The sequence below is a fragment of the Muscardinus avellanarius genome (genome assembly GCF_963383645.1).
Source record: "Muscardinus avellanarius genome assembly, chromosome: 2".
Classification (NCBI taxonomy): Eukaryota; Metazoa; Chordata; class Mammalia; order Rodentia; family Gliridae; genus Muscardinus; species Muscardinus avellanarius.
Genome location: NC_137787.1, coordinates 69,946,102 through 70,234,459, shown reverse-complemented (window position 1 = coordinate 70,234,459; position 288,358 = coordinate 69,946,102). Strand labels below are relative to the sequence as shown.

Here is a 288,358-nt window from a genome sequence, read left to right as displayed (position 1 = left end):
TACTTGGGAGGCTGAGACAGGAGGATCACAGGTTTGAAACCAGCCTCAGAAGCTTTAGCTGACCTAAATAACCTAATTAGACTCTGTTTTAAAATAAATAAATAAATAAATAAATAAATAAATAAATAATAGAGCTGGAGGTAAAACTTGGAGGTAGAATGCCCCTGGGTTCAATCCCCAGCACCAAAACTAAATACAAAACAAACATACTTTGGGCTCCAAGGCTGAATCTCCCACAAAACAAGAGGCAGTGTTTTAGTATAGACATTTCTGGACAAGACTTACTTTTATTTAGAAAGATTTAGAAATGTTTCAGAAACTACCCTATAGTCCATAAAATAAACTGCACATAGACTTGCTAAGATGCTTCAGTTTAGTCATTTAAAAGACAAATAACTATTCTTTTGTCATCTTCATGAAATAACGTTCCTATGTTATTATATCATGTTATTTTACAATTTCTAAGTTGAAATCACAAATATCACAAAACATATATTTATCATCTCACAATGTTTTTGTGAGGCAGGAGTCCAGGCACAGTCTACCTGGACTCAAGTTGGCCAGGAGTGGGGCCCTCCTGCGGCTTGGAGTCCTCTTGTGAGCTCATGTGGTGCCTTGTTTCCTCAAGACCAGCAGAAGAAAGAGACTTTGAGGCTTCAAGTTTCTACACTCAGGGAACACCTAAAATCCTCTTTTTAATAAAAAGGCCAGTTTGGTTAGGTTACCTACTCAAAGCATTCTACTTCAAATTTACATCACACTGATTAGGAACCTTAATTATGTTTGCATAATCTCTTCAGTTTTGTCATATCCTTTTGGTTAATAGTAAGTCAGGTTTTGCTCACACCCAAGTGTGTGATCACATTAGGATGCCATGACTTACGGGAGGGGGGTGCCACTCAGAGATCAGAGATGTGCTTGCCACTCATCAAGCTGGCTGCACTAGATTAGCCCTGACTATACTAAGTAAAATTATATTGCACACAAAGGATGACAAGCCAAGAAAAAAAAAATTTTTTACTATAGCACACATCCTTGTCTGAGCTGACATGTATGTTACACAAGCAGCAAATGTGACCAGTCATCAAACTCATTGCTTCATATCACATACTAATTTGTTTGCACTTCTAATGAACTCATCTTTCCTCATCAGATAATACCCAAAGCTTTGACTAGGAGTTGTTTTTTACCTGTACAGAGGAAATTCCCATTAGCAGTATGCAACCTGAATTTCAAATATTTGTACACTAGGCATGGTGGAGCACGCTTGTAATCCCCGTGCTTAGGAGGCGGAGACAGGACGATCACGCAGGTTGGAAGCCAGCCTTGCTGGCTTAAGAGACCCTGTTTCCAAATAAAATGTATAAAATAGGTCTGGGAGTGTAGCCCGAAAGTAGAAGGGCTTCCAGAAACCCCAGTACCAGCAAAAAAATAAAAAATAAAAAAATAATTTTTTTTAAATAAAAAATTCTCACATCACTTAATTTTACACATGGAAGTGCCTTCAAGATGGGGCTAAAATGAGCTAGTGGCTACTAAATACTGGCTTTTGCACTAGTAAAAGGGAAAAAAAAGTAATTACTCTATACAATCCCCAGCATAGAAGTTCAGAAAGGAGAGAGAGAGGCAGAGAGAGACTTCTTAAGTATAACAGGAAAAAAATAAGAAGTGAAATAATGAAATAATGTTCTTAAAACAATGTGAAGCCAGGCATGGGGGCACATGCTTCTAATCCCAGCACTGAGGAGGCTGAGACCAGAGGCTCCTGAGAATCATGGTTTGCGGACAGCGTCAGCTACTTAGTGAGGCCCTCCGCAACTTAGTGAGACCCTGTTTCAAATTTTAAAAAATAAGACAGGGGGTGTAGCTCAGAGTTTTAATGCCTCTGGGTTCCATCCCCAGACCCGCAATCAATCAATCAATCAATCAATCAATCAATAACAATGTGAAGCCTAAAGAGTCTTCCAAGAAATCTAAAGAGTCTTCCAAGAAACCATAAAGATCTTGGTGAGATAGAAATTGATAATGGCTTGCAAGGTAACCTGCACTGCAGGTGGATTTTAAATCCTGCTGACAAGATCTTGCATAATTTGTTAAACCTGAGAGTGATGAAGGCCATTCAGAATAATCATCTCAAACTGAAATCTAATTCTTACTAGGGGACCATTTAAAAGTCCTGATTTAATCGGTTACTGGGAACCATAAAATAATCAAATTGATCAATCAGCCAGTGTTTGCTTGAGGCCTATCACATGCCCCAGGGGTGCTAGGCCCGTGCCAGAGACTTGAACTGGTTATTAGTCTGGATCTAGCAATGAAGGATCAGGTACTTGAGGAAGTCTCTTCCCAAACACAAGTCAAATATCATTTAGTTGTCCCATGACATAATGATCTGTCATGAATGCTTTGAAGCAGAATGAAACTTACATTTTTATCTTTATATGGTGAGAGAGTAGGAATCCAAATAGGTCACCTGTGACATGGTTCCTAACTAGAGAGACACCACTAAATTCTAGTCTTCTTGGAAGCCTCTAAGTTGCTGAAGGCATTTGTGTCAAAATTAGGGAAGGTGACAACCTGTTATATCACTGCCTCCTTGCATAGAATAGTGCCAATAATGCAGAAGGTATTCACTAAATATTTCTGCAAAGTTGAATTAATGGCAATCTACTTACAGGATTTCTAAAGGGATTTTGGACAATTTAGACTTTGTAGCAGTCTACGTAACCCTAACACCTTTTCCATTAACACTTGCTTTCCTCCTAAATCCCCCAGAATGAGACAGACATTCTTCTTTTGACCTTACCCTACTGGTCACAGTTGCTTGATCCAGGGATGGAGATGTGACCCAAGCTCCATTTCTGAGATTCTCTACCCTAAAATTTTAAATTGAAGACCCAGAGACTATGATTTTACAAGTTGAACTATTTAATGGCACATCTAAAAAGACCTGTGTTCTTCCTAAGGTCTGAGTCTTCAGTATTTCTTTGAATTCTATGAAATAATCTTTTCAACAAATCTACTTTCATTCGTATTATTTTTATGTGCTTGGACTACACTGAATATTATATTACTTTCAACCAAAAGTGCCTTACATAGTAAGGCATTTGCGTAGTTTGGAGTGTCCTGGATAACAACCTCCCTCTCCACCCTCACATTACATACAGTCTTTCAAGGATACAGTAGGTTTAAATTTATATTTTAAGAATTGTTTTTATATAAATTCATTGAACTATATATATGAGTGTATATACACATATATGTGTGTATATATACTATATATATGTATGTATGTGTGTATATATACATATATATGAGAGATTGAGAGAGAAGCACAAACAACTCTAAGTTAAAAAAGTTCAACATAAAAAATATGATAGGTGTGTTGTAAGGATCATGCATCGCAAGAATCAATAGCACTGAATGCTTTTGTTGGTCATTCCATATAGGTTTTCAATTGATAAGTCATAGATCATACATTGACTAGTTTGCTCAGATTTGCACATAACATTAAATGAATGTACACACAGACTTAGTAAAATAGAATTTTTTTCCCTTTATTGTCATTTCATTGATTTCTTACAATCATAAAACCCTGAGAATCATGAGGAAGAAAAGTTTATGCAACATTATTTTTAAAACTTTTTATTGAATCATATTATTTCTAAATTTTCATGGCATCTTTAAAAATCACCTGAATCCAGGTAAAATGGCAGACGCTTTCTAATCTCAGAGTCGGGAGACTGAGGCAGGAGGACTGCAAGTTAGAAGCCAACCTCAACAATTTAGGAAGACTCTGTTCCAAAAATAACAAAAATAACAAAAATACTGAGGATGTAGCTCAGTGATAGAGAGCCCCTGGGTTCATCCCCAGCACCAGAGAACAGGGAAGGGAGACACACCTGAGACAGCTTTACTTCTTTCTTGAATATTTTTCATTATACTGCCTGCTCAGTGTGCTTAACATTCTATAAAAGACATGTTCTACAATATAACCTACAATGAGATTCACTAGCTTTAGAGAGCTTATAACTGCATTGATAACAGATTTGGGCTCTTCCTGGCTAAACAAATATAACTACAAATAATCTACAGAAGCCGGGCATGGTGGCACATGCTTGTAATCCCACCATTTGGGAGGCTGAGACAAGAGGGTTGCGGTTCAAGGACAGCCTCAGCTACTTAGTGAGGCCCTTTGCACCTCAGTGAGAGCCTGTTTCAAAATAAAGAATAAAAAATAGGGCTAAGGATGTAGCTTGGAGGTAGAATGCCCCTGGGTTCCATCCCCAGTACCGAAAAAAAAAAAAAAAGTCTATAGAAGATAATTAAAAACTAACCAATGGTATGCACTGGTGTTTGGAGTTATAGCTGTGTTTGGTACTTAGTCATTGGAATAACGACTGCTAATATAAAGAAGCACCCTCCCCCACCCCAGGCTTGCTGTGAACTCCACGGCTGTTTGCTTGTTGTCACTCGGCCCTGAGTTAGCAGCTCTCCCTGTGGTCATAGCTCCTTCTGCTGTTTCTGACCACACTTCAGCTCAGCACACGCAGGAGGGGATGAAATCTCCTGTTGTCGCTCATGTCATATGCCAAATTCAGTAGTGAAAGTGGCAGCATATACATTCAGGGATGTAAATGGCAAGGAGCCCAAGGTTCAGAGTCCAGGATCTTGTCACTGTTAGGTAATCATCTGAGTGCACAGATGAGGCTCACTCGGCAGTGCACAGGCAGAGTCCTGTGGAGACGCTTGACTTCCTGCAAGGAGTGGGTGACGGTGTCTCCTTCAATTAGGTTAGGTGGTAGATGATGGAAACACTGCCCCTGAGCAATCTTGTCCAACATCGGTCCTCAGGGCAGCCTTCCTGGTGTCTCATTTCTTACAGTATGTGATGTCTGGTCCTTGAGCACCTGTAAGCCTCATGTCTCTCCTGATGCCAGTGTCCTTCAGCCAGGTGGCCCCCTGTCATATATATGAGATGTACAGAGAAAACCTTGTGGACACTGTATGCTGTAGCTTTTTTCTTTCTTTTCTTTCTCATTTCCTTTCTTTATCTTCCTTTCTTTCTTTCTTTCTTTCTTTCTTTCTTTCTTTCTTTCTTTCTTTCTTTCTTTCTTTCTTTCTTTCTTCCCTTCCTTCCTTCTTTCTTTTGTGGTACTGATTATTGAATCCAGGTGCATTCTACCTCCAAGCTATTCCCTCACCCCTATTTTTAAATTTTTATTTTGTAACAGGGTCTCAGTTGGTCCTGAGAATCTCATTACTTACAAAGGCTGTTCTTGACCCTGTGATCCTACTGTCTCTGCCACCCCAGTACTGGAATTAGGAATTATAGACCTGTGCCACCACACATGGCTGCTGTCTTTAACAGAGAGAGAGAGAGAGAGAGAGAGAGAGAGAGAGAGAGAGAGAGAGAGTTGAACTTTTAAACTGATAAAAGACAAAAGATTAGAGAAGAAAAATAAAGCTAGAATGATTTTTATAACCAAAGGTGAAGAAAATTGCTATCAGTCCATTAGCTTCTTTTATCTTCCTGATGATAATAATTAGAAGAAAATTGTTATCAGTCCATACGCTTCTTTTATCTTCCTGAGGATAATAATTAGTTAATATTGTAAACTCTCATAGTGTTAAGGCATAAGAGATAGTTTTTGAGAAGGGCCTGAGGAGTTCCCACAGGGAAGAGGAGAGTCTCAATTCAAGACTGGAAAGGTCCTTGGCTTAGGTGACAGTAAAGTATTTCAGCTCATACCAGTCAGAGACACAGACAGAGGTTTATTTAGGAAAGCAGAGGATATACATTCAAGGGAGAAGGTGGGCCACCTCTAGAGAGAATCCCCTTTGGGAGCTGACAGCTCTTCTTTTAAAGGAAACTTAATGAAGAGTGGGGATGGGAAGGTATGTGATGATGGCATTAGTCTAGTGATAACAAGACAGTTTATGGTGGTGTGGTCATTTTCTGGCTCCTTAGGCTGCTAGGTATCTCCAGTTTCTGGTCAATGTATAATGCTGGAAAGCACCCCAAATTCTAGGTTTCTCAGCCTATAGCAATCTTTCTTGCTTCAACTATTTTACCGGTGAGGTAATTAACAGTGCACAAGGTAATTATCATAAGTGAGAAAATTTCAAGTAACTAAGATTGTGAGGGAAGATTTGTAAATTTCCCAGAAATTTGGGAGTGATGGGCCTGGGGAAAAGAAATGGCTGGGGAGTGTAGGGGTCAGGGATTTTTAACATAGGTTTTCACGTTATATCCATGTTTCCTTGTTCTTCTTTTATGCCTACTTTCTTTTTTCTTTTCTTTTTTTTTTTTTGTTTCTTTTTTTTCTTTTCTTTTTTTTTTTTTTTTTTTTTTTTTTTTGGTGGTACTGGGGTTCCTGGAAACCATTCTACCTCTGGCACTTCCAGAACTATTTTTATATATTTTTTTTAAATTTGGAAACAGGGTCTCTTAATCCAGCAAGGCTGGCTTCAAACCTGTGTGATCCTCCTGTCTCAGCCTCCCAAGTGCAGGGATTACAAGCGTACGCCACCACGCCTGGCTTATGCCTACTTTCTAACAATTTCTTTTGTTTCTTCTATCCTACCTCAATAGAAGTTTCTTATAAGCCATTTCTCTATCACATTCTTTGAAATTCTTTCAAATTCATTTCTACCCCTCCCTCACTTATGAAGAATAACAATGACAATAATAGTTAAGTATTAAGTTATATTATAATATATTAACAATACTTTTTATATCCATTGTTTTAAATTATGGCTAACCCTACTTTAGTCTCACTGCCAGACACTCTTCTAAACAACTCACATGAATTAATTTATCTCTACCATCAAAAATATACCCCGAACACATGGTATATGCTTGTAATCCCGGTACTTAGGAGGCTGAAGCAAAAGGATCGCAGGCTGGAGGCCAGCCTTAGCAACATAGTGTGTCCCTGTTTCAAGTAAAAAATAAAATAGGACTGGGAGTGTAGCTCAGAGGTAGAATACCTCTGTGTTTAATTCCCAGTATGACAGAAGAGAAAGAAAGGAAGAAAGAAAGAAAAGAGAAAGGAAGGAAGGAAGGAAGGAAGGAAGGAAGGAAGGAAGGAAGGATGTATGAGATTCTCCACATTTTAGATGGAGAAAGTGAGGCACAATTAGATAGGGCAGCTGCCTTGACTAACATCACAGAGCTAAGTGGCACAGCCAGGGTTTAAACCACAGGCTGTGTGACCTCAGCGCCTTCTTACTCATTAAAACTTGTCGTATGGGTGTTTGATTAAAGTTCTTTTATCCAAGCAATTGTCTAATTCACTACATGGCTTCATCTAGCCAGGAAGTCAAAGTACTATCCTCCCACCACAAAACTGGGGATTGAACCCAGGGCCTCACATATGCTAGTTAAGCACTCCATCTGACCCATATCTCCAGCCTTTTAAAAAATTTTATTTCGGCCTGGCCTGGTGGCACACTCTTGTAATCCCAGCATTTGGGAGGCTGAGACAGGAGGATCGAGGTTTGCGGATAGCCTCAGTTACTTATTGAGGCCCTTTGCAACTCAGTGAGACCCTGTTTCAAAAATAAAGAATAAAAAATAGGGCTGGGGGGGGGGTCGCTCAGTGGTAGAATGTCCCTGGGTTCTATCCCCAGTACTACAAAAAAAAAAAAAAAAAAGTTATTTTGAGACTGGGTCTCATCAAGTTGTCCTGGCTGGCCTCAATCGTGCGATCCTCCTGTCTCGGTGCTCTTCAAGCTCGTCCACTCTCCAGCAATATTAACAGCCAATATTCTTCTTCAGTTTGAACTGTCCTTGAGAAACACATTATTTTATGAAGTCTTTTTAAAATTGCCTGAAGTTCTTGGAGATTTGGAGTTAAGAAAATGGAAGGATTGGGGAAATGTGACATGAGAGGCTTGCTTCTGGATATATTCATTGATTCACTTAGCAAAATGGTTAAAAGAGTGCTCGATTTGTGTTTCAGGTTCTCTTTCACTTGGGTCTGATTCCCTCTAAACCCAGCCTTTCTCTACAGATGGTCTATTAAAAGTTATCTCAGCAGTAATTCTTAAAACGTATCACCACAAAATAACCTGGATACAAATATTTCATAGAGTTTGGGATTAAAGGGAATCTAAGAAGGAAAAGAAGTTAATTGATGTAGGCAAGCAATCAAACTAAGAGTCGTAAGCCTCACCATCTGATGATGCCAGTTAGCCCAAGAGCCGTCTGTGCAAGGCATGGAGTATCTGTAGGTGTTTGTGGCCATGTCTGTGTACTGAGGGCTGCTCACTTGATAATCTAACTGCAGGAGCAGGAGGTAAATCTTCAGGGGCAACTGAGACTATAGGAGCCAGGAGACTAGCATGACTCTCCATAAACCTCAGAACAGCAAGACAGCCTTAGAGGGGAGCAGTGATCTTGTTTGCCTCAGCAGCTTCCCTCAAATGGATATCAGCTGGGGTCCCGTGAACATGTGTCTGTGTTCTAGGGAAGAGCAAAGTGGAAATAAAGACAGATATAGCTATTTCTATAAACTCTGTAAAACTCTGGGCATAGGACACAGTGCTTTCAGGTTCCTCTAATACACTGCAAGTCCATCACTCACGCATTCTCGGCTAAAACCCAAGAGACGAATGTGCGGCTTTGGTCCTATGCGGGGATCTCTGGTGCCACATGGTGGAGCAGGAGGGGAGCAGCTGCAAAGTCACAGTCCCTGCAGGATGGTGTGGCCAGGGAGGATGCTCAAAGCTCTGGCAAATCCCTAGCTGCCTTCTTGTTCTTTTCTTCCTCTTCCTAGTAGAATCATGAACAAGCAGGAAGGGGGAACAATCCCTTTTTGCCAGTTGGGGTTGAGTGTATGAAAAGAAGTACAATATATATTTTTAAATGACCTTTAGTTAACCTTTACCTGGATATTTCTTCTCCAAAGGCCTGAACCATGGTGGGAGAGACTGATAAGTGTGCTGTGCACAATATTCTCCACTGGGCTTATTGATCTCAAAAGTAAAGATATGTCCACTTTCATTTCTCTGGGACCTGTGATGAAGGAATAGACTGTGGGTTCTTTTCCCTTACCACTCTAGAAAGAAGCTGGTGAGGAAGAAGAAGGCCGGCAAGGGAGTGTCCCCGCCACTAAGAAAATATAGATAGATCCAAAAGACATCTGGTCAAGACTCCGAAAGAAAAGAGGGGTGGTGGTGGTGGTGGTGGTGGTGGTGGTGGTGGTGGTGGTGGTGGTGGTGGTGTGTGTGTGTGTGTGTGTGTGTGTGTGTAAGAGAGAGAGAGAGAGAGAGAGAGAGAGAGAGAGAGAGAGAGAGAGAGAATTTAGAAGCCATCTAGGGTATTAACAATATATGAGGAAGGCGCTTTCTGAAATAGTGTGCAATTCAGAGCAAAAAGCAGTTAACTAGCTTTGAGAAGGGACTATAAAGTCACCAGGTGCAGGGTGGGCCAGGGATTGAAGTAACCCTTGTGATCTCTTTGCTTCTTTTACCCAGATAAAAAGCAACTTTGAAGTTTTGACGGTCATGGTAATCAGGTAGCAAGGAAATTCCCATGTGGTCAAAGTCTCAAGATAGCAGCTTAGGTGTGTCAAAAGTCAGTGATAGTAACTCACCCTTTCCCCAGAAAAAGAATCATAGTTATAAGAGATCTTTCAGAGTTGACTAGCATGTTGCGTTGCTTTAAGTGTTAAAACCTGCCAGCCTACTGTCAAAGGATGGGGGAGGAAGCAAGGACAGAATGGAAATGGAAGTGGAAATCTGAAAGATTAGCTGAAAGAAAGACTATGATGTGTAAAATATTAAGAGTTACACAAAACAGGTGTCTTCCCTTGTTAACATTTAAAATTTTAAAAACAAGCAATTTTGTTTAAAATAACATTAACATCAATTTTTCTCTCCTTATAAATGAAAAAATTACAGATATGAGATTAAAAACTCTTTCTACATTGAGGTTCTAAGTTTTTATGAAAGGTATTGAAAAATGATGGCCTTAAAACTTAAGTTTCAGGGCCAGGCAGATATAGAGCACCCCCAGTAGGTTCAACCCCCAGTAGTCTCTAACTCAGGAGTTTCAAGCCAGCTGGGCAACTTAGTGAGACCAGACTTAAAAAATAAATAAAAATAGGATTCAGAAAATGCAGAATCTTAAAAAGTGGCCTTTCTTTTGAAAAAGGCATCTTCTTAGTTAACCATAAAACTGCTTAAGTGGAAACAGAGAACTCCATTTTTATGATTGCAAAAGACCCTGTTCTTTTCTAGTTTTTAAGTGTCTGTATTTGTGGACATTGTGTGTCCATGCCTGGTCAGGTCACACAGTGTTTATTAGGGAGTTGCACAGTTGTAAACTACCAGTGAAAATTTAAAGACTCCAGGATAACGGTCATATTAATGAATTCTTGGGGATTATGTTTGCTTGTGCTCTATTTAACAAAACCCAAGTATTAAAGTCAATTAACTCATAAATAATAATGAATTAAAATTCTTGTTTTAGACAAAGTACTCTATATTGGCTAAAATGTTTTTCTTTCTCTTTCATTTCTACACATAATTTCTTTCTGTTTGAGAGGGAATTTAAAATAATTTTTCCCAGCTTACATCCCCCTTCTATGCCTGGCTTTATTGGTTGTACTGCACTTAAGACCAAAGAGAAGCAGATAAAGATATTTAAATGGACCTGTGTCAGCAATTAGTATTAAGTGAAAAGTTTTGGGTTTTTAATTTTTTTAATTTTTTAATTTTTAGCTTTTAGAATGCTTAACTGCTCCAAATAAAGCTTTTAATGAATGTTCTCTATAGTCACGTTTGAAAGGATTTTTTGCTTATTTTTGGTTTTTTATTTGTTTCTTAACCAAAACTAAAAGGTAGCGAAATAAATAGTGTAATGAACTGGGCAATTTTCTCTTATTTTAGAGATTTTTCTTACCCAAGTGTTCTAAGTGATATTCTAAAAACTATGCTTATAGTTAATATTGTTGTAATGCTAATACTAATCTTCAATATTTGATTGTAGCCTAATAATACTCAAAGAGCTAATCTCTAGAAAGTAATTTGCTCTTTAAAGTTGCAAAACTAAAGCTGTGTGCACTGGCATACATCTGTAATCTCAGCTACTACTCAGGAGGCTGAGGCAGGAGGATAGAAAGTTCAAGGCCAACCTGTATCTGGACCATTTAGAAAGACCCTGTCTCAAAAAAAAAAAAAAAAAAAAAAGGTCTGGGGATGTAACTCAGAGGTAGAGCACTCCTGGGTTTAACCCCCAGTACTGCAAACAACGAGAAAAAAAAGTGAAAAACTGGAGAAACCAGCATGGCGTATTTTAACGCTGTGTGTATCTTCACTAACCATGGAATGTCACTGGACAGAAGTGGAGTACTCTGACAGAAGAAGAAAATGTACTCATGACAATAAACTTGCTTGAGGAATCATTACTGAAATGTACTGTAATTTATCTGTCTTGATGAATGTATCAACACCATAAAAGTTCACACAAACATTCTAATATTGTTATATTACAATCTCACATGGATATCTTAAATGACTCTTGTTATTCAAATGCACTAAGAACTCCTAATAACAGATGTTTGGTTAAAAGTTTGTGAGAAATCCTTCAGTATCCTAGATTTCTCTTTAGCTGGCTTAGTTCAAACTATTCTATCAAACAGTGTGGCCCAGGGCCAGTTTTGCTTAATAGACTGTTGTTCTTTGTGTAACTTACACTCCGTGTCTGTTTTTTCTGAAGAACTCTTTCAACTGTGCTTCTTCAGGTCAGCAGATTTTTAAATTTCTTATGTGCAAAGAAAGTTAAGTGACTACAGTCTAGGGGTAGAGGGAAGGGAGGCCCTCTGAGATATTTTCAATCTGACAAGTACAGCTGGAGTAGGGTAGGGGAGCATCTTTAGATAGAGATAATGGAAAATTACATTCATAATAGAGCTTTTTATTTTTTAATTAAGGGAGGAAATTACCAAGTATAATTGTCCCAGTTTAAAAAAAGAAAAGCAAAGAACACAATAGCAAAAATTCCACTGTTGCCTTTGGAATGATGTGTAAATAGGTTTAAATATCAGTGATTCTGTTTGTTCAGACCATCAGCCCTAAATTTATAATCCCTTAGAGAGGACATGCAAAAGCATTATTCTAATGATGCTAGCAGAGAGGCTCATCCGGACCTTTAAACCTCCAGTCAATTGTAGACTCAGTTGAATGAAGATGAACAAAACAGAAAGAAAAAAAAAAACAGAAAAGAACAACACCACACTTCCTATGTACACTCAGAGTTTGTTTTTATATGTGAATTGTATTAGTCTTTGATGGTCTATATGAGATAAGTAATACAAATTCTCCCTCCTGATAAAAAAAAGTACAATATCTAATGTTCTGTTCAGCAGGTAACTTGAGAAAATGGTTTGCTACAACAACAAAAACAGCATAAAATATCAAATTCTGTGGCAGGAAATATGTACAAAGTATAGTATTAGGAGAATACACACACTTTGAAAACTTTTTATATTGAAATAGGACTTTTCTCTTTTAATCAGAGCTATTTAATCCTGATAAATTGAAAGCATTAGTACCAAAGGATGGGTCAGGTAATGGAAGAACTTGTTGCTGGTGTCACCCTGTGTCCCAGTAGCTGCTATATCTGCAGAAATGCTCCAAACACAGAATTTTGTCATGTGTGTTATTTTCCCTAACTGTAGATATGAAGCCTTCGTGGGGTAGATGGCACGAAATCTCACATCAGGAAAAATATAAGATCAGCCTATTTGTTGCAGATCCCAAGAACATTCCCATGTGTGGAGATTCAGGAAGAGGGTTCACGAGACTCCATATATGGTTATATAAAATTTGAGACTCCCAGAAGGGAAGCAGGTGTTTAGCATAAAGTTATATTATTCATACGAATCCTCTAGGCAATGAGCCACTCTGAGCATTTTGGGAAAGTTACAGATTACTTTCGCTAACTATTTAGCAATGAAGCTCTCCTAGAATTCAGGCCTTCTTAGTATAGCTATCTCAGGCCTGCTGAGAAAACTATTCTATACTGATTGGACCTATGTTTATTGTCAGACAGCAAGGGTTTTTTGTTTTGTTTTGTTTTGTTTTTTAGGATATAGGAAAAGGTCAGTCTAAAGAGATTCAAGTGGCAAAATAGAGATCAAATTAGATTCTATCTATCTACCTACAATCTATCAATGGATTGATAGAAACATCATTTTTGTTGTCTGATTTACAGATAAATGTAATAAGTTGCATCTATCAAGAGAGTCTTACCTCTAAGAGGATACTAAAAGGATACATATAAGTTTAATATGTTTACATCAAAGTACACTCATAAAATTTAGTATTCTTTTTTTCCCTCCAAAAAAGAAAAAAAAAGTGTGTCTAATTCCAGTCAACTAAATCTATGTGAGTCTTCAAATATAGTTTTGGTCAACATCCATCCTACCAATCACAAGTGGTAAACACATGATGAAAAACACCATTCTAGTATTCACTGATGTTAGTAGGTGAGTTTTAGCTATGGCTTGAGCATCAGCATCCTTGGGCAGGTGCATAAAGATCTCCTCCTCCCTGCACTTTGCTGCTGCTTTCTCTGTCCAAAGAGCCTCTGGTATTCTCCTAATACTATTAAAACAGGAAGATGAGACACAGCAGCCTCAAGATAAGCACTTAGTGATTCACTGAAATAAGCAGAAGAGACAATAAAACACAGCTGTATATTAGCCATTGTTAATGAGGCTGACCTCCGACCACTTCATTCTGGAGAGAAGGCTTGCATAGACAAGTGGGAGTGGATTCTGAACCAAGAGTTGGGATCATCAAAGAAGGGATGCAGCAGCTCCCATCTAAGTGGCTTCTGTATCTTTCCCATAAAAAGAGCAGGACTAAAAGTCTATTGACTCCAGTCTTGGAGGTCTGATGCTTGGCTGTTGGGTGGCAGATGTGTCAGTAAAACAGGAGTCATACAACCTTAGAGAGTTCTTAACACTAGGTAGGTAATACTATACCAGGCAGAGAAGCAATGATATCCACCATACCCGACAGAGAAGTGGGAATTCTGATAACACTGTAGCGCAGGATAAAGAGTAGCGTCTATTGGGGGGTCCCAAGCAGGTGGAACAGAAATTGTACCCTCAGGAGTAGGTGAGAATACACATGAAACTAGAGTCCTCCCAGAAATAATTGTGGAGGTGAATATATCTGAGGTTGGAAACCTCAAGGCTATCATTGAACTTGCTATCTTCCTGCCTCAGCCTCCCAAGTACTGAAATGTGATGTGCCATCACAATTGGCTTGGTTTATGCATATTTTATAATGTATCCAATATACTCATACTTTAATAGATTAGCAGTTACCAATTAAATACAAGTGAGTAGGGTTATGTTTAAAAATTAACTTGTAGTGTTTATAATCAATCCAGTTATAAGCCACATGCTATTCATTTGTTCACATTCACTCATCGCTTAGTATCTAGTACTTAAAGTATGTTCAGAATATCTCTGAGCCAGGCCAGACACTCTTTCCTTTATTATATAAGAATTCCAAAGATACATAAATTTTGGAGTGGAACAATCTGCTCTATAATAATCAATTGCTTTAGCAGAAGTAATCGATATAGATATTATGACAGAATTGGAGTACCCGTCCTGTACAATGAATCCTTCCATGCCCAAGCAATGTGCAGAAATCACAGAATATGACTGAGAGCTGAGAGCTATAAAAAATAAAAGTGTTCACCCAAGAAAAATGCTAGTACCCCAGGAAAGTAATCTAGGGCTAAAGAATGACTAATTTCATGTCACCACATAGTCAAATGGATAGCAGAAGTATATAATTAAGCATCTGGCTATGATGGAATTTTGGGAGGTAACACACAGGCAGGCCAAGGGGTCCGTATGGACACTGACAAATTGAGGTGCAGGAACTATTTCAGGGAGAAGACATTAAGATGGAATCATAGAGGGGAAAATTTAAGCCAGGAAACAAAATGGGTAGCTAGCAGAGGCAGGATCTCATGCAGAGACTAGGCATAAAGCTAAATAGGCAATCAAGCCTGAAAAGTCAGATACTGACTTAGATGAGCACACAAGATGTACTCATTATTTGTATTAAACTGCTTGTCTCCAAGGGGAGTTTTATTTGCCAGTTGGAAAATATATAGAAATATTAGGTAGATTATTTTTAGAAGCATCAGTAAAGCCCATTCTTCTTAATATATATCTTTTGAAGCTGTGCATGGTGGCACATGCTTGTCATCCCAGTACTTGGGGCGCTAAGACAGGAGGATTGCACATTCAAGGCCAGCCTCAAAAACTTAGTGAGACCCTAGTTCAGAGATAAAACATCATTCCTGGGTTGTCTAATCCCCAGCACACACACACACACACACACACACACACACACACACACACACCACACCTCTTCAAGTGCCATAATTACACTGTAGTAGAGATAATTCTCTACAGTTATATACATAGAAATTGGCTATTATTCAAATGATAAGGTCCTTGGGCTATTCTTTCTTTTGTGTGTGTGTGGTATTAGAAATTGATTGAACCCAGGAAGATTCTACCTCCTACCTATACCCCCAGCCCTATTTTTTATTTTTTGTTTTGAAACAAGATCTCACTTAGTAGCTGAGACTGGTGGAAGACCTTCGGTCCTCTTGTCTCAACCTCCCAAGTACTGAAATAACAAGTGTGTGCCACCACTCCCAGCCCTTGAGCTATTTTCAAAGGATCCTCATAAAAATGTTACAAAGCTACTTTTCTAAGCTTATTATTTATTTTGTTTCAAAAAATGTTGGAAGTCAAACCATTCTCAACTACAAGTATTTCTTTATATAGGACATGCATATTTAAACCCTGTATTTCAGGGCCTAAGTCCTTGGTCTCTGTAATAAAAAATTTGGTTGACCTTTTTCCTCAGTTTCTGGGAAGTAGACTCTAAATCCTAGGGATTTCCAAAATGATAGGAATGCTTCTGGTATTCATGATGGACCCGTGATAACTTATACTGATGAAATGATGGGGCCTAGATATTATATGCTAGTAAGATCACTCAGAATGGGCAAAATCAGAAAGGCTGACCATTTTATTAGAAAGTGGGGTCTTTGAGACACCTGATATCAGCTCAACATCTGGGGACCAGAGAGAAGATGGAGATCTAGTTCAATCTATCGTGCTGATGTAGTGATACTCCAAAACAAACTCTGAACACGAAAGCTCAAGTGAACCCCCAGGCTAACAATACCTTGTCCATTGTCATGGCTCACTATGCATAGGAGACTGGCTCATTCTGACTCCATGGCAGGTAGGGAAATGGAAACTTCACATTAAAGACCCTCTTTGATGTCAACATACCACTTGTTACAGCTTGTCCTATTTGTATCCATTTGCAATAGAAAACTATCATCATAAGTAGAGCATTTTCCTGGGTTCTGTGTGTTCTTTCATGTGAGAAGAATGGTACTGAATCTTAAGTGGTGGAGAGATTTCTGAGAAATGGTAGCTAATTGTTCAGAAGGGCAAGAGTCTTGGGGACCTTGGAACTACAGCTGCTAGCTAAAGTGAGGGCAGTTTTGTAGAAGACTTTGCTCTCAAACAATGACACTTGGCTCAACTATGGTCAACTAAAAGCTAAAAGTAACTGAAGTCCGCTTCAATTAGTCCTTCCCTCACCCATTCAGATGGAGCAGTGGTTCTCAAAGGGTGGTCCCTGCACCAGTAGCAATAGCATTTCCTGGGAACATACTAGAATTATCTGGTTTTACCTCAGACCTTTTGAATGAAAAACTTGGGAGGAGGGAAAAGGAATCTGTTTAATCAAGCCCTTTAGGTCATTCTAATGAGCATTAGTATTTGAGAACTATTCAACTGAAGAAACTTTACCCACCTTTTCACATCTACATTTCTCTTCCCCCAATGAACCCTTCTTCAATTTACAAACTAGAACCCTTTTATGAGCTCCACACCACCCTGTACATTATTATTTTAGTATGTGTATACCAATGGTATTTTCCAATGTCTTTATTTTGAGACAATCTTGAAATTCTGAAGACACTGAAAATCTTTTGTTTACATGGGTCCTATTTATTATATTGGAAGTTAAACAAAGTAAGTTAAAATATTTATTTAAAATTAAAACAATAAACCCCAAACATGTTGGTTTAAACCTTTTTGGTGTGTGGAAAGTTATTATTTTCCAAAGCAAGTGAGAATTATGACATTGGTTTTTACTTTTGCTAATCTCTTTAATGTCTAGCTTAATTCAAGACAGCTAAATTCTCATCTCTGTTTCTGTATTTAAAGTGTAGAAATATGTTGTTTTGGTAGATATACATGAAGAAAAACTGGCTTTATTCAGACATATAGTTACAAAATGGAATACGTTAATGGCCTTTGCAGATTACTGTAAATATTCTTTGTTAGTACAATTCCAAAAATAGACAAGGGTAGTTTTGTAAAGGCTGGTTGCAATTTGAAATGTGGGTGGATATTAATGAAGTTTGCGTACTCTGCCACATTAAAATCTATGGGTCTCTCGTATTTTGAATGTATGTTTTACCAATACATTGTTTTGTAACATCATGCATTGGTCATTTGTATTTATTCACTGAATTGTGTACATTTCTCAAATGTTGACACAATTCATCAGATGATATAAAAACATTTTTTAATGTCACTATCTATCTCAGAAAAATCTTTAAATGTTGGAAAGCTCTCAAGTTAATGGTCGTAGAAACAAATCCACAAATTCTACTTTTTATTTGAAAGCTCAAATTTTATCACTGGCAACAAACACTGTCAGTTTTCTTTGAAATGACAGACTCATTTCGCTCATATTCAAGAAACTGCCTGCCAAATACCAAGTATAAAAAAATCCATAGTTAATCTGCCAGTCATTCTTTCAAGTAAAAAATGGCTTTTCATGAAATAAAGAAAAAAACAGCTTGTTTCGCTCCTAAAATAATCACACATGTGTTTTTCTTTTTTAATCATAGAGAATATTTAGAAGACAGGTACTCAAAGGTTAAGGTTTAATAAAATTAATTTTTACTGCTTCATCAAAGACAAAATTGAAGCACGAAACTCTCCCTACCTCCTTTCTTCTTTTCTTTCTTTCTTTTCTTTCTTTTCTTCCTTCCTTCCTTCCTCTCTTCCTTCCTTTCTTTTCTTTATTTTTCTTTCTTCCTCTTTCTCCTTTCTCCTCTTTCTTTCTTTCTTTCTTTCTTTCTTTCTTTCTTTCTTTCTAAGTGTCTGGCAATAAGCATACAATAATCAAAATTTCAATTTGTTGCCACAGGATTCTTGGTAACACATCAGCCATCACCCACAATGCTTTCTGCAATTGACAACACAGGGGAAGGCAAACCATGTTTTAGTGCAATTTTGAAAGGTGTCACGGACCCTATGGAAGGGTCCTTCTGGACACTGAAGGATCTGTGGACCATACCTTGGGAACCACTGATCAAACAGAATTCCCTGTTGTCTGATGGAGCTTACCCTAGGATGTGAGTTTCTTGGGGTCAGGGATTCTCTATATCTTGCTTGTCATGTCATTTTCAAAGCCAATGAAAGTACTCAGTACAAATTGTGCGTAATGAATATGTATGTAACAAACAGATGCATTGAATGCCCGTTATACTTGAAGCTTGTACCACATTATTTTGGTTTTAGTATTTTCCTAATAAATGTTTATCAGCCACTTAAGCTGATAAGAGAAAAAAGGACCAAAAAATCAAACTGTATAAAACTTGATTCTCAGAAGGCTTTCTCCTACATGTGGAGGTATCCTAAAAATATATATACATGGTTATAAAAAATTATCTCTAATTCCGTTGAATAACTAGTTTTGTGCAGGGCAGCAGTAGAGGCTTTGGAAGCACAAGCTGGTAAGTTCTCCATCACTGAGCCCTGAACTGAGATTCAGCTTCTCCATGGCTGCCTCCTGAACAAATGATGAAAAACACATTCTTTTTTATTTGCTTTCTCTTACCGAAGTTTTCTTTAAAAATGCAATATGGAGAGCAATTATAAAATATAATGTCCACTTACCTTTTTTCCCCTCAAATACATATTTACTTCAATTATTATTCACTGTGAATCATATTACAGCATTTTCCAGGGTAACTCTATTTTTTTCTTTTAATACAATTGTCAAATGGAAAGTAACAAAACATTCATCACCAAAAGTGCCTACACATTGCCTTCACACCTCTATGCACAATATTTGCTCTGCATGGAATGTCATCTCCCCCAGCTTTTATTTATTTCGTTTTTTTGTATTGAGAATTGAACCCAGGGGCATTCTACCTCTGATCTATACCTCCAGTCATTTTTATTTTTATTTTGAAACAGAGTCTCACTAAGTTGCTGAGACTGGCCTTGAACCTGAAATCCTCCAGTCTTCGCCTTCCAAGTATTGGAATTATAGTCATGGTCCTCTATACCCAGCTCTCTCCTTCTTTATTAACAGATAAAACTTACTTGTCCTTCAAGCCCTGTATTAGTCATCTTTCTTTCACTATAACAAATACCTAATAGTCAACTTATAGAGAAAAAAAGTTTATTTTGGCTTACCACTTTAGAAGATCCAGTCCATGCTCAGTTGGTCTTATTAACTTAGGCCTGTGGGGAAGCAGCACCTCATGGTGGAAGCACTTGGCAAAGCACAACTGCTCATTTCATACCCAGATACAAAGGAAGAGGAAGGGGCTAGGGTCTCATAGAACTCTTTAGGGCACAGATCCAAATGACCCATGGGCTTCCTTCCTGTTATTCATCCTACCACCAACTTCCAAAAGCACCAGCCTGGAATCAAGCCTTCAACACTTGGACCTTAGAGGAACATTCACCATCTAAATGACAACTAACCCTAACTCAAACTGTACTTCCTTTTGTGGCATTTCACTTCTCCCCATGGACAAGATAAACTAAGCTTCTCCCCATTTCCCCTGTCATTTATACATACCCTACTCTCACACTCACAACAATGAATCTTGCTTAGATCTTTATTTTTAGGAATTATACCATTTCCAACTTTGGGTCCCCAACACCTGATACAGTACCTAGAACAAAGTAGACATTTTAAAATAACCTTTTCTGTTATTGGCCTTTAAAAAAAGACAGTATGATTATCCCATTGAGGGACCTGTAATGTTGTTTTATCTTTTCGTTAATGATACAAGAACACGCTCAGTACAATGTTAGCACCTTAGAAAAATTACAACTTCACAAACGCTATATAAATGCTACCTGGGGTAACTGTAAAAAATAATAAAGCAGCATGAACAAAGCTATTTAAATGTTTAATGTTTTTCAGTCAAGGAAAGTATGCAGTTATAAAGACAACGGCCCAAATTCTATCAAGGTAGGGTCCCTGAACCAGCCCTAGCCAAAGCACTGGGATTTGTTAGGAAGACAAAAATCTCATGTCCCACTCTCACAAGCCACATTTGAACACATTCCTGGGAGTTATATACTTATTCATTCTTGAAAAATACTGTTCTAACTTTTTAAATATCACATTTACTGATTGCTCTCACTTAAAAAATATTTTTCCAGGCAGAGTGGCACACACTTGTAATCCCAGTATTTGGGGGGCTAAGACAGGAGGATCTTGGGTTCAAGGACAGCCCCAGGTACTTAGCAAGACCCTGTTTCAAAATAAAAATAAAATAAGGGTTGTGGGTGTAGCAGAGAGGTAGAACACCCCTGGGTACAATCCCTACTAACACCAAAACAAAACAAAACAAAACAAAACAAAACAGAATAGCAGTGTTTTCTATACCTCCAATAGTTTTGTGCTTTGTGATCCTAAATATCTGTCAATGAGTAACAAAGAAATATCTGTTAATGAGTAACAAAGAAAAGAAAGCAAGTCCTCACTTTACCCCTAGCTTCCTAAAATGCAAGATGGACAATGAATCTGAGATGAGAAAGGTCTTGGGAAGGTTGTGATTGCATTTCTTCTCACCCCATAGGACAGGGGAAGACGTGACAGAAGTTCACTCTGGCCCATCTCTGCTTTGTTTTTGTTTTTGTTTTTTTGTTTTTGGTGGTACTGGGGTTCCTGGAAGCCCTTCTATCTCCTGGCTACACTCCCAGACCTATTTTATATTTTTATTTGGAAACAGGGTCTCTTAAGCCAGAGCGGCTGGCTTCGAACCTGCGCGATCCTCCTGTCTTCGCCTCCCAAGCGTGGTGGGGATTACAAGCGTGCGCAACCACACCCTGCCCCATCTCTGCTTTGTTAGATGGTCAGTGAAAATAAAGAAGTTTGGGATTGTCCTTGTTTAGTAGCTTCCTACCCTCAAAAAAATATTTAAACAATTTTTTAGAATCCAGATTGTTTATATTGAGGGTAATGGAAATAAACTACTAAACTGTTGTTAGTGATAAGCTCATATAAGTTTAGAAAAACACTTTAAAGTCTCTGGCCTCTAAAAATAAGATGGGTGAACTATTTTGGGGGGTACTGGGGACAGAACCCAGGGGCATTCTACCTCTGGGCTGCACTCCCACCCCTATTTTTTTTTTTTATTCTGTATTTTGAAATAGGCTCTCACTGAATTGGAAGGGCCTCACTAAGTAGCTCAGGCTGCCCGAGAACTGTAATCCTCCTGTCTGTCTCAGCCTCCCAAACGCTGGGATTACAAGCATGTGCCACCATGCATGGCTATGGGTAAACTATTGATGGACTACATTTTTTTTTTACCTTGCCTTTATTTTACCTTATAATGTGATGTGGCAGCTCAAAAAGTTCTTAAAAAGGTGTTTTCTCTAAGCTCAATAAACTGTTTACCTGTGATTCTAACTCACTACACTTTGCAAAGAATATGAACCTCCATACGTCAGGTACAAATGATTGCAGAAGCCTCAAATGTAGGTTTTTTTTACAGTCAGAGCAGTTGCTTTTCTTACATATATTCATAGCATATTGCTTTATCCATCAAATGTGAGGCAAACCAAATTGGTATTAAAATAGATGACATTCCCAGACAAGAATTAGCATGGTATAACCATTCTACATGTGTATACTAAAAAAAAAAAAAAAATTGGCAAACATGAGATGAGATCACTCTGCATAATCAGTAACACTGTACAAAGCTTGTGCTGGTGTCCTGGTGCTGTCTTAATCTCTTTAGGCTGCAACAACAGAGTAAAATAGAAGGGGTGATTTGGACAACAATTTATTGTTCACAGTTCTGAGTCTGGAAAGTCCAGGATTCAGGTGCAGGCAGAGTCAGTGTCTGCTTCTTTGCTGAAATTTGAACATGTTTTAATCTTCCTTGATGTCCGTTAGTTTTTCATACGAAATTTATCAGGTATTTATTATCTTTCAACAAAGGTTCAGGACCCATTGAAACCCTTTTGAAGATTCTTAACCAAGGCAGAAAATTTGGTTCTCATGTTTTTAAGTGTACAGACTTTTAGTACCAAAATTATACAGTGATGGAAAAATCCATTTCCAGAATGTTTTTCATCAGCTTGTGTTTCTTTCACAAAAGTTTTATTGTTGTTGTTGTTGTTGTTGTTATTATTGTTGTTGTTGTTGTTGTTATTATTATTATTATTATTATTATTATTATTATTATTATTATTTTGTGGTACTGGGGATTGAACCCAGAGGCATTCTACTTCTGAGCTACACCCCCAGTCCCTTTTAATTTTGTTTTTATTTGAAGCAATGTCTCATTAGGTTGCTGAGAGTCTCACCTAAGTTGCTAAGGTTGATCTTGAAACTATGATCCTCCTTTCTCAGCCTCCCAAGTACTAGGATTATAGGCATGTACCACCATGCCCAGAAAGAATTATTTTTATTGATCAACTTCTTAGTACATTATTCTTCTTAGTTAGGCTAGAAAGGAGTTTGCACAAGGAGTAGGAACTGTGTCCACCCTGCCACTTTCAGGTAGCTCAATGGGTCCCATTATTTGCAGTATCTTCTCTTAGTGGCCATTCTTTTGAAACCACTAGTCCACTTTCTGAAGGCTTAAGACAGTGCAAACTAGAAAAATCCACAGATTTACATAAATAAATACCCATGAAGAACTCTATTGCATAAACAGCAGCACTATCATGTTGATGTCATCCCTCTTTTAATATTCCCTTAGTGGGCGCCACATAACTGCTCTAGGCTTTAATCGGGCTGGGAAAGTCAGACAATAGAAAACTTCATTTCTTTCTTTCTTTTCATTTTTTTTTAAATTTTTTCTTTTTGCTCTACTGGGGATGGAACCCAGGGGCATTCTTTTTCTGAGATACACCCCACCCCTAATTTTTCTTCTATTTCCTTTCCTTCCTTTCTTTCTTTCTTTCTTTCTTTCTTTCTTTCTTTCTTTCTTTCTTTCTTTCTTTCTTTCTTTCTTTCTTTCTTTCTTTCTTTCCTGCAGTACTGGGGATGGAACTCAGAAGCATTTCACCTCCTGGCTACACCCCCAGCCCTATTTTTTATTATTTATTTTGAAGCAGGGTCTCACTTAGTTGCAAGGACCTCATTAAGTAGCTGAGGCTGGCTTAGAACTGCAATCTTCCTGTCTCAGCCTCCCAAATGCTGTGATTACAAGTGCGCGCCACCATACCAGACAGACTTAATTTTTTTTCTAAATTCTCAAGAAAAAAAAATTATAGCTCTAATGTTTTCTTACTTCATTTTCCAGACGCCCTGAACTTTGAAGCTCGATATTTGTGGTCACCTTAACCAAGTGCTAGTAGTTCTTGACACAATTTCAGATTCTGAGGTCTCATCTGGATCTTCCTATTCTGAGGAATGGGGACAGTGATGTGATGGAAGCAACTGTCACAGGTGATTATGTATGCCACGTAGTGACAATGGTTCCCAGAGTAGAGGAGCAGGCTTTCTTGGGAATCAACTTGGGTGGCTTGTCAAATATCCAGATGCTGGGTCCCATCCAAGACCAACTAAAACCAAATCTCTAGGGTTGAGACCTTCAATCTGTGTTTTCCAAGTGATTTCACACAGGGTCATTTGTAGAAACTCGTCTATTTGTTGAAATGAGCTTTGTAGTAAGAACTGACTTTTTTCTTCTTCCTGTCAAGGTTCCTAACAAGCTCTTAGGACTTTTTGAGGTTCTTAAAGTGTGAAACGTGGGCCAGCAGCAATAGTATCATCTGAGACCTTCAGAAATACAGATTTTCAGACCGCACTCTGACTGCCTAAATCAGGAACTCTAGGAGTGGGAACAACAGTCTGTTTTAACAAGCCCTGCATGGAATTTTGATGTAAGCTTACATTTGAGACCGCTGGTTTGGGTCATATATAAAAAATCCTTTTTCCCCCCTTTGATCAGAAAGAGATTTTATTAAAAACATTTATACATAAGTACTAACTTAAGGCCTTAAAATATATTGTTGGAAATGAACAAAGCATTACATTTTCTTTGTTTGCCTTTTTGTTTTGTGCTGCTGATGTTGGCAAGGAGAGCAACATTTTAAACATTTGTAGTGGGAAAATCTAAGGTTAGAATCAAGGCAATTTTTTAAGGTTAAATTCTCTCAAATACTTCCTCTCGAAGACTTCATGCCAGTTCATGAATTCCAGGCAGATATTTTCCATTCTACTGCTCCTGGGTCATGGCAGAATCGCCACGATTTGTAGTTGCCATGACAACCACATTATTATTATTTTTTGAGGGTCTGCAGAGAATAGTATACAGCTCAGAGGTATACAGTTTTCTCTTAGTAATGGAAATGTTGATCCACCAAAGGAATCGATTAGATTGACAACTGGACATTTGATAAATCAACAGAAAATCTGAAAGATCACATTTATTATCCATGTACGAACCACTGTGTTCTATGTAGTATCCAGTACATTTTCTGGTCAAATAGAAATCCCGTTGCAAGCATACTGGTCTTTACAATATAAAAAGCTGGAGGAGTGTTTTATTATTATTATAAGCCATATTTTTCATGCAGAAGAAAAATATTTTAGAGAAAAATAGTCACAAATTTTAGAGATTTATATTTACTATTCTATATTTGTTTTGTTCCTATTTCCCCTTGGTCACTTACTACAGAAATGAAAGCAAGTATTAATTTGCAAGGCAATCATAATTTAATAACATTGCAGGCTTGAAAACTGTATATGTAGCATCTAATTGTTTATAATTTCATTTGGGAACTTGTTATCTAGGGTATCATTAGATTTTACAAACACAAAAATGCTACAGCAAAACATTTTCAGAAATAGGGTCCTTTGAAAAATGAAGCAATTATCTTTTTTAAATTAAATCAGGAGAAGATTTTTTCCCTTAATAGTATGTGTTTGGACATGATAATTTTTCTTTCAAATATTATCCATAACATGCTAGAATCATGTTCTGGTTGGCTTGTGACCTGTGAGAGAATGAAAAATTTTCAAACAGAGGTATTTTAAATTATAGTAATTACTTTCACTACTAGGGCCTCAAAGTCTGGGTCAAAGTACAGTGCTCATCCAGCAAGCTATGAATCTAACTCCATTTCTTTTACTACAACAATGATTAGGGAGAAACTCCATTTTCTATTGGTTTTCACAAGACATTTTTTGTCTGCCTTGCAATAATGTTGATTGAGTGTAATCACCGTACACATGCTCCTCACTGGTAGGAAATTTTTCAAAGCTAATTATTTATGTTTTCAATTGTATTGGTAACAATTTTAACTCAGTAAATATTTGAAAATGTTTTTGTTGTGTTCAAACCATAAAATTATTTACATTATCCCATTGAAAATCTTCTCTGAATCTGAATTACAGAGCTTGAATTATTGTATTTAATACTTTTCTTTTACCAGATGAACATTTTTGTCTTATATTCATACTATGCATATTTGTATTACTTTTCTCTCACCAACTATGCATTTCCTGAAATCCTGTATTATTTTCTTAGTTTATCTTTGTATACTATGAAGTATGTAATTCCCCATAGCTGCTCAATGAATGCTACTATAGCAATTAATAGCTACTTTTCTCTCCCTGTTAATTCAAACTCTTATGCTAAAATGCATACGCCTACTATGGTGTGTGTATATGTAACCCTTAGATTTGAAGTGGATTGATACTAATCTGGTACTTTTGTATTTATTCTTGAATATTTTAATATTCCAAAATTAGCACGATGGTTTTATAATCTGGAAGCAAAGAAATTAACATGAAAACAAAAATGAAATTCAGTAACTATTTTTCTGCTTTGATATTTGATATTTGAATAGAGCTGTGTTTTCTCACCTTTGGCTCTCTCTCTCTGAAATTATGGATGAAAATTTGAAAAAATCAAGGCTTTTTATTATCCAAAAGAAATGTTTTCGTGTACACTTAGAAAGTGCAGAATTCCCCTTCTCTCCTCATTCTATCTTGACCCCTTTATACCTACTTCCCATGCTCTCCTGTTCCATGTATTACATTTTCAAAATAGAAATATTATAGGATTTCAGAACTAGAAGGAATCTAAGAGATGATTAGAACCCAAGTTATAATTTCCAATGTTTCTACGCCAGGCAGCACTGAGCAATGTCTTGGGCAACATATTTTCTTCCCAAAGGGCACAGTAAAGATTCAGTTTCAGCCAGTTATTGCCAAAGGGAAACATAGTCCAGCTCTGTCCATTGTGCCAGGAGAGCCTAGAAATGGATTTCTAAGTAAATTGTCCAACTTTTAAATGTTGGTAACACAAAAATAGCATTGTCAGTCAAACAAAACCTGAAGATTCAAGCCAAAATTAGCCTTTTTTTTTTTTTTTTGGTGGAACTGAGGATGGCACTCAGGGCATTCTATCTCCAAGCTACACCCCAACCCTATTTTTTATTCTTTATTTTAAAACAGGGTCTCACTGAATTGCAAAGGGATTCACTAAGTAGCTGAGGCTGTCCTCAAACTGCAGTTCTCCTGTCTCAGTCTCCCAAATGCTGGGAGACATCCAGTCCATCTCAACATTTTGGTAAAAGCATGTGGTAGAGCAATGGGTAGAATAAATTCCTCTGTAAATCCCTGCAGCAGTCCTTGTAATGCATCCCAGGATATCTAGCATTGATAACTCAAGATGGGGGAATTTGCCTTAGTCCCACACTGATGCGCTGACCACTGAAGGAGAATTCTAGAACTTTGGTAGTTTTATTCTAAGTATGAAAGTTGGTTGAGTTCATGATTGTCACTTAGGCATCAATTTTCCCTGTCCAGTGACAGCACTCCCAGATAAACTGCTGCGTGTCTATAAGACTAAAGATCCTTCAATTCCCTGGATGCTTAGAGGTGCTAAGTACAAGAGAGTAAAGGGCACTGATTTAGCTAAGTAACACTTACAGGACATGCTCAGGAAACCGGTCACAGTAGAGACCACCTAACAAAATATATAAGAGCATTCCAGAAACAGCATTATTAATTATACATGGTGGGATGCGTATAGTCTTTTGAGTAGTCATATAAAGCAATTAAAGTTACATTTGCATAAAATTAGACTAGTTTCATCTAAATAAAACGCATATTTGTAATTCAAGGGATTATGGAGCCATGAGCTGCTAATGTCAAGATTGTAGGGTTAACCACATACCCTACACATCTCTATGGGATGCATTATGATCGTTTAAGAATGGGCTGGCAGAGCAGTGCCTAAGTCCCAGGGTCAGGCCCAGAGAAGGAGTGTCAGTCCTCTCGTACAGCCAAAGCCACAGGTTGTGAAGTGATGCTTTTGAAAAAAACATCATTTTATGTGTGAGTAATTCTTCTCTGACTAGACTTGAACCCAGAGGGTTGCACTTCTAATGTATATTATTTTAGGCTCATCAACATAATCTCACATTCCCCTATGGGACTGGATCAGTGTTGGTTCTAAAAAGTGACATCTCATGGAGCCAGAATACTCATCTTCTCCTTCCTCCTGGTGTTCACTCCAATAACTAATTTCTAAATCCTCAAAGCAGCAAAATTCTTAATATCCTTTGCCATGCATTTTCTCTTCCAAGAAAGATTATCCTCAGGGATCCCATGTTAATTTTCTGCCCCAATATTCAAAGATTTACTATTCATCACTTCAAGGAAGAGAGAAAATATGAATATATAGATTGATTTACATTTAAGCTCTGGGCATTTTCATAATTTACATTCAATTCTCTTAGCACCTTCAGATCGCAGTTTGTACAGTAAAAATAACTAACTTTTATAATTGTAAGCATTTTAATGCTCAGCTTCATAAGAAATTGTCTACTGTGAACAAAACTTTAAGTCAGTATTTCTCAAATTTTATTTTGCAGAACTAGGTATCTATGGTTTGTTAACAGTTGCCACATACTCTCATGTACATGTGTAAACACACACACACTCACACATACATACACGCACACATAGAGGATTTACTGGTTTAGGAAATTCTTCCCTAAACAAATGTAAACCGGCTTATATTTTTCTGAGAGTACAAAAGTTTGTGCCAATTAACACTAGGAGGATATATTTCAGCACACTTTTTAAATGTATTCATCCAATCAATCCATTTTGTAGAATCATGTGATAAGACTGGTGTTTTTAAAAAAGAACTTCAAAAAATATGTTCAATATGAAGAGGTGGAAAGCCTAGACTTTTGAATCTCACATGGGTTTTGAATTCCAGCTCTCTGACTGGGCCAGCTGTGTGACCACAGGCAAGCCACTTGATTTCTTGAGCAGAAACTGGATAAATAATATATATCCCATAAAGTTTCTCTGAAATTAAAGGAAATGCATTTCTTAAGGCTCTTGGACCACAGAGGTCCACTCCATCCATCCACCTTGCAGTCTCTAATCATAGCCCTTTGTACACATGAATATGTACTTACAGGGATAATAACGTTTCACATATGGAATTTGTTCTTATTTTATTAGATTGTTTATGTATATTTATATAGATCATACAACTAAATGGGCCAGCTAGTATTCCCTGGTATCAAACACTAGCTTCATTAGACAATTGCTGATTGTTAGACATTTGAGGTTTTTTCAAATTTTCCCTTTTATAAACAGCTTGAAACAATTTACTTGTTTGGTTTGGATTATTTTCACGAAGTCTATTCCTCAAAGTAAAAGTTATTAGGTCAAATGTGGGGGAAGAGATTATATACCTTTTGTCATGAGTAGTGCTGGAGAAAATCTGAACCAATTCACATGTCATTTAAATATATATAACCCTACCATTTTACTATTTCACCAATGAATTTTTATTGCCTTTGCTATTTTATGGGTACATACTGGTACCTTAACTTTGCTGTAAGGCAATTTTATTTAATTTCTAGAATACTGTGGATGCTTAAATATGCTTTTTTGTTATCTTTATTTCGTGTGCAAGCTATTTATTCTGCACCCTAGATATTTATTCATTAGAATATAAATTTTCAGATAGTAGGATCGCATGTTTTAGGGAAAATATCGTAACAAGGAATAACTGCTTCTTGAGGACAACTAGAAATATTTGTCATGTGATTCTCTCTCTCTTCTCTTCTTCTGCCTTCCCATCCTATCCTCTGAAGTTGATAGGGCCTAGTAAATCTTAATTTTTTTTAATTTCAAGAACAATGTCACATAATATCCAGTGCTTAAATGTTTGACTGACCAAGAGTGTCTGTAGTGTCAAGACTTCTTTTAAAAACCAGAAGAGTGGCCGGGCGTGGTGGCGCACACTTGTAATCCCCGCGCTTGGGAGGCAGAGACAGGAGGATCACGCAGGTTCGAAGCCAGCTGCGCGCGCTGGCTTAGGAGACCCTGTTTCCAAATAAAAATGTAAAAATAGGTCTGGGAGTGTAGCCCGGAGATAGGAGGGCTTCCAAACACCCCAGTACCACCAAAAAAAAAAAAAACAAAAAAAAAACAGAAGAGTGATGATACTAAATGTCCCCTAAATAACTCATTTATTAATGTTTGGAACTGATGTAGTTGAGTCATGAGGGTTGCAATCCCAGAAGTGGATAAATTTACTGTAACAGGTTTACCTGGGTGGTACCTGGCAGGCTGGTTGGGTGTGGCTGTAGGGGATTTTATCAGTGAGTCCTTTTCTCCCTGCTCTTTCTCTTGCTTCTGGCCTCCATGATTTGAGGAGCACAGTGCATGCATATTCTCCCTCTCACCACCATGTCCTGAAATCTGAGATTCCCAGCTTTCAAACAGACTGAGCCCAAAACCTAAGAAAACAAATCTTCTTTCTTCTAAGTTATGCAGTCAGAGATTTAGAATATAGCTGCAAGAATGCCGACAGATACACTAAACTTATATCAGTACTTTCTATCCATGGGCACGCCTTTCAATGGGATCCTGGTAATTTATAACTTAACATATGAAAGGACTAAACCATGCAAGGCGATTTCAGGGGACTAGCTTTGCCTACAGTATTTTCTCCTATTGCCAAGGCCATTTGCCACTCTGTTCTCTAGGGGCAATCCTAATTTTAATTAATTACTAATTTTTTTGCGGGTCTGAGGATGGAACCCAGAAGCATTTGACCTTTGAGCTACACCCCCTGCCTTATGTTTTTAATTCTTTCTTTTGAAACAGGGTCTTACTAAGTTGCGGAGGGCCTTACTGAGTAGCTGAGGCTGTCTGCAGATCACTAGCCTCTGGTCTCGGCCTCCCAAATTCTGGGATTGCCACCATGCCCAGCTGGGGCAATTCTAATTTTAGACAACAGGCTCAATGCAATCTATGGCTTAGCAATAAGTTACTGGTCCTGGAAGTCTAGTCTTTGTCTGGACGTCAATACCAAAAACTAATTTATTTGTCTGGAACCCAAGGATTAAGGCAATGCCTGGATTTTGTGCCTATGGCTCCCTATGCACACAGCACATGGTATGAAGATGTACTTCATTGTTATTAACACAGACTTATTTTCCTCATCAGAATGTGGGCATAAACAGAATATTTTACCAAAGTTTTTCTTTTGCAATGAACCAATGCCAAAGAATATTGATAACTACATAAACTCACATTGCATGCGTTGGATGTGAAACAACCAGTAGAAATTTGGTGGGGTACAAAGGGAAAGGAGAGAGTCAAATTGAGTGTTCCTGAAAGAAATGGGAAGGACCAGGTAATGGAAATGAGAGAGTAGTGAGTAATTATGGAGTTACGTGAAGCTTAGAAATTCAGAAAATGAAGAGGTGAGTTGAGAAGGCAGCTTTTGGTGCATCCAGGTGGAAGTATCTAGTTTTCAGACTTTTGAAAAGAAATTTATCTGGTTGTGGTGCTACATGCTTGTAATCCCAGTACTTAGGAGGCTGAGATAGGATCACAGGCTGCAGGTCAGGCTCAGCAATTTAGTGAGTGAGGTCCTGTTTTAAAATAAAAAATAAAAAGGCCTAGGGTGTTGTGGAGGTACAATATCTCTGGTTTCAATCTGTAGCATTTCCCCAGATAAAAATAAATAAATAAGAGGAAATCTAATTCTCACTAAGGTAGATCAGATGATCAACAGCAGCCAACAGAGAAAACCTTCTGGATTAAATCACAAAACAATTTCTTGAGAATAGTGAGTTATTTGACTTTCATGTGAGAAATGACATAAAAATATTGTGATTGATAATGTTAAAAGGGAATGCACATTGTTGAGAATGCTCAAAATTTCTATTTTATGGAAATTAGTCATCCTGAAAAATTGCACAAAAAGGAGATGATTAATATGTATGTACGAAGATTTGGCTCCTGATAAACACCCATATGATAACATCGGGTCTACTCAGCACATTACTGAAACTTGGCAAGATGTATGATTTGTCTTAGCAGACTCCCCAGGAAGTGAAGTTTGGCTGATGGGATGCCATCCTAGGAAAGGCCAGATCTGCATATTATTAACATTTGTGTTGGTGGGATCCCAAAAATGGGTTTAGTCTGACCCAAAATGAATGTAATAATCAAAAACCCTACTTGCTAGAAGAGTGTGAAACCATCTGAAGGAAGCAACCAATTAGACATTTCTTCAAGCACAAATGGCCGGTGTCAAAACCCGTTGCCACAAGGCTCTGCTCAGCAGCTGCACCTGCCTCTAACTAGAGAGCTATCTAGCTATGAAAGTTTGCTTCTCACATCAGAATTTAAAGTAGAGGGTGGGACACACTGGGCAACACCTCTGAGAAATGAGATGGACTTTTCTTTCTCCCTCAGTTACTTGAACCTGGAACCTTATAACAGGAGTCAGCCATGCTGTAATGATGTTTTCATCTGTGGGAAAAAAAAACCTATTTTTTTTTCTATAGTAAGAATGACACTTTAAAAAGAATCATGCCTATTAAATTGTTGAACACTCTCACAGCATAGCCGTGAGTTTCTTTAAAGGCTGTCTTTCTTAGAGACCTCGTATTGGCTTGAGACCAATTTACTCTGTGCCAACAAGTCCCCCCCACTTTGAGCCCAATTATCTAGAAAGCTTATGAAATGTGTACTTTGGCAGGCTCAAGAAAAAAAAACAATCGTTTTTCAGAGAAACTCAGTATTTCCAATTCAGAACTGTTTTTGTTGTTATTATTGTTGATGTTGTTGGGAGATCATCTACAGAAATATTAATAAAAGCTGGGCATGGTGTTATGCACCTATAATCCCAGTACTTGGAAGGCTGAGATAGCAGGATCACAGCCCAGCAACCTAGCAAGGCCCTCTGCAATTTAGTGAGGCTCTGTTTCAAAATAAAATAGGGGTGGAGATGTAGCTCAGAAGTAGAATGTTCCTGGGTTCAATCCTCAGTAACACACACACACACACACACACACACACACACACACACACACACACAGAAGTACTAATAGATTCAGGATCTCACTAAGTTGCTGAGGCTGACCTCAAACTTGGGATCCCCATGTCTCAGCCTCCCAAGTACTGGGATTACAGGTATATGCTCCCACACCAGACTCTTTGTGACAATCTGAGGCAGATTAGTCTTATCCAGTCCCTGTTAGTGGAAGAGAAAGGAATGTTTGAGGAAATGGGTTGAGAAATAAGGATCTTATGCAATCCTGTTCTCTGTATGATGCCAGTTATTTGTATAACCTTAACAAAAGACCTATAAGTTTGGTGCCGATCAAGGTCACCTTTTGCTGACCTTGATCAGCTAATTATTTAGCTGATTTAGCTAAATAATTATAACAAAAGCCAAACGGACTGACCGGCCAGTCTGCAATCCATATCAGGTGGGTGTCTAGGAGACTGATAATCAATCACTTAAGAATTCTTTATACCCTCAAATAGCAGAGGAGAAAGAACATGACTAAACTTTCTTATAATTCCTGTCTCCCTTGGTTGAGCATTTTCAATTAGTAGTTATTTTTAAGTGACCCAAGTTCCAAGTTAGATGGAAATGTTTTAATACATGATTCATTCTTCGGCAGTTTGGAAATAGCTCATGTAGACACACTTGCCATCTAGGTGCAAACAATAATCTAAGGCTTTTTGGAAGGCAGTAAAGAAAACTGCCTGTGGGGGTATTATCAGTTCAGGAAAGTCAGCGAAAAGTCAGTTCAGAAACAGTTTATAAAGTCTTACTAGTATTCTTAGTTTTTAAGGCTATTTTGTTGTTGTTGTTGTTGTTGTTGTTGTGAAGGAAAAAAATTTCACCTGATAATCTTTTTATGTGCTCAAGTCTGTCAGGGTACCTGCTACCATTTCAAATATTTTAGTTCCGTAGGAAATTTGAGCCAAACTTCATGTTATGGTAGAACCATGGTAAAATCATCCTTGTTTTGATTGTTTTGCAAAAATTGTTTAAAAATTAATTAATTTTGAATAAGTATATAAATAAAATAATAAACAAAACCTCTTCTGTTTGCCATGTGTAGTTGAAGATATCATTTATTTTCTTCTTGTACAAATAGCAAAAAACATATGAACCTAAAATACCTGATATATTAAGAACATTCTTAAGCCGGGTGTGGTGGTGCACACTTGTAATCCCAGCATTCGTAAGGCTGAGACCTGGAGGATCGCGGTTCGCGGACAGCCTCAGCCACTTAGTGAGGCCCTCTGCAACTCAGTGAGACCCAGTTTCAAAATAAAGAATAAAAAATAGGGCAGGGGGTGTAGCTCGGAGGTCAAATGCCCCTGGGTTCCATCCCCAGACCCGCAAAAAAAAAAAAAAGGAACATTCTTATGCTCCTACTTTTTTACTTTTCAAGAAAATTCATATTTAGTCAATATATTTTAGAAATTCTTAGAAGAAATGTGTTTATACCCTTATTTTTGTGTTAAGTATGTATAATATTTTACATTATATTTATTTAGTATATATTATATAATAAATATATATTCATCATATAGTTGAATGGCTACAATTTTTTGCTGTGACCAACTCAACTTTGTGACATTTATTTATTGACAGAAAAAAAAGTGTCTACCCACAATACTGTCTGAGGAAATGCCTCCCATGGGGTTGTGGCTGAGCTCAACTTAGAAGTAATAAAATGACAAAACAGCTCTTACTTCTATCACTCACCCTGGGATGACTACGGAACAGGATGTAGGGTCCTGTAGTACCCATCATAAAGATTTACACAAATTGTTCCTTTCTTTCAGATTACTGCTACTTTTCTCAGTGTTCCATACTGTCATTAAATTCTCCACCCTCACTATTACAGCTTCCATTACCACCCACATGGCACGATGGCTTTATCCACGGGTGGCAGATGTTATCACCATATGTCATCAGATCAATTTCCCATTCAAGGGTAATGTAATGTTTGGGGAAAAGCCAACTCACACTTTAGTAAAGGCTGTCTCTGTAGTCTTCACCAGCCGCAAATGCAAGCATCCTTTCAACTTCTTGGCTCTGATATTTAACCAAAAAATCAGCAGGGATCTTAGAAGTGCTTTGCATGTTTCCATGTTCTCTGGGCTCTCTCACTGTCTCCTGCCAAATTGTTTCCTATTAAGGACATTGGCTTTATTCTGTTTTCTTCTATGTTTATTAATCTCCTAATATTCGGGACAGAAACATTACGTGAATATAAAAGAAAGGTATCCATCTCAGGTTTGTTTCATGAGACTGTCATTGCCTGTTTATTTCTAGGATCTATATCTCTTTTTCTTGTTTCCAGAAGGTAACATTCATTACGCATAGAGTTTGGAATTCTTATTCTATATAATAGAAGAGCAGCCAAAGGAAAGATGAGAAAATTGTATCTGCCCAGCTCTGAGTGCACGTGTTCTATCTCCCTCTGCTCTTTGTTTTTTCTTCCTTCCTTCTTTTCTTTCTTTGTTTCTTATTTATTTATTTATTTATTTATTTATTTATTTATTTATTGGTACTGAGAATTGAACCCAGGGGCATTCTACCTCCAAGCTACGCCTGGAAACCTATTATTATTATTATTATTATTATTATTATTATTATTATATTTTTTTGGTGGTACTGGGGTTCCTGGAAGCCCTTCTACCTCCGGGTTCCACTCCCAGACCTATTTTATATTTTTGAAACAGGATCTTTTACGCCAGCGCAGCTGGCTTCGAACCTGAGCGATCCTCCTTGTCTCCGCCTCCCAAGCGCGGGGATTACAAGCGTGCGCCACCACTCCCGGCAATTATTATTATTAATTTAAAACAGGGTCTCACTAAGTCGTGGAGGGCCTCACTAAGTAGCTGAGACTGGCCAGGAACCTGTGGTCGTCCTGCCTCAGCCTCCCAAGCACTAGAATAGCACTAGAATAGCACTAGAATAATAAGCGTATGCCACCACACCCACCCTTCCTTCCTTCCTTCCTTCCTTCCTTCCTTCCTTCCTTCCTTCCTTCCTTCTTTCCTTCCTTCCTTCCTTCCTTCTCCCTCTTTCTTTCTTTCTTTCTTTCTTTCTTTCTTTCTTTCTTCTTTCTTTCTTCCTCCCTCTCTCCCTTTCTATCAATTTTCTCCCAACTACACAAGCAGTCTTACTGTGAACTTGTATCTTTCTATTTTATTGTGCATTGATTATTTGTTATTCATGATAGTATGCTCTGTATATTTAAACGTTAAATACAATATAATTTTCAAGTATTTCTAAATCTTGACAATAACCTTAAATTATTATGAAATCAGTGCAGTTTACATTAATTAAATGTGGAATTTTGGGGAAGTAAGGAAGTAGAAACAACTACTTGTTTTTATTTATTTTGTTTTGTTTTTGTAGTACTGATGTTTGAAGCCAGGGCATATCTGACTCTGAGCTATAATTTTCAGCCTTATTTATTTCTTTATTTATTTTTGTTTTGTTTTTTAAACAAGGTCATGCTAGGTTGCTGAGAGTCTCACTAAGTTGCTGAGACTGGTCTTAAACCTGTCATCTTCCTGTCTCATCCTTCCTAGTACTGGGATTATGGGCATGAACCATCAAGTCTGGCTAACAATTTGTTTTTATTGTTCAAAAAATTATCTCCCCCAAATTCTCAAATTGCCATAATATGGCGATTAAATTTCTATTTACATTATCTACATATGTGAATATTTTAAAAGCTTAGATTATCTATTTTTTTATTTTTATCTATAAGTTTCAAATAATCCAAATCTCATGGTTAAATTTATTCAAAAACCCCTTAATTCTAATGGCCACTTAACTTTCTTCAGGCATTTTCCATTTATGTTATTCTTAACAACAATTGTTACTGTGACATTTTGAGTGTAGACAATCTCATTTTTACTTAAAATAAATCCATGTCTTTTTTTTTTTTTTTTTTTTTTGGTGGTACTGGGGTTCCTGGAAGCCCTTCTACCTTCGGGCTACACTCCCAGACCTATTTTTACATTTTTTATTTGGAAACAGGGTCTCCTAAGCCAGCATGCTCGGCTGGTTTCGAACCTGCGTGATCCTCCTGTCTCAGCCTCCCAAGCGCGGGGATTACAAGCATGCGCCACCATGCCCGGCTTTAAATCCATGTCTCTTTTAAAATTTTAATTTAATATCCTTCCAGAAGACAGGTAGGTTTGGGGATTTGGGGCAACTTTAAATAGCAAATTTAAGAACCAGTCTAAAAGTATTATCAACTTTTTCCTGAATTAAGATGAATGCTTAGACAGGCGTGGTGGCGCACGCTTGTAATCCCTGCGTTTGGGAGGCGGAGACAGGAGGATTGCGCAGGTTGGAAGCCAGCCTTGTTGGCTTAAGAGACCCTGTTTCCAAATAAAAATATAAAAAAATAAGTGTCTGGGAGTGTAGCCCGGAGGTAGAAGGGTTTCCAGGAACCTCAGTACCACCACCAAAAAAAAAAAAAAAGATTAATGTTTAAACATTACGTTAATTTAAATTGCTTTTTCTTAGCTTTCACTACTACACTAGTGTACATTTATGCTGACTTGCAAAGTTCTTTATAACTCCTTTTTTCTTCTTTGTTGATTAAAGCATTCTCCAGGAATCTACATTTACCTTTTCTCAAGAACATTTTCTTATTGTTGCTTAGTTTTGGTAAACCTAACAACCTCTTTGCAGCTATTTTCAGATTTCAGTGATGGCTACAGAGTATGTTCCTCATCTTTCTTATTCTTCCCACGGCGATGCACCTCCACGGCAGGAAGTACCACAGCCGTTGAAGGTGGATCTCTGTCTACAACACTCTAGTTCTATGGCATCTGTCTCTGTGTTGTAAAGACATATCCCTTACATGTATTTTACTCTTGAAGGTATAATTGGCCTCCATTAGAATGGAAGTTCCATGAGGTTAGAGACTTGCTCTTACTGAGTACAGTGTCTTCTCAACAAAGTGTACCAAACACATTTGAATTCATACTTTTGTAGCACACTGATTTTTATGGTTCGTAATGAATAGAGTCTTACCCATTGCATCAGTGCTCAGAGGTTTGATGACATTTTTTGGGATCTCTTTCTCTATCTCTCTTTCTATTCTATTCTGTTTTTCTCTTTTTTTTTTTTTTGATACTAGGAATTGAACCCAGGGTGGTGTTGAAAGTTCTACCTCAGGACTTTTTATTTTTTATTTTGAAATAAGATCTTGCTAACTTGCTGAAAGTCTCACTAAGTTTGCTGAGGCTAGTCTCAAAACCCATGAGGGTCGCAGTCTCCCAAGTACTAGAATTACAGGTGTACAAACCATGTCCTGCTTGAGCATCTCCTACTATCTATTCTTATCACGATCACAGGTCATACTGATCTCTTGGTACTCATAAATTTAGAGAAAGCCGGGCGTGGTGGCGCACGCTTGTAATCCCCGCGCTTGGGAGGCAGAGACAGGAGGATTGGGCAGGTTCGAAGCCAGCTGCACGTGCTGGCTTAGGAGACCCTGTTTCCAAAATAAAAAATGTAAAAAAAAAAAAAAAAAAGGTCTGGGAGCTGGGAGTGTAGCCCGGAGGTAGAAGGGCTTCCAGGAACCCCAGTACCACCACCACCAAAAAAAAAAAAAAAAAAAAAAAAAAAATTTAGAGAAACACCAAAATATTTTGATCAACTGCACCAAATATTATCCTAGATTCTTACAAATATTTATTTATTTATTTATTTATTTATTTATTTATTTATTTATTTATTTATGGTGGTACTGGGGTTCCTGGAAGCCCTTCTACCTCCGGGCTACACTCCCAGACCTATTTTTTTATATTTTTGAAACAGGGTCTCTTATGCCAGCACGGCTGGCTTCGAACCTGCGCGATCCTCCTGTCTCCGCCTCCCAAGCGCGGGGATTACAAGCGTGTGCCACTACGCCCAGCTGATTCTTACAAATATTTAAATGGTTGCCAACAAATTTTGCTCATCTGTTCATTCCTGTGTAATATTTAGGTTGAAGGTTTTCTTCCTGTTCTTTCTCAACTTTTGATGTAACACTTCTGACTCTCAAGTTCAAAACCAGTTTAGGAATTCTTTAATGACTTTCTCAAAGAAACTATCATGACCAATGACTTTCCGTATTTTATTTTTATGCTTTAGTGTGTGAAGCAACCAGAGATATTGCACAGTGACATCAATCTTTTAGCTGACTTTAGCACATTTGAAGGCCTTTTATCTTTGCTCGTTTGGTTCCTTGCAAGAGTCTTCTTGCTTCTGAATTACATGATCTTTGATGCAATTGGATTACTGCACCTCAAGATGTTCCCAGTTCCATTTACTTGACAATTTTTTATATTTCTAAACTAAAGGTTTATTAAGAAAAACCTTTTGGTCAGTTAGGTTTGAAGAATTTTTATTAATCATTTGTTTTTTGCCAAGCCCAAACAATTTCCTAAGTGATCACTTATATTATTCTGAAACCTTTCTTCTATAGCTCAAAAGAAGAAACTTCACCTAGTAGATTAATAAAGGAAAAAAATTCCTTCTTATTACAAATTGCTCTATTTTTGGACTTCCTTAAGCCATTCTTCTGAAATTTTTTTTAATTTTTCAGTTTTTAAAGAATATTTTCCAATCATGATATTTTTCTTTAATATTATAATATTTCCATTGTTGTGAAAGGGTTTTAAAATTATTCAGATATCCTCTCAGAAAATGTGTCACCATCGCTTCTGACAACGGAGCCAGAATACTGCTGGGCTCCTATGGTCACCAAGGGTCCAACTGTCACTGTTCCTTAGGAAAGCATCTCCCCCATCAGCCCTGTCATGTCTGTCAAATGAGTACGTGTGGCAGAGAGACCGCAGCAGCAAAGCCCATGTCTGCCTCTGCTTCTATTCAGCTTCTTCAAAGAAGAGATGGTCTAGTAACCAATATGCTAGAGATTTTCGTTCTGGGAGTGTATAAGGGATGGAAATTCGTCTCCATTTCTTTATCTTTCATCCATTTTTTACATCCACAGCAGACTGTCTGTAGTGCCCCAATCACTCCACTGAAACCCCTCAGTCCCAGTTCACCAATAACTAAAAGTCAAATGTGATGGATGACAACAATGGGCACATTAAATGGGCCTGCCACTCACCTGAAGAATCTCCTCAAGATGCAGATTGTGCTTTAGTTCACTGAGATTCTGTTTACTGCCTTACATTCTGTATTACAGTCAAGTCCTAGGGGATGTGGAAGACAGCATCAGTGTACTGCACGTGTGTGTGTGTATGTGTGTGTGTGTGTGTGTGTGTGTGTGTGTGTGTGTGTGTGTTACTGAGGATTGATCCCAGATGCATTCTACCTCAGAGCTACATGCCCAGCCCTTTTTTTACTTTTCATTTATGAAACAGAGTCTTGCTACATTTCTGAGGTTGGCCTCAAACCTGCAATCCTTTAACCTCAGTCTTCCAAGTACTGGGATTACAGTGATCCACCAGGCCTGGGTAATGGAGTGTGCTTTAAACAGCAAGGTGCTGGTTGTCATCAGAGTCTTTTTAGGGCATCTTCCTAAAATTCTCTATTCTTTTGGTTTTGCTGTGCTCACTCTCCTGGATCCCCTCCTTGCTAACTGTTCTTTCTATAAATCTTTATTCTCTTTACTGTTTGTCCATTTTTAAAAAATTCTTTGTGATAGTGGGGATTGAACCCAGAAGTGTTCTACTTCAGAGCTACACCCCCAGCTCAATTTTATTTTTTAATTTTGAAATAGGGTCTCACTAAGTTGCTGAGTGCCTCACCAAGTTTCTGAGGCTGGTCTTGAACCTATACTCTTCCTGTCTCAGCCTCCCAAGTACCAGGATTACAAGCATGCACCACCACACTTGGCTCACTGTCTTTTAAAGTTAAATAAATTCCCAGTTTCATACTCAATCTATTTCAATTCATAGTGTGGTGATTCTCAACTTCAGCTTATAAGAGAACTTTACTGAGAAGTATATGAAAGGTGGACCTGCTAATCCCTACTCCACAGATCTTGATTCAATAGGTGTTGGGAAGAGTCCTTTAGTCTACATTTTAAATTCTAATGAGGTCTTTCTTTTAGAAGATAAATTCTGCTATGTGTAGTTAACATGTATAATATGATGTCATGACATATATATAGTAAAATGGGTTTTGTAGTGAAGAAAATTCACATATCCACCGTCTCATATAGCATCCCATTTATTTTTGTCATTTTTGTGGCAAGAGCAAATAAAATCTGTTCATTAGCATGTGCAGCACAATATTATGTCCTATAGTCACCATGTTGTACATTAGATTTATAGACTAATCCACCCTACATATCTGCTACTTCCCATATTCTGACCTATATTCCCCCTTTCACTTACCTACTCTTGGTAATTACTGTTTTTTTTCTCTGAATATTGAATTGTGTTTTTTTAAGATTCTGTATATAAGTGAGATTGTGAAATAAATATATTTCTTCCTGTGTCTGATTTATTCACTTACCATAATGTTCTCCAAGTTCATGCAGGTTACGACAAATGGCAAGAACTCAGTCTTTTAAAGATCATTCTTTTAAGGCTGCATAGTATTCCATTTTAGAAATGTAACGCCATTTATTTATGCACTTATATGTTGACAGACACTTAGGTTGTTTCCATTGCTTGGCTACTAAGAAAGGTAGTGAAATAAACACAGGAATACAGACATCTTTACAAGTAATGATTTCATTTTTTTTTTTTTTTGGCATAGGCCCCAAACATAGATTGGTAGGTTCTATTTTTAATTTGTTTAGAAATCTACACACTGTTTTCCATGATAGCCTATAACCATCTTCATTCCCACCAACAGTAAAAAAAAATTCGCTTTTTTCATACATATCCTTTGCCAATATTTACCATTGACCTTTTGATAATACTTATCTATTATAGTTAAGATCATGAATGCCCACCAAAGATCAGTGTATTGAAGCTTTGGTGTGAATTGTTGGAACCTTTTGTAGGTGGGGCCTGGAGGAAGAAAGTTAAGTCGTTGGGGCATGCCCTAGATGGGGATATTGGGACCTAGCTTCTTCCTGTCTCTCTCTTTTCTTCCTGGCATCCATGAGATGAGCCTCTTTCTCTACCACACACTCCCACCATTATGTGTTACCTTACCACAGGCCCCAAAACACTGGAGAAACCATGACTAAAACCTTTGAAACTTTAAACCCCCAAAACCTACCTTTGTAAGTTTATTTACCTCAGATATTTTGTGATGGTGATGGAAAACTGACTAAAACCCATCCTGACAAGTGTGAGGTGTATCTCATAGGGGTTTTGATTTGATGACTATGACACTGGGCACTTTTTAAATACCTGGCAGCCATTTTTATGTCTTCCTTAAAAAAAATTAACTATTCAGGTCTTTTGTCCATTTTTAGTTGGGTTATTTATATATTTAGGATTTTTGTTTGTGTGTTTTGTTTTTGTTTTGGTGGTACTGGGCATGGAACCCAGGGGCCTTCTACCTCCGGGATACACTTCTAGGCCTATTTCATATTTTTATTTGGAAACAGGGTTTCTTAAGCCAGCGAGGCTGGTTTCAAACTTCAAACCTGCGCAATCCTCCTATCTCAGCCTCCCAAGCCCAGGGATTACAAGTGTGCACCACCACACCCAGCTGTATTCAGTTTTAAATGAAATTGTGTCAGTTCTTCATAAATTTTTCATATTAAACCCTTAGGGACTCATTCAATTTTATTGATTTAATCACACTTTAGATGCTGCCATTTTTCAAATAAGATCTATACTCCAAATTTATTCATGAATCCAACTGACTATCAATGGCACCATTATCTACCTTGAAGAAATCTGGTTAGAGTTTGTGTCCAGGGAACACTTGTCTATGAGTTGCGGTCTATAGGGATAACTGGCTATGGAATCATCTAGGGAGCAGACTGTGTCACAAACCATGCAAATGCTGACTCACTGAGACTGCAGTGAGGACCATGGGTCTGCAGTAGAAATAAGCCTTCACCAATGATCGGATGCAGATGTCCCCCAACACCCAGTTTAAGAAATGCTGTCTGTCCTAGGGAATCCAACTATTTTTAGCAACAGGACCATAGAGTTTTGGAGAATATTCTCCTCACTAGAATGGGGTTAGAGAATAGTTGATAGTTTAATGTTTTTCATAATCTCTAGCAAAACCTGTCAAAGCTACTCCAAATAGCCATGAAAATTAGGTAAAATCTGTGCTCTGTGTGTGTGTGTGCGCGCGCGCACACACATTCTTGGAATCAAATCTAGGGCCTCATGATTGCTAGCTAAATGTTCTACCACTGAATTATACCCCAGCCCCAGTGAATTTCTGTCTAAATTTGGTTTCAGGTTTAGTCATTAAGTCATTAGTTACTCCCTACTAACAAAATCGACCCCCTTAAGCCTTTCTGTATAGTTATTACTAGATTATCAGTTATTGACCTTCATGCCAATTACTCTTAGAAATAAAGAATACTTGATTACCACCTCTTTCTCCTTTCTATTCTTTTAGTTTCATTCCCACGAGGACACATTGCTGATTTAAGAAATTGAATTGAAAAGCCAATAAACATCTCAAGTAGACTTTACATACCACTATGGTGGAGACAAGATCCATAATTTTTCAGACTGCTCCACTAGAGGAGGCTCAATATCATTTTGATCATAAGGAATTCTGATTTGTACTAGAGTTACTTTTTATTAGCCTTCTTGAAGCGGCAGATGAATTTACGTCATTGCCTTAAAGAATTCTAATTTGATACTTTTCTCAATTGTGCTTTTATTCACGTTATGTCTCTTAATTCAGAAGTGAAATGATTTTTCCCAGGGTTATTAAAATAAGATTAGAGTTCAATTAGTCACATTGAGACATGGCAACCAAGTGGCTGATCTTTTTTAAAATCTTTAACAAACTCCATTATTCCCAAATTGATGCTGGCATTTAAGACTCTGAAGAAATGCAAACCACAAAATATTTGAATATCCTAATACACAGGACGAAATACATTTTTATGCTGGTAGGCCCTCAAGCTGATCTTGAACTGAAATACTGCCAGACAGAGGTTGCAGTGCAGAGAGCATAGGACATCATTTAATTCTGCGCCTTTGCGAATGTTATATTAACGTTCAGTCTCCCTCTTTAGACGTGTACGTTTACATATTTGAAGGTGCAATGAGAAGGCAAAATGTTTTCACTGAGGGGGGAAAAAATCAATGAGCTGAAGGAACAGGCCGCTTGTGTAGCTTTTACCGTGGTCTGTTGTGCTTTGTTTCCCTTTGGGTGAGGAATTTCGTGAGTCTACTTTGCTAAATCCGAAGCAAGACCTTGTACTTCAGCGGAGGTCACCTGCAGACATTCCCCATAGCTTGGAGCTGTTCTTTGAAATATCTTTTATCCTTGCTTTTCTCTCCATTTTTTTTTTTTTTTCTTTCCTCCCCCTGCTGCCATCCTCTCTCAGCTGCAGGGATTTGTCCTCTAAAAGAATGGGAGTGGGAGGGACGAGGCCTGCAAGCAAGCAGGGAGCGCGAGCTGGAGAATGCCAGGATCCGGCTTTTGTTATTGGTTGGCTGCCGCCTGATGGATAGGAGAGGGAGGAGTGAATTCTCTTCAGTGTGTTCTGACGGCGCCGAAGTACAGAAACCATATTTACAGGTAAGAGAAAAAAAATTATAAAAAGAAAAGAGAGCATTCTTTTTCTCTTTCAAAGAGGATGCTTCTCAATTCTTATTGAAACAATTTTAGAATATGAAAATGATTGTGAAGGTATTTCCCAAAAGTGTGTCTCCCTTTCGATACTTAAGAAACCCTTGCAATGAGCTGTTCTTTCTCTCTGCAAGACCCTTAGCTGATTAAAAAAAAAAAAAAAAAAAAAGAAGAGAAAGAAAAGAAGAAAAACAAATGCCAGAGTCATGTCTTGTCTGGGATAACTTTCTAAACAAGTGTTATTGAAGCAAAACTAATAGACAAAATGAGTCACCATGTCTTTTTGTTTTTATTCAAGCTTGTGTTACTGGGAACGAAAGAAAGAATGAGAAAAGCTTGGTAAATTCCACAGGTTCTGAGAAAATGGAGCCTTCTCTGAATATCTAATCGAAAAATTCAATGTCTTTTTAATATTTACAATGTTGTCAATGGCTTAGAACATTTATTTTTACGGGTCGTAGGCTCTTTGAGCACTAATTTAGAATGAATGATTTGTGTTCATTTAAACCCTTTTACTTAACTTACTCCTCTGGATAAATCTCACGCTGCTGAGCAGCTTTATCGGTTGATTCAGTAAGTTTTAAGCTTCTGTGATAAACAACCATACTTACCAACAAATGTGGGCTGTTTTCATTTTAAAAGCACAGAAACCTAATTGTGAAGGATTAAATGTTGCTTTAAAATAGCATCTTAATAGGCATATTTCATTGGCAGTTATATTTATCAATCTGATATAACTAGATAAGAATCATACCAAAGCATTTGTATTTCTGGTAGTATACCCAAGGCAATATTTTTAAATATTGCTAAAGTTAAATTTTTACTTTACTGGTTGCTTATATCTCTTAACCTTGTCTTTTATTTTTGCTTATAGAAAATTAGGAGAAAATTTAAAATATATAAAGTAAAATATACATAATAAAGATATTTAAAAAATAATTGTATTCCAGGTCATATAGTCCTATATATATTTAAATATGTGAATATATATTATATTAGGGTGAGGGAACCACACTAAAACTGAGCCTGTAAGAAAATATCACAGAATTGGCACATTGGCAGTCAACTAATACCTGTTGATTATAATAAAAGTATTTAAATGATGTAAATAATTTGTTCTATATTTTATACTTATTTTGAGTGAAACTAATAAGAGTGACTATATAATTTAAAATAATTTTTTAAAATCTTTTTTGCTTTTGTTTTTGCTCGACAGATAAATTTGTCTTTTAATACAAAGACACAATGTGGTGGTTCTTGCAAAATTAAAATACATGGGGAAGAAAACTAAATACTAGGTAAAGATTATCTAAATGAATAAAAACTATCTCAAACTTCCTGCTATAAATTTAGTTCAAAATGTGTTCACAAACTTACATGTTACATTGACTCAAGCAAATATTCTTGCATGGCTTATTTTGAACCAATTCTGGATTTCAAAAATTATGTCATAATGTTGAAATTTTTCTGTGTTTCTAATTATTAGTGGAATTTTAAATTTTGGTTTTCCAAACACAATAATGGTTGAAATTACCTCCCCCATATTGGAATTTAAGGTGATATGTAAGACCAGACAATCACCTCCTGAATTGTGTTACAGAAATGCTGCTACAATTTTTTTGAAATTATAAAATCCAAGTAAAGCTACCTCTAGGAATGAAGGGGAATTGATGAAAATTAGAGTGCAGAGTTTCACATGGTTTTAAATTATTCTGTTTCCTTGGAAACCAGCTGCTGCAGATGCATTTTGCTTTCTTTGGCTAAAAATATCATCCTCTTAATAATTGCTAAGGGAAAGGTTTTGAACAAACCAGAGTATATTGTTGCTGCTTTTTATAATTTTTTTAATGTTTTATATATTTTGGATGAAAAGTGGATATACCCTTTCTCAATCAGCATTTCCCATCAACCGCTGGCAGACGTCTGCAAGTCTTGTAAAAATGAGACAACCATAGTAGCTTTTACTGCAGAGTTGAGAAGGAGAGGAGAGAGGGAGGGAGAGGAAGGGCAGAGAGAGAGAGAGAGAGAGAGAGAGAGAGAGAGAGAGAGAGAGAGAGAGAGAGAGAGAGAGAGAGAGAGGAGAATGTGTGTGTTGGAGTGGAGGCAAGAGAGAAAACAGTTAAGAGGTCCCTGTCTAAATGAAGGAAGAAACAAGGCAAATGAAAACCACGTAAGGCTGCTCAGTGAGAGATGGCAAGGCAAGACCGTCTGCATTTTTAAGTGCAAACATTTTAAAAATTTAAATGTAGGTTTTTAGTGGAGATCACTGTTTTGTCTCCTTTGGTACAATACCATATTTCCTTTTTCTCTTTATGTTTGTAATAGTCTATAATATGCTGCCTATGAAAATAAACTTAACATATTTTAAATGTATCGGTAACTTTAGCCATAAAATCTACAGCTTTGGATTTATGTCCACACTGTGGACAGTGAAGAGGACTAAATACATATTTTGACATAGTAGAATAAGAATATTTTAAGCTTGATGCATAGACCATGGCTCATTAATGTACTCATTTCTTTATTCTTGTAATCTATTGGATTAAAAATTATAAATTCCAACAACCTAAAATGATTTATTTTAATATAAGGGAAATCTATTTTTTATTTATTGAGTATTACACTTGTATACTCAAGTGTACATGTATACTTTAATGTTTCATTGGAAACATTTTATTTTCTTTGAAAATAAGGCATTCATTTGGCTTTTCTCTAGAATAAAAAATAATTATTATCCTCTTTTACTCTAGATAATTTTTTAAATTAAAATGCTTTCATTATGTTTGCTTCTAAGACAGTGCTGTCATCCCACACACCATTTTTTTCTTTCAATATTTATTGAGAGGAAAAATCATCATAAAGCTATTATAGCTTTCCTATTATTGTTATTATAATTCACACGGGATTTCTCATTCTATTTTTTACCACCCATTTAAATATTTTTGACATATAATACTTTATTTTCATAATATTAACCTTAGTCTATTAGATTTAGTGTTAGCAATGTAATAAATAAAGTACCATGTGTTAAAATATTTAATATTTAGCCAATACATTATGTACAGAAAAATTAATTTTATATGTTACTATGTCTACTTCTTTTTCCTTTTTTGTATTGGGAATTGAAGGCAGGGCCATTTTACTTCTAAACTAAACCCTCAGCCCTTTTTAAATATTTTTTATGGTACTGCAGGTGAAACCGAGGGGCTTTCTACCTCCGGGCTACACTCCCAGACCTATTTTATATTTTATTTGGAAACAGGGTCTCACTAAGTTGCTGAGAGCCTCACTAAGTAGCTGAGGCTGGCTTCGAACCTGTGCGATCCTCCTGTCTCAGCCTCCCAAGCGCTGGGATTACAAGTGTGCGCCACCACACTCAGCTCTTTTTAAATTTTGAAATAGGGTTCCCCTATGTTGCTAGGGACTTCGCTAAATTGTTGAGGCTGGTCTCGAATGTATGATCCTCCTGTCCCAAGTACTGGAATTACAGGCATACACCACCATGCCTGGGTTTGCTACTTCACTTTCTAAAAGCAGTAAAGGTAGTGGGAAATTTCACTTTTATCAATTAACATGGACAAAGTATTTCATTGACAGCACTATCAGCATAAATACAGATGATATTAAAAGCATACTCACAATAAATCAAAGGCACGAGTAAATAGATTATGTGACCTATATGAATAATGCCTGTATCAGGCACTATCCAAATTATCTACTGTATTTCAGGTCCCTAAAAATAATGTACCACATACACTTACTCTCAACTATTAATTTAAAAATAATTTGTTAGTAGTGTTTATTTACTATTTCATGCTCTTTTACTTGTTAAAAGTATTCATCCAGAATTGTAAGTGAGTTTTCCTGGGCCTCTTAAGTCTCAAAATATTTACTAAGGAAAATTTAATATTCTTCTTCTATAAGTAGGCAACATTCTATCTATAGTGGAATTATGTTAGTTTGGCAAATAACTTCACATTGATGGAAATGGAGAGTTGTAGTTCACAAAAAACGGAAATAGCACTGGGGTAGAAAATCGTAGGTCAGATTTCACCCTGTTCACATTGTGTTATGTACTTAAGGTAACCCAGGGGGAAAATTTTTTCATTAAAATATCTATTAGGATATTATGACTCAAAAATGTTATGAATCCGATGTTATTTTTGACATAATACACATTTAGCACCTGATATTTCAATATAAGTCTTATAAAGGAGTGGTAAGGGCATTAGTCTAAAGTGGTATTCTTGCTCCTTAATTACTATTTTTATAAACCAAGGAGCAAGGAGTGGATTTGATTATCAAGTTAATGATCACATTTGGATACCTTGTGTCAATTGGCTCATCTCAATGAATCATTATTGGGCAGATCATTGACTTTCTTGCTCAACTGTTTATATTATATCTCAGTTATTATAATGAACTAAGTCATTTGACCTAAGAATTGTTCAATGTATATGCTACGAGAATACAAATTCACTATAACTTTTCAACTACTTAATTAAATATTATGTTGATCTTGATAAATGTCAATGCGAACACAAAGCATTGCCTGTTAGGAAGGAAACCATTTTGATGTGAATCTACTTCATGATTGATTTTAGTCTCATGGTCAGAAAGGTAGATAGTGGCCCTCTTATTTGTTTCCCAAGAGCCCTTACACTTTAGATAGATCAAGAGTTTGACGTATTATCTTCTCAAACAACACTGAAGTGTGGTACAGACATTATTTTTTCTAACTTGTGCACATTAGTTAAAAGTGACATTTAAAAAATACATTTAATGCAGATTTTTATGTTTTCAAAGAAAAATTTATTAAGACTTTGGCAAACACTCATTTAATTTTCATATATGAACAGTTCATCGTTTAGCCTTTTATTCTCCTAGAAGCATAGGACCGACCTATAGAGATAATTCTTCCTAGAATCCTTGTTTTACCTGTGAAGAAGCTGAGGCACAGAGTAAAATTTCTGTAGTGGTAAATTAAGCATTTGTTTATGCAAGATTACAGTAACCAACTGCTATATATTTCTATTAAATATTGAATTTTATGCATTAGAGAAAGGGTGAAAGAAAAGCAGAATTTAGGAGGGCTTTGGAGGAAAGAAAAAAAACATACTGTGGTCAGAAGGCCCATAGTTCATACCAACTTGGGGATTCAGAGTTGCATAGAATTCTCCACTGGTCCTGCTCCTGGGATCCAGTGAGTCTGCTGGGTTTGACTTATTGTCATGATTTTCTTGACGTTTTATCAGAGTAAAAATTGCACTTTTTTCTACTCAACTATTTAAATAATAATTCTTAGTGGTTGGGGTTTTCCTTTGTCTCTGTATCAATGCTGAACACAATATGCAGTATGAGTTCCAAATTGTTTTGCTGACTAAATAATTAGGTGAATAATCTTGTCAGATAGTCATTAAGCCTTTTCTCGCCTCCCAATGACAGGCATTACTGCATTCCAAGACAGCCCTTTCCTTTCATGTACTTCTCTAGTAATGCTCTTCAATGTGACAATATCCATGTCATGTAAATGTCATGAAGCCAGCAAAATTTTATACCACATATTTTTTATTCTACAAACTCCATTTGAGTTTTCTTGTATTAGCAAGAGATTTTCACCTGAATACATTCCCCATTTCATGCTTCTATGGTTTGTATTTTTTATACTTCTACAGTAAATCCTTTATATTAATGGATTCTGCACCAACAGATACAACCAAACACAATGAACATATTTTGGGAGAAATTACCCTTGTACTAAGCATTTGCAGCCTTTTCTTTGTTCTTTAAACAACGTAGTATAATAACAACTATTGACGTATTGTTTACATTGTGTTAGATATTATAAGCAATCGAGAGATTATTTAAAGTATACAAGAAGATGTGATTAGGTTATATGCAAATACCGTTCCATTTTATAGACTGAACTTGATCATCTGTGGACTTGGGTATCCTGGGAGGCAGATATCTTGGAACCAATCTTCTGTGATGCTGAGGGGTGACTATTCTATTTCAGATACACACACACACACACACACACACACACACACACACACATACACACACACACAATGTTATATCAATGGATTGTCAATATAATTAAGTCTAGCTGTTATACTAATATGTAATATAAATGCTAAATAATGTTGTTATAAGAAATTACTGGAGCTTAATATGCATCAAATTAAAAGTAAGAAGATAATTTGAGACTAAAAAGCCACTTGATATAAACATAATTTCAGCCAGCTGGAATAGACCCTACCCTCCAAAAGTACATCATACTACCCTGGTGATAGGGAGTCTGAAAAAAAAAAAGATTGCCAATGCTACTCTGCCTCAAATGTGTTCATTGATATGAGAGCTGTACTGTGGTATACATGTTTTCTTTAAACAGGTAATTCCACCAATCAAGCAGCATGACTGTTTCTACAAATGCATGGTTTGAACTGAGATGCTGTGACTTTGATTTACCATTTGCTTCTTTAGGTGATACTGATAATCATCAATGGAGTAATGGACTTGGCGATTGGACAGGCACACAGTCTTACTGATTGTCTAAGTCTGGGCCAGTAACTTACACTCTGAACCTCAGTTTCTTTACCTAATAAAAATTTGCCTAGGCAATACTGTGAAAATTGGTAGACATATAGAGAAAGTTCTTCTGGGAAGAATTTGGGACATAGTGAGATACTATGTATGCTTTAGTTTTTATGGCTAGTTATTCTAATCTATTTATAAGCCAAGAATGAAAAGAGCAAAAGGTATTTGTTACTTCCTAGGTATTATTTCTCTCCAGTGAGGAAAACTTTTTCTTCTCAGTTGGGTAGATTTTTTTCTGTTCCTTTTCATGTTAACTACAATTAAGTCCATGGACACCAGCTTGAAAAGTCAGCATTGTGTGAGATGATGGAATTAAAAGAACAAATCTTAGAATCATTAAAAGTATAGCAGTTTTATGACTTCAGGATCCTAAAATGGAGGAGCATTTTATAAATTGGATTATTGTTTGAGAAATATAATTATTTCATTAAAAATTTTATGGATAAAAAAAGTTTAGGAGAATCTGGATGATATTTAAATAAGACCCATTTTTGTGAATCACTTACTGTGCTAATACCTTCAGACTCTGAGAATTATATATGAAATTAAAAACTTTTCAGACTTATTTGATCATCTACTTTCTTCCCAACACACACACACACACACACACACACACACACACGCACGCACGCATGCACACACACACATGCACGCACGCACACACATGCCACCTATTCAAAGTCTTGTGGATCATGTTTTGTGTATGTTACACTAAGCACTTCTAATAGCAGATTTATAGATATATATTTACTATGTTATTGAAGTATTTTTATTTCTCTGTGTGGTACTGGACATTGAATCCAGGGATGTTATACTTCTGAGCTATATCCTGGACCCTTTTTATTTTTATTTTGAAACAAGATTTTGTTAAGTTACCAAATGCTGACTTTGAACCTGTGATCCTTCTGTCTCAGTCTGCCAAATACTGGGATTATCAACATAAGCCACCATGCTCAACATTATTGAAGAATTCTAACTCAAAAGCTAAAACATGGGCAATGTTTTATAATTTTTAAAATATAAAAATAGTTTCAATGGTTCCACTCTAAAATAATTCCAAAATTATTCAGCTAATTACATAGTTATCAGAATAATATATTTCAAAATTTTTTTTAGCTCTTCTTACTTGTGTTTTGCTCCTAAACACCTAAAAAGTAGAAGGCATACTCCTATTTCTTTTTTTTTTTTTCCTTTGAGGTACCGAGGATGAAACCCATGGGCATTGTACCTTTGAGCTACACCCCCTGTCCTATTTTTTATTCTTTATTTTGAAACAGGGTCTCACTAAGTTGCGGAGGGTCTCACTCAGTAGCTGAGGCTGTCTGTGAACTGAGATCCTCCGGTCTCAGCCTCCCGAATCCTGGGATTACAAGCGTGCGCCACACCTGGCTCCTATTTCAAAATATTTGCTGTTCAAAAAAGTATTACATCCAATATCATGACTCCATTTTGTTTAAACTTGTTTTCTATAAAGAAAATTCTGAAAACCACTTATTTGCTTTCAGAGCATTACTTCTATTTACCTTCAGTTCCATTTCAAATAGTTCTTGGTTATTTGTCAAACATTTTTTGAATTTCTGAAAAAGAAAAGATCCCATTGAGTTGTTCACAGTCTCATGTTAGCTAGGAAACGAATACAGCTTTGTAAAGAGAGGTGTACTATGATCACAAAACCCACAGTCTATGGGGAACAAAGACAAGATGGACTTTGGCTCCAATCCAATTAGTACGTTTGTCAATGTACATAAGTTATTTACACTCTGTGCTTCATGTTGCTCAATGACAAAAGAGAAATAATACTTTATAGTCATTTAAGTGCAAACAGAAAAACAGGCCCACAGAATTTAGTTTCTAGAACCGTATGAGGACTCAACAATATTATTATGATCTATTTATTGAATATAAGGCAATTTATTAGTCAGAAGTGGTCATGCACACTTGTAATCCTAGTACTCAGAAGCCTGAGACAGGAGGATGATGGGTGAGAGGACAGCCTCAGCAAGTAGTGAGACTCTTATTAACCTAGTGAGACCCTGCTTCAAAAAAAAAAAAAATAGATCTGGGGGTATTACATGGAGGTAAAATGCCCCCAGGCTCAATCCCCAGTGCCACCAAAAAAGAAAAGAAAAGAAAAAAGTAATTTATTCACCAAGTTAAAAAATAGAATATGATAGAAGTTATGAAGAAATCCCAAAGAATTATCAGTTAAACTCTGTGAAGATACCTGAGTATAAAGAGTACCCATGATTTATTTCCTCTGTAAAAGTAATGTAAAAACACAAGCCCACTGGGTACATTTTACAATTATAATAGAATGCTTCTAAGTTCAATATTATGCATTTTTACTAAGACAAAAATTATATAGCTTAGACAATCATACACATACATAGAAAACCTTTTAAAAAGTATATGAGGGGAAATGTTCTAGCATTCAAAAAAAAAAAAAAACAACAATTTCAAGTAGTAAGACAGCACCATGGCCAAAGAATAGCATAACTATTGACATATGTTTTCAACTGCAAATGCCTGGGTTTGAATTCTAATTCTAAGACTGACTGACCCTTTGACCATGGCCTCATCACCTAAACTCTCAGTGCCTCCACTTTTATTGCTAAATGGGATTAACAATAATGCCTACCTAATATGGGTGTGATAAAGATGAAAGGTGTTAATATATGTTGTATTTGTTTTCTATTGCTATGTGAAAAATTACCATAAAATTAATCACCTTCCCCACATGGTAGATTCACTTGGGACCCTGTGGGTCAGAAGTCCTGTGCTGCAGCCAGGCTCCCTGTCCAGGCTCTTGCCAGTCTGGAATTCAGGTGTCAGTTTGACTAAGGTCTTTTCGGCTTTGCTCTGGGGAAAATTACTTCCAAGCTCATATCCTTGTTGTCTCCACCTGGCTGTCAGCTGGGGGCAGCCCTCTATTCCTGGAGGCTGCACACTTTCCATGGCAGGTAGTTCTTTCCAACTTCACATGGAGAATCTCTTTAATTTTTCATTTATTTATTTATTAAATGTTTATTTATTTATTTGGAGGAGGCATTCTACCTCCAAGCTATACTCCCAGCCTTAGTTTTTTATTCTTTATTTTGAAACAGGGTCTCACTGAGTTGCAAAGGGCCTCACTAAGTAGCTGAGGCTGTCTGCAAACCGGGATCCTTGTCTCAATCACCCAAATGCTGGGATTACAAGTGTGTGCCACCACGCCTAGACATATTTTTATTTTTATTTTATTTAATTTTTGGTGGTACTGGGGTTGAACCCAGTAGCATCTACCTCTGAGTTATACCCCAGCCCTTTTTATTTTTGTTTTGAAACAGGGTCTCACTAAGGCTATTGATGGTCCTCAAACCTGCCATCCTCCAGTCTCTACCTCCCAAGTACTGTAATTCATCTTATTCTTATCCAACCTCTACATCCTGACTTAAAGGGCTCATATGTTCAGGTCAGGCCCATCTAGATAGACCCACCTATCATATCACTTGTTTGGGACCTGAATTCATATGCAAAATCCCTTTGACCAGATAACTTGAATGTGATCACAGGAGTGCTACTTCACCATATTCACAACCCTGGAGTTATTTAGGGCACAAGGCACATAGCCAAGACACAGGCAATATCAGGGACCATCTAAAAGTCCTGCCTACTATATGTCTAAAGCACCAGAACAATGCTTGGCTCAAAATAAGTACCACCCTCTGGGCACCATGGCACACATTTGTAATGCCAGCACTTGGGAGGCTGAGACAGAAGGATTGCAGGTTCATGGCCAGCCTCAGCAAGTTAGTGAGTCCATCTGCAACTTATGGAGACCCTGTTTAAAACCAAAAGAATAAAATAGGCTGGGGGTGTAGCTCAGAGGTAGAATGAACCTGTGTTCAATCCCCAGTGCCAAAAATCAAGAAAGAAGAAAGAAAGAAAGAAAGAAAGAAAGAAAGAAAGAAAGAAAGAAAGAAAGAAAGAAAGAAAGGCACTGTGCAGGTGTTAACTGTAATAATTACTTTTGACACATTTACAAAAATTTATAAAAGTAATGCCACAGCTTTGGCAAAGGTGTGGTGAAATCCTATCCCAGTGTATCATTAAAGAAATATAAATTGGCAGAACTTTTCCCATAGTAATTGGCAATAAGTTGGAAAGCCACTTCTAGGAACTAATTTGAAGATTTAATCAGAGATAGAAACATATGAAAGAAAGGTTAATTATATGGTGATTTATAATAACAAATACTTGAAACGCAGCGTGTGCCTTTACAGGTTTGGCTAAGTATTATGGCATAGCTATTCAGGCAAATACTACATAGCCTTAAACATAAAAGCAAAACTCAGATAAAACAGAGTGCCTGGATTTGAAAACTATTGAATGAGAAGTGGAGATGTTTGTGTTATAAATGTTACAGCTTATTTAGTTGCATTTATCGTATTCAGCAAGTCACATTTCTTCCTCATCTGTGCAGTAGTCTTTTGGCAAGATCTGGTCACTTGCCGAGGAAGAAACACACCCTGGCAAGCCCCCTCAGGTTGTTGTAAAACAAACCAGACTCCTGGAGATTTCTTTGCCATCCCTAGTAGCTTTCTTGGAATGTGAAGTGGGCTTTTTACAAGATGGAGTCATTTGATAAGGAGGGGCCATGCCCTGACTCTGACTAATCACGCCCACCCACCAAAACCAGGGCGTTCTCAAAAGAAAGATGTTGCACCAATTCCCCTGGTTTCCTTTGTTGCAGCCACCATGAAACGTCTCCATGTGCAAGGAATGTGTTCTGAACCCTCACACCTAAGTTAGAGTTCTCCTTTATACTGACCTGATTGATTTTCACTCTAGTCCGAGATTTTAGAACATGATTTTTGTTTTAACTATAATGTGGAACATTTTGAAATATGTAATATATACCCCGAGGCAGGGAGGTGTAGAAATTAACCATTGTTAGGAAAATACCTATAGTATACATTCTAACACTATACAGATGCTACTTATTAGCCCCATTTTGCAGGTGAGAAAACTCAGGCCGAGAAAAACTAACTAACTTGCTAAAAATCTAGTTAGAAAATGGTAAAAATCCCGTTGGAAAAAAACTGGATTTCCACTGTGCCAGTGATCCCTGGTAGGACTCTATATTTTTAAAATTCTTCCCAGAATTTTTTATTGATTAGCCCAGGGTAAATCCCATTGCGGTACACATTTCTGCTTCCTTCTATGTGAAAACAAATTAGAAATAATAGTGAAGAAGGCTTTTTTTTTTCTTTTAAGATTTTTTTCAACTTTTGCTTCTCAGATCTTGAATTTAAATTTTATAGGTGTCCTTCTAATTGAGGATCCAGATAGCACCCCACGTTCAGATTAAAGAGTATTTTTTTCCATTTACTACTCAACTCAAAAAATATATATTGAACTATATAAACACTGGCTCTAATATATTTTTATAATCCCTACAACCAGGCTAGTTTCTTCTGCTGCTTTTTCTTCTGTTATTAAATTATTGATAAAAAAATCATGTCTTGACCTTTTAGAATCTTTCTCTCATGTTCTACTTTGCCCCATATTTTCATAAGTGTTCTATCTGCATTCACCTTATTTTGCATTCTCTTTATCAATTTTTTTTGTGCTGACAATTTGACAATTGAACCTATGTCCTTGCTCATGGTAGACAAGCACACTACCACTAAGCTACATGCCCAGCTTTGTCCCCATTCTTATTCTAGTTCTTGCCAATTAACTTCTGGTAAGCAACCCAAGCCTGTAGTTGTACCCTAGCTACATAATAAGAATCATTGCAGTGAGGGGGAGAAGGAGGGACACAAACATAGATACGGTCGTGTTGGGTTACCATTCAGGATATCTAGGCTCTGGGTGCAGTATTATTTTAATCTATAACCATAAAATCTCAAGCATAGTATATAACCACAAACTTTTATAGTTCATGAACGTATCCATCCTCGTGTGCATTTATAGAAAAATCAATATACTCAACATTCATGGCAGTACTTCCGTCAAAATGGCAAATTCAATTTTATCTTTGTATTCTTTAAGGGTCCTGAGTTAGTGACTAGTCCACTTATCTCTCATGACAACACCATAAATCAAACATAAGAATTAATAACATAATTTTCTACTCTTACATGTAGATACTAGTAATCTCTATTTTCTTTTGAGTCTCTGGATTCACATAAAATTAATAACATGTCATTTTAAGTATTTTGATTCAAAATCAAATTATTATGTCTTGGTCCATTCAGGATGCTATAAAAATATCATGTGTTGGGTGTTTTATGAACAACAAAAATTTATTTCTCACATTTCTGAAGGATGGAAGCCTGAGATCAAGACACCAGCAGATTGAGACTCTGGTGAGAGCCTGCTCGCCATACAGCTGCCATTTCTTGAAACCCCAAAGCAGAACAGGGAAAGATATGGTCTGGGGCTTTTAGGAACACTAATCTGCTCTCATAACTTAAACCATCCCCAAGCTCAACCTCCTAATACTATCACTTTAGGAGTCAGGAATTCCATATGTGTATGGTAGATGAACACAAGCATTCAGATTATAGCAGTCTATTTTATAAACATAAAAATTGCAACTATTTTCATATTAGGAGTGCTGCTAAGAACACTATATTTTGTATAGTTTTCAGAAAGAATTATTATATACAGGATTGGTTATAATGCAGCATTCCAAGTCAGCAGATTTTAAAAAGCTACTAAGGCATCATCTTTCTGGATCTAGGAAATATATAGTGCTGTTAGAGAATCCTAAAGTATGATTCAGAAACATCTGACTTCAAACAAGTGCACAGCAAATATTATAATTTTTGGTTCTAGAAAACATAAATCAAGTCATTTCTCTTTCCCTCTGTTTGATAACAGTTTCTTCTAGGCATGCACTGTCAAAAACAGCATCCTATGTGATCAGGTGATTTTTAATATTGTTTAAGGTTGCTTTCATTTGACTAGGTGGATAGGACAAATTCAATAAAGAACATTTATAATAATTGTATTTTCCCTTAGCTTTCTTCCCTTTTTACATATTACTGTAGACATTTGAATGGGAATAGCATCTACCTCTCCCTCACAACTTAGTTTCTTCTGTATGATCTTTCTTCTATTGCCAGAGAAGTAATTATAGCATGGTAATTTTGATAATACAATCAGAGCATACTATGATGAAAACAAAGTAGAATGCAATCTCTCTCTCATTTACTAGACTTCTTTCCCACCCTACTGTTGTGTTTAATCAGATATCTAACCATACAGTTGAATCTTTCTCTAATGTCTTTGTGCAAGAATCTTTGGAGGCTGCAGGGTTTGATTCATAAAAGTAAGAAAAAATCTAATAAATCAACACAAATTATATATTGATTTTATTTTTTAAAATTTTTATTGGTGCACTCTAGTCATACATCTTAATGGAGTAAATGATGGTAGAGACATAATGCACACATCACTTATTTACATTGATTTTATATCAGATAAAAATCAATTAAACACTTTTTATAGTGTAATGATTCTAAATAGTTTGCTATAGCTAATAAGCATAATGTATGAAAAAATGTTTTAAAGTCCACAACAGCTTCCAATCTTTTCATACTTTTCTACAAAACTTTAAAAATCTTCACAAGCTATTTAAATACATGAGAGTCCCTCTAACTAAATAGAAGTTACCTTATCTCTTCCCATGAGTTTTGAAGCTGTAGACCACTTGACTTTCAAACACTGTCAATCCAAAGGCAGAGTTCTACAATACCATAATTGCAAGCAATGGTTGTGTATTTGACTTTCAAAAAACTCTCAAATGAATAAATTTGGGGAAGATGATGAGCAAAATAGTTATGAACTCTTTGTCACCATTTTCCTTGATAATGATCATCATCCATACACTGCCTTTTCCCTGCCAAATTAAAAATGTATTTTTAGAGTGATAGAGTAAAGGCTATTTTTTCATTGCTACTTTTATTTGCCAAAATAATAACACAAAGTAGTACAGAGTACCTGAATTTGACCAGTTTAAAATCTAGCAGGTAAGGTGTCCTTGTCATCTTCAAATAATTGATAAGTAAAGAAACCAGAGATGATCCTAGATACAATTTGGTAATTAGATTGCTTTAGGAAGCGCTTGACTTTATCTTTCCTTCTAACTTATTTCTAAATCCCTTCTGCCTCCTCAAGGAAATTATTGACTTCTGTACCCCTCTAATTCATCAGATTTTCTGACTTGACTTCTCTGAGCCACAAAGTCCTTCCTGGACATTTTCCTTAATTCTAGATCTTTCTTCTACCAAAATTATCCTTCCTGGATTGTAAACCCTCTGCTTTCTTATGAAATAACAAGATAGTGAGTCGTTCTTTTAAAATATAAGCCAGACCTTGTCACTATACCACTAAAACCCTGTAGTGGCTTCCATCTCAACTAAAAATAGTGAAAGTCCTGAAGGCTCTACAGAATGCAGCCCTGGACACCTCTGTAATTCCATCACCCATTTCGTCCCTCTCAGGGCCTTGGTACACACGATTCTTTTGTCCTGAACAACTCTTCCCTCAGAAGTCTAAACTGCTGGCTCCTCTCTGTCTCTAAATCTGTATCTCCTCGCTGTGACAATAGCTAAATAATCAGGTATAAATTGAATGCTCCTATATGGCTACATGATAGTCACTGCATCACTTCACTGATCATTTTTCCCATAGAATTTATCTCTGTGTGACATATTCTATATTTTATCTATGTATCTGTTATTGTTTATCTACCTCTGTTTTTTTTTTTTGATACCAGGGATTAAACCCAGAGACATTCTAACTCTTAGCCTTTAAGCTACACCTCCAGCTCTTTTTTTTTCTTCTTATTTTAAAACAAGGTCTCTCTAAGTTGCTAAGGCTAGCTTCAAACCTGTAATCCACTTGTTACAGTCTTTAGCCTCTCCAGTATTGGGATTAGAGGGGTGTGCCAGCTCACCTGGCTACCTGGTTAGTATATTGCTTCTCTGTCATTCCCTGGCCTCTGAAGTAGTACTAGAACATGATGGAAGTGCAGTAGATGTTTACCAAATAAATAATGAATGACCTACAAAATGACGGGCCTACACAATGACATAAATGACCAATAAGGACACTCAGATTCCCTGGGTGAAAAAGCAAAATAAAACAGTCATTGGTGTTCAGGTTTGAGGCTCACAGTCTACTATAAGATAGTAGGCAGGTCTGCTGAAAACATGATCATATTACCTCTGGACCTGCTTACTCCTTGAGACTTCCTGCCATTGTAGAAATTGATGTTTGCAAACCCTGATCTCTTTAACTGTGTCTCTATAGCTATGAAGAAATTTCTATTCTTGGAAGTTTAATGATTTATATAACTTGACACTAACAAATTTTAAAAATGTATCTGGCTACATTTGACTGGCTTTTATGCACCATGTTGATACTTAGATTGGAGAGACTTAAATTAATGTTTTATCCAGTAAAAGATTTAGCGACTATGGTTTACCATGTATAAAATCTATTCAGCCAAGCTCCTTGGCCTAGGACTTGAGTATTCCCTGTAGCTCTGCTGAATTGACTGGAAGCATGATAAGTCATCTAAATTCAGTAAGTATAACCATTCCTAGCAACCAATTTCACTTGTGATGGACCAAAAAAAAAATCTAGGAAAGTAGATGCCTTTGTACCTGAGGGGGAAAAAAAAGAAAAAAAAAAAAGAAAAGAAATCCCCAGCAAGATAGGCATACCCTAATCAATATGCTCTGAGTATGATAGCACGCCAGTGAGTGATCTATTTCATTCTGAACTCTGGCTCTGTAGATGACAGTACACGCTTTACTAGAACAAATCAAATAAATGTATTTGACTTTTGTTTTGACATTTCAAAACACCGAACTGTATTTTCTTATGCACCACTCTTACTCCACATCCTTAATTTTTACTTTCTTCTTCTAAGATATGCTGCCAGAACGAGAGGAAAACAAGAATAAATCAGGTAGAATTGTTTTCAGTGCTTCCCAACATTATGGGAAGAATAATATTTCCAGGGATATGATAGTGTGGTTCAAAAATTATAGTCCCAAAAAGGCGTTAAGACCTTGACTCTGCAACTAGCCATCAAATGTTTCAATGCTCCGTTGCTCCCGTTCCTGTTACAGGTGCATGTGACAGCGCTGCAGCTATGAGTGGAATTTTAAAGGGGAAGTTTGAAGACGTTGACGGCTCCTCTCCCTGCTCCTCTGTGCCAGAACCTGATGATGATGTTTTTAGCTGTGAATGTGCTGAGCGTATTGATAGTGTCAAGCCCTCCAAGTCCAATCATGTTACTCGTGAGTATCTAAAGCTCTAAATTTCAGGCTGTGCTCTAAATTGTACTGTACGGTCAATTCTTGGGGTCTTCAGTCTTATCCATGGGCATGTAACTGCTCCCAATTTCATGATACCAAATATATTCGCAAATGTCCTTTGGTTAATTAGGCCTCAGCATTTAATTCTGTTCATCTTTATAGAATGAGAGCATAGCAGGGAGAACTGAGTCCAATCAGAGGTCAACAGATACCAACTAAAAATAATTTAGTATGTATTTTCAGCCTTATGAACTATAGCCATTTTTTTTCTTTTTTGTACTGGGGATTGAACTTGAAGGCATTCTACCTTCAAGCTACTCCCTAATTTTGAAACAGGGCCTCACTATGTGTCTGAGAGTTCCACTAAATTACTGAGGCTGTCCTCAAATTGTGATCCTGTTATCTCAAATCTGCCAAGGATTACAAGAGTATACCACCAGTCCTTGCTTGAAATAGAGTCCTCTTTTGAAAATCAAATTAATGGAGCCATTTCAAGCATCTAATATTGGTTAATGAATTGGGAATACTCTGTGGTGCTGAGTGCAACACATTCACTTCTTAGGCCAAAATATTATTATGTGTATTTGGTGGTACTAAGTATTGAACCCAGTGCCTCATCCTCATGCATGTTAGGTGTGCTTTCTAACACTGATATACATCTTCGAACATGAGAAAATTATTTTTGTTTTAAAAAAATGCTTCTGTAGCCGGTATGCTGGTGCTGGTGGTGCGTGCCTGTAATTATAGTACTTGGGAGAATTGAAGGTTGGAGAACAGCTTCAACAAAGTAATGAGACTCTCAGCAACCTAGCAAGACCCTGCTTCAAAACAAAACAAAACAATAAATAAGTAAAAAAAAAAGGCTGAGGATGTAGCTCAGAGATAGAATGTCCCTGGGTTCAATTCCTAATGCTACAAAAAATAGATAAATGAAAATTAAAAATTGCTGTTGTAAAATCCTGGCCCTGAATGCTATGAAATTCTGTAATTGTCTGGATGTAGGTAAAACTCAGATTCAAGGCTAGGTCTGTGCACTGGAGTAAAGATAGCTTTCTTCATGTATATTCTTTTTAAAGTAGTTAATGTAAACAAAATTATTTAACTTAATGTAATATGTTTTAATTTATAATTCCACCCATTTTCAAACTGAATTTCTTACAAAAGATGCATATATAAGGGTTTTGAAACAGCTGAACCTTTTCCTAGAACTCTGTGTCCATTCAATCTTGATCATCAAGAGAGATCTTAAAATTATAGTTTAGAAGCATTAACTAACACCAAAAGCAAAATTAAAGAAAGTCAATGGAGCCTCCTAGCTTCTCCCAACCCTCACAGAATGATGTGAATAAATGCCCTTTTAAAATTGCATTCTGTAAGTAAAGGTCAATACAATGAGTATTATTCAAGATATTCTATTTTCACAAAGATTTTTCTTATCATTTTTGGAACGTTGGCATTTGGGAATTTTTAACTCACCAAAACAGTTTCTGTGGTACTGAGGATTGAACACAGAGTTATTCTACCTTCCAGCTTTACCACCAGTCTGATTTTATTTCTTATTTAGAGACAGGGTCTCATTAGGTTGATAGAATCTCACTACTTGCTGAGGCTGTCTTCAAACCTGTGATCCTCCTGTCTCATTCTCCCAAGTACAGGAATTATAGGCATGCACCACCACGCCAGGCCTAAATTAACCCTAAAGTTTATGTCATGTGACTCTATGCCTCTAAAATTTTATTTTTGTCCTTCTTTTCTCTTCCCCCAAAATTTGAAATTGTTTTTGATACCTAGAAGGTAAAGAGCACTTCATAATGCTTAGAAATCTTTATTGAATGAGTAGATTAATTTTAGACAATTCTTTTTTTTTATTGCGGGTCTGGGGATGGAACTCAGGGGCATTCTACCTCCAAGCTACAACCCCTGCCCTATTTTATTATTTATTTTGAAACAGGGTCTCATTGAGTTGCAAATGGTCTCACTGAGTAGCTGAAGCTGTCCAGGATCTGCGATCCTCTGGTCTCAGCCTCCTGAATGCTGGGATTACAAGTGTGTGCCACCATGCCCATCTTCAGACAATTCATTTTTTAAAATTGTTTTATTTGTGCATTGTAGTCATACATCTTAATGGGATAAAAGACTGTGGAGACATACATGCACACATCATCCAATTAGCCCAGACCCAATAACAGCTAGAAAGAATATGCACACGGGTTGTCCTTATAATCCTTAGGAAAACAACAGTACCTTTAAATTAAAAAGCCTTGGGAAAACTGTAATAGTATCCTTCTGTGTACTTTGGGAAGTCTTTCCCCAAGTCTCAGGGCACTGTAGGAGCTGCCAACCCTTTCTCAAACTTTTTTCTCTTTAGGGACTTCTGAAAATCCATCATCAACCTAGGACTCTCTTTCCTTGAGGCACCACCTCATCTGCTAGAACAGTGCAGCATTTTCCACACCCCTGTGATTTTTTTTTTTTAATCTCCAGCATGCTTTCATGCCCCTCCTAAAGTTACAAATTGGTTCTCTCCTGGAAAAATCAATTTCAGGACTTTTCTATGCAAGACATCTATTGATTTCTATAGCTTGCAAGTTCACAAAGCTCCTGTAATGGTCATTTAAGCATCATCAGGTCTTACAATTGTGCATCAAAATGCTTTCCAGATGAAAGTGATGTTCTGGTGATTTGGGGAGGGGTGCTGAAAAATTATAGGTCAAGCAGTTGTTCTGAGCACCTGAACTCTGTGGAACAAAAGTTCCTGTAGAGAGGGGGTTCATTTTTGATAACTGTTTTGGTGTGTGTTCATAAATACTCTGCTTCCTCACTATTGCTATAGTCTATAGAGAAAAGACAAATAGCCACTGCAGTCAGAGGAGAAATTTCAGGCAGCTGCAGTTTGATGACTTTTATTTTTTCCAGCACTGCTTCTGATGTGCTTTTCTTTGTGAATTTTCAAGGGATTCCGGGAAACATTTACTGATAATCTTTGGTCTGGGAAGTGCCATAGGCATCACTGAGCAGCATATAATTGAGCTTGTGAGTAGAGCCATGATTTGGGATGGACATTGTGAAGGAATGGTAAAGAAGAAGAGATGGCAAATGTGACCTACAGAGAACTTCCTGTTCCTGAGGGCTACTCTGATCTCCAACACAAAGCCTTATTAACTATTTTGTAAAGTTGGGGAAATTGAAAACTCATGTTAGTTTTTTTTTTTAATACTGATTCTCCATACAAAACAGAATAAGATGAAAACAACAGTAAAGAGTCAAACCTTGTTTTTAATTCAAAGAATGTTAGACTTAACAGGGCCTTAGAGAGCATCTAGGCAGATTCCCTTATTTTTCAGATGTGGAAACTAAGACCCAGGGAGAGTACCTTGACAAGAATCAAAATGTGCGCTGGTGGCAGAGGATTTTAATGTACATCCCTAGAGTCTACCTTTCTCCTAGACCATGCAGCCTTCTGATGGTTCAGCTACATGCCTGTCTACCTAGCAGAGGGATCCAAGTTATCAAGTGATGGACATGGCTGTGTCTTTCGTGCCAGTTCCTCTTAGAACAAATTTATCTTTTGGTAAAGACATTTCATCTCTTATTGCCTTTTGGAGCTTCTTTTTTCTTTTTTTAGTTTCTGGTGAAAGTGTTAGCATGTCCTGGCTGTAGGACAGTGCCAGTGATGAGTTTCTGAACAAATTCAATGAGCTAAATGAGACAGTTGGCAGAGAATTCAATTCTAGTGTGAAAGAACATTTCACTTCTCCTTTCTGTAAGTGACAGGGCAGACTGTTGAGACTCTGTGTATGTCACTGACATTGATGGAAATATCTTACAGCAAACATGTTGTTTTACATTTACATGAAGGAAATTGGTTGGTCGTGGAGACATAATGCTACTTGCGATAACATGGAAATGTTACAATGAAAAGTAGGTGAGTTGGTGTATGCAGTGAGAATCTTTAACACCAGTGACAAGTTGAAAGTTATTTCATTTACTTGAAAAGTAAAAACCTTTGTACATTTCACTTTTGCTAGAGGGGTAAATGAGCATGTTAGACTCCTGGAAATAAAAAGTAATAATACCTTTCTGTCCCTTGAACTCCAGGGCTTTGCATTACCTGTTCAATAATTTAAGACCTCAGAAAGCTACTTACCTTTGCATTTCAATTGGACTCACTTAGTCACAGCTTCTGATTGAATGGAGTAATCATATTCCATGTTGCTGGCTAGGTGCAGAGTTGGCGGTTATATTTGTTTGTTTTAAGCCCCGAGAAAGCATTTAAATTTGGCTTTAAACTTAAAAGTACAATTGGAACGAATTTCAAACAAAATTTTGTGTGTCTATAACAATGAATCCAGGAAAGCAACAATTATTGTGGATTTACCTCTCAGCTATCATGAAAAAGCTAAATATAAAGGTAGTCCTGTGGTGATAATGGGGCTGCCTCTCACATCATTTGAATGATAAGGCTTTATTAGCATGTGGTCATAAATACATCATAGAAAATTTCCCAATTTCCTGCATCTGTTATTTTCAGGATGTTTATAGGTGAAATTAATATCCTCACTATATTTCATAAAGATAATAAGAGTCTGACTTGTTATTAAATATTAAAGATACCATCTTCACATTAGTGATCAAAATATTTTCATTAAGAGTTAATATATTTACAAATAACCATAAATCAGAGTGTTTATAGTTTATGAGCCTTTTGATAGAGGATAACATCCTGGGTTCATGTTAGAGTAGTCACAAAGCAATCAATAAATGATTGCCCAACTACAAAATATTTTGGCCTGCAAAACGGATCCAAATGAATTTAGGTGATTACAGTTCTGCTGTGTTCAGAGGACCTTAATCATCTTGCTTTGATATGAACACCAGAGATTGACTGGCCTTAAACGTCTTTGTTTGATGGTGAGGATAAAATCAGTGTTGGAAGCAAATATCCTTGTGTTTCTCAAAAGAATTTAAAATTCATTGTTCAGGCATTCTGATGCTTTATGACAGCTCAGAGGAAGTATATGTGTGCGTGTGTGCCTGTAGGAAAAAAAAATAAACCTGGTCTGCTTAAAAATAATAACAAAAGAGCCATTTGGTGGGATTTCTGAAGAGGCTGCAATATTTAACCCTTCATTCTGAGATATACATGTTTATTTGCTAAAAATATTCTTTATTTTCTGAGGAATTTTGGAGTAAACTGGGAAATTTGAGGATCACCAAGTTATTATAATGTATGTTTTATTTGCTGAGTAACAATGATTTGGCACAAACTAGAATACTTTAAAAAGTCTCAAAGTTAATGAATTCCATTGAGAGTTGGATAAAGGTTTAAAATGCAGTTTTTTTAATGTAATAAAGAAAGAACAATCATAATAAATATAACAAAAGATAAATGTTTTTTTCAACAATACCAATACATAGACAATTTGGACAAGCATTTTATTTTAGTGATATTTAATTCTCAAGTAGGACAGTATTCACAGTGATTTAAAAATTGAAATGGACTCTCACTTGGCTGCAATTATTTATATCTTATCTCACAAAGATAATAATGGAGTAGAAACAAAGACTGATTTCTATAATTTAAAATTCCAGGAATTTGGATGAAATTTTATGAAATGATTCATATAATGAACCATTAAGTTACTCTAAAATCCTTCTGGCATCTTAATTATCATCACAATGAACTCCTCCGCACAACCAAAAACACCAAAAAACCAAACTCAAAACAGTTTCAAAATACTGTGAAAGCTGGTAAAGATTGCTAGACATGGTACTAAAAGCACTAGATACTTTTGTATTGGGTCCTATTAGTTGTAGCATTTCAGTGGTGCTATTTTTAAGGCTATTTCAATGGCAAGACTCATCCTCTAGTGGGTCCTATTAATTGTGATATATGGAGACTTCAAATGCATAAATTGCTATATCCTTTATGGTATCATTAATGATAATGTTAGTGAAAATACTTTGAGATAAAGATGCACATATTTTAGTGTTTAATTATATTAATAATATTACTTTTACTTAAAGTAATATAGTTCATCTTAAAATTTGTTGTAATGCCTACAACTCTTACATTTTTAAAAATATATATACTCTAAATCTGAATATCAAACTTTGAAATATTTAATTCAATCTTTACTGACTTTGGTTTGGAAGAAATAATGGCAGTGAAATTTAAATGTGCCTAATTTTTTCAACAAAGCTAGTTCTATGTCATGATTCTTCTCAAAATGCTAGCCATTGATTTTTTTTTTCTCTGTCGACTGACTTTCTGCTATTTTCTGTTTTTGTAGCAACTTTCATTTTGATTTGGAGAGTATAGTACAGATTTCAGATTTATTTACATTTTCAAATATTTATTTTAAGAGCTCTTGCTTCCCAAAATATTTATTTATTTGAAAAACAGATATGTAAGATAATTTTAGCCTTAAGGATGATTTCTGAAATATATTTATGGTAAAAAATTTTACTGAACCTATATACTATGCAATTTGTTAAGTAATCTCTGGAGCATCCAAGAAATGGATTGCCATGTGGCCAATAAAAACAGTAGAATAAATTCATCTACTCATATAAAAACATATTCATATTATTAAACAAGTCTGCAAAATTATTTTTGTTTCGTCTATTTTTGTAAAATCTTACATAAAAGGTATGAATATAGTAAGGTCCAGAAGAAAAAAAAGAAACACGTATTTTCATAGACATAGTGTGAACCCTAAGAGAAGTTTTTTCTACATAGTGGAATTATAAGTGCTATTTGTTGTTTATATATTTTCTCCTTTGTTATCAACATAGTTTAGCCTAATAAGATTTGCCATGTTCATTCATTATAATGACTTCCTAGGATGTTTTCACTGATATGATTACAGTTGTAATAACCTGCTTCTAGATAAATCTTGGAGAAATTTCTAAAAGTTAATATTTATTTTAAAGGCTATTGTTTTAATTGCCCTCCAGACAACTGTTCTCAATTTATATGCCCATTTCTAGCGTTTACATTCTTATTTTCTAAATACCTTGCCCAAATTGACTTGGTAATATTTTTCCGAGTGTGTGTGTGTACACGTTCATATATGCAGATTCAGATATATATATACACATATAGCTACAGGTATGTATTTATATACATGCATACCCGTATATACATTGTATAATATGATAGGTACGAACTGATATTGCATTTTTTTTAATTGTAATTTCACTGAATACTAGGAAACTATCTATGTATATGCATTTATTTGTCTTTTGGGCACATGTATATGTGTTTGTGTATATATGGCTTATTTAGGTTTTATTATTATGATAACCATATTCTTCAGTGTTTCATAAGATTAATAATTAGTTATTTGATGCATGCATTCCCAGTGTCCCCATTTATTTATATATTTATTTAGTACTGGGGATTGAAAGCACAGGCATTCTTCATCAAGTTACATTCCCAACTCTTTTATTTTTGATTTTCTAAGGATCTCACTAAGTTGCCAACAGTGGCCTGGAACATGTGAACCTACTGTTTCAGCCTCCTAAGTACTGAAACTACAGGCATATGTTACTGTGCCCCACTGTCATTTGCTTCTTAAATCTGTTCATGTATGCCATAGAAATATATTTATACAGCTAACTGCACCATAGACTTAGCCTTCAGGAAATGCTTAAGCAGACCATCTCAGTGGCACACTAATAGACGTTTCTAGAATTTTCATAAATTTCCATGTCTATTTAAATATTTAGTCCACTTGAAAATTATGTTGGCATATTGTAGAAATTGAGAGATCATTTTTCTATTTTTCTAGAATCATATGTTGAATAATACAGTATTTCCTATTTACTTGCAATTCTGTTTTTATGCTAAATTTTATAGTATTACCAGTGTCTGTGATTTTCTATTTTATGATCTAGATAATTACTAAACCAACAGTAGCATCATACTGTGGCTCTGTGCTAAGTTTCATGATCTCACATGGGAGTTCCAAATTTTCTCTAATCCAACACTGTGAACAGAATCAACTGTACACAATACACTATCACATTAATTAAAAACTATAAATTACCTTGACATGATTATTATCTAAATTTAGATATTGTTAAATTATTAAATAAGGAATTCCTTTGATATTGGAACTACATTAAATTAAAGGATTAACATGCTTAAGATGTGTTGAAAATCCTTGACTGCACCAATAAAATTTTAAAGTTTTTTTAAATAAATAAAATCCTTCAATACGTAATAATAAAAAGACCAAAACTCTGTATTGACCAAGTGGTTCTTAAGTTCTCATGTACATTACTATTAATTAGAATAAAATAAAAATGCCACTGGAAATTATAGAGATTGAGATTCCGACCAAGTTTAAAACATTGGTGCTGATTGCCATTGAAATTAGTTTCATTAACAATGAAACTCTCATGTCTCTCCATTTGGTACCTCCTTTAACTGAAGAGATATGAATTATTTATATTTATTAGAAATCTATTAAGATTCTATTTCTAAGAAAAATACTGAGACACACCACGTGTTACAGACTACCCTAAGGGGATACAACACACAGGCAGAGTGTAAAGCTTGCTCGTGGCCTGAGGAATGAGGAACTTATACTCTCATTGAGAATTTCAGACTAGCAAACTTAAATTCATACTGAAAAAATAGAATTTTAACTGATATGTCCATGTACAATCTTTTATGGATTGTGGAATAACTAACCCTCATGTCCAGGGAAATTCGACCTGGAGATAGTACACAGCTAAATGGAAACAGGTTTTGAGGGGCAGGTGAGAGGGTTTATGAAATAATTCTTCAGGGACTTCTGGGAAGATGGTGACCAAGAAAAGCAGCATTTACGAGTCCTGCTAACACTCAATCTCTATTGCCACAAAATCAGTGCTTTTCATAGCCAGAAAACACTATCAGCAGAGAAATAAAAAATGTAAACACAAGGGACAGAGCAAAAGAAGATTAGAAGAACAACCAGAGACCAGAAAAGAAACCAGCCTGCATTGCGGAGCCACACTGGCGCCATCTTGCCTCACAGCACCATTATCCAGAGAGGAAAGGTAAACAAGGAGCTGAAGTGAGCAGCTGCGGATCATTCGGGTGTAATTCAGCTGTTCTTTCAGCGCAAAGAACATCTAAAAATCTCAGTGGCCAAGCTCATCACGCCTTTCAGGGACTCAGAATAGATCTTAAAATGGCTGAGGGTGTGGCAGCAGCACCATATTGCCAGCAGAGGTAGTGAGTTCACCATGGCCACGACATCTCCAAATCAGCATGCACAATAATCCTAAGTGAAATTGCGAACCTTAAAGGAGAAATACCAGTACTGCACTCCCAGGGACTTGCGCAACTTTCATAATCTCCCTGGATCTGAGATTTTGCAGTCCAACCCAGTGATGGAGTAGTGGTGGCAGAGATAACACACCATAGTCGCAGATCCCCGTGGGAAAACACCCAGCCTGGCACCCCACGGTCTTGCGCAGCCTTGATTAACTCCCTGGGTTGGAGACTTTGCAATGCAACCCAGTAATGGAGTAGTGGGGGCTGAGATTACCACAGATACGAGATACAGAACACCCTAAGTGAAGTCATAGTGACCCAGGGAAGAACCCAGAGAAGGCACAAACTTCTGAAATCATGGAAAAGAGGAACAACAATAGAGCAATGTATGCCCCAAACCCCATAATATCAGAACCTGATAACACAAATTCAGAGATCTCCAGAAGATCAAATCAGGACTATAACTGTAGAAATAATACAGGACCTTCAAAAAGAATTTAGAGAGAGTCTAAAAGAAATAATAATAATAAATAAGGATGCAATCATTGAGGTAATCGCATCAATTCAAACTATAAACAATTAGATCACATGGAGAATAGAATCTCACTCCTAGAAGATGATCACTGCAAAAACAAACACATAATTTATAACTTAGAAAAAAATCAGACAGCAGGAATCTGACATTGAAGAAATATGGGCCCATTTTAAGAGAACTAACCTAAGAATAATTGAAATAGAGGAGGGAAAAGAAGGTGATACCAAAGGGATCAATAATCTCTTCAAAGAAATAATAGCAGAAAAATTTCTAATTATAGAGTAAGAGGTTGATACACACGTCCAGGAAACTTATAGGACTCGCTTTAGAAAGGATTAGAGAAGAGGTTCCCACGTTACATAATTGTCAAAATGACCAATGTAGAAGCCAAGCAGAGAATCTTAAAGGCAACAAAAACAAAAGGCCAAGTGACATACAAAGGCAAACAAATTAGAATCACTCCAACCAAAAATGTCCTACCCAGCAAAACTATCAAATTAGATGGGGAAATAAGAATCTTTTCTGACAAAGAGAAACTGAAGGAATTTATGTCTTCAAAACCAGTACTAGAAGCCGGGTGTGGTGGTGCATGCTTGTAATCCCCGTGCTTGGGAGGCGGAGACAGGAGGATCGCACAGGTTCGAAGTCAGCACTCTGGCTTAAGAGACCCTGTTTCCAAATAAAAGATATAAAATAGGTCTGGGAGTGTAGCCCGGAGGTAGAAGAGCTTCCAGGAACCCCAGTACCCCCCCAAAACCAAACCAAACCAAAACAAAACCAGCGCTAGAGAAAATACTCAGAGATGAACTACAAAGAAGAAATAATTAATACACACCAGAACCAGAGAAACAAGATTTTCTATCCAGCAGACAACTAAGCAAAGAAGAAGAAACAGTATTTCAAACAAATAAAATTTTAACATCTTAGGAATTAAAAGTTATCTCTCAATAATCAAACTGAATGTAAATGGCCTCAATTCACCAATAAAAAGAAATAAAGTGGCAAAATGGATTAAAAACCAGAATCCTTCCATCTGCTGCTTACAAGAAACACACCTTACAAGTAAAGATAGTAACAAACTCAAGGTAAAGGGCTGGAGCAAGGTAATTCATGTTAAGCAGCCATTCTAACAAATGTGAAATACTATTTCACTATAGTTTTTATTTGTATTTCCTTAGTGATTAGTTATAGTATGATAATGATGAGTGATATTCATGTGTTTATCGGTCATATAAAAATCTTTGGAGATTCATTATCTATTTTAGTCTTTTACCAATTTCTAAACTGTATTGTTTGCTTTTATTGTTGCTAACTTTTAGGATTTCTATTTGGAATATTAATATGCCTTCAGATAAAGCATTTGGAAATATTTTATCCCATTCTATCAGTAACTTTTAATTGTCTTTAGATATACAATATTTTTAAAATTTTTTATGAAGTTTGTTTGTTTATTCTTTTGTTGCCTGTGCCTTTGGAATCATATCCAAGAAATCACTGCCAATTTCAATGTTGTGAAGTTTTATGACCCAGGGTTTTTTCTAAAAGTTTATAGTCTTAAGATTTACATTTAGGTCTTTTATCTATTTTAAGTTTATATTTGTATATGGTGTTAGGTAAGGGTCCAATTTTATTCTTTTTCATGTAATTATTATTTTTCAACAATATTTAGTGAAAAGATTATTATTTCCTTCACCAAATGTTCTTGGAAACCTTGTCAAAAATAACTTGACAATATATGGAAGAATTTATCTCTAGGCTTTTATTTAACTCCAATGGTTTATATATCTGCCTTTATAACAGTACTACACTGTTTCAATTATTGTAGCTTTATAAGGTTTAAAATCAGAAAATATACATCTTCTAGCTTTGTTCTTTTTCGAGATTGTTTTGGGTATTTAGAGTTCATATTTCATGTTAGGATAGATTTTTTATGAAATAAAATAAATAAATGTATGACAGTTTCACCTTAAAAAAAAAAAGAAAAAATATTCTCTGGTAAGAAAGAAAACAATAAAGAAATATTGAAATGTTATCTCTCAGTGATCAAAAGTTTGATATCAGACAAATGAATCTGTATTGTGAGATTATCATTGTTAATTATGGATAAATTGCTATAATATTAAAAAATAAAGCTACATAATAAAAATCATTCTTCAACAAAATTGGTCGCTGATAAGTAAGATTTGACTCCTAATTTTAGGTTGGCAAAATGAACAGGAGCTGCTAACTAACACTGCTTTTTAAGACCCTCTATCCTGTGAAGCAAAACCTATTTATTTCTCTTTATTATCTACTTAACTGGAGAGTCACAAAAAATAAAGGCATTGATTGACATTGAAAAGGAAAAGCTAGAAACCATTGTAATCAGGAAAGAAGCATGGGTAGTGCATTTGTGGTTGATTGAACCTCAGTATCTTTTTTGCAAAAGGATTAAGAGATTTTTGTCCCATTGTCCCAGATGTGGAATAACTATTAAACTTAAGTTGAACAACTAATGTACCACTTATGGTAACTTTGAAATAATTATTATATTTTTAGAGGTTTATTCTTTTGAGAAAAGTAAGTTAATAATTAAAGCATTTGAGGATATATATGCATATACATATGGAAATATATGTAAGGGCTATATAAATTTTAGATTATGATTTTATGACCTATTTTAAGGCACCTGTGCCATTTTCATTGAAATACTTGAAGAATTGAAAACTTGAGACTTAATGGGTTAAGTTAGAACTCATCTACTTTATTGTTTTCTAAATTTCGATTCATTTTTTGAGGTAAGATAAAAGAGGACAACACTGCTCTGCTTAGCATCTCATATTCTATAGCTGCAGATTAACTTTAGATCCACTTTTGTCTCTGTGATGAATTTTTATTTTGATAGCCTCCATCTGGCATTGATCTGCATTCTTTTTGTGGTCTGATTACCAAATATGAATCACAGAATAAAATGGCTCTTCTGTCTTAAAAGACGGGGAGAAATTACCTTTCTAGATTCTGTTATTTTTACTTAAAAGACTTGTTTAAGATAAAAGATAAACATAATTTAGTATTATAAACAACCAAGAACAGTCAACACAGCCATGCTCATTTAATTGCTTTTACTGGTCATACATAACTAGGTGAATTCTTTAATTTCTTTTACTAATAATACTTGACATTTGTTCTAGCACCCTTTAAAAATATTTAAAGGTAGCCGGGCATGGTGGCGCACGCTTGTAATCCCCGTGCTTGGGAGGCAGAGAGGAGGATCGCGCAGGTTCGAAGCCGTGCGCGCTGGCTTAGGAGACCCTGTTTCCAAATAAAAATGTAAAAATAGGTCTGGGAGTGTAGCCTGGAGGTAGAAGGGCTTCCAGGAACCCCAGTACCACACACACACACACACACACACACACACACACACACACACACACACATATATATATATATATATATATATATATATATATGTAATGATTATATTAAGACTTTTGCATTGCAAGTGACAAAAGCCCTATGTAGTGTAACTCAAACAAAGATCTCATGTAACTGTGGCTGAGAGGGGTAAGGTCACCTGAGGTGAAAAAGAATCTGTAGCAGAAACAAATCAGTGCTCTCCCTGTCCACTATGACTTGGTTCTCTTCTTGCTAGGGTAGGGACTCATTTTCTCTGATTGCTTACGTAATTATGGGTTTCCCAAATGATCTGGGGAAGATGTGTGCCTGCATAGAGACATAAACATCCTTATAGTACTGTGGTGTGCCTGCATAGAGACATAAACATCCTTATAGTACTGTGCTCTTGAAGGCATGGGGTCTTTTCCAACCCTGACTCCAACAGTTTAGATCTTGAGGATCATCCTAGTGTGTGAGCTACGTGTCCATTTATGCTCAGATCCAGTCTCTGAATATTTAATTTCCCAGCTTCCATGCTTAGAAGCTTGTCTACTGAGTTCAGCAAATAAGAAAATTTGGTGAGATAGTGGAAAATAGAAAGATAGGTTGTGTTAGATTATTCCCACCCACTCATCCATGGTTTAGGTGGTATTTCCAATGGCTGCTACATCTGCTTCATGGGCCGGTTCTTACTGTAATGGCCTGATTATTCATCTCAGCCCATGTACAACCATCTGTCCAGGAATCTGACTACACCCAGGCAACACCAGCTCCTTAACTCTGATAATGCATATCATCTACTTCTTTGCCCCAGCCTGAGGGGTACCAGCATTATTCTAATATTGCTAACCTCTGAGTTTTTTTGCTTTCCTTGCTTTATTTAGTATCTTAGCTCTTCCAATACCATTGTATGTGATTCCAATACACATTGTATGTGATTCCCTCCATTAGACCACCTGGGCATAGGCTGTTTTTCGAACTTGTTTATCAACAACCCTACATAGGTCATATGTTGTCTGCTAAACCAATCACTGGCCAAGTTATGAAGTCCTCTGATTGGCTACATTTTGTGATTTGACCATTCTTGTGGCAATAAGAAAGGAGACATACAGTATGTTACAATAAAATTAGGATAAAAAATGGATATTATAATAGCAATTCATTTTGATCACATAGTTAATATTCATGAAAAAGATCTAAAGAAAGTTTTTTTTTAAAAAAACACTACTGTGCAATACAATTAGCAAGCAATGGTAATATATTACTTGCTTTAAAATTTAAATTTTTTGTCACATTATGTCTTTTTTTTTTTCATCTTAATGAAGGAATCTTATATGTTAAGAATTTGCTGTGAGTCAAATGCTATTTAGATGTCTTGCTTATTTTTTGCTACTCCAGAGCCTGAGCACCTTCTATTACATCATTATGCCACTAATATTTCTTTTGTGAACTGCACTGAATCTGCATACCTCTATGCATATCTTTTATAAAGTCTTTACTTAGGGTTCATTTGGTATTCACCTTTAGTACAAAGTCATCCATTGTGAAGTCATTTTATAGATAGACTTAGGTAATGAAATCTCATATGATATACAGAATGGATCCTTCTTTTCTTAAGACTTTATACTTGACATTGGTTTAATGTGCTCTATGGTGTTACGAACATGCTGGTTTGAGGTTAGACTGATTATTACCAGGTTATACGCCCTGTTTTTGTCTGCTACAACATGCATTATTCCTAAAGTGTTAAAGTATGTAAAGATCTTTTGTTTCATACTGCTTTGATGCTGGGCATCTTTTTACAGGAGAATATTTGGGATATATCTTACACCTTATCATGGCACAGAATATAAGGATTTATCAGAAAATCTGAGGTTTTTTTCCTCATGTTTCAAGAGAATAAATATCAGAGAAGCCTAGAAAACCAACAAGAACTCCATCTTGGTATTCATACTCTGCAGGACAATAAGTCTGAAGTTTCCCTGAGGGAAAATGTTCAGGATAACAATGAAGGTGGCATTCTAGGCTGTTTAATTAACTAAAAGTTGAGCTAACAAATGCTCTGAAGATCTCCCTGTTTTATTCCTGTCAGTGGATATTGCTTTTTTTCCTTTTTTTAGGGCTCATTTCTATTTTCTGCAACTCAGCATGAAAGTACACTGACTAACATAGTCTTCAATTTAGCTGTGTTTCTAGGACCATCTGTAAAAGTTTATGCATTTCCTGGGAATGTGATTTGTTCTAGCAGCAATTCCTTGCTCTCTTTGTGAGATTAAGAAACTTCAATTAATTTTATACTTAAATGTTGATTTTTATTTGAAAACTTGTGGGCTCAATACCCACAAATTATTTTGTACACTAAAATGGAGGCTTGAGTAATTCTTTTACGCAGACATACAATTTCAAATAAAGGCATACGTATCTTCCTATCGTGAAATTTGTTTAATATTTCTTTTTGGTTTATCTATTTGATTTTTGGGCTTGACGTTTCTCTTTTTTCTTTATCTACCTCTTGCCACTGTATGTAATTCTTATTTGACAACGTAGTTTATATCCTTTCACATTGTAATACAATATAGATATTCTCATAAAAGCATTTTTTCAGGAAAGTGAATCGTATTCATGTTTCTGCATCCTAATTTTCTCATTTGATAACACTATGTGGAAATTCCCAAAGTCATTAGCCATAGCTCTGTTTCATTCTTACATGACTAGAGAATAGTTCACAGGATGGACATATAAAAGTTTAGACAATCTATCCTTGTGGGAGTTCATTTTTCTCAAGATAATTTTTATGTTACCATGAACAAAGTTATAATGTATATTCTTTTACAAATGTCCACAGCCAGGTATGGGGGTACATACCTGTAATCGGAGTACTTGGGGAGCTGAGACAGTATGGTTGCAGGTTCAAGGACAGCCTCAGAACTTAGTGGGACCTTCAGCCCTTTAGCAACCTAGCGAGACTCTGTTTCAAAATAAAGTTTAAAAAGGAGTGGGGATATAGCTCAAGAGTAGTATGTCCCTGAGTTCAATCTCCAGTACCAAGAAGAAAAAAAATAGTCCCTATTAGCTGTTGTGTGACTTTTTAAATTTTTTATTTCGTTTAGTGTTGCCGGGGGACTTAGCAAGACCATGTTCCCCAATAAAAATAAAACGGAACTCCAGTTCCGTTTTATTTTTATTGGGGAACATGGTCTTGCTAAGTTGCTTAGAGCCTTACTAAGTTGTTGAGGCAGGCTTCAAACTTGTGATCTTCCTGTTCAGCCTCTGAAGTACTGGGATTACAGGGGTGCACCAGCATGGCCAGCTTGGCATTTGAGTTTGGAATAGCTCCCTAAGAGCAAAATGAACATTGACTTAATAAATACCAACATTCTTTTTTTCAAGAAGGTGACAAAACACATACTTCTATCATTTTTGGATAAGATTACAATTTTTCCCTTAAGTCCCAGGAAATAGGTTTTTATTTATATTTTTTAAAAAATGAAGCCCCTGCCCTCATCAACCTTGTATAACTAGTCACGGTAGAAACTAGGCAAATAATATGATGCCACAATTTTGCTTCAAGAAAAGATGATGTAGAGTTAGAGAACAGGAATGGGGTGGCCATTTCAAACAAAATGGTCATGAAAGGCCTATTCATGAAAGGAAATAGTATTTTAGTAGAAGCTTAACAAAATCAGATTCTGTAATATCTGGGATGGCAGGGAGCTTCCAGAGAGAAGCAAATGTAAGACATCAGGAAAGAGCTTTACTCTTGTGTGAAAAGGCGATGGGGAGCCATGGAGGAAGTGTGGAGAGCAGGTGGGAGGTGACTGCCAGGAAGTGCAAATGAGAGGAGTGGAGAGTGGGCCAGGGTCGGAGAGGAGAGATGGTGAGAAACGGTCAGACTTAAGATATATCTCGAAGACAGAACTAAGGAGATGTGGAATGTTTGGCTTAGAGTGTGAGAGAAAGGGCTAACCATAAACAATTCCTAGGCTTTTAAAAATAAACTGTATTACTTTGGAATAATTTGGGATTTGTGGAAATGTCTCAAAAATAGCATAAATAATTCCCAGGAGCCATTTCCCCAGCTCCTTCCAATGTTGACTTTTTGTATAACCATAGCAAACTTGTCAGAACTAAGAAATCATCACTGGAACAGTACAGACCCCTTGGATTTTACTGTTTATCCATAGATGTTATTTTTTCTGATCTAGAATCCAGTCAAGGATACCACACTGAATTTGGTCATCATACCTCCATAGTCTTCTGTGTCTGTGATAGTTCTTCAGTTTTTCTTTATTTTCATGACCATGGATTTTTGAAAAGTATTAATCAGAGCCAAGCATGATAGTGCACAACTCTAGTCTCAGTACTTGAGAAGCTGAAACAGGAGGACCGCAGGTTTGAAGACAGTTGCAGCAAGGTAGCAAGACTCTTAGCAACCTAGTGAGACCTTGTTTCAAAACAAAAAATGGGGGGATGAGGGTGAAGCTTGAAAGTAGAATATCCCTGGGTTCAATCAATCCCTAGTATCCAAAAAATGGGAAAAAAAAGTATTCGTCTATTAGTTTTCGGAGTATTATTCAACTTTATCATTTTTTGATGTTTTCTTTTGATTAAGCTGAATGTGTGGGTCTTTGGGAAAGAATGTCACAGATGTCATCTTATTAAAACAAATCAAGGAATATATAACATCAGCAGGATGTGTCACTGGTGGTATTAATGTTAATCAGTTGTTTGAAATGGTATCTGTTAGGTTTTTCCTTTATAACATTATTTTTATATTTCCATACTCAATGTTGGTTTTTTTTGGAAATAATTCACTAAATCTAGCTCACACTAAAGGTATATGGGCAGAAATCAGGCTCCGTTTCTGAAAAGGGAAGTTTCTATATATGTTATTATAAAAGAAATGTTTTATAAAAGAGGAGTTTTCTGCTTTCTCCATTTATTTATTATTTTATATTCACTCATTTATTTTAGTGTTGACTCATAAATTTTGATTTTATCCTTTTGTGTATTTTAATAATTATATACTATATATGATCGTATGAAATATATATTTCTCTTTATATTTCTCTAAGCCACAACCACAGTCTATTTTATTTTTGTTGAGACCAGGTCTTGCTAAATTGCTGAGACTGCCCTTGAGCCTAGAATCCTGTCACAGCCTCCCAAGTGCTAGGATTACAGGTGTGTGCCACCACTCCCAGCTATCTAGTGTTAGTTTTACTTTTTTTTTTTTTGCCTATATTGCACTAACATTGACCACTGAGAGGTGTTTTGGATTGGCTTTTGTGTCTATTTTGTGTTGGCTATCATAACTATCTTTTTTCCCCTTCCTTACTTCCTGCACTAACAATATTTCAGGTTCATCTTGTGTTTCCTGTGCCCTCATCCTAGAATCAGTACTTCCCTAGGGGGTAGGTCTGTAATATGAGCAATTGGGTAGCAATGATGCCATTTCCTGAAATGGAAAAGGAAAGAGGGAGGGAGTGGTAGTCTTCCCTCTGCCTTCCTCCATTCCTTCTTTACTTCCATTCTTTCTAATTTTTTTTTTGGGGGGGGAGGGAGTGATACATTAGTTTCAGAAGCCTGTTAGCCATTCAAGTAAAGCTACAGAATGCACAGTGAAAATAAGTGGAAAGGTCAAAGGTTTGGTCTACAAATATAAGCTTTTGATTCTTAAAAAAAATGATGCTTTTTCAATAAGTGAGACTAGAACTGATTTTTTAGCACAGAATCTCAGAAGTCTCTGAACAGAATCCACTAAAGGAATTAGATTTCAGGAAGAACAAAAAGAGGATGAGAAATGGTGGCAAGAGAGGGGAGAGATAAGCCAGGCTTGTGTGGTATTCTTAAAATTGAGTGTTGAAATTCTTCAAGAAATGGAAATTATCTGAGGCAAAGTTTGTTGAAAGATTAAAGAAGCTAAGAACTAGAATTTGCCAATGGATTGGTGATTCAGAGTCACTGCTGACCCTGGTGTTATTTCAGTGCACTTGTGGAAATGGAGCCTAATTAGGAAAAGTTCAATATAGAATTGCAGCTGAGGAATGGAGAGAGTACTCTTTTGAAAAGTTTAGCTTATAAAATAGAACCGAGAAATAGAATGATAGTGAAACTGAGCTCATGTAAGGGAAAACAATTATTTTTTTTCAAAATGGGAGGCTTTTATAACATATTTGCATCCAGTTGGGAACAATCTCGTAAAATGAGGGAAAAATGCTGTAGGAGAGAGGGTGTAAGAGAAATGTGAATGGAAATGGAGACTATGGTTAGTGAATGGAAATGGAGACGATGGCTCAAAAGAAGGGATTGACTTTAGGTAAGAGAAAAAAAGGCTCTCTGCTCTACTACGGTCGAAAGCCTACAGTATACCTACAAATAGCAAGTGTGTAAATGATATGGTGGCAGGAAATTGAATTGTGGTTCTTTCAATTTTCTTAGAAGCAATATCATAAACTGAGTGAGGAAATGGGAAGAAATATGGGAGGGAGGAAGAGTCAAAGTCCCTTTTTGAGTGGTATCATGAAATTGAAGCAAGAATTAAAAAAGGAAATAGGATACATTGCCAAGTCCTCCTGGGGCCCACTTGAAGTTTGTGGTCATCTATTAAAAGTTATGCCAATAACATAATATCCTACCCCATTTCTAGTCGCACTCATCTGTTCAGCTACTGGGAGCAGGTTCACAGCAGAAGGAAAACTGTGTTTAGCCTGTTGTTTTGGGTCACACTAGAGAAAGAAAGGCCTTGAGGTGAGTGTATATTGCAAGGGAGAGATGACATGATCAGTAAGAGATTGTGAATTGGGCATATGAGAGAGTGTGAATATTAGTGGAATAACTAAAAATGTGGAGAGGCCAAAAACCTTTTTAAATTTTTGTAAGAATTTGATTTAAATAACACTTTAAAAAATATTGGTGCATTGTAGTCATATATCTTAATGGAGTACAAGATGGTGGAGGCATACATGCGCACATCACCCAGTTAGCCTTTACCCAATTCCTGCCCCATTCCCTCCTCCTCCTTCCTTCTCATGTTTGATTTAGTGACTGACTTTGATATGTTTTTTAATGTACATCATGAACATTAGAGAATTTCTCTTTTCCCCTCCCATCCTCTCGGTTAGGTTGCCTTATTTGCTCATCTATAGTATCTCCTTATTCATCTAGAGTTCTTCCTATGACTCATCATCTCCCTAGCTTTTGCATATTAGGGAAAGCATCTGATTTGATTTCTTATTTATTTATTTATTTTTTTGGTGGTACTGGAGTTCCTGGAAGCCCTTCTACCTCCGGGCTACACTCCCAGACCTATTTTTACATTTTTTATTTGGAAACAGGGTCTCCTAAGCCAGCGCGCGCGGCTGGCTTCGAACCTGTGTGATCCTCCTGTCTCTGCCTCCCAAGCGCGGGGATTACAAGCGTGCGCCACCACGCCCGGCTGATTTCTTATTTTTTATGATGGACTAATCTCACTTAGTATAATGTTCTCCAGTTCCATCCATTTCCCTATAAATGACATAATTGTGTTTTCCTTGATGGCTGAGTAAAATTCCATAGTGTACATATCCCATAGTTTTGTAATTCATTCATCTGTTGATGGACATCTTGGCTGGTTCCATAGTTTGGCAATCATGACTTGTGCAGCTATGAACATAGATATGTATGCATTAGTTTGGTAGTTTGGTTTCTATTCTTTTGGGTAGATACCTAGAAGTAGTATTGCTGGATCATATGGTAAGTTCATTCCCATTCTTCTGAGAATCCTCCATACTGTTTTCCAAAGTGGTTGCACTAATTTGCAACCCACCAACAATGTATTAGAGTTTCCACTTCTCTACATCCTCCCCAGCATTTGTTGTTCTTTGTGTTTTGAATGATTTGCATCTCTCTGATTGCTAATGATGTTTAGCATTTTTTCATGCATTTATTGGCCATTTGAATTTCTTCTTTTGTGAGTATCTAGTTCACTTGCTTATCTTTTGATTGGATTACTTGTTTTTTTAGTGCTGAGTTTCTTGAGTTCTCAATATATTCTAGATATCAGTCCTCTATCAGAGCAGTAGGTGAAAGAATCTTCTGCAAGCATTTTTGCTGCAAGAGTTTTCTAATTCTCTACCCTGCTGATCCTATTTAGCCATTGCAGTTGTAGAACTCTAAACACATTTGCAATTCCTTCTATGATAAGTTGTTTAAGCAAATTTATACCCTCTATCATGAACCAGTCTTTCTAATTTACACTTTTATCAAGGAATCATCTACTTCCTTTCCTTTAAAAAAATTTATCTAAATTACCATCTAGGTTGTTTTATAACTCTTGCAAATTCCCATTAATTGTAATGTTTCCTTTTATGCTTTTATATAGAAAATTAACTAAACAAACTTTACAGAACTCTTTGAACACTTTTGAACATTGGAAATTAAATGGAAGAGTCCTATGGTAGCCAGCTCATCTGTAAAGTCTAAGATTAATTATGTTTTTTAACTTTTGTCCATTTTGCTGAAATAGAATTATTAGTGTTACCATCATTTTAGAAACTTGTCATGAGATATAGATTTTTTATATTTCAACACAGGTTTATAAAAATAGATATTAATTTTGTCATTTGAAAGATAGATTAAAGGTTATGTATATTTTTGGTAGCTATACTTCAACATAGTGTGAATTTACAAAATTGGAGTGGTTTTCTTACCTAAATAATAAAAGTAATTATACCAGGAATTGTGTGCACATCTGTTTGTATGAATTTAAACCTCAATAAGATGTATAATTACAATGCACCAGTAAAAGTTTAAACAACAGCAAAAGAAAAGAATAAATGTAAATATAATCAGCATGACTGTCAGTGAGTTTTTATTTTCTCAAAAAGATAGGGTCAAACTTTACATGACAGATTGACCTCTCCTGCTAGATTCCTTTCTCCTAGGTCATTTGCTTTTGTCAAGAAGCCATCCTTCAGATTTAATGATGCTTTTGCTGGTTTCAGGCATATTAATTATGCAATACTGTATTTGAGATGCAGTTGCAAATGCAATTAAACCATTATACCAAAGTTACAAGCTTTATTATCACTTTAGAAAAGCCAGACTATTTCTCCACTTGCATTCATAGACCAACATTCTCTTTTGACATATGTAAACTGTGATGTGAGCCAGACAGAAGCTGTCAGTTTAGAGGTCACAGATTCTGTGATTCCAGGAGAAACATGTGTATTCTCAAAGCCCCAGTACTTGCACAAAAGTTTATTTTACTTAAAAGGCAGGAACAAGATAAGAGTGTTTCAAACAAGTTATATTTCCTTAGGACTAATTACTGAATATCTTTTAAATTAATACAATATGGTAGTATAGTTCAGGCAAAACTATCACTGGCATGTCACCTTCTATGATCTCAGCGGAGGCAAGCCTGAATATTGATTGAAATATGCCAAAGAGAGCTACGTGCCTCACTGGTCAGCTAAAAGTATCCTTTAGAGAAAATGTTGACAAGCATGGGAGCGTGTCTTGACCCTTGCCACTCCAGACGACAGCTGGGATTTGCAGGACGTTTTGCAATTGTATTTGTGAGCAACTTGGAAAAGAAAGAGGTTGGAAGAAGAAGAGGTGGTCTTTGCCTTTCCCTCTAGCTTGGCAATATTGAAGGAATTTCCACAAGAAAAGCTGGCTCCCAAAGGCTTTCTTAACTGAACCTCAAATATTAGAAAAGACCAGATGTGAACCTTAAGTTCACAGCTTTGAGAAGACAAACGCTGTTATATTTATAGGAATATACCTATTCCCAGATTTCTACGTATTTTACCCTCCTGAAACATCCTTCATAGTACCTGGGATGGTTGTATTCATCCTTTAATGAGTCTTAGATGTCATTTGTTACTATTAAGTCTGCTCATAGGAGGAGGATCCCACTCAGGTCATGGCACAGCAGACAGTGGTGGACTCGTGTTTATCATGTCATAAAGAGAAGATTCCAGAAGAAATGTCAGCTCCTACTGTTCTTGTGTAGACCACTACCGGTCTGCCCAGTAAAAGTAGCAAGAGAAGAGCCACAGTTCCTAATCTTCGCAAGGGACATTTTTCAGGGATGATTACTTTGCAAAATTGTCCAAGAGTGAGTTTTGTAGACATTAACAGCACAATTCTTTGTGTGTGTGTGTGTGTGTGTGTGTGTGTGTGTGTGTGTGTGTGGTACTGGGGATGGAACGCAGGGGCATTCTACCTCCCAGCTACACCACCAGCCCTATTTTTTATTCTTTATTTGGAAAAAGGGTCTCACTGAGTTGCAAAGGACCTCACTACGTACCTGATGCTGGCCGTGAACTGCAATCCTCCTGTCTCAACCTCCCCAATGTTGGAAATACAAGTGTGTGCCACCATACCCAGCTAGCACAACTGTTTAAACTCTTCCTTCTGCTCACTTGTGCATATACAAGACCTTACCTGGTCTCACACAGCCAGTGTCCCCAAGTCATAGTTTGAGTTGGAATGGCTTCTCACATCAATCACCGTGCACTGAGCACTGTGCACAGAACAGGTACTGATACTGTGTCCCCAAAGCTTAGGCCTCTGCACTGATTAGGATTTGTTCTTCCAGACTCCTTCCTTTGTGGTGGGATCTCTCCCTGTAGCTCTAATGGAATCAGTCAGAGACAATCGTATCCATGCGATTCATTTGTATATACCTGACCTTCAAACAGATCTGAGTTTGAGTCCCTTTCTTCTATAGCCAAGAGCACTTTCATTCTATCATCTACATTACATATTTATTACAGTTATGATCTCATTCGATCATATAATACTTTTACTTTTTCAATGTAATACCTCACAGAAGAAAGTCTTTTATTGATTTGATTACAAAATAAAAATTGTTAGTTTTAATTATAGTAATAGGTATATATAATATACTTAATGTCTTCATTTTATTTGCTACATGTCACAAATATAGTCAATTTTTATAAAATAAGGAACTTGAAGCCGGGCGTGGTGGCGCACCCTTGTAATCCCCGCTCTTGGGAGGCAGAGACAGGAGGATTGCGTAGTTTCGAAGCCAGCCGCGCTGGTTTAGGAGACCCTGTTTCCAAATAAAAATGTAAAATAGGTCTGGAAGTGTAGCCCGGAGGTTCAAGGGCTTCCAGGAATCCCAGTACCACCAATAAATAAATAAATAAATAAATAAATAAATAAATAAATAAATAAATATAAAAAAATAAGGAACTTGAACTAGATAGAAATTTCTCTAGTTTTTATAGGAGCACAAACTTTTTATTTTAGTATAAAATTGTAAATGCCACTTTAGTAGGTAAAAAAGATATTTATGTAATAGAGATTTCGTTTTCACTAGCAAGAAAATTTGGCTTGAAATTATGACATGGACATATTCAAATCAGTATTCAGTTTATTTCACTAGTTTTTCTTTCTGACAGTTTTTCAAAGTGTATATTCAACAGAAACCGTGAGATTGCTTGCTTATTGGTCTTTAACTGTTCACATTGCAATCTTAGGATATTTATTTTACCAGAGAAAACATAAAAAGTTCTGTTCTAAAATGTTCCTTAATATGATTGCAGGGCTGATGATTCCAGTTACTTCTTAAATGATATCCAGTGTGTCATCAGATGAGCGTGAAACATCCTCAATAGAACTGAAAGATATTTAAAATTAAACTTACAATTGAACTTTGAATCAATCTTCCTGAGATACTTTACATTCTGGTCAATCTGGGGATTTGCAGTACCAAACTAGACTCCATAGCTTCTATTAGCTACAGAATTCAAACTGTAGCCTGATATTCTGTACTCTTGTTGTGAGTATCATAGATATCCTGGTTTGCCCCAGATCTTTATTCCAGCATTTCCACTGTATTTGCAAGATTTAAGGGGAAAAAAGAGTCAGGCATGGTGGTGCACACCTGTAATCCCAGTACTAGTGAGGCTGAGACAAGAGGATTGTAGGCCTGAGGACAACGTCTGCATTGTAGTGAGACTCTCAGTGACTTATTCAGATTCTGTTTCCAAACAAAAAAATAAAAATACTAAAAGAGGTCTGGGGTATAGTTTGCAGGTAGAACGTCCCTGGGTTCAATCCCTAGTGCCACAAAAGGAAGGAAGGAAGGAAGGAAGGAAGGAAGGAAGGAAGGAAGGAAGGAAGGAAGCAGGGGAGGGGAGGGGAGGGAAGGGGAGGGAGGGAGGAACAGGCCCTGGCAAAATAATCTTCCTCAGCTGATGATCAGTGTTAAGTTGCTTACTCAAAATATTTCTTCATTCACAAAATACATTTGTAGTCTTCCTACACTAGCTCTTGTCATTGGCTGTGATTAATAATAGTTCGGTTCTGCCTACTACTGAAACACAGTGAATAAGCCACACTCCACAATGTACTCTCTACCTCATTTTCAAGGAAAATGTCAACCTTTTTATATGGCTATAATAGTTCCCTTAATATGAGAGGGGGAAATTCATTAATGAGGTAGAAAAACGTTTATATACATTTTTTAGTTTGGTAAATAACAAAAAAGTCATCATGACCAGGATTTCATCAGCTCTTTAAGTTGCTGCACTAATGTTTTATCTTTTATTAGCTGGCAGTTTTTACTTTATTATTTTCTTAGTGCATTGCAATTATACATCACAGTGAGGTTCAGTGTGGTACAAACATACATGCACACAGCCCTTGCTGTATTTCCTCCCACATCCAACCCTGCTTCCTGCCTCCCTCCGTACACATCTTATTAAACCTTCAAATGTTGCCATTGTATTATTTGAATTGTTTTATCTGTCAGTCTCCCCTCTTCCCTTACCCAACTCCCTTCCTTCATCCCCTTTCACTAGCACTAATCATTTTAAATTAGGGCACTGTAATTTTAAAAACACCTAAGATGTTGTTGATAGATATTTATATTTTAAAGAATGTTTTGTTTTCATCAAAAGCCTAACTTCTCCTAAAGCCTTAAAATTTTGAGTTAAGGCTGGGTGTGGTGGTAGACGCTTGTAATCCCAGCTTTCAGGAGGTAGAGACTGGAGGATCACTGTTTGGGGACAGTGTCAGCTGCTTAGTGAGGCCCCTTGCAACTCAGTGAGACCCGGCTTCAAAAATAAAGAATAAATATTAGGGCTTGGAAGGGTTTCGCAGAGGTAGAATGCCCCTGGGTTCCATCCCCAGCCCCAAACACACAAAAATTTTGAGTTAATTTTAATATTAATTTTTTCTTAAGCTAATCAAGAAAAAATAACAAATACTCACTGTGAGTTTTATCAATTATCTAAACCTACAATGGTTTGGTTGATTTTCTTGTTTTTCTTTCTTGGATACAAATCTTCTGGAGACTAGAAATTATTTAAATCTAGTTTCATATAGATTAATAAAATGTGTATGTCTTTTTCTCTATAACAGTGTTTGCTGATTGAAAAGCAGGTAAATAGAATATGAAAATAATTATTAATTCATTATACGTTTATAAAGAAGAATATTCTTTTTTTATTAGGTTATATAAAATATGGACAACCATTTCTATATTTAATTAAGCCTTACTTATATTCCAGGATCCCTATTGGTTTTTCCTTGTGTAATATTTATGTTTGTACCTTGTAGTTGGCTTTGAAAAAATAACCTTTTATAACACTGAAATATATTTTTCTTTTTAAGGAAAAAATAAGAAGATATCAACAGACTGAAAAAATGTTTCCAGAGGCATAGAGGCTTCAGGGAAATACTGAAATTCATGAGATCTGAAGGTTAGCAGTTTTCATATTATTTTCATGTGTATTATAGATCACAGATATAAGTGTGTAACTAAGTTGTTGTTGCTAATGTGTAACTGGATAATAATGAATAATGTTCATACTTAAAATATGTTTTTAACAAAACCTCCTTAAAACTTTTAAAACCTCTCCAGAAATGTACTATTTACTTCTATTAGAGGTGGTTGAAAGAAAGTTTTTTCAGTATAAAACTATTGGTTTTTACAGTTTGCTTCATTTTTCAATAATGGTATTATTAAAATAAATATTGGGCATTTCTATAATCTGACAACTTTTCTTTCTTTTAAAGAATACACACTTACTTAGTGATATTGTCATTTCTTTTAACTTTGGCTATGGTATACACACGTGTACGCATAATTTAAGATAGCTGATCAATAACTCTTCTAAAATTTCTTGAATCCCATTCTCTGACTTTCCTAGTTACAGTTAGAAAGTATTTTTTAGTTTGGAAATGTGTCCTCCATAATAATGGCAATTATTCTGCATATGGTTAACCAGTTTTGCCAACACCATTTGTTGAACAGGCTATCTTTTTTTCAGTGTATGTATTTGCCCCCTTTGTCAAAAATCAATTGGCTGTAAGTGTGCGGATTTGTTTCTTAGTCTTCTATGCAGCTCCATAGGTCTATGTATCTGTTTTTGTGCCAGCACTACACTGTTTTTATTACTATGGCTTTGTACTATAGTTTAAAGTCAGGTATTGCGATTCCTCCTGCATGGTTTTTGTTTCTGAGAACTACTTTGGCTATTCTGGGTATTTTTGTTGTTCCAAATGAATTTAAGGATATCCCATATGATCCAGCAATACCACTTCTGGTTATCTAACCAAAGGAATGGAAACCAAACTTCTAAACTAATGCATAAGTCTCTATGTTTATAGCTGCACAAGGCACCATTGCTAAACTATGAAACCAGTCAAGATGTTCATCAACAGATAAATGGATTACAAAACTGTGGGATATGTACACAGTGGAATTTTATTCAGCCATATAGAAAAACAATAACATCATTTACAGGGAAATGGATGGAACTGGAGAACATTTTGCTAGGTGATATTAGTCAGTCACAAAAAAATAAGAAATCAGATGCTCTCCCTAATATGCAAAAGCTAGAGAGAGAATAGGTCATAGGAGGAGGTCTAGACGAAGAAGATACTATAGATGAGCAAATAAGGTGACCTAACCGAGGGGATGGGAGGGGGGAAGAGGGAATTCTCTAATGAACATGATGTACATTAACAAACATATCAAAGTCAATCACTAAGCCAAACATGAGAAAGAAAGAAGAGGAGGGAATGGGGTGGGAATTGGGGGAGGGCTAATTGGGTGATGTGTGCATGTATGCCTCCACCATCTTGTACTCCATGAAGATGTAGGACTACAATTCACCAATGAAAAATTAAGAAAAAGAAGAATTTGCAAAAAAAAATGCCTATTAATTTTAAAAAATTAAATTAAAATTATAAAATAATTTTAGGGGCAGCCGGGCGTGGTTGTGCATGCTTGTAATCACAGTAATTGGGAGGCTGAGATAGGAGGATCACACAGGTTCAAGGCCAGCCTTAGCTACTTAGTGAGGCTCCAGCAGCTTGGTGAGACCCTGTTTCCAAATACAATATAAAATAGGTCTGGGAGTATATCCTGGGGGTAGAAAGCCCCTGGGTTCCATCAGCAGAAACACACACACAAATAATCTTAGGAATCGTTTCTATGCTTTTAATGTTATAAAACTCAAAAAGAAAAGTAAGCCTACCCATTATAACATAGCTTATTGTAATGAAATAGTAAAATATTCACTTAAAAGCTATAAATATAAGTTAAAATGATTCATTCTAATGAGATATTTTGAAAAAATGGGTGATTTATACTCATTTATGTAATGATAACCAACATCATGTATTCATAATTGGAAATGAGAAGTACTGATGACCTATTTTAATTGGTCAGAGTCATATTTAGTTTCCATATAGTTTTCTCATTCACCCAAGGGTTTTTTCATTTACTTAGGGATTCTATTTTAAAAGCAATAGGCTAAATGCTTTGGTTATTTCATAATGAATTCAAGATATGATCTGTCTTGTCAAAACTTGCCCAATGAATATGTTACTCAGAAATTAAATTTATTATTAATTCAAACAACACATAATTTAAAAGAAAAATTAGATTTCAGAAAAGCATGTAATGAATTTTAAAGCCAAATGGAAGTTATTGGGAATTATTCATATTTTCACATTATGGTTATCATTTGCCTAGAAAACAGAGGGTTATTTTTTGTTTGTTTTTGGTGGTACTGGGGTTCCTGGAAACCCTTCTGCCTCCGGGCTTCACTCCCAGACCTATTTTTATACTTTTTTAAAATTTGGAAGCAGGGTCTCTTAAGCCAGCGCGGCTGGGTTCGAACCTGTGCGATCCCTGTCTCTGCCTCCCAAGAGAGAGGGTTACAAGCCACCATGCCCGGCTAGAAAACAGAGTTCGTACCAATGAGATTGTTGTCCCACTACAACCTACACCCAACTGACGTTTTATTAGATTGTCCCAACTGGCTTTTTATTAAAGTGTATGTTCAAGCACAACATAAGTAAGTAATATAGGATTCTGGGTGGGGTGGGGTCTCTCTTTTGCCACAACTTTAATTTTAATGTTGTGGAAAATAGTTGTTGCAAACATTTAGAAAAATAATAAGTAGCACTACCTACTAGGTTGTTTTTATTTTACTTAGCCTTGGTACGTTCCATTTTTTTATTAAGCTCATCAGAGAACTAAATAATTTTCCGGATGACCTATGCTTGTCGGTTTGAAAGGGGTCAAATCCTATAAATTCCTAAGGGATTATATGCAAATAGATAGCTGGGTGAGTAAATAAATTAAAAATGGAGTGAGAGTCCACACTCCGCTTGAAATGGAATTGCACATCTCTGTGCTTCTCAAGGAGGCTCTCTAAAAAGATGATATCATCATTTTAGAGAGCAAATCAACTAACTCAAAATAGCAAACTTCTTTAAATAGTCAGTGAAAACACCCTCCCTGCCTAATTGTACTATTACAAAAGTAGTTTTACTCATTTTTATAGCAACCATAGTCAATCAAGAAATATGTATCAAGTGCCTAACATGTGTAAGGGGTGGGTGTGGAGGGACAGCAGTGAAGAAGGTATGCCAATAACTTTGTCTTACTGGAAATTACATGCCAGTGCCAGGTAATAGGTAGGTTATAAAAAAGCAAAGTCAGTTATATGTTGTTTTTTGTTTTAAGTCCCATGGAGAAAAAGATAAAAGGGAAGAAAATATAGAGTGGAAGAACATGTGGGATTTTTAAAGAAGCCTAACTTAGTACTAAGTAATTTAAACAGAAAAGATAGAAGTCACTTTTGTCCATGAAGTTCCAACTGAAGAAATGTAACCTGATGGCAAGTTTCCTAAATCATTGTTACTTGAAGCAATGTTGGTAGAGCAGCTAAGTATGTGTCTTTCTGAATTTCACCAGAAAGAAAAATATTTATAAAATGGGATAATATACTTACTATATGTTCTTGAAACATATAGTAAGTATATTTTCCCTTCCTAAGTAAAGATTATAACTATTCACCTTTGTACAAAGTTCAATCAACACATCTTTGTGTGTGTGTGTGTGTGTGTGTGTGTGTGTGTGTGTGTGTGTGTGCAAGGAATCAAACACAAGGCCTTCCACATTCTAGCCAAGCACTCGACCCACTCTACCATTAAGCTACCCTTTCAGCCCCATACACTTATTTAATTCAATAAAACATTATAAAACCTAAAATCGTTAAGGATCTCCATGCCAAAACACACAGATAGTGCATTGTTCTAGAAGGCTCTATATAATTTTTTTAATTTTATCATCAGTCTTATCATTTTAAGAAAGCACTGAAAATTAGGATTGAAAATAGAAGGAAATAAATACCCCCTCATTACATGAGGCATTAAAATTTAAAATTAGAATCCCTTTGTGCATTTTTTATTAGAAGACATACAGAGAATTGAAAATTAGAATAAATCAGTGTATTTGTAATCATCAACAAATGAGTCATCAGGTTCCTTTTAATGGTAATCTGGTTGGAATTTTCCTATGTAATGATTATTACTGAGCACACTAGAATGTGGAAGAGTTTAAGGTCCAAATATTCCTGCTCATGTTTTATCAACCATCTAAATCATAGATGAACCTGTCATGTAAGTTGACTTTATCTTAAAAGTTCATTCAGCCTTGATTTTATTGAATAGAGTTAAAAGTATAACCAATTTTACATAAAGAAAAAGTAGTGAAGTCAATTTGTTTTCTTTGAAGATAATTCAATGTGAAGGGAATAATATTTGACCATCCAAACAAACAAAACAAAACTTGTATTCAGAGCTCTCAAAATCTATTAAAAGTTTCTATTCTTTTAATCTGCCAAAAGCCAGATACTGTTAGCAGCATATCATCTAAAAAAAAAAATCAATGTTTGAGTTCTCAAAGAAGTATAAAGGTCATAATTGTTCAGAGGCTACATCTTAATTAAACTAAAGCAGAGAGTGTTTACTACATATTGTGCTATAGAGATAATTAATGGTCGGCTCTGAGATTGTTCGTAAAGAGGCAGCTGATATTATCTGTTCCAAGAAAAACAAAAGAAAAAGAAAAAAGTGAGAGGGGCTTAGGGTTTACAGGGAAAGCAAAGATTATTTTATGTAACGTCACTGTGTTAGATACAGATTCCTTCTGAACCAATAGACACCTTTTCTGCATTCACCCAGAAGCTTCTACAGAAGCTTCTTCTAAGTCCTTCTAGTTCTTTCAAGAACTAGAAACACTTATTTAAGGGTAATTGAAGCATGACTTATCAAAATCAAACATTTTCCTGCAAATCCCTTTGATTCCATCCTCCCTAAATTTGCTTTATAAATTTGCTATCCCAGGAATCATTTTCAGATTTGTACCACAAATCCAGTTCTCTATGGATGACTTCAAAAAATGACTTTGCCTTTCTTTTACAACCACCCTTCACCACATTACATCTTTGAATCTGGCATGTCCTTACTTTGGGTGGTTCTTTCTTATCTGCAGCTATCTACCATGGTTCCCCCAGACAATTTCCTCATGTCTCAACTCTTCCATCATTATTTTAAATAATTACCTATCCCAGGTTCCTCCACCTCAGAACTAGTGACATCTTAATCCAGAAAATTCTTTGTTGGAGAGGGAGGGGCACTATTTTGTGTTTTGCAGAATATTTAGCAGCATCCTTAGCACTAGATGCCAGTAGTGCCCTCTCTCCACCTGTGACAACCACCACATCATGATATGACCCAGTGTCCTCTTGAACCAAAATTATCCCAGGTTGAAAACCGCTGATTAAACCCCAACTTCTATAAACCTCAGTGAACTTCCATTCTGCATGGAACAGAGAGCCTCCAGACCACATTCAGTATCTTATTTGCAACTAAAACAGCTCATCTGAGATTATTTCTTTGAATCACACTACAATGGATAATTACAGTGCACCAATAAAGGTATGAGAAAAATGCTACGTGGCTTAAGTGAAACATACTCCTATTTAAAAATCTGTAAATTTTAAATTTTCCTTTATACTTATGCCTGGCCTTGTACCTAATAGGTGTCTTATAAAATCCAAAGCCTGAACATAAAACAGGTAGGAAAATTAGTCAAGAAAAAATAAGGTTAAAAAATAAGATTAAGAATGTAGCTAAGCAGAGCATGATGATGTGTTCTTGTAATCCCAGTATTTGGGAGGCTAAGACAGGATGATTGCCGATTTGAGACCAACCTTCACAACTTAGCAACATTTGTAATGTTTTTATTTTCAATATAAAAATAAACTTGAGCTTAGGATATAACTTAGAGGTAGAATGCCTTTGGGTTTGATACCCAGAACCCCCTCCAAAATGAAATTAGGTTCCAGATGTAATAAACCCTTCCCTTCACTTCTTTTTCTTGGATTTCAATGAACCCCTGGTGCCTTTGCTCTTTTCCTATTCTCTCCACGTCTTCCTTGGAGTTTCACATAGACACCAGCAGCCTGCTCGTCCCTGCTTTCCAACTTCTTTTTTATCCAGTACATATGACCTTGCATCCACAGGATAGTGCATCTTCTCTTTCTTTATACCTCGGCTCATGAGTTCTGAGGGAGCAAATTATACCAATCTGCAGATTTGTGTGTTTTAAATCTGAGTTAGTCCCTCAATAGCATTTACTAATCTTTTCAGTCTGACTGTGGTCAGCCACTATTTCAAAAGTTTATCACCCCACTCAGGCCACATAATCTCTCCCCTTCTTTCTTGGTGCACCTGCTATTTTAACAAGAAAATTGAGGTCATTGTGTGGAAGCTACTTGTGAATCCTTGCAATTTCCTCCAGCATCCAATAGCTACATCTATAAACATTCTTTCTTTCCTCCAATCTCAGAGAAGGATCAGGAGTTCTTCTTGCTATTCAGGCAAAGCCTGCATTTGATTTGATTCCCTCTCACTGAAGCGGAAACCTTTTGCCATTCATTATCCCCTTTTGTCCTTTTCCTTTGACTTTTGCCTCTTTGCTGATTCTTTCTCACCTACCTATGTATGCTCTTCACAGTCCTATCCAAAGAAAAGCAAGTCAACAAACAAAACCAAACGGATCTATTTTGGCTTGGGCTCACTGGCCACTACTCTCCATCTCTCTCCCTGCCACCTCCTTCCAAGTCTTCAGAGCAGCAGCCTACATTCATTAACACCACCTCCTAAGGATCACTCAGCCCTCAGCACAGTGCCGTCTGGCTTCTAATCCCATTTAACAGAGAACGCTTTCTAAAGGCATAGATGACCACAGCCCGTACCTCAGCTGGCTCTCTCAGGGGTATTTGACACCTTTACATTTTTGTTTCACTCCCTAGGCTGTTGTTACATGCACACTTCTTAATTTCTTTCACATCTTGTGGAAGTTTTTGTAATGGCCGGCTTCATAGGTCCTTCTTTCTTGGTTCTTCCATGTAGAAAATGATGATTCACAAGCTCAAACATCAAAAGTTGGTGACAGAGAATATAAATGAATGGAGTTGGCTAATGGATAACAATAAACACTGTGGAGGTCAAAGAGCATGCCCACAGCAGTGCTCGGCATTGGTGCAGCACCGCACATCCGTAATCACAATACTGGGAGGCTGAGATAAGAGGATCATAGAATTGAGGACATGAGGACAGTGTCAGCAGCTTAGCAAGACCCTGCTTCAAGGTTAAAAAAAAAAAAAGATATAATAGGGCTGGGGATGTAATTGAGAGATAGAATGCCCCTGGGTTCAAATCCCCAATGCCAAAAAAAGTCCTTGAAATTTTACTCCTGCACAAATTTTATTTCTTCTCTCCAGTTTTTTGCTAGTCTAACTTTTCTATTCTCCCTGGCTTTGTTAATGTCATGGTTCTTTATTGGGTTACTAGTTACAAGTCATGCATACCTGCTATAGCGTATCAATGCCTAACAGGTACATACACAAAACCAAATAATCAGAGCAATGCAATGTAATAAAGAGTCCCAAGATACTATTGTACTATTCTATGAAGAAATAATCATAAGCCATTGAGGTGGGCCTCTAAGTTTATTAACAAACCCAAGAATACATAACAACTTAGTGTCTGATAAATAAAACATTTAGCATAGGGGAAAGGTGGAAAGACTATGGCTTATTGAGTAGTTAGAACAATTCTTTAATTACTTAGAGAAGAACAATATGTGATCTATATAGCATACAGTATTAAATTACATTTTAGATAAATGCTTACAATATTTTGAATTATTTAAAAATAGTATTGAGCATTGAATAAATTCAGTAGCTTACAGGTATTCATGTGATTTTAGCCTAGGAAAACATTTAAAGAAGGAATAAGAGACAGCAAAGAAGAATGAAAAGTCATTTATTGATTTTTAAATTAAAAGGCAGTACACTTTACTCTTCTTGGTGTCCATGTCTCTGAGATATGACCACTGCACAGGCACATACTTTCACTACAATCAAGGTACACAGTTTAGTTTTATCATCTCAAAATTCCTTAGAACTAGCTGGAAGTGGTAGCACATACCTATAATCCCAGTAGTTGGAGAACTGAGACAGGAGAATTTCAGGCTTAAGGTCAGCCTCAGCAATTTAGCAAGACCCAGGGTTGTTTTTTGTTTGTATGTTTGTTTGTTTGTTAGTACTGGGGTTCCTGGAAGCCCTTTTACCTCGGGGCTACACTACCAGACCCATTTTATACTTTTTTATTTTTGGAAAGAGGGTCTCTTAAGCCAGCGCAGCTGGCTTCAAACCTGCGCAATCCTCCTGTCTTCGCCTCCCAAGCGCGGGGATTACAAGCGTGTGCCACCACACCCAGCTTAAGATCCAGTTTTAAATTAAAAAAAAATTAAATGGGACTGACAGTATAGTTCAGAGGTAGAATGCCCCTGTGCTCAATACCCAGTAAAAAAAAAAAAAAAGGAAAATTTCTTATATATAGCCTCTGTCAGCTTCTCTCACCTCATCCCAGGCAAGAAATCTATTCTGTGTCACTGTTGTTTTGCCTTTTTCAGAATATTCTGTCAATAGAAACATAGAGAAAATAGTCTTGTGTCTGGCCTTTTTCCTTACTATAATGCACTTGACATTCATTCATGTTGCTGCATGTATGAACAGTTTCTTACTTGTTGCCAAATAGTATTTCATTGTATAGATATGCCTCAGTTTGTTTATCTATTCAATCACTGAAGGGCTTTCTGCTTGTTTAGTTTCTGAAGTTTGGGATGGAGCTGCTATAAACATGTATGAGGAAATTAAGGTGAGGACCTAAGTTTTCACTTCTTATTAGCAAATACCCCAGAGTAATTGTGTATCATGTAGTGAGACACCATAAAACTGTTTTCCAAAATGGTTTACACATCCTACATTTCCATTATACATTCTATACATGTACATCATTATAGATTCCCACTGCTCCCCACACTCACCTCCTCACTCTCATTTGTATTGTAGGGTTTTATTTATTTATTTTATCCTAGCCATTCTAATTAAGATTATGTTTTTATTATGCATATATTTATTGAACACCTTTTATATATATTCACCATCTTTATATCCTCATTTGTGAGGTATTCAAATATTTTGCCAAAATTGTATTTGTTGTTTTATATAGTTGAATTTGAGAGTATTTTCAAATAAAAATTCTGAATAAAAGTCTTTTGAGAAATACACAATTTGTAAACATTTTCTCTCTGTCCATGACTTTTCTCCCCTTGTTCTTGACTATGTTTTTCATAGAGTAAACATTTTTAATTTTGGTTTATCAAAGCCATATTTATTAAAACATTTATTCTATATGGTATAAATTTGATGTTGTATCTAAAAGCTCTTTACCTAATCCCAAATCACAAATATTTTCAACTATATTTTCTTTTCATTTTATATTATATTATATATATATATATATATATATATATATATATATACATACAATCTATTTTTAGGTTTTTTAGCATAAAGTTAAAGGTTCAATATTTTGCATACAAATATTCAAATGTTCTATCATCACTTGTTTAAAAGATTATCATTTCTCCATTAAATTGCCTTTTCATTTTTGTCAAAAATCATATCATATGATTTGATGTCTATTAATCATTTAGGTATAGATGTCTCTGGCCTTTCTATTGTTTAAATTTTTTATTATTACACTATTTTGATTACTTGAGTTACACAGCAAATCTTAAAATTACATGGTATGAATCTTCTTTTATAGATTGTCTTTAGTGTCTGAATTATTTTGCTTTGTTAGAGTCAGCTTATTGTAATCTACTTAAAAAATTCTGATGGGACTTTGGAAAATTTAGTTCTATACATTAGGGAATGTTCTGAATCTAATTTTAAAAATTTGACATTTGAACAGATATTCACTGCATACAGAAGATACAAATGGCCAATATTATTAAAATCAGAAGTTATTACATGTAATTTTAAAAACCATGAATATCAGCATAATTGGCAAGGCCTTGGGAGAACTTTTCACAAAACGAGCCCTTGGAACTTAAAAAGGAAAAGATTCAACATAACTAATCATCAAAAGCATTGCTATGTAATGGTCATATAAGATTATATAATTTTTTATAGGTTCTAATCAACCTATCTTGGCAGCACATGTTTATGTATGAAAGTAAGGGAAATACAGTAAAATAAAGATGAAAAGAGTCTAACTCTGTGGGCATGGTAGGAAGTGAATGGGTGGAACTTTGAAGATATTCAATGGGTAACATATGTAGTATGCCCATCAATATAGACCATCCTTAGCAACTATATCAATGTATGGAGATAAAATCTGTCAAAAGTTTTTAAGACTTGTTTAAAAATTTGTTATATATGTCAATCAATTCCAACTACTAATCTGATAAAAAGGTTAGTAGTTTTAAAGAGAATTCCATTCAAATAAATTTAATTAAATATCATATAGTGAATGACTCCCAAATTATGATTTCAATTATCTATAAGTTCAAGAAAAAGAAATGCAAGAAAAAAATGAAAGGACAAAGCACCTTTGTATATTGTATAAGAACAAATGAATCTACAAATGAATAAAGACATATTTTTCTTCTATGTTTATTTTTTTTGTCTTGGTGCATTGTATTCATACATCACAATGGGGCAAAACATTTGTGTAGACATACATGCGCACATCACCCAGTTAGCCCCTACCCAATTCCCATCCTGTTCCCTCCGCATTCCTCTTTCCCATGCTTGGCTTAGTGGTTGATATGTTTTTGTTTTTGTTTTTTATTTTTATACAATTAATAATCCTACTCACCAGACCGCTATAGAACCCTGAACCCAACATATTATTTTTGAACACAAGGAACTTTTATAAAAAAAATTGACCAAACTACTAGGCCTCAAGACAAATCTTGACAGATACCAAATAGTAAATATCTTTTTTTTTTTTTGCAGTACTGGGGATGGAACCCAGGGATATTCTACCTCCAAGCTACACCCCCAGGCCTATTTTTATTCTTTTTTTTTATCATACATCTATGTCTTTAATTATTTATTTATTTTCAGAAAAAAATCTATCCTAACATAAAATATGAACTCTAAACACTGAAAACTATCTCAAAAAAGAACACAGCTAGAAGATGTACATTTTCTGATTTCAAACCTTATAAAGCTACAATAATTGAAGCAGTGTAGTACAGCTATAAAGGCAGATATATAAACCAGTGGAGTAAAATAAAAAGCCTAGAAATAAATTCTTCCATATATGGTCAAGTTATTTTTGACAAGGTTTCCAAGAACATTTGGTGAAGGAAATAATAATCTTTTCACTAAATATTGTTGAAAAATAGAGTCGGGTGCAGGACTCGTAAATGTTGCTTTTCTCGGTCGCCATCTTCCTGGAAGTCCAAGAAATATTTATGAGCTACATACATTGGTGTTTTTAGGGCAGAGTTGAAAGCTTATATGTAAACATAATGACACGAGATGACTGAAAAAAACTTAGTTTTTTGTTGCTGTTTGTTTGTTTCTTTATTTTTGTGATACTAGCAATTTAAACCAGGGACAGTCTACCTCCAAGCTACAACCCCAGCCCAATTTTTATTTTTTTGTTTTGAAATAGGTCCTTGCTAGGTGAGAGTCTCATTCTTTGCGGAGGCTTTCCTCAAACCTGCCATCTTCCTGACTTAGCCTTTCTAGTACTGGGATTACAGCCATGCCCCACCATGCCTGGCAGGATTTAGTTTTTTTAAAGTCTTTATAAACATAATGGATTTATAATGCTTCCATAGGTCTGTTTTTTTTTTTTTTTGCCTTTTTATTTAAGGAGAGCAGATTACAATCACAATTTAGTTGTTTTTATTTCTAAAATCAAGCTAAAAATACCCATTCCAAAATTAGTGTTATTCCTGGACAATAGCTCTACTCTAAGGCATACAGTTTCTGAATCAATATTATTTTTATTTCACTTATGACTAATCTTTAAGAATAAAAAAAGAACAGATAGTGTGAGAGATTTCTTATTAAGAAAAAATAACTGGCAGATGGAACCTTATTTAAGAACACTAAAAAAAAATCTCTTAACTAAAATTTTTTTCCAAAATTATCTTTCAAAAGAAGATAATAGCTGGGTATAGTGTCATACTCTTGTAATCCTAGTACCTGGAAGGTTGAGACAGGAAGATCACAGGTTCAAGGCCAGCCTCAGCAAATTAGCAAGACCCTCAATAACTTAGCAAGAGCCTATTTCAAAAGTTTTTAAAATGAGAGGTTCGGGTATAACTTGGAGGTACAGTGCCTCTAAGTTCAATCCTCATTATCAAAATAAAACAAACAAACAAGAACAAAAAACAGGATAGCATGTTTTGAATATGAGTATTTAAGGAACTTTTTCCAACAGTTCTGTTTTCTAACTATCAATCTTATAACTATTTTTTTTATACCCAGAAAAGGTAGGAGCTTCAACCTTTCTGGTAAGTACAAACCAGAATTATTGAAAGAATGGCTACTATTTTATCATTTATTTTATGTGAAAGTGTTTTATATTTTAGATCTCTAAAGATGTAAAAAATAACAGTTGTAAATACAAAAAGTGTCATTACAATAATATGATTTACTCATATTCAAAGTCCCTTTTTCAATTCCATTCTCATCACAGTCTGATTTAGCAACTATTCTGTCATGAAATCCAGTCTCCCTTTCATTCTGCAGTCTGGGAATTCCATCCTTGGCCATCTCTCTTTGAGGATCTCATCAGGTTAAAGGGCAAAGCAAAGTGCTAAGAGAGGCCAAGCTGCTTTATGTGCATCTTGGGCGCTCTGTGTTGAAACTTCCAGAGCTTTATTGATGCCGCAGGACTAGAAAAATGAGAGCTGAACCAATTTTCTCCATGGCCTTCACCCTTCCTCATAGACTACAAGATAACCACTGTATCAAAAAAACACAGAAATTTTACTTTTCTGGTTTTTGTCAAGCTAAAATAATGGATTTGTTTTTTTCTTTTCAAGGATGTTTTACTAGTTTAAATACAAATCTTGGCAGGATACTGCCTGTATTAGGACAAGCAGTATATTTCCATTTCTTTTCCTCTACTACTGATAAAAGAATTGAAATATATATCAAAATGTTCTCATAATTAAATTTGAAGACTATACCAAGTTATTAAGAGTTAGACACGATCAATGTGCAATATATGTATCACAGGCGTATCACAGTGAATCCCATAAATGTGTATAATTAATATGTGTTAATAAAAAAGTTCACAAATTATTCTTATGAATGAGAAGAATGTTAAAAAATATGTCTTACCTTTTTTCAAATATCTGTTAAAGATTTCTGTTGATAAATTTAACACAACTTCCAGGCATGGAGGCACACACTGTAATCCCAGTACTTGGGAAACTGATATAGGAAGATCACAGGTTTGAGGCCATCCTCAGCAACATAGCAAAATCCTGCTTCAAAATAAAAGTACAAAAGGGCTGGGGTATAGATCAGAAGAAGAATACCCCTGGATATTCAACCCCCAGTATAACAGTAATAAAACAGTAATAATGCTACTGTTAATAATAATAATAATAATAATAATAATATTATTATTATTATTATTATTATTATTATTTTACCCTACAATGAATCCTGTCTAAAAGAGAATGAGTTGTGTGTAGTACTGTTAATTATCCCATCAAATATAGTTTTCTCTAAGCCGGGCGTGGTGGCACACGCTGGTAATCCCTGCGCTTGGGAGGCTGAGACAGGAGGATCGCACGGGTTCGAAGCCAGCCTCAGCTACTTAGTGAGGCTTTCAGCAACTTAGTGAGACCCTGTTTCCAAATAAAATATAAACAAAAAGGTCTGGGAGTATAACCCGGAGGTAGAAAACCTCTGGGTTCCACCCCCAGTACCACCAAAAAAAAAAAAATTAGTTTTCTCTAGTAAACAGAGCTCTGGGCTTTATAAAATTAAAGCTAGGAGACTGAGGACAGAGCTCAGTGGTAGAGAACAATTGCCCAGTGTGTGCACAGCCCTGGACTGGATTCCCAGAATCCCCCAAAGAATAGAATGAAAAGTTAAATAGGTAAAAACTATGTGTATTTTATTAAGACAAAGACTGAAAACTGTCCCTGAGGACTGAAAATATGTTTTGTTTCCCCCTCATAGTTTTTGTTTAATTAAATTTGCTGAATTTTTAATACTACCCATTTTATTATTGTTTACTAATCCTCACATCCTCACATTTTGTCATCTGTCTGGCCTTGACGTTATCTGGGTTTGTGATCTCTCCTTCAGAAAGTTGTTATTGTATGATATTTAGAGACAGTGCAAACTGAAGAAACCATTCTCTTACATACTGCTGGTGGACATGTAAATTCTTTACAATATTTTTGGAGTGTATTTTTACAATATTTCCACAAACATTAATTCAATTGAACCATCAATTTCTGGTTATTCTACAGAAACACAAATATATGTGCATAAAGGATGTTCACTGACTCACTGTTCACAAGAATGAAAAATATGAAACCTTCCAAATGCCTGCCAATAAGATGTTCATTTAATAAATTATAGTCCAGACATAATGAAATATAATATACTTCTGAATAAAAGAAAGAGGTAGTTCTAATATATGTTGAAAGATATACTATATGGAAATCAATCAAGTGAATGTAAATTTTTAGAAATAGGAAAACATTTTCATGTTTTTAAGAGTAATCGTCTTATATTATTAAAATAATATATTGGCACCAAGCATAGTCTGAATGTATGCCATTTTCAATGTGATCCACATAAAAACAAAACATAAAAAATAAGTAAATAAAAATAAAGACATTAAACATACAAAAAATAAGAAAATTAAAAAGCAAATAAAATAAAATAATATGTTGGCAAGTTGATACTGCTTAACAAGCTGTAATGGCGGTTACCTTTTATAGTGTGAGATTGGTGGAATTTATTTATGCTAAAACTATTTTCTCATAATATTAATTATTAGAGCAGATATATATAAAGCATAATAGAGTTAAACATTTAAAATATTGAAACTTTATAAAGTTACCAGATAAACCACGTCCTTATGTTCATACCTGAGACTTGACTGTTAAAGCAACAAGAATAATGATGTATGGTAAGGAGTAAATTATAAACACTCAGATTATAGTTACCTAATTTTTATTTATTTTTGTTTTCTTATTTTAATAAATTAGATGCATTCATAGAGATGTAGGGGAAAATGCTAAAATTTGACTCGTTCTTAGGAAGAAGAAAAATGTAAATATGTATTATGTGTTTTACAGACATAAGAGGAGAATATATTGAGAGTTTCATGAAAGGTTATATGCTGAAGACCAGGTGTATTCTAAATATGTTAGCTAACTCTTCTTTTAGCCCACATTTTAAAATTTTGTAATAACCTGCTTTGGGAGGAAAGCAAATCATATTCCTGTTGCTGCTGAGAAAACCTTGTTGCTTTGACTTAATCACAGAAGTATGTAATGGGTTGCAAAATAAGCTTGGCAAAATTTAGATGCCCTGTCCTTGGAAACCATTTGGTCTACAAATGGACAGATGATATACAAGATGGCCTTCCTGCCATCCAGGACAGGATCAAGAATGAAGTAAGCCTGCATGAGGAAAAAAAAAATTGTGTGCTGGCCTTGGAAATTTTTATGTCCATGCTGATCACAGTGACAGGTTTACTGCCATGATGAGAGAGAATAAAAACCTTTCTGGCCTACAGAGTAACTTGGAAATGAAGAAGGGATCATGGTCTGGAAAATGAGATCATAGCGTGGGCCATTGTCATCATTATTGAGAGCCAGCGTATATTGAGAACCTACCAGATGAAAGGCATTGTATTAAGTGCAGTGAGGTTGAAGCTATAAAATCCACATGAGAAGCTGACAACATGATGCATATTTACAGTTGATTTAATGGTACAGTTAGTCATTCCAGAAATCACCAGAATTGGTAAGGTCTGGGAGTTTCTGTTTCCAATGTGACTGCGGCTCCTCTCATCAGAGAAAAAAAAAGAAAAAAGAAATTGTGGAGAACTTAGAAAACAAATAAAAGCTTAAGGCTGCTGGTCTTAAAGACTGAAAATTACTAGAAGCTGAATCTTTACTACACGAAATGTTTTAATGTTTTATGTATTAGTAGGAGTGTATATCTAATAAATACTAGTGTATTTAAAAATAAAAAAGAGCAAGCACACTGATGTTTGCATGTAAAAGAAGAATTTCATTCATCCAAAGATTCCTGGTTCTACTTTGAAATGATTTTTTTAAATTTAACATTAGAGATAGAAATAACCATGCCAGCAATATACTTCCAAAATTCATTTTAATTAAACCAAATATATCAATACAACCTTGTTAAGCCTCTGTCATTCTAAATGCAATACTGTCATATATTCTTTTTTTTTTTTTTTTTGGTGGTACTGGGGTTATTGGAAGCCCTTCTACCTCAGGCTACACTCCCAGACCTATTTTTTATACTCTTTTATTTGCAAACAGGGTCTCTTAAGCCAGCGCGGCTGGCTTCGAACCTGGGCGATCATCCTATCTCCGCCTCCCAGGCGCGGGGATTAAAAGCCTGCGCCACCACGCCTGGCTACTGTCGTATATTCTAGTTGTGAGTCTAACAGGAGTAGTTTTGTGGTTGTTATGATGTTAGTTCGGGACAGGCAGTCTCAGAGTTTTAAAATGCTGATTTATTTGACCCCAACTTGACTTTGCATATCTGCTTAGTATGAATCTTGCTTAAAAAAGTTTCTTCCAAGTCTATTTGATTATGGTTTTTACTTTTTCCATAGGTCAACTGACTAAGCTTTCCATAATGCTGTCATAAATCTCAGCCAACTATGGTTTAAATGGCTCTGCTCACCAACCAACATGCCAGTACTCAATAACCAATGAGCACATGAAAACCACACTTTATCACTAAAGTATTGGTTCTATCAGGTGAAAAGTAAATAATAACAAACTTTAAGATTTTTTTATATTTCTGGGGGTTTAATATCTGTGCCTCTATGAAATTACTCTTAGAATTTCTACAGTGCCTGTTAAACATGTGTCAGGCTCTTCAACTCATTACTATGAATGGAAATGTTTGTAAGGCTTCTTGAGCTTTGACTCTGCCATGGAAATATATTTCTGAAAGAATCTGCTCATCTTTTCAGAACTGATATTTACTATAACCCACCATATGTAATTTCTTCATGTGTGTCAGTTATTGCAGATATTAAGTGGTATGTTGCAAAAGAATAGTATTTTAAAGCTGGACTTGGTGGCGCACGCTTGTAATCCCAAGCATTTGGGAGGCTGATACCGGAGGATCGTGGTTTGCGGCCAGCCTCATCTACTTAGTGAGGCTCTCTGCAACTCAGTGAGACCTGGTTTCAAAATAAAGAATAAAAAATAGGGCAGGGGATGTGGCTCAGAGGTTGAATACCCCTGGGTTCCATCCCCAGACTCGCAAAAAAAAAAAAAAAAAGAAAAGAAAAAAATCCAGTATTTTAAAATTGTTAAAGTTTGCATTTTAATTAAATAGATAAAATGTGTTAATAGCAAATATATATTGATTATGATCTGTCATAAGACCACATGTTGCACTGGGTATAGTCACTATTTCTATACTGTATCATCTATGTGGTATTCTTGAAAGGAATATTTTATAAAGGGGACATATGAAACTTAAACAGGAAACTCTGCTTTCCCGTTTTTCTTCCATTTTTCAGTGTACTTTCAGAAAAATAAAAACAACCCAATAATTTCCCAGCCACACAGATCTTTATTCTTTTGTATCACTCTATTGTCTCTGCTGTCCAGGATAGAGATAAATCAACTTCTTTAAATGTCAGGAAAGAGGGATGGTGGATAACATCCCCTATTGTTACTGACACATACAAGGGCTTGAAGTTGTTTCCTGTTTGTGGCACAGGGACAAAGCAAGCGCTAAAGAAGCTATTTATTAAGTGCCCATGTGTTTATACATCTTCACCAAGCTTTAGGTATTCACTGGTAAAGTTATTCCGAATGAGCCACAGAACACCCAAAGACCCTTAACATCAGGAATATCATCTTGAATTTTCCCAGTAAAAATATATTTGCATCTTAGGTAGATAATGAATACTTATCTGCTCTATCACGTCAATGTCATATTAATAGATAAAAGAGAGTTTATTATCATCAATTAACATGTCAGTTGTATAATAATGAATGGGAGAAAATGTATCACTACCTTTAAATTGATTTGTCATGAATTTTTGGGAATAATTTAGAGGGTAAAAACTCTTTCTAGGTAGCTCACATTAAAAAATATTTATAGCATCTTAAATAAATATCTAATTCTTTACACAGAGCTTTTTTTCTGTGTCCTTGAAGTTGTTCATTTATTTTGCTTGCTTTTCTTTTTCTCCCATTTTCTTTTCTTATATTTTTATTGATTTTGGAGTTTTCCTAACTTACCTTGAGTTTATGATCCAGAGTTACAGCCTAACTTTTATTTTTCCCTTTGATTTGTTCAACTCAAAAACATTTATTATCTACCACCTGCACAGGCACTAGAGAATCCTAGAGTAAGAAGAGAAAGCTCCTGCCTGTTGACACTGCTGAGCGTTTTCCCCTTTGGCTGCAGATGAGTAAGAAAGGCCAGGCTAGAATGTGGATAGAGGAAGAAGACTGGGTTTGTCTGTATCTTTATTGAACTAGCCAGAACCCAGTGCTCCTGCTGTACCCTCAGCAAAATTCTTCATTCTATACTACCCAAAGAGCTGCACATACACATACCCCTGGGAGAAATCTAGTTAAAACACTCTCTTCATTTATGATTCACATGATATTTTAATTTCTTTTACGATTATCATTACATACTTTCCTGTCTCTAATTATGCGATTTCCTTAAACCAGGAGGAGAGAAGTAGTAGGACAGGCCACTTTGAAACTCTGGAATTCTTCCAGTGATATTTTCACTATTCTCACAGCCTTTCTTCTTTTTCAAAGATTATATCTGTAGCCTCCATTTTCCATATTCTTCATGAAGTAGACATCTATATGTTCTATGCCACTTATCTACTGTCTCTACTTCCTTTCTATCTCTTCCTCCATAACTCTTGGGATAGAAAGGACATATCTAGTTTTTCCTTAATTTCATAAGACCCCAAAGAGCCATTATGTGGAATTCTTTTTCAAATGGATCATTGATTTCCACCTTTCCTTTCTTTCTTCCTGGTTGAACCCACAGGCATTCTACCTCCCAGCTATACCCCTAGCCCTAGAAACAGAGACTCCCTAAGTTGCTGAAGACCTCACTAAGTTGACAAAGCTAGCTTTAAATATGCAGTCCTCCTGACGTGGCCTCCCGAGTACTCGGAGCACAGGCGCATGGCACTATATCCAGATCATTGACATACTAGTGGCACCTTCTTCAGTACCTTGCCTTGACATTTTTCCCACGTTGTTTTATAATCTCCTCCAGGGATAGAAGGAGAAATTTTATCTCAGGTGAAGTGCTTCCTATCCTATGTAAGTAAAGAATAATAAAATTGTTTATCTAGATATTGACTCTTGAATTCCTTTCTGGCATGTGACAATACATTCTTGTAATACTCTCTTAGGAACACACCCCTCATTTATTAGGAATCTTGCATCTAGTTGAAGGATCTTGCAAAATTTAGGATCATGTATCTTGCATCTTTCCATTTTCTGGTACCTGCTGTAGTCAAATTTCAATGAGCAAAAAACTACTTTTAGAATTTTTAACACTTATTTACTAAGAATTAAATATTTTTAAGGGTTTGTTTTCAAAAGAAGCATGAACAATCATGAAGCTGTGAGTTAAGAAGGCATGGTATTATCTAGGCTATGACAACAAGTTTGAAATTTTCTTGAGTTTTACCTTTTTTCTTTAAAATTATTTTGTCTTTTTGCATTCAACATCACATCTTATTCATTTGTTATAATACAAGGTGATGTTTTAATTGCTTAAAATTTTTCTTCAAATATTTTCAGTAAAAATGACTAATCAATATTCATTTTTAAAAATGTTTGTATGGTACTGGAGATTTAATGCAGGGGCATTCTACCTTCAAGCTATACTCCCAGTTCTTTTTTATTTTTTATTTTAAAGGATCTTGCGACATTGCTGAGGCCATCTTCAAACCTGCCATCCTCCTGCCTCAGCCTCTCAAGTACTAAGATTACAAGCATGTACAATCATGGTCCGCAATATGTGCTTTTCTTACTCTGTGGTTTCATGAACTTTAAATATACTTAGAGAAGCAGGAATAGATAAGAATTAGCATTTCGTTCACTCTGCCCAACTAGAACACTGAATTTTCATGTAACCTACTTGGTTCACTCCCTAATCATGTATATACCTGCTTTCCCCTTCATTCCTGAACAGCTGACATTTTACCTAACATAATGCAAGCCTCACCTGTTTTGTCCACCAATATCAGATTATTTCTTTTAATGGCTATGAGTTTTAAACATCTTTGCACAGCACTGTTTTATAATTAAAAGTATGGCTTACACAACCAATGTATAAAAGATATCTAATAGACACATTTTGATAATTTTTGTAAAGTCTTTTAGTTGCTTTATCTGGTGTGTGTGTGTGTGTGTGTGTGTGTGTGTGTGTGTGTGTGTGTATGCACTAGGGATTAAACCCAGAGTTTCTTGCATGCCAGACAAGTGTTAGCACTGATCTAAAACCTGAGAACCTATAATCATTTTTCTGTGTGTGTTGCACTATGGATTGAACCCAGGTGGGCCCTCCTCTGAGCTACACCCCCCTTCTTTTGTTTTAAAATGGGGTCAATTACTAAGTTGTTCAGGCTGGCCTTGAACCTGCGATACTCCTATCTCAGCCTCCCAAGTACTGGGATTACAGATATATGCCATGACTCCCAACTCCTAAGACCGTTTTATTTGAATTAATGTGGATTTATATTTGCATTCTAAGTGGTTCCTTGCTAGAGATATGGTTAACAGTAAAGAAGAAATAAGAAGTAATAATAACAGGAACAATTACTAGTATAAAAGTGGTAGGGCCTGGGGAGGCAGCTCAGTGGTGGACCATATGCCTAAAATACACAAGGCCCTAGATTCAACACTCCCCCGCCCCACACACAGTGGTATACATTTGTAAAATTCATGTAATTTTGTGCCTACATTATTTTTTATTTTCATGAGAGTCTAATTCTTAATACAAGATGTCTGTTAGTGGCTACGATGGAGCAAATTGCAAGAAACTGAAGGTGCTAGAAACCAGAATAAATCTAAAGGTGATGCCTACTCCTCAAACCTGAGTGGTCTAGAGACTGTCTGAGTTGCTGATAATAAGCTTATGCATCCAGGGGCTGACCTGCAGTCCATCTCCAGTAAACAACACAACATTCCAATACTCTCCAGGCCAAACCCCTACCTATGGCTGTTCCTGGAGAGCAGGGAGCAGAGTCTCACTGAAGCAATTTGTTGGCAGACAGCCAGCTCTCCCTCCCCCTCTCTTGGCTCCACGATGCACTGAATAGGCTGCTGAACTTGTTTATATCATTTGCTTCAGTGGCTTGCCTTGGCCAATTACTCCTTGTCTTTATTGTTAAATTTGGTGTACTAAGAGTGTTTTAATTTTAGTTTTGTAGCCCAGTGTTTAACATTTCCACTAGTGTAAACAATATTAGATAAGTTGATATTCTCTCTGAGACAGCTTGTAAAATTAACCTCATTCTCTTTTGGAAGACTTTTATCCCAGTAACTGGCAAGTCCTTATTTTAGCATTTTAAATATTTTTAATTCTACGGGAAACATAATTAACACCTTTGCTCTGGTGCCAGGCAAGGCAGTCTCCTCCTTATTTCCTCAGAATGCACTACTGTGAATTCAGCTTCTCTTTGCCATTCTGTGTGCACTAAGCCCTGGAGATTCATGCAGACTTCCCTCCTGTATTTGACAACACACCTCATTGATCTTCCCAGTTTTATTGCAGGCGTTCTTTGTTTTCCCCAAGAATCCCTGCTGACTTGTCCCTATAGGATTCTTCCTACATTCTGAATTGCCTACTTAGTCTAAATCTCTAAAGCCTGAACTCTAGATTCTAGTGATCTAGAGGGAGAACTCAGCAGTCTGGCCCTGTCTAGAAGATGTCATCCATTTTCTGTGTTTTGTGGTTTCATAGTCCTTCTGTATTTATCTTTAATATAGATTCTAGATAACTTGTGTAACTTGTGCTTCTAGAAATAACATTACAGGAACATTTCATACATATTTATAAAAATCAAATATTTTTACATGGTAGTGTTTTCTCTGAAAAGTATGACTTTCCCAAGAAAATGTTACATTATAATATATTCTATTGCCCTGCTTGAATTTGCAGTCAGTATCTTTTTCCTCATGCTTTTTGTTGTTGCTGTTGTACTGGGAATAGAATCCAGGGGCTTTCTACCTCTGGGCTACACTCCCAGACCTATTTTTATATTTTATTAGAAACAGGGTCTCACTAAGTAGCTGAGGCTGGCTTCGAACCTGCGCGATCCTCCTGTCTCAGCCTCCCAAGCGCAGGGATTATAAGCGTGTGGCACCCGGCTTCTCATGCTTTTTCTTATTTTGTGTTTTTTATATATAAATGGCATATAATAACTGCACATATTTATGGGTACAGTGTGATATTTCAATATTTGTATGCAGTGTGTAATGATCAGTTGGAGTCAGTGTCTTAACCTTCTTTATTTGAATATCTATCGAAAAGTTCAGTTACTGTTCAGGGTTCAAATTCTAGCTAGGTGCTTCTCTTGAGATTTTGGCTTTCTCTCTCTTCCTAATTAGCTACTTGGTACTTACATCCTATACACCAAGTGGGTATTTTTATGGGAACAGTGAGGAAGGGCTGCCACGTTCTTTTTCTTATTGTGCACCTCACATCTTGGAGATTGTAGTAGTTTAAAAAGGAAAGACCATTTTGCTTTGTTCTTTTCGAATAGCTCTTAGAATTCTGGCTCTCGGGGCCTTGTGAGCACTAGGCAGTGTCCTAAACGGCCTGATTGTAAAAGACACCTCTCCTGTTTTTATCTTCTTCAGGATTATCTGAAATTGGAGGTCTCCCTATTAAATTAAAGGTGGTGCCTGCCTCCAGTATTTTCTGTTCATTTATAGAACAAATTCTTCTCTTTATACTTTAAAGCACTGCGGGGCATCTAGCCCAGGTGTCACATACCATGGGATACAAAGGTGAATTAGATCACCTTTGCCTATAGATAGCCCAAATCTAGAGGCAGTGTCTCCTGGACTCTCCCATTGCCCCTGCAGACCTCGCACCCTTCAACAGCTTTCTCTTCTTAGTACAAGGTTGTAACCTAGGCAATGTATTCCAGCCTCTTACACACTCAAGGAAGGTATGTGTACCCAAACACCCAAATTTAGGGTAAGTGTTCATACTTGAAAGGGAGTAGCATCTAGAGTCAGCTATTTTCTTCTTTTACTTTTCCAAGTGTTTTTGTAGTGTCATAAGACAAGGTCACATAAATAGAGGGCAAAATTTTTTTTCCTACCAGGGAGGAAACTGAGCTTTGTGTGGTCAAGTGATTTGTCCAAGGTCTTAGCCATGTCTATTACTTGGAACTCTGCTCACTACAGCAGTGTCCACTGTATTAGTTGCCAGCAATATCTATCTCAACCTACAAAGAATGATTAGAACTTTTCAAAGACTTGTTTCCCGCTTCCCATTTTCTTCCAGAATTTTCAATGTTAATCCTAAGACTCCTAGTACCTACTCCCTCCTCTGAAAAGTTAGTTTACCTAATGAAAAATATCACTGATAGGGATTGTTCTGTGCAAGAGAATGGCATGGGAAAAGTAGAATTGTTGAGAACCAGGCCTTTGAGAATTAGATAAAGCTTTCTACAGAGAAATTACCCATCTACACAGTTTTGCATATAATTTCTTAGCATTTGTGAGTCTCTTAAACTTTACTATTTACTGTGTATTTTGTCAGCATTAGTGAAGGAGAGTATGTAAGTATACAATTATATAAATATATAATAGAGAGCTGGGCGTGGTGTCGCACGCTTCTAATCCCAGTACTTGGGAGGCTAAGACAGGAGGATCACAGAAGTTCAAAGCCAGGTTAGCTACTTAGTGAGGCTCTCAGCAACTTAGCGAGACCCTGTTTCCAAATAAAATATAAAAATCTAGGTCTGGGAGTGTAGCCCAGAGGTAGAAAGCCTCTGGGTTTCTTCCCCAGTACCACACGCATAAATAAATAAATAAATAAATAAATAATTTAAGAAAAATGTTCAAACATTTCATAATGTAACATTGAATTTTTCAGTTGTCAATATATTGTGAATTTCTGCCATATTGGCAAAACATTCAATGACTTCATAACATTCATAATTTTTGTAGCTGCATAATATTATACTATATGACTGTATCCAATTATATGATCAATTCCCTATGATTGAAGAGTAGGACTATTTATATTTTTCTATAATTAGTAATGACACTTTTTTTATTGAAGTACTGGAGATTGAACCCAAGGGCATCCACCTCCTGTGTTACACTTATACCCTCCCCAATTTTAGTATTTATTTTGAAACAATTTCACTAAGTTACCACATGTTGGCCTCAAACCTGTGATACTCCTGTCTCAGCCACAGATGTCTATATTAGTATGCCTGCCTATTAGTAGTCATTCTTAAAGTTAATTCTTAAATACATATGTGATTGTTATCTCTGCATAAATTTCTAGAAATTAGTTTTATGATATTTGAAAAGAAATGCCAAATTAATGGACATTTTCTTATACATTGTAATTGCAGGATTTGTCATAGTCTGTTTTTACCAATAGAATTTTTATGTTGAAATACATATGATTAAATAGGACTATTCACAGTCCTCAAATATCTCTGATGACAAGTCTCTATGGAATATCAAGTAGTAAACCTAAATGACATTTTTTCCTGAACTTATCAAGAATCTGTGGTTTAGTAAGTAGTAGGACACTCACATACTTCTCTAGAAACAGATCAACCAGTTGCCTCTTATTAGCAGCTGAAATCTGCCCTGCGACTGTGTCCTCTCCTGAATAGGCGGGGGCGACAGTTACCTGGCTTCCTGGGATGGCTGAACAACAGCTGACTCACACTTAATTTGAGGCATTGGGATTTTCTTCTTGTTTACTTGCATGCAGTTGTCTCGTCTTCCATCTTTCTTAACTATGCCAGGCATCTACCTGGACTGAAAAGCCACCCTTGTCTGTAAGGTGTTCTATATTCTTACATGTGTTATTTTATTAATGGAATTTTTATAAAATCAGTTTACTTTTTCAATTGCTAGAAGAAAATGCTTGTAGCAAAGGCAAGCAAATTAAAAGCACATTTCGGTAGTAAAAATAGAAATAAGATGGAGTTGAGCTGATTTACTTAACATATTGTATTTAATTAAATTTTAACCAGAATCTGTAATTGGATATTTGATTACTGCTATATTGAAATAACATTTAGTTACAGCTTTAGAAAGTCAGCTATATATTATTTTCTACATTTTTATAAAAGATGATTTACGGGGTGGGGGAAGACATTTCAGTCATCAAATGCATTACTTTCTTACTCAGGGTTCTGTTAGCAGTCTCTTGATGAAGATAGAAATTCTTAAGATACTAGGATTTAGCTAATTTGTTTTATGTCGTTCTAAGGATTGAACCCAGGAGTGTTCTACCAATTAGCTATAACCATAGCTCTTTTTATTTTTTATTTTGAAGAAGGGTCTTATGGAGTTACTGTGTGCTTGCCTCAAACCTATAATGCTTCTGTCATAGGAGCTGGGATCGTAGATGTACATCTGCCACCATGTGGCTTTTTAGTCCTGTGTCAAGGATGAGGAAGCTGAGGCTCAAGGATGTTGGCTATCTTGTCTAACATCACAAGATGGAGTAGAAAACCTGCACTAAGTCTGGGTCTAACTTTATGACATTTCTACTCAATGAATTTCTTCACAGATCTCTTTTGCAATACTAGTATACAAAATCCAGTCAGAATTTTCTTTGAATTAGAGAGAGAGAGAAAGAGAGAGAGAGAGAGAGAGAGAGAGAGAGAGAGAGAGAGAGAGGGAGGGAGGGAGGGAGGGAGGGAGGGAGGGAGGGAGGGAAGGAGGGAGGGGGGAGAGGGGAGAGGGGAGAGGGGAGAGGGGAGAGGGGAGAGGGGAGAGGGGAGAGGGGAGAGGGGAGAGGAGAGAGGAGAGAGGAGAGAGGAGAGAGGAGAGAGGAGGAGAGAAATGGAAATTGAGCCCAGGGGCATTCTATCTCTGAGCTATATACCCAGCCCTTCAGCCCTTTTACATTTTATTTTTAAACAGAGTCTCACTAAGTTACACATACTGTTAGACTCTGCAGACCCTCCTGTCTCAGCCTCCTAAGTATACAGGCTTGCTTCACCACATGCTGCTTAAAGAATATTTTTCATTCGTAGTCCTTTAAGTAATGTAAAGCACATTTAAATTAGTCCAAAAACTCTTCCTCAAATGACATTATGTATAAACATGTTTTTTTTTAAGGTAACTATCTTTATTACCTAGGGGGGTGACAATTTAAAATATTGAGAACTCTTTCTAATTTGGGACCTAGCAAAACACTGGAACATTCAATCGCTCATGATTTTTTTCCCGCAAAGATGGAGTTCTGACTTAGTTTAAGGCAGTTTCAGATGTGTTCTAATTTGGGGGGAGGGAGGAGGACACTTGGGTTCCAACCCAAGGCCTCATGCACGGTATTCAAGAATTCTGCTACTGAGCTATACTCTAACCTAATTTATGTATATGTACATGTGTGTGTTAATGAAGACCGAACCCAGTTGTCTTCTACCAATGAGCTATACCCCAGAACTTTTTATTTTTATTTATTCATTTTTATTTTGAAACAGAGTCTCACTAAGTTGCCATGTACTGGCCTGGAACCTGCAATCTTCTTTTCTCAGCCTCTCAAGTACTAGGATTACAGGATTGTGCCACTGCAGTCAGCCACTCTAATTTTTTTAAATTTAAAATACATCATTAGTAAGCATTGTAAAAATATATCAAATAACATTAAATATATTAAGCAAAAGCTGAAAGCTTCCTCTATATTCTTCTCTAATTTACTAAGATCACCATTATTAATGTTTGGTATGTCTCTCTCCAGGCGTGTGTGTGTGTGTGTGTGTGTGTGTGTGTGTGTGTACAATAAAACTAAAATGCTATTTTCTGTTTTGCAACATGATGACTCTCATCCATTTTTTTACATCTACAGACCATCCAATATTTGATTGTGTCTATACTCATTTAACTATTTCCATATGGAATTATATTAAAATTTCTCTTTAGATTTCCACTGGCCACCAATGGTATTACAATAAGCTCCAATATATTTCCAAGGAGCATGTTCTAAATTTGCAATTATTCATCAAAAGATTTGTGCATTGAAAAACTTGGACAGATAATGCCAACTTGCCGAGTAAAGAATCCTTCTCATCCAGGATGTAGACAGGAGCCTACTTCCTAGACACTTTTCCATACTGAGTACTATTAGTCTTTAATATCTCTCAATCTACCCTGTGTTTATTTTATTGACACCAATGGATTTCTGTTTACCATTCCTTGATTAGAAGAGAGGCTGAGCATATATTCATATGTATACTGGCAGTTTGTATATTTTTTATATCTTTTTTGTTAAGTACCTTACAGAATTCAAAATTTTCCAAGTTTCTCAATTATTTTTCCTTTGGGGCTTTACTGAAATATTTTAAAATATGTCTTAATTCCACTGAGGGAATTTACAGGTCCTTATTTTCAAAATGCAAAGTATTTCTTTTTGTGAATATTTTTGACAACAAAAGTAAAAAGTAAATCATGCAAATGATAAGGAAAAGGATTCAGATGTGCCAAAAACTAATAAAACATAATTAATAAAAATGTTAAAAAAAACCATCTGCAATAGTGGTCCCAGGGTGCTCACTATTAACATTTGGGAATTTGGACATTTTACTTTGCATATTTTAGTATACCATTTTATATAAGTGAAAAGCAATTATGCATATTGTTTGAAAACTAGACCATTATATTATTGGTTTTGTTTTATTTTATTATTTTATTGTAACCATTATTTTATTGTTTTGTTTTTCTTGTGAAATCAGTGTCCACTTGTGGTACTACTTGGAACTACCTAAAAAAGCATACAGTGAAGTACACATGTGTCTACACTACTCTCCCTCCATGAAAACCAACATGTGGTTTGCTAAGTTATTTGCTCAAAAATCATCTCTTATTTTTACTTTCAGAATCATTTAAAAGGACTACTTAAAAATAGTGGGATGAAAATTATCTCAAAATATATGCTGGGAATAACTAACCAGAATTCCAGAATTTTGCTTTTCTTCAAATAGCATGGATTTAAAAAAGTATTTGGAGCCTTAATACATTTAGATTCTTATTTCTGCCACTTATTAATAGTTGAATCTTAAACATTACTTTCTTCATCAATTTAATTTGAGTCATCCAATCTACTACATGTTATAGCTAGATTAATTTATGAAATGTTATTTTCACCTTATTTATGTAGATCTAAAAGTCTTCAGCTTATCCAAAAGGGATGGCAAACAAGATTTGTGTTATTTCATTAAATTTCACTAGCTCATAACATTTTCTCTTCCTTCCTTCCTTCCTTCCTTCCTTCCTTCCTTCCTTCCTTCCTTCCTTCGTATTGATTATTCAACCAGGCTCATTCTACCTCTGAGCTATATCCTCAACCCTTTTTATTTCATTATTTGGAAACAAGGTCTCACTAAGTTGCTGACAATCTCAGTATATTGCTGATGCAATTCAAACCTGTGATCCTCCTGTCTCGTCCCTCCCAAGTACTGGGATGACAAGTATGAGCCAGCATGCCTGTATCATAACATTTACTTTGAAGGAAAGAAATCTGAATTGTTTAGAAATGTTATGTTCTAAAAATCAAGAGGTACAACTAGCTGGGTATAATGGTGCATGTCTGTAATCCCAGTAGTTAGGGAGGCTGAAACAAAAGGATTGTAGGCTCAAGGCCAGCCTTAGCAAATTAGCAAGAACTTGTTTCTAAAAAAAAAAAAATAATAATAAGCAGGGCTGGGCATGTAGCTTAGAGGTAGAATGCCCCCAGGTTCATTCATACACACACACACACACACACACACACACACACACACACACACATACACACACACACACACACATGGAAACACAAAACCATGATCAAGCAAGCACAAAAATTCACTAAGAACCCCTCAATTCCTTTTTAAGTGATATAAAGTCACTTAATCTTAGATATATCATTATTTCTGTGAAGAATCCATTGTGGACAAGACAGCCTTTAAATAGAAGGTTTAGCCAGAATTGTGTCAAAATTAATAGAATCCATATTCATAGCATTTTCAGAACTGCTCCTTTAGGAATTTCTATTCTGATCTAGATAGAAAGGGAATACACATTCAAAAATATTTTCCTGCTGCTTACCTTCCCATCTTTTTAACTTCTTTTTGTAATTGTTTTTCTCAGGTAATGTCTATTTTCTAAATAGCAAAGACTATTATGGCTTACTTAGGAGAATCTACTTTTAAATTATTGAATGCATTAAACCTGGCTAATCTACTATTAGCTACATTGAGATTGCCCTGAAAAGCCCTCAATGGATAATTTTAAGGTAGTGATCCATCTATTTATAATTTGTGCTAGTAAAGACTACCATTAGGAACTCTAAAGATCAGAATTCTATGAAATCTGCTAAAGAATAGAGGATAGAAATTATCATTTTTCCAGTATAAAAATATGATATTTTCCAAGATTCACAACTAAAATCTACTTAATTGGGAGAATTGGAATTCGGAATAATAAATGTAAATTTAAGAAACCAATTTGAAAGTGTATACCTATAATTAATAAATCTAAGTTAATAACAATTTTCTACAGCATAGAAAACATAAGCATTCAGTCAATTTTCTTGTACTGGCTTAAGGAATACAGCCTTAGGTACTTACACAACCCTAATTTAAACCTAAATGTGGTAGCTCTCCATTACATATAATATTATTCTCAATAAGCTATTGGGAACAATAACATTTTTCTATGTTGTTCCATTTAAATCTTCCCCAACTTGCACAAAAACTCATCTCTTCCTTAGAGCTCAAATTGGGAAGAATTGAAGGGGTGGGAAATATAATACAATCTGGCATGTCAGAGAGATAGAGACCATATTTTTTCTACCTATAAAAACTTCTACAAGGCCACCCAGGCTCTAGAGTCAAATGAGGATGCATTGTACTGCAGCCTAAAGGGGCGTTCAGTCTTGCTGTAGTCTGTGTGGTACAGATGATATGTCCTTTCTCATTTGTACTGATGTCTTGAGATAATTATTGAAGTGACCTTGGAAATGTGGAGAGGAAAAAAATCAGTTCAGCTCATGGTGTTCCTAGTGTGTCGCTCCTCACTGAAGAATAAAAACATTTTCTAGCAGGAAGCTTTTCAAAAATCTGTAGCAATTACGTTGCCATTCTATGTGTAGGACCTTGAATATTCTATGATCTGGCTAAATAACCCCAGCTGTAGCAGGGAATTGAAGATGTAGTAAAACGATAAAACATTCTTCTCAGAACCATGTTGATTATTGTTAATGATTTGAGGGCATAAACAAGGACATTGATTTTTTTCTAAAAAAAATCACATTTTAAAATGGCAATGCCTTAAACAAAAAGAAAAAGTAAAATACATTAAAAAGAAGAAAGAAAAGGAAGAAGAAAGAAATCAATGCCAAATGAAAGGAGGCAAAATATGACTGTTATATTGTAGAATATTATAAATAAGATACTATTTTAGAGAGCAATTCAATATCTCAGTGAGTTTGTGGATGAATTGTGATGTGGTCCTGTGGGAGAAAGAAAAATCAAGAGGAAAAGAGTGGACACTTTATTTTGAATAGAATAGGGATAGTATTAACGGCTCAGTTAAGTGCCAACAGTTTAGAATTAGCTAAGAGTCATTGTCTTCCTGGGACAAATAAATTCTAGCTGTTTTAACTTGCTTTATGTTTCACATAAATGTGAACTCACATATGTTTACATCGTTCCTTTTGACAACAGAAAGAACCAAAAGGCTTCCTTTGCTGAGTAGGAAGGAAGATTCATTCACCCTTGTTTTCTAGAGCACTGTCAAGGCACACACTTGCAAATTTCTATATTTAGACTAATGTAGATAACGGTTTCACAGGATGAATTTGGCCCAATCCATCCTGAATCGTGCCCATTCCTTGCTGCCCTACTTTTCTCCCTCTGTCTCCTGCACATGTTCGCTGGCTATTTCTAAGGAGGTTACCATCATGTCTTAGGTGAAAAATGTCTTTTTTAGTGTAGGCTTGAGCAAGAATAGCCATTTGATAAAATGAAGAAGGTCCGATTTCCTCAGAAACGCGTTCCTCGCATGACTTGCTTTATCACACATCCTCCATTTATCCTTTTCACCTCCTAAGGGAGACTTATTTTATTTCACCTCTGAAGCCCTTCTCTCAGATCTCCCTTCACTTGCCTTTTTCTGTTGTTTCCAGACTGTTATGTTTCTGAAAGTCCAGATCTGCCTGAGCTTTCAATTGTATTCCAAGGTCATTCCCATGCGAAATGTTGACGTTGCAGCTTCGGTTCTGCTAAGTAACCTTTATATCCCAGACCATTTCATCTCTTCTCAAACCCCTAAGGTAGTCATACTATTATGTGTTCTCCATGTGCCAATATGAACCTTATAAAAGAATGTTGAAACAGGGTGTGGTAACACACACCTATAATCACAGGATTTGGGGGGGGGGCTGAGACAGTAGGATCACAAGTTCAAGGCCAGACTTGGCCACACAGTGAGGCCCTAAACAACTAAGATAGAGTCTATTTTAAAACAAATATTAAGCCGGGCGTGGTGGCGCAGGCCTGTAATCCCCTCGCTTGGGAGGCGGAGACAAGAAGATCGTGCAGTTTCAAAGCCAACCTCGCTGGCTTAAGAGACCCTGTTTCCAAATAAAAATATAAAAAATAGGTCTGGGAATGTAGCCTGGAGGTGGAAGGGTTCCATCCCCAGTACCACCAAAAATAAAATAAAATAAAATAAAATAAAATAAATATTAAAATACTGTGGGAAGTATATCTCAAAGGTAGATGTAATCAATCTCCGGTACATAAATAAATAAATAAATAAATAAACAAATAAATAAGAACTCCCCACTGACAGGTAATGAAGTAACCTTCACACCTTATTTCCTTAGGGCCTTATCTAGCTGCCTAAACATCTTTCAGTCTCTCTGGATACCCAAGTGAATGATGGAGACTCTCACTGCCTATCTGCTGCTTATCCTTCTCTTTCTCTGTTGCCCCTCAGTGCAAGATCACAAGTGGGGATGAGCAATTTCACATTAAAAACTCTTATATGTGTCCTATGTGTATCTAATAATGGCAGAAGGCAGTTTCAAAAACCCCTGCATGTCTTGATAATAGCATTCCTTTCCTCTTCTAGCTGTTCATTTCTAAAATAGAAACGTGGGACCCAAACAAAGCTATATTCTCAGAGGGTTCTTAAACTATGCCACTTCATAAAAAAGTAAAAATTATGTGTACCAAAATGTTGATTTGCAGACTGCACGACCATACCAAAAAGTTTTGGGTGAACACTCTGCTTCTGGTTGCAGAAAAAGAATATCTAGGTTGTTCCTGTTGGAGTTTCACACAGATTTAAGCTACAATTTCAATTTTTTTTTATGTGGGTGAGCACATGTATGTGGTGCTGGGGATTGAACCCAAGGACTTTCTACCACTGAGCTACACACCAGCCTTTTTACTTTTTATTTTGAAAAAGAGTCTGCCGGGTGTGGTGGCGCACGCTTGTAATCCCGCATTTGGGAGGCTGAGACAGGAGGATCGCAGTTCACATACAGCCTCAGCTACTTAGTGAGGCCCTCTGCAATTCAGTGAGACCCTGCAAAATAAAGAATAAAAAAATAGGTCTGGGGGTGTAGCTCAGAGGTAGAATGCCCCTGGGTTCCATCCCCAGTGCTTCAAAAAATAAGAAGAAAGAAAGAAAGAAAAAGGAAGGAAGGAAGGAAGGAAGGAAGGAAGGAAGGAAGGAAGGAAGGAAGGAAGGTCATGCTAAATTGTTCCTGACCTCAAATCTGTGATCCTCCTGTCTCAGCTTTTAGAGTACTGGAATTACAGGTATGCACCACTGTATACAAAAATAAATTTTTAGGGAGTGTTTTAAGGGTTGCTAAAGAAATACAGAATATCAATAAATAAGCAAAGTTTAAAAAGCATTTAAACACTGTGATCACTTCCTTTTTCTGCATTTTCCACTTAGAAGCATGGTGGGAAGAGCTGATTAAGTGAAAGTTTAATTAAAAGAGAAAAGTTCTGATGTGGTGGTACATGCCTCTAATCCCAGTATTTGGGAGAGAGGTTAAAACAGGAGAATCACAGATTTGAGGCCAGTATCAGAAATTTAATGAAACCTTGTTTCAAATTTTTTAAAAAAATGGGGCTGGAGGTATAGCCCAGAGGTAGAATGTTCCTGGGTTCAATTCCCAGTACCATAAAAAAAAAAAATAACAAATGAAAAATAAAATGATAGAGATTTGTTTCTTCCAAAAAATAGGTAAATCATAATTTTATTGAAAACCTGATTAATATAAGTTTATTATATACTAAAATAGACTTAACTCATATTCCATTTTCTGGTGCACTACAGCTCACTCCATTCAGACTATCATACATGCATCTGGTTTCATTATCTAGATAGAAGACCAACTATCCAGTTAAACACAAAGCTCATTCTTACTCATGCAGTATTAAGGGTAGCTATGCTTTGATGCTAACAATAAAAGCATCAACTATGGACATGGCAGAAAAATAAGAATATTTTTTATTCACCATTGACTCACACCTCCAAGCATTCACTTTAGATTCATATCTACTTTAATCTTTAATAAACTGCAAGGTTCAAGCTATCCCTGTCTTTGATACAATATTCCACTCCGCATCTCTCTTTCATTCCCTGAAGATCTTAGTCCTTATCTCACTTTTACTATCACCAACATTATGTCTTCATAATTCCTGGTAATATCAGTGTCCTTGTAGGTGATGTTTCCAGTAGTAGTTTTGTGACGCCATTTTCCAATGGTGTCATCTCTTACTTTCTTCCCAACTATTTATACATCATTGCACATGTGTATGGATCATAACTGCAATCCTTCCATGATCTCAATCTCAAACAGACCAGGCCCTGTCCACTATTTCTAATATTCCTAGATCCCTCCTAATAATCTGATTTATGGGACTCCTCAACCCTGCTGGGCTCCCCGTGCATTGACACCACCATTTTTCCTTTCACATGGTTTCTGCCTTCCTATAACAAGCTAGGTTCTATCATCCATCACTGCAGTCATTTCCTGAAGTTTAACCTTAACTCTCTCGTTCATTTCTCGTATTCTAGAGCACATGTCTGGCAAGACCCCATCTCAGGTTCAGCAGTCAGTCACTCTGCATATTATTCATCTGTTTTCATTTAGTTGAACTTGGCTGCAGAAAAATGTACAATGATGCTAGCTTATTTCCATTTTAATTAATAACCAAAATTGCAGCCAACCCTAGGTAACAGCCACTAATCCTGTCTTACTTCCCACATCTGCTCAGTTCTTCTCGATTCAGGCAACTGTCCTTGTCTTCTTGTCACAAAACTCCAATTCCCTCCCCTACATCCTTCTGACCAGTACCCTGACCACTTATAATAGTGCTTCTTATCTCACTGAGAAGCAGAAGCAAGAAAGAGCTTTCTTGTGCTTCCCCTGCCCCTCCACCTTCCATTTGTCGCATGGATGTACGTGTTCCTGTCCAAAGCTAGCTACCTGACTTGTGCAGCAGGACTCATTCCTTGTTGTCCACCCAAAGACACGGTCCAGCAATTTCCCTTCTCTTCCACATTATCCATACCTCCCTCTACTATTTCTATCAGTGTAGAAATATTTTTTTTTACGGTACTGGGGATGAAATGCATGCATCCTACTTCTGAGGTACACCCCCAGCCCTATTTTTATTTGGAAACAGGGTCTCACTGAGTTGCAAAGAACCTCACTAAGTAGCTGAGGCTGTCCAGGAACTGCAATCCTCCCATCTCAGCCTCCTGAATGCTGAGATTACAAGCTTGCGCCACCACACCTGGCTTTTTTTCTTTTTAATTTTAAAAACGGGGACTCTTTTTCTCCTCCCCTATCTTCCATCTGCTACCCATTTCTATTTACCTGCTTAGCAAAACTCCCAGAAAGAGCTATTTATACTCTACAACTGAATCAAAATGGTTCATCAAGGTCACAGTGCCCTCTATGTTTTTAAAGCTAATTGTAAAACCTCCATCTTCGGCTTACTTGACCCAGGGGTAGCTTTGGAGAGAGTGTTTCACTCTCCCATGCAAGCTGCACAATGCGCCTGCCCTCCCCCCACCCCTGTGCTTTGCTGCTAGGAAACAATACTCTCCTGGTTTTCCTCTTTTCAGATCTGCTGCCTCTTCTCAATTTCCTTTCCTATTTCTTCCTTATTTCCCCAAGCACTAAGCATCGGAGTAGACAGGACTATGCCCACTGTCAAATTTCCCTACTTATAGACTAGAAGATTTAAATACTATCTATGCTCTGAAAAAAAAAATTTATCTTTAGCTTGAAATCATTCCATGAACTTACACACACACACACACACACACACACACACACACACACACACACACACATATATCATATATATATATACAGAGAGAGATACTACCTATTTGACATCTCCACTTGATTACATATTAGGTATCTTAAAGTCAATTCCAGCTAACCTGAACTCCTCTGCTTAGCCATTCCTCAGAAAACCTTTGGTGACTTTCCCAGCACACCCTGCTAATCACTGTCCTTACAATGGTGCAGATAAGAGTCTTTGGAGTCAAGTTGTTCCCTCCCTTTTCTTCACCCAGCACCCAGCAAATCGTTTTGGCTTAGGGCCAATATATTTGGAATAAACCATTTTTTAAAACAACATGAGATCCAATCCACCTTCACTTTTTGTTTGGATTATTGTTCTTGCTTCTACCCTTCTACTGTGTTTTCAAGACAGTGGCCAGGCTTGCTTTTACCTTCTTCACGCCATTTTATCCTGCACTCAGGGTGCCCCGTGATTCTCTGTTTCCCTCCCAGTAAACATTTGTGCAATGGGCTGAGCACTGCGGTGCTGCCTATGCCCCCCTCACTCCACACGTGGCCACGGCTCTGCTCTCACTTCTTCCCTTTCCTACTCCTCCCCAGCACTCCATTCTCCTTGTTATTCCTTGAAAAGGCCACATCCTTTTCATTTTCTATTTCTTACTTCTGAAATTCTTTTCGCCCTACGTATTTTCATAGCTCACTTCCTCACCTCCTTCATGTCTTTGCACAAATACCACCACGCACAGAGGCCTTCCTTAATCACTGTTCAAAATTTGCCAACCATCTCCTACATCCCAACATTCCACTCCCATCCCCCCAGGCTTACCCTTATAGGACGCACAGTGTATTTTATTTAGTTCTTTTATTTTTATTTTCTACCTGTTTATTTCCTTTGTCCTTTCCTTCTTCAACTTTCATCAGAATGAAAGTCCCTTAGAAGTAAGTTTTGCCAGGCATGGTAGCACACGCTTGTAATCCCAGCATTTGGGAGGCTGAGACAGGAGGATTGCAGTTTTCAGGCAGCCTCAGCTACTTAGTGAGGCCCTCAGCAACTTAGTGAGACCCTGTTTCAAAATAATGAATAAAAAATAGGACTGGGGGTGTAGTTTGGAAGTCCAAGGCCCCTGGGTTTCATCCCCAGTACTGCAAAAAAAAAAAAAAAAAAGTTTTATTCTGTTCCTAAAGAATGATTGAGATATAGTATGTGCACCATTTTCTTTATTTTTGTCATGAATGTAGATTCTCTCTCTCTCTCTCTTTTTTTTTTTTTTTTTGTGTGTGTGTGTGTGTGTGTGTGTGTGTGTGTGGTACTAGGGGTGGAACCCAGAGGTTTTCTACTTCCGGACTATACTCCCAGCCCTATTTTATATTTTATTTGAAAACAGGGTCTCAATGAGTTGCTAAGAGCCTCACTAAGTAGTTGAAGCTGACTTCAAACCTGCGCGATCCTCCTGTCTCAGCCTCCCAAGCTTGGGGATTATAAGTGTGTGCCACCAGGCCTTACTAAATTCTCTTTTACTGGTGAGGAAACAGACTTAAAAACATGAGCTCAAAACCAAACAAGTGAGCTGAGGTGTTAGAAATAAAAGGTCTGACTCCACAATGCTCCCCTCCCAAAGGCCTGTACCTGCCTTGTCAAATACTCTTCTAGGTATGTCTGCCAAGTGGGTGAAGATTCATTGAAGAATGAATGGGATATGAAAAAATTTACAGGTATATGTCTACTACACTAAACCTCAGTATTATGTATGGTTCCTCTGCACCAATAAAAGTATATTTAAAAATTAGAATAATACTCAAAAACACTGTCTATAAAGAATAGAGAATTGGGGCAAGAAAGAAGAGCTTTGTTGTTTTATCTTTTAAATGAGAGAACAGTGTGGAGTGTGGACTAATACTTAGACTGACACATTGAGTATGTTCATTAGTTGTTTGTGGCTAATTCAAGCTCAGATTGACTGGATAATCTATTCTTACTAGTTAGAATCCAGAGTCATTGATCATTGTTCAGAGTCATTACTAAATATTTTAATATACTCTTTAGTATGATTGTAGCCTCAGGGAAATAAAAAAAGGAAAGGTGGAAGGTATGGAAAGGTGACAACCTCTTACGGCAAAGGTGAGCAAACGCACTGGCATATGTTTTGCCTACCATGTGATTTTGTATGGCTTCCAAACAAAAATAATTTATATATTAATTTTATATACAAATGATTTTATATATTTTATATATTTTGTGACAAATAAAATTTTATGAAATTCATATTTTAATATGTATATAAAAATATACTAGAGGACTGGCAAAGCAACTTGGTTATAGAGTGGCTTGCCTAGCATTCACAAGGCCCTAGGTTTAAAGAAAAAGATTTACTAGAACACAGACATATCCATTTATTTATGTACATTTACATATTTGTATAGTTGTTTATCTACAGCTGCTTTTGCATTACAACAGAGTTGAATAGTTGTGACAGCAACCATATGTCTTGCAAAAGCCTAAAATACCTACTCTCTGGCCTATTACAGAAAAGAAAAAAAACTGTTGACCCATGATTTATAGTAAAATTTCTGTAAAAGGAGAGGGAGAAAATGGGATCAAGGTCACATGTAGGAGGATTAGCTTTGAACAACAACAACAATAATAAAAAGGCTACTTGATCCTAGAAACTAGAGGAAAGCATAGTGGGACTGTGTGAATGTACATCAGTTTGTAGGTGCTGGAGGAGGAAGAAGGCCCCTTCCCCCACAACACGCACCCTACATTTTAAGTTAAGTGTGTTGAACTGTGTCATTGATCATGTTATTCCAGAGGACAAAAACTGTGTCGTATTCATCTCTGCCTCCCCACAGCTTTCAACACAGAGTCTTTCTTTCAGCTACTCTCACTAAATATTTAATTGAATCCCAGGTGAAACTCTATTATAAGCACATTCCTAGAAACTTCTGCCCTTAGGGCCTTACATTTAATTCTCTTACTACCTAGGCCCACATTTATTAAAGTTTGATGTTACGTTTAGAGGTGTTAAGAAAATGGGAACTGGATTCTACTTAGTTAATTTTTGGTTCACTAAATGCAGTCAATATAATAGGAGAGAGTTAATATTCTTATTTAAATTGGCCAATTTTTTCAGCCTGAATAGTTCCATAAAACACAAAGGGTTTTGGGAATAAATACTACACAAATATAAGGTATTAATGCAGATTTTTAAAAAGGCGTTAACATGTGAAAATGGAATAAGAAGCTTAAGGAGAGTTGAAAACTTAAAATAAAAAAATATGGAGTACAATATATGGAAAGACAAAGCTGAGCATGGTGACAACCACCAGTAATCCCATTATTTGGGAGACTGAGACAGGAAGATCACAGGTTTGAGGCCAGGCTCAGCAACTTAGCAAGACCCTGTTTCAAGATTAAAAAAAAAAAAATTACAAAAGGGGCTGGAGGTATAGCTTGGAGGTAGTATGCTCCTGAGTTCAATCTCCAGTACAAAAAATAAATAAATAAAAAAGAAAAGAGAAGAAAAAGAAGACGAGGAGGAGGAGAAAAAGGAGGATGAGAAGGAGGAGGAGGAAGAGGAGGAGGAGGAAGAGGAGGAGGAAGAGGAAGAGGAGGAAGAGGAGGAGGAGGAGGAGGAGGAGGAGGAGGAGGAGGAGGAGGAGGAGGAGAAAACCTAAGTTCTTTGTTCAGTCAGCATGATTAGTTTTAAGAGTTTGACTTTCAATGCCCTTGGGTCTATACCACTCACTCACTACCGGTGTCACTACTGTTAATGTCTCACATTTACATAAATATGCTGCCAGCCTGGACCTTCAAAGTATTCAAATTTGTAATAGTTGAAGAAGAGTCATCTGAAAGCACAAGAACAGTTCATATAAGCTGCTCTTGGTTTACCTTTTATTGCAGCATATGTATTTTCACAGAAGTCACTAAACATTAGCCCCTGTCTCTAGAAAGAATTAAATCTACACCATTGAAAATTGATATTCACGTGTAAACAATATTTTAGGAAAGAATTTTATTATTCCATTATATAATAAGGAAGAAATTTCCAGGTAAAGTAATAAAAGATCCTCTCTCTCTCTCTCTCTCTCTCTCTCTCTCTCTCTCTCTCTCTCTCTCACACACACACACACACACACACACACACACACACACACTTTACATGAGCATACATACATACATACATCCCAATTTTGGCCAAATAACCACCTACCTCTTGTTTACTTAAAAAGTTAAGAGCATACATGTGAAAATGTCAATGATTTTACCTATTACTCAATCTATTTTGAAAGTGGAAATTAATTTTGCAAGCACTCAGTTATCTGGTGTTTTTTTATTCTCCCAATAAATCTTTGCATCTCCGAGGGAGCTATACATGTGATGACCTGTAATGATATTCATCTTGGCATGATCATCCTCAACATTAATCTTCTAGTAAGCCCAGATAGCTGAGAGGGATTCTCTAAAGTGACTGATGATAGTGGTGCTGCTCCCAATGACAAAGAATATATTTCGGCATGAATCACATGACCTAATAGTAACTGGGCACATTTTCACACTCCCACACCTCAGCCTCTAATTTATGAACTCATCTACCTCATATGCAATACAGCAGAGACTTTCAGTAAAGTCATGTGTCAGAGGGTGGAAAGAGAGGGAGTAAAAGAGAAAAAGATGCAAGGAGAAAAATGTAAAATATCTTACCTGTTATTCAATTTATATGGAATATGGGAATTTTAAGTTCTGTCTCATTATACTTCACCATATATGAAATTCTGCTTCTTTGGTGTTTTGCCACCTTCCACACATCACTCCAGTACTAAAAAAAGACAGAGCTTGGTCTGTGAAGATAGGAGAAGCAGCAATAAAAATAGACTCTGTCAACTGTTCATCTCTACTGATGGAGGTATACCTTTAAGATCACTTGTTCTAAATCACGTGTCCTGTACTCTTTATAGACAAGGCCTAGGAAAACTAGGATGTGGTCATCAGTGGGATGTGCTTTTTACTAAGCATTTAATTTTTTGTTTGTATGTGGTACTAGGGTTTTTACCTCTGAGCCACATTCCAGCCCTATTTTATTTTTTATTTTGAAACAGAGTCTCACTAAATTGTGGACGGCCTTGCTAAATTGCTGAGGCTGGCTTTGAACCTTCAACCCTCCTGTCAGCCTCCTGAATACTAGGATTACAAGCATGCCTATGCTATGATTACCATGCCTGGCAGGAAATCAATTTTTTAAATAAGCAAAACATAATTTATTAGCACACTGTCCTTGAGCGGAGTCCTGAAATCATCCACAAGTAGAAAAAAAGGAATGCGTGATAAAATTAATAGTTGTCACAATGAGGTGAGCCAATTGTACATCACCATTCAGCTTTGAAATGTTAGAATTTAAAGGAATATAGCCGGGCGTGGTGGTGCACGTTTGTAATCCCCACGCTTGGGAGGCAGAGGCAGGAGGATCGCGCAGATTCAAAGCCAGCCTATCTGGCTTAAGAGACCCTGTTTCCAAATAAAATATAAAATAGGTCTGGGAGTATAGCCCAGAGGTAGAGGGTTTCCAGGAAACCCAATACCACCAAAAATAAAAAAGGAATGTAACTAAATAATAAAATATATAGTAAATAGAAAATATATTAAATGTGCATCTTAATCATTTCTCCATTCTCTATTCCATATTATGAAATAGTTATATGTAATAAATGTTTAAACTAACAGTTCGGATGTTTTGTTGTTGTTTTGCTTTTGCAATACTGGGGATTGAATCCAGGGGCACTCAACCACTGAGATACAGCTCCAAGATTGCTTATTTATTTAATTATTTATTTATTTATTAATCTATTATCTATCTATCTATCTATCTATCTATCTATCTATCTATCTATCTTGAGCCAGGGTCTTGCTGAATTGTCTGTGCTGGCCTCACACTTGCCATCTACCTGCCTGAGCCTTCTGAGTAGCTATGATTACAGGTGTGTGCCACTTCGCCCTGCTAAACTAACAGATCTTTTTTTTTTATTTTTTGAGAGTCTGGGGATGGAACCCAGAGGCATTTGACCTCCGAGCTACACCTCCTGCCCAATTTTTTATTCTTTAATTTGAAACAGGGTCTCACTGAGTTGCAGAGGACCTCACTAAGTAACTGAGGCTGTCCGTGAACCGTGATCTTCCAGTCTTAGCCTCCCAAATGCTGGGATAACAAGCGTGCGCCACCACACCCAGCTCAGATCATTTCTTAATTCTAATCCAAGGTCAAAATGTTACAATTTAGGCCCAATTATTTCCCTTAGGGAATTCATAAATTCTTTTTTTTTAACCCAGAAATTTTCTCCTTGCTAAATGGTGGAATGACAGACTTTTTTCGTAAAAAAAAAAAGTAATAATTAATTAAATAGAAATACTAATTTAGTGGTAGAGCCGTAGTCCTTCCTAGAGGTAGAGTAAATTGCTCTGTTGCTTCTGTGGAGCTATTTTGAATATGAGTCATGGTGCTACTGTAATGAGAGACTTGACTCTACAACAACTTTTATAAGCTCTGTGAGCGTTTCTCATCTGTCCAGTGCTTTTCCTGCATCCCCTCTCATCATGTGACTCTAGAGCCAACTGGAGATTTATACTATCTTTCTCTCTGCCTTTAAGCCATCTGGTTCCCACAGAGTGCGTCTGTCTATCCCCTGCGGCCTTTCCGTCTCCTCTGATGCTGCACATGGAAATTGTAGCAAGCCTGACTGCAGCCTTGCAGCATTTGCTACCAAATTGAGCTTCAGCAATTCAGACTCTTCCATTTTTGATGGAAAGGAAAGCAGCGCAGTAATCAGGTGATACAGTACTATCTAAAAGCAAAGCCCAAAATACCGGTGTATAATTTTGTTAACTACTTGATCAGATATGAAATGCGGATCCGTATGGTAAACCAGACTTTTTCTGTTTATGTACTTGGCTTGCAGACCTACTTCTTTAGTGATTTGTCTTTAATCTCTTTAAACTGTTTGCTTTACCAGTGCTCATGATGTGATTTGGCTCCCTAAAGATTACATTCGAGAAGCACAAAAAATGATATTATTTTTATATTTAGTTATAGCTGTTCAATTTCACATAGTGCATTTAGGGCCAGAAAACATGCCTTTAAATACTATATTTTAGCCTTATATAAAAAATTAACTGCCTTAATTATTTATGTTAGCATGTACCACTACCTGTCAATCTGTGCATAAACAAGATTTAAATTTTTCTATAGTTAACAAAAGCCAGAATACTTCCATGAAAGAACATTAGTCTAAACTAAGAAATAGCCACTTGACACCCCTGTGCCTCACCTTTGCCATCAGTGAAACCTAATACAAGTAGCCCTTCTACCTTATATGATTCCTTAGGAGAAAATTCAAGTCCATCAACAGGTTGAATAAGCATGACTTCCTTAAAAGTCTATTGAAATTGAAGAATGATTGAAGTTGTTTTTCTCCTCTCCAAGAATAATTTCTTACTTTTCCAACTCAGTAATGATATTTCCATGTTCTTGATATTTCTACAAAAAGCCATGTCAATTTTGGCAATTCATTCACTGTATCCAAAATTAACTATTCATTTAGATTTTATTCTCTCTGCAAATGTTACTAAATCACATTTACTTTCTTTTCTATGAATTTAATGCTAGTATTTGCAAAAGTTTTAAAGTTTGGGTCATATTTAAATATCTTTTGTCCTAGTAAATTTTCTACAGCAGAATTGTAAATTTAATATTTTCCACAGCACTTGGTCTTTTACCTCTTCAAGAAAGTATGGATAGTTTTATAGAAAAAAGCCAGTAAGAAGCCGAGCCTGGTGGCGTACACTTATAATACCAGCATTTGGGAAGTTGAGACAGGAGGATCACAGTTCGAGGACAGCCTTAGCTACTTAGTGAGGACCTTTGCAACTCAGTGAGACCCTGTTTCAAAATAAAGAATAAAAAATAGGGCTAGGCATGTAGCTGTGAGGAAAATGCCCTGGGTTCCATCCCAGTGCTGCATGAAGAAGAAGAAGAAGAAGAAGAAGAAGAAGAAGAAGAAGAAGAAGAAGAAGAAGGAGGAGGAGGAGGAGGAGGAGGAGGAGGAGGAGGAGGAGGAGGAGGAGGAGGAGGAGGAAGACAAAGAAGAGGAAGAAGATGAAGAAGAAGAAGGAGGAGGAGAAAGAAAAGAAAAAAATCCAGTAAGGAATTTTTATTTTGTAAACACCTCCCTCCCTTTTTCTGGTTCATTTCTTATAGGTTTGGGTGGGGTTGAGAATTCTCATCAATTAATGTCTCAGTAAGTATTTCCTATGTTAAATACTGTTAAAGTCCAGTGAAATCAATTCTGAATGAATCAAAATAAATAGATCTTCTGTATATAGGAGTAATTAGCACAGGAGCATTTTGGTCAAACTTAAATAGTTTTATTTACATGTCATGAATTGCCGAAAATCTTTTGTTGACAAAAGTAATAGCCTTAAAGTGACTTACCTATTGGCATATGTGTTAATATAAATTTAGAAATGTTTGTAAAGGCCCATTAGAAAAGTTTGAACACTCCTTGTACTATGTCCCAATTCAAAGAAAATCTACCTTCGACTTTAAAAAAAAATGTCAGATTACCAAGTTATGCAAAACTCATAGGGACTCCTCTTGGTCATGGGAACAGGTTGGAGCACATCTTTTTTGCACTTGAAAGAAAAAATGGGATGGGAGAAAAGTGGTGACAGTGGAGATGGCAATAATGATTGGTGCTCAAGAAAAAGGGCCCAAGAAGTTTTATTAGTAGGAGAAAATTTTAACAAGCACAAAAATGTGTTACCAGCTATGGAACAGCTGCAGGAAAGGAAAAATTGCAAGACATCTAGTCTGATCCAATTCTTGAGATTCTGCTGTTGGGGGAGAAAAAGTGTTTGCAGTATCTCCAGCTTTTCATCAGTTTTATTTAAACAAGCTCAGGAAACAAACTGCAAGACAGTGTTAAACAGTAATTCTGTCCTCTAAGCAACCTGAACCTTACCAGCATTGTCAAACTTTCTTAAGATACCTATCTCAAAGTTTCTGTTTCTAAAAATACTTTGACAAGAACTTGTTCGGTAGTGTTGAGCATTTCTACTCTAAAAGCCTTGAGGTGGGCTCTCAGGGTATAAAGATGAAGAAGACATGGCCTTTATCTTTGGGATCCAGGCTCATTGGTATCTTTCTAGAAATGCAAACACATTGAGAATAGAGGAAGAATTCACCCGATGAAGGAGAAAAGACAGTGTGAGAAATCAAAAGAACTGTCTTGCAGTAACTACTGTGCTATTGATTCACAATGAGTGTCTGTGCCAGGCTCTCCTATTTATAGCCAAAGGTTTGCTAAGCAACACAGATTAGAAGCTGCCCCTCAAATTTTTGTCTGGGAAACACTCTCCAACGATGTAATGATTGGCTCGTTCTCAGTATCAATTAGTAACCATAACAGAACTCACTGATGGCATGTTCAGGTTCAAAAGTCTTCAGCATCAGGTCTCCCTGGGACAGCAAGAAAGCAACAGTTCAACTGCTGGAGTTTTGCCTCCCGGGCACTCTCCAAGCATAAGGGAGACTTAATATGAAGACACTAATTTTTTCCCAATTAGATGCTTTTACCCGAGGCCTTCTCTGTTTTTTCAGCTATTAAATTTTAACTGGAGCTGCATAATGCCCAGCTATGGATTATTTAAATTCTCAAATGCTTTCTCCAATTTAAACAAGTACCATGTTCTTCTAGTTGCCCTTGCCGTGTGTGTGTGTGTGTGTGTGTGTGTGTGTGTGTGTGTGTAAATACAGTCTCTTACCCTCAGGCAAATATTCTAATTGATCACAGTGTGGGCTCCACAGCTGAATCAGTAGTGTCAGTCACTGACACCTTACTGTGCCACCTCTAATCACCCCTTTTGGTTCTTCGCCAGTTTGAGAGAGAGTCAGAGTGGATATGTGAGTCTCTTTACAGTATCCAGAAAGCAAAGTTAGAAATTAGTGTTTGGTTACTTGAAAAAAAAAAGTTAAAGAAGCATATTCACCAATCAAAAAGCAGTCAAGTCTAGCTGGTTGTGGTGGTGCACTCCTGTAATCCAAGTACTTGGGAAGCTGAGACAGGAGCATCATAGGCTGGGACTAATATGTGGTAACTTTACAAGACACTGTTTCAAAATAAAAAATAAAATAAAAAGAGGGGAGAGTGTTGCTCAGTGGTAGAATGCCTCAGGGTCCAATCACCAGTACCATGAAAAATAAAAACAAAAACAATCAGGTCTATAGGGAGACCTGATTCACAGACAGTGAAGCATCTTGCTTCAAAACCAGCCTAAGGGTGGAGTGTGGATGCCTAACAGCTTAAACTTATAGCAGTTGGAATTGCTTAAACAGCATTCCTACTTTTAGATACTTTTTATTATTAATTTAAATTTAGCATAGCTAATTCTAATACAAAAATAATCTTAATATTCTTACATTTTGCGTTGTATTAGTAATAGAATATGGGAAATTTGGAAAAAAATAAAAAGTCAAATAAAAAATCAAAATAAGATATCACTTAATTCCAAGCAATATTTTGAAATTTATTATTGAATGACTATTTCAAATATTATTTAATGACTATTAAAATAAGGCCATTCCTCAGATTTTTGTGGGGGATTGGTTCTAGGACACCCTTTGGACACTAATATTTAGTATGCTCTAGTGTTTTATATAAGGTGATAGAGTATGTATATATACAACCTGTACATATCCTCCTATATACTTAAAATCATCTTTAGATTACTTACAATACCTAATTCAAAATACAATATAAACACTATGTTTAGGAAATAATTACAAGAAAAACCATCTATACAAGTTTAGTACAGATGCAATTTTTTTCAATATTTTCTATGTATTTGATTGAATCCATGAATGTGGAACCTATGGACAAGGGAAGCCAGTTGTATTAAGATCACAGTTTGAATATTTTCATACTCACACATAGCCTTTTAATTCCTTTATATCTCTTTGTGTCCTTCATCTAGACATATTAGTTGTAATCATATGTGTTTGTATTTCTTATAATTTTCATTAATAGTTATTTTGATTTGTGTAATAATTATTCTGATTTTAATAACTGATTTTCCACTACAATGATAAATACATTTTAAGCATATTTAGGTGATTCTAAGTTTAGTTATGTATATTTTATTCCTTTATTTTTTGTATTTAAAGATTGTGTTCCTCTTGTATTCCATGAAACCATAAATTGATTGCTGCTACCTGACCCACAGTGGCTACAGAGATTAGTAAATTGGGGTGATGAATATAACCAGAGGCTTTCTGGGTCAAAGAAATAGTGTATAAATATAATGTAACAATAACATGTAGACAACTTTAAAGTCACTTCACTGTGAGTGGCTAGGAAACAACAGCAGTATAATGCCAAATTTTATCTCTACCTTCATGATAGCATGTCCTATAGATAATCTTCATAATTAAAGAGACAAACATATGAATCATGCTCTGGCCTACAAATGCTTGTAGTATCTATGATTGTCAAGTAAAGTTATTAAGGGTCATACTATTCTAATAAATTCTTATTCTATTATTAAGTATACATGGTTTGCTAGTCAGATAAATTCTTAGGATATTTAGATACAGGTTATTGAAAATGTGATAAAAATAACTTGTCTTGCTAGTTTGTTTACAAGGCTAATTTACTTTTTCCAATGGCATATTGATATTCTAAATCAATACAGGTGTGAAAATAATATCTATACTTTAATCCTACTGCTCAAATTAAATACTACCACTTTCTAATATTAAAAAAGAGGTATTGATTATAATAGCATGTATATAATAACCATACCCCAGTAAAATAAGGCTGCATAATTTCCCTCTTTCCATAAATAAAACTCAGAGCCAAACATGCTTGGATCATGGTTTCGTGTAATAGTGCTCTTTGATAAAAATAGACAGGAATAATGAATACTAAATAGAAACTTGACTATATGAATAAGAAAGAAAATGCATGCTTCATATCAAAGAAGGCTGCCACTAGCATTAATAGCAAACCATGGAATTAAGCTCATTAATACATTTGCCTAAAGGAGAAACTAATTTATTTCTTGTATTTATTCATGTTGTATGATTACTCTAAAGCATGGAGGTGGATTTCTTGATCAGGAGCACAATTTTAATCTTCATAGAACACTTTCATATAGTTCCCTTATATAAACATCACAGTCAAGTTCAATTGATGATATTCCAAATTTGAAGTTTTGTGGTGAAAAAGACAACCACTCTTTGTTCTTTCTTAATCATTAATTGGATCACTAAGAGAAATTCTATGTTCTTAAATGTTCATTGTGATGGAGAAAATTGTATCTGGGTAACAGATTCTGTCTGGGCGCTCCTTTACCAGGCATTGGGTGCTGATAAGATGGCCACTTTGTAGCCTTAGAACCTCCTACCATTTCCTGTACACGCTGGGCATTCTAAGGTTAGCACTGAATGGATCCCTATCTAAGTGTCTTTTTATATTTCTAGATGTGGTGAAGAGTACCATCATCTATTCTGTCTCCTAAATTAAAAACTCTGCACTCAGTGGTGTCCTTCTCCCCTAGTCTAAGTATCTATTGATTTGTTCTTTCTTCTTCATCTCAGGCCTGCCACTCTTTTTATTTAGAGCATCATAATTTTTTCTGGGATTTTTCACTAATCTCCCAGGCTCTCTCTTCATTCTTTGCAGAGCTTTCAGGACTGCTTAAAACACAGATGCAATCAAGCCATCTAAATACCTTGTATGACTACAGACTGACTCCAAGACGAGTTCCAAACAGTCCCAGCATTAGAAATGCACAATCCCATCAAGATCAAACAAACTTGTTCTTTTCAAAGTGAATTTTTTAGTTTCCATCACACATACATTAGTCATGACTCAGAATCTCTATATATTCTAGCCCTTCTGCCTAGAATACTCCTCTTTTCCCACAAAATAACTCCTACTCTTCCCTTAAGACTGATTTCCCATGTCACATCTTCCGCAAAGCCTACCATGATTATTTTCAGTAATATTCCCAGTGAAGTCACACTGGGCTAAAACCACATTGCCTGGTTTTGAATATTGACTCTGTCACTTGGAGAGTCATTTAACCAGTATGTGCTGCATTATACCATCAAAGAGATGATAAAACTAACTACCTCTTAGAATTGTTGTGACGGCTATATGAGATAATTATTGCATGTAATGCACTTTGGTCTTAGTGATTGATAACTGTTAGGTGTGTGTGTGTGTGTGTGTGTGTGTGTGTGTGTGTGTGTGTTATTCAGGATTGAACCCAGGGACATTCTATATCTGAGCTATACTCTCAGTCCTATTTTATTTTTATTTTGAAACTGTTTCGCTAGATTAATGAGAATCTCACTACTTGCTGAGGCTGTACTTGAACCTGCAATCCTCCCATCTCAGCCTTCCAAGTACTGGGCTTATAGGAATAAGCCACCATGCCTGGCCTATTAACTATCTTAGGCACATTCCTATGTTTTGATATATACTTCAGTTATAGAGTTTATTTCATTATGCTATGATTCTTTTTGTATCTGTCTCTGCCTCAAGATGGTGAGCCACTTAACTTGCAGACTACAACATCCATCTCTCTAATATGTCAAAACAGCAAACCCAGTTCCAAGCATTAGTACTCAATGATTATAGAATAAATAAATGAATGAATGGATGAATCTAGATAAATATTTTAAAGTTGTTTCTGGGTCTTTCTTGTACAAGTCAAATTATATTTGTTCTATTAGCCAAGTACTTGTAGATTTGTGTTGCTAAAATAAAATATAAAAAGCTATTTTTCCTGTCTCTTGACCCCAAAGCAGTTTTGTAGTATTTTCCTTAAAGTGGGAATGTAGTGTAGTATTCCTATTGACATGAAAAGTCCATCAATCCTATTAAATCCCTCTTTTTTTTTTAACTGGTCAATTCATGTTTGATTTTAGCATATGTTATTTTACTCCTTATTTTATTTTGGCCCATGTTAGATATCTAGCTTAGCATAACAAGAATTATCTTTGCCGGTCACTAAGAGACAAATGTCCCTTTTGTATTCTCTGGGAGGTTTGCTTCATTCGCTCTGTTTTCTTGATGGATGCTGTTTTCTAGTGCCTTTGTGGTAACAAAGATCGAAGGGCGGGGGGGAAAATCTGGATACTCTTCTCTGGGTGGTTTGCATAAAGACTTCTTTACAGCCACGTTCAAGTGATTTATGTACATATTGTAGATGCCGTAGCAGTAATTATAGAGCTGCTCCTACCATTTAACCTGAATCGTTCTGAGTAGCTGTTCCCTGGCCACTAAATTTAACATCTGCTGCTTGGGTAGTCTAATATCCAAATCGAATGAAAAATCAGAAGGATAAAACTCTAGTAGGCTGTTTGCTTTGATAGGTAATGGTGGTGGTGTTGGTGGTGATGTGTGTGTGTGTGTGTGTGTGTGTGTGTGTGTGTGTGTGTGTGTGTTAAGTCTTATATCTGTTATATTTATATAATTTTTATCTTTTATCTTTATATAACTAGAACATATTTCTTTGCCCCATATTTTCTCCCTAACTTAGGAATCAGACCCCTTCTCAGAAAAGCAAATTTTTTTCTATGACCCTTATATAAAGAAGATCCTGTTGTTCTACAGACATTTTTTAGCCTCCCAAACCATTAGTAATCATTGGTATTAGCTATTTTCACAATATTTGAAAGTTGACAAACTGAGACTAGTAAAAATTAAAAACATCTGTGAAATTACTGAAGCTACCAAAACTAGTTAATACTCTAAACTCCTAGATCTGTCTGAATCACTGAATCATTCTTCTTCTCCTTCTCCTTTTCCTTCTTCTTCATACTGGGGATTGAACCCAGGGGCATTCTACTCAGAGCTACAGGCTCAGCCCTTTTTATTTCTGTTTTTTTGAAACTGGGTCTTAGTAGGTTGTTGAAAGTCTTACTGAGCTGCTGATGCTGGCTTCAAATCTGCGATCCTCCTGTCTCAGCCTCTCAAGTACTGGGATTATAGGCGTCTGCCACTAGGCTCAGCTTGAACCATTGACTTTTTAAGGTTGCATGTGAGATCAGAAGCCAGTTTATCTAATCTGTTTTAAAGATTCCATCTCTCTTTCTGCTGGTTTCCTTTCTACTCCTTCCTCTGCTTTTCCTTCCATGGAGGCTCTCAGCATTTTTATCAGTCTCTATCCACTCCCCTTCTGCTGTACCTGTGCTCCTCCTGGCTGCCCACTCCTCAACTGCCTGAATGGTCCATTTTCCTTTGACTTCACAGCATGGCGTGTGTAGCAAACCTCTCATCTCAAACTCCACAGCACTCAAAGAGGTAGTATCACGCTATTTTTTTCTCCTTCTTCAACTTCCCAATATGTGGCCAAATTTTCTGTTAGCCAAGTCTTCTCAAAGTTCTTCTCATTACATTTTGTGAAGTGCCTGCCCTTGTTTCTGAGTACTCTCCAAAGCACCAGTTTCTCCCAGAGAGTCTATATATGGCTTCCCCATCCTCGGGGTAGGCGGGCCTCGTACACAGTACCTTGGGGTCCTGGAGAGTGTTTCAAGAAGCTCAAGTATAACCAATAGGTATCTTAAAACCTAGCCTGGGAATGTCCAGAACATCAGCTCTATTGGTTATGCAAATCACTAAGACCAGCTGAGAATAAAGAGCAAAGACATCAGACTCTACCTTTGGATGGAATATTAGCAATGAATGTGTGACCATCATATATGTTATTGCCAATAAATATATATTTTATTATACAAGAAAGGTTATCTCTTCTGGATCTGAGAAGAACTTAGAATCATTTACAATGGGAAATTTGAGAAGGTTCTTTTAATTATGACAATGATTTTTCTGATTTTAGGAGACAATGCTGGAAGTAAAGAAATAATATTGATTTTACATAAAATGCATATTCAGTTAATAAAATATTCAAACTGGCAGGAAAAAAAAACCTACACCACCATCTTCTCATAACATACTCAGCACTTTTCTTTTTATTTCATTTTTTTAACTAGAGAGACCATAATCTTCCTGGGAACAGTTGATATTTCATTTTTATATCCCTACCAACTGTCTCAGAGCTTGGTACATGGTAACTTCTAGATAAATGTTTGTTGAATTGAATTGAATTAGTCCCGGGTTGTGAGGCTGACATGCCCAACTTATTGACTTCACTGAATGTCAAGTAAAGCAGGAAGAAATGCGGCCTGATCAAGGGTGAACCCAGCAGGTGGCCCTGGTGTATGAACCAATTAATAAGGCTCCAGGAAACATGGGCGATGGGGTCAATAAATCTTCGGTCAGGCACCAGAATGTTTAAGTGATCATTCATTTAGCATGTCTATGCCTATATTACTGGAGGAGCTAGCTAGCAGACATTTTAGATTACTTCTGATGAGATTTGGCTATCCTGTAGAAAGGGGAGAAAACAAGTGATTCTTTGATGACTTTTGCCTTAAAAAAATAACAAGCTAATAAGAGTCAGTAGTAAGAGTTGAGGTATCGTTTCCATTTCACAGTTTTTAATGTGGTAAATTAAAACATCCTTTTAATCTTGGATGGAATTTGCTTCTTTAAGCGGTGATCTTGTGTTTCTCTATTAATGTCAAATTTTAAGAACTCTTGGCTGATGGAACTGTTATGTAAGCAGAGGCACCATTGTTCATTGTATAATGTGAGAATTTGTTGTAACTCTCTTACCATGTTGCTGATGGAAAATTCCAGGATTTTAATTGGAAGGATCCGCATATTTTGTAAGATGTTTTAATCTTGAGGCAAGTTCATGATATTTCAAATTAATTTCTAAATACATTTTTATTTTTATGTATGTATTAGAAAAAAAAATCATTTATTTCCAAACATCTTATCTATTTACTATATCTGTTCTATTAGGGTGATATATTTTAAAACTATTTCAAACAACCATTAAAATTTTATATCTTTTCATCATATTGCTATTAATTGACAATGTTTGGTTTACTCAGTTTAGAGAACAGAACTTTAAAAATATTGCTACAAGCCAGACGTGGTGGAACACATCTGTAATCCCAGTACTTAGGTGGCTAAGACGTCAGGATCACAGGTTCAAGGTCAGTGTGCAGTAACTTAATGAGGCCTTGTTTCAAAATAAAATATAAAATAGGGCTGAGGATATAACTCAGATGTAGTGTGTCCCTGGGTTCCATCCCCAGTAACACACACACACACACACACACACACACACACACACACCGCTGTATGCTTTCACGGCATGCCTTTTCTGTTTTTGGTTTCCAAGCTTGAAATCTAAGGCATTAAACTCACCAAGGTAACTTGAGGCAATAATAGACCTGGGGAGATTATTATTACTTCATGATTCATTCTGCCTCTTTCTAGATATTTCTAGTTCTGGCGCTACCTTTAAATATACTTTTCCACATTAATAAATTTATCAGGTTCTTAGCATTTGAGGAGAGGGGAGTACTGAAAATTGAATCCAGGGACATTCTACCTTTGAGTTACAACCCCCACCTTATTTAATTTTTTATTTTTTTTTTAAACAGGGCCTCACTAAGTTGCTAAGGCTGGTTGTGAACCTGCAATCCTCCTGTCTCAGCCTCCCAGTCACGGGATTATAGGTGTGTGCCACCACCCCCAGCTGGTTTGAAACACTTAATACTTTAAATCTGTAGGTATAATCCTCCTGCTAGAGACTCACCATCCTATAAAAATTTGTTTAAAGTGCTAGCTGTTTTTACATTTATTTTATTTATTTCAAATTCTTTTTACTGTTAAATTTTTGGTATACATATACACAAAATGTGCATATGTGAATTTTTTCTAATCTTACATTCATTCCCTGTCCCTCTCCCTAAAAACTTGGAAGCAACTTGGTTTTCTGCTGACTCTTTCCTTCCATTTGGCAACCATTTTATTTCACTGTTTTGAAGTGATGCAGTATGAGAAAAATGGCTGCCTTTTGTTTATATCCTTGTACATTAGCATGATGACATCATCAAAGATATTTACTGGAATGTACACACTGGTAGGAATCCAGGGGTATACAATAGGCCAGGAACACTGTTTTCATTTTTCTTTTAATGTTCCCAAGGTTTTATATCTTCAGAATAGCTCCTGTGTGCAGAGGGAAAAAATTGAACATGAATGGAACAAATGATGTCATTTAAAACATATCTGAATATTTTTCAATGTAAAGAAAACCCAATTGTCTAAGTCATAAAACATTCTGGGTCAATGCTAACCCTTCACATAATATTATAAAGAAAAATGTTAAATCCTTATATTTAAAGACTGAGCTATTGTAACTTCACACCTATTCTGGATTAAAATCATTCTTAAATTTTTAATTAAAAGAAAAAGTTTACATTGTAATGTGTTTCTCCCAGAAAGTAATTTCCTATTGATTACAGGCTTATAAGTAAATACACATATTCATTCTTTTTGAGATAAATTGCTAAATTATTTATAAGTGCTATTAAAATGCACTATGTATCTACCTATAGAGAAAATTTACTTTCTGATCATTAGTGATGGTGGTACTGACTTTCCTCTGCGTTCTTTGTTGCACTTTGAGTGTGTTGACATAATAGATTTTCAGTAAGATTTATAAAGCAACAACCTTTCAAATACCAATCCATGCTAGGTGAATTATTAAAAAGAATTCCAATAACTAATTTTTAATTTGGAAATCTGCATTTATTTGTAAATTTTAAGAAATTCAGGTAATTTAAAAATGCTTTAGAAAGATAATGTGATCATACATAGAAACACATAGGTCATGTATATATATATATTAATTTAATATCTATGCAGCAGAAAATTCCTTTAACTGTTGAGTAGTATTTCTAAAACGACTTGTTAGCACTGAAATTAGATCAAGTAAACTAGATGCTTTACTGAGGCACACTGTCAATAAAAAGTAACTGCAATTTTAAGAATGAATATGAGCCATATGTTCTTTAGATCTTTAACTTAAAATTTTTATTGTCCTTTTAAGTCAGCTGTTGTAGGAATGTATCATTTTTGAGAAGATAAATTAGTCATCTGCCTCATTTATATACATCAATAAAAGACTATCTCATCTACCTTACCAAAAAATTAGCATATCTATTTTTACTAATATATAGTATATTTTAGTGATTGTGATTTAAACTGAAAAGATTTTGAGGAAAACAGCACTTATTCTTTTAGAGAAAGAAGGCCTCCAGGAAGAAAGAAATGCCAGCAGTTGAATGGTTAAAATGCATTGTCAAATCATTCATTAGAGCAAGGCTCTTTAATAAACATTTGTACATTGGGACCTTTAAAAAGCATAGGGTAGGAAATGACCTTTTGCAAGTTCTTCCTCAAAATATTATTCAGCATCTCATTAAAATAAAATCTATTTAACTTTTTTAGAATGCTTGCTCAAACATTTTCTGTGATAATAATAACAATGTCTCCTGCAGGAATTTCCATAGTTGTACTGCATTAATGACTTGGAGCAGCTTTCTAATCTGTTATTTCTTCCTCCTAGTAGACCTCAGCTGATAAAAATATCCATAGACACAGAGAAGTCAGTGGCATGCCTGGCTTTCTCAGACAAAACTCCATGTGATCACATATAGGCAGCCTCAGTGAGGCTGATGCCGAGCAGCGAGCAGTAGGTAATGAGTCTTTGTGCACAGCGAAGCTCTTGTCGCTGAACAATAAAGCATATGGTACCAGCAATAAAACACAGGGCTGGGAAATTTAAGAAGATTCCGCTGAACCAGGAAGAACCGTGTCTTCCGTGACGCCGACACATATTATAAAATGATAATCAATTTATTCTGGAGTCTAATGAATAAAGAGTGCAAGGACTAAGACTACAGCTATTTGAACAGGTCGGTGATTTTTACAAATTCCTCCAACACTTCCTTGTATTTGATTGAATTTAAAGTAGGATGAGCTGATGTGTGTTTTGCTTTAAACAAAAAAACTTTGTGAGATATTTGTATTGGGTAATATAAAGGATGCACTTGAATCGACCCAGCACGGTTAAATTTTTGATGTGCTCAGATAAAACAGACAAATATTGATAGCATTATATAAAATGAAAAGTTATTTATTCTATTTAAAAATTTATGGGTAAGAAAAAATTTATTCAATAATTTCTAATCTCTATATGCAGAAATAACATAAAGCAGACTACTACTAGTGAGTAGCTCAAGTAAAAAGCTTTACCTTTATTTTACCAGTACTGAAAAATTTTGTATTATAGTAGGTTGAGTCTTACAAATTATAAGATAAATCGTTCAGAACGCATTGATGTTTTTCAGCATACTGCAAAAAGGTTTAAAATATTTAACCATTTAAATTGAAAAAAATTTTAATCAAGGAAATTTTAAATATAATAATATTATGTATTAAAATGTTATACTTTGGTGATATATGTCTATATTCATTTTGTGCCCTTTTTATTTTCCTCATTGTATGTCTTTTGACAAATGGAAAAGACTATTACATATAATCTTTAATTTCATAGATATTCATTTGCATATGAAGAAAAGCAAATTAGCTTAATTTTAAAAACGGAAATGGATTGACTATGTGATTATGCATATTTCCATTGGTTCACCACTTAGAAAAAGAGAATACATGCCTTCGTGGATATTTATAAAAATATGTAGACACATGACCTTCTTTATCTGGAAAATAGCCACTTGTGATGTTTAAGAGAAAGAGAGAAGTTTCTGTTTCAGAGAAATTGCTGCCTATAGGAATACAGGGAAGATTAGCTGTAGCAAATAACAGCCCAACACTGAACATCTTTGCCCAAGACAGGCAAACATTTCTGCTCTGAATCTTTAAATTTAAATACATAGTTTAAGCTGGCTTCACATATTTACTGGTGTGTTGTTTTAAAGACATCCTGGGACCTAAATACTTTACAATTAATTTTTGCACACCGTTTAAAATGATGGTCTCTAGGGCACTTGGGCAACATTTAACATTTTACAGAATTACTGTAGTGACTCCATGTATTTGGACAGTGCCTAACATAAATTTAGCCTGTAAGATGTTATTTAAGCCACAGCAAAAGGAAACAGCCCATGTGTCCGATTGTAATTGTAATGCACATTTGATTTCTTTTTTAATCTACGTTTTCAAAAGAAGAGAAATTAATGACAGTTTTAAATTGGCCTTCTACACCTATTTAAATGAAGTATTTGACTATTTGGGTTTCCTTGGTTACCATAGTCGCTGCAGACAGCTTCTTATGATGGGGAGAGGGTAGGCAGTGAGAATAAGAAGTCTAAAACAAACGTTAAATTTTTTTATCCATTAATAGACACGGGGAATGTGATGCTGACAGCCCCGTAAAGCCCGTGCCCACTTCCCATCATGTATCGCTGTTCTCCTGTGGCTCAGGTACCTTGGCAGAACTGCGGGTCCACAATTCCTTACCCAGCATTCCGTTTCAGCTGCTGGAGGACTGCCGGAGCCTTATGCAAATGAGACCAGCTCGCAGGCTTTGACTGCAGAAGAGAGGAGAGGAGGGGGGCAGAAGGGAGTTCAAAGGTCACAGAGCTGGTAGAAAGCTGGATCTTTGCCTGAAAAAAAATGTATACTAGGCTTCTCTGCAGCAGTGTTTTGCAGCAGTTAAATGGAGTGTGCTTTATTTCTGAGAGTGAAGGTTTCACAGCGTATGTGCCGTAGTCATTTAAAGTGCATACAGGTACAGTGACATTTCGTGATGCGCCTGATTTTACTTCTGTTAAAGATACTGATGGGGATTGGCTATTTAAATTCATTGTGGCAGTGGGCAGGGTATTCCTGGTTTTCAGGCTTTCATTAGCTAGTTTGTTCTTTTTTATTTTCTTTTTTTAGGATTTTCTATTTGAAACTTCGTTTTTTTGTTTTGTTTTTGTTGTTCTGATGGAATAATTTTATATAAGAAAAAAATGGGTTGGGGCTTCAACATAATTTCATTTGGGGATAACTTTTTGATTACAGAGAGCTATTTGAGTTGAAACATCTAGATAAATATAAAGCCTTATAATTTTAATGGGTTTTCAGATTTTTAAAGAAATGTATTTTAGTTAAAAACTAAGTTTATAGCTTAAAATTCTTGTGAGGTATCTGGAATTAAATTATGGAGTTCTTTTGTTCATATTCCAAACAGCCTCATAAAGGCAGTTTTAATGTTATATTTTCATTTAATCTGGAGAAAGTTTTGTTTTCTTTTTGAGAGTTTTTATTCTATATTTTATTGCTAAATATCTTATCTGAGCAGTAATTTCTTATTCCTCTGAATTTCTCCTTTGAGTTTATAAATTGTTATTAATTTTCTTTGGAACTTTTCAGACAATGCTACTTGATTCAACATGTTCAACTTCCTATGACTTTTCATTAAATCTGGATTGTAAAGTGATCCTCATAAATGTCACAGGCAGGACAAAAGTCTTTTTTATCCCCCTGCACTAAATATCACACTTTTGTAAAATGTGTGATTACATCATAGTAAAGTCTGTCCTGCACCAAACAAATGCGTACTCATGTTTGTTGTTTATATTGCTTTTTAATTTCCAAACATATTTTCATATAAACTTAAAAACAGCCTGATTCAACTATGTTTATCCATATCATTTAAAAATTTAAATTTATCAATTCAGCAGTTACAATGCTGGTGAGAAAAAATATTATTTTCATTTGCATTAAGTGTGCATCTGTCTATATTACAGGTTGTATGTGTATGAAAATATGTTGGAAAAGACGAGGAGGTAAAACAGCATTTAGTCATGAAATTGCTGCTTTGTGCTTTTATATCTGCATAAATATATTTAAAAATGCATTTTATAAAGGCTATATTCAAAGAACTGGTACATATTTAGGTAAACTTGATTACTTTCTTTACACTGAAAAGAGGGAGTTAATTTTGTTATAGTAGTTAAGATGTGCTAATTTTGCAACAATAACTTGTATTTAAAATGCAGGAGGTTTGAAGAGAGACCAAAAATGAAGGCTGACCATTTAAAAGAGTGAAGGACAATTATTTGAAATATTTATGAAATTTACTTTGTAGTGGTTATTCATTGCCAGATCCTTACCCTTTATCACTCTAGGAGGGCATTATGACATTTAGCCAGGATGCTGAGATTAATTTAAGAAAAAAATTGATTTTTGTGTGTGTATTGTTTTTTAAAAATGCCCAAGCTGCCATTTTCCTCTAAATTGTTTTTCTTTTGAAACTTTCAATGCCTTAGCCTAAGGCACTATATTTTTAATAAATTATTTTCTTACTCAGTTGATTGGAATATGCTGAGCTCTGGTCCAAACAATATTTACAGGTTTTAGTTTTACACACACACACACACACACACACACACACACACACACACACACACACACGTTATATATGTTATATGTAAAACAGATACTTTATCATATGTTATATATTATAATAATGTTGCATATATTTTATATGTAGTGCAAGCCATTGAATAAACTACTTCATACTGGCCAATCATATTGAATCCAGAATGATTTAATTAAAATTTTAACTTTAACTAAGGTCGTGCTTTCTAACCTTTGTGTGTATCCTAGACAAAGTGGGAGAAAAGAACTGAAGTTACCATTTATTTAGGCATTCCAAGCTTTGTAAATTCAACTGCTACCCCTAAGGACATTTCGAATATAGAAATAAAAACATAATGCAGATAAAAAATGAAGAAAAAAATAGGAGAGACCATGAGGATTCTTGGAGAAAACATGATAATAGATAAATGTGAAATAAGGAGAACTGTTGTGCTTCTGTGAGCCACAAGAGACCTATCCATGTCCTGCAGCTAATTTATAGCTTTGAATATCCTGGGTAATTTATGTCTCCATGCAAATTCACCCAGAACTTTGAAGTCTTTTTGTATTAGCTTGAGCCATACTACTTCCATGCAAATCTCAATGGCTTGTAGATAGCAAGTTTCTGGTCTGGGCATCTAATTATATATAGAGAAAAGTGTATCTATATAAATAAAATTTAAGTCAAACTTGAAAGTAAAATAGTAAACAGTAATCTAAACACAAAACCTTGAGGCTGCATGGTTAGCACACTTAAATAGTATTATATCAGACTTCAAAGGAATCTTTAAGAATTTTTCAAAACTGAATCCCCTGCATTTTGATTACCAGCCTGTCTTTGTCGTGATTTGAAACTAGAGACCATATTGTAGGCTTGGAAAAGATTTTAGGGCAAACATGTTGTAGTCAGTCTAGCAGCATGGAACATAGTCTAAAATCTCCAAGTAACTGTTATCTCAAAATCAGATATATAGGTTTTAAGTTTTACTATCATTATATCCTCCTGAACTTCTGGAAGCCAATGAAATAGAATAACTACATGACTTGCGTCATAAATAAGGAAAATGTTCAAAGTAATTATTGAGTATTCAAAACAATCACATTATTTTAACCTGACATGCCTTAAGAAACAATCAAAATAAGCAATTGCCTTTTGATTACCTATACTAGAATTTCAATAAAATTGTGTGAGTTTTGTTGATAAACACAAGTACAATAAAATTGTAAAATTATTTTAAGGATCTTATTTGATCTATGGGAATACTGCAGTGATGTCTAGTAGAGTTGGAAAATAACCTGTATAACATATGTCAATTTTCCAACTAGCTAAAATTTATCACTTTAAATTCCAGCTTTTAAAAATGCTAATCGCTTTCATGAGAGCAAAATATAGTACACATCATTCTGCCTTGTCAAGCAAAGTGGAAATGGCTCTTTGTTATGGCATCAGAACCGGTATTCCCACCATCTTATCTACCTATTGCAAAATACAAAACCGCTCCCCAACTCTTCTCTCACACCAACTAGCCTTTTACTCTTACGTGTTTTTTTTTTTTTAAGATTTAAAGAAGTTTATTAGAAAGATAGAAATACAGAGGATAGGTACAGCTCCATACCAGACTGGCATGGAGGGGTGACTCGAATGAATACACCCTACTCTTATGTTTTTTTTTTTTTAACATGTAAGTTTATGTGCTTTTTAGAACTTAATTGTCTCTGTTCCTCATGTTAATATTTATTATTTTTAACACAGTAATTGCTCCTTGCCTCGTAGAAGTCCAAAAATCAATTGTGTGATCTTTGCTTTACATTAAATTCTAAACCATTAAACTTTGCTGAGCCAAGGGAGGGAGATAAATGTGCTGCCACAATTTTCTTATATACTAAAGTCCCTACACACTCACACACAGTATAGTGAGCATAAACACATGGAAAATTAGAAAATTTATTTTTAGTTTTTCTTATGTTGAGAATACAGAAAATCAAATTCCAAATTGAATTCCAAAATAAATGAGAAGTTATTCTTGTTGCTACACTAACAACCCGTCATGTTAAACTATTTACAAACCTGGTGTGGTGGTACACACATGTAATCCTAGTATTTAGGAGGCTGAGATAGGAGCATCACAGGATTGAGGCCAACCTCAGCAACTTAGTGAGACCCTGTTTCAAAATTAAAAATACAGAGGGCTAGTGGTAGCTCAGAGGTAGAATGCCCCTGGTTTCAACTCCAGTACAGAAACAACAACAACAAAAAACACATAGAAACCTAAAACAAAACAATTTACAGTAATTTGAAATTAATAGGGAAATAAGGAATTTCCAAAATGTATACCCCCCCACACCTTTTGGTTTTATTAATCAGTGATGCCAGATATGCCTCTTTTTTTTTTTTGCCAGTTTCAAGAGTTGAATGTGATCTGTCTCATTCTCAAAGTCCGGTGTCAAATTCACCACCTTCCCACAGCATGCTGGATGGCTGGATGGGAATTGTTGTTGCTGGGGCAACTCTTGGTCTCATGCGAGCTTACAGTCTACATATTCCTTCAAAAATGCATTTAGTTGCGCATACACACGTTCAGCTTCTTACAGGTGATGCCATGTATGTGTTAAAAGATATTAAGTAGCCAACACTATTTTAGAAGCTATTCTTTCTCATATACTCTGAAGAGCTTTGAAGATCTGAAGGAATGCTGATTCCCTGAATTTGGTATTAAAAGATACTCTGGAAGATGAGAATTAGTCAAAATATTTGAGGACTAGCCTCACATTCTGATCTTCTTTTGAACATCAGCAATTTTTTTTTTTCTTTTTCAGTACTGGGGATGGAACCCAGGGACACTCTACCTCCGAGCTACAACCCCAGCCCTATTTTTTATTCTTTATTTTGAAACAGGGTCTCACTGAGTTGCAAAGGACCTCATTAAGTAGGTGGGGCTGTCCAGGAACTGCGATCCTCCTGTCTCAGCCTCCCAAATGAGATTACAAGAGTGCGCCACCATACCAACTCAACATCAGCATTTATTTGTTTGTTTGTTTGTTTGTTTTTTAATTTATTTATTTAGTGATCCTGAGAATGGAACCCAGGGGCCTCTATCTCTGGGCTACACCCCCGACCTATTTTATATTTTATTTGGAAACAGGGTCTCACTAAGTTTCTGAGAGCTTCACTAAGTAGCTGAGGCTGGCTTCAAACTTTGCTATCCTCCTGTGCCAGCCTCCCAAATACTGGGATTACAAGTGTGTGCCACCAGGCTAACATCAGCATGTTAAAAGGCTTCAGGAATCCTGGTTTAATAAGCTAGGCTAATTTTCTTTTATTGTTCTTATTTTCCTTGTTCTTGTTTTTTTTTTGTGTGTTGTTGTTTGTTTGTTTTGTTTGGTTTGGTTGGTTGGTTGGTTTTGCTCTGTAGTACCTGGGATTGAGCCCCAGGCATGCTAACACCAAATTACACCCCCAGCTCTATTTTATTTTGAAATAGGAGCTCACTAAATTGCTGAGGCTCTCACTAAGTTGTTGAGGGTAGCCTTCAACCTGAGACCCTCCTGTCTCATTCTCCTAAGTATTGGGATTGCAGACCTACACCACCAGGCTCAGCTGGTAATTTCTTTGGAAAAATAAGGGACTTGTAAATTTATGACTCATGAACAATTAAAAAGCCAGAAAATACCATGTATAATACTGTATACTGTTTTCTTCATAGGTAATTGCTTTTATTGTATAGTTGATTGTATGTTATTTTAAGCTATATTATGGAGTATAAGGAGACTGAATAGGGAATAATTGGTAGCTGAGGTTCAAGTCCAGAATCTGGAGTACTTTCTAGAATGTGATCTGCAACTTATAAACCAAGACACTGATATTTACCATCTGCAAGCCTTCTCTTCTTCACCTGCATGTTGGTAATGATAGTCTTTACATCAACGGTTCAATGAAAATAAAACAGCATGATGTATACCTGTCACATAATAGGAACATTTATCAATAAGAGCTAATATTAATATTTTTCAGCCCTTAAGAGTTGATTTCCTGGTGCTGATAAGCAAGTTGGACTTAAGTGCAGTCATACTGATGCAACATCTCAGCAGATGAAGAAGAGATGTGTTTTCTCAAAACAGAGACCTACCAGGATTTTCTTGGAGGTTATATATAGGTAGTAGTGAATGACTAATGCATGGAATTCACTTGAGACAAGTAGCGGGAACAGTTGCCAAGGTTATTAAGGTTCATACTACTTGTAGCTTTATCTTAGCTTGAATCTTTCCAACTAGAAACACAATCTAATCCAAATCCTCAGATACAATGTAGCATCATGGAATTTTCTGAGGGCTTTCATTTTACATCCTTTCTTGATTTTCAAATTTCCATCTATGTACCTCTATTCTGTCATATTTTCATGTTAACTTTGTACAATAAAGGTGGTAGTTCTTTATCTCTGCTCCATCCCTAGTTTCTGTCTCATCTACAATATTTTTACTACAGAGGGAACCTGATCCATATTAGGTTCTACCTAATGACCCTAATGACATGAAAGTACAAATTTGTTTGATTGTGAAGGGAACTTTGTGCTACAGATTCATTGTTAACTTCCTGTGGATCCTGATATTTAACAACATCGCATCCACTGGTTTAGCCACAAGGTTTATCAAAAGATATTTAGAAAAATACATCTACAGCTTTTGTGTAAAAATTAGAAGCACTTTTCTAATAAGTATACATTGGTGATAAGTTTTGAATAAGCTGGAGGAATGCAATGATCTGTTTTTCTGGAACCTATTTGAAGGTTAAAAGTATTTTCCAGCTTTGAGAAGATGGTATGACTTTGGTGTGACTGATTCTTATTGTTATCAAGTTTTAGTCTGTGCTGGAAGTACATTCATTGAGGTCCAAATTTCCCGATATTTAATCTTACACTGTATGTTATTTTTACTAATTGCTGCTTAATTCAATGTCAGCTTCCAGTTGAATAACTATTCTTTACTCTAGGTAGTAAAAATCTATATCTTCCCTTAGGTGGCGATTCATTTTAAATGATGTCCAAAGTAGGTTTTTTTTTACTTGTTCTAATTTTTTTTAAATCTCCTTTAGTTTCTGTGCACTATCTTTGGTGGGATCCCAGTGCTTAGGAGGATGTGGTTCTGAAGCTTAACCTTATTTTCTTCTGTCATCCACTTTAAAATGCTTTATGAGGGAAATGGGTTGTTTTAGGTTTTATTTGTTTTTTGTTGTTTTTTGTTTTTTTATGAGCTGGGTTAGATGGTGCACACCTGTAATCCCAGTACTTGGGGGTGCTGATACAGGAGAGTTGCAGATTTTAGGCCAACCTCAAACATTTAATGAGGCCCTAAGCAGCTTACTGAAACTGTTTCAAAATAAAAAAGAAAAATAGGGCTGGGGGCATAGCTCAGAGGTAGAATGCCCCTGGTTTCAACCCACTACTAATATAAATCAGTGTTCCTGGGTTCTATCCCCAGTACCACAAAAATAAATAAATAAATAAATAAATAAATAAATAAGTAAATAGATGTTCCTTTTTCCCCACTAGTTTATGATTCCACTGAAGGAAAAGGGTATCATATTTCTTAAACACCCTTTGATCTACACTGGTTAGTCTATTTTATTATTTGGTCACAAATTTTCTGAAAGACTGTAAAGAAACTTTTTAAGTGCTAAGATAGAAATACTATGTTATATTCCAATAATAATCCTTCCATGTCTGTGTGATCTTTTTCCCCTTAATGTGGTAAAACTTGCCAATCATTCAAGGAATTAGGCTAAGTACTGTTTGTTAGTCTTAATAGCAAGCACATAAAATAAATTTTTCGTTGACTTCACTTGGTGCTTTTGTTGTAGGAGTAGAAAAAATACACTAACAACAGGCACTTGATCAATTCTCAACACTTTTAAAAGCCTTCCCATGTTCTTGGTTAGTTTTCTCTGCTCTTGATTACTAAAAAAATAAAAATAAAAATAAAAATAAAGAAAGGCATCCTAAAGGCATCTTAAGTAACTTTAGACAAGGATTTTTTGATTCTTAGACCAATATGTGTTGTGTCAAAACATTTTTCCAAATACCAAATGATGATTGATGTCTCAAGGCATAAAAAAAATCAACTTCTGGCTTTCTTATATGAATACTAATCTCAAAAACACCCGAACGTGGGTAACATAGGAGTCTGTCTACAAGCTAAGTAAATGCAATGGCTAGCCGTCCTTGGTCAGCAGCACCACCTAAATCCATCCAGTCATTTCAGTTTTCAGGCAGTAGAAGAGAGGAGGAACAGTTAAGTAGAAGCTTCTGCAGTAGGTCCTGGCTTTTGTGTTTCATCCCCAGGTAGTGGAGACTACTTTGCACCAGAGCCTATTTTCTTTTTTACACATGCTGTTCCCTGTATTTTTATAAAAGTGGAAACTGACACTCAAAAAAGTAATTCTCTTCCTTGAAACTATGCCACTTGTTAACAGCTGACTGAGCAAGCAGAAGCATATACCTTCATTCCAAAAAGGACATCACAGTCAAATGGGAGAAAACATCAGGTAAACCAGCAATTGTAGTGCAATGTGGTAATTTCTGATAAATACGCACACCAGCTGTTGTGAAGGCAGGGAGATTCTCTAAAATTTGACGTGGTGTTGGTCAAGGAATATTTCTTAGAGAAGAATAGGGTCTTCTCTACAACCTTGAGAACATGTTCTAGACTTCTGAAAGCTCAGTTTCCTTTGATAAAATACTTGTAGGGTTTGAGAAGAGGTTCCAGTGAATAGGTACAATGTATATGATCTTTACTAGGTGCTACTTAAATGCTGACTGGAATTATAAGTAGAATGGAGTAATGCAACCATCTTTTAAGGAAGACAGGCATTATCTGGAACTGTATATCCCATCCCAGAACTATTCCTGTTACCAAACCCAAAAGTCACAGACAAGGCCTTTTGAGGTAGCTGTTGAAGAAAAGTGTGTGACAACCAAAAGGGTCGTGAAAAATTTGGCAGGGATTGCTCCCAAGAGGTGCAGCCGGCCCTTTGTTACACAGGCCAGAAAAAAACAAGAGTCTGGCAGAGAGTTTTGCCCTAGAAAGGGGGTGGCCCTGGGGGTAAGGGAATCAGGGGACAGCTTCTCGGACTCTTTTGATATTTTGAGCTGATGTGTTTTCAATGAATTATTTCTTCAAGTTCTGGATATCCACAAGCCACAGAAAATGGTCTCATAACCAGAGCAGAGGTTCAGGGGCTCTGTGTGTAGGTGGCATAATATTGTACTCATGTGTACTTTTTTCTCAGGAGAGCATTCAGTTCTTTCATCAAATTCTCAAGCTGAAAGTCATCAAATTGCAAAACTGTTGAGAGTCACTGCACAGGAAATAGCTCAAACCTTTACCTTATACTCACAGATAATTCTGGCATAAGAAACTCATATATAACTGGGGAACTCCATGATCATTATTTCTCCAACAAAAATATTTATTAGGCAGGACTGCTCCCAAGGTTCTTGGCTTAAGCAGACACCTGGACAAGACGGGGGATTTGGCTGACTTGTACCGCTCACGCTGGCAATGCCCCAGCAGCATTTTTCACACTGGTGGTGGCCGGCAGAAACACCTTCCTGACTTTACCTTGTAAAACCAGTGCCAAATCTCTCTCCTCTTGGCGGCAGAGATGCTACGTTCTTGCCAACTGGATGGAGATGGCCCCAGCATTGTGGAAGTAGCTAGCTTTTTCTTTTTCTTTTTTTTTTTTTTAGGAGAAATACATAAGCATTCTCAAAATGTGCATAGTGATAATTGTTCAAGACATTTTTATTTCTTTGCTCACTCCGTTGTAATTGTTTGAGTGACCTAGAGTGAGGGCTTCCATTCTAGTAAAAACTGCATTAAATATTTTTTCCAAGCAGCATCCCCCCCATGATGATTGTATACTTTTTAAATATACAAATAATTATGCATTCTAGTTACTGTCTTTGATTTACTGGAAAAGATCTCACTGGGAAGAGACATAGTAAAGAGATTCTGAACTCTAATCCTGGGCTGGCTAAGAATGCTTGATGAAATCTTAGCCTCTGAAATTTGGTTTCTTTTACTATGAAATGAGGATAACATCGCCCAGATTGTTGTAAAAAGTCAATAAGATGAAGACTGTAAGATAATTGGTACATAGTAGATCCCAAGAAATTGAAGTCCTCTTTATCTTTCCTAGCCCTTCTTTGAATAGTCTCTTGTCTTATATTTCTCCTGGTTTGCGGTTTTTATACTACTAGTAACAGAAAAGTAGGATATTAATGACATTAAACATTAGGGACAAATAATAGAACAAATAATGCAAACATGAGTGTATGAAACTTGTCCATTGAGTTTAAATGGCAAATACATACACATTTGAGGAGTATTCTTAGAGAAAGGATCTGAAGCCCAGATCACCATGGCTGACACAGAGCTAGTAGGAGCAAAAAGAGGGTCTTGTCAATGACACTTCCAGTTTATTCTGACTACGGATGATGTCAGAAAAATGTGATGCCACACTGTACTCAGCACTGAAGTGGTATTCTTCACCTTGTCCAGTCCCCAGCTATGTTGGCCACTGTGCAAATGTGAGCATTCATGAAATACAAAGGAAAAGAATTTAAGGACTGAACAAAGAAATCATGTAGAACTGCATCAAAGTCTTTGGAAAAACTAAACATTATTTAACTTGCCAAAGTAGCAATTGCTTTTAGAAAGGCTACTGCCTAACTGATGATTATTTTATTTGGCCGAGACTCTAGACTGTAGTCAGTGTTTGATTAACATAATAGTGGAAGGGCAGAATACCACAGATTACTCAAAGTTATGTTCTAAAAACTGGATATGAAATAAGTTAATATAAGCTAACTTATTTAAACATTAATTGATGTATTTAGGACCATTTGAGTAACTAAAGATATTACCCAAAATAAAAATAAAATGTAACAATTTTTTTTCTTTTAACTGAGTTCTCTATAAAATGCTGGGCTCAAACCTACATGCCATCAGTTGAGTAAGCTACTGTTCTCTTTCCCCCTCTAGCTTGCTGAGTAGACAATCTGGCTGGCGATTTGATGTGAATAATCTTACTTTATCCAGCTAGGCTTCTTCTACCTACTATCACAGATGAGCCACTCACCAGTATTTTTATCAAACTGTTTGCAATGATTCTTACCTCAGCCTTTGAATTTGGCAAGAAATATTAAAATTACTTCCCATCCTGGGTTAAGAAGAAAAGCTTTTTTTCTATGAGACTTGGTTTATACATTGGTGTTTTCTGGGCCTTGAGCTTGTTGCTGACTGAAGTAAACAAACAAGTTCATTGAGGTAGAACTTTATCAGAGTTATTTAGTGTTTTATATTTGTTGGGAGACCATAAAAATAGTTTATTTTGATCTTTGACACATAATGAAAAAATATACTTCCCATGGTATACTGTAATGCAGGTTTTTAATGTACCTCTTGACCAGCTGCTACATCTCAGACATGGAAGGATCTTGGATACTGACTGTTGCCGTTAAAGATTGCATTCACTTTGCTTAACTATAAAGTTAGCAGTGTAAAAGATAAAACAGTCTCCCATGTGAAAGTGAACAGAGGGGCTCTAGATATCTCCCACTGTTCCTGATCGAATGCTTCCAAATATTATCCATGCACTAAATAGCTCCATGAAACAAAGAACTACCAGATCCAGATGCTGTGAATCTGAAACTCACACTTTACCTATCTTTCTCTCACTAGGCAAGGGATAAGCAGCAGCACACTAGAGGGACCACCCCATCCCATTGCCATACAAGGAAACACTTACCAGGCCAGAGTCACCTCCTGTGAAGCCCACTTCTTCCCGCCTCAGTGATTGATAGGCAGGCCTGCCCTTAACCTATTAGCAACCACTCACGTCCAACACACACACTTTTCTAGTTGTTTGGTGAATTCATGATTTACCCTAATTACCTGAAATTATCTTTACCTGGTTTCTTCTGATTGATAAAGGACAGATGTACAATATTCATGGACAGAGTTTCAATCTGGAGGCAGCTTTTTTCATATATATATTCTTTTTTTTGCGGGGTGGGGTGGTACTGGGGTTCCTGGAAACCCTTCTTCCTTCAGGCTACACTCCCAGACCTATTTCATATTTATTTAAATTTGGAAACAGGGTCTCTTTAGCCAGTGAGGCTGGCTTCGAACCTGCATGATCCTCCTGTCTCCGCCTCCCAAGTGCAGGCATATATATATATATATATATATATATATATATATATATATATACTTGATGGCATATCCATTTAATTTCTTACCAAAAGCATTTAGGATTGTCAGATAAAATATAGACTGTGTAGCTATTTGAATTTCATACAAGGAAAAATAATTTTAGTACAATTATCTCCCAAATGTCATCCATTTCTTTATATCTAAAATTCAAATTTAACTAAGTATCCTATTTTTTATTTGCAAAATCTGGCAATTCTAAAGTGATACTTTTACAAACATGATCCTCAGAACAGGAAGATTTAAGATATTCTTAAGATTTATTTTTCTGTGGTCATTTCTTAGAATAGATAACACAAAATTAGAGAATAAGGATTGAATGTAAGAAGCAGAAAGCATTAACTATTAGAGAAACATGAATGAGATAGTTGGAACTCGGTGAGTTACCTGTGAAAGCTGTGAAATTTTAGGCTGTCAAAAGAGAGTAAAATGGAGCCAGGCACTATGGCATATACCTGCAATCCCAGTATTTGGAAGGCGGAGACAGGAGGACTACAGGTTTGAAGCCAGTCTTAGCAACTTAGCAAGATCCTATTTCAAAATATAATAGGTCTAGGGGTGTAGCTTGATGATAGAATACCCCTATGCAAAGTTTAGCTTTAGTCATTCTTCCAAAGAAGTTAAAATATGTGATTTATTTTGAGTGAGGCAAGGATCAAGGGTCATGTGTTTTCTCTCATTTATAAAAGCTAGAGAGAAAAAAAGTAAAGAAAAGGGACTTTATTACAATAGGAATAATGGAAGGAGATGAGCAAGGGAGAAAGGAAGAAAATACGGATTACAGGGAAGGAAAGAGACCAAAATTTTCTATATGAAGTAACACTATATATCCCATTATTATATAAAATTATAATACACTAATAAAATATATGTTACTGAAGCATAGACCTGGTAACAGCTGAGATATTTTGGTAGAGGAGATACATCAGTGAATGGGATGAACCTGGTTTTTTGCATCCTGGAGCTTCCATTCTCCCAGAGAAAAAGACATAATCGATGTCTTTTTACAATTACATAATTGATGATATTAAAGTGTGAAAATGAAATGATTATATTCATTCATTTGGTGAACAAATATTTATAAAGCACCTATTCTCTATAAGGTATTGTTCTATCCAGGAAAAACAAATATCTCTGCCTTCCTATCTTTTACCAGAGAATGAAAACAGTAAGTAATAAACACAGAAATATGTAAATAAATTATATGGATTTAAAAGGTGACAAATGGTATGGAGAATAATTAAAGATATTAGAAGGAAAAGTATATCAAATGGCCTAAAGGCTGAAGAGAAATAGCAGGTTAGAAAAACTAAAGGATGGTTAGTGTTGAAATATCAACAAGGTCAGTGCCTCAAAATGAGTATGAAGAGGTTAGCCAAGCTAGATTGTTAAGGACTTAATAAACCATTTAAGATTTCAACTTTATCGAAAGGCAATCCAAAGCCGCTTAAAAGTTACAAACTATAGACTGATGTGATCAGATTTTCATTTTAAATTCATCATTCTGCCTGAAGCCCAGAAGATACATAGAAAGCAAAAAGCAGGGATGAGAGAGTAGTCAGAAGGCTCTCATCCTAGTCAAGGTGAGACAGTGGCGCCCACAGGTACTTTCCAAATGGGCCAGTGGTAGCTTTGGTAAAAGGGCTGCCATCTGTGCTTAGATTTTCAGCTTCTCGTATTCACACTAAATTAATGCCTTTCAATTTTTTCTTTGAGCTTTGATGCTATAGAAAGCCAATTTCAGATGTTTATCCCCCTTTTCATTGGTTTCCTATCTACCAAGCTTGATTATACCTTATTCTAAGAAAGAAAAACATAGTAAATGATATTTAAGGAGCTATGGTAGCTATAGGTTAGGCAATTTTTCTTCTCTCCTAGATGTGTATTAGTAATATTCTGGAGTTCTTTAAGAAACAACACAGAATATACGACAACCAGACCAGGCACACACCACTTTATTAACAGGGTCTTCTCCCTAAATCCTTGTAATCTTTTCTCTCCATATCTCCCTTTACCTCTCTACCATAAGTAGATTAAATATTACAAACTGGTAAACAGCAGGCCATTTGGCCTTTGTATTTTGCTATGAAATTTGATATGCTCATATATTTATTTTTGTTTTGCGGTACTGGGAATTGAACCCAAGGCCATTCTATGCTCCAAACCCTTTTATGTTTTCGTTTGAAGCAGGATCTCTCTAAGGTTGCTGTAAGAGTCTTGTTAAACTTCCAAGGCTGGTCTCATAGCTGTGAACCTCCTGTCTCAGCTTCCCAAGTATTGAGATTACAGGCATGAGGCATCCAGGGCTCATGTAATGTTTTAAAAGCCATTGGAACTAGACAGATGTTTTGCTTTGTTGCTGCCCAAGCAATTTAACTCCTAAGCAGTTCAAAGGCCCCATGTATATTTTTGAATATTTAATGATCCATGTGATTTTTCAAATATTTAATTTCTAGCTTAGATACTACTTCCACCCTAGACAAACAGTTTTTAGCATCCTTTGCTCTAGGTCCAGTTCAGGCTTTTTTTTTTTTTTTTTTTTTTCATTTTAGAGATCTAGACAGAATTATGTCCCACCTTCAGCTCCATTTCTTCGTCTTATTTGTCCCAAATCTGTAAACAAAAGGGAGAGAGAAAGTTTTCAGTTCTCATCTCATCTCTTAAAAAAATATGTCCCCTGTCATTCCTAAAGAAGTGATAAATGGAGGAGGTCCAGGTCCACCTTTTGTGAAGGTAGGCCATGGCTTCCTGTAGCCCAATTGTGTGTCCTTGCTTATTGAGAAATCTCCCTTCCCTAAAGAAGTTGGAGGGAGGGGGAGTGGAGCCTAAGATGGATGTGGTTTTTAACCCTTCCCATTGCAGTAATCTTATGAAAATGTACTTTTTAAACATAGGTTTCAATCTTGCATTGCTTTGTGTCTTGGAGTCGCTCCCTTATGAATTACTTTGCATCTTGTTTGAAGTGAATCATTTTAAAATTTATATCCTGTCCTACTTTTATTTCAAGACTTTACTTAAAATATCTTTTTCTCCTCTTCACCCTGCTCAGATATGCATGAACATTTTATGCATTTCACACTCTTTAAAATGAAAAAAATAATATGCTAATCTGAATAGTGGAAAAATCAGAGTCAGAATAAGAATTTTTGTTCTCAGAAGGATGGGCAAAGATGTATCTTCTATTACTATCATCTATCTCCATTGTTAATATAACAATTATGAAGAGGACGTGGATTAATAAAAGAAGGGAGTAGAACATAAATTTGGGGATACCCTCTATTTGATGGAGCCCAGCAAAGTGGATGCTTGCTTCTTGCAAATAACTTGTTTCATCTCCCTTTTGTATCACCCTACTCCTTTCAAGAAGTTAAGCATAAATATACCAATTGTAAACACATGTTTAAATGAATAAATTGAAATTAAGAACAAATACTTAAGGCAGGTATGGTGGCACACCTGTATTCCCAGTACTTGGGACACTAAGACAGGAAGATCACAGGTTCCAAGCCGGCCTCAGCAACTAAGTGAAGCTCTCAACAACTTGGTGAGACCCTGTTCCAAAATAAAACATAAGGTGGGGTTTGTAGCTCAAAGGCAGGTCACCCCTGATTTCAATCCCCAGTACCCCCCACACACACAAACAATAAACACTTAAAATACATCTAGTAGTATTTTGCTTGATTTTACTACCATGGACAGTCAAATCATACCACAGATGGTCAAAGAAGAGATTTTGGCCAATAATTGAGTGTATGTGTGTGTGTGTGGGGGGGTAGAATTTATCTCTCTAGGGCTGGTGGAGACATACCCAAGGAAGGTAAAATCCAGGGAGGGAGAGACTAGAAATCAGAGAAGTGGTCCTCACATCTAAGAATGTATCAGAATCATCTGGTTTGGTCAGGCATAGTGGTACATGTTTATAATACCAGTATTTGAGAGTCTCAGATAGAAGGATCAGATTGCAGGTTCAAGTCCAGCCTAAGCAACTTGGCAAGACCTTTTTTCAAAATAAAGAAAGAAAATAACTGGGAATGTAGCTTGGATGTAGAATGGCCCTGGGTTCAATCCCCGTACCCAAAAAAAAAAAAAAAAAAAAAAATCACTTGTTTGGTATAGTGTGCTATGACCTATTTTCTAGAGATTTCCGATTTGGTATATGTATGTCGGAACTGAGAATTTGCATTTCTATCCATCTCTCTCCCAGGTGATACTGCTGCTACTGATCCAGGTAGCACGCTTTGAAAACGACAAAACCAGACCTTAGAGAAAGAGCAGCTCAGTGGATCTGAGCAGGCTGCTTTCTCTGTGATCTGCACAGAGAAGTTAGAGCTGTCGGAGATTTTCAGAGCAGTACTGAGATACTGTAACTGAGTGGACCCGAGGATAGTGTGAAGGGTCTTGCTTCCTCTTGATCTACAGGACTCATAGCTGTACTCTGGCAGCAAAAGGAGAGAATAGTTTGAAGAACTCAGAAAAGAGTTAACATCGAGTAATACTTTCAGCTAAATTGCCCCAATTTAGCAATGTAAGACCATGTACCTAATTCATATGTAGCTTATTCCCTAATATATCCTTGTGTTGCAAAGAAGTTTCTGTCCTTTATCTGACTGTATATATGCCCAGGTAAAATGGGGAAGGTGGAGAAAGGACAGCCCAGGGAAAGAGAAGAACCCATTCATACAAGAAAAAAAATTAGAAGAAGCCATACCCACCGGCCACTCCCAGTCCTTCCTGCTCAATTTAGGGTTATATCCCAGGTAAAAAGGCTTAGGGGGTTTCTGAAAGAGTAGCAACAGCTTCAGCAACCAGGTAGTAAAGGGACACATTTCACCTCTTTTCAGTATTGAAATGGAAACTACCTGGAATTCAGAACTGATTTCAAATGCTTCATTATGCTCAGCTAATTAGGTTTTTTTGAATTTTAAATCTTGAGCATAAAGTTTTTGCATATGTTTTTTGCTGTATCTTCCAGATGAATTTTGTATAATGCAGTAATCGCTGAAGATCTGGGGGGATATGGTCTTTATCTCCTTTATAGAATTTTGTGGACTCAGGTAGATTTGCTCAATTTGCCAATAAAAAGAAATAGCTGTATTCCATTAAAATGAACTATGTTGAAACCCTCACACCCCCCCCAAAAAAAAATAGAAACGTTTTGGTATCCAAATGGTCAGATGCTCATATTTAATTTCATTTGACTTTTGTTAATTTGAAAACAGAAAGAAAATGTGCTTAGTGGTCCTTTCAAGGGGAAGCTCCAGCTCAGCTTCTGTATAAAAAGCCACAGAAAAGTGACTCTGGAGACCTTGGCTACACGTTCAGCGGTCAAACGTTTCAATGCTCCGTTGCTCCCGTTCCTGTTACAGGTGCATGTGACAGCGCTGCAGCTATGAGTGGAATTTTAAAGAGGAAGTTTGAAGACGTTGACGGCTCCTCTCCCTGCTCCTCGGTTCGAGATTCTGATGATGATGTTTCCAGCAGCGAAAGTGCCGACAGTGGAGACAGCGTCAATCCCTCCACCTCTAACCATTTCACCCGTGAGTACTAAGCCGTACCCAAAGCTGCGCATGTGGTTCTGTCAAAAAAAATATTGTGCCTGCAATCTGTGGCCATTTCTATTTTGACCTTTATCTCATGTTATGTTTTCAAAAATATTTTTCTAATAGATCACATAGAAAGAACAATGACCTAAAAATGACATATTTTTAGTAGAGTCGTATGGCTTTGGATGACTTTTGACAGTGGAATATGTGATCATGTTAAGCAACAGACTCAACAAAAATGGGGATTTTATTATTGTTGCTTTTCCAAGGAAACTTTTCCGATGATGAAGAAAAACAAAGTTTTCTCGAAGATTTTCTCAAAAAATTTTTTTCAGCACTCTTCCTAGTGTCTTAGGAATAGATTAAAAAAACAAGAAACAAGTCCAGATTTTTTTTTAATGTATCTTCCTATAACTGAAATGTTGCTCTGGAGGGGTGGGGGAGGCTGTTTTGGAAGTGGAAGGTCTAGGTTAGTTCTAGGTCCTAGCCAGCCACACAGTAAGAAGAGAAGTGGTGTCGCAAAACTCCCCTACCTGAGCAGCCTGATGCTTCTTCCCTGGTCCTTCTTTATTCTGTGTTCCCCTAGGATAATAGATAAAGCCCACAGAGGGAAAAAAAAGCATCTCATGGTTCTTTCTTCTGCTACAATGTAACTTTAGCTCTTCCTGACCAGCAAGGTAGTGTGAGGTTTAAAGGACCAGTGTGGGAAATGCTCAATGTAATGGAATCCAAATGCTAAAGAAAGCTGACTTATAATATAGTTAAGTAACTTTCTGAATGTATTTTCCATACATGAGGATTTTAATGTCAAATATCATGATAGATAGCTGGTATTGTTTCTTTATTTTCTTATTAGTGGATTTTAGTAATATATGAGTTTTTAACACCAAATTTACTTTGGAAATGTGACAGACCCCATAAAATGATTCAAAGCTTTTTTAAGAGGTAATAAAGATCTTAATAACTGTTGAGCATGAAATAAATATACCAAAATTGATGGTATTCCTTGAAGCAATCACAAATAATTAGAAACTTTGGCAAAAGAGTAATTATAACTATGATAATAAAAAGTCATAAAACCGGGCATGGTGGTGCAAGCTTGTAATCCCCACGCTTGGGAGGCGGAGACAGGAGGATCAAGCTGGTTCGGAGCCAGCCTCGCTGGCTTAAGAGACCCTGTTTCCAAAAATAAAGTAGGTCTGGGAGTGTAGCCCAGAGGTAGAAGGGCTTTCAGGAACCCCAGTACCACCAAAATAAATAAATAAATAAATAAGTCATAAAATATTTGGGGACAAAGTTATTACATGATATAGGTGATCTACAAATATATTTACATATATCATGGTGACATAAAATGAGCTGGTGCTTTAGAGTCAAAAGAAGATATATGCTTACCTTTTTGGTTTTAACAATTTTAGTGATAATAACAATATTATCTCACTGGGCTTCGCAAAGATCAAGCGAAGCAAGTGAGATGATATGTATAAAATACTTTTGTAAAATGTAAAGTACCAGGCACACATTATATTAAAAATTATGATCATAGCTAACATTTATTGGGTATATGCTATATTCCATTTATAACTAAGACCCAGAGAAGTTAAGCATCTTGCCCAATATTACACAGTACTTGAACCTAGATATATGTCCATGTCTCACTCCAGAGTTTCTACCTTTCCCATTCTCTCAGTCTGCTGATTAGTTATATAATACTAGTATATCTTAAAATGTTATGTATCATGAGTTATTTAAAATTGACTCAATAAAGAGATGGATTATAAATTTCTAGATAAAATATGTTCATATATGTAAAACTATTTATGCTTTCCAGATTAATTTATAAATATGAGTACAATAAAATCTTAATAAAATCCTCAACCAGATTTTGTAAAAGTTGATAGAATATTAAAAATCTATTTGAAGAAATAAGTCAATAAACCGATATTTTTGTTGTTGTTTTGGGGGTGGTACTGGGGTTCCTGGAAACCCTTCTACCTTCAGGCTACATTCCCAGAGCTAATATATATATATATATATGCATTTTTTTGTGGTACTGGGGTTCCTGGAAACCCTTCTACTCCGGGCTATACTCCCAGACCTATTTTATACTTTTTATTTGGAAACAGGGTCTCTTAAGCCAGCGAGGCTGGCTTTGAACCAGCGTGATCCTCCTGTCTCCGCCTCCCAAGAGCAGGGATTACAAGCGTGCACCACCACGCCCAGCTTATATTTTTTATTTGGAAACTGGGTCTCTTAAGCCAGCGAGGCTGGTTTCGAACCTGTGTGATCCTCCTGTTCCCGTTCCCACGCCAGGCAATAAAGGGATATTTTTAAAAAGAAGACATAAATGTTGAAAAGACTATCCCAATATCAAATTATAGCAAAAAAAAAAAAAAATCTCTAAAACACACAATGTACTTAAACATATCGAAGTCAATCACTAAGCCAAGCAAGGGAAGGAGGGACAGGAGGGAATGGGGTGGGAATTGGGTAGGGGTTAAATCAGAGATTTGTACATGTTTGTACACACAAGTTTTTTATCCCAATATGATGTTTGAATATAATGCACCAATAAAAAAATTTTAAAGAAAAAAAATAAAGTCTAGAAAAAAATTATAGCGAAAAGAAATAATATAAAAGAATTTTTCTTCTACTGTGCTCTTTCTAGGAAAGCATAGGAAATTCCAACATGTTACATAAAGAATTTTATTTGTATAAAAAATGAGATTTATTAAACAATGGGGAAAGACAGGAATTTTAAGTAAATGGTTGTTTAAATAAATAATTGTACTATTAGCAAATTTGAAAAAAGAAGTAATTTAGATGCACATCTCATGATGTATGACAAAATACATTCCAGATGGATTAAATAAATAAATATTTTTAAAGCATGAGGGAAGTTGTGTGAAACGAATGTGGTAGAATATGAGCTTGGAAATAACAGGAGAAACCACATTGGAAGACATATTCAACTCAATTGCTATAAAAAATAAAGTCCAAAGATAAAGAAAATATTTATACTGGGAAAAAACACATAGTCTGGTATACAGTTGTTTTCTAAGTAGAATATAAAAAAAATGTAAAATTTTAATATAAGAACTAAAATACGCCTCCTCAAAGATAACCCATATAGTAAGAAATACGATTAGCATAGTGTGTGTGTGTGTGTGTGTGTGGTTTTACTGGGAATGGAACTCAGGGGCATTCTACCTCTGAACATACCCCCAGCCCTGTATTTTGAACAAGGTCCCACTAAGTTGCGGAGGGCCTCACTAAATTGCCGAAGCTGGCCTTTGATCCTCCTGCCTTAGTTTCCCGAGGACTGGGGTTACAGGCTTGCGCCTGGTTTATTGGTATACATTTTAAAACAGTTAACAACAACAATAAAAATAAAAATGAGAACAATAGTAATGAGTTGTCACTAGTATGAAATCATGGAAATCTTATCCCAGTGATATTAATGTTACTCCTTCCAATACAAAATACTAATACCTAAGTGCTGGTAAAGGTCACATCAGAGGTATACATGTTGCTATTAATAGCAGTGAAATTTAGAAAGCACTTTGTCAATATGAGAACCATAAAAATATTCATAAGTCCATACTTCAGAGATTTTATCTGAAAGGAGAAACACGAAAAACAAGGGGGAAAAGTATATAAATTAAAATGTGAATCATTAATTGTAGTAGCAGAAAATGGAAAGTGCAGATTGGGGGAGAGGAGGGCAGCATGTTGAAGAATGAGAAAACGATCCATTACATAATGTTATCTCACACAATCAATTTATTTTCATGGCAGTTATAAAAACACCATGTAATGTGTCAAATGCTTATGAGATAATGTCATGTAAGGAAAGAACACAAAATGTTACCTATATTGTCAGGCAAAGTCTATACATGAATGAAGATGAAGTGTCTGAAAAACTATAAACAATTTGATTTGTTTAGAGATAAAAGTAATGTATGAATTTTTATGATTGTAGATTTTTATTTCTGTTAATATATGCATTCCCACACCAAAGTAACTGTAGTTTGCAGTGTGTTAATGGATGCAAAACAGTAGAAAAAAGGGCTGTGATGAGCTGAGCTATCCAATATTTTAGTTAGTTCACAAAGACTTTTTATGAGTTATGTCCAGTAGAGATTATTTTTCCCATTGGAAGAAATAGACTTACTTTATGATGCCCAATAAGTTATTGAAATGTTTAAGCTCATCATTTAATATAAGTGGTAGCAGCCATGGCTAGTTTACTAAAATGCTAATTTAACTTTGTATTAAATAGAATCTGGTAAAGACCATTCACAATCTTTAAAAATAATTAAATGAATTAATTAATAAATACTTCACAAAAAAGAAATACAAATCACCCGTAAATATATGAAAAATTGTTCAATATTATTACCAATCAGAGATGCAAATCAAAATCTCCCTGAGACTTTATCTAACCCCAATTAGAATGGCAATCATTAAAAACACAAACAAGCCAGGCGTGGTGGCGCACGCTTGTAATCCCTGCGCTTGGGAGGCGGAGACAGGAGGATCGCGCAGGTTCGAAGCTAGACTCAGCTACTTAGTGAGGCTCTCAGCAATTTAGTGAGACCCTGGTTCCAAATAAAATATAAAATAGGTCTAGGAGTGTAGCCCAGAAGTAGAAAGTTCCTGGGTTCCATTCCCAGTACCACACACACACACACACACACACAAAAAAAAAAAAAAAAAAAAAAACCCAAACCAAATTAGACACATTTATAGCCAAGGCTTAAAGGCAGGCACTGCTTATGTATAATAATAAATAATAATAATAACAAAAACAAACAAAAAAACCCACTAACAATAATGCTGCTGAGAACGTGGAGAAATAGGAACTCTGATACATTGGTGGGATTGCAAATTAGTGCAACCACTTTGGAAAACAGTATGGAGGATGAGAACAAACAGAATGAACCTACCATATGACCCAGTTATACCACTCCTGGGTATCTACCTAAAAGAACTGAAACCAGACTGCCATAGTAATGCATGCATATCTATGTTTATAGTTGCACAATTAATAATTGCCTGATTATGGAACCACCGAGATGTCCATCAACAGATGAATGGATTACAAAATCATTGGATATATAATAAAGAAATTCTACTCAGCCATAAGGAACAAAATTATGTCATTTGCAGGGAAATGGGTGGAACTGGAAAAAAAACTACTAAGTGATATTAGTCACAAAAATAAAATGTCAGAAATTTTTCTCATACGTGGAAGCAAGGGAGAAATTTGAAACAGAGCAGAGACTTTAGTCAGCGGAGGAGAAACCCTAGTGAAGTTAAGCAGGGGATCTATGAAGGAGACAGGAGCAAGGAGGAAGATTTGAACAGGGAAACATTTCAGTAGACATGATGTACATATACAAACTTATAATGCCAATCACTGTGTTGAGCATCGGAAGGTGGGGAGAGAGAGGAAGCGGAGTGGGAACTGGGGGAGGGCTCAGAAAGCGCTGTGGGCATGTATGCCTTGATCAGCTTGAACTTCATCAAGATGTATGATTATAATGTACCGATAATTAAAAAAAGATAGTCAAATGACTTAACACGTGATTGCACTCTCATTGAATGATCTATTTTGCTCACTATATTCATTCACACTTTGAAAAGACAGGAAGAGTAGAATAAATAACAAAAACTTAAAAGGCAAAAATTCTAGGCGGATGTGGTGGTGCATGCTTATAATCCCAGCACTCAGAGCCGGGCGTGGTGGCGCAGATTTGTAATCCCCGTGCTTGGGAGGCGGAGACGGGAGGATCGCACAGGTTCGAAGCCAGCCTTGCTGGCTTAAGAGACCCTGTTTCCAAATAAAAATATAAAATAGGTCTGGGAGTGTAGCCCGGAGGTAGAAGGGTTTCCAAGAACCCCAGTGCCACCAAAATAATAACAATAATAATAACAATAATAACAATAATAATAATAATAATAACAACAATATATTATATTATATTGTATTTATTACATTATTATTATCATAATCCCAGCATTCAGGAGACTGAGACTTGAGAATCATAGTTTGCAGACAGCCTCAGCTATTTAATGAGGCTCTTTGCAACTAAATGAGGCCCTATTTCAAAATAAAGAATAAAAAATTAGGGCTGAGGGTGTAGCTCGGAGGTATAATGCCCCTGGTTCTATCCCCAGTACCACAAAGAGAGAGACAGAGACAGAGACAGAGACAGAGACAGAGACAGAGAGAGAGAGAGAGAGAGAGAGAGAGAGAGAGAACAATTCCACTAAAATATTTGCTATACAAAGGAACCAGCACAGGAGAAATATTTCAAACTATTTCTGATTTCTAGAAATATATTTCATATTATATGCTACTCCAGAAGTTGATATATAACTTTGTGACACTATTTTGTTTTTCATCTAGATTATGGTATAGGTTTAACTGAAATGTCTTATTGATATGAATCTATGATCAAAAACTTTCAGAAATATTATATGGATACATATGATTTCTTTAACCTACTTTTCCACTGTCAAAAATAAAAATGATTACCTGTCTTACAGTAAATCATTGTTTAAAGACTATCAACTTAGTAGAGCATTAGGAAACAAGTTAGTTCCACATGAGGTTTTTATATAGTTACCCTTATTTAAATGTCATTCATCATAAGTTCATCTTCCCAATTTAAAATGTCCTATGTACCAGTGCTTTATAAGCACAGATTATACAATATTCATTCTGCTGTTATTACGTGTCTAGAAATTGATAAATTGTTTGGTACATGTCAGCAGTTGTTGCAGTAGGAAAATTCCACATTATTCTAGGCTTTCTGATAAAATCTTCAGTTTGTAGCACAAAGCATTATGATAATAACAGCTTCAAAATGTAAATCTCTAAGAGCAGGATGGCTATTCCCTGGAACTTGTGGATTTTGCTAGGCAACTAGCGAACTTTCCAGTGATTAACCAAGGTCATATTTTGTACTTCCCTTGAGATAGAAGCAGCAGAGTCCGTATGACTTTGGAACGCTTTGTTTCACCAAATCCCTGTGGTTCCATAGCCAGCCGGTCTGCACTTGAACACTGTCAGAAGCAGGGCTACAGACAAACTGGAGAGGAAAGGTTTTTTTTTTTTTTCTTGTCCTTTCAAGGTTCTTGGCACTTCACAGGAGTAACAAGAAGCTGTGTGATGAAACATGCTCCCAACAGGGCAACGGGGCCACATTCTTTTTTCTGCAACATGGTGTTTCTACAATTAAATATAAAGCATATAGGAAAATATATCAAGAAATAAAAGGATAGACACTCTAAATTGTACATGAAAGACTGTAGTGGCTGTCTTGCACAGGGGATATTTTAATTTGCAGAGCATGTTCACATTCTTGAGATCTTTTAATATCCAAAACTTTTTGTGTGATGAGGAGTTACTATTATACCCATTTTATATAAAAATTGACAACTAGAGATGTATTTATGATTTGCCCAAGGGCTGAGAATTCAAAGTTCTTTCCCTCCCTCCTATGATCTGCTTTTTCTCCCTGAATACACAGGGCATAAATATGCTACCACTGTGCAGTCTCGCCAGGGTCTTTATTATTATTTCTTCCTTCTGATTCCGTATTTCATAATGAGACTTGACAGAATGAATCAATGGAAAACATATTTTGAAGTAAAATCTAACTGGAAATATGACTGGAACATGTCTGCCATGTTTTATTTACTAAGAAGTTAAAATACATCGGAGACCCTGATCTGGTTTCAACAAACAGTGTGTCTTATGTTGCAGGCTCCATGTTAGGACACTTCAAACGTGTCCAAGTGATAGATTCCAAATAGTAAATACAAATTTGAGATAAAGTGACAGCTCACATCTTCCCAGCACTGTATTATTATTTTAGGAACTTACTTTTACAAAGACATTTGTAGGAATCTAGTCTTCAAACAATGGAGAAGTGTTTAGGCAGAAGCTCCACACAGGAGTTTTAGTAATATTTTTAAAGCAGGCGGTAAAACCTCATGACCTTTAAATACTGCTTTCTAAACTAAGCATGATGGTGTACTCCTATAATCCCACAACTTGTGAAGCTGAGACAGGAAGATTACAGGTTCAAGGCCAGTGTCAGCCACTTAAGGAGGCCGTCAGCAATTAACGAGACCCTGTTTCAAACTAAAAAATAAAACAGAGCTGAGGTGTAACTCTGAGTTCAGTTCCCAGTATCTTCCCTCAAAAAAAAAAAACAAAAACTTCTTTCTACTTTAATAATGACTTTAGTAAGAATCCAGAATTTTCATAGAGTCAAGATCAAAAGATCAAGTCGAAAAAGATAAAACCACATAAAGACACCTCTGAAATGCTACTGTTAAATTAAGAACTCCCACTCCTCCTCCACACACACACACATAACATGTTTGCAAAGAATCAATGAACTTATGGCTGTAGTAACAGACCAGGAACTCACTACAGATCATATCTAGGATCACGGTGGAGATTGTCTACATCTAACACCAAACAGATCAGCATTAGGCTTTAAATGTAGTTTGTTGGAGATAAGAAAGTTATGTAGTTGAGATAATTATGAGTAGAGAAAGACAGACCTGAACTAGTGGTTCTTCAGAAAAATCCACTTGAATATTCCGCAGGCCTATTGACGGCTGCAATGAGATTGTCATCCGCTCATTTCATCTGAGAGATGAAGGACTTCAATAATAATAAAGCAGAAGCAGCTACTCACTGCTTCATCCACTGAATACTTAAATTCCACACTTGATACAAGGTTCCTATTAATTATTTTTAGCCCCATGGGAGAATCACCAAGTCTTATTCTATTCATCCTCTTTACCGTCTCCTCGGAATCTACTGGTATTCCACAATTATTCAAACCCTTTGGAAATGGTTGTCTTTCTTCTTTAAATTTCAGTGCTTTCTGTCAGACTTGGGTCAGACATCGGTGGCCGTGTGGTGGCTTTTGAACACGTGAGTCTCATATTTCCTTGACCACGTCTGTCATGGATTCTTCACTTCTGTTCCACTTATGTGCCTCACCACCTCAACATTTGGCTGGTTGCGTCCACCTCCTCGCCCAAAGTAATTTTACGAACTAGAACAGCTCTCCCTCTGGAATTCCTGATTCTGTATTCCAGTCACCTCAGACTCCAGCTCCTTTTTCTTCTACTTCTTTCTTCTTTTACACACTTTTTAATCTCATTCTCTTGGGGGTTTTCCCCCAATATAACACCTGCCACCTGCCTTTACAAATCTTCTCATGCTTCACCATTTGGTCCATTATTTGAACCCGATCTTTTATTTTGATGTCAGGGCTCTTAACACTTTCCTCCACATTCTATAGCCATTACTCCATATCCACTTTTCATTCAACTACCTGAAATTTAACCATAGTTAAGCTGCCTATTATTCTTATTCTTACTTATTATTTTGGTACTAGAAATTGAGCTTAGAGGGGTATTCTACCTCTAAGCTACAACCCCAGTTGTATTTTACTTTTTTATTTTGAAACAGGGTCTCACTAAGTTGCTGAAGGCCTTGCTAAGTTGTGGAGGCTGGTCTTGAACCTTCACTCCTCATGTCTCAGCCTCCCAAGTACTGGGATTACAGGCAGGCACCATCACATCCAGCTTCATCGCGCACCATTGCCAGGCAACCATCCTGCTCGGTGCCTACAGTCTGTTTTCTTTTCCATCTCCAATCACCAAGTATTTCCAAGTTTCTGTTCCCTTACTTCCTGTCTCACATGCAGCAGATCTTCTTGTCTTCTTGTCTTCTTGTCCCCTTAATATTTCTCTTTGCCTGCTTGTCCTTACCTTAGTAAGGCAGAACACTCAAAATGAGCTTTGAAAAAATGAGTGCATGCACATTAAGGGCAGAAAAATATCTTGATGTCCCTAGGATCTACTGAGCACCTACATATTTACATAAATGGATAAATGCATGAATACTTCCACTGCACTGCTACTAGGATCTGGATGTACAAAAGTAAATAAAACAGGATCCATTTTCTGTAGAAACTCGGTCTCATAGCAAGTAAAACATGTTTCTAATGCTTACTTGTATAATGTTTTACATCAGAGTTATTTGTGAAACACTTTATCATTTCTGGAGATCTATGGAGCATGACTGTGGATTCTTCTCATTACTTAGACTGGCATTGGTTCAATTAGTGTTAAGTTATTGGCAAATAACATTTAGTTTTGTAAGGATTTGTCTTTTTTAGTACAGATAAACCTCAAAAAGTAAAAATTTAAAAATGATCGCATTTGTGGTAGAATTCCACCATCGCGTGGACTTCAGTGGAAATAAATATCAAATGACAAGTTAACTCTGTAATTTATGCTTTTGGTGGGTGCCATTGTGATATATCAGGACCCCAATTTATCAATTGTCATATCCAACTACATGTCATGGTGAACTTTGCTTTAAATAGGATTCTGCTGTAATTATGCATTCCTAACATGTACCTTTCTGGTTTCATTTGCTTATATATAGTTTTCCCAGGCAGAAGCATCACTGTTTAATTAGATGCTGTGCATCTATTTATGCAGTAGCTGTTTAACACACTTGAGGGAATCCAAGTTGCTTTCACCTTCACCATCCTTTGAATCAGCTAGGGGAAAAAGGCATTACTAAGTCAGATCACTAACATCATATAAATACAGTTCATTTAGCTCTTGTTTGATGTGCTTTAAATTCAGAATGGGTACCTCACATTTAGCCTTAATAAATGGTAACATTAGCTTTAGCTTTTTATTTCAGTCTGCTGAGATTTATTTTAAAACTCGTTTTTGTCTTCGAATATATTTGCTGTTCTTCCTAGTCATGTTCTGTATAAATGTATCGCAAATCCTCCCATTTATCTTCGTTCAAGTTGCACCACCCAAGTATACACAGCTGTCATCACTGCTTTGTTCTGTTGCTCCAGCCGTCCAGTGGCTCTCTCTGCTTTCTCTCTCATCTAAGTCTCAGCCTCTTCTCTATGCAACAACCTTCAATCACTTTCAACTGGACTCATCACCACGGCTTCCAAAACCCTCAGCCACCACAGATGATTGAACCATGCTCTCCTGCCTTCCTTCTCTCAGGCTTTAAGCTCCAGCCACATTGATTTTTAATCAGTTCTTTGAACACAACAAACCTTTCTGGGACTATGAGCCTGCCAGGGACAGTCTTACCGTGACTAACCCTTTATATGTCATATTACAGCTTAAATATCAGCTCTTTAAGTGTAGCTATTCCTGGTCATTTCACCTAAAGTATTCAGGTTCCAAATCTTTATCTCTTAGAGACATTTGTGCAAATGATAGATATTTTACAGTGGTGTTCAAATATCTAGCAAGAGAAAGAGAGAGAAAGAGTGAAAGATATGAAATGCTATTTAAAAAATACATTAGAAGCTCAATGTGATGGTGCACGCATGTAATCCCTGCACTTGGGAGGCTGACACAGGAAGATCATGCAGGTTAGAAGCCAGCTTCAGCTACTTAGTGAGGCTTTCAACAACTTAGTGAGACCCTATTTCCAAATAAAATATAAAATAGGTCTGGGAGTGTAGCCCGGAGGTAGAAGGCCCCTGGGTTTCACCCCCAGTACACACACACACACACACACACACACACACACACACACACACATACACACACACACACACACACACACACACACACACACACACACACACTGCATTGGAAAAGCCAAGCATGGTAGTGCAGACTTGTAATCCCAGAATTTGGGAGGCTGAGACAGGAGGGTCACGGTTCGTGGACAGCCTCAGCTACTTAGTGAGGCCCTTTGCAACTCAGTGAAACTCTGTTTAAAAATAAAGAATAAAAAAAAATAGGGCTGGGGTGTAGCTTGGAGGTAGAATGCCCCTGGATTCCATTCCTAGTACCACCACCACAACAATAAAAAACAAAATCCCAAGTACAGTGTTAAAGAAGAAGAATAAAAATAATATAGGGGTTAGGCAAACTCTAACAGATATCAGAACTTAAAATTTTCACCTAGCTAAAACCCAGGGAATCAGCTTGAGTCACATTTGGAACCAATAGAGAGCTCAGAAAAGCCCCACATTGAGGAAAACTTGTTTGTGATACAGGGGGCATTACAAATGAGTTAAGAAAGTAGAAACTGTTCCAACAAATAGCTTTTTAATTAAAAATATAGAATTAGATCCATACTTCATACTATGCATAAAAATAAGTTTCCAGTGAATTAAACATCTAAATGTAAAAAAATATTGAAACTATAAAATTTGTAACCCTATTTTATTTTAAAACAGGGCCTCACTAAGTTGCTAAGGGTTTTGCTTAGTTGCTGAGGCTGAATTCAACCTGTGATCCTCCTGTCTCAGCCTTTCAAGTACTGGGATTATGGGCACGTTCCACCATACCTGGCTTCATTTGCAATATTTCATAGTAGATTGGTTCCATTTGGATTTTTGTCTTGTTTATAGTTGTGTTCCTACTGGGAAAGGACAGAAGTTATTTGTAGCACGGCATTAGAAACTTCTAGGTCAAATTTAACTATTAATTAGGGCTAAATTTAACAGAGCATTCCACTTGTTCACGCTGACATACAAGTGCCATTATCAAATATTTCCTTGAAATCCTTTCACACACATCCATTTCTTGAGTCCTGAAATACAGGGAGCCCGTTCTTCCCCAGGTGTCAGACAATTGGCTCACTGAGTCGTTAGAAAAATTAACCATAAAAATCGTGTCTGTGCTTATAAAATTCACAATACACCCTGTCACACCATGTGTATAATAAGTCCCACACAATCAGTCCACCCTCCCTTCCACCTCACCTAAAGTTTTGAAAGAAAATACCCTGTCTCCAGATGATTATCAGAAAAGCATTTGGCTTTTGTTGGGGAGCCAGGGTGAAAGAAACATAGTTAGGTTTGATATAATTTTACTTCCCTAAAACATAAGTTGAACTTGTGAGAATGATACTGCACTGCATATTTGTTTAATTTATGATATTCCCCTCGCAGCTTTTTTGTTTGAGGATATCTTTGTGTTTCCAATGTTTATTCTTGTGTTTTATTAGTGTACCCATATAAAAGCCCAATTGTTTACATTTTTGTGTGTTTGCAGTTTGTAATTTCCACAAATAGTGAAAATCATATGACTTATTGTAGTGACTTATTATATTTGGGGATGTCTAAACAGATAATGGATTCAAAGTACAGTGTATTATAACTGAAAATGACAGTTTGTAATCCAAGACTGAATAAAATTAAGAAATGATAGAATGAAAAGTCTGGGGGTAGTTCAGTCTCCTGGCAATGAAAAAAGGTGAGAAATAAGGGAAATACTTATATGTTCAATAAGTTTTAAACACTATCTTCAAGGTTGACTTTAGTTGAAATATAAATGTTCTCTCTAGAACTTCTCATAGCCAGAAGGAATAGTCTAACTGAATATTTTCTAAATAAAGGCACAAATGAATAAAGAACTGGGAAGTTATTTGTGTGGTTTTAAGAATTCAGCCAAGATGTCCATCAACCGATGAATGGATTACAAAACTGTGGGATATGTACACAATGGAATTTTACTCAGCCATAAAAAAAAACATACAATTGTGGTATTTTCAGGGAAATGGATGGATCTTGAGGACATTATGCTAAGTGAGATTAGTCAGTCACAAAAAGCAAGGAATAGGATGCTTTCCCTAATATGTGAAAGCTAGGGTGAATGGGGTCATAGGAGGAACTCCAGATGAAAAAAGAGATCCTATAGAGGAGCAAATAAGACAACCTAACTGTAGGGATGGGAGGGGGAGAAGGAAATGCTTTAAAGCACATGATGTACTTATTCATATCTAAGTCAAACACTAAATCAAGCATGGGAGGGAGGGATGGGGAGGGAGTGAGGTGGGGGACTGGGTGGGGGCTGGCTGGGTGATGTGTGCATTTATGCCCACACAAGTTTTTTACCCCATTATGATATATAAATACAATGCACCAATAAAAAAATAATTTAAAAAATTCATAGTTGTGTGATATGAAGCATTATTGATAAAGCTAAATATCTACATTTAATTGTGATTTAATATTCATGAGCTCAACTTTACTTTGTCAACAGTATATGTGGGCATTTATACAGTATATTTAAAGGGGCTTTATCTATCTTAAAATATCTCCTACCACATGACTAAAATTTCCACCATTAATGTGATCCCTCTGGAGTGATCCCCGTGGGATAACTGTTAATATCCATATACACATTGTATCTCTCTAGTAGTTGAACATGAAGTCAAATTGCCCAAATTTTCATAAAAAGATTTCTCAACTTGGACTGTGGATGATTATTAATTAGACTATAGGCTATAGATTTATTTATTTGCTATGCACTTAAAATAGCTAATAACTTATAATCTCAAAGTAATTCAATACAGGCAAAATGCTTTACATTTTACTTCATAAAACTAGTGCCCCAAGAAGTAGCAACTATGGTGGAGGTGGTGGTGATGATGAGAATGATGATGATATTTCAAGAAGGGACAACGCAAATCTTACAATCTTATTAACAGCTATTCTAAGAGTAGATTTCCAGACAAAAGAGACATATGAAAGCTGTGTTTTTGGTAAGTAGGAGAAGAGCCTGGGTAAGATCAGGATCAGTGATGAAAACTCAGATCTACTGAGGTCCAGGCAGATCTTGTAACTGTGAGAAGCAGCCAGGTGTTTGACCAGAGGGGATGAATCTCAGTCTCAATGATGTGTTTCCAGCTCACTCTTTCCATTCCTGCTGGCCTTAGTCTTTAAAAAAAATCATGAGTTCAGAATAATTTCAAAAATAATAACTGGCATACATTTTATTGTTTTACTTTTTTGTATATATACTGGAGGTTGAATACAGGCACTCTCACCATTAAGCTACAACCTCAGCCTCATTTTATGTATTTATATATTAATAAACTAATTAATTAATTAATTTTGAGTCAGGGTCTTGCTAAAAAGCCAAGGCTGGCCTCCACCTTGCTATCCTCCGGCTACATCCTCCTGAGCACCTGGGATTACAGACGTGTAGCACCATGACTCATTCCCCTGAGCTCTAGGCATAACTGGCATTTACTGCACTGCACAAGCATTCAGTGGGAGTAGCCACAATGACATTTTTTTTTGTATCATCTTACTGAATTAGCATAACCTATGACGCACCTGATGCTTGGAAAGATATTATATAGCTGCCCAGAATCACACAGCTAATAAGCAATTTGGCCAGGTGTGTGTGTGTGTGTGTGTGTGTGTGTGTGTGTGTGTGTGTGTTGTAAGAGAGAGAGGAGAAAGAGACAGACAGACAGACAAACAGACAGACACATTGACTGACTGACTGACTGACTGAGATTAAACCCAGAGATCCTTTACCTCCAAACTATACACCAGCCCTTTTTTATTTTGAAATAAGGTATCGTTAGGTTGCTGGGGCTGGTCTTAAACAATCTTCCTGTCTCAATCTCTCATATACTTAGTATTATAGGTGTGCATCAGCATGACCGGCTGAACCAGCATTTTTTTTTTTTTTGTATGTGTGTAGTACTGGGGATGGAACTCAAGAGGCATTCTACCACTAAGCTATGCCCCTAGTTCTATATTTTATTTTGAAACAGGATCTCACTAAGTTTCTGAGAGCCTTTCTAAGATGCTGAGACTGGCCATGAACCTGTAGTCCTCCTGTCTCAGCTTCCCAAGTTCTAAAATTACAGGCATGCACCACCATAGCCAGCTGGGCCAACTTTTGATCTTGTGTCCATCTGATTTTGAATCCTGTACTTTAAATTCACTATATTATATTGTTTCCCACAAGAATGTTTGAAAACAGCAGTATCCATCATTCTGTTTCTAGCATCATTTTCAAACTTCTGTAAACATCCCATAAAATTTTGCATCCAATTGAGGAAATAAAGAAGTCTTCTGCTAATTAATAAAGTAGCACACAGATCTTATTTTATTTTATTTTATTTGGTACTGGAAACTGAAACTGGGGTATTCTACCTCTGGGTTATACCCACAGCTCTCTCTCTCTTTTTTTTTTTTTTTTAATAGTGTCTCACTAAGTTGCTGAGGCTAACCTACAATCCTCCTGTCTCAGCCTCCTAGTACCGAGATTACAAAGGTGTTCTACCATGCCTAGTCATAGGTCTCATTTAAAATGAGAGAAGTACAAGAATTGGGTTCAAACTGAATATGCTAAATTACATTGCTAGTTAATTTTTCATATTTAAACTATTTGCATTGCTATCAACCTTTGTTTTCAAATGCTTTGGGTGATATAATTTTGGCCTTTTGAAAATTTTGAAGCCACATCACTTTTTTTTCATATTTTTTATTTCCCCAGAATAATAAAGGAAAAAAGGAGGAAAACTGGCCAGCAGTATTGTGACTGAGGGATAAGATTGAGCGCTGTGGCACCACTAAGCCAGGCCTGCTTCCTAGCAGGAAATGCTTCAGGGCTGCGGAGACAGGAGTGTGTTGGCACCTACCTCCCCTTTGACTGACCATATCAAGTTTTAAAATATCATGAATTTATTAGCATTAGCCATTTGCAGCGCCCGCTCGTAGACCATCTTAATGGAAACACGTGAGAGCTTTTATGAGTGTGCTCCAAGATGCGATTTATGGGAAATAGTCACGGCAAGTGTTTGCTTGATGTCTTTTAGAAGCACTCCCCTGAACTGTAGGCACTATCAGGACATCAATAAAGCATGATTTCTGTGTAAATATCAGGGCAAAGAAATAAGTGTTAGCACAGGTATTTCTGGAAATTTTTCTATAACATCAAGAGGAATTTATAACACCAAGGGAATTCATCAAGGGAAATTTGCTAAGAGAAATAGTAACATGATGCTAAAAAGTCAAAGGAAGGAAAGGAGGAAGGTAGAGGGAAGGTAATGCCGTTAATTGGATTGAAAATATTTATTTACATACTCAAAATATGGGATTAGAAAAAGAAAAAAGGATAGCAAATAGGAACAACATCAAAGAATAGATAGCTGTGCTTCGCTGAGCACATAGCACAAGCAGCAAGCAAGTGGGTGATAAAAATGTGAATTATAAAACCAACTGCTACTGGGTGTGATGGCGCACGCTTGCAATCCTCGCACTTGGGAACCAGAGACAGGAGGATCGCGCAGGTTCGAAGCCAGCCGCGCTGGTTAAAGAGACCCTGTTTCAAAAAAAAAAAAATATATATATATATATATATAAATTATATATAAATTATATATAAAATATATATAAAAATAGGTCTGGGAGTGTAGCCCGGGTAGAAGGGTTTCCAGGAACCCCAGTACCACAAAAATAAATAATTTTTTTAAAAAAATTGCTACTGTTCCATGCTGGGAATTGAACCCAGGACAAACCCATGGCGAACCCAGGGCTTTGTGATTTCTAGGCAAGCACACTATCACTGAACTGCATTTGCAACCTTTTTTTAAAAGTTTGTATTGAGACAGAGTCTTGCTAAGTTGCCAGACTGGCACTGAACTTGCAGTCTTCCTGCTTCAGCCTCCTGAGTTTCCTCAGCATGTGCCAACACACCTGACAAAATTACCATTTTGTGGGTATGGGTGTGGGTGTGGTACTAGTGGTACTGGGGATTGAACCCAGCCGCATTCTATCTCTAAGCTATACCACCAGCTCTTTTTATTTTTTATCTTGAAACAGTGTCTCACCAAGTTGCTCAGGCTGGTCTTGAACCTGTGTCAGCCTCCCAAGTACTGAAATTACAGGTGTGCCCCATCAAGCCAGGCCAATTAGCTTTAGCTTTTCTTAATGCTGAGTCTATTCATTTCAAACCTATAATAAGGATAGGCTTTTCCTCAAATGCTTAAAAAAAAGTGAGTTTGTGTGTGTGTGTGTGTGTGTGTGTGTGTGTGTGTGTGTACACGCGCACTCATGCGTGTGACACTAGTGGTTGTACCCAAGGACATTCTCTTCTGAGCTACACCTCTAGCCATATTTCCTTTTATTTTGAAACAGGGTCTCACTAGTTTAATCAGAGTCTCACTATTTACTGAGGCTGTCCTCAAACCTGTGACCCTCCTGTCTCAGCCTTCTAAGTGCTAGGATTACAACCATGTACCACCACACCTGGCTAAAAATTGAGATTTTTAAAAATGATTTTTGCTCTTATACTTTATATATGGCAATATAATAATTCTCATATTGACCCTATGAATCACTATAACTTTTCATCTTAATTTTATAGATAATGAAACTGGAGTTTTAAAAGCTTCGTGGCTTTCCCAGGGTCTTGCTCTCAAGCTGTGGGCCAGGCTCAGCCCCACTCAGCCTCATTTCAGTGTTTCAGATCTTAAGACTCAAAGTACCTATTCAGCAAAGCCTTCTTTTTATTCTTAAGGTATGCAGTTCTCAATTCTAGGTTTTATTTTAACGTGTAAAGAATTCTGAATAGGTATAATTTAATTTTCTAAGTATAAAATGAAATCATTGTCATCCGGGCGTGGTGGCACACTCTTGTAATCCCAGTATTTGTGAGGCTGAGACAGGAAGAACTGAGGTTCTGGGTTTATGGCCAGCCTCAGCTACTTAGTGAGGCCCTCTGCAACTTAGTGGGACCCTGTTTCACAATAAATAATAAAAATTGGGCTGAGGGTATAGCTCAGAGGCAGAACATCCCATTCAATTCCCAGTGCCACACACAAACAAAAAAGAAATCATTGTCAAATTATATAATTTAAGAGTCTTAATTGCATAGCTTTTCTGTATATGGCTAAAAAGGTAAACATGTTTACAATTTAACACACTTGGTCTTGCCTTTATTTTTTCTATAAAAATTACTTTAAAATTAAGTATATGTAGTATACTCTATCACATTTGTTCCCAACTCCGCCATCAATATTTTAATCTCAATAGCTTGAAATCATAGTGGTGGGAGTATTTACATCATGGAAGTTGTCAAACACTACAAATCAAAGTTTGATTTGTGATTCTGAAAATTTTGTAGACTTCCAAGTGGGAATATGTAAATAACGCAAGTTAAAATAATTTTACTTCTACAGCTCTAACATCTTAAATAAACTAATGAGCTCAATAAGTATTTTTCTAGCGGCCAAAAGTCATTACCCAGCCAGGCGTGGTGGCGCACGCTTGTAATCCCCACACTTGGGAGGCTGAGACAGGAGGATCGCGCAGATTCGCGAAGCCAGCCTCAGCTACTTAGTGAGGCTCTCAGCAACTTAGTGAGACCCTGTTTCCAAATAAAATATAAAATGGGTCTGGGAGTATAGCTCGGAGGTAGAAAGTCTCTGGGTTCCACCCCAATACCACCAAAAAAAAAAAGTCATTACCCTATCCAGGCATGGGGTACACACATGTAATACCAATATTTGGGAGGCGAAGACAAGAGTATCTCAGATTGAAGGCCAGCACAAGGTAACTTAGCAAGATCATGTTTTCAAAATAAAAAAAAAAAGAACTGGAGGTGTAACTCAAAGGTAGTATACCCTTAGGTTTAATCCCCAATACCAACAAACAAATAAAAACAAATAACTGATGAACTGTTCAGCAAAGAAGTCATCATTCACATCACTGATGAACAAGTGAAGTCTCAATTTTTTGTGTGTGTGTGGCACTCGGGATAAAACCCCCAGGGGCATTCTACCTTCAAGCTACAACCCCAACCCTATTTTTTATTCTTCATTTTGAAACAAGGTCTCACTAAGTTGCAGAGGGCCTTACTAAGTAGCTAAGGCTGGCAGAGTACCTGAGATCCTCTTGTCTCAGCCTCCCAAATACTAGGATTACAAGCATGTGCCACCATGCCTGGCTTTCAGAATGCTTTTATTATTTCACTTTCCTTTTATTTACTTAAAAGAAAAATGTCAATCAACATTTACATTCATTTTTTATTTTTTTATTTTTTTGGTGGAACCCAGGGACTTTCTACCTCTGGACCTATTTTATATTTTATTTGGAAACAGGGTCTCACTGAGTTGCCAAGAGCCTCACTAAGTAGCTGAGGCTGGCTTCGAACCCATGCGATCCTCCTGTCTCAGCCTCCCAAGCACTGGGATTACAAGCATGCGCCACCATGCCCGGCAACATTTACATTCAAACTATAGTCTGTCATTTTCAATTTTAGAGGTTGGCTGTGGATACAAAAGTCAGGCAAAAATCAATTAACTCTGAAAATCAATAGAATATGATAGAATTAAAATAAAGAATACCTATAAATTATGATGTAATATTTATATGAGTACAATGTATTTATTTGTTTTATTGGTGCATTGTAGTCATACATCTTAATGGGATAAAATTTGGTGGAGACATACATGCACACATCACCCAATTAGCCCTTATCCAGTTCATACCCCATTCCCCCCTCATCTTTCCTTCCCATGCTTGGTTTAGTGATTGACTTTGATGTGTTTGTTTAATATAAGTACAATTTATAATAAATATATGCATTTGAGGGGAGAATCTGGCTGTTAAACTTTTACCAGAATACCAATAGGCAAGCTCTATGATATTTATTTTAACTCATCAGTTTTTGTGTGCTTTATAATTCTTCTACACTTTAATTCTTATCCTGGAAATAAAATTGTAGTATTTCTCAACTAATAACATGGCATTTTTATAAAGATCAGGTTCAATCCCAGCCTGATGGCTAAGTCAGCCTCACAGGCCAGTCCTAATGTATGTGTGTGTTAAGAGTATGGGGGATTGAACCCAGGGACATTCTACCAATGAGCTATACCCCCAACCCTATTTTATTTTTTATTTTGAAACAGGGTCTTGTTAAGTTGCCAAGGCTGCTGTCAAACCTGCTCCTGACTCAGCCTTCCAGGTATTGAGATTATAGGTATCCACCACCATGCCGAACTCAACTCTAATTTTAGAGGTCTACAACATTCATTTTTCTATTATAGGAACTGGATAGTAGGTAGATATTAAGTGCAAATGTATCACAGTAACTGAAAAACTCAGTTCAGTTTGTGGTGTTTGGGGTCTTTGCAAAAAGTTTCATAGGCTACACCAACAAAAATATTGCACCAGTGACTCTTCATACAAGGGAAATGGGTATTTTCTTCATGGAGTTCAAAAAGAAGCTTGAAAATTTGTGATTTTTTCCCCACTGGAAATTGAAGTGTATTATATCATTAACATAGCTGTCCTTGTCATTAGTGTTAGGTAGTATTTCCATTAACACTCAGCACGGTCATTTAATCAGGTCTTACCAAATGCACAGTTAGATACCCTAGCATGGAAAAGCAATAGCAGCAGGAAGAAAATACGAACCAAGCCAGGTGTGGTGATGTACGTTGGGAATCCCAGTTCTTGGGAGGCAGAGACAGGAGGATCGCAGGTTTGTGGCCAGCCTCTGCAACTTAGACCCTGTTTCAAAATAAAAGAATAAATAAGGCTGGGGGTATAGCTCAGAGGTAGAATGCCCCTGGGTTCCATCCACAGTACCACAGAGAGAGGGGGGAGTAGAGGGGAGAGGGGAGAGGGGAGAGGGGAGAGAGGAGAGGGGAGAGAGGAGAGAGGAGAGAGAACCAAAAAGAGAAAATGAATTGCACATTTACACGTATTACACCATTGCATATTATTGTATGCAATTAAAACTAGAAATAAGCCAGGTGTGGTGATGCATGCTTCTAATCGCAGTACTTGGGAAGCTAAGACAGGAGGATCACAGGTTCTCAGTTACCCTCAGCTACTTAGTGAGGCCCACACAATGTAGTGAGATCCTGTTTCAAAAATAAAGAATAAAAAATAAGGATGGGGGTGTAGCTTGGAGGAAGAATGTCCCTGGGTTCCATCCCCAGTACTGTAAAAACAAAAAATAATAGCCTTCCCTATGATAGGAAATGCTCTGAGGTGAACTGGAATGTGTATTTACTAGGACCATCAAATTTTAAGTTGGTCTTAAAAAAATGAGTTGATAATATTAGAAGCAAGGTAAAAGGATATACCAGGATTATGATGGATAAGTCTAGTGTTGCTATGTTTACGGTGTGAATTTTGGAGGCTGTTCAAAAACAGTATACCATGTTAAGAACACAGGCCTCCTCATTTGAACACACTCTTCTCATTCTTTAAGGATGACTAAATATTAGTCATCTCGCTGTCAGTCTCACTCATGGGAATGATTGACTTTAAAGAAGGTGCATGGGTCCCCCAGGAGTGTTGGGGGTCTCTAAGTTCTAGGAAAACAAAAGTAAAATCTAGAAAAAGAGCAACAAAAAAAAGAACTGTAGCCAAATGTCTTTTCATTAGTAATTTTACCTTGTTTCTAGAAACAGGCAAAGTAGATAAAAATTTTCTTTAGGGTAGGTACTTGTTCTATATTTTAAGTTTCCATTTATGGAGTTGTGAATTATAAACCTTACAAAGTATATTTTCTTTCTACTTAAACCCTATTTGAATAAAATTCACACAATCTGAAAACTACTACTGAGGATCACATGGACTATTTTCACTACTGGGAAATATTTCATTTAGTGGGTGAGGCTGGAAGCAAACACTGCTTCTTGGTGAGTTAGATTATTGGGGGCCACCTGTGTTCCCCCTCATCTTGTACCCCATAGCTGCTGGCAAAGTCAAGAAAGTGGCAGAAATCTCAGGAGAGAACATGTATTTGTCATTTATCTGTCTTGTTTAGGGTGCTAAGGATCAAATTCAGGGTCTTATAAATGCTACCAGAGCACTTTACCTCTGGGCCACATCTCCAGCTCTAAGATGACATTTTTTTAAAATCAATTACAAAGCTTTGTACACACACACACACACACACACACACACACACACACACACACACACCATGTAAAGCATTGTCAAGAGACAGAGATTCAGAAATTCTTGTCTGGTGGCCTATATTGGTCTATAAGAAAAATTTCTAGCTGAGATTATTTCCTACCTAAGTAAGGACTCTAAGTTTTCTACACTTAGAAATTCCAAGGATACAGTTTAAAGAGTTCTTTCAAACTTAACTGGAAAATCCATTTCTGTAATCATTCATCATGAAAACCGTGGTGCTCTTGTTGAGGTACAGACTCATGCTTGGTAATCGAAGGACAATCCTCAGAGGAAGGGAGTCTATCTGAAGTGGATTCCTCAGATAATGCCTTTCTCCTCTCATTTCCAGAAAATTTATACATCACATAAGTAAAAATACTTAATTACAAACTTTTTAAATAGTGGAAATTAAGGCAGCTTTGTACTTTAAAAATTTATTATTTATTACTATTATTATATTTTTTGCAGTACTGGGGATGGAACCCAGGGGCATTATACCTTCAATCTACACCCTCAACCCTATTTTTTAGTCTTTTTTAATTTTTGAAACAGGGTCTCACTGACTTATGAAGGGCCACTCTAAGTAGCTGAGGCTGTCTGTAAACCGTCACCCTCCCGTCTGCGCCTCCTGAGTCCTGAGATACAAGCATGCACCACCATGCCTGGCTCATTCTTTTTCTTTTTTTCTTCTTCTTCTTCCTCTTCTTTTTCTTCTTCTTCTTCTTCTCCTTCTCCTTCTCCTTCTCCTTCTCCTTCTCCTTCTCCTTCTCCTTCTCCTCCTTCCCCTTCCCCTTCCCCTTCCCCATCATCTTCATCCTCGCCATCTCCTCCTCCTCCTCCTCCTCCTCCTCCTTCTTCATCATCATCATCATCATCATCATCATCATCATCATCATTATTTTGGTTCTAGGAATGGAACTCAGGGACATTTTACCTCTGAGCAACAACCACAACCTTATTTTATTTTTATTTTGAAATAGGTCTTACTAAGTTACAGAGAGCCTCATGTTGCTGATGCTGGCTGCAAACCTGTGGTCCTCCTGTCTCAGCTGAAGTACTGGGATTGCAAGGGTGCCTCACCACACCGGACTAGCTTTGCACTTTCAAAATACTTGTTATGTGGTTTTTTAATAAATGTCACAGAAAAGGGCATATAAGCACTATAAATTTTATATAATTTTCCTGTTAATATTTGATAAAGCTAGAATTTATAGCCTATATAAACCTTCCAAAAATTATCTAATTATCTTCTGTTTAAAAATTAAAAATAAAATAAGAGAAAGAAGATTCAAATATTGTCTGGAAACTGAATAAAGATACATATGTTGAACTCTGCTAAAAAGTTGTTATAACTAAATAAAACATAATCACTTGAAATAATTATAGCTTGGAAGTGGCATTTTCCATGAAGTTTTCTAACTAAAAGCTAATATGAGGAATGATAACTATGATAATTGTAAAAGGGAGCTATGGTCTTCAAAAATGAAAAACCATTGCCCTACATACTCAAATATGACATATTGAGAAATAGGGGCGGTCTAGCAAACCTGGTAAGGTGGGCCATTTGGTGCTTATTAGAATCTTGTAGGTGTTTCTCTCACCTACAATTAGATGGGTTTGTTAAAATGAACAGTTCATCAATGTTCATTTGGTTTAAGACTTGTTTAGAAGCCGGGCGTGGTGGCACACATCTGTAATCTCAGTACTTAGGAGACTGAGATCAGAGGATCACAGGTTCAAGGACAGCCTCAGCAAGTAGCAGGACTCTCATCAACCTAGTAAGACACTGCTTCCAAATAAGAAATAAAGTCAGACCCTGGGTAGAATGCCTGTGGGTTAAATCCCCAGTAACACACACACACACACACACACACACACACACACACACACACACACTATAATAATAATAATAATAATAATAATAACAATAATAATAGTTTAGAAGATTAATAATGCAGAAAATTTCATTTAAATATTGTTAGAGAATTTGTGGAAAATTCCAAGTATGCTTTTGTGACTGATTTTTCATTATATTCTATAATATAGGCTAGTAGTGGATAATATTAGTATTGGTAGCCCATAAATTCAGTGGATAATATCTTACATTTAGTGTTTGTAATATGCCTCTTCTTTCAGTTGGTCCTGACATATTTTCATTAAAATTGATTTTAAGATACTATATACTAATTTCTTTTCTACAACCAAACTTTCAATGTTGCCTATGAATTTAATGGCCTGAAGCCCTATTTTTCATCCTTGAATTCAATTTTTATCTTATTTTTGACACTGAGGATTGAATCCAGGGGCATTCTACCCCCAAGTTACACATGTACCCCAGCTCAAATTTTTTACTTTTATTTTGAAGCAGGATTTCACTAAGTTGCTGAGGTCAGCCTCAAACCTGAGAACCCTTTTGCCTCACCCTCCCAAGTAGTAGGATTACAAGAGTGTGCTACCAGGTCCGGCACATTTTTATCTTTATATAATTGTGTTTTATCCTTTATATATTTGACCATTTGGATGTCTTCTTTCTTGTCTGCTTCTCTTCAAAATGATATTTTAGGGGAGAAATGACCACCATATAGGTAACCTAACTTCTTTTGCCTTATTTTGTTTTCTTTCCCCATTGTAAAAGGTCCTAAGGATATGTTCACATTATGGTCTATCTTAAAATGAAGGTCAGAATCCAAACAAAACTAAAACCAGTTGTTGGTGAGCAATCCCAGATCACTATAGTCCCGGGTGTTGGGTTGTTTCTAGCCTGACCGTAGCTGTTCTTGGCAGCTTTCATTGCAGGTGTCCTACCAAATATTGTTATTTGTGTCTGCTCACCTCCTTTTTTGAGAAGACTATTGATGCCGACTGTGCTGTCATTTCTGGCTATTCATCTTACTTTTCCTCCCAGCAGGCACAATTTTCCTCAGGAATGATTTCATTTGATATGCTAAGAACAGAAGATGCAAAGAAATAAAATGTAGCCAGTACTCAAGGAACTCCTAGTCTTACTGAAGGGAAGCCAAGACACAGTTTTTCATTATAGCATAAAAATGAGTCAGTAGAAATAAGGAAAAATGTATAAAGGAAACAGAGGAAGAATATTACTTTCTATAGGGTATATGGACCAGGAAGATCTTGTAGAGGAAGTAATATTAGAGTGGTTTTGTTTTTATTCAATTGCAAAAATTTAATATGTCTTTATTAGAGAGAATTTAAGTCAATTTCTCATTGATCCTATCTTTTCTTGTATTTTATATAGTTTGTCTTCTTGGGGAAAAGTAGACTAATTTAAACAATCTCATTATACTCTAGTCTTTATACCTGCATGTGTGTGCATATGCATTTGAACACAAACACACACACACACACACACATACACACACACACACACACCTTACAATATAAGCCTTATACTCCTTCCTCGATTGCTTGGCCTTATGTACTCCTTGTCTCTTGGCATTTCTGCCTAAGCGTGCTATTAAATGTTTCTACAGAAGAGAATGTTTATTTTACTCTCTCAAGCTTTGCTACTTAGGGAATTTTCATCCAATCATTTAATACTCTCCAGCCCCGCATGGGCCTTAGAAGGCAGACAGTGCTTTCCTCTCTCTGCTGCTCTTCTCTGTTTTGAAACGTGCCCTTTCTAATCAGCATCTTACTATATTCCTCCAATTATTTTAACATTTAAAAAAGAATGCCTGAAGTTACTATAGCAGTCAAAAACAGAGTGTCTCTCAATTTGAATTTGAAAAATTCCTCCTCCTTGCTGGTAAACATTTATTTCTCCTTTTTATAAGTGTATCATGCCCATATGCTGCTAAGCCTCCCTACTTCTCATTTTGGTTCGTGGGTTTTGATGGTTTAGGTCTGGGTTTACACATTTTTGTTAAAACATTCTTTTTTTTTTTTTTTTTTTGAGGTACTGGGGATGAAACCCAGGGGCATTTTACCTCCGAGCTAAACCCCCAGCTCTATTTTTTTTTATTCTTTATTTTGAAACAGGGTATCACTGAGTTGCAAAGGGCCTCGCTAAATAATAGCTGAGGCTGTCTGTGGAACATGATCCTTCTGTCTCCACCTCCCAAATGCTGGGATTACAAACATGTGCCACCACGCCCACCTAAACATTTATGTTTAAAAAAATAGTAGCTGGGCATGATGGCAAACACCTGTAATCCAGTACTTGGAAGGCTGAGACAGGAAGATCACAGGTTCAAGGCCAGCCTTAGCAAGGTAATGAGGCCCTCAGCAACTTTGCAAGGCTTTGTTTTAAAATAAAAGAATAAAACAAAAAGGGCTGGGGTGTGTCTCTGAGGTAGAATGTCCCTGGGTTTAATCCCCAGTACAAATAACACCGCCACCACCACCACCACCAACAATAATAATAATAACATTATACATTTAAATAATTTTTATTTGATATCTATGTAGTAGTTTAGCAGCTGGAACAAAATAACAATGGGATTAGCTACACTACAGAGTACAGTTTAACTTTAAGCATATAGCTTAAACAGAATAGTTTATTTCTCTCAACCTAAGAGTCTAATCACCAGCAGTGTACTGCTGATAAGGCAGCTCACTGGTCTCAAGAACTCACATCACTTTTCCTTTGCTGACTACCATACTGAATATACAGTTTCCCTCTTGGTTTGAGTTTGGCTGTTTGAGCATCTGCCACCATGTTCACACTCCTCCAGCAGGTGGAGGATCAGAAAGAAAAAAGGACCCTTTTTCAAAGAAGATCCAGAAATTGCCATATATTGTCTTAATATGAACTCCATGAGTCAGAAGCTACTCACCTGACCCCAATGAACTGCAGGGGAGGTTGGGGGACTATCTTAAAATTATATTATCAAACCAGACATGGGGGGTGCATGCTTGTAATCTCAGCATTTGGGAGGCTGAGACAAGAGGATCATGGTTTGGGGACATCCTCAGCTGCTTAGTAAGGCCCTTTGCAACTCAGTGAGACTCTGTTTCAAAATAAAATAATAAAAAGTCAGAGTGAGGGTGTAGCTCAGAGGTAAAATGCTCCTGGGTTTCATCCATAGTAATACACACACACACACACACACACACACACACACACACACACACTACCAGCAAGGAAGTAAGAACTAAAATCAGCATTCATACCTGCCATTTTCTTCTACATTCAGACCACATTTTTAGGAATTTACACTCTACCTTTTCAAAGTGGCTCCATATCCAGGCCATTTGATAGATCAGGCTTTTGTATTACATTTACATATTGATTTTTTTTATGGCTCTTGGCAATAGTCTTCTGCCAGTAAGATGTTTTAATGGGTAAGATGTTTCTCTCCTTTCTGAAATTCCTGCTTCTGAAATTGGATTCCACTTCTAGGTGGCCGTTGTCTAGGCATTATGTCTCTTAGCATCACTTCTTCTGGCCCTTTTCCTTCCCTTTTAGAGCAAACACAAGCTAGGCGACTCTTGCCTGCTCTTTCTCTCCACAAAAGCTATTATCGCCTCGCTGGCTTTTCTTGCCGTCTCAGCACATGTAGCCTATCAGCTGCGTGTCTCTGTCCCTCCCATCAGCTTCCTCCTACTGCTCCCATCCCTACAAGCAATAACAAAAGAGTCCCAACCAGCTTATTGGCTTATTACTGTGTTTTTTCTTTTATCCTGGCCCCTAAAGAAGGATCCAGAAAAAGGATCCTAGAATTTGGGGTGAAAGGGAAGGAAACAATTCCTATTTTTATTAAATTTTGCCTTTTAAAAGGAACAGTATTAAATCTTTTAATGCACAGCTAAAGGTAAAATAGTCATTTTCACAACACAGATGCAGGATTTGGATTCTGAGTCCGAGCACCCCGCCCTAGTTATGGGGGAAGGGACAAAGGCTTCAGTGTCAGGCCAGTGCTTTGTTCCAACTGAAGCATTCGGTAAGGTCAGGGTTTTTTGTTTTGTTTTGTTTTGTTTTCTCTTTGATAAAATATCACAATGTCCTCACTTTCAGGGATTTAAATTACTACCAGTGTCCTGTGGGCTCATCGTTTTGAGGTCCTACAGTCCCTTGCGCAGTCCCTTGCTGTGGAGGCTAGCCATTCTCATCAGTTGTTAGATTGGCACATTATAGTTTCCCTGAGAGGTCCTCCTTCTACACAAAACTGCATTTTTTTTTTCTCTTAAATGAGAGAACGTCTTCTGCTTCTACGGCCGGTGAGGACAGCAACACACACCGAGGCTCATACCCTTTTCTTCCGGCCTTCTCCCCATTTTTTCATCCCTTCCATCACCTCGTTTCTTTGTTGATTTTTCCATCCCGGTAGTCTCTAGAATTCTCCTGGATGCTACAGGTCAGGCCTGTTAACCTCCACAACCCAGCGAGGTAGAGATGCTCGTTTTGCAAAGAGGAAACAGACATTAAGGGGAGATGAAGCCACTAAAGAGCAGCCGAGCCAAGCCTGAAATCTCAGTCTAACTCTGCAGCCAGTATTCCACCCCCTGCTCTTCACCTATCCACCACATTCTTTTTTTAAAAAGTAATGCAGACCAGTCGAAACAGTGTGACACTCTAAAAGATCCCATTTCAAATTCTGATTCCAACATTTCACTTGTGGCCTAGGCAATGAATTTCTGAATTTATTTCTTCATGTGAAAAATAGCACCATCCATTCATTCTTTTCTTCAGTCAGTATTTACCAATCACCTCTTTGTGTGCTAGGCATAGCTGTAGACCCTGGGGTTAATGGTAAGAAATGATGCAGTCAGGTGTGGTGGCGCACGCTTGTCATCCCAGCATTCAGGAGGCAGAGATGGGAGGATCTTTGTTCACAGACAGCCTCAGCTACTACTTATGAAGGCGCTTTGCAACTCAGTGAGACTCTGTTTCAAACATACAAAGGACTAAATAATAGGGCCGGGGGTGTAGCTTGGAGGTAGAATGCCCTGGATTCCATCACCAGTATCGCAAAAAAAAAAAGGAAAGAAAAGAAATGAGGCAGACATTCTCCATTCTTTTGGGGAGACATGTAACAAATATACATATCATATAGGTGTAAATGCGCTGAAGAAAACATAAAAAAGTGGGGAAGAGTGACAGAAAAGAGGGTGTAAAACAATCCTTTCCAAGAAGGTAAAACTTGAGCAGAGTCCCAAATGAAATAAGAGAAGGAACCACATGGATATCTGGAAGAAGAACCTCGTAGGCAAAAGGGAAAAAATACAAAGGTCCAAAGGCTGGGTTTAATAGTAGCTAATTTGAAAGCATGTAAGAATTGCATTCACCCTTACCTTGTACTAAAGTGCAGTGCAGCAGGTACATAAACATCTTTTTTCTCCTTTTCAAAGTATTGCTTACACACAGTTTCTTTGTCTGATGCATGGGATGAGTATTTGAGAACTGAGCACATCGCAAAGCTTGCTCTGTTCCTTGTTACTGTGACGGGCAGTTTCTTTCACCACCCTCGGAACAGGTGGGCTCACTGTGTCAGTGTGAGGGCACTGCTGCTCCCTCTGCTTTCCACCCAGGGGCCACGCGGCCTCACCAGCCACTCTCGGAGGTTTTCCCGTATATTTTACTTGGTTTTATTTTTATTTTTATTTTTTGTACTGGGGATTGAATTTAGGGGCATTCTACCTTGGTGCTACACCTTCAGCCCTATTTTACCTTTCATTTTTGAAACCAGGTCTCACTAAATTGCCGAGAATTGCTTGGAACCTGTGCTCCTTCCCTCTCAGCCTCCCAAGTCCTGGGATTACAGGAGTGCGCCAGCATACCCGGCTCCATACTTTTTCCATTAGGATAAAGTTACTGATGTTCCTCCCACGCCAGGGCAAATCTACGCCTCTCCCATTCTGTGCCATCAACTGCGTCCTCTTTCTCTGTGAAGATGAGGAACAGAGTTGTCTTTGTGTCCGGCTGTACATCATAATCATGTGTCCCCTGTATCATAGACTCTTCATCTCCTGAGATGCCTGTTGCTTATTCTGACTTTTGCTTTTCTTTACTGCAGAGATGAGTGCTGTGGCTTCCTTTGAACCCCTTTGCTTCCCATTGTAGTCCTTGCTTGTTACCTTGGGTACTCAATTGAGTCCTCGACTTCCTGCCCAATCCTCGGCTACTCCAGAGAGTTTGTGAGAAGCAGCATCGCCGAGCCTCTTGTCTCTCCCCCGGGTTTTCTCTCCCTCCCAGCCTGAGAGGACCTTTACTGCTCAAGCACACTGTCCCATCTCATCTCATTAGCAGGTGCAGAAGTTTTCCTGCCACGTTTTCGGTTTTGTTTCTGTTTCTCAGTGCTAGGAATTGAACCCAGGGCCTTTCCCATGCTAGGCACACACTCTACACTGGGTCACATCCCAACAGATTCTTGGTGTCTCTGGTGCCTGTGCTGGGTAGTTTCTCAGCAAGCTCCCATTGCACTGGCCGCTGTCCCTGTTAGAGCCACAGGGAGCCTTCCCGAGCACTTTGCTCGATCATTCCGGGCCCTTGAAGTGGACATAATCTGCCTTTACTGAGAGGGGATTTGTGGCAGTCTGTTAGAAATAGCCCTTTCTGCCGGGCGTGGTGGCGCACGCTTGTAATCCCCGCACTTGGAGGTGGGGACAGGAGGATTGTGCACGGTTGAAGCCAGCCTCGCTGGTTTAAGAGACCCTGTTTCCAAATAAAAATATTTTTAAAAAAATAGGTCTGGTCTGGGAGTGTAGCCCGGAGATAGAATGGTTTCCAGGAACCCCCAGTACCACCAAAAAGAGAAAAAAAGAAAGAAAGAAAGAAAGAGAAAGAAAGAAAGAAAGGAAGAAAGAAAGAAAGAAAGAAAGAAAGAAAGAAAGAAAGAAAGCAAGCCCCTTTCTGCCTCCTTAAAAAATTCACTGATAGTGCCTTTTTAAAAAAATCTCTCTTCTCCCTTCACATTGCAAGGACTACTCAAGCCAAATATAAACCACACTTTGATGTCCTTTTCCTACCAAATATTTTTTTTAAAAATTTTGTCCTGAGAATGACAGTTTCTTCCTCTGCCATATGGTCTTACTCTTCACGAGGGTCTCCATTGGTTAGTACATGTGCTTCAACAGATGTCCTTGTTTTCTCCTCGTCTCCCTGCTGGGTGGTCAGGGCAAGCCTTTTCCTCATTCATGAATGAGGAACTACATCCAGAGAGGCCACTCATCTTCCCCCAAGGCGCACAGTTCGAAATGGAGAGCTGCTGCTTGAACCTGCTGTCTCTCCAGAGCCTTACTCTCCACACCACAGCAAATGGTACCCGGGCTGTGAATGCTTCAAAATCTCTCCTCAAACAAACAAAAAATTATCTGAGAAACATTATTGAATTCATGAAGAAAATCGGCAGTTTCCAACCTTAGCCTGCTTATACACAGTTATCCTAGCATTCCATTCTGGTATCATGTTATAGCAGATCAAAATCAAGACATAGCCATGATTTCTTATTCTAATTTTTATATATTCTCAGTAAGAATAAGCCTTGGAAGCTGGATATGGTAACGCATGCTTGTCATCCCAGTATTTGGGAGGCTGAGACAGGAGGATCACAGGTTCATAGCTAGCTTCAGAAACTAGTCAAGGCCCTCAGCAACTTAGTGAGACTTTGATTCAAAATAAAAAATAAAAAAGCGCTACAGGTATAGCTCGTAGGTAGAATGCCTCTGAGTTCAATCCCTAGTACTAAAATAAAAAAGAAAGAGCCGGGCTTGGTGGCACATGCTTATAATCCTGCACTTGGGAGGCTGAGTCAGGAGGATCGCACAGGTTCGAAACCAGCCTCAGCTACTTAGTGAGGCTCTCAGCAACTTAGTAAGACACTGTTTCCAAATAAAATATAAAATAGGTCTGGGAATACAGCCTGGAGGTAGAAAGCCTTTGGGTTTCACCCCCAGTACCATAAAAAAAAAAAAAAAAAGAAAGAAAGAAAGAAAGAAAGAAAGAGAAAAAAAGAAATGAAAAGAAAAGAAAGAAAGAAAGAGAAAAAGAATAAGCCCTGAGTGTCAGGTGTGGTGGTACACACCTATAATCCCAGTATTTAAGAGGCTTGATGATATGAGACCAGCCTCAGCAACTTAGTGAGACCCTATTTCAAAATAAAAAGTAAAATAGAGCTAGAGATTTATTTCAGGAGTAAAGTGTCCCTGGGCTCAGTCTCCAGTCACACACACACACACACACACACACACACACACACACACACACACGAATAAGTTCTGAAGGATTGGCTCCTGAGATTTCTCACCCCAACTACAAATATACCCTTCTTTCATGTCCACTTTTGTCGGTGCTGGCGATCAAACACAGGGTGTTCTACCTCCAAGCTATAATCTCAGTCCTCTTTTATTTTTTATTTTTAAACAGGTTCTTGCTAAATTGCCAAGAACCTTGCTAAGTTGCTGAGGCTGGCTCCAAACCTGCGATCCTCCTGTCTTAGCCTCTCAAGTACTGGGCTTAGAGGTGTATGCCACCACGCCCACGGTTCACGCTGTTCCTAATGTACCGTTTTATGACTTCTCCTCCCTTTTCCTACTTACCTTTTCCTTTTTTACTGACCAATGTACCATAGCTTTTTAATTTCTTTCTCTACTTATTATCTCCAAAGTTTCTCCTCATAGACTAGTCTGCGTCACTGAAATAGAGGCAACAGCCATGTGGGACCTACCAAATCAAAAACACTAGGGATGGAGCCCAAAAATCTGTGCTTTTAGCAAGGCCTCCAGGTGGTATTATATTGGAACCAGCTGGCACAGGCTCCTTATATCTTCCTCAAATCTGTGTTCAGTGGTTTTATGTTGGTAGCTTCAAATTGGTCAAAGTGGGAATATTTACACTACAGAAATTGGCAAACAGGACAAATTAGGACTTTTTAGCCTGAGAACCATTTGTTAAACATTTCCTGAAACACAGCCCCTGCCAGATGATTGTGATATAATATCTGAGAACGTGAGATCATTGCTGACCCTCACCCTGCTCAGGGGAGATAGTCTGGGCTCTGCTTCTTCAGTTCCAGCCACACTGTTCTGACATTCCTCCCTCTGCTGTGCCTCAGCTCTGGGAGAGATGGAGGATGCACTGTGTGCTTCTCCGGCCCCAGCAGCTCTACCCCTCCCATTGACTTTTTTATTGAAGTGATCATGCTTTCTCCTGCTCTAACTGGTGCATTTTTATTAGATGGGTAAAGCTCACCACCCACCCTCCTCGCCACCCCGGGCCAAATGCTGGGAATTCAGAACTCTGCCCCCTTTTTCTGTGAAGTGGCTGGAGACCTGTGAGTGTGTGACTGATCCAAGGTGACTGGGCTGCTTTTCAGGTCAGAAGAAAGGCTAGAGTCAGAAGCAGGGTGAAATCCCCCCCGCCCCCGCCCAGAGTCCTTCAGGAAATGTACTACCAAGTGGAAAAATGAAGCTCTCTAGATATGTTCGATTCAAAAATCACATTAATAAATATTAAACCCCAACACCATCAAAGCCCTGTTTGTGAAAAGCCAAAGTAGTGGCCTAGCATGAATCCCCTTGCATCTCTGAGTCTTTTTTCCCTTTAAAAGTTTCCATTTTTATCTCTGTTTTGCACTCCACCTTTCATTGATTCTCTCCTTTATTTCCGCCTGCCCTGCCTGCCGCATTCAGCCAACCATTCCTCCTCTCAGATCTCGGGGAGCCAACCTGCCTTCCTGTGGTTCAGTTCTAAGGGCTTAAAAGAAAGGTTGCAGCTTTTACTTTTGTCCTCGGGAGAATTTGTTTAAAACAATCTTTCTTTCAAAGACTCTCAACAGACTATACAAAAGCCTAATCATCGTATCTGTGTGTCGACTAAAATAAGACCTGGGGAGCGCCATTCAAGGGTACCTGTTCTTTGATTTTTTAAGAAATAAAGAGCTCCTTTTGTGTCTCGTTTTCTGCCTGAAAAATTAAATTCTAGTGTTCTTAGTGAACAATGCAGAAATCCCAATGCATGCGTGTGTGTTTGTATGTGATGTGTGCGTGTTTGTGTGTGTGTATTTCAAACTGTTATTTTTATTTCCACTTAGACAGCCTTTAGAATTGCAACTTTTATTTCTTTTATGACAAAATCTGACTCTTTTTCCTTCAAGTTTTCATTTATTCTTCCAGCTTTATTTCCCTTCCCTCTTTACTTTGCATTGTTGTGCATTTGTAATGTTTCTGTTTGGTCACCTTGAAATCTAACCTATTTTTCCATATGCCACCCCCGGTTTCCAAGGACGTCAACTGCAGTGGGTAGGGGTCAGATTTTGGCTCCCTTGAGCATCCGCCACAGATCTTTGTTACTTGAGAGCTGGACACTACACGTTCTCCATCCTGGGTATCCAGGATTCTCTCCCAAACTGCCAAGTCATGTGCTGTCTCTTTTTCTTCCAGGTATCAAATGAAAGACAAAGTGGTCATTTTACATTTAACCTGTACATGAATATATTTCTCACTCACAGTGAATTTCAATACTATTTTAGTAAACACTGACCTTGCCTAACTATCCTATAGTGGGGATTTTAATATTTTATGTATTTCTTATATTATAAAAGTGATATTTGAAAATTTCAAAGTCAACTCTTTGATTCTTCAGAGAGAGTGGAACAAAGTCGTGTTGCTTTTATTCATTCAACAAACATTTGTTAAAAGCCTACCAAGAGACAGGCAGCGATGTGTGAATACCCCCGGGAGGCTAATTATTTGCTCAACATTTTCTTGTTAGGACCAGGGTTTTCAATTATATGTATACCTTTATTCATTATGTTCAAAACAAAAGATTTATTACCGGCACTAAACATTAAATAACATTATAACTTAATCACAATTACCTTGTTATGGCAATTTTCTGAGCGAAGTGACTTCCAAGAAAACATATTAGCAGGCTTTAAATTTAAGTGATAAAATAAATCACTTATTCCTGGTAAATAGCAGTTACACCATGCTTTCTGCACTATCAGAATTTCTGCTCTAAATGACTACGACTTCAGGCAACTGATTAGGAACTGGGGACACTACATGTGTGCAGAAAATTGGCTCTGCCTGTAAGTTGAAAGGGGCAGTTTCATGAGTATTCCCAACAGAGATGACAGATGCCAGAGAAAGCTTTTTTATATTCTCACTCTAGGGAGCTTTTTGCTTTAATTGGAACAAGACCAATTTATAAGTTTCCCATCTTCTGTGAAAATCCAACTCCATTGACACATGTATTTTATTTGTTCTATTGATATTTTATAACCCCTATGGATGTCCTTATAGGAAGTGGTCCTACTCCTAATGTGTAAGAGATGTTAAGAAGAGGCAGGAGAGGCTGGGGCTGTAGCAGAGTGGTAGAGAATGTGCTTAGCGTTTCAATCCCCCACCCCCAAAAAAGATGCACTCTGTGCCCTAAAGACCTCAACCTAGCAGAAGTGGAAACATGTAAGTTATATAAATCAGTAATTAGACATTCAGTATATGTCACTGTTTAAATTCTCCTTTATAGGCATCATCCAGTCTATAAATCAGAATCCAGCAAAGTATAGCTTTTGCAGGCCAAATCCATCTTGCCACTAGTTTTCATAAATAAAATTTTATTGGAACACAATCTCATTCATTTATTTGTATATTCTGTGGCTACTTTCACACTATAATTGCAGAGTTGAATATATGCAAGAAACTGAATGGCCCATAAATCCAAATATTTAATATCTCACCCATTAAAGAAAAGATATGTTGGCCCCTGCCCCCCACACAAAAAAATGCATGAACTTGTTTCAAAGAATGGTTTAACATACTATGATATTTTAAGCATCAACTCAAGACTTGCTCAGAATATTTTCATAATATCTGTACTTTAAGGCCAGGCCAGAAATGATAATGAAATATGACCATCATCACACTAATGATAATAGAAAACCATTAAGCACTTTATTGGTGCTTAGAATATAACCTGAGTATTAATTCTGAATTTAGAGAGAAAATGTTTGGTTTATTTTCTTATCAGTGTCACCAGCCAGTCATTTTATTAAGAAACAAAAGTAAAATAAGAGAAACCAAATGTCTCCCCTTCCTATTTGCAATAGGACTTAAGAGCCCATTCATTTAAAAGTCTCTTTGCAATGAGACTTAAGAGCCCATTCACATTTCTAAGGTCTACACTTAGAAGATGAATGTGGTGGTACACAACTGTAATCCTAGTACTTGGAAAGATCAGACAGGAATGATTACAGGTTCCAGGTTAGCTGCACAAATTTTATGAGACCTTCAGTAACTTAAGGAGATTCTGTTTCAAAATAAAAAGGGCTAGATATGTAGCTTAGAGATAGAATGTCCCTGGGGTTAATCCTTGGTACCAAAAAACAAAGTCTAAACCTAGAAACCCACAAATCTAATCATTATGTTTAAATACATTCTGTATCAGAGTATCTTATTTTGATTCATAAAAACTCTTACTACATGATCAAACTAGGTGGTACACGCCTATAACCTCAGTGACTCGAGTTTAGCAAGATCCTGTCTCAAAATAAAAAGGGCTGAGGACGTAGCTCAGTGATAGAATATCCCTGTGCTTTATCTCTAGTACACACACACACACACACACACACACACACACACACACACACACGTCTTTATGGGATATTTCCACTAATAACATGCTCCATGATTCAGCTATGTTTTCATTTTACAACTCCTTTATCAAAACTTTGCATGATAGAATTCAGTGGACACAACATGGTTTAAGTAACTTACAAGCTATCAATTTCTGTTCCTGTCTATGAAATAGAAACCATCTATGTCATGCATAGGGATGTGCTTGTCATACTTAATACAGATATTCCTGTCTCCTCTCCTTAAACTTAGCAAAAGAACCACCCGAATGAACTAGAAAGTGATTGTGCAGTTAAGCTTGTTCTCTCTCTCTTAAAGCAGTTGTGACCTGATAATACCAATTCAAGTGATTTAAACCTGGGGATGCCCTATTCCAGAGGACTTGATAATGCAATAAAGATGTTTTATAAAAGGCAGCCAGGAACATCTTTTATAGTTTTGTTTTGTGCTATCACTTTCATCACCTCTAACTATATTAGAATGTGGATCATTAACCGCCTGGAGTCTACGGATTTTGAGTCTCTACGAAGGGATGTATTAGGTTATTGTAAAGCTTAAAATTCTGGCAACAGTAATCTCAATAATCTTGCTATTTTTCTAGGATTTCTGATGAGCCTGCATCGAAAATATCTAGGTATCTTTTAATTAAAATAGAAGCAATCTCTTCTTGAATTGCAGTTTCTTTGGTCTTATTTGTTCAATATCCTAGTGCCTTTGATTGTTCTCTAAATAACACCTTCAGTCCTTGCTTCACAATTTTCTAAATCCTCACTGAGTACAGAATAAAATCCTGACCCCCTGATCCCAAGATTTAAGATTGAAAGCAAGCTAGCTATTCAACTATTACACGCTAAATATTAGCACTGTGTCTTACAGCCTTGTTTGTTTCCTGGCACATGGTAGATGCTCAGTAAGTGTATGTTAAGTATAATGAGTAACTGAAATATAAACAGAACCTCCTTTACACCTAGTTTTTATGACTCATTGAATGTATTCTGTCACTTAAAACCACTGGGTACTTTCTGGAACAGTTGAAATCATCTCTATACTTCTAAGGCCCTGCTCCACAAAGCCCCTCTTGATCCTTTAGCAGTAAGGATTACCTTCTACTTGGGGTTCTCGTAGCACTCCCTACATCCATTACACTATTAATCCAACTTATTTATTCTACAAGTTCTTAGTTGTAGAATATTCTTGTAAAATTTATTTGGAAAACACATATGAAATAAATATTCCATTTGGCAGGTACTGTTTGAGGCACTCAGGACAGAGTGGGCAGATCTGACAAGGGTTCTGCTCCTACAAAGCTCGTATTCTTTTCTCTCGTTTTTCTTTTTCATATTTTGTAGAACTAGGGATAGAACCCAGGAGGGTGGAACATTCTGCCTCTAAGCTATACCCATATCCCTATTTTTTATTTTTATTTTAAAACAGGGTCTCAATAGTTTGACGAGAATCTCACTTCTTACTGAGGCTGTCTTTGAACCTGCAATCCTCCTGTCTCAGCCTCCCAAGTACTGGGATTCCAAGCATGTGCCATCATGGTTGGCTACAAAACTCATGTCCTGAGGTCAACACAGGCATAGCATCAAGTGGTTAAATGGACTTTATAAGGAAATAAATGAGGGAAAGCAAGTCAAGAGTGACCGGTCAGTGACTGCTCTGGACTGGGAAGTTAGAGAGGGCCTCCCAGAGGAAGGGACAGGAGCAGAGACCTGGCTACAGAGGAAGCACTCAGGCCTTATGTTAAGCACCAAGAACATAAACACCAGTAAAGCACATTCCTTGCTCATGACCTAGTGAGGAAACCTACTTGTATGTGACCAGACTTACACACTGGTGTCTGGAAAACACTCTATACAAGACAGGGGGGAAAGCCATTCTAAGACTGGTGAGGTTGCCTCTCTATTTTCTGTGCTTATGTGTTTCCTACTCTATCCTAATCTAATCCAGGAAAGAAAGAGTGTTGCTCATGCTGGTGTCCTGAGTGCTTAACAGTTCCTGATGCATTGACAGGCTGTTGAATCTGGCCAGTGAGTCCTGAGGAAGAGTCCTCCCTGACTCACCCTGGAGCTGGGGAGGAGCCAGCCTGGAGCTCCTGTCTTGGAGTTCTCAGCTGAGCACACTGATTGCTCCTGCCTGTGAATTGCTGTACACACTGAGAAGCCCCGCAGCCGTGTCTCTGATGAGCAGGAGAGCTGCCAAAGCCTTGCAGCTAGGCGGCCTCTGTGATGCCTGTGAGCTCATCATTTTCTTCTTTGTGAAAAGCTTACTGTGATCACAGTGCCGATGAGTGGGCACAACCTGGACAGACTCATTCTTTTTCTCTTCCATATCTATTAAAAATGTATCCTGTACTGCCTGGGATGTCTGACTCATCTTAATGACAAAAGCATGCCTTCATCTTCCTCCCAGGAAAAGAAGAAATCCTGAATTGAAAATTTAAATTCCAAAGTCATTGGAAGCCCTTCCCCTCACTCTCAGAGGCACACCTGACACTGTGCTGTCTGGGATAATCAGGTGCTTTAATAAAGAGTCAGACATTTGGAGAGAGCAAGTGAGAAAGAGACAGGATAATTGTGTTCAAGTGGGAACATGATCGCATAGAATATTCATGCACACAGGACAAATACTGACTTAGACTTTTCAATTTTATTAATTATACTATGCACATGCAAGACAATATCATCTTATCTAGAGGAAGTTTATACTTCATGGAAAGACTAGTCTAGACTGGTTTAGTCCTTTTTAAAAAAAGGCATTGGCATAGAGATGCTTTTTTGTGGCCGAGGCAACTTTTTGAAGATGTGGGTCAGATTCACACAATTCTGCAGAATTGAACACCTGTCTTTAAGTTACAGGTAGTTCCTGCATGCTGAAATACGCAATCTTCCTTTGTCTCCTTAGCTCTACTCTCCCTCACTCTATACCCATTATGTCTTTCCCTACTGAATTTCCCCAGAGTGGTAAAGTCACTTCCTTCTATTATGTAGAGCCCGTGCAGCCTCTACAACACATAAATCCAAACACAACACAGGGAGTGGTACACCCAAGAATAGAGAACTGTTAGTTGTTGTAACTCTTAGTTGTTGGTGAACATATGCAATCCCATGATACTGTTCTAATATAATTCCTATAAACATTAAGAAAAGCAGTGTCTTCCCTTTGCTCCTGCAAACTTCCTTGGTTTTATGATCTGTGACCAGTGACAAACTCAGATCAGCAACTTCTGCAGAAGCTACTTAGAAATTGCCTGGGTTAAAGATGTTGAATAGATATTTATTCAGGGAGTGAATAAATACAAATGCATGCATAATTAGGCGCCTGAGTGGATAGATAAGTTAGGAGTGGAAAGGTAATTCATTTAATAGGTAATGTTAAGGGTATGAATAACATAGAAGATGACCTGTGTGTTTTTAGAGCTGTGTACATAAGACTGTTCTAACTCCATTAATAACACATGTGTCTTGAGATGTTTTGTTAGTAATATTGATGTTCTCTGTTACTCTAATTTATCCTTCCTCATTTAGTTCTCAAAACCAACAGAATCAATGAACAGGACAGATGATCAGTATGACCTTGGTTTCACTAGAACCACATTAGGAAATAAACCTCATACATTTGTCGTAAGCATATGCATAGCTGTAAAAACCTACATACATGATATAGTATACACATGTTAGTCATATGCATATTTCAGTTCTAACAAATCATAATTCTAGCAAAATATGGGTATTTTCCCATCCATTCCAAAATGTCATGCTGCTAAACTTTTGTTATTTTTTGAACAATTAGAATAATAAGCATTGACTTATTAGCTAAAGGTTCCTTTGGCTTTAACAGTGCTGGAGCAGAGCACATAGATTTGCTTTATGACTGGTGGTTTGGGCTTCAGGGCCATCACTGCAAAGAGGCTGACCATTGCAGAGAAAATCCAACAGACCTAGTCACGATACCACAAATATCATGGCATATGCAGTTCCTATCTAGGTCAGATTTGTTTGTTTGGTTTTGATTTTGTTTTCTCTTTTTTACAATAAATGTCTGATATGCTACCATGAAGTATGGCAGAAAGCATTGCTGGATCGAGGCAAAAGACAAATGATGGAGGTTTGATTCTAGGTTGATTCAACAAGGCCATAGTGGGAACTCAGGAAATACATTGAAATTAAAAGAATAAACCTGAGTCTTGAATAGGAGGAAAGATCTTTAAAAGATGAGGGCTGGAGTTCTAAAAAAATAAAAATAAAATGAGAAATCTAGACCAAGAATGAGGTATTATCCTCTCTCTGTCTTTTATAGAGAGATTTGGTGGAAAAACTACTGCCCAGTGAGTGTGAATATGGTATTGAAGTAGAGAAACAGATTAATTGTAAACCTAGAATTGCTAATGGAGATAGAGCCATTAATATTGTCCAGACTCGTTCTAACTGGCTCAGAATTAGGTGGGATTAGTAATTACAGCTGGTCATGATTGGGACAGGAAGAGAATGACACATTCATAGCTATTATTGAGTGGTTTCTGTTCTTGAACATACTTTATGGATTTTCATGAATAAGTGCCAGTGCTTAGGCTTAATGGAATTCTGAAAATGTAAAACATATGGTCCTAAGTGCTAGGGTATAAGATGACTCATTTATAGTAATGCCACTTCATGAGTGCATTAAACAATTTTATTGTCTTAAATTCAGAAGTGCTTCCTAAAGTAGGAAACAAAGAATTTGCAATCTTTGTAAGTCTGTTTTTAATGGCATTCATTTTTTAAGAGTTGGAAAGTTCAGTATAGTGTAAAAAACAGAATATTTTAAAATTATAATATTATTACCACAAGAAAAGCAATATTAACATTTTGGTGTGTTATCTCACTATTTTAAAAATGTATTATTATGTAGTTGCTATGTATTATTAAAATTTTTATATGTCCTTTGTTTTCACTGAATACTATACCAGGTATTTTCTAATATTATTAAAGCATCTTTAAAATTTTAATTTTAATATATATATATATATATATATGTGTGTGTGTGTGTGTGTGTGTGTGTGTGTGTGTATAGAGAGAGATAAAGGGAGATTTTATCATTTGAATGATGACAACCAGGTAGATGATTTTCAGTTTGTCATTTATATTCAGAATTTAATAATGAACACATTTGAACACAACAATTTTTAAAATTTCTAATTATGTCTTTAATGTTAATTTCTAGATTTATAATTATTTGTTCAAAAAGATGACATTCTAAGGTTTTTGGTATACACTGAGAAATCCCTTTCAGAAAAGGTTTTAATAACTCATATATCAATTGGTATTAAAGGACAGGACTCATCTCTGTTCTCTTGCTACAATTGAAGTTAGTTATAATTTTGTGATATTTGTTAATCTGGTAGGATAAAACTATATTTTGTTTTTTGTTTTAATTTTAATTTATTTGAGTACTAGTGAGGATGGACACTTGTTATGTATCTTAAATATTTTAATATATTTTGTCATCTTTCTATTCATGAACTTTGCTCATTAATCTATTGTTGGAGAAATGTCTCATGAGCTGATAAATAAGTCCAGTCAGCTTTCTTTATTCATAGCAGTTGTGTTCTATAAAGTTTTATGGAGAGCTGAGCATGGTGGCAGTCTTCTAATTCAAGTACTTGGGAGGCTGAGACAAAAGGATCTCAGGTTTGCAAGTGGCTTCAGCAACTTAGCAAGACTCTCAACAAGATAATGAGTTCTTATTTCAAAAAATAAAAAATAGCTAGGTGTGTGGCACACACTTGTAATCCCAGTACTTGGGAGGCTGAGACAGGATGATCCCAGGTTTGCAGCCAGCCTCAGCTACTTAGTGAGGCCCTCTGCAACTTAGTGAGACCTTGTTTCTAAATAAAGAATAAAAAATAGGGCTGGGGCTGTAGCCTAGAGGTAGAATGCCCCTGGGTTCAATCCCCAGTACTGCAAAATAAATAGATGAATAAATAAATAAATAAATAAATAAATAAATAAATAAATAAGTTTAAAATTTAAAAATAAAGTAAGGCTTGCAGTGTAGCTCAGAGATAGAATGCTCTTGGGTTTATTTCTCAGTACTATTTTTTTTTAAGTTTCAGTTAACACAACCATGGGCAACTCAAACTTTTTAAATTTTTTGTCATTCTGTGATACCTTGAAATGCATAGTTTGTAGTTACAAGTAAATTCAGTCTATAAATAATGAGGATATATCTTTATAGCTTTCTGATCTGACCACAACATAAATGATGATCTATATGAGATGAGTAAAGAATGAATGAATGGATAAATAGAAGTTTATTTATTTTAAGGGGAACAAATCAAATAAAAAATTTCCTGTATATACTAGAACTTTGCAAGTATAGGCAGAAGTTGCCATGCCCAACACTAAGGAAAGGCCATCACTGAAAATAAACCAAGTCACTATCCTGACACCTGAGGAGAAATGGCAGACCAAGGAATGGAAAGGGCGTTGAAGTGAAGCCACACAGAGTCGAATGTGAGTCTCATTCCAAGTTTGTGACTTTAAAAAGTCTCCATATCTTCCTGCACAGAGTCAAGATTAATATATCCTTCTTAGATTCAGTGTCTTTTGCTTGCACATTCTGCCTCCTATTGATACTATAACCCTAGAAGTTAGCATAATCCCTGATATGTGTGGATTACAGTAGTCCTCCCGTAGCCATAGTTTCTCCTCTTGTTGCTTCAGTAACTTCAGGTCAGTCAAGTTCTAAAAATATTAGGGAACTCCAGGAAGGAACTGTTGATAAGTTTTCAATTATACATCATTCTGAGTAGTGTGATAAATTGGTAAAATCCTGCACCATCCTCTGTCCTACCAGAAAAATGAATTATCACTTTGTACTATGAACCTATGCTGTATACTCTCCCTCTCCATTAGTCAAGTAGTCACCATTTTGGTTATCAGATCACCTGTCAAGGTACCTCAGTGCTCGTGTTCAATGAAGCCTTTCTCTAATTAAAAATGGCCCCAAAGCACATGAGTAGTGATGCAAAAGAGCCACCATGTCTCGGAAGATGGAAGAACAGACTAAATTCAGTCCTACGTGGTAACACTTAAGTGATGACAGAGGAAAAATCACAATATATAGAAGGCTCAGTACTACCCATGGTTTCAGGCATCCACTGGGTGTCTTGGGACATATCCCCCAAGAATAAGAGGAGATTACTGTGCCAGTTACATGAATATGTCAGTTACTCAATATCCATTACCCATTTGTGCTAAAAGAAAACATTAGAACAAAAAGAAATGTATTTAAGCTCCCAGAATACTACACACTTAAAACACAGAATAAGTCTTTTCAATTATAAAATCTATATCACGTGGCACTAGTTACTACCAAGAAATGATTTACACATATTGACTGTTTCCTGTCAGGAACTCTGCTGCATTATATAAATAATTTACATGAATTCGAGTTAGATGAATGATTTATTGATTTCTTTATTTTTTTATTTTTTATTTAACAAACAACACTTATGAAATACTTACTGTGTGCCAAACGCTATTCAAAGCTTTACAAATACTGATTTACTTACCTTCATAATAGTATTGTATGGCATTACTAAAACTGTTTGGTACATGAGGCCACTGAGGTGTTGAGAGATTAAGCAATGTAGCTAGTTAATGGCAGATTGAAGATCTGAACCAAGTGCTTCGGCTCTGGAGCTGAGGTTTAAAGCCATTACCTCTTCACAAAAACCCCAGGGGGTTCTACATAAGAAACAGGGGTAAATGCCAGGCACACGCTTGTAATCCCCGCGCTTGGGAGGCGGAGACAGGAGGATTGCGCGGGTTCGAAGCCAGACGCGCTGGCTCAAGAGACCCTGTTTCCAAAAATAAAAAAGTATAAAATAGATCTGGGAGTGTAGCCCAGGAAGTAGAAGGGCTTCCAGGAACCCCAGTACCACAAAAGAAAGAAAGAAAGAAAGAAAGAAAGAAAGAAAGAAAGAAAGAAAGAAAGAAAGGAAGGAAGGAAGGAAGGAAGGAAGGAAGGAAGGAAGGAAGAAAGGAAAGGAAAGAAAGAGAGGAAGAAAGAACAAAAGAAAGAAAGAAATTAAGAAAGATGGGTAAAGTAGCCGACCTAGGGTGGCAATGAACCCATCTGTGGTGTCTGTGACCTTAGGACTTAGAGCTCCAGCCTCTGTACAGTAGAGCAGCAGAGGCTTACAATGGCTTATAGCTTGTGCTGTTGTCTAAGAGCCAGGCAACCTGCTCTCACTTATTTTAATCATGTGTCTGGATTACCATTGTCTAATTTTAGGATATATGTGGGTTTTGGAGGAAGTGCTCATGAGTTACAAGGAGAAGGAAAGAGTATTCGGCCATTTCTGAACCAAGAAAGAGAGGCCATATACTATCAAGATCAGTAACTCAGACTATGGGTTAACCATCTGCATTTGAATCAAGCTGCACTGCTACCAGCTGTTAGGTTTTGGTAAATTATCTCACATGCCTCTCTGGACTCCGGTTTAATTTATAAAGTTGGTATAGTTCTATTTACTTAAAGCATGATCATGTTGTAGTGGATTCCATGGATAAATACACATAAAGCACTAAAAGATATCTTATATTTTATAAAGCCAATATCCAAATGAAGCATCACTAAGAGATGCAATACTTTAAGAATGTCTGAGTTTGTCTTTTACCAGATTCTACCTTTTATGTACAAATAGGTTCCAAATTGTTGTAGTTTCATACCTCTATCATTAAAAGTATTGAACATGCAGTATCTTTATTCAATTTATAAATATTTGAAATGTATGGCTGGATAATAAATTAAATTCAGTTTTAAACCAGGCCACATCAGTGGGTCGCCATGCCCTGACTTATCCTCCCCCAGCACCCTTGGGCTTCCCTGGAATAGGCCTGGATTATCAGCCCACAGGCCTCCCATCCCAAGAGAGTCCTTTACTCACATGAGTCAGCCCCTCTAGCCTTTCTCAATTCCAGTGACTTAGTAAAGTCAGAGGGGTAACGTATCTTGAAGGGAAGTAGTTAAATCTATTGCCTTAAGAGATCTGCACTTGTCTCTTAACATCCCCAAATCACTCCCATTCTCTGAAAGTGTCCTGTGTTTCCTACTGAATCCTTGATCAGAGGCCGGGAGCCTGGGGACAAACGCAAGGTCTGCCTTCAATTAATTCTCTCTCTCTCTCTCTCTCTCTCTCTCTCTCTCTCTCTCTCTCTCTCTCCCTCCCTCCCTTTCTCTCTCTTTTTCCCAACTCTAAAGTTCAAGAGACCATTTAGTGAGTGAATTGGTCTCTAGCAAGGGTCAGAAATGAAAATGTTGCTAGTGTAAATCGATAAAAATTCAAATTTGACCACAGTGAAAATAGAACATGAGAAGAAAGAGAAATTGGTTAAAAGAGAACATGTAAAACTACATTTTAAAGTTAAATTTGCACTAAATTATAAAAGATAGATGAAAATGTTGAGAAGTGATGGGCTTTAAAAATAATGTTGAATCCTGCCCTTAGAAAATATAGTGGTCATTATGTTGCTCCATTTTTTCTCTTCTATTCTGAAGAACATAGTTCTGAAAGTGTAGAAGGAAAATAAAACTCTTTATACGTTTCCTCCTTTTATGTACAGTCCAAATCTGAGGTTATATTTGGATTTGGAAAAAAATATTTCTTGTAACATACAGCCCATGTGTTGTAAAAGCAGCATAGATCTAATAGATCTAAGCAGTCAGACCCTTTGGGACTGTTTCTGTGTGTCCAAATAGTACCTGTTGGGATGGATAGTGTGTGTATGTGTGTGTGTGTGTGCATGCGTGTGTATGTGTATGTGTGTGTGTGTGTGTACATACACATATACCTCTTAGATATGACAGTAGAGCAGTAGATAATATCATTCCTTTGAGCTGCCAAAATCATCAGAGATCTTCGGATTTATTCTCTCCTTTGGCAAAGGGTCTTATCCACAAGCTGTAAGGAGACCTACAGAAAAAAAAAAATTATTCTTTGCAGACATAAAAAAGCACTTCATTAGGTAGGCATGGTGCACGCTTGTAATCCTCATATTTGGGAGGCTGAGACCAGAGGGTCGCGGTTCGGAGACAGCTTCAGCTACTGAGTGAGGCCCTCCGCAACTTAGTGAGACCCTGTTTCAAAATAAAGAATAAAAACTAGGGAATGGGGTGTAGCTTGGAGGTCAAATGCTCCTGGGTTTCATCCCCAGACCCACAAAATAAATAAATAAATAAATAAATAACAAAAAACCCACTTCATTAAACATTCTTTAGGAATATCTTTTGTTTGTAAGATTCTCTGCAGGGACAGATTGTTTCTTTAGGTGTTTCAAATATTGTTTTCACATTCTATATGATGGATAGTTGTGCACATCTAAATTTTTGTCATTTTACAAAAATGTCTGTGATTATTAAGAGCAGAAGTGACATTAATAAAAACTGAAGTCAAAATCAAATTGGAGTCATAGTTTTAAAATATACTTGGAAATTCAAAGAAATATCATTAACTTTACTTAAAAAATACCTCTGGAAAAGCTGTATATCTCTTTTGTTTTCTAGAAAATGAAAATAGTTATGCATATTTTATAATATAAGCAGTATACTAAAGAGCCTTATTCTTCCTTATTCTTTGCATTGGGATATATTCTATTATGTAGGAACTTAAATAAACATTGTTTGTTAGAATTATATGCAGGAAAAAAAGGATTGTAGAGAATGGTTCTATCTTTCCATGAGTATTTTAGAATATTCTTTACTAACACAATTGCTAAATGATATAAGTGAAGTAAATCACAGATTTAACCTATAAATATCACTCATTAATTCAGCAAATCTGTATTGAATATATACTATATGCAGATGCTATTCAGGGTGCTTGGGATCTCTGCATGAATAAGAAAAGTAAAAATCCCTTTAGGACACACCCCTCCATTGGTTTCTTGCCCTTCCTCATGTCTTTCTGAGGATACCAAGGCTACACTGCCCTGACCTCTCTTCACTTGGACTATATCTCTGTGCCATTTTTGTAGGAAATGGCCAGGAGGATGAGGTAATGTCTCCCTTCGAGACAAAGAACAGGTTTGCTTGCTGCTTGGTAGAACTAGTCGATTAGCAAGCTCCTACTGTGTGTGCAGCTGTCTAGACCCTGTCTACATTGCCCTTGTGGAATTGGGGACAAGCAGTATGGACAGAAATGTGACGCTCATGCTGATTGCTTTGCTGTGAGCAATATGAGCAGTAATGCTTTGTTTTGGACCCAGGAGCCTCATGTCTTTCATCCCCACCCATGAAATTGTAACAGGTCAATATTTTACTTTTATGGCAAGATCGGGCCCAGATATCAAAATCCCTGCCCTCATTCAACTGATATGCGTGACCGTCCTTTTCTCAGGGTCTCATGCACTAGATCTTGTGTGTGTGTGTGTGTGTGTGTGTGTGTGTGTGTGTGTGTGTGTGTGCTGGGGCTTGAACTCAGGGGCTTTTAACCTTCAAGCTACACCACCAGTGATTTTCTTTTTTGTTTTGAAACAGACTCTCACCAGATTGCTTAGTCTTCCTACCTTGCTGAGGCTACCTTTGAACTTGTGATCCTCTGTCTCAGACTCTCAATATCGGGATTATAGACTTCTGCCACCTCTCCTGGCTAATACTAGGTCTTATGTTGCATCATCACTATCAGTAAAGCAAGATAAAATTATCTGTCTTCAAACATGATTATATTTTATAAAGTTTCCTACAGAACTAGTAAATCTAATGCAGTCAATTGTTTAATACAACAATCACTGCTCTGAGGCACAGATGACAATTTAAATACTGAGAGGCGAAATCATTCTGTAAATCCATCATTAATGGGCTGCTAAGGCACTAACCTCAGCCATGTTTTTGCTGGAGGTCAATACCAATTAGTGATGCATTGTCAGCGGGATTTCTCTTTCAACATCATTTTACAACATTCAGGTAACTTTTCCCCCTGCCAGCGACTTGATTTTTAGAGGTGGGTTAAAGGCTCATTATGGATAGATTGTTTGGAGGTTTTTTATGGTGACAGGGTTGGTTTTGTTGTGTTAGATCTTCTGATATGTAAAATACAGCCTATTTTAAATAGTCTCTAATGCAAAAGTTGTGTGTGTCCTCCAGCCATGAGGACACCGTGTCCTCTCCACTGTGTATTTTCCCTTTGAAAAGTTCACCAGGAAAATAGGCAAAGTGACTAGAAATTAACGTTAAAAAAAAGACATGGTGACTATGAAGATTCTAGAGGAAACTGTTGGGTATCATCCTATCAGAAATTAAGGAAAGTACCTGGCATGGTGACATGTGCCTGTAATCTAGGATTTTGGAGGCTAAGATGGGAGGTGGGAGGATGATAGGTTCCAGGACAGCCTCCGCAAGTGGTGAGACTCTCATCAACCTAGAGAGACTCTGTTTTCAAATAAAAATAAAATAGTGATGGAGGTGTAGCTTGGACATAGAATGCCCCTGGGTTGAATTCCTAGTACCACACACACAGAAAAAAAGGAAAATATGTTTAGAAGATTTAAATGTTTCTTATTTAGCCATTGTTCATATTTAGCCATTGTTCAGTACACTGAATTCTGAGGATTCCACTATTTCACTGAATGAGATGCAGTCCTCCTCCAAATCCTAAGTAGTGCACACACACACACACACACACACACACACACACACACACACACACGGGTCTTATTACCACTGCCAGAGCAGGGATGTTGAAAACATGCAGGAAGAACACCATCCCTGTGCTACGGGTTCTGTGGAAGGCTTCCTGGAGATGACATTTGAGCTGAGTCTCAATTTTAAATGGTGAATCTGTGCCAGACATTGTGCCCAAGTAATTCCTTTGTTCATAGTCTTGAAGTGTTAGACATAGACGTAGTTCATTTGCACTGCTATAACACCTTAGGGGGAGGATTTTAGCATGTCAATTTCAGAAGGACATAGTCATTCAGACCATAACAGATACTGGGGCATTATAAAAATTTCAAGCATATGCTCAATCAAAAATATGGTATTCTTATAGAAAAGTCATAATTAAAGGCTTCTATTTTTTTTCTTTCTGCCATGTGTGTGTATGTGGTACTGGGAATTGAACTCATAGGTACTCTACCACTCTGCTATATCCCCAACCCTTTTAATTTGTTGTTTTAAGACAGGATCTGACTAAGGCTGGCCTCAAACTTGGGATCCTCTGCCTCCCAAATATCTGGGATTATAGGTGTATTTCGCAGTGCCCAGCTCCTTTTTGTTTTGCTGTTTGGATCTCTTTCAAATCACTTGTTGACAGCCCAAAACCAATATCCCCAGATACCCTGCCAGCTGCCTTTCTCAACTGCTTACCTCTGCAACTTTGGGTTCCATTTTTAAATTTAGAATTTCTGACACTTGGAGCCAATAAAATAGCATTGATTAATTTCTTCCTTTTATTTTTAATGGTTTAGATTCTTACTTAAAATAAATATGGTAAAAGCTTTTTTGTTTCTTGGCTTAATGATTTTTTAAAAAATCATGCTTCCAGATTTCATCCTCCCTCCCAAAATTCGAAGTTCAAGTGCACTGTCTTTGACCCACTCTTGCTCTCTCAGAATAACTTCCAAGAAATCTTAGAAGAGTCCTGTTGCTTTTGTTGCTGCCCAGGATTTGTTTTGTTTTGCTTTTAAGTGATGCTCTGACCTGGATTATTATGATATATTGGGCTTGACAGGGCTATATTGTTGGACCAGATGAAATACTGCTTGGGAAGTCATTGAGCAGGTGGAAAATGCTGTTTAATCCTTCTAGCAGGAGAGGCTTGTGGTGGTTTTGAGGAAATATAAAAAGCAGCAAAACAGATTAGTAGAGCCAAAGAATAGCAAATGTCTCCTTCTGTGTGCAAATGCCTCCCGTGGCTTTATCGTACGCTAAGAGATTCCATGTCCCCCAAATGTTCCTCTGGTGGTGGTGATGAATCGCATTGGCCTCTTGGTTGTAAGAGCGCAGGTATTCTGCAGAGGAGCCATATGGTTCCCATTTATTTTAATGTGTCTTTGACATCAGGAGAATTGCTGAGACAGCAGAGGAAAGTGCTTACACCTTGGACCGCAGCCAGAACTCGATTATTTATGTGTAGTAATGACTACTCCCCCCAATAAGAACTAGTATGGTCTTGAGATGCTTTCCATGTTGGAATTTTAATAAACTGAGACTGTAGTTGTATACAGTTTGGAAATAACCGTTACTTCTGTGAAAGTAAAATTTGTTTCTCGAGCATGAAGTTTTAGTGTTTAATTGCACGTCTGAGATGTTAGGAAAACAAGCTGGGAAGTAGGTGGCTATTTTCTCTGATAATAAAGGGACACTTTTTATTGGCTTAACAGCAGCATCACTAAAATAGTAGTCTACATATGTAATGCTTTATGTCTGTTATTCATAAGGGTTTTTTAATCAATGTAATTATTCTTTATAATATTGCTGTGAGGTAGATAAACATAATTCTGGAAATATTGATGGAGAAACTATGATAAACGCAGATGCTTATTAATATAATTTGTATAATGCATCGTGACAAATATCAGTATTCAGATTTCATTGGTTATATTACTTATTATTTTATTATTTTCTAGATATCAGGACAGGAAACTCTTTATTTTTAAGTTGGCATGCTTACAATAAAGAAGTATCCTTTTTAAAATGAGAAGATAAATACTTCAATAATATATGTTCTATATGTAAGTGGAAAAACTCAAGTGTTCCCTAGAAAGTTTTAGTGTTATCTAAAAATATAGATAGTGCAAAAAGAGAAGGGCAAATAACATACATTATAATTATGCAAAACTTTTTTTGTGGTATTGGGGATGGAACACAGGGGCATTCTACCTCTGAGCTACATCCCTACTCCTATTTTTTATTCTTTGTTTTAAAACAGGGTCTCACTGAGTTGCAAAGGGCCTCTCTAAGTAGCTGAGGCTGTCCTCGAACTGCAATCCTCTTGTCTCAGCCTCCCAAATGCTGGGATTACAAGTGTGTACTACCACACCTGGCTTTCAAAACAGTTTTTAATATTAACAGTGTCCGGTGGCTAGCTATTTGACACAGAGATTTTTTAAAAAATCCCCATTTCCAGTGTTTTGGAATTGCTGAGCAGAAAAAAAGTACCAGAATTTAGCGAAGCACTTTAATATGGCATTGTATTTCACATAATTTGCTTGGGGATTTTGTTGTATAAACCTTATGTGGTATGTCATATGAAGACAAATGGTGCCTAGAACTATAAATTTGATGGATGAATTAATACAAAAGGGAAATAACATATTTAAATTAGAATGAAAATCAGTAGATCACTCAGTGGTAGAATTTAATCTGTGGATTAATATAAACTGGTTTTAGTTTAACATCTCACCATCTCTAGTATTAATGGCATTTCAATGCTGAAACATTCTGCAGTCACAGGACACAGGAGGATGTCAGTTCTGTATAAGGGGAAAGGGCATTAGTAGGTCAATTATATATAAAAAATAAATATAAGCTAGGCATGGTGGCTCACATCTGTAATCCCAGTACTTGGCAGGGCGGCGGGGGGGGGGCTGAGGCAGGAAGACCACAGGTTCAAGGACAACCTCAGCAAGTAATGAGTTCCTTATCAACCTGGAGAAACCCTGTTTCAAAATAAAAATAAAGTAGAGCTGGGGGTTTAGCTACGAGGTAGAGTGTCCCTGGGCTCAATCCCCAGTACCACAGGAAAAAAAAATTAAATATAACAGAGAATGTAATTTTTCTAAATGTGTGCCTTCTTAATTTCAAGTTTATAACTTTAAAGTATATTATTTATTGCCTTTGTCCTAACAGGCACAAGTATAAATGATCCTTTTTATAAGCTCACTCACAAGGATTTCAAGGGGGTGACATCGTTAGTAAGTGGAAATGCACGGGCGAAAAATAGCTGGTTCTAAAAAGTGATCATCATCTTTTTATCTTGTGAGTTAATCATTTTAATTATTTGTCACATCAAGGCTGGAAGATCAAAGTTTACATTTAATTTTTATATGCAGCTTTCAAAATTTACATTTGAATCTTCGACAGTGAAACCTACGTTTTCCCGAGCTGAGAATATCAAGTGGATGCTTGCTCTGTTGAACTGCCCCTTTAACGGCAAATTCAGCTTGCAGAACACTGAACAGCCTGGTCCCGGCCTGTCAGGAGAGACGAAAGAGAGCGGTGCCCTTCATGTGGATCTCTTGCTGGCTCGTGTGGATGCAGCTAGCAGACTGAATGGATGCTGACGTGACGTGCATGCTCATGATCCAAAACAAAGCAGTCATCCAGCCTCAGGGGTCATCTTTTTACATTATTTCTGTCCTTGTTCTTGTGTTGTTGTTGTTGTTTACATGAGTATGCAGATCTGTATATATCTTATTATAATACTTATTACTTTACTTAGTCTTATATGTGAGTTTTATTTTTTTTGTAAATTCGTGTTAGAAAAAAAAGAGTCTCATCCTGAATTATTTCACTTAGAAGCTGCAACGCACAAAAGAAGTTACAAGTCTCCAGAGCAATCCATTGTGAACATTTTCAACTTCATACTAAAATAGAAAAAGTACCTTTGGGAGGATTGGGATGGAACCCAAGAGTGATCTACCACTAAATTGCTGAGGTTGGCCTCAAACCTTCACCCTCCTGTCTCAGTCTCCCAAGTACTGGGATTAAAAGCATGTACCACCACATCCAGCTAACACTTAAGGGTTATTTGTTTGTTTGTTTTGTTTTGGGCTTTTTTTTTTTTTTTTTTTTTTGCAGTACTAGGGGTGATGGAGACCAGGGGCATACTACCTCTGAGCCACACCCCCAGCCTTATTTTCTATTCTTTATTTTGAAACAGGGTCTCATTGAGTTGCAAAGGGCCTCGCTAAGTTACTGAGGCTGTTCGTGAACCACGATCCTCCTGTCTCAGCCTCCCAAATTCTGGGATTACAAGCATGCGCCGCCATGCCTGGCATAACACTTAAGGGTTTTGTTTTTGTTTTTGTTTCTACCTCTGGGCTACACTCCCAGACCTATTTTTTATATTTTTGAAACAGGGTCTCTTAAGCCAGGCTGGCTTCGAACCTGCGCGATCCTCCTGTCTCCGCCTCCCAAGCGCAGGGATTACAAGCATGCGCCACCACGCCGGGCCAACACTTAAGGTTTTTAAGTGGTGAAACTACCTAATTTTCTCTGAATTACAAACCTCATCCTCCTCTAATAAATCAGAATGACCATAGCTTATGTATATTTCTCATGTTTTATATGGTCTAGCCTACTCATTGATTAGTACATAAGTTGGTGGATTAGTTTGAAATGGAGAAGGGCATTTAAAGGCTGAGGATAGAGATGCACTATTCCATTAAAAGCATTGCGAATCAGTTGTGGTGATGCATGCCTGTAATTCCAGTACCTCAGAGACAGAGACAGAAGGACTACAGGCTCAAGGCCAGCCTGGGCAACTTAATGAGACCTTGTTTCAAAATAAAAAGTAGCTGGGTTTAGTGGCACACACCTGTAATCCCAGTACTAGGAATGCTAAAACAGAAAAATCTCAGGTTTGAGACTAGCCTCAACAACTTAGATGGCCCTCAGAAACTTAGTGAAACAGTTTCAAAATAAGAAAATAGCCAGATGTAGTGGTAAATGCCTATAATCCCTGTACCTTGAGAGGCTGAGACAAGGAGGAACACAGGTTTGAGGCCAGTCTCAGCAATTTGGTGAGACTCTCCGAAACCTAGCACAATCCTGTTTCAAAATAAAAAATTTAAAATGCTGGGAGTATAGCTCAGAGGTAGAACACTCCTAAGTTCAATCACTAGTACCACAAAATGATAAAAATAAAATAAAAATAGGGCTGAGGTATAGCTCAGAGGTAAAATGTTCCAGTACCACAAAAATAAATAAATAGATAAATAAGTAAATAAAAATACATGTAAAATGTATAAACAACAAAATGGGCTAGGAATGTAGCTCAGTAGTGGAAACTTCTGGGTTCAGTTCCTAGTATCACCAAAAAAAAAAAAAATGCATTGATGGCTATTATTCATACTATAAAGAACTAAATATGTCAATAAAATAGGCTTGGACTTAAAACTATGAGTATCACATAAGTGGAATATACTTTTTCTTTTTAAATTTTATCTTATTGATACACTGCAGTCATACATCTTGATGAAGTTCAGGGTGATAGAGGCGAATGTGCACAAAGCACGCACTGAGCCCTCCCCAGTCCTGCCCTGCTCCCTCCCCTTCTCCTTCCTGTGCTCAACACAGTGACTGACTGATGTTTGTGTATGCACATCATGTCCGTTGAGGGACTTGCCTCTTCCCCCTTCCCATCTTCCTCATTAGGTCTCCTTTTCTGAACTAAGCTTTTTATCTTCTTTTATCTGGAGCCCCTCCTATGTCCCGTTTTCTCCCTAGCTTCCACATAGTAGGGATAACATCTGATTTTTTTTTAACTTTTTGTGATTGACTAATCTCACTTGGCATAATGTTATCCAGTTCTATTTCCCTACAAATGACATAACTTTGTTCTTTTTTATGGCTAACTAGAATTCCATTGTGTACATATCCCATAATTTTGTAATACATTCATCTCAACATTCATTGATGGACATCTCAACTAGCTCCATAGTTTGGCAATTGCGAATTGTGCAGCTATAGATATAGATATGTATGCATTACTCCGATAGTCTGTTTTCCATTCTTTATGGTTGATACTCAGGAATGGTATAGCTGAGTCATATGGTAGTTTATTCCCATTCTTCTGAGGATCCTCCCCATTGTTTTCCAAAGTGTTTGCACTTATTTGTAATCCCACCGACAATATAGTAAGAGTTCCTACTTCCCTACATCCTTGCCAGCACTTGTTATTTGTGTTTTTAATTGTTGCCATTTGAATTGGGTTTAGGTGAAATCTCAGGACAGATTTGGTTTGCTTCTCTCTCTCTGATTGCTAATGATGTTGAACATTTTTCATACATTTATTGGCCACTTAAATTTCTTTTGTGAAGTATCTATTTAGTTCACTTGTCCATTTTTTTATTGAGTTTTGGGGGGTTTTTTTGGTGGTGAGTTTCTTGATTTCTTTGTAGATTCTAGATATTAGTCCTCTATCAGATAAGTAGAGCTTGCAAAAATCTTTTCCCATTCTGTTGGCTCTCTCTTGAAGTTCTTGATAGCTTCCTTTGCAGCAAAGAAGCTCTTCAGTTTAATCCAATCCCACATATTGATCCTCATTTTAATTTCTTGTGTCTTGGGGTTTTTACCTGTGCCTCTATATTGGATTATTGATTCTATGCTGTCTTCAAGTAGCTGTAAGGTCCCTGGTCTAATTTCCAAGTCTTTGATTCTGGGGAGCTACTTTTTCCTCATTTTTTTTTTTTTTTTGAGTGCTACTTTGATAGTAATACAGGCAGAGGTTTTATTTTATATTGTTTTGTTTTTCGTGCCCCTAATGTACCATCTCTTTCACTGGTTTTGACACTTTCTTATTTATTCTGTCTCAGTTCTGATTATCTTTTTAGAAACTCATAGCCCAAAGACAAATGGGTTGAAGATTTGGTCCCCAATGTACAAAGACCAGAGGTGGGGCTTTGGGGAAGTGATGAAATCTTGAGGGCTCTGACCTTATCCAGGATTAACACCGGGAGGGATTCACAGCTGAATGGACTATTGGGAGGAGGAGGAAACTGTAGGCGGTGAAACTCCATTAGAGAGAATGAGACCTGAAGGTGTGCCCTTGGAAACGGTGCCTTGACCCAGGCGCCTATCCCCAGCTGCTTCCTGGCTGCCCTGAGCCAAGCAGCTTTGTTTTGCCTTGAATTTCTGCCATGATGTCCCGCCTCACCTCAGGCCCAAACAGTGCAGACAGCTGACAATGGACTGAACCCTTTGCATCATGAGCCAAAACAATTGTCCTTCTTTCCCTAAGTTATTTTTTTTTTCCAGGTATTTGTCACAGCGACTGAAAGCCAACTAACACCCACTTTTGAGAGAATTTGTATTTTATTCATGGTTGGGAAAAAAATGTTCTCATTTAACCTTCACTTTTGTTTGCCCTTTCTTTCACCCAAGCCTCCTGATTCTTCCTCAGTAGTATCAGTGTTTTGAAGTTTCCTTCACTGAACTGATGTACTGCCCTAAATACTTTCCTTGAGCAGAAATAACTTTAAAGAGATGACTGGGACAAATATATTAGGGAAACTTTGAAATGTGACTCATAGGAATACAAGGGAACAATTAGAAGGAGGAAGGATTGCTTTTGATATAAGCCACTTTCACATTCAAAGGAATGATTCCTGTCTTTCTTGGCTGCTGTACCCATTTTTGTTCCTTACTTGTGGTTAAAACTTGTAGGCACACGGGTGATGCTTTAAAATTAACACCCCTAGATTCCATCTCCAGCACCACAAAAATAAAATAAATAAATTTGTCTAAAATGCCACTAATGATCTAAAGAATAAGCAATAAAATTATCAGCAGTGTTTCTAATAATTATCTTAAATGAGTACATTAAGACCTTTATCCTTATCTGTAAGTTTAGGGCTTTGAAAGATAATGGTTTGGGGGCATTATGTTTATGATATAAAGAACAAAAAAGACAGAAGGTTATCACCTAAACACCAGAGGCTCTCCTTAGCCTGTGGTAAATTGGTGACAGATGAGGTTGTCAGATCTCGTAGCAAGTTACTGGACAGATTGTTGAATTTTGCTTTCTCTAGTGATCTTTCTACATTTCGACAAATTCTTCTCTGTTCTGAGATGATTGAAGCATGCAGTTACAAAGAATATCAGAGTTTTAAAATTGAAATGGAAAATTGTCTCTGCCACCAGGCGTAAAAGCATGTTATAACCAACATATATACAAATAAGTGGGGAAATTATATTCACATCTGAAAGCATTCGCTTTCTAGTGATCTCTTCTGGGGAAGTAAAAGCGTAAGAAAAAAGAAAAGTGAGGAGAGCCTGAATAATTCTTTTACTCTATCATCTTCTGAGTCTCTATTCTATCCCTGGAATGGCAACTCCAGGCAGGAAAACACCACCATCTAGTTTTTTTGTTGTTGTTGTTTAGTCTTGTTTTGTTCTTTTGTTTTTTGCTGAAATATTCCAACCACCTAGGAATTAGCCAACACATAGTATTTATATTGATTGATAAAGAAATTCATGAAATGAAATTAATCATATTGGTCTCTCTATATTTGGTGTGGGTGTTTTATTAGAAAATGAGACAAAAGAAATCAGGCCCCCTTCAAAGAATAATGTTAGGTAAACCTAACGTGATATTATAGTTACTTCATTGCTCATTCAGCCTTCCAACTCAAAATTATCTTTGAAGTCCTCAAGAGTTGACATCCATCACAGGAGGTATTATATCACGACTCAGCCTTATTAGGTAACTGGGACATGGTAGTGGAAATTCTATACTCTGGGACAACGAATCCTGGTTTGGGCCACTAGTTAAATGACCATGAACATGTTATTTAACCCTTGGCAATTTGGCTTCATGAAAATGAGGCCACAGGAATATCAACTCAAGGAGTTGTAAGGATACTGAGAAACAATTCATTAAAGTACTTTGCAGGGCACAGCATAGAAGTACTCCAGAAAGGTAGACACATTATTTTGGCATCCAAGTATTTCTTTTTAGTTCATTATTCCTGTTTTGGTGCTTGAGCATGTATAGTAGTTTCCTGAGACTGCCATAAAAATGTACCACAATCCAAATGGCTGAACACAACACAAGTTTCTTTTCTCACAGTTTTCGTGGCCACAAGACCAACATCTAGATGGTGGCGGGGTCATATTCCCTCTGAAACCTGTGGGGAAGGGCTTCCTTTTGTATCCCAGCTTCTGGTAGCCCCAGACATCCCCTGCTGAGGCAGTATAGCCCAGGCTTTATGCTCACCTTCATGAGACATTTTTTTCTATCGCTCTCTGCATATCGTCTTCAGTCTTTCTAATCTGTGCCCAGAGTTGACCTTCTTATAATGCCATTGGTCATATCGAATTAATGCTCAAACTAATGACATCATTTTAACTCAAATACACCTATAAAGACCCTGTTTCCTAATGAGATTATACCTCGAGGTACTGAGAGCTAGGAAATCAATATGTTTGGGAGAATGAATAGGAAATGATTCAACCCATGATAGCATGATTCTATTTCTTTCTCATTAACTAAATGTGCCTTACCTTTCCTGGTGGGAAAGTATCGTATAACATGGCATCTGATTTGCAACTTTTGAGTTTATCTGTCACTCATGATAGAAAGTCACTCAAATCCTTATTGAGCTACTTCACTACAAAATAAAAGAATTGGGACAGATAATGTCTACCAGGTCTTCAAACTTCAAAAGTTCATGTCGATATTATGTGGCTCTCTTTTTCTCAATCACAATGTGTGCCTCATTTCTCCTGGATGCTCTGTGCGTTTCACTGTCCCTATAACTAATAACAAAGGTTCTGATCATCATCACAAAAAAGTATGTGAGATAATGAGTATGTTAATCAGCTTGATTTAGCAATACCATGATATAGACATATGTCAAAACATCATTGTTATACACCATAAACATGTATACAATTCTTGATAATTAAAAATAAATTATAAAAATGTATAAAATATCACATGACATTTTTATTTTATCAATACATATATTAAGATCTTACTGTCTATAATGATATTTAATGGAACACTGTTTTTACCAAATTAAAATTTTATTAGATGTAAGGTTTTTTTGTGTGTATGTGGTACTGGGGTTCCTGGAAACCCTTCTACTTCTGGGCTACACTCCCAGACCTATTTTTATATTTTATTTGGAAATAGGGTCTCTTAAGTCAGAGAGACCTGGCTTCCAACCTGTGCGATCCTCCTGTCTCCGCCTCCCAAGCACAGGGATTACAAGCGTGCGCCATCACGCCCGGCTTTTGATGTAGGTTTTTAAAATATCTGAGTAGTGCCACTGAGCCATTTGTGTGTATTTTTATTGCTTTTAAATTTTTTTTAGTATTAAAACCAATGTATTTGTATTGACATATAATAATTATACATATTTATGGGGTTCAGTGTGATATTTTGGTACATGTATACAATATATAATTATCAGATCATGGTAAGTACCATTTCTCTTTCCTTAAGCATTTATCATTTCTTTGTCTTTGGGAAGCTTCCAACTCTTTTTTTTGTAATTTCTATAAATTTTTGTGAACCATAATCACTCTACTGTGCTACAGAACATTAGAACTTGTTCCTCCTATGTAGTAATTTGATAGTCAAAAAATTTTAATGACAAGCACCCTCTTATAAAAGCAAGATCTAAGATATGAGGGTTTGTGTTATATATTTTTCTTATTATAACATAATACAACTTGTGTTAAAATGGTAAAACCATAACCCTGAGGATTAGAGGAAATGAGAAATTAAACTCTGCCAGTAATTAACAAATAATTGCCAACTTTCCTGAAGGTTTTCTTAGAATAAAATTATAGACATACTTAAAAGTCTTCTCAATCACAGCTAGGGAAAAAAAATAAGGAAAGAAATTAAAAGGACACTTTGCCAACTCTGGGCTATAACATTTTCAGAGTCCACAAGAGCCAAATGGGTTGACCGAAAATTGACCCAAGACCAAGCAGCATTCCCTTGGCCTCTCCTGAGAACTGCTGCCCGCGTATTAATGGATGCTTCCTTCTCTTTCAGCTTCCTCCATTCTCAAAAGGGAGAAGCGGCTGAGGACAAAGAATGTGCATTTCAGTTGTGTCACCGTATACTACTTCACCAGGAGGCAGGGCTTCACGAGTGTACCCAGTCAGGGAGGCAGCACCCTGGGTATGTCCAGCCGCCACAACAGTGTGCGCCAGTACACGCTGGGCGAGTTCGCCAGAGAGCAGGAGAGGCTCCACCGGGAAATGCTGAGAGAACACCTCAGGGAGGAGAAACTGAACTCTTTAAAACTGAAGGTAAGAATCACAGGCTCACGTTTTGCAAAACTCTATATCCTTAAAGCAAATTGAGCTAGCCGTTTTCACATTTATATTCACAAATCAAACTGATCACTTTACATTACAGACTGCCTGGTGAGGATTCTCTTCTGCCTTCTCCTCCACTTCTTCCTCTTTTTTTAAAAAAAGCAAAACTGTCTAGTCTTTTCAGGAAAAACTTACCTGACATCATATTAATTAATTCTACAAATATTTACCCAAGTATTGCTAGATCGTAGACGCTGTTCTTGGACTGTTGCTAGTGGGTTAACCAAAAGTAAATATGTCCTACCTCTACAGGAACTTACAGATTAATAGGAAAAGAAAACATTTCTCAAGTTGTCAAACAAAATAACAACCTTCAGATTTTCCATTCCGTGCTATAAAAGAGAGTTTCAAAGCATTGCGAAAGTATATTACAGGAATTGATGTGGTCCAAGAGGTCAAGAAATGGTTCCTGAGGAAGTAAAATGACAGTCCGAATAGGTAACTAGGCAAAGAGGACTGGCAGAGTTTCAGGTGTCAGGAAAAGCCAGAGATGGCTTGTGCCAGAAGGGAGCAGCGAGCAGAGTAGTTTGTTTGGCTGTAGCAGAAGCAAGAAGAGTAAAGTACCATGAAGGAGACAGGGATGAGGCTCTGTAAACCAGAGCAAGGTTATTTATCTTCTTTATTCTAAGAGGATCAACAGTCATCAATAGTTTTAAGCTCAGGGTTGGGGTCATCAGATGATACGACTCAGATCATGCAGTGGTGAGAAGCTAGTCTGGGAGAGAAAGGCTGCCTTGGGGAAAGAGGGGCCATGTGCAGGTAGACCAGGTAGGAGGCCATCACAGTGGTCAGGAGAGCAGGTTAGATTAGACTGACAGTAGGGGAGATGAAAAAAAATGGATGCATGGAGAAATTTAGAAACTTAGAAAATCTACGATACTTAATGACAAGTAGGATTTGGAAGGAGGAGAAGGGAAAAGTGAGAAATGACAGCAAAACTGAATGAGTATAGGCAATAGTGTCATTTGCTATGACGGGAAAAGACGAGGTGATAACTAGAGAGAAGAGGTGGATAATGAGGTTTCTTTTGGACATACTGAGTTTGAGGGGCTTTTGAGTTTTCAAGAGATGTCAGGATGGTGTCTAGGTCGTCAGTACTGTTGAGCCATTTGAGAGGGAAAGTGCAGAGGAACACAGTGCAAAAATGCCTGCTAATAACTCAAGGCACTCTAAATTTGAACTGGTCCATTATGCTATCAGTGCAGAGGAGATATTCTCCCATAATTACCTAAAGACAAAAAAAGTCCTTTTTAGGTAATCCAAGGGTACTTAACATGAAAGGGTCATACATTAAAGACCAGAAGCACCAGTAGTACCTATACCTGAAATTTATGAAGTCAGTGAGCAGAGGTGTGATATATGTTTCTAAATACCTTACGGGTTTTTGTTATTGTTGTTGTTGTTGTTTTTGTTTTGGTGATACTGGGGATGAAACCCTTCTACCTCCGGGCTACACTCTCATACCTATTTTATATTTTTATTTGGAAACAGGGTCTCTTAAGCCAACAAGGCTGGCTTCGAAACTGCGTGATCTTCCTGTCTCCACCTCCCAAGTGCAGGGATTACAAGTGTGCGCCACCACGCCCGGCTAAATACCTTATTTTTATATATTTCTCAGGTTATGTATATGCCTTACTCTCAATTTCATGACAAGGCAATCACTTCAAATAAATTGGACACAAGAAGGCATAGAGAGTATATCATTTTTCCGTTGCTAGTATTTTTGGCATTTTTTATGTGTGTGTGGTACTGGGGTTCCTGGAAACCCTTCCACCTCCGGGCTACACTCTCAGACCTATTTTATGTTTTGTTTGGAAACAGGGTCTCTTAGGCCAGTGAGGCTGCCTCCAAACCAGCGCTATCCTCCTGTCTCCGCCTCCCAAGCGCGGGGATTTAAAGCGTGCGCCACCATGCCTGGCCAAATATTAATGAAAGTCTCTTAAATTTTCTAATAGTAATCCACTTTTGTTGTTGTTGTTGTTTATGACTGCTTTTCATGCAGATTAATTTAACTGTTAGAAACTTTTCTTCTAAAATCTATCGTCTACCTTTGTAACCCACTGCAAACTCACCTTACTCCTACCCAAAGACTGAAGTTGTTCTCCAAATTCAAATATTGGTAGAATAATAGTAATGGCTGCCAGTCTGTGATATTTCTTTCCCAGGCATTTTACTAACATTACTTAATTTAGCCCTCACAAAGATTCAGTGGAATAAGTTACCAGAACATGTTTATAACTGAATAAGTTATCAGAACATGTTTACAACAGAGGAAAATGAAATACAAAGTTGTTAAGTAGCTGGCTAACTCAGATAGAAAGCCATCTATAATATTATTACTTTCTGTTCTTAATTGAGATCGAGTACCCCCTATAGGCATTGGGGAAAACAATCTTCGTACCTATGAGGAGTCGTCTGCTTCTGGGCTTGGTACTGTGTACAGCTGGGAGACTAATGCTGAGAGCCAAAAGATTTATTGTGATGAACCTTGAGGCTTTGTGTACATGTGAGAACTGATAGGGAACCCTCCAACCTAAAGCAGCCTTCCTCCTGATCAAGTACTGATATATTCTGATACTATAATTGTATCCAGCCATTTCCAAGTATTTTTTTTAACATGCTGAACAAAAAAGAAGAGAAAAAAAAACACTTTGTTGTTGATTGGTTTTCAAAATTGTGCTTAGTGTTGGATGTTGGAGGCAATGGTCTTAGTGGATGTCATGTCTTAGTTTGTTATCAATAAATGGAAACATGCAGTTTTTTCCTTTGGTGAAGATGTAAACAAAACACAATTGGTTGTCCTTGGTTTTCCAAATGAATACCAATCTAAAGAATAATGGGATTCTGAAGTGATCTGAGCCTAGCCTCGCTGTGCTTAAAATATTCAGAAACACATGTCAAATGAAGTTAAAATATCACAGCAATGTGTACCAGTGTTCAAAAAAATACTAAGCAGAATTAATAGAGAAGAACTTGTATTTTTAAATTATAATTCCTCTCGAATATTACCTTTTTTATTTAAAAATATAACTGGCTATATTTGTCTGAGGTTTAATTTACCCAAACTCCAATATTAGCTATTAAACACTATCCAAACATTTCACTCTGATATTAAAATGTCACTACTGTTTGTTTGTTTGTTTGTTTGTTTGTTTACCTGAGGTACTTGGGATTGAACCCAGGTGCATTCTACCTCCAAATTATCCCCTCAGTCTTATTTTATTTTGTATTTTATTTTGAAATAGTCTTGCTAGGTTGATGAAAGTCTCACTACTTACTAAGGCTGTCCTCAAAATCTGTGACCTTCCTGTCTCAGCCTCCCAAGTACTAGGATTACAGGCCTGCACCAGCAGCTCACTACTATTTAATAATATTTGTTTTGAAGTCTGAATTGCTCTGGGGTATGTCACCAACTATGTATGGTGAGATGGGTTCCACGGTTTTGAATTGGGGAACAGAGGATCACTGGTACAGAGGAGAGGTCCAAAGAGAAAAGGAGGATTGTTAGACAGGGCTCTGCCCATTTGGAATTTGCCTGAGATGCTCCTGTACGAGTTACAGACTCTTGAGTAGAGAAAAAGAGATGATAGTGTCTTTCTGACAAGTCAAACATTTTGAAAGCCCTCAATACGGAGACCAAGTAATATCGCATGGTACTGAGTAGTTTTCCTTCTTGTTTAAGAACCAAGGATCTTAAAAAGTGATGACAAACTTCTACTGTTCTACATTTTTCCAGTGTTTCTCTGCTGGGTTCCAAGTAGGGGAGCTATTTTTTAATGCCTCCTCTCCAAATAGGGCTTTAATAGAGAAATATGACCAAAAATATATAAATACATTTTTAGACTTTCTTTGTAATAAATACTTTAGAAACAAAATAAGAATAGAAGCCAGGCGTGGTGGCATGCGGTTGTAATTCCAGTACTTGGGAAGCTGAGACAGGAAGATCACGGGTTGACCACCAGCCTCAGCTACTTAGTGAGGCCCTCTGCAACTTAGTGAGACCTCGTTTCAAAAATAATTTTAAAAAATAGGGCTGTCAGTGTAGCTCGGAGGTAGAATGCCCCTGGGTTCCATGCCCAGTACCAAAAAGAATAAATAAGTTTAGGTTTTGGTTATAAAATTGCTTCTTAATTGATAGATCATCTCCTAAGTTATGAGTTACATATATCAAGAAATACAAGTATATTTTTAAAACAAAGCCAGTCCTATTCAGGGGGCTCAAGTATGTCTTTTTTGTTAGTGGCGTTGATGTTTTAAACATTGTCTATAACAACTAGTGGTGGGGGGAAACTGATTGAATAAAATGTATGTTCCTCAAAGAAATAACTAGCTGTAGATTTCCATATTACAGAGCACAGTCTTCTCTCTCAGTCAAGCCCATTCAACATGCCATACACTTCCCAGTAATCAATGCAGTCTTCTTAATACTATACTCTTTTCCAAATTAATTGCTTAGATTTCATCATGTGTGCCACATTGTCGAACAATTACATTAACATTTATTCCCATTTCTCATGTATCTGCAAAATGCATTAGCAGCCATTTGTGTGAGGCAGGAGCCTTGGTGTTCCAAGAGCCTCTGCATCTCATCACACTGGATTATACCACCTTGTAGGAAAGTTAATATAACCTCCCCGGCTTTGATTTGACTCTCTTACTCAATGTGTTTACAACCAAAGTTGTTCTTCCTTTCCTTTCTGAGATTAAGAATCCACCCCTATTCTTGTTACAATGTCTAGTCACCGTCCAGCTTATTCTCAGTTTCTCAGTTGTATATTCCTTGAGTACTGTGAGGTTGTTGATTCCCCTTTCCTTATTGAAGGGGAAAAGAGGAGTAGCAGATTTTCACTCATCCTTTAATTATTAGCCTTTCTAAAATTCCCAGTGTAAGTATTGGTCACCCCAAATCTCAGATTTATAACTATTTGATTCATTTGGTGACTAACCATCTAACAGGTTAATTCTCCACTTACCTCTAGCCCTCCCCTGGTATTCTTTAGAAGTCTTGTGATTAATACTCCAGGTAAAGATCTCATTTGATCTGGGAGATAAAAGGGATTAAGGGTTTGTGAAAGACGGCTTAACTATATCTCAGACCTGTAGTTCAACATTTTTCTTATTCCCATATTGTAGTTTTTTACTATGTGTGTCTTAGCCTAACTGAGGTGCAGTGGTACTGAGGATGCTGAGACAGGAGGATCATGGGTTCCAAGCCAGTGTATGGTAGTTAATCAAAACTTGTACTTCAAATTTAAAAAAAAAGGGATGAGGGTATAGCTCAGTCATAGAACACCCCTGATTTCAATCTCCAGTAAAATGAGCATGTGCACATGTACATGCGCGCGCGCACACACACACACACACACACACACACACACATACACACACACACACACACACAATGTCTTTACCTGTAGGTCATAGTATTTTTAACTCTATTTATTTCTACAGACTCAGAGCTCACCCAGTGCACACAAAATGAAGCCTGATCCAGCACCCAAAGAGAGACTTTGCTGTGCCAAATACCTGCCCTATCATACATACAATCTATTTTGAAAAATAAAGAGAAAAAATAGAGAAAATACAGAGAAAATATACATAACTAAAGTGATGAAGACTGATGGGGTGGTCTTTAGGCCAGTGCATATGGATACATTTAAGAATATGTTCAATTAGCATTTTGCCAGTATTTTAGTTGAAAAGATGCAATTAAACATATGCAATCAAATCTTTCCGTTCTTTCTGTGCAAGAAACACTGATCTTAATTCAGGGAAATCAATTGCATTGATTCTCCTATTTAAGTGTGGGGTTTATCCAGTGGCATGCTCACTAAAGTGAATTATGTACATCACTTCCCAATAGTAGTTTAAAATTGACTGTGAAAGGAGTCTGCAAACTATGACACTTGGCAAACCCAACAACTTATAACATGTTTTTAGAAATATAAGTTGTTAAATACTTGCCAGCATGCCTCTGGGCTCATCCTGGTTTTATTATCTACCACTGAACCACTAAATGAGTCAGTATTGGTCTACATCAAAAGGAAAAATAAATTTTATAGTCAATTTAAGAAAAGTGGATGTGTGTTTCTTTTTTGTACTGAGGATTGAACATGAGGAAATTCTACCTCTGAGCTATACCCTAAGCCTATTTTATTTATCTTTTATTTATTTTTATTTTTTGGTATTGAAGGTTGAACCCAGAGGCATTCTATCTCCAAGTTCTTTCCGTTGCATTTTTTTTTATTTTAAAACAGGGTCTCAGTTTGCTGAGACTGCCCTAGAACCTGTGATCCTCTTGTCTCAGCTCCCCCAGTACTGAGATTACAGGTGTGTGCCATCACAAAATGTGCTTATATGTTGATATTATTGATATTATTCTAAGAAGGCCATGTATTCCAGGTAGCACCCATCCAATGCACAGGAATATATTACATTATTCTCTCCCAGTTGTGAATGCTTTCCAGGGGTGTAACTAAACTTATAGTAGCTTTAGAGAGTTTGGTTAGTTTTTCATGTTAAGTGGGTAGTAAGTAAAATAAATAAATAAAACAAAAAACAACCCCACAAAAATTAGTGAACATAAATCACTTCTTTTAATTCAAGTCTGCATTATGATATAAATACAAATTTTATAGCATCTCAATGCTGAGAACCCTCTTTTGTGCTAGACGTGGACCTAGAGAAAGTGACCAGTTAAGTTTTTAATACTTAATTTTTACAAACATGATCTTGTCATCTGCACATGTGAAAGGCTGCCTTTTATGTCCTTCATCCAAGTAACACATTTCTCAAGACCAGGCCAACTTGGGGACATCCTCTCAGAGCACTGGTCCCTAATAGAATAAGGGACTGCTTCCCTTGCAGGCACATACTGTGGTTTCCTTATTGAATTTTCCAGGGTGGACCACTGGTGCCAAGAGACTGTAAAGGTACCATGTCTCTCATTCTTGGTCTTAGTGGTGATACAGAAGAGGCTGAGCAGCTCTGATCTCGGAGACGTTTTCACTGTCCAGTTAACTAAAAATCGATGCCTCTTACCATACTCTTAGTAGATTCCATTTCTTCTGTCCATGAGAGGAACCTAAGAAATATTGTCTGCGTCTAGGAATGAGAAATTCTCAGGACTATATTTTTGTCTACAAAACAAGAATAAAAAAAAAAAATCTCAGGACTATAGCACCAATTTTCCGACTGTGCTCCATGGGGTCAGGGATCAGGGACCTGCACAGAAGGCCCAGGGCTCCGTACACCTCATTCCCGCTTTTATCTTTTAAATGTTTAGGTTCTGCATGGAGTTTATTCAACAAAAATGGATATTTTTTTCTCTAGTGAACCCAGACAATAGTTTAGTATTCACCGCTCTCCTTTATCCCATGTACTGAAACCATCTGTTCAAATAATTCTTTCTGGAATATTGCTATCCAGAATTAGCTCTTTTAAAAACAATTCATTCCCATTTTTATCATAATTTAGTTCCTTCCCCCATGACGCTTCACAGATGTTAGACAGAACAATCATAACTTCAAGCTTTCTCGTTGCTCTAAAGCATAAATTGTCTGGGCCTGAGGATTCTTATATAAAACAGCTGAGTTCTCTTTCACTGTCTCCCCAACCCATTCTGCTTTAAATCCTTCCTGACATATCTTTTCTCTCACTTCTGGCTTTCAAATTTTTCTCGTTGAAAGAGACTATGAAATCAGAACAGAAAGTAAATAATTCTGCTTTGTGTCTTTGTACCTCGCCTTTCTTTTTATCTGCCTATCCTCTTTTCCTCTGTGCTACTTTACAATTTGTACATATATTTTGTTGTACATCCTACGCTATCCCGTATTTATTACATAGTCTCTCCAGCAGATTAGAAGCTTCTTGGATGGTAGAACTGTCGTACATTTATAAACCCCAATACCTACTACAGTACTTGGCAGAATGGCATAGTGATTAAGAACATTCATTTGTTCAAAAAATATTTATTAACCAATTACTATGAGACTGGCCATGATCAAGGTGCTAGGACATCTGCTGAGCAAGGCCGACATAGTCTCTGCTCTCAATATGCTCATGATATGATAGGAAAGATATGTCTGAAATCAGTCAGCAAAACTAGTGTATTATGATAAAATCAGTGAGTGGGCTAAGCCGATTAAATGCAACCCAGGATAAATGAGTAGGCAGAGACAACAAAAAGAATAAGGCTAGTCTAGCCATCTTTGACCAGTGTCTCCTGAGATCATCTCCATTAGAAAGGCCACCCCCTGGTGCCCGTAAAAGAGGTCCCCAAAGGAAGTGCCAACTGATGAATTCTCCTTGCCTTTGCTCACTCTGCTTTTTGCCTTTTCTGAACTCATGTTCAGTGAGTCTGAATCATATCCTTTACTTCTGAATGAGCTAATTCTAAGGAAATGTGTCCTGCTCTTTGTCTTCTACCCCAGCACTGAGATCAGCTCTTGGAGTGTACCTAAAATCGATTTTTTTCTTTTATACAATTTTTTCTACCATTGCTCTAAGATTTTTTTTTTTTACTGCAAATTGGTCTTACTAGTCTGGCGTAAGCTCTGAAGCCAAATCAACCTAAATTTGATGTTCTGTATTATCATGAATGAGCTACTTAGATAAACTTTCTTAAATTAACTTCTTTAAGAGCAGTTTATCCAACTATAAAAAGAACACTTACTTCCTAAGACTGTTGAATGTATTAGGTGAGATAATTTACATCAATCCTAGATCTCAGTACTTGGTATTCAGTTTATGGCAGGCTGGGCCATGTGCAACATCATTTTTGTTATAATAGGTGGTAATCAGTGTTTGTGGAATTGAATTAGTTTTCCACAATCTTATTTCCACTCTCATTTTCACATGTGTGGATTATTTTGTAAGGACAAGGAGATATTACTACTAAATATACCACTTAACTGCTGAGAGGAAGTATATTTATTTTTGTGGGGCTTTTTCAACGTTTTAGTCAATCTGCATTTTCACTCTTATTTCCCTCTCTGTAATCATTTTCATTGTATTGGTTATTTTGAGGTGCTTTAATGACAATCTATTCTACTGATTCTTATAATAATGTATCTTATTCCTCAAGTATGTATAGGACAAAATAGTGGACTTTTTAGATTGTGGGGATTGCTAACTCATACTTACACATTTGCCTCTCCTACAAACTCTCAAACGTTGTGTGTTCCCCCTAAGCTGGCCCAAAATTATCATATTCCTTATCTCTTTATTCCCCATTGAGATAAAGAACTTTGCCTTACTCCTTGTGGCTCCTATAAAATACACGTAAAACACTTGTCAATAAATATTAATTGCCTGGTGTGCTCGCACATATCCGTAATCTCAGTACTTGGGAGGCTAAAAAAGGAGGATTGTGGGTTCGAAGACAGACTCAGCAATGTTGCTGAGACTCTCAGTAAGCTAATGAAATCCTGTTCCAAAAAAAAACCAACAAGTTGAGAGTATAGCTCAGGTAGAATGCCCCGGGGCTCAACACCCAGTTCTACAAAAGTAAAGAAATACTATGTGTACATGTTCTGAGCATAGCTGTTTAAGTGCACAGTTGTAAAGTTAAACACCTAGGATCATGACTTGGTGTGCGCTCTCACTCTCTGTGACCTTGGGCATGATATTTGACATTCTTTTGCCTCAATTTCCTCCTCATTTTAGTTGCTATAAGGGTGGTCAATATTTCATGAGATCTCTGTGATGCTTGTGGAGCTAGTGCAGGTATAGTGCTTAGGATGGATTCTGGGACGCAGATTCAACTGTCGTTGTTATTACATCACACCTGTTTCTACTGCCTGTCTTCCATTTCTACCTCTAATTTCTGTTTCTTTCATATATGTACAGACACAGAAACAAAAGCAGGTTTAAAGTCCAGGAATTGTTTTATAGTGCCCTTAAACCACATTTTTCACAAAGTTGTTTTTTGTTTTGTTTTATTTTGGGGGGGGTACTGGGGGTGGAACCCAGGAGCTTTTCTACCTCCAGGCTCCACTCCCAGACCTATTTTATATTTTGTTTGGAAACAGGATCTCACTAAGTTGCTGTGGGCCTCACTACGTAGCTGAGTCTGGCTTCGAACCTGTGGGACCCCCCGTTTCAGCCTCCCAAGTGTGGGAATTACAAACATGCGCCACCATGCCTGCCTCATAAACTTTTTTTGAGCTCCTAAAGAAGCAAAATTATTTTGGGAGAAAGGACACTAAATGTGAAATGGTCGAAGTCCTAGATTAAAGCTATCTACTTCAAAAGAGAGTATGCATTTAAAGTGCTGGGTATGTTGTTTTGTAAAGGGGATAGACTTTTAAACACATTGTGTTTAATTCCACATTAGAGTTCTAGTATTATAGAGGTACTGTGAAAAACATGATATATTTATGAGATGTGGGAAAAAACATATTGAAATAAGAGTCAGGGAGTTGAGTTCTGTATGTCTTTAAGAGATTACAATGAATCTGAGCCATATTGTTGCATAGGATAAGGAGGCTGCTTTTGACAAACCAAATTTATATTTCAATGATTCTAGAATAAGATGAAAAAAAAGACATTTAAAGGTAGCACTTATATCAAAAGGAAAAAAAACACAAGTAGTGAGATTCTCATCAACCTAGTGAGACCCTGTTTCAAAATAAAAATAAAATAGGGCTGGGTGTGCATCTCAGAGGTAAAATGCCCATGGATTCAATCCCCAGTACCAAAAAAAAAAAAAAAAAAAAAAAAAGCATTTAGATTCAGTTTTAAGGAAATAAATGGGCATAGACTGGAGGAGAGGTCTAGGAAAGATTGGCAAAGGATTAGCAAAGGTTGTGTTTCAAAGGCAAAATGACAACCAGAGGCTGGGAGAAGAAAAGGACAAGCCAAAGGCCAGTGGATGAAGCTGAACTAGCATATCCTCAGTCTTCATAAGAAATGATACTGAAAGGCTGGGCGTGGTGGTGCATGCCTGTAATTCCAGTACTTGGGAGGCTGACACAGGAAAATTGCAAATATTCAAAGCTAGCCTCAGCTACTTAGTGAAGCTCCCAGCAACTTGGTAAGACTCTGTTTCCAAATAAAATGTAGTAGCCTAAAGGTAGAAAGCCCTTGGGTTCCATCCCAGTACCACACAAACACACACACACACACACACACACGATATTGAGGAGGTGAGGATAAAGCCTCATCACAAATTCAGCATAAATGTCTATTTTCAAAGTCCATATTAAAGCCGGGTGTGGTGGCGCACGCTTGTAATCCCAGCATTTGTGGGGCTGAAACCAGAGGATTGCGGTTTGCAAATAGCCTCAGCTACTTAGTGAGGCCCTCTGTAACTTAATGAGACCCTATTTCCAAATAAAGAATAAAAAAATAAGGCAGGGGGTATAGCTAGGAGGTCTAATGCCCCTGGGTTCCATCCCCAGATGAGCAAAAATAATAATAATAATAATAAATCCAGATTAAAACTCTTGTAATTCTTTTGAAAAATATTAGCTGTGATGGCCTTTCAGATTCTTCATTTCAAAATGAAATTTTTATTTTAATTCAGTGACACAAAAGTAAGGGGTGCAGATTTTATTTTCTAGAGGCATTGATTTTTTGGACTAAACAGGATCTGTAGTTCTTTTTGAGATACAGTTATTTGGTTCTTAATTCTTAGATGCCAATTAATTATATATGTTGCCTTAAATTTTTATATGTTTTGCATGTTTGCTAAAATCTCACTTGTCTTGATTTTTAAGTTTTCATATATTACTTGATAACAACCATTACTTTCTTAAAGAAAAAAAAAAATCTAGCCCTGAGCCAGGCATGGTAGTGCACACCTATAATCCCAGTACTTGGGAATCTAAAATAGGAGGATAGCAGGCTAAAAACTAGCACAGCAATTAATTTATTAGTTAATTAATTACTTTTGAGGTACTGGAAATTGAGCCCAAGGGCCTTCTATTTCTAAGCTGCACCCCCAGCCCTATTTTTTTAATTCTTTATTTTGAAGCAGGGTCTCACTAATTTGCAGAGGGCCTCACTAAGTAGCCGAGGCTGTCTGTGAACCATGATCCTCCTGTCTCAGTCTCTCAAATACTCGGATTGCATGAGTACCCCACCACGCCTGGCTAGCACAGTAATTTAATGAGACCCTGTTTCAAAATAAAAATTAAAAGGGGCTGGGGTTGCAGATCAGAGGCAGAATTCCTCTGGGTTTAATCCTTAGTATCACAAAAACAATTTTTTAAAAAAATCAGTCCTATCAATATAAATTGGAAATTCTGTTGTCATTGTAATGCTACCAGTTACAGAAGAAGCAGAAATGTTATATAACATGGAAATTAATCAGGAAGGAAGTATTAAAGTGAATTGTTCTGGCCAAGTCCTAAGTGTCTACATTTTCTGTGCATTCAGAAGCTTGCTGAGGTTCACATAGGGAAGCCAAAAACTATTTAAGTACCATAAAGTGACAAGATGGAAAAGGGAACACTTCCTGTGTGTTCATGTAGCTTTGTCTGCACAGATGACTGGCTAAGTTACACAATCCTACACTTGAATTTCTCACAGAATCAGATACTTTATATATAGAAGGTGCAACTTGTTAGTAAATAAGAATTAACAAAAATGATCACCACAACAACCAGTCACATCCTAACAATGGGCACCAGTTTTACTTTGGTATTTATAAAGAAATGCCAACAGAGGAAATAAATTGAGAATTACACCAAGAAACACAATCCAATAAGGGCAACATCCATCTTTGTAAGATCACAGATTTACGCTCTGAAATATTCAGAGATATAATTAAGTGGCATTTGTTAAAAAACAAAAAACAGCTCAGGGACCCTTTGCAATATATTTTTGAGTATGCACTTGCTACTATATTGATTGCTCCGTGAAAGTTTCTCTACTTGAGTGCAAGTCCAATCTTCTATTTGTTCTTTAACATATGTAGAGCTGTCCATCTTAAGTATTTACTTAATATTCTCATCTAAATTGAACTTTTTCCCATAAAGATGAGAGAATGTTGTCTGCTGTCACCAAAGTATTTATTTATTTGTTGGTTGTTTGGTTGGTTGGTTGGTACTGGAAACCCTTCTACCTCGGGGCTACACTCCCACACCCATTTTTTATATTTTTTATTTGGAAACAGGGTCTCTTAAGCCAGCACAGCTGGCTTCGAACCTGCGCGATCCTCCTGTCTCCACCTTCCAAGTGCGGGGATTACAGGCGTGCACCACCACGCCCGGACAACAAAGTATTTTAACTGTTTAATGGATGAACCATTACAAATAAGAAGCATGGTGACAATGACGGTTAATGAAACTCAGGGAGTAATTTTAAAAATTAAAACATTAAAATAGCTTCTCTATTAGAATTTCTACACTTTATCTCTTCTGGAGTTTCTTCACTTCTTTTCATGCTATTCCTCACAAGGAATATCTTGCTCATTTTCAGAGAAAACTTTTCTTTCCAAATGCTTTTATAAGAAGGCATCAGTATGTGCTGGTGTAATAGAAGTGAAATACTGGTTCAGGCTTCCTGATGGATGAGATTAATTTAGAAAAGAAATATAAATAGAAGCAGAAGCCATGAGTATGCACGGTGTGGTTGTCCACATGAGCTCATATGTGGATGGTGTTGCTCTGGGGAAAGCTCACGTGAACTCCTTCGGGGCCACATTTGTGGTTTCAGTTGCCAGGTAGGGAGCACTTGTCCATACCGCCCTCTTTTCTTGTCTTACTGAGGGCACACTGACCTGACTGATTACTTCATATCAAGCCCTCACTGTTGGGACGTTCCACAGGATAATCCTGTTTGTAATCCTAATAGCACAGTGCCACACAGCTTTACTTCTAACGTACCTGGTTCTGCTGAAGCCCAAAGGTCAGGGTTGTTTTTTCAAGGGCAAGATGTTTGCTGGACCAGGACACATCTATTCCCACATTAGAGTTATCACTCATGAATTGGGTCTAAAGATACCTTTCAGTGGTGAACATTTATAACCTTTGGTCTTTTTTTTTTTTTTTTTTTTGAGGTACTAAGGTGGAATCCAGGGGCATTGTACCTTCGAGTTATACCCCCAGCCCTATTATTTTTTTCAGCCTTTTTATTTTTGAAACAGGGTCTCCCTGAGTTGCAAAGGGCCTCACTACGTAACTGAGGCTGGTTGCAAATCGATATCCTCCTCTCTCAGCCTCCCAAATGCTGGGATTACCAACCCGCATGCACCACCATGCCCAGCTTCACCTTTGGTCTTTTTCACGTCACATTGGCTCAAGTTCTAACTGTAGCTATTAACATCAGGAGGTGGAGAGTTCTAATCAATGGTTTTCTGTGACCAGCACATTTCTAAAACCCCATCATCTTTGTGCCTTTGTTTTCCTTCCTGTGACTTCTCCTAAAGAGAAAAATACAAGGAAATGAGGAAACTCAGCAACACTTATAGGGGGCATGGTGGTGTGTAACAGCTCATTCACACCCAGAGCTGAAGTAGGGACTTTGGACCCTGCCCATGCTATGCCTCTTATTTACTGTCTTCTGTTCCTAGATGACTAAGAATGGCACAGTAGAATCCGAAGAAGCTAGCACTCTTACGGTGGATGACATTTCTGATGATGATATTGATTTAGACAACACAGAAGTAGATGAGTACTTCTTCCTACAACCCCTGCCGACAAAAAAGCGCAGAGCGCTGCTGAGAGCCTCGGGAGTGAAAAAGATCGATGTGGAAGAGAAGCACGAGCTGCGAGCCATCCGCCTATCGCGGGAGGACTGCGGCTGTGACTGCAGAGTGTTCTGCGACCCAGAAACGTGTACCTGCAGCCTGGCAGGCATTAAGTGTCAGGTAAGGATTTGGATTTCGGGGCATCCTGACACAAGACACTACACGTCACCCCCTAAAGAAGTTGTGGTGTTACATGTATTGAGTTTCCTACAGAAGGAGGAAAAGTTTGTGGCACGAAGGGAAAGATGTGTAATTCAGAAGAAGAGAAAGAGGAAGGCTAGTTCAGAGACATCCCTGAAATGCTCATTCCTATGAAACACAATGTGGAAAGCAACCTGAATGGTGGCTGAGTTCACTGAAATTATTTCCTCCTGGATTCATTTCTTTTGTTAGCTTATTTTTGTCATCTTACAAATATTCAGGGAGACACTTAACATATCTAGCTAGTTTGTATTTTCTGATCTATCCCTGAGGTATAAAATGATAATTAGAGGTGGTATAGACTAGTGGGGAAGTCACTGGACTGGGACCTAAAATGCTCTTTGCCAATGATATGAAACTGACAAGTCAGGCAAATCCTTTGGGCCATTTCTTGACCTCTAAAATTGGTGAACTAGACCTCTAAAATGAGTGGTCAGTTAGCAACACACAGAGAAAATCCAACCAGCCATGTGTTTTTGACTGGGACACCACTGTTGTGTTTACATGGTGTCTCTGACTGACTTTGTGCTGGGGTAACAGAGTTGAAGACTAGTAAAACCTGAACTCTAGGGCCACAGAGCCTAAAGCATTTGTTCTCTTGATCTTTGCAGTAAGTAAATAAACAAGCAAATAATATGGTCTGCTGCAATTACTACATGCTTTTAAGGTTTCTTTAGCAAGAAAAAGTGTCCTCATGCTTTCTGTTTGATTGTGGCAGTCAAGGTTGCCTAGAAATATCCAGGGGAAAACAGAAAATTTTTGCAACTTGGGAATTGAACCTTGCAAAAATTGAAAAGCAGAACCTAAAATTTGAGTTCATAAAAGAACTGCTGCAAAATATTCCCTAACACTCTCAGCTGGTTGGTCACACATTTAAAAAATTAAAGGTTAAGCTGGGAATAATGGCTCTTGCCTGTGATCCCAGTAACTGGAAGGCTGAGACAGGAGAATTGAAGGTTTGAGGCCATCCTTCAAAACTTAGTGAGACACTCAGCAATTTAGCAAGACCCTTTTTAAAAGCAAAATAAAAATAACAGGGCTGTAGGAGGTGTGATTCAAAGGCAGACAGTGCCTGGATTTAATCCCCAATATCAGAGAAAGAGAGAGAAAGAAGAAAAAGAAGAAGGAGGAGGAGGAGGAGAAGGAGAAAGAGAAGAAGGAGAAGAGGAGGAGGAGGAGGAAGAGGAAGAAAATGAGGAGGAGGAGGAAGAGGAGGAGGGAGAGCTAAAAAATTAAAGATTAAATATTAAAACTAATTAGAAAAGATAAAAAGCTTACCAATTAATTAACTCCTGGATGAAATTATTTTCTGGTCACCATTCCTGTATAATATTGGTGCTCTATGATTAGTTAGGTGCTGTTCTTTTTCTCCAGAAACACCTTTTCTCCAAAAAGGAGAGTTACTCAGATTAAAGAAGAGAACCGTTTTCATCAGCTAAATAGTTGCTTAAGACAGATTCATAAGAAAGAGATTCATAAGTTAAAAAAAAAACAACTATAGATTCAGGTTCTAATGTCTGTTACTACCTTTTATTGGGACTACAGTTATTGCCTTAGAGTCAGCCTCCTCTATAAAACTGGATAAGGTGGGAAGCAGGGCAGTTTTTTCCTGTTGCCTGTATTCTGGTCTGCATACAGGTTGGCTTGTGGAATCTGAGAAAGTTGGCAAATTATCTTAAAAGTACCTATGGATTGCCCAGACTTCCACGTGGCCTCTGAGTGAGGAGCTCAGTCCAATAACATTTGTTGAATGCAATCACTTTCTTCAGAGCTCATCATTCAAATAGTTAGGAGATACTGATAAAATTGTACATTTTCTTTCTCAAAAAGCTTGTCGTCATATAAAGTGGGTAGGAAAGGAGTGGGGGACCAGGACCTAAACACATGAGCTTACCAGCACAGTCATGAAGGTGCATAGCCATTGCAGCCCTGCAGTACACACACATGTACCCATGTACCAAGTTTATCCAGTGAATTACGATGATGCAGGACACTAAGTGGTGATACTAAGTCCTCTTAGACAGTGAAGTTTATTTATAATAAGCAAAAGGAAAATAGTATAGCTAGCATGGAACATCATATAAGTTAAATTAAAAATAGCAGTAGGCAAATCTTGTAAGGTTTTTGCTATTCTTTTTTTTTTAAATTGGGCAGATGAGCTGAAACCCAGCAGAAGGGAAAGGATAGAAACATTAAAAACAGGAGAAAAATAAAGGCATAATGAGAAAAGTAGAGAATAGAGAAAGACATAAAGAAACCACTGGAGCAGGCCAGTGAAATAAAAATGCCAATTCATATCCCAAAACCTATTTTTATTTTGAATATAGGTTTAAGAACTAGTTAATTCTTGTGATTTAAGACTTCGCTTTTCTTTTGCTTTCTTTTTTTCTTCTTGCAGCATGATTATTATTTGCTTTGACACCAGAGGAATTAAGTGGATGACTTAATTCCAAGGGTTGCTGAAAGTTCCTGGATTTTTATTTGGCTGGTAATAGTTCCCTGGTGCTAATCTGTGTGCTTCCTTCCAAGGTGGATCGTATGTCTTTCCCATGTGGCTGCACTAAAGAAGGATGTAGTAACACCGCAGGTAGAATTGAATTTAATCCTATCCGTGTCCGGACTCACTTTTTGCACACAATAATGAAACTTGAACTCGAGAAAAACCGAGAGCAGCAAATCTCCACGCTGAACGGTTGCCATGGTGAGATAAGCGCTCACGGTAGTTCCATGGGCCCCGTTGCTCACTCTGTAGAATATTCCATCGCAGACAATTTTGAGATTGAAACTGAACCTCAGGCTGCAGTGCTGCACCTGCAGTCTGCTGAGGATTTAGATTGCCAAGGGGAGGAGGATGAAGAGGAGGAGGACGGCAGCAGCTTTTGCAGTGGGGTCACCGATTCAAGCACGCAAAGCCTGGCACCGAGTGAGTCAGAAGAGGAGGAGGAAGAGGGAGAAGAAGAGGAAGAGGAGGAGGAGGAGGATGACGATAAAGGAGACAGCTTCGTGGAAGGTCTGGGTACTCATGCTGGGGTTATCCCTCTTCCCTCAGTCCTTTGTTATTCGGATGGTACTGCTGTTCATGAAAGCCATGCGAAAAATCCTTCTTTTTATGCCAATTCTTCCACCCTGTATTACCAAATAGATAGCCACATCCCAGGAACTCCTAGCCAGATTGCTGACAACTATTCTGAAAGAGATACTGTCAAAAACGGTACCCTTTCGCTGGTGCCTTACACCATGACCCCAGAGCAATTCGTTGACTATGCCCGACAAGCAGAAGAGGCCTACGGTGCCCCCCATTACCCAGCTGCCAACCCCTCTGTAATTGTTTGCTGCTCCTCTTCGGAAAATGAGAGCGGGGTGCCCTGCAATAGCTTATATCCAGAACACAGGTCTAATCACCCTCAAGTGGAATTTCACTCATACTTGAAAGGCCCTTCCCAGGAAGGGTTTGTCTCTGCATTGAATGGTGACAGTCACATTTCAGAGCATCCTGCTGAAAGTTCTCTGAGCCTTGCAGAAAAGAGCAGATTGCACGAAGAGTGTATCAAGTCACCTGTGGTCGAAACTGTCCCTGTTTAGTAGCTGAAATTATTCTATTACAGGACCAACTCTCCTCCTATTGAAGGCACTATATTGGATTGGATTTCCTGGGCTCATCATCGTTTGAACTGAGGACCAAGAAAGCTTGGACTGCAACTGATCTTCCAGACTGTATTCAGTTTTCTCCGTTCTAGCTACATGACTGTGGCATTGCACAAATACAGTCACTATGGGGATTTTAAAAGATTTCCGACTGTTTTGATAAAAAAAAATACCTAAATTTTAAAAGTGCATATCTCACAGTTGCCTACCTATCAAACTGTGTGAAACCTGCCAAGCTGTGCAGATCAGAGCTCCACATGCTGGATTATCGGGCTTGTGCAAGATTATGAACCGAGACTGGAAAGTAATCAGATTTAGAGTCCTAATTTTCGATATATCGGAAGATGATGGTGACTTTTTAATGCAAAAGTAATTATTGTAAGAAAAAAGATTTAATTGTTCCATGTGTATTTTATTTACGGTAGTTTAGAAGTCATGTTTCAATGACAGTGAACAGCAGCATGTTCATTCAAGCTGTAGACACATAGCTAGCACCACAGAGCATGCCCACCGATTGCATCTGGAACCCACTCATGTTTTTTACAATCCCAACTGATCAGATTTGCAAATACTTTCTTAAGGGTGAAATAGGCCTATTTTTGCTATTTTGGACAAATAAATGAGTCTATATGTGCAGGTCCTTTACACAGTCTTATCTAAAGTTAAGAGTTAGGACAATCCTCTGGGAAGGGTCCAGTTCACTGCCCTCCCTCAGCTGACTCCCGAGGTGGAGGTAGAAGGAATTGCCTTTCTTTTCTAAACAGCATCATCTTGGTTCTTAGCTTGGACAGCACCTTTAAACTCTATTATCCCCTACATCAAAATGCACTTTAGTGCCCCTTCACGGTTCCTCGTGTGGGGTGGGGACTGAGAACTCTGAAAAAAATTTTAATTAATAAAAGATCTGTAACTATTCTAAGGGTCATACAATTAATATAGAGGAATCATTCAATGATACTTACGAAGGAAAAAAAAATGACTTCTTTTCCTTCGCCACTCTGAGGACCTAACTCGGTAAACACAGAGGAGGCTGAGGAAACGGAAGAGACAACCTCAGCAACCAGCCTTTCTACAGCGTGATCAATCCATCTCTACAAACTAAGCATACAATGGGATTTCCACTTAGTGACTAGCTGATCGAAGGGGGGGCCTCTACCCAGATACTCAACTAGGCCTTACTTTTCTGAAGCATTTTGATTTGTCTTGCCTGGTACAGTTAGTGGGACAGTTCAGTGCATTCTGGGTAGTCCAGAATGCATTGAATACTCTCTAATTACCTCAAGTTCTCTTCTTAAAGGGAACAGATAGAAATAGAACATGCACTCCCCACTTTTAGATTATCTGCACTTGGCTCATCGGAGGACTTCTAGGAACCTCTTTTCCGGTAACTTAGGTAACTAAATAGCTTGTTCTGCCTTTTCATTTTTCCAATGCAATATGACCATGCTAAATTTCACATTTTAATCTTCTATTATTATATCATTTCACAAGATTTATGCCTATTTGAAATGTGGACATGGCTTGCTCTTCAGTGACTGCATTGCAATTTTTTTTTGTCTTTTAGACTTGGGTATTTAAAAATATGGATATAAGTATATTGTAGATATCAGTTCCTTATGATACTATTTTATTTCACTGAACTTTAAAATGCTTGATTTAGAGAAAGTCCTCCAATGGAAAAAGTTCCTACTAGAACTTGATGTGGGGAAAACATGTTTTCTTGGCAGCTCTTCCACTGTGCAGTTGATTCCTACCCCTTCCCTACCCCATCTCTGGGCCAGATTTACAACCACTAATGTTAACATTGAAGGAGCTTTGGGTTTGCTATGATATAGTTGACAGGATTGAGGGGAGGGATGTTCCTCTTGAATGATTAGTAAGGGCTAATCAGATGAGGGATTTTCTCAATTGTAGGTACTATATTCTGGTTCATCTGCAAAGTTATACAGTTGTTAGTGATTGACCTCCAGTTTCTTTTTTCCTACCAGTGCAATCTAAAGAGCACAGTTCCAAAGAAAAATAACAAAAGGCTATGGCTCTTTTATTGAATTGCATGGAATAATCATAGGTTCCATATTTGCAGGCTATTTACAAGCTCCAGAATCATCGGCATATATAAAGCACTCTGAGGATACTTTCCAAATACCAAGATAGTGAGGAAGAGTGGCTCTGGCTGGGGAAGAGCTGAGGGGTAGAATGACAGTCTAGTTTCTGAATCCATATATATTTTAACTCTAGCTCAGCTTTGTTTTCACAAGAAGCTTAACTTTTTATATTTGCCCAGGTCTCTGTTTTGTAGCTTTATTTCCAAGAGGATGCCTACAAAAACAAAGCTACCCCACCCCATCCAAGCAGTGTAGAAAGTCACTATCCTACTAAAAAGAATTAGCCACCCAGCCATGACAACCTCCATTTCAAAATTTCAAATGTCTAGTAAACCCTAACATCTTCCACTATACATATTTAAAAAACAAAAATTCCATCCCATACAACTAACTCACTTTCTCTCTCTCTCTCTCTTCTCTCTCTCTCTCTCTCTCTCTCTCTCTCTCTCTCTGTCACAACACACACACACACACACACACACACACACACACACACACACATATATGATTTTAGGCAAGGGTCAGTAATGCATACCGAATTTTCTTACCCTAAATTCTGGTTGGGTCTTGGGTCTTGTAATCTAAAAATGTGATCTAGAAAAGAAGATAATTGTTTAAAGTTATAGCTTAAAAATCCTGGGTCAAAATTGTAAATAATACTAATGATGGAATAAATGTATTACTACTTCCATTCCCAGAAAAGCAGAGAGAGCACAGTGTTCCATCTGAAAATTTTATCCTCATTAATAGCCCTCTGTTCAACAAAAGCTGCCCACATGCCAGGAAAGTGCTACAGTTATTCTAGGCTTTTATTAAGAGGGATCAAGTTAGCAGCAGCCAGTTGGGATACTTAAGATCTTTATACCAAGACACAATAACCTGACCCACAGCTGTTGTATCGCCCCATGGTACACCTAACAAAATTAGAGTCTTTTTTGACACCCAGCTTTTCAGTCATTCACTGTCGATTGCAAAGCTTTCTGCTCAGGCTCTGTTGATCTAGCACCAGCCTTATACCTTTAAATAGGGGCTTAATTTGCAGTTATAATCCTAGCCAAATTGATTTGCAAGTCAAGTGACAGGAGCAGCTTGCATCTCCTTTGCCATTCTTGATTTACTTTGGGAGAAAGAAGTCAAAGAGTTTTACTTAAAATTTTCTCCCCATCTTTTGATTGTCAATTATCAAGACCTATATAGGTAAAACTTGTCTTTCTAACTTTGGGTTGACTGAATAATATGGTTACAATTTGAAGGCCTGCCTTTCTGTGATGAATTATATTTTTTTCAGCCAGTGTCCCAACCACATCTAAAATGTAAAATTAATATTTCTTTAGTTAATCAAGAAGCAAAGTGATTATGTTAAGAGACTATGTTATTTGAGGTTGTGCATTCTAACAAATAACTTCTAAACAAAAATCTGTTTTAGATTTCATTAAACAGAAAAAAAAACATACTGTGATTTATTTTCTATAAATTGATAGGTCATTGTTTTTTTATTTTTTTTATTTTTGTACAAATATAAAACCCTTTGGGCTTGATATTCAGAATTTACTAAGTATCCATTTGTTTCAACACATATCTATTCAGTACCTGCTAAGTTAGAGCAACCGTCCTAGTATCAAAAATACCAGGGATAAACTATAAATTCTAAGATCTCATAATGATGAAAGGTATCATAAAATAATGAAGCCCATTCAAGTCATTTTAAAAGACATCGATTATTTTCAAATTACATGCAAGCCACAAGTAAAAGAATGCTTCTTTTTCTTAAATTAATGGAACTCTCTGGATCTTTCTTTCCTCTCCCCTCATCTGAAGTTTATGAATTAAATCTGGACTCAGTTTTGACTGAACCAAGTAAAAAAGAGATTTTTAGCAAATTACTTCTTTACTGTAGACTTATATAAGTGATACTAAATTTATACCTATAAATTCCTACTACAGTTTCAAAGGGTAGGTATAACTCATGCATAACCCAGAAAATACTTCAGGAAACTTTTGAAACATGTGAAACACAATCACTCTATGTCTATTTATAAACATATTATTAAAATAGTAACACTGTTTCAAGTTCTAAAGGCATCACTTTGAAACAGGTAGAAAAAAAGAGGCTACTCCTTACTTTTTTCTTGGAGTTAAAAAAAAATCACAAAATTAGTAGATGGAAAACTGATATCCTCAAAAATCAACAAGAGGATACTTTTTTAAAAAGATGCTGTGGATCCCTTTATTTCTGCTTAATAACATAATATAATATAATTTTAAAATGACACCTGATACTTATTCTCTCAAAGATAATTTACAATAATTATAGTCAATGTATAAAACATCAGGCCTAAATGGAAAGCATCTTTAAGCTTTCAAAGACAAGACTTGATTTAATTTATAATTGAATCTTTTGTATACTTACCATGACAAAAACCTAGTTTGCCCTTTTTTGGTGGGGAGTACTTGTGATTGGATCCAAGGGTGTTCTACCTCTGAGCTATTACCCAAGCTCTTTTAATTATTTTATTTGGAACAAGGTCTTGCTGCTCCCTAAATTGCGAAGGCTTTCCTCAAACCTGTGATCCTCCTGTCTCAGCCTCACAAGTACTGGGATTATAGGCAAATGCCACCAGGCCAGGTTCAAATGCACTACTTCTGACTGCATCCTTTTTTTTTTTTTTTGAGATCTGTTAGCTTGTGCTGGAGCAATTTAAATGCCTAAGCCAAAATACCAGAGCTTTGCAAAGAGAGGACAGTTCATATGTGTTTTCTGTGGCAATAAAAATTTAATTGACTGAATGCTAACAATTAGAAAACTCACTAGAATTATTAAAATGTCAGAATGGGGATGAGGATGGCATATAAGCATAATATTTTTTTTTAGGAACTGTAAAAATGTTTCAGCAGAGCTGGGCTAGGTTTTAAAGTTCACCAATGGCCAGCAGTCTGGAACCTAGAAGAGGCAGGTACCATGAGAACATCCTCAGGTGCAGTTGGTGCTCACATCTGTTGACCAAGATCCACACCAATTATATTGTACTATATCTATTTCATTTGATGCTTTAGAAAATTAAAATAGGCCTACAGCATTACAAAGAACCCAATGTTTTATGATATTTAAATACATTTTATATCATGGTGACTAAAAATGAGTTGCCTTGTCAAAAGTAAGGAATTTGAAAATAAAAGTGCTATTTAATATATATTTTACCTGTCAAAACTATTCATTGTGACGCTTTATAAAACACAGTCACATCTGGGTGTGGTCGCACATGCTTGTAATCCTAGCATTCAGGAGGCTAAGACAGGAGGAGCATGGTTTGCGGACAGCCTTGGCTACTTAGGCCCTCTGCAACTTAGTGAGACCCTGTTTCAAAATAAAGAATAAAAAATAGGGCAGGGGGTATAGCTTAGAGATCAAATGCCCTGGCTTCCATCCCCAGACCCTAAAAAAAAAAAAAAAAAAAAGTCACTTCTAGCCTTTACTTTGACTTCTCTCATGGCTTTTGAAGAAAGACCATGAAACCTATTTTCTAAACAACGTAGTTTTGTTACCTCCCTCCTTCCTTCTTCCCTCCCTCCCTCCCTTCTTTTCTGTCTTTCTTTTTTTTTCCTTTTATTTTTCTTATACTGAGGATGGAACCTAAGGGTGGCCTACCTCTTAGATATACCCAAGACCTATTTTATTTTTATTTTGAAACAGGGTCTTGCTAAATTGCCAAGGTTGATCTCAAACTTGCAACCTTTCTGTCTTAGCCTCCCAAGTACTGTAATTATAAGTGCGGGCCTCCATGCCCAGCTGTTATTTTCTTTCTTATCAAAAATATAAAACCGAAATCTGATATTACCTGGACTTTACCATCTGGGCTTTACCATCCCTACATGCTGGCTGGCATTCCTTGGGTTTCATATTCTGAGAATGGTAAGTCAGAACGGCAGGAAGAAGGAGAGTATATGTAGCCAGATTCAAACCCTAAACCAACAGGTGTTTTCAGTTCACTTTCATGTGTAGATTTTTAAAAACTATTAACATATAGCTTGGAATTTTAGTAAATCAAGACACTTGTTACATCTATAGACAATGAAATAATCTCAAAGATTTAAGTCACATTGCTAATTACTTTCTTTCACTTGTTACAAACAGGTCACTGTCAAGGCAATTGCTTTCTACTCAGTCCTTACCCTTGCTTATAATTCAAGGAAACTCAACTCTATTGTTTTATTTTTGTCTCTTCCAAAACAAGAGTTTCCAGCAAGACTAAAGTTTCAATGGAATCTGACAGAATCTATTTTACGCAATATTTGTATTTCACATGCTAACACTGTAATACTTTCTTGCACTACCCAGTACCATGTTGATCCTAAAGTCAGTTCATTAATTCTCATTTTAGTAACGTATGTAAGTCCATTTAAACATTTTTAAGATAATGTATATGAATTTCTAGACTGAGGAGGAAAATTTATGGTAGAAATCAAATTTTTTATCAAAGTTAATTTTTTTATCAAAGTTAATTTTTGTGACTTGACTGCTTTTAGTTGTAATTTTGAAATAACTCCATAGTTAGATTTTTTTCTTTCTCTTTTGACTTTTCCCTAGTATTTTTATCTGGCATGGAATTCTCTTAGAAGATATTTAATTAGTCTTTGGAGAAAATTGACTAGAAAGTGTCTCTTTAAAATTTATCTAGATACATCTATCCCCAGAGATATACATCAAGCACTACTGACACACTAAGATTACACATATCTGGGCCATGTCCTGAAATATAGTTTTGTTCTTGTTTCCAAATGTGAGGAATATAAAAAGAGACTTTGAAAATTCTACCCTTCTAGCATGTTTTACCCAAATTTGCTTAAGTCCTCCTTTTTCATGTTGGCCATCAAGCTTTTCCCCTTTAGTCTTAAGAAAGCCACTGCTCTTTAAAGCAAATTTAAATATATACATACATATATATAGCAAGTTTATTTAAATATAAAAGAACACAAATTAATCAAATTCAAATCTGAATTCTCCTAAAGAGGAAATACCTGAATATTTACACCTAAAAATAAATTGCTACCTTTTTTTTCCCAAATATAGTGTTTATCCTCAAGTGATTTAATGGTACCCAGATGATACCTAAACTTGATAGATTTTAAAATTTAATAACTGGGAAAGTCATCTTGATTGCAACATGATCGAACAGGGTCCACAGCCAAAGGTTACTGTCTGAACTCTAATTTATTAGGCAATAGTCATGCCAAACTGCTATCTCAGAATGATTTAATTGTTTAATCATTTTAAAGATACTCACAATGGCCAACTGAGTGTAAATAATGAGAAAAGTTTGAGAATCTTTTTTATTCTTTAAATTTTATAGTCCTGACACCAGGAGAGATCTCCAGAGGTTACAAGACTCATCCATCTGCCTCCAGGGAGGACTGTCATTCAGGCATGCCCAACAGGATAGATACCCATCTATTCTTAACATCTCTGAGGAAGGTGGTTTCCTTGGTAACACAATCCAGCTCTTTTAGGTTTTCTCACAGTAAGAAAATATCTTGGCCAGTCTTTGTGGGCTAGGCACCTGGCAACAGTTGTGGTAATTTGGGCCTTTGTACTAGGAGATTCAAAGGAAGTTAGGTTTCCCTCTCTGATCATTCTTACATATTATGATTCTGTAAGTCTAAGAAGTCATATTTTTAAAGAAAGATGTAGGCACTCAGATAATGTTCATTAATGTGACCTGCTTTTGACAAATGTGGCTATAGTTATTTTTTATTCATTTATTTTTGTTTGTTCTTTTTCCTTTTAATTGCTGTTGCATCAGGAAATAATGTCAGGATAAGTAACTATTTCAGATCCCCAGTGATAATTACCAGAATGGGAAGCAAGTGACTTAACATTTCAACTGTTCAACTTTCAGAGAAGTTACCTTTACAAAATATGAAGCATTTTTCTATGTGCTTGCTTCAAAATAAGTATCTTCTCATTAATCTTTCTGTATTCTAAAATGACAGCAAGATTCTAAAGTTTTTCCACTCCTTCTGGAAAGGATATAAGTAGCTGTGAAGAATCTGATCTGGAATACGGTGACTCCAGAGGATTACTCAGCCTCCATTTGATCCCAGCCTTTGTCCTCCTGTTATTTAAACAATGGCTGCTTGCTTTCTCAGGGATCAGGAAAATGATTTAAAATTTGTCATACTGACAAGGCCTGAAAGCAAAGGGAGGAGTCGTCGAGGAGAGTGATTTTTTTTTGTCTGATTACATCACTTGACCCAGACACTCCCTGCAGCTTTCAGAGCCTTTTCTGTTTTCTCAGAGTTGACGCCAATTCAGAAGCAGAACTAACCAGAAGATGAGGAGCACCCCTAAGACCAATGTCTCCTTTATTCATGGGATTTTTTTCAGTCTAAATACAGCTGCTTATCTCCCCGACTCTTGTGAAATGACAGCCACGTCAGTGTGGCTGCTCACCACAAATAACACTACGGGGAAAGTACCTTTTTTTTTTTTTTTTAATGCTGTAGAATGCTCATGTAAAGAATGGTGAATAAAATTTGGCCCATGTTTTAATCGACTCTAGGCACCTCTATGGAAATAAGTCTGAGGCGTAGTTTGTGAAACATGTTTCAAAAGTGTTTGATGTATAATAAATGCTAGACATTTACAGTACAGAAATAGTAAAAAAAAAAAAAAAAAAAAAAAAAAAAAAAATTTAATCCTGTAGATTACAACTTTGTTCCTAAGAACCTCAGCCTTTATTGTGTCTTAGTAAAGTTGATCGGCTTTCTTTTTAGTTTATTGCATTTCTGGTGTAAAAGCCTCTTAAGGTAGAACTATTAATACATATGTACTGGTTAATGCCTGTTAATGCAGAAAATGGCACTTTGTTATCTCAGTGTGTTTCCCTCAGTGTCACAGGGTATATCAATTTGATAGGAAAGGTCATTTGACATTGGTCAAAAATACATTTCCGCCATTTAAAATATATTTGTATAATTGGTTGCATAGGTAACTGTCACCTTTTGCAGTGTCTTGCTCATAGTCTTAGACATCAACTGTATCTCCACATTCCAACTGCCATGGGAATTTGGTACATTTGCGAATTCTGGTAAAATCTAGTAAGCTGAATGTGTTAGTAGAGTAAATGATCCAAAGGACTTGGGTATTATTCTTCTGTCTCTTTTGAACCATTCAGACATTAGAAATGGTCCTTACACAAGGGAAGTCTTTTGAGAGTATTTTTTTTTTTTATCTTTGATGATGAAAAAAATGTAAAGTTAAAAACTCACAAAATCCACTGCACTGTATATTTTAACATTATGATCATTTTTTTAATTGTTAGTATTACTTTTGCTCAACATCCATAGCACTCCAATAGGTATTTAATTACTGTTACATTCAGTCTAATAACGTATAAAAGGTTGAAAGGGAAGAAAATCAGACTGTAATCCATATATACATACAGTCATTTTACAATAAGATGTCATGTTGTACGTCACACAGTTTCTAGACTGATTTCTCTTGTGTATAAGTTATAACATCAAAGATGCCAAAGGGTATATAAAATAAGCTACAATAATATTCAAAAAAATTAACCTGGACCTTATGTTGGAATAATTTATTCATATTAGCTGTAGTCTTCTGTATTTATATTTTCAGTATTTATTATGAATGACATGGAAATTTGTGTATTTATTGTGGCTTTTTATTGCAGTGTATATATATATATATATATATATATATATATATATATATATATTACAAATAAGCATTTTTAAGTCTTACCATTAAGTTTCTTTTATTAGTGGCACTGTCTTATGCTGTACTTTTTATTATATATTGTACAATATCTTGTCCATTTGTTTGCAGCAGAGTAAAATCGGTTTCTAAGTTGTATCTACTGTTGCACTTTTGTTCATTTTGTGTGAAACTTTGATTCTTATATCGTGAGCTACAATCCCCTAGGTCCTCTGTCTATCATAACACAAGCAAAAATGCCTCCCTCCTTCCCTGTAGCAGATATCAGCTTTTAAAAAGTTGTGTGTGAAGCCACTTTCTGCAAAATGGCTCATTACATTACCATTTCAAAGATGCGTTGTCTTTGTTATGATTGATTCCTAAATGGAGATGTTTACAACACTTTTCTTTCTAAGCCTTTCAATCCATTCATCAAGTAATGATGTGTAAACAAACACGAGGGCCAAAGGGGAACTCTATGTAAATGAAATTTCAGAGGATAGCTTACAGAGACAAATCCACTCTCTTGTAAGTAGTATCCTTTAATTCATCTACTTGGTATTTTTGCTTTGCTTAAGGCAGAATATGTGAGATTCGATGTTTAGAATATATATACACACATTAAGTCCTTATATGTGCCCATCTATTTGACGATGCCTTAAGATAGCCAAAACTTACTTTTATTTATGGTAGAATGAAAAGAAAAGAAACCGCATCCATTTTCATCTACCATATAAAGGACATTGTCTTACATCTGGAGACTGGATCTATATTTTTGAAAGTTAAATAATAATAATATAGGGTTGTGTGATTAGCCAAAAACTCAAATATGGTCAATCATGCAACTCACTTAAAACACTTCTGTAGTATTCCTTCCTCACTGCCAACAAAATAAAATCCAAATTCTTTGGCTTGCCTGATAAGGTCCCTTATATCTGGATACAACCAGCTTTTTCAGTCTTTTTGCTCATGAAACTGCTCCTCTTTACCTCCCATATCTCCCCTTACCCACAAGATAGGTTACTTAGATTTTACTCACTATTAAACTTATCCTTGATTCAGAATATCACCCCACACAAAGCCATCTTGATAGCATGGCTCTAATAAATATTGACTTATTTTTTTCAAGAAAAAGCTCAAATATTCTTCTTGTTGCTTTTCTGATTCTCCTAAAAAATTGCTTACCTAATCTTTTGTGCCCAAATGCAGACATCTTTTAGAGCCTTTTAAGTCACATTATACTCATTTATTTATGTATCTATTCCCTCCTCAGAACCACCTGAAATCAGAAAACAAGTTTCATTACTCTCCATGTTCTCTTCTTCTTCTTAAATAAAAGGCCAGTTATTTAAAAGGCTTTTAACATGTGGGATATCAAAGATAACAATAAGATTTTCAACCTAAATACTATAGGTGGACTATGGAGATGGACCCTACAGATAGGCATTACTCTACTAACAGACATTATGATGATATAGAGAGGAAGACTCCTCATTCATTTTGGACAGATTGAACTGATGCTGGGACACTCAATCAATACATGGACAGAAGAGATGTGATTTTAGAGTTTGAATAAGGATATTGAGATTGGTCAGAGCCTTAGAAATATTGTCCTGAGTTTAGAACTAAGAGGGGAAAGAAGGAGTTCCCCAACTCCTCCCCCTAGTTGCCCAGGAGCAAGGGAGCAGACACAGACACTTCCAAAAGATAAGAGAGCTGTCATGACCCAGGGTCATGATCCAGGAGCTCTCCCTATGTAAACGAGAGAGAGAGAGAGAGAGAGAGAGAGAGAGAGAGAGAGAGAGAGAGAGAGAGAGAGAGAGAGAGTTAAAAGACTGGGGAGAGCTGGGAGATGGTATGTAACTTAAGCACCTTGCTAGGTACAATAAATTTCACACTTGCTCCTCAGCTCTCCAAAGTGAGAGACAGGGCATAAGATTCATGTGAGTCCTTTGTTCAAGGCTCAGTTCTGTGAGTTTGTCAACTGAGCCATTTACTAGTAAATAAATTTTAAAAACCTGTCCTGATTTAGACCTCTGGAAATCCTGTCTTGAGAATCAAAGGAAATCTGAAGACGGGGAGACTGAGTCTCCTGCAGCAGTATAAGTTTTGCAGTGAGGGTTTTAAGAGATCACTATACTAGAGAGAAGAGGATAGAAGAGACTGAAAATTTAGAAAGGCTAGTGTTGCTGGTTGAAGTTTTTAGACTGAAGGGTTTTCATTAAGGATCCATACTGGTGAAGGCTAGTGGGAGGAAGCAAGTTAAAAAAAAAAATGTGATATAGGCACAAGAGAATCCTAGCCAGACCAATCCCACTGGAGCATGAGGGCACTGTTGGGCTAAAATGGCTGGGCCTTTGTGTTACCTCACAGTCAAATCATTTGATGTACTGCACTTTACAAAAGGAGGGCTATTGGATGAATTTGCACTCCTTTGTGAAGGAAAAATTTGAAAAGAGCTGAAAGCTAGATATTTGTGGACCGCAATCTCAGAAGAGCAAGGGAGGCAACTGGTTGGGTGTGGTGGCACACGTCTGTGATCCCATCACTTAGGAGGCTGAGACAGGATGATTGCAGGTTTGAGGCCAACTTCAGCAACTTAGTGAGACTCTCAGCAAACCAGAGAGATCATGTTTCAAAATAAATAGATAGGACTTGGGGTGTAGCTCAGAGATAGAATGCCCCTGGGTTTAATCCAAAAAATCCCAGTATAAAAAAAAAATTTTTTTTAAAGAGAGAGAGAGAGAGAAAGAGAAAGAAAAAAGCAAAGCAACAACTCCTTTTTTGAAGGGAATTCTTGGAATGTGGAACGGCTCTGTCATCCACATTCATCCATCAGATTCATGTCTTCAATTTCAGGAAAGAGCCTCTCCAGAGTTCTGGCAGGTGTCTATTCTTGGAGAAGACATAGAAGAGCAGGGTTAAAATAAACAACAGCCCCTGACACTCCAGCTGTTCTAGAACCACAGTTGGTACCAGTCATTTCCCTCTTTCTCCATTGATTCTACATCCTGCTCAGCGTCAGCCATCATATGTGCTCATCTTAAGGGCTTACTTGGTAGTTTGATCCAAACCAAGAGGCCTAAGTGAATATTCTTTCCTGCTCCTGTAACATAACCCATCATATTACATATCTATATTAGAGCAGACCCATCTCTTTCTGATGATCTGTGTCTACCAAAATGGTGACTACTCGCCTCACCTAAAGTGCCTGGGCAGCAGCAATAGCTGAAGATGGATGTGGCTCTTTAGCACCCTGATAAAAGTGTGCCCCCTTTGGGAGCTGGGACCTTCAAGCTTGCAGAGCCTCTACAGCTGGGGGACCAGAAGCACATTTTCCCAGTGAGTCACACTGGGAGAGAGCCACTTCTGCTTCCACCCCGTGGTTCCTGGATCCATGTGTTCTGTTTTTCTTTTCCTTTTTTAGGGGGAGGAAAGGAGCTGAAGAAGGTTACTAAGGTGCCTTATACCTTAGAAATACATCCCATTCCTTTTTACTTTTTGTCTTAAAAGAAGGTCGTGTTAGGTTGCCCAGTCTTGCTATGTTGCTAGGGCTGTCCTCAAACCTGTAACCCTCTGTCTCAGCCTCCCAAGTACTGGAATGACAGGCAGGTGCCACCAGAACCAGTTTTCATGTGTTCTTCATACTGAGAACACACAGTCCCTCAATATCTGAGGAAGATCCATCTCAGGATTTCTGCAAACACCAAAATTTGTGACTTTTCTTTCTTTTCTTTTTTATTTATTTATTTATTTATTTATTTATTTATTTATTTATTTATTTTGGTGGTACTGGGGTTCCTGGAAGCCGTTCTACCTCCAGGCTACACTCCCAGACCTATTTTATATATATTTTAAATTTAGAAACAGGGTATTTTAAGCCAGCACAGCTGGCTTCGAACCTGCGTGACCCTCCTGTCTTTGCCTCCCAAGCGCGGGGATTACAAGCGTGCGCCACCACAACCAGCTAATTTGTGACTTTTCAAGTGCCTTGTATAAATTGGAGTAGTTATGTGCATATAACCCCACATATCTTTCTTTTCATAAATTCTAAGTCACCTCTAGATTATTTATGATACCTAACACAATGTAAATATTATGTAAGCAGGTGTTATACTTTTTTGTTTGGGAAATAATCACAAGAAAAAAGTCTGTCCACATTCAGCACAGATGCAATATTTTTCAAATAGTTTTGATCCATAATTTCTTGAATTCATGGATGTAGAATGTGAAGATATGAAATGCTGACTATATTACCATATAAAGGTTCCTGATTCAATGTATATAATATGTCCTGGAGGATGGAACCTAATTCTTACAAAGTATTACCACTGAACTTGAACTTTCATGGTACTTTTCGTAGGCCAGCCTACACTCTGTCAGGCCTGGAGTTTTGAAGCCTGTGATGTAACCATCAGCTCTCCTGGTAATAATTCGCATCCACACTCCTTTTTCAGTAAATTAGTTCACCTGCTCCGATATGATACTATATGGACTTCTATATGGATAGATCAAATACACCGTGAGTCTTTGAATAATGGTGTTTTTGAGACCCTGCAGGTAAGAAAGGTAAACTCATACTTGCAATATATGTCTATTATTATTATTATTATTATTATTATTATTATTATTATGTGGTACTGGGGTTCCTGGAAGCCCTTCTACCTCCAGGCTACACTCCCAGACCTATTTTTTATATTTTTTATTTGGAAACAGGGTCTCTGAAGCCAGCATGGCTGGCTTCGAACCTGCGCGATCCTCCTGTCTCCGCCTCCCAAGCGCAGGGATTACAAGTGTGTGCCACCACGCCCGGCTATGTCTATTATTGTTTAAAAACAAAACTGAAAAATCTTTGGTCCTTCTGGGAGAGAAGGGACCAAATGTAATCTGCCAAGTTTCTGGTTAGACTCTAGAAGAACAGAGCTAACTCAAGGGCTTGGCATCAGTCTCTGTGGCTCAAAACCTGTACAATTGTTGATGGGGTGTGTCTATACAGCGCCTAAGGAGATTCGGCCTGAGCGGCCTACGGCCTGAGGCAAAACTTTAAGTAAAGTGATTCAGCAAAAAAGGGGCAAAGATGGCGCCTGGAGGAAGCTAGGAAGGCGTGGTTTCCCCATTCATTATGGGTGGGGAGACTGAGCGGTTTTTCCCTTTCTACCTTTAAAGGAGCTTTCCGCACACATGAATGGCTCATGTACTGGCCTGGGATTGGCTGTAAAGTACGTGCTAGTGATCTTTATCCCGGATAGGCTAGGCTATTTCTCATGGAAATTCCCCTCGTGGCTTGGTGCTATATAAAGAACTGCTTGGAGAGAAATAAATGAGATCTCGCTTGACTTGACTCCCGGCTCATGGGTTTGTGTTCGAGTCGTCGGTACTCATCATCTCGTCAAGCCCCGTCAGCTGTCGGGCAGGATTCCCGACAAATTGTCAGGAGTCCCTGGGAGCCTTTATCCACCTAGAGAGAGGTCATGGTCACAGGCCCAGACAAAATCTTCATGTCAACCTCTGAAGTGTGCCTCTCACCGCAGCACTGAAGTATTTACTGAGTAGTGGCTGAGGCCGGCTGCTGTCAGCTGGGCAAATTATTCTGTCATTATCAATACTAACCAAAGTAATAATAATACGGTGATCCACAATCTTGGGCTCCATATGAAATTTTAATGTTTCTCATAGCCACATTAAAAAGAGTAAATAATAAGCTAGGCATGGTGGTGCACACTTGCAATCCCAGTACTTGGGAGGCTGAGACAGGAGGATCACACAGGTTGAAAGCCAGCATCAGCTACTTAGTGAGGCTCTCAGCAACTTAGTGAGACCCTGCTTCCAAATAAAATATGAAATAGGTTTGGGAGTATAGCTCAGAGATAGAAATACCCTGGATTCCATCCCCAGAACCACAAAAAAGAGTAAATGAAATTAATTTAATAATATATTTTACTTATTTAACAAAACATAAAATTCAATATATAATAAATATGAACAGTATTAATAATGTTTTGCATGTTTGGGTACTACTAAGTCTTTGAAATCTGGTGTGTATTTTCCAATTATAGCACATTTCAACTGGTGCCGCCACATGTGCCTAGTGGATGCTCTATTGGATATGCAGGTCCTACTGCTATGCATCTTCTGTGGTGGGTGCTTTTTGATAAGTACTGACATGTGATACAAAGATATTTCCTCTTTGTGCCCACTCCCACATATCCATCCACAAACTAGTAAATGACCTCCTTTTCCCCAATCATCTAGTCCCTCTCCTTTCAGGTCCCTAACCAGTCAGCAAGACCATTCACCTCTGCCCTAGGAATCCATTTCCAGCATATTGTAAAAGAGCTACTTCACCTTCCACACAAAGAACATGATCAGATGTGTCTCATAAAGCTTTATTTTAAGGGCTTTCCCTACCCACTGTCTTTGGAAGCTGCTCCTGAATATCAAGACTAATGTCCATTTTTGGTTCACAATGTATCCAGCTCTTAAATAAACCAGATGCAAAATTGTTTCTCCTCCATCAGTTGGTCATAAAGAATCCTCTATTTGGTGTGAGGTGTGAGGTGAGGGAGAAGTGCTGGTGCAATCATAGTGAACAGAGGGCAGGGCTACTGGCTCCTGGGCCTTCCTTATGCCTTACAGTCCTGTTCAGGCTTAATCTGAATTTTCTACTTCTAGAATATATTTTACAAGGCATTGCAGAAAAATAAGCCTTGCTTTTCCTTTGACTTAGTGGTTTTGATAGAAATAAAGATGTTAAGGAGTTAAGACAGAAATGAAAAGTCTTAGAATTAAGTTTTTTAAATGAATATATATATATATATATATATATATATATATATTTACCAGCAGAAGATTATTTGTCTTCCTATCCTCAGACCCCATGTGGAGTACCAAGTTCATTCTGGTTAGTACAGTTTAAGGGGACCACTTCTTACTGTATTATAGAAGTATTTAACTCTTACTACAATAGCTGTAACAATAGCTGTACATTTATTATAGTGTGATTGTGTGAGATTTTCTATTGCTATGACAAAATACCTAATAAAAACAGCTTAGAGAAATATTTATTTTGACTCTTGGTTATAGAAGCTTCAGTGCACAATGGGCTGGCTCCATCACTGTGCACCTATGGTGAGGAAGAACATCATGGCAGGGAGTGCGTGGTGGAACAGAGCTGCTCAGCTTGGAGAGGGAGAGAGAGAGAGAGAGAGAGAGAGAGAGAGAGAGAGAGAGAGAGAGAGAGAGAGAGAGAGAGAGAGAGAGGCAGGCCAAGGGCAAGGCATGCCCTTAAAAGGAATGCCCCCAGTGACCTACATTTTCCATATGGCTTCACCTGCTAATATCCCACCCACCTGCAAACTCATCAATGGACATCAATCAAGCTAGTGCCCTCAGGATCCAATCACTTTCCCAAAGCTTTACCTTTGAATAAGGCTGTTTTGAGGACCAAGCCTTCAACCTTTGAGAAACATTCTAGATCAAAAGCATAATAGTGTTCAAGTAGAGTGATCAGAATAGCAAAGGGGCTAAACCACAGTGAAAGAGGTCTAGTTAAAAGAATTGGTATTTGTACTAAATAAATACCCAAAGGGGCTTAAAATTATTCCCCATGGAACCGAGAGGTGGAAGTCTAGGAAGACAGAATTTGACATAATATTGGGAGAACAACTTTAATACTAGAGTCAAAAGCAAAAGCAATGCTGGCATAAGTTGGATGAAGGTGCAGAGAGACATTTCTGATGAAAGCAGCAATCACAGACAACTGTGGAAATTCCTAATAGACTGAACTATAAGACCTTGGACAAGGGGCAAGAAGAGAGAATGAGTATGAAATCAATGCAAGATCATCTAAGTCCTTGAACATGCACTTAGGACTTCAGGTATTAAAAAGCTAAGCAGTGACTAGTTTGACCTTTTTTTTTGAAAAGTTAAAGAAGTTTATTAGAAAGATAGAAATACAGAAAATAGAAATACAGCTCCATACCAGACTGGCATGGAGGGGTGACTCGAAATGAATACACCTAGTTTGACATTTTAAAAGGGTAAGTCCTTCCAGTACTTGGGAGGCTAAGACACAGGAAGATCACAGGTTGAAGGCCAGTGAAACCCTGTTTCAAAATACAAAGGACAAGGGGTATAGCTCAGTGATAGAGCCCTTCCAGGTTCAACCCCCAATACCACCATAACCAACAACAAAAAGTAAGTCTGATAGCAAGTAGAGAATGGATTTGAGGACAGGTACAAGATAGGAAGCAGAGAAATCAATTAGGAGTGCCATGATCAATGAAGTCATGATTATCTAGCTCATTATTATTTGCAGCTCCTGGCTTTGTACCTGCACCAGGAGATCCTTAGTGCATGTCATATGAATGGGTGCTCCACACCGTACCAACCGAACCAATAGTTGTCTGAACTAACATAATGGTTGTGGGAATATACAGGCGTCACCACATTCAAAAGAGAGAAAAGAGACAAGTATGATAGATTGATGTATTCATTTGTACCTACTGGTATATTTGCTGTAGAATGGAAATTCCAAAGGCAGAGTAATTGGTAGGGGAAGAAAAGAAGAGACTGAATTCTAAAGTCTCATGAATCATCTATGATTAGGAGAAATTTGTTGTTGAAATTTCTCATCAAAGTACTCAGTACTTTGGGGGGTATAGTTCAGTGGTAGAGCACTTGCCTAGCATTTGGAACGTGCTGGGTTTGATCTCCAACAACTAGAGCATGCATGCAAACACACATACACACGCACACACACGCACACACACGCACACGCACACAAAAGAAAAAAAGAAATATCTCAACAGAATCTCCACTAATTTGGCTTCTCACAGCTCTCTTCTATGCACGCATTCCTCATGATTACCACGACCCTGTCAGTATGAAACAGCCTCTCTTTCTTTGTCAAGTTCTCGCTGGTAAAGCAAAGCAGCAAGCCAATTACTGAGATCATTCAGATGAAAATTTTACTTTTGCCTGAATTAGCCAGAGAATTGAAGCATAAATGGACCTTTTCACTTGACTGATTGAGATAATTGCCTCACTTTTCTAGGGGAGACCTATAGCTATGAGGCTGTGTTTGGTCACCAAAACATGTTTGTTATAGGCATTATTGACTTTTCTTGAAACCACTATGCTTGGCTAGGTGCCACAGTCAAATGCTAGCCCTCATCTTTGTAGGGCTCTGAAACAATGCAGAGAATTGCCATCTCTGGGAAGCTCAATGCTTGAATGCTTTTTTTTTTTTTTTTTTTTTTTTGGCCAGCTCTAAAACATATCATCTCAGACTTGCAGAAGAGGCAGAATGGCAGGTAGGAGGGGGTCAGAGGAGGCGGCAGGGCAGGGGGTTGGTTCAGTGGGTAAGATGCAAGAAGCGAGAATTAGCTCCAGGTGCATGGGAACAAATGGCTTTGCCTGAAAGAACTGGGTAGGTGGACTCAAAAGAAACATGTAATTTACATTTATTACTGGAGGGGTGAGAGGAGTTAATAAAAAGACCTGAGTAGGGGCAGACAATTAAAGCAGCAGCAGGGCTCAGATCAGAGCCTTTGGCCTGCATCCTATGTAATCGAAGCTGTTTCTAACAGCATGCAACTGGGGGAAAGAAGGAATCTAAAGAAACAGCACAGCATCTGAACTCTCCTGTAGCTTTTGCGATCCGATGCCCTGCTATGAGAGCCTGGGAGCGTGCAGACAAAGCATGGTCAGGAATGGCCTAGAAAACTCACTCGCAGAAAAGCAAGATGTGCATTAGAAAAGCCTCACAAACTATAAGCCTGTGAGGAAAGGTGTCCCTGTAAAGGCAGCTGTAATTACTTTGTGCTGGCTCCCCTTACTGGCCAACAGGCAGAACTTCCTAGTTGGAGATCCTGCAGACGAGGAGTTATCACTGAGAAAGTCCATATAATTTCTTAGCTTCCTGCAATTTTTTTTTTTTTTGTGTGTGTGCTGAGAATTGAATCTAGGGGTGTTCTGTCTCTAAGCTACACCCCAGACCTTTTAATTTTTATTTTGAAACAGGATCTAAGGTACCACAGGCTGTCCTCCAACCCATGATCCTCCTCTCTTAGCCTCCCAAGTGCTAGTTTACAAGTGCCTGGCTGGTTTCCTGCATTAAAAATAAAAAACCCAGGGCCGGGCGTGGTGGCAAATGCTTGTAATCCCCGCGCTTGGGAGGTGGAGACAGGAGGATCGCGCAGGTTCGAAGCCAGCCGCGCTGGCATAAGAGACCCTGTTTCAAAAATATAAAATAGGTCTGGGAGTGTAGCCCGGAGGCAGAAGGGCTTCCAGAAACCCCAGTACCACCAAAATAATAATAATAATAATAATAATAATAATAATAATAATATAATAATAAATAAATTAAAAAACCATATTGCTAAAATAGTCCTTATTTTCTGAGTATCAAGGTAAAATAAGAGAAATGTCAGTCACAGAATTTATGAAATCTACCAGCATTATTCTATGCTTTGTATATGCAAGTGATACTTTGATATTAGTTTTGTTATTATAAAATAACATAACTGCTTTAAGTGTCTTGATTTTTAAAACTTTTATATCACATACAATTCAAAAGCTATTTGAGGTAATGGTTGAAAGACAGAATTGATATATCTCAAAAAGATTTTTTTAGGAGACTATGCTTATAATAAGAAAGCAGTCATTGTTTAAAGAAACCCTGAATTTATTTTTTATTATTTTAAATATTGCTTTTATTGTGGAAATATTAATACTTTAAGAGTATATGTAGCCAGGAGTGGTGGTGCACACTTGTAATCCCAGCATTCGGGAGGCTAACACCAGAGAATCGTGATTAGCGGACAGCCTCAGGTACTTAGTGAGGCCCTCTGCAACTCAGAGACCCAGTTTCAAAATAAAGAATTAAAAAATATAGGGCAAGGGGTGTAGCTTGGAGGTCGAATGCCCCTGGTTTCCATCCCCAGACCCGCAAAAAAAAAAAAAAAAAAAAAGAGTATATGTAACAGTAACATTCAGAAGTCATTCAGAATCACCTATGTTGAGACATGGATGAACTGGTGAAATTACACCATTTTATCTAAAATAATAAAAATTAAATATGTCTCCCAAATTTTTCCCATTGCTTTACCCAAAATAATCTTTAAAATGCACACTAGTGTACTAAATATGTGCTAGTCATTTTTCTCACAATCTCTGCATGTTGTCATTCATTTTAATATAAAAAATTAAATCTTTGCCTCAAATTCTTTCTAATATCTGTATATAGCTATTATCAAATATTTTATTTGTATCTGGTTATCTAGAACTCTGTTGAAGCCAAATGAGTTGTTAGAGCCAGAATAATGCTTTGCTTGATTGATTGATTGATTGATTGTGATACTGGGAATGAAACAACCCAGGGGCTTTCCACCTCCAGGCTACACTTCCAGACCTAATTTATATTTTTTTTGGAAACAGGGTCTCAGTAAGTTGCTGAGAGCATCACTAAGTAGTTGAGGCTGGCTTTGAACCTGTGCGATCCTCCTGTCTCAGCCTCCCAAGTACTGGGATTACAAGTGTGCACCATCACACCTGGTACTTTGCTGTAATTTAAATGAAAGTTAATAAATCTTATTTTCAATGTAAATAATATTGGTACGGAAAAATATTATACCATTAAATTGAAATTTTATTTAAGTTGATTCTGTACCATAGGTACTCTTGGACAGTTTACACTGAGTAGTTATTGCCTCATGTTCTTTATTCTTTCTGCATTTTTAAAATTTTCACATATACACTATACTAGGGTATTCTAAATTATGCAATAAAACAAACAACCCCCTAAAACCTAATGGCTTAAAACATGGTCTCCTCCAGGTCTGTCTAAAATGGGTGAGGCATTGGGCTCTGATTCATTCTCACGCAGGTGGAGACTGATGGAGGCTTTACCACCTGAGACAGCTCCTGCAGGGGGAGGAATGGCTGTGTGCTACTTCTTAAAAGCCTTCTAAGTGGAACTAACATGTGCCACTTCCACTCACATTGCATTGACCAAAACAAATTTATGGACAGAAAAAAAAAAAGGTGGGTATGCAATCCTGCCATGGGCTTGGAAGGAGAGCAGAAATATCAGTGAAGAATGTCATTGACCTCTACATGCACACAAGTGAGAGATTTTATCTCACTGTAGGAAAAGTGGACAGTGTTCATTAGCTGAGAATCAAATACAGTGACTAGGTACAGCGAAATTTATATTTTGATTTTTTCTTTTTTTTTTTTTAGCAGAAAGAGGCTTATCAGTTTATATCAGTTTATATGGTGGTGAGGTTTAATGTCTGTACTTCTTTCCAAGTCTCACTTTTTACTGAAATAAATTGTGATTAAATTGAGCTTTCAGAAGATTTCACGGTGATTGATTGATTAGTCTGTTAGGGCTACTCTGGGTGGATGGGGGGTATGGGCAGTGGCATGAGAGCAGCTGCTTTCAGGGCCTGGCCTCATCTGGAGCGTTGTCATGGTGACAGCTGCCAGCAGGAACCTACTGGGAGCCCGGTAGGAGCACTGGCTGCCAGAGCTTTGAATCAACAGTGTGCCATCCCCAGCCTTTCAGAAATCAGCAGAATGAGCTCTGAAGCTGCGGTGTTCCAGCTTCCTAACCTAAGGGACAGTTTATTCCTGCTTGAACTGTCAACTGCCAGATGTCAGTTCAGACAGAACAAATCTATTTTCTCTTTTTATCTTTATTTTTCCACTCAGCTTATTTTCATGCCATGCCCTATCTGTTCCTGATATTAGAGGAATATGGCTTAAAGATATTAATAAAATAATGATGAATTGTAAACTTAGATATTGAGAAAAATTTAAAAATAAATAAATCCTCTGGTACAGTGCTGCCCAATGTAACTTTCTGTGATGGTAGAAATACGTGTTCTGTATCTATGCTGCACAATACGGTAGCCAGTATCTATTCATCACTTGAAGTACATCCAGTGGAATTTTAAAGATGATTTAATGTCAGTTTCTTTTATATCTAAGTATATACATGTGGCTAGGATTATTGTATCCAATAGCAGAGTTTCAGAATTATATCAAGCCAAAAGAATTGAGCCAGCTACAGCTGGCCAGGGCGGAACGTTACTTTGTAACATCTGCTCATTGGAAGTAGCATATTTATTATTATTACCATTACTATTATTATTATTATTTATATAAGGTGTGCCTTGATTTGCCATAGCTGACTTTTGTAAATTTAATTCTGAAGCTAAAGAGGAGGAAAGGTGGCAATTATAGGCAACAGTCCTCTAGAAGCAAGTATTAGCTATGGGAACTTGCTGTTTCTAAACAATGTATCAGCCACATTACCCTGATTCTGCAAAGAATCCATTCCTAACCAGAAGCCATTAATTCTAGACTCAGATTTTTATGCTTGCCACTCTGTTACTTAAGGAGAATACCAAACAGGATAAAGATTTGGCTTTTTTCCCTAATATTTGTTATATTTGCTTTGTTTCATTTTTGTTTGGTTAAAATGTTTTAATTACTTTTCCATATGTAAAGAGATATAATATTTTCCATGTACTTATTAATATGACAACACCTTTACACAAATCACATTTGTGACCTTTTTTTCTTCAGTACTGGGGATGGAACTCAGGAGCATTCTACCTCCGAGCTATACTCCTAGCCCTATTTTTTATTTTATTTTTAATTTTTATTTTTTTTAATGTTGAAACAGGGTCTCACTGAGTTGCAAAGGGCCTCACTAAGTAGCTGAGGCTGGCCACAAACTGCAATCATCCTGTTTCAGCTTCCCAAATGCTGGGATAACAAGTGTGCACCACCACACACAGCTCTGTGAATTTTACTAAATGCATAAATTATGGATTAGTATGCATTTTGCACAATTGATGAAATTGACATTTAAAAGGTTAAGTAGTTAAGAATTTCCAGTTAATAATCGGAAGAACAAAAACACATTTTAACTGAAGTCTATCTTCAAAGCCTAAGTTCTTTCTACCAAACCCTATTTGAATGTTGCTAACATCTCTTTCAACTCTTAATTGTCACTAATGTAAGTGTCATGTATTTAAACATATTGAATTGATATAGGGTAGAAGAAACAATTAGATAGAAAGAAGACAGATAAAAAGCAGAAGTAAAATATAACTTCTAAGAACCTAGTATTAAGCCAAGGTGGTGGTGCATGCTTGAAATTCCAGTACTTGAGAGGCTGAGACAGGAGGATTGCAGGCTCAAAGCTGGCCTTAACAACTTAGCGAGGCTCTCAGCAATTTAGTGAGACCCTGTTTCAAAATAAAAACTAAAATAGGACTGGGGGTGTAGCTCAAAGGTGGAATGCCTCTCAGTTCAATCCCCAGTGTCACAAAACAAAAACAAAAACAAAAACCTGGTGTTAAAAGTTCCTCAGTCTTTACCCTCCAAACCACTTCTCTTTCCCAGGCTCGTTTTCCCCAAATTCTTGGGAAATCTATAGATCCTAAGTTTAAGGAAAAAAGGAAAGATGAAAAAAAAAAAAGAGAAACAAAGAAGAAAAATGCAGTTGCCCTGTAACTGTTAATAAGACAGATAATGGGACTCTGTCCAACATATCTGCTGATCAGATAATTGAGATCTTGATCTAGGTATCATCAGATCACTAGACCACCAAAAACTGCCTCAAGACTGCCAGACTGATATCATCCTCACATACCTACCTGGATGCCCCCTCACCATGTTGTTTTTAAAAGAAGAGCCATGAACCCCCAAAATGTGTCCCCCTCCTGAGATATTCCACATTCTCCCTTGAATGTGTTTCCTATTTTCCTAAATAAATCTCTGTGTCTCTCTGACTGGTGATGTTGAAATTATTATCCATCATATAAGCCAACGATATTGTTCTCTTTGGGAACTCTTGGACCCTTCACAGAATCAACAAAACAAAAACAAAAGTAAACAAACAAAAACTACACTGGGATTTTATGTAATTCCAGTTAGAATTTCAGTCATCAAGAACACAAGCAATAACAAATGTTGGCAAGGATGTGGGGAAATAGAAACTCTTATACACTGTTGGCATGAGTACAACCACTATGGAAATCAATATGAAGTTTCCTCAAAGGACAAGAAATAGAATCACAAAATGAGCCAGCTGTACCACCCCTCAGTATCTTTCCAAAGGAATGAAAGTCAGAATATTTTAGTGATCCACGTATATCTATGTTTATAACAGCACAAATTACAATAGCCAACTTATTGAACGAGTCTAGGTTTCAGTCAACAGTGACTGGATAAAGAAAATGTGGCATATGCACACAATGAAATTATATTCATCCAATGAAATTATATTCATCCATAAAGAACAAAATTACCACATTTTCAGGAAAATAGAAATAATTAAACATATTATGCTTCAGAAAGTCAAAGGTTATATGTTTTCTTTCATAGATGGAAGCTAGAAAGAAAATAAGAAACATAAGTTACTTTAAATAATGTGGAGAGAAACCGGTGGAGGTGGGGAAGGAGATTGGGGGAGGGAGTTAGAAAGGGGAATGGGGAAAATCGAAGGAAAAAAAGAGCTGAAATATTACTCTGGCAATATGCGAATGTATTACTGCCAATTTCCTTAACACATGTAGGGAGGGAAAGAGAAACGGCTGAGAAATATACCAAGAGCTATAGTTTAATCACATTGGACCTCCCTCTGATATATAACGGCAATTCACTGATAAAGTGATTTTTAGAGAATAAAGCTACAGTTTCCATGGATGAGGAGATATGGGGAATAAATTAGTCAAATGTGTATATATATATATATATATATATATATATATATATATATATATATCACAATGAACCCCACTATTCTGTATAAAGAACATAACCAAGAAAAAAAAAATACAGATTTCAGGAGCCATCTCAAATGAGTTACACCAGAATGTCTAGGAGTAGGGCCAGGGACGGCTTGTTTTGAAGTTCTTCTAGTGATCCCAGAATGTAGCTTGTACTCAAAGCACCTGCCCTACGGGAAGTGGCAGAAACCTGCCTCTGATGAGCCACCTGCTAGCACTTCTGGAATCTGCCTCCAGAGAAAAGCCCTTGACCGTGGTTGATGCATTTTATACTGTGCATCCATGCTGAGAGAAATTGCCAAACTTGAGTGAAGAAGCCTCAAACAAGGCTGTGTTCCTGAAGACTATCCTTGGCATAAGAGAAGCCCCGCCATGTGAAAAATTGGATGGAAATAGTGTAAAGAAGAAAATTATCTGGAAGGAGAGGGATGAAATTTCCAACTCTGTTATGAATTCCTTTCCACACACAAGGGTGCTGAAGTAAACGTCCATGTTCAGGTAACAACAGGATTTAAAAGGTTTGCTGAGCTGAGCATGGTGGCTCATTCCTGAAATCCCAGTACTTGGGAGGCTGAGACAGGAGGATTGTAGGTTTAAGGACGGCATCAACAATGTAGTGAGACTCAGCAACCTAGAAAGACACTGTTTCAAAACAAAAAAAGCTGGGTGTGTAGTTCAGAGGTAGAATGCCCCTAGGTTCAATCCCAGTAGCACAAAACAAAAAACAAACAATCTTCTCTACCACAGACAATGCCTTAGGAAAGTAGATTTTATAAATCAGAGATTTCACCAAGATGAGTTGAATAACTATAATGGCTTATAGGAGAAAAGAGCAAGTTTGCCTATACTCTCATACTTAAAGCTACTCCTTTGTTTTTCTTATCCAAATTCCATGGAGAATTATCTCTTACATAAAAAAAAAAAAAACCAGGAACTTAGCCGGGCATGGTGGCTCACGCTTGCAATCCCCATACTTGGGAGGTGGAGACAGGAGGATCGCGCTGGTTCAAAGCCAGCCGTGCTGGCTTAAAAGACCCTGTTTCCAAATAAAAAATATAAAATAGGTCTGGGAGTGTAGCCCGGAGGTAGAAGGGTTTCCAGGAACCCCAGGGGGAAAAAAGTCAGTATCCCCTAATGCAACTTAACTTTTATATGATCTTAAAGATGTCATGTTTATCTTAAAATACCATTTTACTAATTTTACTCCCACACTTATTCTCAAAAGTCTTTAGTGACATGACCTTTCTTACAGTAGTGCCTCTCAAAGGTGGCTAAGCTTGTTTAAAGTAAGTATTCTGGACTTCATCCTAGATGTCTAGAATGGGACCTATTCAAAATCTATAGTTTGAAGACTCCAGTAAATCTATTATAGGTTATTGGATGGCTGACTAATGACATCCCCAAAGATGTCCACATTGTAATCTCAAGAGTCTGTCTGAATACATTATCTTAAATGACAGAAAGGTTGTATGTCATGAGAGAAAGTGAATGATCCCGCAAGGAGAGTTTATCCTGGTTATCCAAGGGGGCCAATAGAATTATAAGGATCCCTGCAAGAGTCCAAGAGTCCAAGTCAGAAAAAGCAGATGTGATGATGAACCAGAGGTTGGTGTGAAGCATCTTGAATATGTGTGATGGAGCCTTGACTATAAAGGAGAGAGGAGACCCAGGTTCTCAGCCTTTCTCTCAAATCCCTCAGAAGCAATGCAGCCCTGCTAACAGCTTCACTTTAGACTTCTGACCCCGGGAACTGTAATATAATACATTTGTGTGGTTTTAGGTCACCAAGGTGGCAATTTGTTACAGCAGTAATACCAAGCGAATACAACGATGTACAAAACAGAGCATTACCCCAAATGAAATACTTGCTGTAGAAACCAAGCTGGCCAGATCTTATTACTGAACACAAAGACCCAAGTAAATTATCCACCTTTGTTCAGGGCTTAAGGAAAGTCCAGGACAAAAGTAGAATTCTCCCAGTTTGGTTTTATAATTGGTTCTGGCCCTCGAATTTTCCTGTCCCAATCAAGCCCAAACTTCCCCATATAATTTTGTTATTCCTATCTCTTCAACCCAGGGACAAGCAAAATAGCACACACATTTTTTTCCTCAAATAAACCCCATCAATTTATGTTGTACCACTTTAATACATATGCTTCCTGCTTCCCTCCTCCCTAAGTCCTTACATTCTTGGTTGTTAAGTTTCACTGAAGGTCAAGCTCTGCCCTTCTCAGTTCTCTGGCATAAGGGCACTGACCTTGGATCTCCTGCAGGGTCAGTATAGCTGAATTCTACAGATTATAGTGAAGAACTCCTCTGGAAGGACAGCATGTTACACGGGAATGCTGGCAGTGCACACTGCTGAACTCATGGCCAGAAAGCTAAAAGACAAGAAACAGAAAAAAGAAGAAACTAGGAGGAAGGCCAGGAGAACCAGGAGGAAGGCTGTGGCGGCCGTGGTGATGGCAGCAGCGGCGGCAGTGGCTGTGGAGGCTAGTATTTGGGAGAGGCAGAGATCTGATCCAGCCCACCCTGATCTTCTGAAGAAATTGCCCCAAAGGTAGAATTCTACTGCCATGCATGCTCAGAAATTTTAGACAACATGCAGTGTGGGGAAAGTGTTTGGGAGAGAATTGAAATGGTGGAGGCAGCAGCAATGGCAGCAGCCAGTATTCAGGAGAGCCAGAGATCTGATTCGATCCACCTTGATCTTTTGAAGAAATTGCCCCAAATATACCACAGCATATGCTCGGGAATTTGGGAAAACATGCTCTGTGAATAAGGTGCTCAGAAGAGAACCGAGATGGCTGTGGCAGTGGCAGCGGTGGTCAGTATTTGGTAGAAGCAGAGATTGAATCCAATCTCCTCTTTGGCAATGCAAATCCCATGAGTCTAAGACATGGCCTATTACTGTAACACAAATGCTGCCCCACCTGGCCAGTCATCTACAGCTGAGCTTCAGTCTCCATAAGAAGTGGATGGGGCCAAGAAATATGTGTGACATAGGCAAGAACATTCCAGAGCAGTTGGGCCTTCAGTACCAGACCTCTTTATTTTATTTTATTGTTTTATGTTTTTATGGTTGAAATGGAACCCACCAGGGGCATTCTACCTCCGAGCTACATCCCCAGCCCTATTTTTTATTCTTTATTTTGAAACAGGATCTCATTAAGTTGCAAAGGGCCTCACTGAGTAGCTGAGGCTGTCCACAAACCTCAATTCTCCTGTTTCAGCCTCTCAAATGCTGGGATTACAAACATGTGCCACCACACCCGGCAGTGCTCTTAGAATTTTATAGTGTGTCATGCATCTATGTAGGGAAAAAAAGCAGCCGAAGAACAGTTCAAACAAACTTAAGTTCTGGAAATAGTTCATGGGCAGAAAGAGAGAAGAAGGTACTAAGAAAGTACAAGAAAATAAGAAACAAAGGGATCCTGTGTTTTCTGTACTCTTCTCCTCTGCTTGCAGTGATGTCATTGTTATACCACCATAGCCCAGCTTTGTCCCAACCACATCACTCCTTCACAAGTGCTTGCTTCTCCAGCGCCCTAAAATCCTTGCCCTCCACTAAACTGAGGAGAGTCCGGACCTCACTCACAACCTCTTCCCATGTAAATAAAACCAAACTTGCTTAGTGGAGGCTGCCCCCAAGATGAGATAGATAGATGATAGACATAGATAGATAGATAGATAGATAGATAGATAGATAGATAGATAGATGAAAGATGATAGATAGATAGATGAGAGATGATAGATAGATGATAGATTGATAGATAGATGATAGATAGAGAATAGATAGATGAGAGATAGATAGATAGATAGATAGATAGATAGATAGATAGATAGAATTTAGGGAATACTATTTAATATAAAAAAAATGAAGGAGAAGCTCAGTGTAGTGGTTGCACACCTCTAATCCCAATACCCAATACCCAGAAGGCTGACACAGGAGGAGTGATGGTTCAAGGCCTCTGTGGACCACTTAGAGAGATTCTGTTTCAAAATAGAAAGCTCTGGGTGTATAGTGTTGAGGTAGAGCACCCCTGGAATCAACCCCTAGTACCAAAACAAAGCAAAACAAAATGAAGACAAAAACAACAGCAAATAAATCAGAGTGTAGATAGAAATGCTAAGGCCTCTACCTTTATCCTATCTTTCAAAAAACCTTAAGGAATACTGTAACATAAATCTATGCTCATTTGAAATGTGAAGTTGTCTATTAAGGCCTAAAAATTAAAATTTCTTTTATTCACATACAGTTCTCTCTCTCTCTCTCTCTCTCTCTCTCTCTCTCTCTCTCTCTCTCTCTCTCTTACAGGCTTACAGGTTTGGGGATGGAACCCAGGGGCATTTGACCTCCCAGCTACATCTCCTGCCCTATTTTTTTATTCTTTATTTTGAAATAGGGTCTCATTAAATTGCGGAAGGCCTCACTAAATAGCTGAGGCTGTCTGCGAACTGTGTGAAAGGTTTGAGCTGCTGCCCCACAGGGGGTGGGGCCAGAAGCTAGGAGGTGGAACCCTGTGATTCCCAGAGGAGACGACGCACCTCAATTTAAGGGAGCCTGTCTGCTACCTCAAGGAGAGAAGCAGGATAGAGACACGTAGACAGAGACAGGAGGGCGCACTCTCCCCACTAGCCCCCGCAGGCCCACAGGGGCTGGCGGTCGACTCCCCATGAATAAAGGCATGCATATCATTATATCGGACTCCTGCGTGTATCTGTGCAGCAATGGGACCTGTTGGATCTTTATTTTTTACATCTTGGTGCCGAGCTGCGTCGAATTGGGCCTTAATCCACTGAGCCCCAAGGACCCGCAGACCCACAGAGCCCAGCCAGCGCTTCTTGGACTGTCCATCCGCTCTGCCTGCAGCTGATTCTCCATCTGCGCACCATCAGTTGCTACGCACAAGCTCGGACTTTGCAAAAAAGCGCCAGCCCGCACGACCCACCCCGGCACGAGCCGGTTCCTCCATCTGCCAGCCGCCGCTGCCCACGGCCACCGGAGCCAGCGCCCCATAATCCTGGACACTGCAGCCACCAAAACACGCCCGCCAGCACAGTGCCACCGAGCGCGGCCTGCACAACCCGCCAGGTGGCCCAGGCCCCTGCGCTGGATGCCTCCTCCATCTGGGCGGCCGCCACACTGCTGAACAGCCACCGCGGCCACAGCCACCACCGCCGGGGCATGCAGGCTCCTCCGGCCGCCAGGTGGCCAGTTCCAACCGCCCCGAGCCAGGCTCCTTGGGTGATGCTGGCACCTGCTCTGCCTGCCGACCACCTGCACGAGCCAGGACCTCTTAAAATCACCATTCCAGCTCGGTGCTCCAGTCACCACCGGGACCTCTGGCCGGTTTGCCCTGCCCGCCCCCAGCCAGGCTCATTGGGTGGCGCACAGCCGGCCTCGGCATCTGCCACAGTCACCCGTGCCAGGCGTAGCTCTACTCGCTGCTGCTGCTCCATTCCGCCCACCCAAGCCAGGCTCACTGGCGGTGCTCCTCAGGGCCCAGCCTCAGCGTCTGCCGCGTGCCTGGAAGCCATTTTGTCTCCACACTGCGGGCCCAGCAAGCCATGCTGCCTGCGTTCCACCATTTGATCCCACCTGTGCCAGCCGCCAGTGCTGTCCACACCAGCCACCGGCATCCACACGCCCCAGCTCCACCGTGCCCCCAGCAGCTTCTCAGCAGCCAGTGCTGGCCGGCAACACTTCACTCTGGTAAACTTCCTCCTTCCCTTGGTTAGCGGGTTCTGGACTTGGGTCTTCCAGTCCACTGGAACCCCCAAATCCAAGTACTTGGTGACCCATTTTCCCCTGGTCCACTGGGACCACCCTCCGGATGACCAGGTCATCCTCCGGTTTTGAGAAGGGATCGAGACGTTCTTCCCTATCTCTTAACCCCTGTTTCTGAACGATTGAGCAGGGAAATTGGGGATGCCCATTTCCTGTTCTTCGTTTCTGCCTATGAACCAATTATGGGATGTCGAACCTTTAAACTAGCAGATGCCCTGAGCACCTGTCTGGCCTTAATAAGAGTTGGATAATGGGTTACAGTGGCCCAGGAATAGTTAGGAACTTTTCAGCTGCTATTTATTTTCCCACCAGCGACAGCCACCATCTTCGACACCACATGGCAACTCACAGGCACCACCTGTTGGTCCTTCTGGGTCACAGAAGGCTTATAATTCTGCAGGCTCATGGCCACCATTTTGCAATGAAACGTGGGTGCCGGGGTCACAGGCCCCATCTCCCTCTCTCCTGGCCCCACTTTGTGAGGTGGCTGGTGCAGAAGGTGTGGTCCGGGTCCATGTTCCTTTTTCCCTTCCTCCATCTTCCTTGCTGGCCCAGGGTAACTCTACTGATACAGGGTAAGCCAGTTTCCTCTTTGGTGGCCTGCTCAATCTTTCAGGCATTAGTCTTCCTCCCCAATCTCGGTCCAGGGTGATGACGGCAAGCCCTCTGGCCTCTGCCCACGGCTTAGGCCATATCTAAAAGGGCTCCATTACAACAGCTCCAGGAAAAATTCTCTTGCATGATGTTGGGACCCACTAAACTTTGTTTCTCTCGACATAACTCTCTTATGTTTATATTTCAGCAGTTCCACTTGTTTACATACTACGGTGCTCTACCTCTTTGGATGCCAAATTGCCATAAGTATTAAACCTCTAAAATTGGTAACTGATGCTCCTGATACAGTAACAGGTGTTTTTTTGACCAGACAAATCCATACCCATTCAATGCTGAAAAGGGTGGTATGGGGTCCTCTCCGGGAGTTGCCGCTATTAATGACTCTGGTCTATTGAAAAACTGCTAAAGGGGCAGCACACGTCTTCCTTAGGGAAATGCTGCTATTTATATTAATAGATCTAGTGACAATCTGCCTCATATCTAAAAGGGCTCCTCCCCAGCCTGGGTTCCACTCTCACGATTTTCTTTTTTCTTTAACAGCACCTTGCCTGTTAAAATCTTTTCAAAGCAAGCCACGTCACCGAGCTCTCTAGGGTAACCTCCAACTCTCGCTGTGGCCACACACACCTGCCCCCTTCCAGCGGCTCAGACTCCGATTTTTCCTTGCCTGGGGCCCCTGACGACGCCCCTTCACAGCAGGAAGTAACTAGAGGGGGTAATCATCATCCTGTATCTCCCCCCCTTAATCAAAGAGGTCACGATGAAAGGTTTGAGCCTCTGCCCCACAGGGAGCGAGGCCTGAAGCTAGGAGGCAGAACCCTGTGATTCCCAGAGGAGACCACACCCCTCTATTTAAGGGAGCCTGTCTGCTACCTCAAGGAGAGAAGCAGGATAGAGACACATAGACAGAGACAGGAAGGGACGCTCTCCCCACTAGCCCCCGCGGGCCCGCGGGGGCTGGCAGTCGACTCCCCATGAATAAAGGCATGCATATCATTATATCAGACTCCTGCGTGTATCTGTGCACCAATGGGACCTGTCGGATCTTTATTTTTTACACTGTGATCCTCTGGTCTCAGCCTCCCAAATGCTGGGATTACAAGTGTGCGCAATCACGCCCCACCCAGCTTCCAATTCTCTTAAATGAGCATCATTTAAAATAATTTAAACTGGGCATGGTGGCCCAAGCCTGTAATCAAGTACTTGGGAGGCTAAGACAAAATAATCACAAGTTCAAGACCAGCCTCCACAACATGGCAAAACCCTCTGCAACTTAGCAAGAAAGACTGTTTAAAAAAAGAAAAAAAGAGGGGTCTGGGAATACTGCTCAGAGATAGAATGTCCCTGGCTTCAATCCTCAGTGCACACACAAACACACACACACACACACACACACACACACACACACACGCAAACACACACACACACACACACACACCAAAAAAAAAAAAAAAAAAACCAGTAAGAAAGAAAGAAAAGATGATTCAGCTTAAGATTCAACTTTCTCTGGACTAGATGTCTCTTCAGGAATGTGGGACAGCTTCTGGATTCCCATGGAAAAAAAAAAAAGAAGGCAGAAACTATTGTCCCCCCAGCCACATCCTCTGCTTTTTAGTGCTTTTCAATATTCAAAGTGACTCTTGTATAAAAAAAAATAGAGCTCCCCTCCCACATTAGCCACTGACCTAATTCAGCTGAACATGCCATATTAAATATTTATTAAACATCAGTTCATGGAAGCACTATATCAAATGGGTACACGAGGGCAATGCCCACTGGGCAAGTTTCTAGCTCGTCAAAAGCACAGCTCTGAATTAGGAGAGTGGCTGACACTCTGAAACCAGTAAGGGCAATATGAACATGGCTGTTTGGAAAAATGATCTATGCGATAACAGGAAATGTGAAAAGATGGGTTAAAAAGAAGAGTTATCTCAAAAACAGCCTGAGATAAGGTACTTTTCATCTTCCTCTGTATGATTGAGTAAGATTCCTTCGTTTATCACTCATCTTTCACATTTACAATTGTGCATTTTTTTGACAACCAAGGGCAGATCCTAGTGTTGTGGAGGCTGAAGCTTATATAATTGGGGAGTGGCTCAATAAGGAAATCAAATGTAAAATGATGGAAATGGTGAAAAGATTAATAGTTATTTATAATGAGAATTTAAATTTCAACAAATAAATTTTGATAAACTAAAATATCATATAACAAATCAGTAAAAATTGCATGATAGTTTTAGTGATTAGCTGGCATGCCTCTATAATACTGTTTGTATATTTTCACCAAATTTCCTCATATGATAATTATTTTCTACATAGAAAATAGAAAAAAACATAGCCAGGCGTGGTGGCGCACTCTTGTAATCCCCACGCTTGGAAGGCAGAGACAGGAGGATCGTGCAGGTTTGTAGTCAGCTTCACTGGCTTAAGAGACCCTGTTTCCAAATAAATAAATAGGGCTGGGAGTGTAGCCCGGAGGTAGAAGGGAAACCCAGTACACCAATATATATATATATATATATATATATATATATATATATATATATATATATATATATATATATATATATATATCCCATCTCTAGCATAAGTAGCTAAATATTATAATAATAAAGAAATTTCTTTCTTTCTTAGGGCCAATTTTTAGCAATTGGTTTCTATTTCACCCTTATAATTATGTCCTTCCACCTTCTTGACAGTACAAGCAAAATTTTTCTGCGATTAACTATAGAGGAGTGATATGTAATGTCAAGTCTTCTCTTGGAGGAATTTATCAGAGACATCTCTTAAAAAGGTGGAAACTTTCTTAGATAAAAATGGGAACACCTTGAGATGTGGAGGAAGAAGGACAAAGAAAATAAACAAGAGGAGCTGGCTGTGGTGGTTCAAGCCTGTAATCTCAGTACTTGCTAGGCTGAGATAGAAGGGTCACAGGTTCAAGGCCAACCTCAACAACATAGTGAGCCTCTCAGAAACTTAGAGATATCTTGTTTCAAAAAAAAAAGAAAGAAAGAAAGAAAAACAAAACACTACAGCTAGTAGAGGTGTGTCTCAGAGGTAGAATAATGCCTCTGGGTTCAACTTCCAGTACAAGAGGAAGAATAGGAGGAGGAGGAGAAAATTAAAGAAGATTGGGCAGAAAACAGAAAGTATGCTGAAATCATATTTACTGAACGCTGAAATCATATTTACTGAACATTGACTCATAAGTATAAAATCTTTGGTAACTTTTTCTGTTTTCCCATCACAAAATAAATTTAAATGCCAAAGGGTAGATATACCCCCCCAGTTGGAGAGAAGATCTAAAAAAGAAGCAGCAAGCAGACAAGAACCGGCATTAAGTGATGAACACCATGGTGCCTACTTTTAGGTTAAGCACGGAAAGAAGTTAGTCTATCTTTGCTGCTATGATTAAAAAAAAAATAAAATAAATACCAGAAAATATAAATGCCATCATAAACCTTGACTGTTCTCAAACCAAAATTTTTGGTTTCATATTTAAGGCCATGCCCATTTAGAACAAAAACACATTCATTTGGGTTTTGTGGTTTGGGGGAAAGGACTGCCAGAGAGGAGGTGGAAGCCACATTGGAGCATTCGTAGACAATCCACTGCCTGGGAAGATCACCATGCCACAGTCCCCGTACCACAATAGTCAAAATAGCAACAGGACTACAAATAATTCAAAGGCTGAAACACTCTCTCCTGCCCAGTTCCCACTCTCTTAAGTTCTATCAACTGGCTCCTGCAAGCCTGCCCCCTCCACAAGGCCTTTTCCTACTGAAACAGCCGAGGCTATCTTTGCATTTCACCTGATGAAAATGCACAAATCCCATGGTTCCTTCTCACTCCATTAAATGCACTTACTTTCTGGTTGGAATGCAGCGCAAATTCTTTTATGCTACATTGGTTCAGAGCTTGCTTGCTTTGGCTGTTAGCCTTGATGGCCAGTCGGCCCTCCCGGCTTATTCCAAGTGCCATACCTAGTTCACAAGGCATGCTGTTTAGCAATACTTCTTATATAAATAAATATTTATCATGAATGCTTTAGACATGATGAGGCCATTTTAGAGAAAGTAAAAGTAAGATGAAGATAAGCAAAACAAAACATCTTTATGATATGAACACTCATCTGCCTTTCCTCTTTACCTCCTCTTTGGCTTTTTACTTCAGTCACACATCGGTTGGGTCTCAGCTCTTAGGTAAGACTCTAGTTCTCTTGTTCTTTCTGCATAAAATGTTTTTCATCTAACCTTTATTGTTTTTCTCTCTCTTCCCTTCTTCCTTCCTTTTTTCCTTGCTCCTTTCCTTCTTTTTTTCTTGCGTCCTTTTTTCTTTCTCTCTCTTTCTTACATTAGGGATTGATCCCAGAGGCATTTCGCCTCTGACTTACCTGCCATTTTTATTTTTATTGCACTTTTTTTGGTGCATTATAGTCTCACATCATATTGTAAATCATGTTGACAATAACATACATGCATACAATACTTGGTGCCCCTCAACTTTTTAATTTTTTCAATGTTTTATTTTTGGTGGTACTGGGGTTCCTGGAAGCCCTTCTTCATCTGGGATACACTCCCAGACCTATTTTATACTTTTTATTTGGAAACAGGGTCTCTTAAGCCAGTGAGGCTGGCTTCGAATCTGCGTGATCCTCCTGTATCTGCCTCCCAAGTGCAGGGATTACAAGCGTGCGCCACTACTCCTGGCTTAATTGGCCTTTTCTAACTATAGCTTTCTTAGAAACAAGTACCTGTAATGTTTTAATCTAAGCTCTAAAAATTAGTAATAAGATGTTAAAATATTAGACATTAACCCACTATCTAGAATCAGTCATGTTATACTGTTGTGCATCCTCCCGAATAATTTTTTAAAATGGAATCATCCTGAAAATTTTTGAGTTTTTGTTTTTGCTTTTGGTACTGTCAGTTGAAACTAGGGTCTCATGCATGCGTGCTGCCATTAGGCTATACCCCAGCCCATGCTGCTCTAACCATATTTTTTAATACAACACACCCTGGATGTATTCCCATCTCAATAAATGTACTCCTCAAGTCATAATGTTTTATGTTTGCATATGAATTTATGTATATAGCAAAACCATAATGCAAAGCAAAAAAATATATACACAGCTAGGTGTGGTGGCACATAACTGTAATTCTTGTATTGGGTAGCTGAAACAGGAGAATCACAAGGTCAAGGTCAGCTTTGAGAATTTAGCAAGGCTCTTAGCAATGTAGCAAGACCTTATTTCAAAACAAAAAATAAAAAGGACTGGAGGTATAGCTTGGAGGCAGAATGCTCCTGGGTTTGATACCTAGTACCACACAAATATATATATATATATATATATATATATATATATATATATATGTATATGTATATTTTGGCTTAGTGGTTAACTTTGATATGTTTAAGTACATTGTGTGTTTTAGAGATTTTCCTTCTTCCCCCCCTCCTTTCTCAATCTTTAGGTTGTCTTGTAAAATACATACATATATACATATATATATATATATATATATATAACATAGTTATATATAATTATATATAATATAGTTATATATAATTATATATAATTCAAAAGAGTGGATTTTTAAGGGAAAACATTTGTTAAGGGTCTAGCCACGATTTCTTTCTTTTTTTAAAATTTTATTGGTGCATTATATTCATACATCATATTGGGGTAAAAAACGTGTATGTAAATACATGTACACTTCACTGATTTAACCCCTACCCAATTCCCACCCCATTCCCTTCCTGTCCCTCCTTCCCTTGCTTGGCTTAGTGGTTGACTTTGATATGTTTACGTACATTGTGTGTTTTAGAGATTTTCCTTCTTCCCCCCTCCTTTCTACTCCTTTAGGTTGTCTTGTTTGCTCCTCTATAGGATTTCCTTTTTCATCTAGAGTCCCTCCTATGACCTATTTCTCCCTAGCTCTCACATATTAGGGAAAGCATCTGATTTCTTATTTTTTGTGACTGACTAATCTCACTTAGCATAATGTCCTCCAGTTCCATCCATTTCCCTGAAAATGATGTAATTGAGTTTTTTAAAATGGCTGAGTAAGATTCCATTGTGTACATATCCCAGTTTTGTAATCCATTCATCTATTGATGGACATCTTTCTAGCCATGATTTCTAAGACAAAAGGATTTTTTTTACCATACATATGATTTATATGTAAAATTCTTCATATGAATATTATATTATTTTATAATATAATAAAATACATTAAAGCAATTCCATTCAGGTAGGCACTTTAATTTTCCAGTCTTTACTGACAAAAACTGTCATGATTAGTGTTTGAAATATTATAATGTCCTTCTTTTATTTTAGGATAAATTTATGAAAATAAAACTGTTTACCTAAATGGCTTACACAATATTAAGGCCACTTAATACAGTGCTGAACAGCAGTCTGGAAATACAATGTCATTTTTTTTATTCTCACCAACAATGACAAGTGTTCTTTTCTCTCAGTCCTTGCCAACATTGAGAATAATTAAGAAGAAGAAAAAATACCAATTTGATTAGTGAGAATTTGTCGTATTTCTTCCTTTAATTTGTATGTTGTATTTAATTACTACAGGGCTTCATATTTTAAAAGTTTTAAGCTATTATCTACTTTTCTTTTATTAACTGTTTGTGAATATTCTTTGCTTACTTTTCTGTTTGGGTGTTATTAGTATTATTGATTTGCAAAAATGTATTTATATAATTAAAGGCATTGAACTTTTTGTCTATTATTGTATGTCTTTTGGCATACTGTAGTCTAGAACACCTCTGAATACATTTTTTTGCACTCATATAAGAATTCAGGTTACAGATGGAACTAAAGATGCTAGCCAAGTAGCCTTCAAATAGGGAGATTAGCCTGGATGACATGGTAGACCAAATGTAATCAGGAGGTTCTTAGAAGGGAAGAGAGGTAGAGGAAGGACAAAGAGAGAGATCTGTAGATGCTACATTGCTGGCTTTGAAGACAGAGAAATGGATCCACAAAAGAAAAAACACTGGAAATAGCAAGGAAACAGATTCTCATTCAGAACTTCCAAAAAAGAGAAAAAAACTGCTCTGCCAACACTTTGATTTTTGTCCAGTGAGACAGTCATTTTCTACTTTGATATTCAGATGTATGAGATAGTTAATTTATAGTATTTTAAGTCATCATGTGTATGATAATTTGTTATAGCAGGAATGGAAAACTGATAAAAAATATTGTAAACTTTTTTTATAATTTTTGAAATATAAAACTTTAAAAAGTTATGAAAATGTCCTTGTGAGCTGTGCTATTTAAAATACATTCAATATATCTCTTCTATTCTTTTTTCTTTTCTTTTTTTCTTTTTTTCCTTTTTTAGTACTGGGGATGGAACCCAGGGGCATTCTACTTCTGATCTATACTCCCAGCCCTATTTTTTTTTAATTCTTTATTTTGAAACAGGGTCTCTTTGAGTTGCAAAGGACCTCACTATGAAGCTGAGGCTGTCCTGAATCCCAATCCTCCTGTCACAACCTCCCAAATGTAGGGATTACAAGCTTTTGCTACCATGCCCGGGTCTCTTCTATTCCTAACTATAGTAAATCAGGAAAAAAATTGACCAATAATTGAATTGTTTTAGATTGGTCTCAAAATAAATTTAGGAAATGTTTCTTTAAAGTGTAAACAGGAAGTTGTTTTCTGTTTTCCCTTCGATTCTTTTTCTCTTTTCTTGGAGGTGGCTGGGGGCTGAGATCAGAAGGACAAGACGAAAGTGGCATGGCTAAGAGCTGAGGGGAAGAAGCTATGACCCTCGGCTGATGGCACAATCAGAAAACTGGTTACACACAGGAAGATTAAACAAATAAGTCAATAATTGAAGATAAAGGCAGCCAGGTTTATCGCTGTCAGAAATGGGATTTAGAAGTGGAAATGGAGAGGGCTATGGTATTCAATTATAAGAGAGAAAACCAGAGATATGTTTATCAGCATAAAATTTTAATAAGATAATCTGCAAGTTGCAGAAAAGAGAAAGGTTATGTCAGAAGAGAAAATACAATCCCACAGCGACAAAAAGATCAGATAGTCAGGCTGTTATGCAGAAGGAGCTTTTCCATAATTTGAAAAACAGGTGATTATACCATAGAGAGTTTAAAGAGAGCTCTGAAATTTCACTGATGCTCAAACCTTTGGGTCTCCTGCAGGGAGGACACTAATTTTGCTTTCAAAATATTCTTATACAGCTACAGCAAAGAAACAAATCTTACTAAAGTTGTAACAGATTTATAGACAGTTTATTAATAGATTAGATTGACCCAAATTCCATCTCTAGCATCTTGATAGGCACATGCCCTTTTCTGGGGGTGAATATTAGTTATGTCTACAGTTTTTTATATAAAATTCAAAGTATAAAATATGCCAGGTGTAGTGGCACATGCCTGTAATTCCAGTAAATGTGGCAGAAATATGAGGGTTACAAGTTTAAGGTAAGCCTCAGCAGTTTAGTAAGACTCTGTTTCAAAATAAAGAATAAAAACAACTGGGTATAACTCAGTGGTAGCATGCACCTGGATTCAATCCTCAGCACAGCAAAATAATAATAGCAAATTAAACTAAATATGAAAATAACAATAAAAATGCAGAAGCAGAAAGATGTTACCAAGGTCAACAGAATAGACATGGAAAAATCACAAATATTGGAAATAACAGAGACTTCAAAAATAGCTACATGAGCAACTGGAAGATCCAGCAGAACAATGGAAACTTTAAGAAGAGCCAAGTGAAAATGCTAAAAATAAATTTGGTGTCTAACATGAAGAATTAATATGACTGACAGTAGATGGATACAGGGGAAAAAAGTTAGACACCCCTCCAAAGAATGATTTGATAGAAGATATAAACAACAGTATAATCAGCTTGATTTAATCAAAATCATAGAACTTGACTCTCCACAGAACATTGACCAAGGATGATCAAAAGCCAGGTCATGAAATGTCTCAGCAAATTTCCTACGATTAAAAAAATGCAGGGTTATTGTATTTGATCACAACAGAATTAAACAGAAAGCAACATGCTTTTAAAGAACTCATGAGTTAAAAGAGAAGAATTAGAAAATAAAGAAAAGCCTACTATAATGTTTGGGATACAGCTAACAAAGTACAGGGGAGTTTATAGCTGTGAACAAAAAGAAAGTTTGAGATTAATTATGTAAACTTCCAAATTAAAAAATTAAAAAAGACATGCAGAGAAAGATAGGAAGAACAAGAGAAAGAAAGAGAACAAATAAAGCCAAAATATGTAGGAGACAGAAATTTTTTCAAAATTAAGAATAATAATCCATGAACAGAAGCCAGATCAATAAAAGCTAGTTATTTTTAAAAATAATAACAAATGTTAAACACGTAACATTGCTAATTAAAAGAAAAATGACAATCAAACATAAATTAAAAGCACACTAAGAGGATATTTAAGATAAATTTATACCAGTACATTTTTATCTTAAGCAAAATAAATTCTTTCAAAAGTACAGTTCACCAAAAGTGATGCAAAAAAAAAAATGGTAGAGAGAAAGCTAAATTCATATAAATCTCAAGCCCAGATGGATTCACTGGTAAATATTATAATTTAAGAAAGAAATAGTGTTTTTATTACAAATTGGCTTTCAGAAAATAAAGGAAGAGGAAATAATGACCCAAATAGGTTTATGAGATATGTATAATCTTGATAATAAAATCTAGCAAAGACATTACAAAAAAATTTAAATAATATCTTTCATAAACATGAACATACAAATTCCAACCAAAAGAATAACAAAATGAACCAATAAAAATATTAAAAAGACAGGCATAGTAGTACACAATTGTAATCCCGGTATTTGGTAGGCTGATAAAGGAGAATAATAGGTTCTCAGAGGTCCTTTGCAACTCAATGAGACCCTGTTTCAAAATAAAGAATAAGAAATAGGGCTGAGGGTATAGCTTGGAGGCAGAATTTCCCAAGTTTCCATCCCAGTACCAAAAAAAAGAAAATTAAAAGGATATGCAGTAGAGGGTCTAGTCAGGGAAACTAGGAAAGCCCAGAAATCCAAGATACTTAAAGCCAGGTGTGGTCACACACACCTGTAATCCCATTACTTTAGAAACTGAGACAGGAGGATTGCAGGTTTGTGGCCAGTCTCAGCAATTTAGCCAGACCCTCAGCAACTTAGCAAGACCCCATTTTGAAATAAAATAGGGCTGGGATCTAGCTCAGAGGTAGAATGGCCTTGTGTTCAACCCCTAGTACCAAAAAAAAGTTATTCAGATTATAAAGTTAAACCACTTCTATAGCATGATTGTGTGTGTGTGTGTGTTTGTGTGTGTGTGTGTGTGTTTCACTGGTGATTGAACCCAGGGGCGTTCTGCTTCTGAGTTATATCCTCTGCCAAATTTTATTATTTTTATTTTGAAACAGGGTCTTGCTAAGTTGATAAGAGTCTCAATACTTGCCAAGGCTGTCCTTGAACTTGTGATCCTCCAAACCAGATTCCCAAATCCTGGGATTATAGGACTATGCCACCAACCCTGGCTATCCATGTACTTTTAACAAGGGCATCAACACAATTCCTTTGGGAAAGAAAACTTCCAAATGGTGTTGCAACCATGAGATACCTCCACAGAAAGTTAAAGAAGTAAATCTAAACATCCTTTACCACTCCATACACAAAAGTCATTTCAATACAGTTTATCACAAGCTAGAACAATAAAACATCTGCAAGCACAAAGAAAAAAAATCTTGACATGTTGAAGGTAGAGAAAGATTTATTGGAAAGAGCATATAAAGCAACAAGCATTAAAAAACTGGATAAACTGCAAATCATCAAAAATAAAAACTTCACCGGGTGTGGTGGTGCACGCTTGTAATCCTCATGTTTGGGAGGTTGAGACAGGAGGATCAAGCAGGTTGGAAGCCAGCCTCAGCTGGTTTAAGAGACCCTGTTTCCAAATAAAATATAAAGTAGGTCTGAGAGTGTAGCCCGAAGGTTGAAGGCCCCTGGGTTCCATCCCCAGTACCACCAAAATAAATAAAGAAAGAATTAAATTGCCGGGCATGGTGGCACATGCTTTTAATCCCCTCACTTGGGAGATGGAGACAGGAGGATTGCGCAGGTTCAAAGCCAGCCTCAGCTGGTTTAAGAGACCCTGTTTCCAAATAAAAAATAATAATAAAAAAATAGGTCTGGGAGTGTAGCTCAGAGGTAGATGGGTTTCCAGGAACCCCAGTTCCACCAAAAAAAAAAAAAACTAAAAATTAAAATAAATAAATAAATAATAAAAACAACTAGCCAGGCATAGTGGCACATGCTTATAATCCTAGTATTTGGGAGGCAGAAACAGGAGGATCACAGGTATGAGACCAACTTCAACAGCCTAGTAAGACCTTGTTTCAAAATAAAAAATTAAAGAAAAAAGGGTTAGGGATATAGCTTCGAGGTAGAACACCCCTGGGTTCAATCCCCAGTACCAAAACAACAACAACAACAACAAAAAACCCCCCAAAACAAAAAACAAACAAAAAAACCAAAAACTTTACACAATCTCCAAGAGTTGTGTGCATGTATGCTTATATTACTCTATACAGCAATATAATATACACTTACAATGTACCATGCACCAAATAAAATATAATTCTAAACAATTAAGAAATAAATTGTTAAGCTTCAGACTGTTAGATAATACATATGCCTAACAAAGAAACTGTATTTAGAATATAAAAAATATACAAATCAACAATAAAAATCTACCCAATATTATTTAGACATTTTATAAAAATAAAATGATGGTCTAATTTGAATACGAAAAGGTGTTGAAAATCATTATCATAAAAATAAAAATAAAAACTACCACAACATATTATACAAATACTACATGGCAATGCCTTTTAAAGTTAAGTATGCCTAAAGTCTGTGCATTGACCATTTTTTTTGTGTGTGTGGGTCTGGGGATGGAATCCAGGGGCATTTAACCTCCAAGCTATATCCCCTGCCCTGTTTATTATTCTTTATTTTGAAACAGGGTCTTACTAAGTTGCAGAGGGCCTTTCTAAGTAGCTGAGGCTGTCCGCGAACCACAATCCTCTGTTCTCAGCCTCCCAAATGCTGGAATTACAAGCATGCGCCACAACGCCTGGCTAAATAAAGACAAATTATGAGTCTATTATCTACTGTGCTTTGGATATGCTTTGTCCTTCAAAAATTCATGTGTTGAAGAATTGGTCCCCAACACGACAGTATTAAGAAATGGTGGAATATTAAATAGGTTAAGCCTAATGGAAGGTAACAAGGTAACTGGGGGCACCACCTTGGAAGGAATTAATATTGTCTCCTGGAGTTCATTTTCAGGAGAGTGAGTTGTTACTAAAAAAGGAAGCCTGGTCCTCAAATCCCACTTTCACTGTCATGTGTGATCTCTACTGCACACAGACATTTCCTTTCCCTCTTCTTTGTCATGTTGTGACTCAGTTAAGGAAACATTCAGGAGAAGCTGAACTTATAGGCCCACCTGATCTTGGACTCTCAGCCTCCCAAACTGAGATCAATTAACCTCTTTTCTTACCTAGAACAATGTAAAAAGACTATTATGGTTAGATTTACCCAGCCTGACACGGAACATCAAAGCTCAAAGCTGCAAGCAAACAAATCTTCTTTCCTCTAAATTGTGTGCTCAGTTGTTTTGGATTATATGAGGACGAATGTTGACCTAGCCATGGACTAATCTACTGTCTATATCTAGGAAATACAAATATTAAAATCTTTGACCTACTTGAAAGGCAAGAAAAGGCACATGAGAAAGTACCCATCATAGGAGTATTTAAAAATGGACTTTTGTATATATTATATATAATCACCTGAAGATATTTGCTTTATAGTTTAAGGAAGGGGTGAGGAAAAAATACAAATCACATTACAGTTTATGGCTTACAAATCCAGGATTTTGCTAAAAAGTCATTTTTTTTTTTTTTTTTAGCTGCTTGACAACTAAATTCTCTTCCTACAAACTACAGAGCCTGTGAAATTCTCACCTTCAACTGCAGACACCTCAGAGATATATAGCTCTTTCACAGATGCAATTTCCTTGAGGGAGGGACACAGGAGTAGGCTCAATCTGCATCCAGATTAGATGCTGACTTGGAAGCGGGAGAGGAAAGAAATGTCCAGTGGAGAATTAATTCCGGCAGCAACAGTAGCAGTAACTGGGAGGATCCAGTCACAGCTACAGCCGGGGAGGAGATGGTCATCTGTCA

General features: G+C 37.2%; 1 protein-coding gene across 1 annotated transcript; it reads left to right on the top strand.

The window, feature by feature from the left end:
- Window positions 1–61,145: 61,145 nt before the first annotated feature.
- Window positions 61,146–242,997, top strand: CSRNP3 (cysteine and serine rich nuclear protein 3; the record flags this gene model as incomplete). The annotated part of the gene is made up of 5 exons (XM_080690052.1): window positions 61,146–61,293; window positions 162,985–163,155; window positions 224,191–224,450; window positions 239,038–239,334; window positions 241,945–242,997. The coding sequence occupies 5 exons, from the start codon at window positions 61,146–61,148 to the stop codon at window positions 242,995–242,997; spliced, it is 1,929 nt and encodes a 642-aa protein (XP_080546178.1).
- Window positions 242,998–288,358: the final 45,361 nt, after the last annotated feature.